Raw genomic sequence first — 276896 nt, 5'->3', positions numbered from 1 at the left:
CAATGTATCAACATTGAGCACACTTTTGGTTTGTCAAACTCTCAGGCATTGTGTATCTGTAGATTGGACTATTGTGAAGGAGTCAAGAGAGCGCTTCCTTGACAACCACTTTTATTCCCAAGCTGGCCAGATCACCATGATGATACAGGGCTGAGCAAGAGGTGGGTGGGTGGAGCAAGAAAATGGAATTAAAGAGAGGACAAAAGGAGAGACAGTAGTGTGAGAGAGGTAGACTGAAAGGTACTGATACTGGTGAGAGAGAGGTCTGCTGATGACTTGAGTCAGAGAACAATACTCTGACGCAACCTCTTCAACACCCCCCCTAGCTAGTAGTACAGTACAGTTCCAAATATTGTCCAAAAAAAAATGTATGCAGTGTTGATGTGTGTGGGTACAATTATTCATGATCAAATGTTATGTTATCAGCTGCTAATAAAAGTAAAATAAATAAAGAATACTTTAAGAAGATTTTGGTCACATCAAGCACTTTAGATCTAGAATAGACCAATTGCATGTTACTCTGGGTCAAATATTACCATATAGCTGTGGGATTTCTGTCACGTTTACACAATGCTAGTGCTGTACAGTTGAAGTTGGCCCAGTGTAGACTAGGGAGAGCTGCAGTGTGGCCTTGTTTAGAGGACATCCTTTAAATGGAATGTCACATGCTCAGTCAGTTCCTCATATAGCTTTTAAACACTCTCCAAACATTATGTGAGACTTCTGATGAATAGATTATTGTTTTTTGAGCTGCATTAGACCATGCAGTGGTCTTGACCATCTTGATACTAATTAATTAGTAGCTTAAATGTTGTATGAAAGCTAGTAGACCTGGCCTCACATACAGTGTTGGTTAACGAGACCATGCATCTAAAAAGTGACAGGTGCCATGCTACAGTACAGTAGGTGTTCTTGAATAATGACTAAAATGTCATGTAAATAAAATAGCATTACTTTTGCCCTGAGGTATGAGCATTATCAACTGGAAGGTCTATTAAAAGGTTTAAATGGGTTTTTTTTAAAGTTATTATTATTTTAATATTAAGTAACAGCAATTCATATACATTCATTAGGCTATATCTCTGCCTCTTAACTTGTCACTGGCGAAAATGGAGATAACCAGTCCAGAGCCATAGAGTAAGTTAGTAAGAGATAACATAGTCAAAAAACACACGCGCTGACGCAGAAATCAAATGCTCTTTTTGAGAGTTAAATAGCGCGGACCCCACCCCTTCCAGGAAAACAAACCATTATTCATCGGCCCCATTATGGTGCGAGTGAGGGGGAAACAAAACTGTTCTGAGATCAGTGACTCGTCTGCTGACTGCTGCCTCCCCACCCCTCCCCCGCAAATCCGTGCGTCTTCGTGGTTAGAACGCATGCGCACAGGCTCGCTTTGCTTACACAACTTGGAAAACCAGTGGAGCTCGTCAGCAAATCTCGCCCGAGGGAGACATTCTTTAAACATTTCTTGAAAAGGCAGAGATACTAAACAATTTCAGGGCAGACTGGGGGTCGTGTATGGATGGATTACATGAGATCATAGTCGTAAAATATCCAAATCGGTAAAACTGAATCTAGAGGACAGAGCATCACGTGATCAGGCACGGCCAATCGGAGGGAGTCGTATTAATCCATCAGAAAGTATGGTCTTTGTTGGGAATTGTATCAACTTTATCTCTTAATATCAACACAGTTTCCACTTTATATTATAACTTGCTAGACATTGTGAGGATATCGTGGCGAGCCGTGGATATACGCTGCCTTTTTTGTGGAATTGCCACGTGTGCAACTTTGGACAAATATTGCTTTTTAAAGCCCGGATTGTACTTCGTACTTTGACGGTGCTGCGCGCATTTGGATAGTCGATCTACAAGCTCACAAAGAGTCGCGGATGCTACGCTTTGTGGGCTTGTAGATCAGCTAGCTTCGTGCGCGCAGCACCGCCCGTACGACGGAACATAAGCCAAGGGACTTCTTTTGTCACATGACTCCCCTCCCCCACCCCGGCCATGAATGGGAAAGAAGGCGGACATGTTTGAGAGAAATGTGTTGGTTAAAAAGTATCGAGGTGGAAGACAAGAAGATTATTTGATGAAAACTTTCGCAGCATTTTTGGATTTTTTTTAACAAACCAAGACTTAATTATATGTATTTTATTCCTAATGTTTTTATGTCGTATTTTGATATTTTTCTTTCTTCCAGAAACATTTAACTTATTTTCTTTTTAAGTGTAATCCTCTTGCATGTGTTTTCAATGCTTTACATTATCGAGTACAATCATAGTTGTTTTTTATTTAAGGATTTATTGCTATTATCCATTATTTATTCGAGTGACATTGTAGGAAACCTGTAACCTTGGTGTGGGGGATGGGTGCCTGTGGTTAGGTAACCATTTTGTCCTGTCGTCGAATCTGTTGAGAGCTTAGGACATGCTTTAAGACTGTTTTTTTGTAATTTGCGCGTTTTATTAATTGGGACGAGCATCAGTTCATGGAAATTGGAAAATGTGTTTTACCCCTCTGAATCTTTAGACTTTAGAGGGTGTGGCTTTCTTAATTCATGTGTTATCAAGGCCTCAATTTGGTCGATTTCACATTTATATTTTATAGCTAGATTGGATTTTAACTATAGTTGGGGCAGAAGCCGTTTTAATTCTAAATACAATTATTGTGAGGTCAGTGAAGTCAAATAGGAGAAAACTGCTGTGTCATTCAGTGGAGGGCAAGTTCCTGTAGTAGTTTATTTTAAGTTTGTGAAGCCTCTATACTGTTTAGTTTAGTTTTAGCCAGGTGAATGGATGAGTATCTGTGTCTTGTCTTCACTCTTCACATAGTTGGATTTGTTTTAGTGTAGTATTGGTTGTCTGAAACACTAGCAAGGCCTTGATTGTGTAATCACTCAAAAAGGAGGTTTTATTGTGTTTTGGGCGATTGTTTTACATTTTCGTAGTTTAAAAGTGTTTCGTCTGGAGAATCCTGCATTTAAATTGTCGTTGATCACTATAATCGCTTTTAAAGTATGAAATTTGGTATTCACAAGTAGTCACATTGTGCTTTTAAGATGGCGGCTTTGCACCAATTCTGGCAGAGAGAAATGCAGATCCTCTTGTTGAAAGAAGAGTCTGTGGGGGAGGTTTTGGCTTGGGACGGATACGCGTGACTCGGCGGAAGGGCCAATGGGCTTCGCTGTATTTACACTAGAAGCCCGCGTTTGAGTGTCGCACGCCAATGAGCGTCCTTGCTTTGCCCACGTTGACGTAATGTAAGATGATAAGGAGGAGGGCGGCATCCTCCTTGGCGCATTTAGTAGAGCTTTATGTTCAGCGACCAATCAGAAGCGAGATTTCAGCAACACAGGTCGTTGTGGGCCAATGGCGTTGTGAAATCGCCTTGATGGACAGCGATAATGTGCGAATAGGTTGGCCCGAATGGTTGTCGGCGAGACCTCGTTAGCTAGGGGTGTGGTGACTTTGAGCGACGTCGCAAGCGGCGAATAGAAAACTCGTGGGCGTAGACATTCTCCAGTAGACTATCCAATAGAGTGAATGGCAGCTCTATATAACGACGGGTGTAGTCGCATCTTCGCCATTTCACTGAAGCAGTGTGTAGAATTTCGTGGTGGAGGGGACGGGAGAACACGGACCAACAGAGTCGGATCCCGATATACGGTCAATCTAAAAACAGAATCCGGATCCATCCTGATGGATATGGCTCTAAACCCGCCCCTTGACAGGTACCTACCGGTAAAATTGACTCTCGGCTTTCCATCGGAGCGGATATTATTATGATGTTCCTTGCACTTTGGGCCATAAATTGTTATTTTGTGCAACTTCTTGTCTTTGTGGCAATACTTGGGCTTGGAATACAGAACCGCCAACCGGACATTATTTTTCACCACGGAGAGATCTATATCAAGTCGCCGCTTGGTCCGAAGCGCTCGCGGGCTGTTTGTGTGATGTTTGGATAGCTGCGACTGTTATCGTTGGCTTCATACCGGCGCCATCTTCGCAGCTCCTCTGCGCTTGGCCCCGCTCTGTCTGCCACTGCCTAGTGTGTGTTAGCGCGGCTACGTTAGCTAGCATATTAGCTGCTTGCCTGCTTCCCCACAGTGTCCCAGGGTGTCGCAGAAGCCGTTCGGCTGGTTTCTGGGAGGCCGACAGTGTTTATTTTCTGTCGGTGACTCTTGAGAAAGCTTGCAAGGCAAGTAAAGTACACTTCGTTGCAGTTTTTGTGTTGGAGGTCTATTGGTATGTAGTTGTCAAATTACCACAATACAGCAATGTCTGCTGGGTGGAGAGAGCGCAGCATTTCAAGTATCTGGTTTGAGTTTGCAGACTTGCTTTGCAGACCTGTGTTTCTCCTTTTTTGTTGATCATAATCAGGGTTGTTATTGTAGCCATGCGATGGTCAGTCAGTGGCTGTGATGATCAAACCCGGTGACGGTGTCAGTTGTTACTGTGGTGCACGTGTCTTGACTTTTTGGAATGTTGGCATACTTTGTTTGCGTTCCAAGTCTAATGTGACCATGCGTAAAGAATGGCGCTAAACCCGGATACTAAGAATATTGAACAGTGGGTTACATTTCCAAGTGTACACGCGCGCCTTTAGAGATTACAAGTTAGGCTTAGCATATTGGAGAGTTTCGGCTTTCGGGCTGTTGCTTGGATACTAGAACTACTGCCCCGTGCTTTGAACTATTTCATTTCATGTAGACCCCCCAAACTTGGTAACCAATATTCCTTGGTCATTAATGTTCCATTACCCAATTTTTTTTGTACAGTTTTGTATTTTATTTTTTAAATTCTTATTTGTAGGAATTATCAGTATTATGTTATGTATTTGAATGTTTTTTATAATAATAAAGTATCATACACTTCCAACGTGTTTCCAAAAGTTGTGTCATTTAAAATGTATATACATCTAATGGCAATGAGTAAACAATGAGTTTTGATGTAATTTTTAAACTAATCATATGTACATTTGGTACAATTTTTGTATGCCAACATGGTGTTTAAAATTCAGCAGTTTGAACCACTATGTATATATACATAAACTGTTGGTCCCTAGATCAACTATATAGCACTGATTTTATATTTGGGATACTAGTTTGTGGTAGAGTGACCTGGAGACTGCTTTCAGTAGAAGTTCCTGATACTCCCACAAGGCCCCTTGCCCCCTCTGCACTGTCTGACGCAAGCACTGTAAGATCTGACTCCTACTTGCAGCAACCCGTCCATGATTCCTCGTGGCATTTAAAGGGTTCAGTATAAATAATGCATTTGTTTAAGGACACTGGTTTGCAACTCGCCTGCATAGGAAAATCATTACCTCCAGTGTTTGTTTACATCTACACTACTGGATGACCCTGTGATCTACCAGGTACCCAGGGGCAGGGGACTCTTGTTTTGTTTCCTCATGTCAGTAGGCCAGTGGACCCAGGTTATGGTGAGTTCATAATGTTCTATGGGTTGATGATGGACTGGGCGGTGTGCCCACTCACTTTTTATGACCGTCACCGTACACATTAATTTACCGGATGCAAATGTTTTTTCTTGCATATATTTTTCTTGCATATGACAATGTATTTGTTTACATGATACAAGTGAATAGAAATTAAGTCTGCCACAGTAGCATAGCAGGACGGTTTTATGGTCCGCATTGGGTTGCAGTGGTGGTGTTAAAATGAGTTGGGACAGATGGATCGGATATTATAGAAACGGCTAGTTAGTTTAAAAACCTATAAAAAGAAAGTAATATGTTAAATTGTTCAAACTACCAGTGTTTGTCTATCCTGTTTGAGCTGGACATTGAAACGTTAAAATGGTGTTTGTAAGAGCATTAGATAACACCCCCCCCAATGCTATTTATGAATTTAAATGTTATGTTAGTGTAGTCAACACTAGTGGTCCTCTGTACTGTTAATGATTGGTGGTACATTGAATACAGTTCCTTCCTCCTTGTGTTGGTAGAGGGCAGGGTCCTATCTCCATGGTTACACCAGCCTTCAGGCTTATTAGCTGTTACTAGAGACCGTTAAAAGAGCCAGCAAAGTGGTATTTGTTGCCCCACTGGCACAGGTTTTTTTAGAGGTGGTGTTAAGGGACAGTGTTGCTGTGGTAACAACCGAATGCACAACAAAGTTAACTTACAGTAGGACAACAGTAGTAGTTATCATGTACATTACAAGCTAAGCTACAGAGACAAATGGGGCCATTATTACCACCCGCCTTCAATAGTTGTAGCTATTGCTAAAAGTTACAACCAAAACATTAGATAAGACCGTCAACTGTCAACAGGTGCTTAGCTATTCTGTCTAGTAATATTGACCCCAGAACGTGAGGCTGTAGTTTGTTCTTTCCCCTTGTGTTGTTCAGTCATTGTCAGTATCCACAGTTCCACACACAATCACCCATCAAAAAGGTGGCTGCTTTCAAAAGGGCTTAGTCCCAGCGGGAGTTCAGTGTGTTGGCGTATTAGTACACACGACAAGGCAACCGGAACAACCAGGTCATGATGTTATTATGATGCAACAGGGCAAACTGCTTGTTGCTCCGAGTCGCCGGTGAAGGTTTTCAGGCTGTAATGCTAGTGCCCTATGCAACCTGGTGTTCTAATTTTGCGATTATTTTACCAGTCATTTGGATCTTTAGAATAAAGTAGTTGTACCTACAAATGATCGTTGATTACCTGTTGTAGAGGAAAAGCGATGGTTGAAATTTACCAGCATTTGGATGGTGGCTCATGTTACTCCTGTCTCATTTCAGATGAGTATCATGAATGATGTAGCAGGACCGGGAAACATTAGGCACGTCTTAAGCAGTTGGCTAGTAAAGAAGCTTTGTCAGCAGACATATGGACTTAAGATTGTCGGCCAAACTATGTTACGGACATTTCTTCCTGAATGTTCCATTCATTCATGACAGCCGAAACCACACCCACAATCCTTTGGGAAAGCAGTTTCACTGTCTAGGAAGTGTGGGTGGAGTTTCAGCATTTGCCATAGACATGTGTGTGTGTGTGTGTATGAGTTTGACAGCGTTCATGCTCAATCCATAGTTTCAGAGTGCTGATTTGGCATCTTTCTGCAAGCTCTGAAGCATCATAACTCAGGCTGATGTAGACTATGTTAAGCTATGTGTGCCTTGTTGTATGATAGTATTGGCTTGTGGTGACTTTGGTGAAGTTTTTTTGCTAGTTATCCACTGTATCAGGCAGAAGGCACTAAATTGAGTCAACTAATTTGTACAATGTACATATAGAAGAAGCGTGGGACATCATTAGTTATGTGGGAACGCATACTGAGTGGCAAAACAAATATGGCCTTGAGCCCATACATCCAAACAGAGAAGTCCTATCTGATTGCATTAAATTATGTTAAACTCACTTTGCTGCTCACTTTGCCACTGACTATGCATGCGCAATTGCACATACCCTCTATACAGATCAGAAAATGATGGTTGACCACATCATTTTGTGATCCTTATGTACAAATTAGTTTACTTAACTGGGACGTTAAGTGTTTTCTGTTTTGTGGTTGTTGATCCAGCTAGTGTACAAAATATTTAATGGCTTGATTATGTTGGAGAAAAGACTTCTGTGTGTAAATCTGACGATATTATAACTTGCAGGGTGACATAATGTAGTCACATGACATATTTCCATCATGTTCCGTGGGGTGAAGCATAAAATATTACTGCTGCTAAAAGATATGATGAATCTAAAATAGCCTTTTGTAAATGCATTTTTAGTTGAGCAGATGTTTATATTTATAGCTTGAAGAAGAAGAAAAAGCTGGTGTGCCCTGACGGTCACAAAGCACTATGTTTTTGCACTGCAGCTTGGTGATTTTACAAAAAAGGTTAATGGATAGTCCCAACAAATGATTTTTGTAGCCCTGATATTGCATGACTTTGTCCTCTGCAGTGCAGTACTCAAATATGTATAATAACTATTTTGTTGCTTCATGGTTTCTATGAACAATAATGCATGAATACAATTCAATGAATGCACTTTACATAAATATCACAGCATTTGTATCATGAATATGCCCAGTAGGAAACTGCTAAACTTTTACCTATTTAGCAACCAGGGCCCATAGTGGTATATCTATATTCGGATCATTCTGACACTGAATGGCAACACTCCTCTCTGTCCTCAGGTCCCTAGTCGGGGTGGAGATAACAGGAGTCACCGCCATGGACCAGGGTTCCGGCGCAGCTGGGAAACGCATCCGCAAACCCTCACTGTTGTATGAGGGATTTGAGAGCTCGGGGTTGCCTCCGCTGGGCCACACTGCCCACACAGGACCCCCCCAGCCTCCGGTGAAGGACCCCAACCGCCAGGCCCGCATGACGAACCAACTCCAGTTCCTGCAGAAGGCTCTGCTCAAATCACTATGGAGACACCACTTTGCCTGGCCTTTCCATGAACCTGTAGATGCTACCAAGCTCAGCCTGCCAGTGAGTGTCAATGCTACAAACCCCAAATCAAGGCTATTATATAATAGAATAATTTATTTGTGCGTTCGTCACTTACCTGTACCTGCCCATGGGAGTGGCACAGCTCAAGTGAACGAGAAACATAAATTGAGGCTAACATAATTTTACTGTACCCATCTCTTAGTCTGTCCAAATTATTTAGGAGAGAAATTGGGTGCATGTGTTTGGTCCGAGAAATGTAGTTGCATGAAGTACAACAATTAGTAAGAGTTAACATGCATTGTTCTATCATATGTCATATGAAACTTCAAAAATCATTTAGTTTTTCGTTTTTTTTGACTGGTTGATGAAAAACGCCAGAACCTCTTCTTTACTGTCTCCTCCGTGTTCTCTCCACTTTCTCAATAAAGAGAATTAAAGGAAACACATTTCTGTTCCCTTTAGGACTATCATAAGATCATCAAGCAACCTATGGACATGGGAACCATTAAGAAGAGGCTTGAAAATAACTATTACCGCAGCGCCAGTGAGTGCATGCAGGACTTCAATACAATGTTCACCAATTGCTACATTTACAACAAGGTGAGAATGTGTTCTCTGTGTGTTTCATGGTCAGCGACTAGTAACAGATTGATACTTGATATGCAACAAAAGCGAATTGGCCGTATTGCAAAATTATTAACTACAGGAGATGCAGTTTGTTTGTGTTTTACTTTAACCGTTTAAAATGTACTTGATTTTCAGCATATAAAGCTTTTTGTCCCATCTTTCTCTACTGTGTAGCCTACAGATGACATTGTGCTAATGGCCCAGTCACTGGAGAAAGCCTTCTTGCAGAAGGTTGCACAGATGCCCCAGGAGGAACTGGAACTGCCTCCTCCCCCGCCACGAGGCAAACCGGGCAAGCCTGGCAGAAAGGGCCGGGGAGCTGCAGGTGAGAACTACACACATTCTCTCTTTTTGAGTGGTGCAACAACTCCCTTACGGAGCTATGTGTGTGGGTGCCTGGCTGGGTGCCTGGCCTGTATAAGTGTATATATGATGATTTCGGGTGTGCCCGTACAGTACAGTACAGTACAGTACAGTGACAGTACAGTACAGTAGAGGGACCCCCACACGGTAACTCGGTCATTTCTCAACCGATTCGGACGCGAAGCGGCTCACCGGAATCGGGCCGGCACCCTGGGTGCGTTCATGTGGGTCTGGAACCCCCCCCCCCCACACGGAGTTGCACCACTCACTTCACACGGGTGTGATTTTAAGATATCGCCTGCTGTGTTTTCTGCATGTGCGTTCTCGTCATATTGCCAAATCAATGGGACACGTGCACATGTGGTATGGTCATTGGTCACAGGCATAAATACGCATGCATGGACATGCTTCAAAAGCCTGCACTGTCATTGAATCATGGAACCACTCATGTTGAAATATGACCTGTCCTCCAGTTTCAGGAGGAGTAACGACGGCACACCAGGTTCCAGCTGTCTCCCAGTCGGCCTATTCACCTCCCACCCCAGAGACCCCCGAGTCGCTCCTCTCCACTCCCCCACAGACACTCTTGTCCAAGAGCCTGCTCTCCCTGCCCACAGCACACAGCACGCCCAATGTAATGGGACTACCGCCCACACAGCCTACAGCCAAGGTAAGACCGATAAGATTAACAATGAGCGTTTGCAACATTTGGTGGGGGGGATGCTTGTAAATAATACCAGCATCATACATTTAAGGATGACCTTGGTGTGAGTCAACTAAGCCCAGTAACACTGCCTATATTAGTGCAGGTTTTTTTTACCCACGCAATACTGGAACCACAAACCCCTTTATCTTTGTGTATTTTTCCTCACATGCGAAAGATCAAATGCCATTAGATTTTTGTTCTCGATTTTTGTCCTCGACTCATCTCTGCAATCATAGGGCTTCTGTGGTTTACCTCCCTTAAATAAAATAAAATCAAGCCCAAGTGGTGCTGGTGCTTAGTCAGGTTCTCTAGAGATCAGTTCAGCGTTGAGTATTTTGATGAGTCTTATCGATCATTTCATTCATCCTTATATTCTCTGTCCTCTCTTGACAGAAAAAGGGTGTGAAGCGGAAAGCAGACACCACCACCCCCACCACCATGGCCATGCCCATAATGGGCACCATGGGTGTGGGAGGCATCGGCCTCGGGATGGGCGTTGGTCATGATTCCCCGCTCACCCTCACGTCCCTGGGGGTGGACCACAGCTCCAGCCTGGGTCTGAGTCAGGCCCTGGGGCTCAACCAGGGCATGGCAATGAGCATGGGCCGAGGAGGTGGTGTAGGAGGAATGATTGGAGGCAAAACGGGTGCGGGGGCCCGGAGGGGCGTCAGTGGGCGGCCCATTAAGCCCCCCAAGAAGGACTTGCCAGACTCGATGCTGCCCCAGCCAGTGCGTAAAAGCAAGCTCAGCCCCCAGCTGCGCTATTGTAATGGCGTTCTGAAGGACCTGCTCTCCAAGAAACACGCAGCGTACGCCTGGCCCTTCTACAAGCCTGTCGATGCCTCCACGCTGGGCCTCCATGACTACCACGACATCATCAAACAGCCCATGGATCTCAGCAGCATCAAGGTACGTAGTGTAGCACAAAGTATAAATTAGGCTTGAGGCATTGTTATTCCATTGGACCATTCCAACTGGAGTAGCCATAGCATTTTAAGTGTTGTCAGCCACATTGCAATCGAGCTGAATCGCATTTCTCTCTTCCCATCTACAGAAGAAGATGGACAGTCGGGAGTACCGCGAGGCTCAGCAGTTCTCTGCCGACATCAGACTAATGTTCTCCAACTGCTACAAGTACAACCCCCCGGACCACGATGTGGTCGCCATGGCCAGAAAACTACAGGTGAGCATTCACTGTACTTCTATTACACCTTCTCTTTGCCAACAATCATCCCCGTTTTACCAGGTTCAACTGTGGCGGCTTTAGAGAATTATTGTAAATTGCCATTGCAACTCTGTATATAAATATTAAAAATTTCTTGCGCACAAGATCGGTATTGGCCAATTGTGACGGGGGGGGGGGGGGGCGGGGGGAACGGAACGGTGATCGGGATCGGTCCCAAAAATCCTGCCATTTTTATAGTCTTTTATATGACCAAACCCGACCTCCCACTCTCAGGGCAATCGAGAAATTGGCTTGTGTTCTCCACCTTCCTGAAGTTGCTTGTTTCTACACTGTGTTTTTAAGACGTTAAACCCTCTTCCCTCTCCATATTTCTTTATAGGACGTGTTTGAGTTCTGCTTCGCGAAGATGCCAGATGAGCCTCGGGCACCTCCCAGCTCCTCTTCTTCCTCATCCTCCTCTTCCTCGTCCTCCGAGAGCGACGTCAGCAGTGAGAGCGAGGAGAGCGAGAGCAGCCCGAGCTCCGACAGCGAGGAGGAGAGAGCCAACCGTCTGGCGGAGCTGCAAGAGCAGGTACTGTGCATACGCATAAAAAACGACACAAACACAGAGGAAATGCTTAACCCATTCTGACCTGAGATCAGATTCTAAAAATGTCTTCTATATCCTGACAGTTTTCTGAAAAAGCTATGTTTCTATGTCAGTCGTTCTTCGATTTTTCAAAAATAGCAGACCACTCGATTGTGCGCTATTTTTCAATAGCTAAATTATAACATAATGTTTAAAACACCAAAAGGGGTTCCCGCCCAAAATGGGTTAAAGTTGAGTATCGATAATAATGCAACAACTAAAATGAGCTTGAATTATAAGGTCACTAACGTGAGAAGCAACACAAACTGACACCCGTCAGGTGTGTTTTAGCATATTCAACTGATCTTCTGAGCTGAACATCCCTACTCTTATCAATTTATCTCCAGACCTGGTGTACTAACGTTGTCATCTCTCTCTCTCATTTCTGCTTTTTCTCCTTTGCCCTTCTCAGTTGAAGGCAGTGCACGAGCAGCTGACGGCCCTCTCTCAGGGTCCCATGGTCAAGCCCAAGAAGAAGAAAGAGAAGAAGGAAAAGAAGAAAAAGAAGAAGCCAGATAAAGAGAAGCATCGGAGGATAGAGGAGGAGACACCGCCTCCACCACCACCGCCGCCGCCACCCGTCAGACCACCCAAGGCCCCCAAGATGGCCAAGACCCCCAAATCCAAGAGCAGCCGCAGCACAGGGCGTTCCGGAGTGCCAAGCAAGAAGGGACCCAGCAAGAAGAACAACAAGAAGTGAGTAGTGACCCCATGTGGATGCTGGTGGAATTGCAGGATTATTTGTTTGATTTTGAAGCGTGGCATTTTTCTAATCCATTACTGAAGAAGAAGCTTGTGCTACAAACATCAGTGATCAGTGCTGATCACAGATACTTTTATTGGACTAAAAAGCATCTGTTGCATTGGAGCCCTCAGTGTGGTTACTGTGGTAGTGTGTTTTTTTTGTTCTTCCTTATAGGCTATTGTTCACCACCCAGCACCTGCCCAAACTTGGGTTGGGGATGTGGATGTCGTTGCTCTCTTTTCACGTTTCTAATCCATCTCACAACAAATCTTCCGTCGTTCTTCAGGTCCAAAAAGGGCAGCGCCGGTCTGACCATCAACATGCAGCACCAGCGAGGCATGGAGAACTCGCCCAGCAGCCTCCTGCCGCACTACGACTCTGACGAGGAGGAGGAGACGGTGCCCATGTCGTACGATGAGAAGCGCCAGCTGAGCCTGGACATCAACAAGCTGCCGGGGGAGAAGCTGGGCCGCGTCGTCTACATCATCCAGGCGCGGGAGCCGTCGCTGCGTGACACCAACCCTGAGGAGATCGAGATCGACTTTGAGACGCTGAAACCCTCGACACTGCGTGAGCTGGAGCGCTACGTCATGACCTGCCTGAGGAAGAAGCCCCGCAAGCCTTACGGTGAGCCTTGACGCCGCAGCATTAGCATGTAAACATGTGCATTAGCATGTAAACATGTGCGAGGGGACGTGCAGATATCATTAGCATGTAAACATGTGCGAGGGGACGTGCAGATTCTGTGCCAAGTAATCGAGTATATGATGATGATGAGTTAGGGGTTGGAGCTGATTTTATTTCTCTCTTAACCGCATGAATGAAATCGCTGAAATCTATCTGCTATTTTTGAACATTTTTGAAAAAACTTTTGTGAGAGCTACTGATTTAGAAAATTTGTAGAATCAGCCTCAGGTTTTAAGGGGTTAATCTGGCAGCACTTTTAATACATTTATTTGACATAAACGAAGGGCTACTCAATAAGTTACGTTTGAAATAGCATTGCTGAATTGCACCACTGGGGCATTCTGTGTAGCCAACCATTCTCTTGCTTGATAACCATGTATCCCAGTTCCTCCATAGTGAGTAAGAAGAGCAGAGCTTTAATGTCGTCTATTCTGTGTGTAGCAAGTAAAAAGGGCGGAGCTGGGAAGTCTCGTGAGGAGTTGGCTCTGGAGAAACAACTGGAACTGGAGAAGAGGCTAATTGACGTCAGCGGGCAACTCAACTCTGGCAAGAAGCCTACCAAAACCAAACGTAAGCCCCCCAAAGTCTTCCTTTCAAATACAGTATGGGCTTTAACAATGTCTTAGTTTTAAATGAGGCCTCTGCACTTGACCCATGACCATAGGGTCTCGGGTCTCGACTGTAGGGCTGCATGGATGTAGTCTAGATTATTTAGGGAAGCAATCTCTTTGAATTCTCATTTTGTGTCTGTGTGTAAATGCAGTTAATATAGATGGAGAGGGCCAATAACAATTTAAGCCCTAAACCCTTAGTTGTCTAGAGTCCCCCAGCGGTCTATACTAGGCCCCCTTACCTCATTTTTTCCCCTCTACACCAAAACTCTTCCCTGGAAATATCCCATCTAAAAGTATTTTCGCCAAATGTCAGCCCTTGAATAGGGACATAGCTGGTACTGTACATGTGTTACAGTACATAACTGGTACATGTGTTTTCCCCAGCAGAGAAGCCCCCGACAATAGAGCCCCACACCAAGCCGTCACGCCTCAGTGGCAGCAGCTCCTCGTCAGACTCTTCCTCATCGTCCTCGTCCTCCTCGTCCTCCGACACAAGTGACTCGGACTCCGGCTGAGGGAGACAGACGGAGACAAACGGGAGAGAGACTCCTAGAGAAATGAACAGCTAGTCCTGTCGGAGAAGCATCCCAGAATCACCTTCCTATTAACCCGCTGAGCGGATTGGACTTGTTAACTTAGTAGTACCTCTGAAAAAAAAAAGAAAACAACGACCGCCGGGGCGGGACAGACCCCATCACAACCAGGAAGTACTGCCGCCTCACTGGGGCCCGAACAGGAGCATATGGGAGGGCTTATGGATGAGATGATGGCTGGATGACAGATGAAAGACTGCAGTGTCCTGTTGCTCTCTGGAAAAATGGCTTTTGCAGGCGGAGCAAGGGGGGCGATGCATCTCCTGAGGCAGACAGGAGAACAGTGACGCATGCGGCTAGCGGCATGGAGGGACATGGGTGCTAGAGCCAGAATGATCTTATTTCTGGAGATAACTTCCCTTCTTACCGTGACCCCACCCCACGTCCCACCCCCTTCTCTCTTTTCGCTGTATAGATAATTTGTACAGTTCTATGAATATCTATTTTTCTTTTATAAAGAAGCATTTTAAGAAGATGATTTCTCCCCCGATTCTGGGGAAAGGTGAACAGGTGTGGACGGATTTTTTTGTTTTTTCCTTTAAAAAAAATAAAGTGGGTAGAGGGGAGAAGAGATATGCGTGTGTGTGTGAGCGAAAGAGATTTGGCATCTCCGTCTTTAAAGCGAGTGTGTTTGTTTGTGTGCGTGCGTGCGCGCATGTATGTGTGTATACTATGTGTCCGCATGTACGTGCGTGAGTGAGTGCAAGGTTCCATCGCCACAAACAAAGCGCAGCCTCGTGAAGTTCCTCGCCACGGGCGGCGATGTGCACACTGCGTTCACCGAAGCACCTTGGTTCAGCAGAAATAACGGTATGCATGCAATACAGAGGAACTGACAGACATCCCTATTGTACACCATCATTAGTCAATGTACCTTTACTGAATACCTGTGTACTCGTCCTCTCCTCTCATTGCAAAGGATCGACGCTGTACAGAAACGTGATGTTCTGAACACGTTGGGTTTTTGTTTCTTGGGTGAAATATATTTCTGTTATACATTTCCACCCCCCCCCCCCCATAGTCTCTCTTACCATTTGTCTCTGTAAACGTGTTGCTTTTTCTTGTGACCAATCTGCAAAATAAATTGTGAGAACACGTCTTATCCCCTCACTCGTGCCCAAATAACTTGATTCTTCTGGGGGTTTTTTCTTGACTTTTTTGTACCTTACTTTATGACAAAAGGTTTATATCGGGTCTTAAATTTGGTCATTTAATTCAACCTTCAACAGTTAGGTTTAAGTTTTAAGTGCAGTTTGTTGGGTTGTTTTCCCATTATCCTTCATATATGAATGAACATCATTAGTTTTGCCATTAGTAATGTTTACAATGGCAGATACAACTATTTACAACCTGGCCTTTGATAACTATGGCAGCTTAAAGTTAGTTTTGGAGAATATGAGATGTCTTGTTTAGTAGTACTATGGTATAGTTTTATTTGTGGTGGTGGCAGCCAGAGAACGCCAGAAAGGGTTGGGAAATTAAACATGAGCCGATGGCTGGCAAATATTTTGTGTTTAGCCCGATTTATACTTTAGTGTACGACCAGAAGTCGCATGCTGAAAATGGCCCATGTACAAGCTCACAACACGTGATTATGAGCACATAGATCAGCTATTTCCAACATTGTATGAGGAAATATAAATGCATTGATCTCCTCTGCCAGCCACCCTGGCAGGTGAGGTGACCACCCAATCTCCTTTTGCTTTTACAAAGCAATTTCACTGAAAGACATGAAGTGGCTGAAATGTTTGGAGCCATCAGCCAGTTTGGCCAGTGGATTAAAAAGTAAGGTGTCATGCCCCAAGTAATAACAAATGATGCACTGTTTGTTTTGGAGGTACTACTAAACATTTTTTGTGATTCGTAAGGGTGTGTGTATCTTTATTTTTTATCATTTAACGTTTGAAGTTGAATAATTTGTATTTGTGTGAAATTATATATTATTTATTCAGGAGGAAGTTGTGAGGAGATGAACCTTGTATTTTTTCTTTACTGAAATGATTTGGAACGTTTGTAATGTCAACGAGTCTACTTTCATGAAATATGTACAGCGTAAGGTAATATGGTCAGGATGCAGGTGTACATATTCTACAGTCTTTCAAATTTGAAGCACGTTTTCTTTTCTTACGGTGTCTTTTAGTCAAGATTTGCTTTCTACAGCTATGATTGTTTTCCTCTCTTGTTCTTTCTGAGATGAAAGTACTCCAGATCTGTCAGTCTTTTTTCTCTCAAGTTTGTCAGAATTTTAATGCCTCCGTACTTGACTCCACCATTATCTGAACACATGTACATAATAAACAGAAAAATGTTGATCTTTTTCACTGGCTGTGTGATTGATTCTTTTTTGGTGCAGTTAGTTAGGTGTTCTGATTTTACTTATTACATACAGTACAATAGCTTATTAAAATGTGTAGACTATGCAGGAGATTTTTTTTTTTTTAATTTTGCTTTGCCTTATAAAAGGATGTAAGAAGAACATGCACCCTTTTGACTTGAGAAAATAATGCTAACGTCAAGCCCTTCATTTAAAACTGTCCTGAGGCGCCATCTTGTGGATTATTCGAGAATGCACTTGTGCGCTTCCAGTCACAGATTTAGCCTTTAATCTGGACCATAACATTGGGTATATTATATATATTCTTAATCCAGTAATTGTTTTATGAGATTCCCTTAAAACACCTCCAATTAACAGTGTGACAGAGCAGCCTCTGTCAGAGTAATATATGCTGTTCTACAATTCATGTTCATTGTATTGTATTGTTTCTGTATGGTATGTGTAACAGGTTGATTCTCAGTCCCACAGAAGGTGCACATTCTGCTGTGACATGTGAATTAACATACTTGTGTTTATCTATGCAGATGCTGTAGTTGGGAAGCTGCCTTGATGGCCTGAAGAGAGCTCTGATTGCTTGGGGTGTTAAATACCTTGTGATTCGCTGACTGCTCAGCCAGGGGTGGAGTCTATATAATGGGGAAATGGCTCAGTAGAGTTTGTGCTGCCATGGTGGGAGGTTGACACCAGTATCTCTCTGTTCAAAGTTAAGTTGTTTTGAGTTCTTTCTTTTCTTTATTATTCACTATGTTTTCCAGGCCTGGAACTTATTAAAACTCATCTTCACCTGCAGGTCTGCCTCATGTCCAATGTCATTTAAAAAGGTTTTATTACTGACAAACAGCCGATCTACGATCCCACTTGGTAACAAACAGGTTTTGGAGACAAGCCACGGGATAACAAAATTGAGAATGGCTTCCATAATGTAATACTGCATGACTGCCATCAATATATTTAAATATCAATGTCAAATATCACAAATTACTCTAATATGCATGAAAGTTTAATGGTGAGATGATATCAATAAATTCCATTTTATGTGCATAACTGCATATATAAATCAAACATTGCTGTAATTTTGCCCATTTTATGACTACCGGTATATAGAATCATGGGAAACTCAATAGCTTGTAGGCCCCCATTTATCAACTTTGACCATCTCTTATCGTAATGTAATTAACGTTCCTCTTCCAAATGTTTTAAACTTTGACAACAGGATGTCATTGTTTGTCTCTGTAAATAGTCAAAAGTTGCATTCCTACCAGTGAATGGAAGACACTAGACAGGTTTATTGTAAATCACTACGGTGTCCAAGTGCGTTTCTTCTTTTGCCTTATGTTATCCCAAAGATGACACTTTAACAACGCTACAAATAAAGTGATTGCATATGAAATATGCAAATTCTTTATAAATGACAAATACTTTTTTCATCATATGTTTATAATTTATTGGAACCGGCAATCTTATACAGGGAAAGGACACATCCACAGTGTGGTTTCAAGGTCAACAACTCGGTAAATTCAAGCAAGTCTCGTTATGCATTAATGTCTTACAATAAATCCCTGCAACCTGCACACAGGAACCTTCCCATCAACTACTCCAACAACAAAACTAAAAGCCTTTCAAGATAAGATGGGAAAACAAACTTAGTTTGGCCATGTTGACGTGTAGCAGTGATTGATGACATGTCCTCGCCTCAAGATAGTCGTAATTGAATTGTCGCCATACATACATACATACATTAACGACAAATCAGGGGAGGCGGAAGTGGTTTATGTGGGACGCTCCCTGGCGCGGGTGACATGCTGCCACCACAGAGGAGGGAGGTCGCCGTCCTTGCGGGCTGGTGGGAGAGCCTCGGTCCTGGGACCACCGGTTGGGGTCTCGGCCTCGAGCTGGGCAACCTGGAGGAAAAAAGCAACATAATTTATCATCAATAGATGCCTACATATAATATTGAGCTGCTTTAAAACAGACTAGTATCACTGTGTATTATGGCCCCTACAAACTAACTGCACGATATTTGCTCCGATTATGCTGCTGGGGAGCTTTTTTGGCAATCGCTGACAAAACCCCAAATCTGATGCAAGAGGTTTTACTTGCTGTGTGTGAAAGGCTCTGCGAGAAGATCCAGCAGCGATAAAAGCACTCCCTGATGCCTTCGAGCATTTCTGAATATCTAGCAGGTTTGATATTTGACACTCTCGCCGACTGGACATCATACAGTATGAACAGGGTTGCGATAGCACCCCATGAAGGTCTATATTACAGCCAATGAGACCACAGATAAGACAGAAAGTCAGTCTGTCTGCATCGATAGATAATATAAAACCTTTATTCCTTGGGTAAATTATTTTCTTTTTGTATTTCCATGTATATACAGTAGTATATATCGTTTGTTGGATACTAAAGCCTGTTAAGTATTTTTGGACTTATTGAGAGTTTCCTTGGTTTGCTAAATCCTTTGTCACAGAGTGTCGTGTGACTTTCTTTTCCAAGATGCTGTTTGTATCATCACAATAATGCAGTAATAATGTGGCCCTGCCAGCCCACCTCTCTGTCCCAGCTCTGCTCCCTCAGTTTCTTCCACTGCTCCCTCTTGGCAAAGTAGTCTGGGTACATGGCCTTCTCCGAGGGGTGCCAGTGGTCCAGAGTCCAGTCTGGGACCTAAAAGGTGAAGGCAGGGTGGGGAATGCAGGGACATCAAAAGTCACACCTCAATACAGAGAGACAGCATGGGTCAAATTGTCAAAGAATAATTGTGTAGCCGGTCTACAAGCTTGTTATTTTGAGCTTGTAGATCTGCTATTTATATTTATTTAATATCTGTGGAACAGAGTTAAAACTAAACGTAATGCCTCAACTTGTACAATTCCAAGTGCTTGTCGGGGGTGTGAGGGCGGGGGATCACTGGTCAAAGCAACATTCAGCATAGGAAAGGGCATTTTATGATATCCAACTATGTGACCTTCAAATGTTGAATAATCTCCCTCGACACATGGCTCTGAAGCCGGAAGTATTGCATGATCATACTATTTCAGGGATTTCTGATGCCCCAGCTTTTAAAAATCCCTTTCTAGATGAATATCCAGAAATGTAAGATTATTAAGTCCACAGTTTGTTACCTTGTAGCACTCGTATCTCTCATAGGAGGTCCCTCCAGGAGAATCAGGGAAGATGTAAGGCTGGGGGTGCTGGTTGGTCCACCACTCTTCCTCCCCGGCCTTCAGCATCATGGTAGCTTTCACCATGTCCTTCTCATTCTTGTTCTCATCGAAGCGAGCACGCATTGTGCAGGCATAGAAGCGGTACTTGTCCCTGGAACAGCAATGTGAGGCTGTACTTCATATATTTGAAATAGAAAATCTTTATGTATTTTAAGCTGTGTGTGTAAAACAGAACATCTAAAATGTGCCTTTGCCGTGGACACATTTGTCCGTGTACGGTCTACGGACATGTTGGTGACCCCTGCTGTAGTGTGATGATGTGATCTGCTAAAAGGTGCCAATGTGGTGTTGACTGAGTACTGAGACATAGCCCTGGCCTGGTCTAGTGTTTACAGCAACGGACCAGGGCTATCTGAGACAGTGAAGGTGCCATTAGTCTTGTTTTTTCATATAAAACCATAGTGTAATGTTAGTTAACTTGTGATTCAAGACTAACACACTCGTACCATTTAATTCTACAGGTGTCATTGCTGAAGTGCCCTTGAGCAAGGCATTGAACCCCTACCATGAAATGTTCTATGAGCAGAGCCTGGCTGTAAACAAGTTCTTGAGCTTAGTCCAGTTACCCTGGGTAAACATGGTAACTTTGCTTTGCTTTGCTTTACTCTAAAGTATATGCCTGTCGTTGCTCAAGTCAAGTTCATTATATAATTTAACAACAACAAGTTATTGCTAGTTTTGAAAGATTTTGGAGGAACATGACAAGAAAAAACATGATAATTTAGAAATAATTGTAGAAATTCTGGGACAAATTGTTAAAGTGAGAGATTTACAGTTAATTTAAGAGGAATGAGTGACCTGCTGCCATCAGCTAGCGGTTATAGCTAGAGAGGCTAAAGTTAGCATAGGATCCGCTACAAGAACATGCTCGTGTAACTATTCACAACCAACCACCCGCCAACATAATCCCACCGAAGTGTACTTACCTAAATATGCACCACGATTCGAGGTGTCGCAGTGTTTTCTTGTACAGTCTCAACACTTTCTGTTGGTGGGTAAGATACGCAGAGGCCATTTTTACTGTCCCCTGTCACCTTCCCCGAGCCGAGGTGCAGTCTGGGACTGATGATGGTGAATGTTTGGGAAATTGCCATTTACACCTACAAAACGCGCAAAGATATTACATGCAAATACTTCAACAATGACAAGTATACTTTTAAACACATTACATGAGAAGAACATTATTTTGTATTTTGTGTACGTGACAGTTATTTTCGAATCATGCCAGGTGATTAAACAGAGGAAGACGTTTCTGCAGTGCGCGTATACTACAACACATACGGTGTGCATGTTGAAAGCTGCTGCATCTGTGGTTCTTTTTAGAAGCTTTGCTCAATCAAACATCAGTATCATGGCTCGACACAAGTTCGTTGGTAAGAAACTTAATGATACAATTGCAAGAGTTCTAAATTAAGGTGAGACACCCCAGGTGAAATCATGATTTTCCATTTTTTTTTTTTTTTGCTATTTTGCTTCCTAAACATGTTTTCTTTCAAACTAAAGCAAAATACACATTAAAAATACAGATTTAGATGTTTAGTTGGATAGTTTATTTTAGCCAATGACAGCTCGTTTTTCGGGGTGAAAAGCCACCATCTCTATTTTCATGATTGGTTGTTGGTACAAAGGAAGTGACCATATTTGGATCAGACCACAGTCAGCTTGAGGTCCAGACCTTTCCAATGATATATGCCATTATATGTTGTTGCCAAGGTTTGGATGAGATATTTTGTCTCAAAATAGTGGCTTCAAATAAAACGTTTTGGAATTTTACAATACAAATCTTTAAAGGCCGTTTTCTCAAAATGAGTTTTCCTCATACTTGGGACAAAGAATCTCCACTTCAGTTGAACTCACATACACCAAACTTTCCAGTCTTATTCATAACTATATTCCGCAGACATTTACACATGGATTTGTTGATATATCATTCACAGTCTGATTTACATCACATTTTATACCAAAAAAATGCCGAAAATTGGGTTTTTTATGCCTGTTGACACTATTTTCTGATTTGTGGAGTGATAATTAGAGATATCAAAAATCCCATGTGTAATTTTCTTTGTCTCTAATGTGTCAACAAAATGAAATGATAATTTTGAACCTGGCTTTATCCGATCTTCAGATTTATCGTCCCGAAATGTATGCAAATTAGCGCATATAATGCCTAATTTGCATATTTAAACATATAATTTCAGAAAACTTGTAATACAAAAAATCTTAGTTTTAATATAAGTAATCAACTGGAGAAGTTTCATTGTGATAGCTATTATTTAACTTTTTTTCCCTATTCACCTGGGGTGTCTCGCCTTAAAGCAAACAAGCAAACTTAAAGTGATTGTGGTAGTGATTAGATCGGCTATCCTGCAACATGTACAATGTGCTTAGTGCTTAGTGAGTTAGCTTGCTTGCTAACAGGCTCAATGCACTGAAGTTACAAGTTACAGTACACTACAGTACAGTAGCCGGTTAAGGAGTAATAATTTATCGACATGCCTCTATAATGATGTATCTGCTCACCCCACTGACCCCAGTCTAAAAAAACGAGTCTAAATGTTTGGGCTACAATGGAGGGTATTGCAACTCTAGATTCACCCCATTATTTAAAAAAATTGCGGCTAGATCCCAGTCTACTACTCAAAATACCATTACATTCTCAGCCTCAGTCATTGACTCATTTACACATGAATAACTGTAGGCCTACAACAGTAAAGCTAGTTGGTGGTTAGCAGAGCTATGGACCAGAGCTGGTGGTAATGGTGTTGTACACTAGTACTACTGTACAGATCTACTGTATATTAATGATAATGATGTCTCTCTCCCTCCACAGATATCGGTGTGAATCTAACTGATCCTATGTTCAGGGGGTGTTACAGAGGATCGAAGAAGAGTCACGAGGGTACTTTTATTTCAACTTTATATTGTCATTTTTTGATTGAATATTCTGTTATCAGTTTGAAGAAAAAAGCACAGGGGAGTACAGTTCAATACACGGTCTGCTAAGAGAATGACTTGTTTCCATTGGGGTCCTTCATATTCAATTAATCAGAACATTGCAGCCACGCAACAAGTGGTCTTTGAGAGTAGAGTTGATGCATGATCTACAAACTATTTGCATCCATGATCTACAAACTATTTGCATCCATGTTGTACTTGGTTGTATTTAGGCTGGATAATGCATTTAGTTAACTTTGAACATGTTTAGGCTAATGTTGTTAAATGAATGCCCTACTTCAAGCAGCAAAAATAACACATCTGCAGTCTCACGGTGACAATATGCTGAATAATGTTTTACACCTGTTTTACACATTTTACTTTTATATTACGCAAATCAGATTTTTCATTTCCCATCCTGAATGATTGGCTAAGATTGGAATCTAAAGTTTGCAGGAGTGGTTCGCTTTGAACAAAATGCCTGAAATCATGAACGCAGCGACTCCACTCGCTCCACTCTATAATGACTGAATTCCGTACATTGCTGGCCCACAATAACCTACCTGGCCTGGCGGAGGCCTGTGCTCCGAGCAGAACTATTTTTTTAGTTGCACCTTATGTACAGCACTGCTATATTGGACCTTGTATATTTTATTTGACTGTGGCTTCCTGTTTTTTGTTGTTCTGTTCCTTTTTTATTCTCACTTCCCTTCTCACTTCACTTCTAACACTTCCTGTAACTGTGCACTGCATAGTGTGCCATTTTGTGAGATAGCACAAAAAATATTTCACCCCAGTCTTTTACACCTGTTAATTGTGTGATGTAAAGTTGATTCTAGTCCAAAAACACTGTTTATCTCATAATGTCCACAGACGAGGCTTAATTGAATATGCTAAACTGTGGTCGAGTGTGTTCCCATGGCTTTGAATGAACTAGTATGATGTTGTAACTTGCAACCATCTGGTCCTGAAGCTCAACTGTAAACTACAAATTGAAACAGATGTGTTTTTTTTCTCTAGATGATTTTGATCAAATAATTGAAAGGGCCATCAATGTTGGTGTCCAAAAGGTAAGATGTGCAGTGTGTTCATGTACCATTTAATTCTATAAACATAAAATGAATCACAGGTGCGAAAACTGTGAATGGCTTTCCGGACTTGCATGTACCTTCAAAACTACCAGGGTGGCTCATCCCTGTACATACTGCAATGTCCTCTATACAGTTTATCATCACAGGAGGATGCCTGGAGGACAGCAAGGCGGCCCTGAAGTTGGCAGAGACCAGAGGTAATACCAATGACCTGGTTGGCACGACCATATGCAGTACTTACTACCTACATATACATATTCACATTGTCGAGAAAATAACCTGTGCTCCAATGATCGGTTAATTTGTTCAGTATTTGTAAAGCACAGACACACTTAATCACTTTCACTATCAGCTTTTGGCAGTTTGGCAAACACTGGTCTAGCTACAATGTGAAGGACATCCTCCACGGCAGTGTCAGTCCCTCACAGTCTTACTTGTGTTTTAAATGATAAACTCGTGCTTGTTGTGCTTTTGTCTAACGTTGCTGACAGATGAGTTTTACAGTACAGTGGGTTGCCATCCTACACGCTGCAATGAGATTCTACTCGTACCGGAACAGTACTTGGCCGAACTGACAGAACTGGCAACAGCACACAAAGGAAAGGTGGTGGCCATAGGAGAATGTGGACTGGGTTAGTAGGGTATACTACACACTAGCTAGCACATTTGCCACATGATGTTTTATAAACGAGCTACTTCTGGTACAAAGGGAGCCAGTGTGGCATGAATCTTAAATTATGGATGTTTTGTCCTGTCTTTGATTTATTTTTGTTAGAGCCTTTACTATTATTTCAAATAGTTGCATAACAATTATTTATTGAATTGGGATAGTGCACATGAATGTACATATCAGCATTATACATGAATGTAAATGCTTTCAATGTAAGATTTTGTGTGGACCACTACATTTGGATACTTTTAGTTCCACCACATCAAGGTGTCATTGACCAATACACATGGCTGTTCGCCCTCTGCTGGCTGAAAACATAAAACACACTTTAACTTGCCTGCCTCTCTCTTCTCACTGTTCCAGATTTTGACAGGTTGGAATTCTGTGCAAAAGAAACCCAAGTTACGTGAGTTTATCATCCATTATTTCAGTTTTAGTACACTGGCAGATTAACAAAATATTGAACTATAAAAGGAAGAGCTGAATAAATAAATACATGGATTGAATGGAAGTCATTGCCTTTGGCTCTTTAGGTGCTTTGAGAAGCAGTTTGATCTGGCTGAACAGACCAAATTACCCATGTTCCTTCACTGCAGAAACTCCCACAAGGAGTTCATTGGTATGTGTTGGGCACCACATTAATGTGTGATGGAGAATTGAATTTGAAAGTGTGTGTGTGTTTATAATATAGACTGATGGACTAAGTTATGTCCTTGACCTTAGCTGGTATATCATACTTTATCTGACTTTTTCGATGACATACATTATGTATCAGCAGTTATGCAGCCAATGAGTAATCAAAAAATATGGCAGATCTGCAAGCTCAACTTGTAGATCGGTTATAATTATATTAGTATTAGTGAAACTGTGTTTTGATTGAATTTGAAAGTAATTTATTGTCTCTTTACTTTGGCAGATATCATGAAGAGAAACCGGCACAAATGTGTTGGAGGAGTGGTAAGAAGATTTAGACTGCAGGTCGCAGTTAACTATGGAATCGTGCATTTCCCGTCAGTGTGTTGGTTGGTTGGTCACACCTTAGAGTATATATGAATAGAGACGGTACCGGATTTCTCCTCCCATCCACTTGCATTAAGTTGCTCAAAAGCGCATGAGGCGATTTCACTCCTCCTTCCGGGTAGGAACAGAGTGCATTCTGGGATTCACGTATGAAACAGCTGCGTTCACGTCATCATGACCGTGCGCAATGATAGTCAACGGACCAGCGCGTTCATGAGTTTGACCCAGCGCTGCAATACTATATTTGGCTACTATGTCCATTTCACCTCAGGGTTTCCTCCGGGTGCCGTCTCTATTCATATATACTCTTAAGGGTCACCCCCAGGCACGACCATATATGGTCATGCCTTGTGACATCACATGACATCATCATCCCTGATGTCATCAATGGTAAGCCCATATATGGAGATCCCTGATGTCATCAATATTGGCCAGCAACGATCTACATCTGATCAGTTGTAGATCTGATCTCCGCGACCTCGCCCATGGCCATACGTTCACAAACCCTAGTATGTACTATGTTGACCCGAGTCTTTGAGTTCTTCTTTCTTCTCTACACCAAATCTCTTTGTCGAAAATAGCAGACCAACAAGATCATGACACAAATGTGACACGTGAGCTTGTACATCTGATATGTTTTGCTATTTTCACGAAACGTCTGCCTATTATGACATTTCCCAGAATATCGACACTAGGATTCGTATGGTTAAGTGGCCCAATAGTAGAACCATAAGTATGTTCAATTTACCTTTAGGTTCACTCATTTGATGGGAGTGCAGAGGATGCTGCTGCTCTCATAGACCTGGACCTCTATATTGGCATAAATGGATGGTGAGAAGATATTGAGATGTCATAATACAAATATATATATATACATATACATATACATACAAATACTTAAGACTTACTTTAAAAGCTATTTAACGTGCAGCCAGAATTGAGGTAGCGCTTCTGTAAAAGGGGAACCTACTTTGCTCTAAAGGTAAAACATGATCTAAATGGGAAGGTTCAGCTTGGGGCACTGATGTTAGTACTTAACACTTGACTCAATGTAATACTATTGGCTGTTTCTCAACTGGCATTCAGTATGATCACTTTGTCACACCTAAAACACCCATTAATAATTGTAATAGCTGCTACTGTTTTGCTCACAGTGATCGTCTACAAACGGAATCTACAAACGTTTGCTAGGGTTTAGCTAGTAAGAACACTGCCACTGTTACATGTACCCATGGTAGCTTAGGACCAAATATCCTGTGCCTCCTTAGCTCGCTTTGATAATATCTTGATTGGATATGGAGCAGGCCAGTCTTCAAAATGACATTAAACAAAACGATACCAGTATATTGATGCTACAATAAACGATACTATTGCCAAGAATACTATTTAATGTCCTGTTCTCTCTATTTGTATCAGCTCCTTGAAAACAGAGGCGAACATTGAAGCTATGAAGACCATCCCTACCGAGAGACTAATGATTGAAACGGGTGGGTGTGCCGAACAAACTGTCATGTAGCAGCTGTGAATTGTATGAGACAGGGAGTTCTGTTACTGTACCTTGTCAACACCATTGTTTCAATGAACAGGAGTACCACAATGGAAACAAGCCCCTAGGGCTTTTTGTGTTATCCATTTTGCAATATTTGTAATATCGTGCCACTGCACTATTTGCAAACTGTTAATAAAGTATCAATCAACTTTCCCAGTTCCAGAGAAGGTCCAAAAAATGTTAATTAATTAATTAATATGGAGAACCCATTTACTTTCATTGTAAATATCTTAGTGTTTCATTGTTTTCTAGATGCTCCATGGTGTGGTGTGAAGAATACTCATGCAGGTTCTAAACATGTGAAAACTACATTTTCCACCAAGAAGAGATGGGAGGCAGGGCACTGTATTAAAGACAGGAATGAACCTTGTCATATAATGTAAGTACAAATTATAATGAGTTTTGGTACTCCACATTTATATTTTTTACTATGTTACTGCTCATGTAATGTGTCACGTTAAATTAATTATTAGACTAATAATGTATTTAGTTTAATCTTACTCCTGTACCAAAAAACATACTAAAGTAAAAGTATTGTTAATTTAGGATAATAATAAGTAGTCATCCAAATAATTACTTTAGAAAGAAAGTATCAGGTACTCCAATACTTAATACTTTATTTTATAATGAGGGCTGATGATTTAAATGTCAAATACACAATTATGCTTGTCTTTTCAAATAGTGTTTTGAGATGGGGATATGCCGACAATTACATATTCCGGGTGGCAGTGGCTCAGGGGTAGAGTGACCGGATGGGAACCGCAAGGATACAAATAACAAACGAAATGTAGCCAAATGTAACAGATAAAAGTAGAAGTAACATATTTTCTACTCGAGTAAAAGTTACGTTTGTTGCATTAAAATATCCATACAAGTATAATTTATTAAATGTAACTTGTTGCTACCAACCTCTGCCAGTGAACATTTCAAACATGCAAGTACGTTGGGGAGTCATCAGATCGTTAGGGCGTGCACGACCGCACGTGGTCAGTCTTTTTTAACATATTCAAATGAGATGCGTTGGTTTTATGGACTATATTTAACAAATATTAATTTATTGTACAGATATTCTACTGTTCGGTGGCTGTTAAGTTCTTAGCTTACTTATGATCCTTGATGATATATTTCTATGTATTACCATGTGTTACTTGTTCTTGCTTACTGTAAGTCGCTCTGAATTAACAGCGGCTGTAATATAGCTAATAATATGTATGACATGTGACTTTACCACAGAATAAAGGTCTATCTATACAGCCTATATTGATAGCCATCTATCGATAGACAGACAGACATACTTTCTGTCTGTGAGCACAGCTGTCCTGTGCTCTCATTGACTGTAACTGTAAAGCGCTTTGGATAAAAGCGCTACATAAATGCACCATTTACCTTATAACGCAGGGGTATGGTCGCAACTCGCAACCCTGTTCATACTGTATGATGTCCAGTCAGCGAGAAAATAGTTTAACTAGACAATCTACATCGACACGTTGTGAGCTTGTAGATCATCTATTTTAACTATTTTAAAATGTTTTAAAATATTAAATGGCAAATAAGTTTAGGGATAAGGGTTCAGGGGTGGCGCTAGATATAGCAGATGGTGCCCTATTTTCGCCTGTGCCTTACTCCTTATCCCTAAACTGGTTACTGCTTTTTAACCTTTTTACTATTTTGAAAAACATTTTTGAAATAGTTCAAATAGCCAATCTACAAGCTCACAAAGTGTCGATGTAGATTGGCTATTTGAAGTATTTTAACATGTTTTTCAAAATGCCGTAGTAGAAAAAGGCAAAGAAGTTTAGTATAATGGGTAAGGCACCAGCGAAGATAGGGCCCCTAGCCTCCCATGAGTGAGTTAGTGGATATCTTTGTTACTTTGGTTGTTTCAACATGTGAATTAATCAGGCAGCAGCCATTCAGAGAACCACTTATAATAATGTATTACTTGTATTCCAGACAAGTTCTTGAGGTGATGGCAGCAGCCAGGAATGAGGATCTGACAGAGCTGGCCAGCGCAATCTACAACAACACTATGAAAGTCTTCTTTAGCTCAAACTGAATGAACTGATTGAAAACTCAGCTGCCATGGAGTCTTGTCATACACAGCTTCAGTATACTGTACCACTTGAACTGTTAAACTAAAAGAAGAGACCATTGATTGCTCATAAAAAGGATGGGTAAAGTTCGTGCCATATTAATTATGCCAGCTCTCAAAGTTTAACAATATATGCATTATTGGTTTCTCACTTCCAACCTTGTTTTGAGGTGTAATGCTATTTTTTTTATTTTTCCAACTTGCTTGGTTTTTATTACTAATAAAAATCCAACCTGAGAGGAGACACTTGATTGCGGTGCCTTTTGTCTGAATTAATATTTTGTGCCTTCTAGCCTAGCTTTGAAAGTTGAGTAGGGGCTATAGAAGGTATAGTTATGCAGGTAGGTAGGTTTTCATGTTTAATTCAAGGACATCATATAACTATCCCACTGAAAGACAAAGGAACATAAATAAATGCCTAATAAAATGTTGTACAAACAGGGCAGAGACCTGCTGGACATGTTTTCACTGTTAATCTCTCAGTCAAAGAAAGTGCTGTGGAAAAGAAAATAAACTAGATTGTTTAATCCATTTGCTCATACTTTATGACACTAATAAAGTAAGTAGGCCTAAGACATTGAAATTCAACATTTACAAAGTTAGTCAGGGTTATGATTTCACCCCATTCCATCTGTTTCCAAAACAACTAGAGGGGATGGCTGTCTGGATGATCAGTGGTCTGCTCTGAAGAGATGATTAACTTTTGGGTTGAAAAGGTTGAACTCACATTCGAGGCAATCATTAAAGGTGAACAGCTATAAGTAACTTGGATGGTTGGATTTGGAATCATCAGCCTGCAAAAGATCAAGATTTACTTTCGGGTCAAAGGTCAGAATAGAATGATGGGTGGATTTTCATGAAACATGGGAAAAAGCAGTGGTCTAGCATGAAGAAATTAACTTTTGGGTTGCAACAGTCAAAATGACATTGATGGAGGATACGTGCTCTACTGAATGCAGTGTGCGAGGTCCCCCCCCCCCTATTCTTGATACAGATGCTTGATTTTGCTTGAATATACAGTTAGATTAGATGTCCTTAATATTCCAAAGGGAATATTCATCCTGTCAGTATATGGCCACATAATAAATAAATACAACTCAGTTAAAATGACCAATGTGATTGAATTTTTTTTTTTAATGTGGCATTGTGAAGACAATTCAATGTTTTCAAAAAGCTATAATGGACCTGGTGCATAACAGTGGGATAACAATACAAGTGAATACTTCAGACAATGGTTCACAAACCTTTTACGGTAGTTCACGACCCAAAAGAGACATCCCCAGGACCCAAACTAGTGAAAAAGATCATATGTGAATCTTGTGATGTATTGTAAGCTTGTTAGATCTGCTATTTTCACTACTTAAAAGTATTTTAAGTAGTGAGAGAGATTCGTCAGAATCGAAAAAACCCTCTACGAGAATCTAAAATGTTGGGCTAGTTTGATACCATACCAATACTATTAAGTACATTTTTAATTCCGTACTTTTACTTGTAATGTAAGTACTTTACTAGTACTACTTTTCCCACGACAACATCGACTAAAATATAGGTTGAGAAGTTGAGAACCATGGTTTCTAAAACAACAGGTTTCCACCATGAGCTGCTACGTCACGCGCACCTTTTGACGGCGGCCCACCGCCCACCTTAGAGCCGCCCACACGTCACATCCCAAGAGGCTCACGGCTACTTCCGCGTTCCTCGCATAGCAACAGGAGGTTTAGAAAAGAGTAGTGGACTGACTGGACATACATGATGGCGCTCGGCGGGGCCTCCTCCGTTAAGTAACGACCGGCCCACAGGGGGCCAGGCAGGCGGACAGAAACCGAAACTATTAAGCGGAGAACACTCGGACGTGCGTTCTGTCATTTACATGGGGACGACAACACCGGAGGAGCGTTGAAGCCCCCCGGCATGGCGTCGGCTCAGATCCGGATAGGCCAGCAGGCCTTGGTGGCGCTGGATGTGGCTCTGCGAGTCCCGTGCATCTTTATTATCGACGCCATTTTTAATTCCTACTATGACCCTGGATCGGGAACCTGGGCCGGGACGGCGGGGAACGTGTGTGTCCGTGTCCTGGGTAAGATGACTGGCTTCTTGTCAAGCGTAACGTAGCCTACGCGGCACAAAATGACAGCAACACACACAACTAGCAGCCTGTGTGGCTAAACTCCTACTGCTAATAGGACTTCATCGCGCCGCGGTCACAAACATGACGTCATTTTAAACGGGAGAAAGTGTCGACGCTGCTCGTGGCGTCACTTTCTTCAGGTGTAAATACGAGATTTTTGTCCCCGGCGACGCTTTTAGTTGTCGAACGGACGGGTCTGAAATCTCTGAATGAAGCTACCGGCTTGCGTGGCTCTGCTCTTTCTTGTCAGCTGTCATTGCATCGTCAACTAACTAATGTACACTGACTGACTGACTATACCCCGACCACAGGGTTACCAACCGAAATAGAACGAACAAGAAAACAGCCTGTCTGACGTAGTAATAACATAGATTCCCATTTAACATGTCATATCTTAGCTAGCTGCCTGTGTGTGTGTGTGTGTGTGTGTGTGTGTGTGTGTGTGTGTGTGTGTGTGTCCGTCCAAACAGCTAGCTGGACAGGTGTTGTCAGTGCTAGTTAGTGCTTGTGAAATATAGACCTGCATGTTTACTTTGTAAATATTCTTAAATAATGATTATGTTCATATGCCTTTATGCAATGGCTACCAGGCAGCTTAATGTCCTTTGGTACAGTGACTGTCTGTCACAGTCAGTGTTCTATAAACATGGTCATAAATGGGATTTGGAGCAGTTGATTTCGTTTTGGTCGTTCTGAGTAAACACTGTCAGGCAAATGGGTACAGAGGCTACTGACTGATAGAAGCAAGTGGGTTAGGTTACATAATGTGTGAGTTTCCCGTTTGAACAGTTACTAAACCTTTGGACAGGCCATGATCTATTTAACACACATGCAAGACAGACATGCAGTAAAATTCAGAGCATGTACTGGTCTCAGGTTTGTTCAAAATAACACTGGAAGCTTTCATTAACTGTTGTATGTATAATTTGTAGTGTGGTAATATATAATTATTAAGAATAAGATAGTACTACATGCTATGTCCCACAAACAGATCTTTTATTTTGTTATGAGAGCAGCTCATTTTATTTTTACATGCTTTTCGTTGTTCCAGGTATGCACTTTTTCCTTGATAATAAAACTTTTGACAGCCACATTTCTAGATTTACCAGCATTTGTCTGGTTGCTGTTTTTTTCCCGGTGGCTTGGTCTGGTGCAAGTTAAACATATATGCTGTTATTGCTCATCCTTCCTCATTCAATTAATTCAAACCTTTATTGTCTCCACCAGGCCGAAGGCATGCGGATAGTATGTTTTGCACTCTGTCCGTCTATGGACAGCTAATCTCTGGCACCGCCGGCTTGATTATTTACTCGAGTACACAGTCCAAGTACAATTTCATTTTCTGTGATACAACACAAGTTTAGAAGCAGTTGCAGACGATGGTAATATCCCATCAACTGCCTTAAAAATAAACCAAAAATGTACCAGTGTTTGTTTCGCCTGTCAGTCAAGAAGGCCAAACCACAGGATGCAGTGCTATAATGATAAACTACATTTATTTTGTATCTCCCCAGGCATTCTTGTCTCCAGCGTGGTGCTGGTGCTCTCCCAGAAGGCCTTGTTTAAATTCTACACCCTCTTCTTTGCCGTCATGCTGGGCGCGGCGGCAGTCCTTCTCAACTACTATGCCACCTCCCACATCGACTTCTACAGCGCCTACTACAAAGCCGCACTGGGCTTCAGACTGGTGCCTCGCAACGGGCCGACGCTGTGGCTGGGCATGGCTGCGGTCCAGCTCCTCTTTGGCGTGGGGTACGTCTTCCTACTCAACCTCCATTCGGCATTCGCTGCTCTGGTGGTGCTAGACATCATGATGCCCCTGTGGGGGCTCATTATAGAGCTTCCCGTGGACGTCAGGCAGCTGGTGGCGGTGTTTTCTGGCCTTGCGCTAGCCCTCAATACGTTCATCTGCCTGGCCATGAAGCTGAAGTGGTTCTACTACTCGTGCCGGTACGTTTACCTGCTGGTGCGGCACATGTACCGAATCTACGGGCTACAGCTGCTACTTGAAGACACCTGGAAGAGGATCCGTTTCCCAGACGTGCTGCGGGTGTTCTGGCTGACCCGGGTCACGGCCCAGGCACTGATCCTGGTCTACGTGGTGCAAGCGGTGAGGAGAGAGAGCGGAGATGCTACGGGAGCCACAGCAGACAGTAGTTCTGACCCACAGGTAAAGGCCAGGGAGCTACATGCTGTGGTGTCATTAGACACTGTGCCGGTACCGCTCACCTTTTAAGGACTGGACAGGGTACATGCCTATTAGGGGCATTGGGCACATAGCCTGGTCAAGCAATTTCTTTCTCGTAGATTTCAGAGTGTGATTTTATATATGCATTATTATAAGCTCTTACTCTGGGCAGTGTAAGGAAACGTTATGGACGTTAAGGAAATGGTATGCTCTGTTCAGTCACTAATGTAACCCAGAAATAACAAGCCACAGGCAACAGGCAGGTACATTGCAGAATTGACTAGATACCTTCAGTTTTGTACAAGCCACACAGTGGTTATTGTTTTCTGTTCTTATGGCCACAGACTGTGGAACAGCCTCCAAGACCTGCCATTTGTAACCTTGCCTTTAACTTTGATTTATATTTACCTTAAATAAAAATAACATTTGTGCGTTTACTTTGTTTTACTTTCATTAGAAGTATAATGTTTGAAAGGAAAAGTGCTATATAACTACAGTTTGGTTGATTTTATGGATTTACTTCTATTGTTTTGCTACAGGGCTACTTGCTGAGCTGGGACGTGTTCTGGGACCTTTCCAGTAACCTCATCATCTCAGGATGTGACTCCACCCTCACTGTGCTGGGGATGAGTGCAGTCATCTCCTCAGTAGCACATTACCTTGGTCTCAGCATCCTGGCCTTCATAGGTGTGTGTGTGTATTGTAATATGCCATTACAATACAGTACACTAATCAAAGCATCCAGGCTTTAAAAGTATTGTTTGTTTATTTGTGCTGCATGAGAGCAGAGTGAAAGTGTTATACATCTATATGTTGGGAAGGAGTGGTGGGTGTGCGCAATGAGTGTAGTTCAGTTTCATAGTTAGTAGTAGTAGATTGGCTTATTGTAGGTATCAGCCAGATACCGTTTTTCAATGTGCTAGACCCCTGGGAGATGGCTTGCTGAGGTTGAGCGCAACAATACAGTACCATCAGCTCCCAGTACTTCTTTACTTACTTACTTTCCACACCCAAATGAAACCCATGACATTGTGGTCAAACCCGAAAGCCGAGTGCTCCGACTGCGCTACCCGGACACATGGATTAATCAAATTAACCAGAAATAAATATTCAGCAGATGAATCGATTGTGAAAATAATTTGATGCCCTACTTTGTGCGCCATTGTTAGGTATTTGTGTAGAGGAGGATGACGGAAGTCCTTAAACATAAACCTTGGGATTGGTTGTGGTTATAATGGGGTAAATGTTAAGCTTAGGCACAAGGGGGAATGAATACAGTCAATGGAGGGTCTTCTATGCTATATTGTGGTGACAAATATCTATGATGTCATCTGGTCTCTGGCAGGTTCAACAGAGGAGGAGGACAAGCGCCTGGGATTTGTGGCGCCAGTTCTGTTCTTCATTCTCGCTCTGCAGACAGGCCTCAGCAGCCTGGACCCTGAGGAGCGCCTGGTATGTTGTTGTCACGGTTATCCTTTTGATCAGTATTTTCATGGTAAACATTTATCTGGGATCTTGACAGACTGGTTCATCAGCTGGGATACCCACCACAACAAGCAAGGTGTCAAGTGTATTTCTTTTCTTATGTGGAAACTTGAAAGCCACTGTAACTTAAGTGTGCCTTTTACTGACATTAAACACACAGATTTGTTTAGTATCAAAGTTTTAATTGTATGTAATGTTTACTACCATAGGTCCGTCTGAGTAGGAACATGTGTCTTCTCCTCACGGCCATCTTGCACTTCATCCATGGCATGACGGATCCCGTCCTCATGTCCCTGAGTGCCTCTCATGTGTCCTCGTTCCGCCGACATTTCCCGGTGCTGCTCGTGTCACTGGCGCTGTTCATCCTGCCCGTGGCACTCAGCTACGCCCTCTGGCACCATTACGCCCTCAACACCTGGCTCTTTGCGGTCACCGCCTTCTGTGTGGAGCTCTGCCTGAAGGTAAGCATAGGGGTGTGTCAGCACATTTCAGTTGACTTTTAAGATGGCAGCTTGTACGAATATGTACTCATTTATACCTGTAAACTTGTGATGTGACAAATTAAGTTGAAAGGTAGAATACAGTCCTTCCCTTAACTCACACCTTTGTATTACGTAGTTCTTCCTGATCAAATGAATGATGCACCATTTTGGTTTATTCTTAACATACTGTATACACAACAAGCACTACTGAGTGGATGGCTTCTGCAATGTAGCTAATGTTTACTCTCTCTTGCCATCTCCCTTTTCCACAATGGCTGTAGTGTTCATTATGACCTATTTCTACATTGTACACAAGGCGTACAATCTATAGCAAACTGTCTAGCAGCTGTTTCTCTTGCTCCCTTCAGTTCCTCCCACAGGGAATCGTGTTCATTGTGGTCAGTTTACACATTGTCCTGTGCTATTTGACTTGTGTAAATGTGTAACTGTCTCTTGCTCTGCTGGGATGGTTTCTCCATTATAGCTTTTCTTACTCTTACCCATTCCTGTCATTGCTCTTGGCCATTTGTGTCATTTTTACAGAATGGCTCTGTAGGAGCCTAGGAGGCAAGTAGGGTAAAGAAGTACATCTGCCATATTTGTGGTGTTCACGTTTTAATATCCAACTTTAATTTTACAATGGAAACCAAATGGGTTAGATTAGGCTGAAACTTTGGCCAAATTTTGAGTCATATGTACATTATAGGTGGCTGCCTCACAGACTTCCCGTCCCATGAAGTCTGAGATCCACAGGGAAGCTACAGCTTGTTTCATATTGTCATAGACTTTTGATTCACCCTGATCTTATGTATCCTCACTCCATTCCAGGTGGTGGTATCCCTGACAGTGTATGGTTTGTTCATGGTCGACGGCTTCTACAACGTCCTGTGGGAGAAGCTGGACGACTACGTCTACTATGTGCGCTCCACGGGCAACGTCATCGAGTTCCTGTTCGGTGTCATCATGTTCGGCAACGGTGCCTACACCATGATGTTCGAATCTGGCAGCAAGATCCGCGCCTGCATGATGTGCCTGCATGCCTACTTCAACATCTACCTGCAGGCCAAGAATGGCTGGAAGACCTTCATCAACCGACGCACGGCCGTCAAAAAGATCAACTCGCTGCCCGAGGTGCGCGGCGGGCAGCTGAGGGACATCGAGGACGTGTGCGCCATCTGCTACCAGGAGTTCTCTGCGTCGGCACGGATCACGCCGTGCCACCACTACTTCCATGCGCTGTGCCTCAGAAAGTGGTTGTACATCCAGGACACATGCCCAATGTGCCACCAGAAGGTCTACATCGAGGAGGAGAGCCGGGATCACGGTGCTTTCTCCAACAACAACAGGGGCTACGCCGAGCCGCAGGACCCGGACGCTGAGCCCGACGCCGCTGCGCCTCCCGGAGCGGACGGGGAGGACGAGCGGAGAGGGCAGAGGGCCGCCGAGGCTCTGGACCAGGAGGGAGGGGAAGCGGCCGCGGAGGCCGCCGGCGGGCTGTCGGAGGCAGACAACGAGCTGCTGGAAGACAATGACAGTATAGAGTATGACGAGGACGAGTGGGGGACTCAAAATGGAGGCACGCCCATAGAGGAGGACTATATAAATGATGACACAGACTCTACTGGGGACTGACCGTAAAAAAAGAGCTATAGAGAGAATTATAAATATATCTTTATTATATTTAAGTTTAAAATATGAGAAAAAAACAACTACAGCATCTTCATGTTCTTGAATAATGTCAGGGATATCACTCATGTTCTCTCTTTTTAGAGTTTTTCTTTGATTTTAGGGTTTTGCTCTTTAAGGGCTTGTGGAAGGTGTAACTGCTGCTCTGATTCCGTGCATGCAAGCGTGTGAGTATATTTGTGTGTGAGGTGTGCAAGTACTAGGGCTATTGTATTGAGATCTTTTTTTTTTACAGCATGGCTTTATAGGACAAGCTGTCTATGAGAAGGCTTGACTTGGTCTGTCTGTGTATCTGGAGCTAATCTCACAAACCGCTGACTGGACCGATCAGCACCAAATCTATTGTACACACTGCCAGTAGGCCAATGAAGTACACATTTCTTCACATTCTTTTTTTGAAATGTTAAATTTTAACTGGGCTCGGATCGGGCTTATATGCCCAAATTTGGAGTCATACGTCATCAAAGATACGTAGATGACTGACGTTACAGGCATGCCACATGATACCACGAGATTCACATCATACCACGCCATTGGCCGTTCCCATGTGGATCTCGAGATCCACGTGATTCCATTATTTATTCTGATGGTCAATCTGAGAAAGAACTGGAGCCTTTGTGATTTGGGAAGTGGCATAATCAGTATTGCAATTGTCATATTTTGTTTAATTTAGGCACTAACCCTAGAATCTGCACACTGTGTGTGTGTGTGTGTGTGTGTGTGTGTGTGTGTGTGTGGACCCCTGCTGACTAGATAATGTACGGGATGGTCTTAAAGCGGCAGTTCATGTTATATTGAGAGAGACGGAAGCCTGATTTATACTTCGGCATCACAGACCGAACATAGCTGGTCTATAAGCTCACAATGCGCCTCGATCTGCGACACGTGGTGAGCTAATAGATCTGCTACTTTTAGGCAAAACGAAAGAAAATAAATAGATGGAAAGAATGAAAATGCAAGGAGGTACATGGGGGTGTGGTTTGAGAGCTTGGCATGAGTGAGAGAGTGAGAGGTGTGCGTGATTAAAAGTGAATTGCTACTGTAATCACCAATATACCTCTATCATTACTTAACTACTGGTCCCTTGTGTGACCTGGCTTACACTTGTGTACGTTATTGTACATATAATAATAAAACAAACGCATCAATGCTCTTTCCCTTATGCCTGATTTGTACCTAGTTGTGTGCCACTGTGGTGTACACAAATACCTGCTCTACAAGCTCACAGTGTTTTGCAGTGCGAGGTGTTGTGACCTTGTAGATCTACAGTTTTTGGTAGAGACAACGGTACACAACCAAGTATAACTCAGGCTTTAGACTAAGAAAAGGTTGTATTTAAAGGAGTGTTCTTCAGATACTGATATTGTTCTCATTATCTTCACATCAGTGTTTAAGTGGTCAACTCTTTTTAAGTTATTTTTCAGGATTCAAGATTTGGCAGATGTGAAGACTTGCATAATTTTATTTGAATTTTGTGGAATCTAAAATGGTATATTTCAGTATAACGGTCCTCATTGGAATGTGGCTATTTCAAAAATATAGTCAAGATCACACCATCAGCCAAGGCCTTATATTAGGTTGTCTAATGTCGTTTTTAAACTAAGTATCATCATTTGATTTCATTTTGTGGATCAGTCGGTATGTCTGAGTTGGTGTCCTTGTCTGAGATGGTGTGATCTCATTGGGGAACAAAATCACTGAACTTCTCTGGAAAATCTGCCAATGTCTTTGGTCAGGGTTCCTACACATACAGTATCTGGAACGGCTATAAAAGTATGGAAAGCTAACTTGATAATTTGAGAAATTAAAATTACATATTAAAATTGATTCAGAATTAGATGTAAAGCCATTGTGATATTTTGTGGAAAATTGTCATCAAAGTAGAGACATTTGACATAATCAATAGCCTTGTTGCACCGCAACCAAAACAAGCCACTGTCTTCTAAATCTTTAAAGATAAATTCATATGAAAATGAACAGTAGTACTGTGTAGGAACCTTGACAACACTGTTCTCTGATCATTGCATTTCAGCTGTTATAAAGCAGCTCAGTCGACGTTATCCCCCTTCAGTCTGCAGGGCTTGATTTCACTGACGCATCCATAACTTTTCAAACTCAACCCGTTTGAATGTTTAAAGCTATTTTGTCCATAGCGTTGACTTTAAGCCAAGGCATCTCAAGGGTTTGACCACAATGTTGTGTTCATTTTTGTTGTAGACAGTCACTGATTTGAGGAGTTAAGCTGCAAAGAATCACTCTTGTTCTGAAAGTGAATTGCATCTAATTTGTATTGAAAAGCTGTGCTTTTTTGGGGCGGTTGTTTCAGTGATGAAGGATCTTGATTATTGGGGTTGGGTAGTTCGGAAAGCTTTTTAAAAGGTAAAAGCTGTTTAATTTTGCCTTTTGTTTTAAAAAGAGATTATGTAAATAAAATAATCTTTGATATTGTTTTTGTGTCCCTGTTGCAAACTATATCTCACCTGGATTCAAACTAATGCACACTCTACTTTTTGGCAGTTTATCTGGTTCAAAGACTACTAAACAAATATGCACATAAATGGGCACAAGTACATTTTAATTATAATCATATTTCACGATACAAATCACTATCGCAGTTGCTGAAGTGCTGTTTATTTATTAGTAGTAAGTAGCCTTGCCGAGCCATGAGGTCCATAGGGCAGGAGCCTATCTCCTGTTTCTGTAGCGTGCGTGAGGCAGCTTGATGTACAAGTACACCCCCTGGATATGATGCTAGTATGTCGCAGGGACTTACCCGCAATCCAACTCTTGATGCTGAGTGTCAAGCAGAGAGGCTATGGGTCCCATTTTTAGAGTCTTTGGTATGAACCGGCTGGGTCATCAGGGCGGACACCACAAGGCCACTGAGCTGGTTACACAAATCTCATCTATTGGTTTACACCAATAGATGGTGCCATTTCATCAATATGAGGCTGAGCCATAGCTATTAAAGAGCTTAAAAGGGGGCTTGTTCTCAGTTTGTACATTTTCCACAAATTTACTTAAATACTTGGGAATTTAAAAAAAGTGTATTTTATTTTATACATTTAATAAATGATAATGCAGCTCCACGATGATGCACGTTGGTAGGTACTGTGTAGTGTGTAGTTGCGAATGCAGTGAGCACTTACTATGAGACCTAGTAGTAGTAGTAGTAGACTAGTAGTAGTGGGCACTGTGGGCAGCTGTGGTGGAAAGCCTGGTGGGCGAGGTTAGTGTCCATGCAATCTGAGAATCCCATCGTCAAATATTCGGGAAAACAGCGCCTCCCCTGTTGTTCCTCGAAATTTGACGCGAGGCAACATGAAAGCCTGGGTATCGAGGCTAGTCTTGAGAGTGTCCATGAGGCTCTGGGGGCGGAGCAGCAGCAGTCCTGCAGGAGACATTCAAGTCAACACTAACAGAGTTTACAAGCAGTATGAGCGGTCAACATTGAGGACTGGAGTGAGTGGAGGCGCCGCCGGGTAATACTTTATTATGGCGTTTTAATAGATTTAAAAAGCGGTGCAAAAACACGCGATAGTTTAATAAGGATCTAATGCTTTGGGCATTTGATTCCGATAAAGATAATTTATCTCGGCGTGTCGCATGTGGCTGTCAACATCAAGTGTTGTGGATACTTAGCATGTAGCTAACTGCCCCCCAAAGCCAAAGGCGATAGTTTAAACTCTCTTCTGCTTCTGTCAAACAGTACAGTAGAATAAGCATTCTGTTGGGACTAGCAGTAGGAGACGCTGAGTAGCTGGACCATGGACAACTAGTTAGACGATGTCCATGGAAACGACTGGAAATAGTTTAGGAAATGTCCTGGTACAGTGGTAGGATACCAGACTCAACGAGGCTCAACTGACTTTTAACGGGTGACAGTCACAGTCAGCCGGCGGTGCTGTTCAGTTTGGAGGACGGTCGGCGACTAGCTTTTTGGACTCAAAGCAAAAATAAATAAAACTATTCACATTATTTATTGACTTTAAATATATCGATTTTATTTTTTTGACATTTTGCTAAACCAAAACCCCACTATGATAAAGCTGTGTTTACAAAGAGCCATCCTCCGACCCACCGCTGTCAAACAGCTGTTGTTGGCGGCTCGATCTCCGCCTGTGACACCGGGCGCTGTCGGTGGTGTCACCGGCGTGGTGTCCCATGTCCCGGGCTGTTGGATGGGGACGCTCGGCAGGAAGGAGCCCAAGGAAACGCTCAACAATCCCAAGAGCGCCAAGGAGTTCATCTACCGACTGAAGCCCAACGAGAGGACCTGTCTGCTCAAAGAGCTGCAGACTTTCGAGTCCGTGGCTATTGCACAAGGTGAGAAAACATTAACCACTACCATGCAGGTGAAAGGTGTATTACTGTATAAAATCATGGCATGTCAATGGCATTACGGTTTAATTTAACTACGAATGGAACCAAATGGTCCCAAGGGTTGGTTCCATAGAGTTTCCATTTGTAATAAACTCGGTGGTTACAGATGGTTTCAATTAACAACAGGGTTTTACTGAATTTTAGTCTTCAAAGTTGTGCTTTATTACATCTTGTGTACAGGCAAAACTTATTTGTTTGGCCTTCAGACAAATGCAGCAGCATAGGTAACAATAATAATCCTAAAAAAGAGTGCAAAAAGAGCATATAATCCTGACATATTAACAGCATTTTTTCCAGTTCTGTGGCTGTGCCCTAGTATGTGCAGGGAGGAGCCCACTGTTGTGTGAGTCACCTTCCATAATCCAAGGCATTCTTCTGTCTGTCAGAAAGAACCATCCAAATTTTCCATTCACCATGGGAGGGGAAATATTTCTCAGCCAAAGGATGGTCCTAAATTTAGATTTACATGCAATGCCTAGCCCCGCAAGCAGAACCCAAATAAATATGTAGGGTTCCGAGAGGGGCTAATGCAATGCCCTGAGTTGATGCAACACCTATTCACACAAGTGAAGCTTGTTAAGCTACATACAGTAAATGATTGTTATATTTGTTAACTTTGGCTGACTGTGCCTGGCCAATTACTCTCTTCCAAATCCCATTGTCAACTTTGTCAAGTAATACATAATTAAAAGGATCTCAAAATAATAATTGGCTAATTAATTAGGGATAATTTTAATTCATTATCGAAGTAACTTTCCAGTTGTTCATCTTGTGTGTCTGCTGTCTGCATACTTTGGACATTTTACAGCTGCTGTGGCAGCAGTGGACATTAAAGTTACTTCTTCTTTTCACTGTTAATGACTCACTCAAAGTGCAAGAAACCTTGCTGTCACATGTTGTACTATGGTCAGCATTCTGTCTAGAATGCCACACCCTACTCATGCTATAGGTAGTAGGTACGACACGACACCTATAGCGTACATTTAATTCACATGGGCGTTTTAAAAAGGATTTCTCTAACAGCATTGCAGTATCCCCTCCCTGTATCTCCTCCTCCCCATCTCTCTCAACTGTGTTTGTCTTCTTCTACATGAAACAGAATGTACTGGCTTCCTTTTCTTAATTATTCATCTTCACAGTGGAAATTCTGGCAATAATTCTAATACATATAAAGAAGTGTATACCCAGAAAAGTGTTTTGGATGTCAGAAATGCCATTTATGTAAGAAAGTTAATTTTAGATTTACAAATCAGTTAATTATTTAATGTTTAGCTTGGCTACAGGGAGATGTAGAAAAAGCAATGTACTTTGAACACCAGCAATGTGCTGGATCCCAAAATAATTGCTACGGTATTTGGTAGCATATCAGTGCTGCCCAGTTTATCTGTGAGACTTAATGAGGTGTGTGGTGGTGGTGGTAGGAATTCTCACTAATGAGCTGTACCTCAATTTTGATTTTAAGTTATTAAGACCTGAGGCCATTCTCCAAAGGCCTTCTAAACTTTAAAGATTTTTTGCTTTTTAAAAACGAAAGAATAGCAGAGGTACAAGAGGTACGAGCTTGCAGCGTGGCACGAAGTGACACACCAAATTGTGATTGGCCAGAATGAGATGATGTATGATGATAAGAGCGCCCCTCACTTCACACGAGTGAGAGTTTGTTTTTAATGATATCCAATGAAAAAACCTAAAAGGACACGAATGCATTTGCGGTTTTAATGAGATGATGTCCAAAAGATGCCTGCACACAAACAACTGCTTCAAACAGGACTTGCACAATAATTAACTGCTCCAAACATATATTAATCTGCTTGAGAAATTTGGAAGGTTTCACCCTTTGTCAAGTCCCGCCCGTGGTTGTGCCCCTCTTCGCACCCATTCGTTGCAGTTTCTTGGTTGGACAAAAATACTTTCTCTCCAATCTCCATCCACTACCATTGTAGCTCTGGTCCATAGCCTTACTCATGGACCAGAGCTACATCCCTACCTGCTTTCTCTGCACCATTTAAGGCCGTTTTCAAATGTAAAAGACCAATATTATTATGAAGAAAACAAGACGTTAAGACCGCTAAAACAAATAGAATAAAGTTTACCTTCAGAAAAAGCGTTGTTTATGGCTTCTGAATGTAGGTCTTTTAACATGTAATGTCTATGTATGGAGTGACATCACATCATCACCACTAGGTCTGGAAAGGGGGCATGGAAAGTGGGCGGGGATGGGCTGTGAGATAGGCCTATTTTCTCTCTGGAAATATTTTGTACCTAGCCTCGTTTCCGAAGCTAGGTACCAATCAGAAGGATGACAAATGGTGAAATTGGTTTCAGTTAGTTAGCGTCGATAGATTTATCCTTGAGCAAGACACTGAACCCCTAACTGTCCCGATGAGGTGTGAGATGCACTTTTCACCTATGGTATACGCAAATTAATGGGGTGCCAGGTTGAAAGTGGTTAGAGTCACATGAAAAACAGGGAGGTGGTAGCAATACAAAATTGCCTGCCTGACTGTGGGTCTGTGCATATGTAGGGCTCCATCTTGCGCCACCCTAACTACGGTAATTTGTCATTTTTTACTATTTAAAAAAAAAAGTTAAAAAACCTTTTAAAATAGTTCAACTAGCCGATCTACATAGAGAAATTGTGAGCTTGTAGATCGGCTATTTGAACTATTTTAAAGGGTTTTTTTAAATAGTAAAAAATGGCAAATTAGTTAAGGGATAAGGGGTGGCGCAAGATATAACATATATAATATAAAGACAGATTCAGAGAAGGGGAAGAGGTGTGGCTGTGCAGTCAGTGGCAACCCATGGCAACCCATGGCATTTCCTCTGGGTTCGTTCCTATGTATGTGATGATATGTGTGCTCACTCTTCTCCCATTTCCACTGATCCAGGCAGCATGAGGGAACGTTTCTCTGCTGCTTTCTTTCCGTTCCAAAACATAGCTTCGGAGCTCTGTGGTGGTGGGTGCAGCTGCAGCACGTCTTCCCCAGCTATTTATTTGAGTTGTCATTAGATTCCGCTCACTGAGGGGCAAATGTTTAGCACATTCTGTGATCACACCATGTTGTCCATCAGATGCTTGATGGCTTATCACAGGGAACATTTTTTATTATGGGTTGCCCAATGTGGAGGTTTTTTATTATTATCACTCATCTCATCTGATTCGACCTGCGGTTCAGATTCTCTTCTCCCTTCAATCACTGTAGTGTGCAGGTACCGTCGAGCCAGACACTTGACCTTCAGTCGCGGCAGAGGATTTGTAGAACATTTGAAGAGGCCTCGTTTGTCACTCACATCGTGCTCATACGTCTGCAGTGAAATTGTTTTGTGGCCAGCAGTAGAATCTATGGCTGTACCTCAGTCAGAATATTGTTTTTTTTGTCACTTGATCACTTAAATAGTAATTACAGGTAACGCTGGCAATATTTTTTATCTATTCTATCGATATCATCATGATCGATTATGACAGTAGGTACAGTCTATGATTTAGGATATTGTAATCTTATACCGTGTTATTTTTGGTTTTAATCAGTCACAATCACATTAGCACTATTTATGCTTTTTTCCAAGAAGTAAAACAAATGGTAAAATTCAAAATAATTCCATCTAGATATCGAGGTACTTTGGTCAAAAATGTGATATTGGCCATATTGCCCAGTCCAAACGTGTAAAAGAGTCTATATTTTTTGTGCGTGCTCTCAGCTTAGCAGTTACAGGAACTTACGGGTTAGAATACATGGAAGAGAGAACAGAGGATTTTGGCAGCTTTCTGGTGTAAATGTATGCCAGCACATTAATGGAACCAGGGCATTGATGACATATACTGCATGTCGTACTTTATCAGGCAAAGCTTCCAGTGAAGGCTGCTAAATAATATACATACAGTAGCTACTCTGCTGTGCCTTGTTGTAGTAATGATAGAGTAGCTATTTATAGTTATCTCCTTCCTTTGGTCCTGTATACACACTTTTCCCACTGCGGCCAATTAAAATAATTGTATGAGAATCTGTAATATTGTGTCTCATTGCGACTAGACAGGGTGGTCAACCTAATGTAGTTTAGGCTGTTTTAAGTAACGAACGATATATTGTATATCTTCAAGTCAAAAGTCACACTTGTGTGAAGTGAGGGGCGCTATTATCATCATACATCATCATACATCACATTCCGTGCTTAGCCAATCAAATCATCACATTCCGTGCTCAAACGGACATACACAAAGTTGTGCTCAAAAAGAAGAAAATACTGGAAGAGAAGGGAAATAATAATTATTTGTCTTGAAAATAATTGTTTAAAAAATCGTGCCGTGAACTTGATTAGAATCGAATTGATTAGAATCGAATCTTGAGTTTAAGTCCCCTTTGTATTTCATCATACAATGCTATCATGCAAAAATGGGAAATTGTTGATGTACAAGGTCACACAGTGTCACACCTATAATGATACGACCAAAATAGGGATGGCAGCATTATGGGATGGCATTGCATGTGATTATTCTGATTAATATATATATTTTCCACTCTTCTAGAGTTTGGGTTCAGTAGTGGTATACATGGTTAATCAGAGCTCCTCTCCATTCAAGGTGAGACTAACCCTGTCCCTCAGCTATATAAGTGACTGTGACAGTGACTCTCCTTCTCGAGTCGCTCAATTAACTGAGCTTACTAAAGTAACCCGAAGTTAATCAGAGCTTCTCTCCAAGAAGCGTCACTAATACTATGGGGAACATACGACTCCCGTATGACCACCGCCAGCTGACGATCCAAGGCCCCCCTCCAAAGTAGACGCACGTACATGCACGCACCTGGTACTTACGCAGCACGTGTGCCATCCTGGAAGTGCGACAAGCATAAGAGCTAACGCTTGGTAGCTAAGAAACCTTAACTGAGGAGCTGACAGTCGTGGCTGACTTGTATGCTCCGGGAAGGGCTGATGGCCAAGCCATCTCATGAGTCATCAGTAACAGACACTCAACGTGTAGCAACTCCCAGCACCGCATAGCCTAGGTCTTGACGGGGATGACCAGTTTGCCACCACACACACATCCTGGATTGGGACACACATCGCAAAGGCCCAGGATGCAGACACACCTCTAGTGGGGTGAGCTCGTAACCCCTCAGGGATATGGATGGGCTCTGGAGAAGGCCGCTAAGACAGTGTAGAGGCCAGGGTCTCGCCCAGTCGGAGAAGTAGCGAGCAGGCCAGGCGTCGTTCTAACAAAGGTCTGACAACTCTATGTTGCAAGGCGTGAGGCTCCGGGAGCTGCAGTAGGCCGCGTGGGGAAGAAGTAGCGGCTGGTGGCTGGACCCCATAGTGACCGCCTTCTCAAGGCGCTCAATTCACTGAGGTTACTAAAGTAACCTGAAGTTCCTGAGAGACATGGAAACTTATTGTTGAGAACCTTTAACCCAGGGTACCAGTAATATAGGGTAGCACTAAGCATATAAAAAGAAAATACACCAATGATTTTATAAAATTAAGTAAAGCTGTGGAAGCTCCATGTACCTTTTCTATTCCTCGTTCATTTAAATGTTCTAAGGCCTTCATGCTTTAGGACAGGACACATGTGACACTGGTCACGAGCTGGGGATCAAATTCATGATGCTACTGTTATGCAACTTCCGCATTAGCTGGTTGAGCCACCAGAGTGACACCATTTATCCACCTTTTATATCCGATCCCCACAAGGGGAAAAAATCTAAATGGAGTTTCAAAGTGTGAGAGTTTTGTATTGTCTTATGACAACTCCTTCACCCCGAACCTCACCATAACCACTTATGACCTTATATACTTTGTTGACCAGAGTTCCCCACCCCAGGGCTCAGTCTGGGCGTTGTGAGCTTGTAGATGTAGATCTGCTATTTTCGCTGAATGTTCGTCCCAGAATTTTACTCTAGGGTAATGGTTCATGTGCTTTTAACTTTACCTCTAAGGGGGTTGTCTTGCAGGTAGTTAAAGCAAGCACACATCGGTTTGCGCTTGACATTTTTGAACAGACAGACCGACCATCAGAGTGGCTTTGTTACATTCCCTTAGGTCTACGGGTTATTAAAGGATGCAACAAGGCTGGAAAGTGAACTGTAGTTTATTCACCACACTTTAACAAGGTTATATTTCAAAAGAAGAATACAATAACTTACAAGGGTATAAATATATAAATATAGGAATATATATATAAATATATCTATGTTCTTCTAGACAACCATGACGTGCTACTAGTATGATAGTTTAGTGGGTTTCCAACCAAATTAACAAACAGGGCTGAGCACTCTGCTCGAGCCGAATGTTACAACTTAAAGATGTTATTTCAATTATATAATGACCAAAAATGGCTGTATGGGGCAACCCAGAGAAACAAACAAAAATTGACTATACCTGATCTACGCAAAAGAACCCTCTACCTAAACCTAGCCAACAAAAGGAAAAGAAGGGTGACAAATAATGAGACTATATAAACTACTAGCTGCTTGCAGCTATAAAAAGAAATGCTACTCTGCAGCACTAATGATGTCTCCCACTCATGTTTATCCGGGATGTGTCTACAATCTGACAGAATGCACGGAGAAGGCTGCTGTCTTGGGGGCTATTATTGTAAGTGTGTGTGGGGCATAAAACACAAACTGTAAGTTATCGGTACTAATCACCTTTGGCTTTGGCTTACTGTGAATTAATTTCAGAAGCAAACACCAGTCATAACAGTCTAAACTGTGACAGCCAGGCAAGGAGATATTCCTTGAATAAACAAGGAAACAATTGAGAATGCCTGAAAGTGTATTTTATGCTTACGGCACTGGGGGAATTCCAGGTAGAGGCTGAAAGTCTCACTCAAGGAGGTTCTTTGACAGAACAGATGGCTGTTTTGTGTGCAGGTCCGCCTTTTCATTTTATCCATATTCTTTACACAAAATGTCCCCATTTCAGAGGAAACCGTTGGCTGTCAGCAGCTTCACCACTTATCTCTCGCTCATCATTTCTCTTCTGCTATTTGTCTTTTAACCACCAACTGTCTTTTAAGTCTGATTTTATCTCTTTACTTTTGTCTTGTTCCCACTTCTCTCCATTTCTTACTTGCTCTTCCCTCTCAATCTCTGCCCACCCACCCCCGTCTGTCTGTTTCTCTATCTCTGTCTCTCATCACCCTCTCTCTTGCTTGGAGGAGGGCATCTCCTGCTTAGTGTTTTATTATAGTGCTTGCTTCCCATCTGCAAGCAGGATCTGGTGCCATTTCAGCAGTGCATCATAGTTTGTATTTGCTTCTTAGGGTCAGGTTAGGACACATGATTGAATGAATTCTTTATTGTCTAGTACAGACGACAACGAACGGCACATTTAAAATCTTGTAGGCCAGAAGGTCTGACTGTTCTATATACATGGAGATGTAGTAGTAAGCCTTGCCAAGCCCTGAGGCCCATAGGGCAGAGTCTGTCTCCTGTTTCTATAGCGTGACGTGAGGCAGCTTGATGTACAAGTACACCCATTGGACAAGTGGACATGGTGCAGGGACTTACCCCCAATCAAACCTGTGATGCTGAGTGCCAAGCAGGGAGGCATTTTGTCCCATTTTTATAGTTTTTGTTATGACCTTGCCGCCAGGGATCAAACCGCAATCTCAGTGGTGACACTCTAACCGCAACTTAAGTTCACTGAGCCCGTCGGGAGATGTGTCAGGATACAAATCATACGCACAAGGCGTATGAGACCATTCTTGCTCAGAGTCTATATATATAGCTCATAGAACTGTAGTAATAAAACACCCATACACTTTCACTGACAACGTGAAGAAAGGACTGATTATTGGATTTTTACTTGCAGAAATACAGAGTGCAGTCAAACACTTCATTTCATAATCATGACATGTAATAACAACAAATTTCAAATCATAAAAAAAAATCAAAGTTGGGGAAAAAAGTAAGGGGGTTATAAAGGTAACAAGACAACTCACCCCGTTTCTGTTTTCCTCCCAGAATTTTCCCCAGTGAGGGGTGGGAGAGGCTAACTATAAACTTTCATGACAGCAGACAGCCCAAGTACAAATATAATTTATGAAAAGCTACTACAGTGAAGTCTGTTCACAGAAGTTGTTAATTCTGTGGGGATTATCTGACGAGGTACCATTTGAGTGGGCAAAAACTTACATATACTAAATAATACTAAATTGTTTATAGGGTCAATATAAGTAAAATAATATAGCCTTTCCACAGGAGTATCTTTTTATATTCTTCCAAAAAGAATACAAACAGCCAATAGCATATTCCAAAGTTATCCCCCTCACTGGTGAAAATTCCGGGAGGAAAAACTGGCAAGCACCGGGGTGAGTTGTCCAGTATTCGTTATAAAGAGGTGGGGGGTAGTTACTTGACTAACGGAGGAGCGATCATGTTCCTCTCCCTTTGGCCTGTTTTAAAGGTCATCAGTGATTTGAGTTTTTTTGAGGGAAGGGGTCAGGTCATTCCACACGTGGGTGGCAGTGCTGTAGAAGGAGAATTTACCCATGCTTGTTTTGTAAGTGGGTGGTACCAGATCGTTGTTCTGGCTCCCTCTAGTATTGTGGCTGTTGAGTCATCAGAACCCTGATGATAGATGAATGAAATTGCTAAGAAAGGATACTGGAGTCAAGAACGGAGATAGACCGTTTTTATTTCAAGTAGTGCTTATTGGACGAAAACCGGTGAAAGACATTATGGGGATTAAAGTGGGTGTGCTTAAGGTATTGGGGGACATGCAGTATTTCTTGAAGAGAAGAGTATGATAGTGACTGTGCTAGGGACTGGTGTATTCTAATTATAGTTCCCTCGACTGCATAGATCTGACTCACTGTCTATCTAATTTTAGGGTGTTCTTAAGACCCTAAAACCGGATGATATCGATATTGTGATACAAGTCTTTGTTGTGGGATTTCAGTTGGCTTAAATGAAGTATTTCTTTATCAGAGCATATCACAACCTAGAAAGGTCGCAATTTTTCTTTGCAAAATTGCAAAGTGTGGTTGCCACAGTCGCTTACATAGGCCCCTCCCACTAATATTGCCAGCCAATTACAATGTCACGTCACCCCTGTGATCATGTGTAAGTAATTCGGAGGGTATTTATGCCCCCCCCCCAAAAAAATCTGCAACAAACGGTTATTTCTTTTGAGAACACCATTGGTTCTCAAAGTTGGGGTCTCAGCTGGTCCTTAGAAAGGTAGAAACTAAAATCAGCCAGAGAATGTATCATTCATATACTGTACAGTACTATGCTGCGTGAATAAATATACAATTTGATAGCATACAGTAGATCACCCAGGTTTTATGGTTTTTCACACGTGTGCGTGCGTGCGTAATTGCTGCAACACTTAAAATGTAGAATATGACATTTTAACGGCAATATCGTATCGATATCGCAATATTTGGAATAAATAGAGATATGAAATTGATATGAATACTTGTAATCCAGAGCCCATTGAGTATAGACAGAGTTACGACAACTCCGTTCACTTCATGGGGCCAGTCCTCTTCTTCATAGACTTCTATTGGCAAATAGGGACACCGGAAGTTTACGGAATGTATTGTAGTCGATAGGGCTCGCGCGATTACATAACCACATGACCGGGCTGTTTTCTGCCCCCTCAATGTACATTTACTCAAATACTTATTTGAGGTATTTGTACTTTACTTGACTGTATTCCAATTTCCAATACATTTACATCTACTCCACTACATCTCAGAGCCAACATTTGTACTTTTACTACAATTATTTGAAAACTTAAAGTTACTAGTTACTTTGGAGATTTACATTTTGATTAGAAAAACATACATTACTGTAACCACTTACACCCTATATACATTTCGACCATTTAAAAATAGCTGATCTACAAGCTCCTCCTACTATCTTCGGACGACGATTACGGCCGAATGATACGCACTACATTCTGCATCATGTGTGCCGATTTTTGCAGGATTTTTTTTCCTTACGAAAATGGGCGTGGCCTATATGTGGAAATGCATCATGACCCAAGGAATCCATGGAAAATTTGATTTTACGACTTACGGTTCAAGAGTTATAGGGAAAAACGTAAAGTGGGCTGTTATAGTGCCACCATGACTGAATTAATTTTCATAATTATTATGAACCTCTCCCCCAAGTCTTGTAAATATGGCGCTTACAGTCTCCAAAGGAAAAAAATACTTACATTTAGTCTTCGATTTCCCCATTATAAGTCTATGGAGAACTAATTAATTAATTTCAATTAAACTATACAACGGATCTCTTAGAAAAATACAAGCACACGATTCCCGATGAAGCCGGTCAATGGGAGGAGTAGTGCGGCAAAGTATCCTCATTTACAATAACAATAGTCTGTTAGGGCAACCACACTAATTAGGTCTCTTCTGTATAATCCGTATTTATGGTTCATATGTCCCACAATATCATCAAGGGGGGGGGGGGGGGGGGGGGGGGAGCCTCCTAATTCCCAGAGCCCAGCGGTCACTTCCACGGAAGGGCTAGGTGAGCCTGAGAGGTGAGAGAATCACACAATTAGCATTTTCATCACATCAACTGGAATACTACGAGAGGGAATATGGACTATAGTCTTACCGGGTGCCGCACGCCAGCCTGTCTCTCGGGAGAGTCTCTGAGAGTGTGAACAGGACAGAGCCTTTTAACTTGCCTGGGTGTGGACGCGCAGCAGGTGGCTCATTAAGACAGAGTGACAGACGGGCTGTAGCACTGTGTGTGTACTCACTACTCACCCAGTAATGAATTCCTAAGACTTGGTGTCGGATGTTGTTCTCAGGGGCTGGCGGCCGGAAGTGCAGCGGTGGCCCAAGCTGAATGCGGAAGGGTTGGATGCATGTTGCCCATTCTGGCCCGACCCGACGTTTTAGGGCCGCCGGGCCCAGTTACAGGCGGGCCTTAATTTTCTCTACTTAATAGGGTTCTTACCATTTGGTCTTCATTGTCCACATTACTAAATAATTTCTTAAATTTTGTGTGAAATGTGTGTAAATTGATATCTTGGTATTGGGTCAACTCGTATCATTTAATTTAATTTGATCAACATTTTCCAGACCTAGATGTCCCTTACACCAACTACAATTCAAGTAGTGTTACTTGTATATTTAAGGAGCAGTGAGTGTACCATGATGACAAACTGTCATACACAAATGCAGAATACACAAAGACGTACACTCTTCCTCTGGGGCGATCTGTGTTCTGTCTGGATTCTGGACAGGGCGTCTCCTTCAAAGCCGCTATTCTGTCAGATGTTCTTATTGAAATTTGTCTCGTAGAAAGTTTAGAAACTGCAGCAAACTAGAAAGCCAGCCAATAAGGGGAGAAAAAGGTTTATCTATTGCACTACCTGTGCCATCTCTTTAATGTGCAAACACAGGGCTCATTTGTGTGAGTCGTTGCAAAATGTGCTGTGATTGACAGATTGGCAGACAGTACATTTCTAGCATTTAGAGGCTGTTTCCTACAGGCTGATGTTTTTGTACAGATGAGATGTAAAAATGGGTTACTCCGGTTGTGTGCCCTATTCATTGGGCATCTGAAATGAATGTGCTAAAATAAATACAATGTTATTTTTACTTTGTAAAGGAGGAGTAGCAACCAAGGATGTACTGTGGCATACAAAAACCAATAGAATACTTGGTTGAGGTGCTGAAAATGAATACACCTGCACACTCATCTGCTCCAATGTAATTTAATGATTAAAAAGAAAACCGCTGTCATTATATTACATTGGAGCAGATGAGTTTGTGGGTTTCTTTTTCTTCATGGCGGGCGCGTGGACACACACACACACACACACACACACACACACACACACACACACACACACACACACACACACACACACACACACACACATACATACATACATACATACATACACATACACACAATCATGACCTAGTCCTAGAACGTTACATGTTCAGGTGTCGATTTGTAACTTAAGACCTTTTTGTACAACAATTAGCAAAATTACGAAATTAGCTGATCTACAAGCTTACAATGTGTCATGCAAATCAAATCTTGTTATATCAATTATGACTAGTTGACTGCTACCAACAGTGCCGACTAGTGGTTATAGTAGTTTACTTTGAATTGAATTTGTTGCCTGTTACTTCTTTATTTAGAAACAAGGTACCCTACCCCCTTCAGATGCAGCATCTCGTTTTAGAGGGGGCCATATATAATAAGTAAAACATTACATACAATACAAATACACATAAGTAAAACATTACATACAATACAAATACACAATACACACACAACCGGTACAGTTGGTAGCTTGCAATGCTCACCAATCACCATCTCCTACCCCACACCCCCAGCCTTCGACTCATTTTAAACAAAAAAGAATGGAGAATACAGTACTATGACCTGTATCAAAGTTAGAAATAGACGTAATACAAGCGGTATTAGTAGCATGAACAGGTTGTTTCGAGATGTGAATAAAGGGAAGGCCAGAAGTGGCCAAAGAAGTAATAGATCTGAGTGAAAGAAGAAGATGGATGGAGCTTTGTAGTGGAATGACCTGCGTTCCAACTTCAGAAATATTTTCTGAGGGACAGTAAATTAGGGATGTTATGTTTGTGTATGTCTAAGTGGATATGGTGATGTGTATGGTTCAAGAAACTGTTTCAAATCATCATCATCATCATAACCTTTAGGCCTGACCTCGAACATTTCTAAATCCTCCATAGCAGACCTACAAGCTTGTAGAGTGGCGCGCTATGAGCTTGTAGATCTGCTATTTTTCAATAGCTAAATTATAACAATGTTTAAAACACCAAAAGGGGTTCCCGCCCAAAATGGGTTAAGCTCGGAGTACAATTGAGGGGCATGCCCTCATTTTCAATGTAGCCGAAATACAAAACACAAAATCCACAATCAACATTATACACGTACAGCAATATCAAATATATGAACTATAATAGATAGACGAGAATGAATTAAAACAGTTACAATCAAATGGAGCACTGACAGAGAAAGCTACTTTACCTAGCTCTGAGTTAGCAAATGGAACCTTGAGGGTCAGTCAAGAAGTCACTCGAGCGGGTCTGATAGGGACTTGGATTCTGATCCAACATAGGGATGGGTACCAGTGAGGTTGTCATGGTTACTTTATTTTGTCTCCCAGGGGAGAAATGTATCTTGGACACACATATCTTGCAGATTTTGAAAGCACAATATCTTAAGGGTAAGAGTAGGATTTTCTACAGTGAGATATGGTTTAGAGTGGAATACACTGACCAGAATCACAATGGTCTCTCTTCATGACGAATAAGCCTTTTTTACATTAACTGGTGTGCAGTGAGACAAGTCCTGTTGTGCCTTGGGATTTTGTGACAAAACGATCCAAAAAGTTATGAATGTTTTTTTCTTTTAATTTGCTACTATATGCTAATATACTACTGCGCACAGATGGACCCAATATAAATGCAAATTGTATACCCTAAATTTATATTGTAGCCAAGACATGGATGATGCACACAATCATCCATTAATTAGATTCAGAACACTTTAGTAAGCAAATTTAGCTATAGCCCTGCAGATATGCGCAGTATTTAAAAATTATTGGGCATTTTACGATAATAGCGTGAGATTTCGGCACACTGTTGGCATGCCCTGATGAAGATTCACATACCAACCAGACTAGACTACTATGCAATTTAACGAAATGATGCAAATGTGTCCACTTTTCCCGTCTGGGTGGATTCTAAAACTCCTAGCTGGTATTGTATTTGGTAACACTGTGAAAGCGGCCGTTAGGTTTTGATCTGATCCATGCATGATTGCTTCCCTCCTTCCAGAGTGTGGCAGAGATGAGTTATTATTGGATCGAGTCTTTGATTCTTTGGTTCTAAAATAGAACATCACTGACCTTTTCCAAAATAGCCGTTGAGTCTAGTCTAGTATCTAGTAGATGTGTGAACCCGTTGACGACCTACCACAACACAGTAGGCCTACATGGGCTATTTGCCTGTTGACTTTAAACATGACTCTGCTCAGTCTGACTATGTTCTTTTAGCCATGCACATGCCCTTTCATGCAGACGCTTTTTAAAATTGTATTGCCATTTGTTTTTTATACCGGTATTTGTTGTTCCTGTCCTTTAGCACGTTGCTCCAATGTGGCTGAACACTCAATTCACCATTTATAAAATATTTATCAAAGCACTAAGACTTCAGGCTCCTCCATTTTCCATTCATCACAACATTTAAAGATGTACAAATATACACTATATACTACAATCATCATTAAAAAGTCTCTTCCTGGATTTAATTTAATTTTATACTTTCAGAAATGGACAAAATGGCAACAATAGCAGGTGTACAAGATAACATGTAGCGTCACAAGTTCTCAACACATTGTGATGCTACATTTAAAAAACAATTCATCTTAGTGTCACAATACTAAAAAGTATAGTCAGAATATTGATATTGAAAAAAGAAAAAAAAATACACATACTACTCGCTCAGCACAGATATCCTGTACTAAATGTCCTGTGTTACCCATTTGCACTCTCACCCTGAATGCACTCTGTTCCACTAACCCACATCGTTCATATCCAGTCAGCTCAATTTCCTCAGCAAGGCATTCTTCCCTGCAGTGCTCACTAGACTGCCCAATGTGTGCCGTCTTATATATCGTCACTGTCGGAAGGACACCTTGTACAGTTATGTCCAACACTCTTACTTTACAGAAAATGTCAAAAAGAACCTGTGTTCCAGATGGATTGTGAATGCTTTTCATTCGTTCAATATTTTTTTTTAAACCCATAGAGAGACTTGAAAATCTTCCCTTTCACTTAATTTCTTTCTTTTGCAAAAAATAGCAGATCTACAAGACATTGCATTGCGACACATTGGAATTTTTGACTACTTGTGTGACACTCGAGTAGCATAATTAATTCACGATACAAAAAACTCAAATCATCTTGGGTTCTTCATTGTGACAAAGTGAAATATCATGAGCATGTCGTTGTAGGCTTGCGTCACTTACACATTGGGCCATGTTCATGCAGTGTGGCTGTTAGTGCTGAAAAACAGGTTTAATTTGTTACAGCACAGGGAATCAGTCACCATCTGCTCTGTCTATGTGCAGGCAGTTTTATGAAAATTGCCTAGAGATGTTAGCAGCTCGCTTTGAAGAATTGTCAAACCATGTTCCTCTTTTGACAAGTCGAGGTAAAACATTGCCTGGCATATCGGCAAACTAATGTGATATTGATCCTGTGTCTCTTTTTCTCTTTCTTATAGAAACTGTGGCAGCCTCACCACCCACGTCAGAACAAATCCGATATGGTGAGACATTAAACCTCCCTGTCACTTTTGCGTACATCCACACACGCTCAGCACAGGCTGATACATATTGTGAAAGAATAAGGTTGTTTTTCTGACAGACATAGATAGTTATATGTGCACAGTACCACAGGCGCACAGTGTTACACACACACACACACACACACACACACACACACACACACACACACACACACACACACACACACACACACACACAAATAATATGCATGTAGGCAGATATTTATAGATATAGTGAAAGATGGATGACAGACGTGTACACAAGAATAATTGGCTCTGTCTGTCAAAGATGCCAGAGACTGGCATTCAGATTATTACTAGATTACAACACAACAGGATCGGTGAGGACGGCTTCAGATTGTTTTCTTTGTTGATCTTTTCATCAGAGAATGTTGTTCAAAGAATAAATCTCAACCCTGACTGTAGAAGCAAAATAACCTCTCAGTATGCCATCAATTTAGACAGCTCTATGATCACACATTGCATGTTCTGTCCTGTTAACAGCAGAACAACACACACAGAATTGTTGTATCATTCATGGGTTATGTTTTAATCAATCCACGGTTTAAAGTGTGAAAAATGATGATTAATGGTCAGCATCGTTTATCATAGCTTTCCAACATTGCACTTTGCCAAAGCAATCACTTGCTTGCACCACGCACAAGGACTGTATTTACTCAACCAATTCCAATTTTCAGTTCAAGTTACATGTATGAACAATCTAGCGATGATTCAGACCTACAGGAACACTCCCAGGGTGCCTGCCCGGTTCCGGCGAGCCGCCCCGCGTCCGAAACGGTAGAGAAATGACAGAGTTACCGTGTGGCGGTCCCTCTACTGTACAGTACTGTACTGTCACTGTACTGTACTGGCAAACCCGAAAGCATCATATATACAGTACCTTGAGCCAGTAGTGATTGCAAAGTGACATGAACATCATTCATTTATTGGAAGTTTGTAATGGAACATTATTAACATGTGATGTGATTTGGCACACATTTCATGTGCTCTAATCTCTAACATTTTTTTTTGTTTTAAGCAATATCTTGAACATTTTCAGTATTCAATATCATAGGGAGAAAACAGATAATTGAGTATAAATAAATATAAAACACTAAACAAAAGTTAAACTCTTAAGACAAATCATGCTACAGAGAGATGGGACGAGGGAAGTGTAATCATTTGTGTTGCCACGACAATGGACAGCAGCGTGACGCCACAGTAGTGACGTCATATTGACTACAGGTTGGACTACTGTGAGATCTATAGATACACTACGAAGCGAATACGAAGGAAGTTCTCATATCTCACAGCTCAATGTTGGATAACCTCGTATATTCCTAAGCCTAGATAACTAGCACAGCAAAGTTATTCAGAAGCATATACAGGACATGCCTACAGATATATAGCTATCCTAGTAATCTAGACTCTGTAGAGAGCCCTTGATTACAATTTGACTTTTGTCCAAAGCGCCTCATATACTGTATGTCCCTCTTAAACCGTTTGCACTTGCCCAATGTACATGCCTATAGCTGACGACTGTACATTTTAGAAGAACGTACCTTTTCACATCCTAGCTAGGGGTGTGTGTGTGTGTGTGTGTGTGTGTGTGTGTGTGTGTGTGTGTGTGGAAAATCAAGTTCACAGCGCAGCGTGATTCTGTATAACTCACGGTTTTAGGGTAAAAATAAATAGTAAAATGTATTAAATTCCTCTCCTGTGATATTGATGTCCTCACAAGTACTGTATTACAATACTATTTGTGAGTGCACACATGCATTATGGACAATCTCCACCAACCACATGCTGACTGTGCTGGTGCAGCAAGTTCATCTAAGCTTTCAGCCATGCCAGCAGCACAACACCAACCAACACTGGAGGTTTGCTTGCCAAAAATTGAATGCGATGGATTAATTGCGGAATCTACCACCACCCACTGTTGGAGACACACACACACACACACACACATGCTCGCTCACGAGCGCACACACAATACAGATAATGTAGAACTTCAGATGGCTCGGTTGAGACTGCAATCACTGCATGTTGCACAGAACAAAAGAAAATAAATTGCCATGTGATTTATACATCTTAAAAGTTTCCATGATGTTGATTAATAACTATTTTTTGTTTTTACCCCCCAACCCCCCCCCCCCCCCCCCCTCCAGTGTTCATCCACAATTGCCTGCCGTTCATTGGGTTTGGTTTCCTTGACAACGCCATCATGATAGCAGCAGTAAGTGGTACGCCATTTTGGTTTGATCAGCGATATATACCTGCTGCTGTTTCATGTCTACATACGGCAGCAGATGGTCTTAAACCACACATACCGGCCAGCCATTGATTGGCCGACAGTTTGTTTTTTATTTGTTAGTTCTTAGTTCTGGCAGTGCAAAAAAGTTCTAGCAGGGCCAAAAAAAATATTTTTAGCACTGAGCAAACTTACACTTTCGTTTTACTTTCATATTTGGTTTAGGCAGTTTGTCTTCTTGTTGTTATGGTCCCCCCACTGCTGAATCACAATAGAAGAAAGCCCATTAAAATCCCAGCTTGCAGCCAGGGCCATTACAGCATCTGGCATCTCCTGCTGGTGGCATCCACAACACATTAGGTTTCCTCATCACTATGAGGCTGAAATCAAGGTTTATGCAGGGCTGGACAAATTATTTGACCCCAGTACCTGTCCTTGGAGTCAAAGTATAGATCAGTCCAGGTCAAAAAAGTACTAGATTTGCTGTTTTCACTACAATTGAAATAGGGCTTTGGTTAGTTCATAATGTACTTTTTCCCTTCCTAGAAATGTAGTTGAGTCCAATATTTGTCTTTGAAAGTCTTTGTAGTGGAGTGAAAATCCCAAACTACAAATACTCATCTCAAGTAAAGTACAAATACTCAAAAAGATTACTTAAAGCTGCACTATGTAACTTTCCTCTTCTACCCTGGATTTGAACTCTGTTTCCTGCACAAGTGCTGATTTAGACATTTTAATTGACCGATCCCCTGTCTATACTGTAGACGAGACCTTTGACACCAACTAAATGTCTCAATAGAAGAGCAGGTAGAGAGAAAATACAACCACCTCAATGGTATAAGTTATATTTTATTAACATACTCTGAGTCTACCATACAGATTGGACACAATTACATTTTATTCACAAAATAAGTTGTATATTAGTGCCACTTTAAGTACACTCAAGTGGTGGTACAGTCCATCACTGTGTTATTATGATTTTCACAATGGAACTTATTTGCAGGGTCATCCGTGAGACACTTTCTCATCTTAGAACAGAAGAACAGAATCCTGTTAGGATGATGAAATGGTGAATGCAGCGAGTGCATTTCAGGCTCCACCAGCCCACGTAGCTCTTTATTAATGGAATGTTTCCTGCTGTGTGACGTTTCAGAGGAAACCAAGCTATAAAGTAGGGACTAGGGCTGCACAATTACTACCCTGGATGAATGAAACGTTCAAAAGTATCGGGATCTTATGCATCACAGTTATGTAATCGTGAAGCTTGGCAATCTATTTTGTCTTCAATTTGGTCAGCTGTTGCACCGTGCTCGACCTTATGCAAGGGTTACGCCAGAACATTGTACAACCTCAATCTCACAGAGCAACAAAGTCACCATTGCATATCATTTGATTTGACCACACACACGGCACTAATGAGCACAATTAGCAACAAAGGCAAATGATACAAACAAAATTTTACACCAAAAAGCATCATTATCAATACTTGTGATTAGTACTGATTGTGACTATATTAATTCAAATTCTCAGCATAAGCTGTAGACTAGTACATTTATACCATGTAAATGTATTTATAGTTGCATAACATATTCACACACACAGGCTCATTCATGTTGCTAGATAGATAAAATGTGCAGAGTAAAAATTGCAAAGTTATGTGTGGTGTATTTTATATTGGTAACTTAAAGCAGTGGTTCTCAACCTTTTCAGGCTGTGACCCACCAAACTAATCCTATTTGAACTGGGGATTCCCCACCCTGATAAGAACTTGGAATGTAGGAGTTGAGGCCTTACTTTTAGTTTAGTCTCTCGAGACAGGCTGTTTACTCGGTCAAAATTCAAAGGATTTAGTTTGACACTCTTCCACAGATTCATACCCCCAGTGGTCCCCACCCCCCTCCCTTGGTGTGAAAAAGGTCTTGTCACGTCACTGTCATCTGGGGACGGACCCCCAAAATATCAAGTGGGGCCCGACCCACAGGTTGAGAACCACTGGCTTATAAGGGGCTCTTGTTCTTTATGTGTTATCAGTTAGTTTGGTGCAAGATACTAAATATATTCTTTTAATTTCCTCCTGTCTCCTAGGGAACCCAGATTGAGCTGTCGATAGGAGTCACTCTGGGAATCTCTACCATGGCTGGTAAGACGTTACAGAGAGAGAGACTGATGCGTGTTAAAATAGAACAGACTTCACCACCTATATTATACTTTGCCGTATGATGGTGTTGTGTGATAAACTGATAATAGCTAAAACAGGCAATCCATTCTATTTTCTTTGAGCTATTTCCTCTAAGAAACTGGCTCTGAAAGCCAGACGCCTACAGATGCACATTATCACTGGAGGCATTTCATATCGAATTGTGCACAACTCTGGCACGCACAGGAAGCTCTGCTGGCTAGGACATGAGACGCTTGCACTTTACAACCAATTACAATCTGGCCACCGGCTGGCTGGTGGTCAATGCAAGCAGTAGGACAAGCATCAGGGAGCTTCTGAAACAGTGCAACATGACACCTTCAGACCTGGACAGGATGGCAGCAGAGAGTGTTCGTCCTGCCTCTCACTGTACCTCTCACCTGGAGGAATATATAATATACTGTATAATGTAGCCCCTGAGACCTGTAAGTGTAAGAGAGGCACACGTAATAATGCAACACACCCACAAGTGTGGCTAGAACATCTTAAAAACTAATGGGAAGGCCCGGACGGTAACTCAACCGTCTGGGCACCTAGGCCAGCCGGGCGGTGTGCCACGGGTTCGACTCCAGAGTCCGACAGCCTTTGCCGCGTGTCTTCCTCCCCATCTCTCTCCCCATTTCTTGTCTGACTACTGTTCTCTATCAATAAAGGCATAAAAAGCCCCAAAACTAATCTTAAAAACGAATGGGAAGATTGCCATTGCCATGCAATGTAAAATTATATCAAAATCTAATGGCCAGATTCCGCTGAATGAATTCATGCTCTCTGGAGAAATAAAGCGGCATGGAATCTCGCTTAATTTTCAGGATAAATTAACTGGCATGAGACAGGATATTTTAGGTGTTAGAATATGAGCCGAATACATAATATATTCTCTTCTCTTCTCCCTTGAGTTTCCTCTTCTGACAAGAAAATTCAGTTGTTGATTGCAGCAATCACAACCTACCATCGTCATCATCATCCTCATCATGCCTCAGTGTGGATGTAGTTTGAGTCTATGCTCAGTGGTCTGAGCCTCTCTGTCTCTCCGCATGGTTTGGTTTTATTCTGTTACCATGGATACTTTTCCCCCTTTTTTTTGTTGAAGATTGCATAGAAGATTGCGTAGAATGGCTAAGCACTGGAGCATAGTTTCTTTTTAGAAGATTGCGTAGTTTAAAAGTTGGTCCCATGTCCCATGTTCATAATTTGTTTCCATAAGAGACAATTTGGTTACATGTACTTCAGTTGGCTGGCTGCCTTTTCTCAACCTTCATCTCATGTAGCGCTTCACGTACTGTCATCTGTGTTGGGGTACTGAGAAAATATATACAGTGTATATAATGAGACTCATAACTCATATTTACAATAATGAGACAGACAACAACTCAGATCTTAAAGTATGAGAGATTTAAACGTATTCAAATACTTCTTGGAGCCAAACATACATCACGTCACAATGGGACACTGTCTGACTCAACTAATTTCAGCACTGACACCTCCTTAGATACACTGCAGACATACGAACAGACAAGAATTATCAATGTGAGCCCTTCCCTATGACCTTAGTGTCATTAGGGGGTCTGAGAGAAAACGCAGGACAACAGATGTTTTGGTACTGAAGGTTAACCTTTGCTAGTGTGTGTGGGTGATGTAGAAAGTGAAGTTCTTTCAGCCTTTTAATCTAATATACTACAAGAGACATTCAGAAGCTCCTCATACTGAAACCCAATTCTAATTCCCATTTCAGTCTTCTCTGCCCTGAAATGAAAATGATAACTTTACTTTTATTACCTTGGAAGGCTTATGTGCTTCAAAGTGTCAACAAAAAAGACAGCCACAAGTCAGAATAATTTTCATCATCCAGTACAAGAAAGAATAAGAATCTAGCCCAGGAGTAGAACCACTGCTGCATTCCTCTAGACTGAATGTGAGCTTAATGCCTAAAATATGAATGGGGTAGTCTTATTGTACATCCTGTACCCGCTACGGGCAGCCTGTCGTTTCTCCAACTACAGACATGTACAGAATTCTGGTGAATGGCAATGATCATTCAAATCCTCCTCTGAAAAATCTGACTAGTCTTCTGTGACGATGTGAAGATGTGTCAAGAGTTCTGTGGGTGTCTTCATTCATTGTCATGCAAATCTTTTCGCACACAAAAAGCATTCTCTGTAGGGAGAGCTCTGCTTTGTGGAGTGTCTCTGGTGGGCTGATGTGGAGAGAGGCAGCCATGATGTGATGGCTTGCTGTCTGAGGTATCGATTTACATATGGCATATGGCTCTGGAGCTGGCACCACAATGCATTTCATTCACCTTGTTATCACAGTCATGTCATGCCCATGTCCCCCCCCCCCCCCCCCCCCCCTTTTTCTTTTTGAGTTTTGAATATATGAATGGTTTAATTTACCTTATTCTGCAGACGACGTGTCCAGTATTGATGCTATGCAGTTGTTCTTTTGCATAAAATGTCACATTAGTAGGCCTTTATATAAACTGGCTTGTTTGTGTTCAGATTTATTTAATTTAAAATGTTTAATTCAGTCAGCTTTGACTGACGGATGGACACTAAATAATACTAAAAGTAATAATTAAGTTATTTAATTTGTATTAAATTACTATTTAAATTGTTAAACTGGTAATAATAATACAAACTGAAATGCATTTTAGGTGGTGTTTCCTCCGTGTCGGCACAGTAATGCTAGTGGGTGTTGATAAAGACTAAAGACTTAGATGCCATGGGAATTTGTGACAGATGAGCTTTCATGTGTCAGTGACTTTCATGTCTCCCATTGAAGTACCTGGAGTGCTGAGCAGCACCAGCACCACCTGTTTAGCATCCTCATGACGTTAATGGGCACCCTCGGCTACTGTCATTTTACATTTCAGGTGTGTGTGTGTATATATACCGGTATATTTATATATATATATATAAATATATATTTGGTACTGATTTAGAAGGCATTTGTAGAAAATCTGGTGGTCTAATCTGGTGTTCAGGTGATGATATGCACATTACATGCACAATAGAATTACAAATTCTTTCTTTTATTTATAATGGGCTTCGGTGGCAACGAGGGCCAAAACTGGTATCCACCTGGTGGCACTGGATGAGTTTTAATGAGTAAGGGAAGGAAAAGAAAGAAATGTGTGTATGTGTATCTCTGGATCCACATGGAACGGCTTGAATCTGACTTCATGTGGCCAGACTGATGTCACAGGCTGGCCATTTTCTGACATATCTGACATAATATGACTCCAAATTTGGGGAAAGTTTCAGACTCGAAGCTCCCTTTGACTTCCTTTATCAAATATTTACATTTTAATATTTCAGTATAAATCATGGGATAGTTTTATGGAGGTACTTCTGTGACCTACTGCATGCACAATAAATATGGCACTGATCGATCCAGCTATTTACGAGATTAGCTCCATAAACGCAGGCAGACCCTCTCCTAGACAGCTCGCCCCTACAGAGTCACCCCATAAAACTTCTCCCCACGGAGAATGGGAAACATAAATCTTTTTATGATGTGGACAGTGTAGGACAAGCACAGAAATGAATTAAGGCTTTGGTGGAATAATAATAATAATAACTACACTATTCACAGGCTCAACTTTTTTTGAGAGGCGCTAGCCCCACCTATGCCCAGCTTTGTGTTTGTGTGAATAATAGCAATGATTTGATTGGCTGATCACCCCATAGCGAATATTTGATTGGCTGAGCAAAGTACATATTGAGGATAAAAATCACACCCGTGTGAAGTGGGGGGCACTCTTATCATTATAAATCATCATACATCATCTCATGACTGAATTTATGTGATTGGTTAGCCGATTTGCTCGTCTACATATGACGGACATTTTCCCTTCATTGTCAATGGCATTTAATGTTTGTGTTGCCACAAATTTACATCATATCTGGCAGACATTTGAGCTAATTTCTCTATTCATTGTCAATGGAAAATATTGAGACGTGTGAGGACAAAAGCTGTCAAAAAGTGAGGGCAGATTGCGATGAGCCAGAATCATAGAATGAAATTATGTATGATGAGTTCCCCTCACTTCACACACATCTGAGGAGAAGTGAATTGAGTATGTCCACTTTGTAGCTCAAAGTCTTAAAACACGTCATTGTTCTGCATTGAAATGGCTGTCGAGTCTTTGATTTACTGTCTTTTGATTAAAAAATTAATGTTTTTAAGTTTTGTAGGCAGATACAAATAAGTAAAATGAGACTGCCCTTTTCACTTATTATCTTATTTCTTAAGAAACTAGATTAATTATTAATAGCAATATTGCTAAACTGGTGGTGCAGTCTTGCCATCGACTGTAAAATATAGCATATGGAATAAAAAAGCTTCAGGCTGACGATAGGGCTCCTTTTGTGGAAAGAAATCCAGTTTCACAAGGTGCTCTTTGATCATAATAATATGTTGGGGAAAACGTAATCTCTCTCGCTCCTCCTGTGTTCTCCCTCACAGACTCCTTTCCATGTCAGTTTTTCATCATTTTCTCCTTCCACCTTAAACTCTCCCTCCTCTAGGGCTGTGTGAGCTGTGTAGATGGGCTTCTTTTTTATTAATCAATAATTTTACTAAAACTGTTTTTATTCTATATTAAATCAATGTTTTATTAACTTTGCACCCCTACCCTCTACCTATTCTATCTCTCGTACCCTCACAAATCCTTACCTCTATGCCATCCTCTTGACATCTTTCTCTCTCCATCACTAACACTCTGTCTCTCTACCCTTACAGCTGCGGCTCTAGGGAACCTGGTTTCAGACTTGGCAGGCCTTGGGTAAGCATCGGATTAAAACATTATGTAATATGTAACGGCATGTTATTTCTCATGCTTTATATGAGAGTTGAGCGAGAAAAGGAAAGCAAGGGACAGAAGTGGTGGAAGCTCCTGTCTTGGCCATCTACATGTACAGCACCTTTCCAAAAAATTAGAATATCATGGAAAAGTTGGTTTATTTCCATAATTCCATTCAAAAAGTTTAACTTTCAATAGATTATAGATTCAGTGTCCACAACGCAAATGTACAAATGAAATGAAAAAATTAATACTGTGAATAAATCACCATTTACTCCTCAGTTTTTGCAGAGCATGAATGTTTTAATCTGAATGCCACATTAAGAAATTAGGATCACATCAAGTCAATCAAAATATGGTACTTTCAAAACAGAAATGTCAATCCAATACTTGGTTGGAAATCCCTTTGCCTTCATCACTGCCTCGATACGCCGTGGCATTGAGTAAATGATGATTTCTTCACTGTATTCTAATTAAAAAAAGATAAACAAATAAATACTCATTTACGTTGTGTGCACTGAATGCAGGTCTCGGCCGCTCGACAGTGCGACTAGGTAGTCGCATTTGCTACTAGAAATAGAACAGTGCGAGTTGTAAAATGCAGTTTGTAGCACCTGTGCTCTACAGAATTTGACCGTTCAATAATTTCTTTTCCTATACACAGGTTTAATGTTTGTCTTTAGTTCAATGTTGGTTTTGTAAACGCCATTGACAATGAAGGGAAAATTTACGCCATAATGTGCCTCATTACGTCATATTGTCTCTTTATTGTTAATGGCGTTTAATGTTTGTGTTTGCACTGTTTGTTTTACATCAACGCGAGTTATATATATATATATATAACTATATAACTATATATAACTATATATATATATATATATATATATATAATATATATATTAGCGCCCCTCACTTCACACGGGTGTGATTATTGATGTTGCGCTGCACTTGCAGCAGCACCACTGCACTAACAATGGCATCAGCTTTAATATGTGATAGAAGTTTTTGATAAATCAAAATGCATCGAGCTGCATCGTAGAATAAAACTTTCTTTATAGAAATGTAGTCTAGGTGTAGTAGTTATAAAATGAACTTATTTACACATGATATGGAATAGGCAGATGTTAGTTTTGCTTGTTTCTTTTTGGGTTAAAGTAGGGTTTTTTATTTTACGGAAAGTACCAAATTTTGTTCATTTTCTTTATTATGGCGATCAACACCTGATGAATGTCCTGGGCCAGTGGTTATAATGGTGGGGTCAGTGACTTTGAAATCCCTCCTCATTGACCTCATATCACTCTATTAAAGAAAAACACATTATTTGATAACTTTTCATCGATTCGTGCCCCTAAAATTATTTGTGTGCTACTAGATTTTTCAACTTAGGAGCACACGTGCTGCTAATGCTAAGCGTCAAGCCCTGAATCTATGAAAGTTAAACTTTTTTAATGGAATTATGGGAATAAACCAACTTTTCCATGATATTCCAATTTTTTGGAAAGGTGCTGTACAGTATGTCACTGCACATGGGGAATACTACAGGTTGGTCGGGGTGTTGGCAGGGGATAAGGGGAGCGTTTCCCCCCACAAGCATTATGCCCTCCTGGTGAAAGTCTTCACTTAGCAGGTGAAGAGAAGCAGCTGGGAATGGAGGAGACACATGGTTGTCTTCACAAAACAGTGTAGATTTGCAGGCACAACCAGGACCTGTACAACAGGGGGAGAATTGGCATAACGACTAAGGGAGGTTAAAAAAAATGTTCAACCCATTCTTTTGTGAAAAGATTTAACTTGACAGTTGAATCTTCAAAGTGTTTATCCACTTATGTATTTTATGCTGGATTGAAGTAGTGGTGAATCGTACACTATCTGCCATCTCTAAACTAACTGTGTGTGTGTGTGTGTGTGTGTGTGTGTGTGTGTGTGTGTGTGTGTGTGTGTGTGTGTGTCATAAAATCCACTGTGTGTGTAGTCTTGCAGGTTACGTGGAAGCTCTGGTATCCAGACTAGGAATGACGGGTGCAGAATTATCCCCCAAACAGGCTGACATGTGGCAAACCAGGCTGAGCTCCCACATGGTGAGCATTCATCACCTTTAAAAAATATATCAAATCGATTTATGGGACGAAAAACTACTTTAAAATTGCCACAGGAAGGAGGTACAGGTGGTATTAATTACTAATTAGGCCTGCGTCACTCGCTCTAGTGTTTCTTGCTTCTATGCACTTCTGCTGCATGAATTTACAGGTGCATGAACCACATGAACATTCGTGAGTAGTTGACGAACATTCCACGAAAAAAACACCTGTACATTAGCTATTTCCAGCGAAGTAATTTGGTGTAGAAGGGACCAAGTAGACCCCTGGGGGGCAAAGTGTTTAAATGGTTAATATGATATAATAAAGTGTTGTGTTTGTTCCCTTGCAGGGTAAAGCAATAGGAGTGGCTATTGGCTGTATTCTGGGGATGTTCCCATTGCTGTTCATGGGTGACGACAAAGAAGACAAACCAACCAAGCCCACTGCTGCTACGCCGTCAAACTCCTAACAAGCCATCATACTCAAAACCCCTCTAACACTTAAACAGTCTGACACAACTCTACACTCCTTATCCGCCACTACCATTACAACTGAAAGTCATGCAACATTCATCTCAGTAGTCTTTCTTTTGGCGACACCTACCAGTAGCTCTGTGGCATTACAGCATTTGTCTGTATAGAAAAATGAATGCTGGAGGGTCCTAGCTTTTGACGATATTGAATGCAAAAACACGTCATCAGAAACGGTATTTGCTAATGTTGAATTACTTCAATAAACAGCTCAGTGATCTTGTGGTTAGAAAGTCCGATGGGAGGTCGGGTACCGATCCCAGGCCGATGCCAGGCCTCCCTGCTTGGCACTCGGCATCAAGGTTGTATTGGGGTAAGTCCCTCCATCATACTAGTGTCATGTCCAGGGATGTACTTGTACAAGCTGCCTCAACGCTACAGAAACAATAAATGGGCTCCTGCCCCTATGGGCTTCATGGCTCAGCAAGGCTTACTTAAAATAATTATAATTAAATACGTTTCCGGTACATATCTGGTTGGCCCCGACACTAAAAAATAAAATAATAATAATAATCTTTTAGAGAAGTTGTTAAAAACACATTTCATTTTGAATGGTTATTGTGAAAAAATATACCAGTCAAAGATTCCATCAAAAAATTACTTAACTAAAATAAGTTACATTTTATGATTTTAAAGCTTAAAAGAAACTTAACAATTACCAAACACTCCCAAAAGCCCCTCTCCAATAGACAGTGAGGAAGATTCTGCAGGTATAAAAGACAGAATTTGAGTGTGGTTGTTAATGCTATCGGCTGCTCTGGCAGGTAACATCCATCATTTAAAGGTCAGAATATTCTATTCTATTATGGTCTGCTGGTAGGACGGTGGGGTGCCAGACTAATTTCCTTTTGACTTTGGCTGACTTGTAATGTCACGGCAGCTGCAAGCACTATTTCTCAATTAAACATGGGTTTTACTTATATTTTTCTTTTTTAAATGCTGGTTTTGACTCCCTGAAATCTAAAGCCGTATGTTGAACGTCTGTTGCGTAATTTGGTTCCCCTTTTTAAATGACTCGCAGCAAACTACATGAGAGATTAAAAGCCTTTATAAAGCATGTTAAAGCAGTTTCTGCTGTTTGCCTCATTAGGACAGAATGTGTTCTTCCGGAAAATGGAGCAGTTGAATACTAATGGTTAATTTATGCACAGTCGCACAACGGTTAACACGTTGCATCTGCCACACATTGAAAGCTTGTACTGTAGGTCTGCTATGTTCAGTGCACAACACTGTTCTACGACAGTGCTTAATTAGGCTTAATTCAGTCATATTGGCAAAGAGAATGAGAGAAGTATAAAAAAAAAGCCAAACTAATTTGTTTATGTATGTAGGCCAAATTTCAATTTCTTTCTTCATATTCAATTTATTTGTCTATTTTTGTGCTACAGCCCAACCAAGATGAATTCATCCAGAAAGCACAGATTTTACTGCTAAACCTGCATTTGCATTTCCATCTTAACTGAGGCTCTTATCTCATGTGAATGAGCAGCTACTAGGCTTGATTAATACTTACTGAAGATAGCCAATCTACAAGCAAACTTGTAGATCAGGTATTTTTTTGTGCCCGATGGCATCAAACGCAACTTGGTATAAATCAGGCATTAGGTTGTCGTCGGCTGTCATCTTTACTCAATAACAAGTTGACAGCCCAGAAGCACACACATGGCTTCTGTTTGATCCGTTGTGGAGGTCAAACCGTGGCCCTTTTGGATACAGTACGGCCTCTCAAACTCCTGGTCGAAACCGTCAGCATCATGTAACGAGAAAAGGAACAAAGTGTCCGGCTGCTACCTCGATAGCAATATATTTATATGGTTTTGTGTGCATGAAGAGTTGTGATAGCTATCAGTAGGACTTTAAAATGTAACTCTAAAGCTTTTTATATGTTAAGTGTTTTCTATGTGTTTGGTCTCACTACCCAAGAATGAAACTAATCTTTTGCACACCTTAATTATCTTGGCGACAGGTATGTATGAGAAGAAAACGGGTCGGGTCACACATGTCTGCACTAGTAGAGACGGCATTAATAAAAGTAACATTTGAGTCGCAAGACATCAGGCAAAAAAACCCAATTTCCCATTTTTGGCTACTGTACATACAGTATTCTTGCTTCTCTCACTAGTCTGACTGACGCTTTTATCTGAATTCGGGGCTGAAGCAGTGTCGTCAATCTACAAGCCCACGAGTCACAATGTTGTGAATTTGAAGTATAAATTATGGCTCAAGTGATTAAAGAAATACTGTTTACCGGCACACACACTTTAGAAGCTGGTTTACAGACCTTAAAAGAAAAGCAATACGGTGCCGTGCGTAGACATGATCTTGAAATACAGTACAGGCATTTAGATGATGCTCTCATCCAAAGTTGGTCACACTGGGCAAGCACAGTGTCATTTGTATGCAGTTACTTTGCTCCAAGGCACTTCACAGAACAAACAATAGATTTTGGTTGTGTCTGACGGTATCGAACCAGTGATCTTTCAGTGACCGGGAAAGTCACTAAAAGGTTCACAAGCCACAATTCTACCTTGCCTGACCGCATGTTTAATGATTATGTGATGGTTGTCACCCCAGAATGTCAAGGCTAAGCCAAGGTGGAGCTGGTTGTCTGATTAAACCACCCAAGTGGGAAAGGTGCTTTAAAGTAGTGATGCACCGATGTACTGGATATCGGCTAAATTGTTATTTTAAACATCATCGGTATTGGCCAATAATTTCCATATCGGTCCATGCCTACTTTAAAGCATTCTGATGTCATTGTAGTCACCCTTAGAGGTACGGTGAGAAGTTCAGTCAGAGTAGAGTCGCTACTTCTTTGCCTGGAAAGGAGCCAACTTAGGTGGTTCGGGCATCTGGTTAGGATGCCTCTACCTAGGGAGATCCTCGATGCACGTACCACTGGGAGGAGACCCCGGGGCAGACCAAAGTGCAGTTGGAGGGATTACATCCACTCACTGGCCTTGGAACGCCTCCGGATCCCCCAGGAGGAAGTTACTAATGTTATTCTGGAGAGGGAAGTCTGGAGCTCTCTGGTGGAGCTGTTGTCCCCACGACACGACTACGAATAAGCGGTTGAAGATGGATGGATGGATGGATGGATGATGTAATTTTAGAGGCTAATCTGCAATGCACAGCAGATAAGGCTGCATATAAGTCTCCCTCGATTGAAAGCAATGGGAGAGCATGCCTAAATCTCAGTTTAGACATCAAATTTGTCTTGGAGCATTTCAATTACGACATGAACCAAGTATTGGTGGTTTATGTGATTAAACCAAGTCATACAATTTTCATTTTTTGTGTAAATGTGTTTGAATATTACCAGAGGTAATATAATGGGTCTGTGTCTGTCTGGGGCTAATCTTGCCAACCACTGGACTGATTGGCACCAAATATCTTGTGTACTCTGCCAGTAGGTAAATTAAATAGCTCCTTTTATTCCCCCATACTTGTTTTATATTTTCACATTTTTTGATTAAAATGTTATAATGGAAGTCACTTGGGGGTTGGGTTGGCCTGTCACTTTCGAGTCATGGTATGTCACAAAAGTGGCCACATGACATGAGGAACTAAACACATGGGAGTTAACATTAATAGACCCCATCTTTGTTTTTTTGTTTTCTTTGCTGCTGATATTTTGATTATTTCTCGGTGCTGTCTATGTTGATGTATGAATGAAGTAATATGATTCTACTAGTTTAACCCCACAATGTCCACATTATATTTTTGTGCTGCCATCTGGTGGACCGTACAGAACAAGCTGCAAAGTCAGTCAATGCCTGCAAACATATTTGTCAAATAATTTGTTAATTGTACATGTATTTCATAATGCTCTATATTAAAGAGTATGTTTGAAAAGTGTCTTGTGTTACAATTCTGTTCATTATAAAGCCGTATAGGCATAAAGATCTCATAATGTGGCACAAATGTGCTCAATGATATCAGTTTTTGACTGAGTAGTCCAACGTTGACACAAGGCTTTGGGAGCAGGCGGTGGATTAGAAGATTAATTTAATCTGTCCAAGGAAACCCCACTCACCTGTCTTCTCTTTACATAAACTTTGGTAGTAAAGAAAAGTCATGCTTCTGTGGCATGAGAACTATGTGCTTTGTAAGCACAAGGTTTGATGTTCAAGACCACCATTTAGCCAATATGATGTGATGTGTTTGATACTAAAAAAGGTTTCCTATGACATTTTTTGTTATTGATTTGTATTGATATATTTGTTCTAGAACAATCTGGCTTGGTTGTCCAAAATTGCCATTTAGGCAATGGTCACTGAAAATATTTAATACTATAGCATGTCGTTTTTTGGAGGATTTGGGACAATTATGTCAGAGCCAGGACTTGAACCTGCAAGCCTCCTGATTCCCAGGCAGGCTCTGTACCCAGTGAGCCACTGCATTAGAGAAACGAGGGTAACTTTTTTTTTTTCAAAATTTCAAAAAACATGGGATATAACCCATCGTTTTTTTCATTTATTCCGCAATTTCCGCAAATTGCGGAAATTGCGGAAATGGAAATTGCGGAAATTGCGAAATTGCAGAGATTGCGGAAATTGCGGAATTGCGGAAATGGTAATTGCGGAAATTGCGGAATAAATGAAAAAAAAACGATGGGTTATAGCCCATGTTTTTTGAAATTTTGAAAAAAAAAAATTATCCTCGTTTCTCATCATTTTGGACCGTGGGCACGGTGGGCTATAGCCTATATCGTACGGCATAACCCCCAACCGTTACTTTTCAGGAAACAGGGGGAGAGAGCACCGTCTCCCGATGGTCCTTCCCAGCACCTTGATGTCATGACATGGGACTTGAACCGGCCAACCGTCTGAAGCAGAGGCAACGGGTCAAGCGCTCCACACCATTGAGCCAAGGCACCTTGGGGCATTCAGCAGATGTCTCCTGGTGCTTTTGAGTTTTTATTTTTTTGCATTTGACACTTTGCATTCCGCACTAACATCAGCTAGCACAGAAAAGCTGTGTTGTAGTAACCAGCGCGCTTGGTCGAGTTCCATCTTCGTCCTTTTTTTGTTCCAAGTGTTTCAACAATGTTGCAACTTCCGGGCCACCGATTGGCCGGTGCCCGGATCGTGCAGGCTACCATTGGCAATGGGGGCATGGTCCCGCCCCTACCTCTCAGTAATTCCAAAACAGCACGGCGGCGGCCATCTTGTTACAGTGTGCGGTGGATGGATGGAGGTATTCATAATTTTAATAAATCGTACAAGGCTTTCTCCAGGGGCCAATAAGGGAACGATTTTAATTTGGAACATTTCTGTCCATTTTTGGCTTAGTTATGGACATGTAGTATCTGTTAGCATGTTAGCTAGCTGCTGGATGATGATGATGATGATGATGGGTTCTTAATATTATGTGTGAATATTTCATATTTTTTTATTAAATCGTACAAGGCGTTTGGAAAATATTTAAAGGCGGCAGGGCTTTCTCCAGGGGCCAATAAGGGAACGATTTTAATTTGGAACATTTCTGTCCATTTTTGGCTTAGTTATGGACATGTATAGTATCTGTTAGCATGTTAGCTAGCTGCTGGATGATGATGATGATGATGATGATGGGTTCTTCTTATTATGTGTGAATATTTCATATTTTTTTATTAAATCGTACAAGGCGTTTGGAAATTAGTGAAAGGCACCGTGGCGTCAACCAGGTCTCACCAAGGAATCGACTTTAATTTGGAACATTTTTGGTTCATTTTGGCACAGACATGGACATTGCAGCATATGTTAGCATTAGCTGCAATGGGTTCTTCTCATTATTGCGAACGCAGTGATTGCGAACCCATGTGAGCACTTACTATGAGACCTAGCAGATCATGTCTGTCTGTGTGTGTGTCTGTCCCGCTATCCAAATATGGAGTGTGTTGCATCAGCAATCACTCAGCTCCATATATGGCCACAAAAGGGGCCAGGTCCACTCAGCTCCATATATGGGCACAAAATGTGAAAATTATGTAATATGAGCCAGATTGTAGATTGGCTATTTTAGTATTTTTCTTGTTTTATTTATTTAACTGTCTAGGCCTATTCACATGCAATGAACTCAAGTGTCACAAAGCAAAGCAACACGAAAAGCGATGGTAATAGTACTATTAGCCAGCTTCTGCTGACCTATATGGGGTGCGAGGCCCTGCATTGCTCAATAACCTGCTTTGATGACACTTTTGTCCTTTTGTATGTTTAAATCAAATGTCAAATTATAGTTCAAAGACACCAAGAAGATAGTCTGTGATTACAATATCAATTTAATATGTATTACCCATTTCTTGTTTCCTGTTTTCCACTTCATGATAAATGCTTTTATGTGATGTATTCCCATGCTTTTGTTCTTGCTTAATGTAAGTCGCTCTGGATTAAGAGCGTCTGCTAAATGCCTAAATTGTAAAATTGTAAATTGTCCCCTTGCGCGCAGGGTCCGGCCCATTCCTCTCTGTTATGTCATATGACGAGCAGGCGGTGGCTCAGGGGTAGAGTGCCTGGATGGGAACCGCAAGGTTGCCAGTTCGAACCCGGGCTCCCCCAGAGTTACTGTCGAAGTGTCCTTGAGCAAGACACTGAACCCCTAATTGCTCCCGATGTGCTAGTTGGTGCCTTGCATGGTTTCCGCTGCCATCGGTGTGTGAATGGGTGAATGTAATGCACAATCTATGTAAAGCGCCTTGGATAAAGGCGCTATATAAATGCACCATTTACCATTTAACTGAATCTGGAAGTATTCCTTTATTAAATGATTCTTCATAGTCTGGAATTATAACTGATCAATTTTCTTTTGTGACTTTCGCCTTTATTTTATATGGAGGGACAGTCAGTGGTGTAAACTTTATTTATATAGCACATTTCATACATAAAATGCAACTCTGTCACATTCTGTCTCTCCCTCAGTCTCCACACTGGCCTCCCATATCCCATTCCAGCACACCCAGTTCCATTTACACACCTGTCAACTACCTAATCAGCCCAGCAGTGAACACTTCTCCAATCAACCTGCTCACTATAAAACTGGACTCAGTACAAACACTCATTGTCAGTTCATAACCTGTGTCACAGATGTCCTGCCTGTTCATGTGTTGACTTTGATGTCATTCTGATTCATGCCTGATTCCTACCTGCATTCCCCTGTGTAAGATATCTCGTAATTCTTTATTAAATACTTTATTATTATACTCTAGTTTGTTGTGACTTTGCTCCTGGGTTCAACTCTGTCTGCATCCTTGACAACTAAAGTACTTCACATATTAAACTTTATTTATATAGCAAATGTCATACATAAAATGCAACTCAAAGTACTTCACATGAAAATAAAATAAAAAATAACAAGCAGCGGAATGCCAGAAACAAAAAGTAGGTCAATCTACAATTAGCAAATAAAAATAGCAATACAAAACTAAAACATTAAAAATGGTAAGGAAATTTGTATTGGATAATACATTTTAAATTGATATTATTAGATATTCAACTTTATTGACATTTATAATTAAATTGGTGTCTTTACACTGTATAATCCATTGTTGTTTGTTTCTGTTGCTTAACTCTGTTGCTTTAACTACATATAAGTGTCTATTTGTTTGTCTCTAAATGTTTTGATGAATTGAACAATGCCCTTTGTTCAATTCATGCCATACTATAGCACGCCGTTTTTCATCATTTTTGAGGATTTGAAGAAAATTCAAAATTTCAAAAAACATGGGTTATAGCCCATCGTTTTTTGAATTTTTGAAAAAAATGTTATCCTCATTTTTCATCATTTTTGAACATGGGCTATAGCCCCTACCGTACGGCATACTATAGCACGCCGTTTTTCATCAATTTTGAGGATTTGAAGAAAATTCAAAATTTCAAAAAACATGGGTTATAGCCCATCGTTTTTTGAATTTTTGAAAAAATGTTATCCTCATTTTTCATCATTTTTGAACATGGGCTATAGCCCCTACCGTACGGCATACTATAGCACGCCGTTTTTCATCATTTTTGAGGATTTGAAGAAAATTCAAAATTTCAAAAAACATGGGTTATAGCCCATCGTTTTTTAAATTTTTGAAAATAATGTTATCCTCATTTTTCATCCTTTTTGAACATGGGCTATAGCCCCTACCGTACGGCATACTATAGCACGCCGTTTTTCATCATTTTTGAGGATTTGAAGAAAATTCAAAATTTCAAAAAACATGGGTTATAGCCCATCGTTTTTCGAATTTTTGAAAAAAATGTTATCCTCATTTTTCATCATTTTTGAACATGGGCTATAGCTCCTACCATACGGCATACTATAGCACGCCGTTTTTCATCATTTTTGAGGATTTGAAGAAAATTCAAAATTTCACAAAACATGGGTTATAGCCCATCGTTTTTTGAATTTTTGAAAAAAATGTTATCCTCATTTTTCATCATTTTTGAACATGGGCTATAGCCCCTACCGTACGGCATACTATAGCACGCCGTTTTTCATCATTTTTGAGGATTTGAAGAAAATTCAAAATTTCAAAAAACATGGGTTATAGCCCATCGTTTTTTGAATTTTTGAAAAAAATGTTATCCTCATTTTTCATCATTTTTGAACATGGGCTATAGCCCCTACCGTACGGCATACTATAGCACGCCGTTTTTCATCATTTTTGAGGATTTGAAGAAAATTCAAAATTTCAAAAAACATGGGTTATAGCCCATCGTTTTGTGAATTTTTGAAAAAAATGTTATCCTCATTTTTCATCATTTTTGAACATGGGCTATAGCCCCTACCGTACGGCATACTATAGCACGCCGTTTTTCATCATTTTTGAGGATTTGAAGAAAATTCAAAATTTCAAAAAACATGGGTTATAGCCCATTGTTTTTGAATTTTTGAAAAAAATGTTATCCTCATTTTTCATCATTTTTGAACATGGGCTATAGCCCCTACCGTACGACATACTATAGCACGCCGTTTTTCATCATTTTTGAGGATTTGAAGAAAATTCAAAATTTCAAAAAACATGGGTTATAGCCCATCGTTTTTTGAATTTTTGAAAAAAATGTTATCCTCATTTTTCATCATTTTTGAACATGGGCTATAGCCCCTACCGTACGGCATACTATAGCACGCTGTTTTTCATCATTTTTGAGGATTTGAAGAAAATTCAAAATTTCAAAAAACATGGGTTATAGCCCATCGTTTTTTGAATTTTTGAAAAAAATGTTATCCTCATTTTTCATCATTTTTGAACATGGGCTATAGCCCCTACCGTACGGCATACTATAGCACGCCGTTTTTCATCATTTTTGAACATGGGCTATAGCCCCTACCGTACGGCATACTATAGCACGCCGTTTTTCATCATTTTTGAGGATTTGAAGAAAATTCAAAATTTCAAAAAACATGGGTTATAGCCCATCGTTTTTTGAATTTTTGAAAAAAATGTTATCCTCATTTTTCATCATTTTTGAACATGGGCTATAGCCCCTACCGTACGGCATACTATAGCACGCTGTTTTTCATCATTTTTGAGGATTTGAAGAAAATTCAAAATTTCAAAAAACATGGGTTATAGCCCATCGTTTTTTAAATTTTTGAAAAAAATGTTATCCTCATTTTTCATCATTTTTAAACATGGGCTATAGCCCCTACCGTACGGCATACTATAGCACGCCGTTTTTCATCATTTTTGAGGATTTGAAGAAAATTCAAAATTTCAAAAAACATGGCTTATAGCCCATTGTTTTTGAATTTTTGAAAAAAATGTTATCCTCATTTTTCATCATTTTTGAACATGGGCTATAGCCCCTACCGTACGGCATACTATAGCACGCCGTTTTTCATCATTTTTGAGGATTTGAAGAAAATTCAAAATTTCAAAAAACATGGGTTATAGCCCATCGTTTTTTGAATTTTTGAAAAAAATGTTATCCTCATTTTTCATCATTTTTGAACATGGGCTATAGCCCCTACCGTACGGCATACTATAGCACGCCGTTTTTCATCATTTTTGAGGATTTGAAGAAATTTCAAAATTTCAAAAAACATGGGTTATAGCCCATTGTTTTTGAATTTATGAAAAAAAATTTATCCTCATTTTTCATCATTTTTGAACATGGGCTATAGCCCCTACCGTACGGCATACTATAGCACGCCGTTTTTCATCATTTTTGAGGATTTGAAGAAAATTCAAAATTTCAAAAAACATGGGTTATAGCCCATCGTTTTTTGAATTTTTGAAAAAAATGTTATCCTCATTTTTCATCATTTTTGAACATGGGCTATAGCCCCTACCGTACGGCATACTATAGCACGCCGTTTTTCATCATTTTTGAGGATTTGAAGAAAATTCAAAATTTCAAAAAACATGGGTTATAGCCCATCGTTTTTTGAATTTTTGAAAAAAATGTTATCCTCATTTTTCATCATTTTTGAACATGGGCTATAGCCCCTACCGTACGGCATACTATAGCACGCCGTTTTTCATCATTTTTGAGGATTTGAAGAAAATTCAAAATTTCAAAAAACATGGGTTATAGCCCATTGTTTTTTGAATTTTTGAAAAAAATGTTATCCTCATTTTTCATCATTTTTGAACATGGGCTATAGCCCCTACCGTACGGCATACTATAGCACGCCGTTTTTCATCATTTTTTAGGATTTGAAGAAAATTCAAAATTTCAAAAAACATGGGTTATAGCCCATCGTTTTTTGAATTTTTGAAAAAAATGTTATCCTCATTTTTCATCATTTTTGAACATGGGCAATAGCCCCTACCGTACGGCATACTATAGCACGCCGTTTTTCATCATTTTTGAGGATTTGAAGAAAATTCAAAATTTCAAAAAACATGGGTTATAGCCCATCGTTTTTTGAATTTTTGAAAAAAATGTTATCCTCATTTTTCATCATTTTTGAACATGGGCTATAGCCCCTACCGTACGGCATACTATAGCACGCCGTTTTTCATCATTTTTGAGGATTTGAAGAAAATTCTAAATTTCAAAAAACATGGGTTATAGCCCATAGTTTTTTGAATTTTTGAAAAAAATGTTATCCTCAGTTTTCATCATTTTTGAACATGGGCTATAGCCCCTACCGTACGGCATACTATAGCACGCCGTTTTTCATCATTTTTGAGGATTTGAAGAAAATTCAAAATTTCAAAAAACATGGGTTATAGCCCATTGTTTTTGAATTTTTGAAAAAAATGTTATCCTCATTTTTCATCATTTTTGAACATGGGCTATAGCCCCTACCGTACGGCATACTATAGCACGCCGTTTTTCATCATTTTTGAGGATTTGAAGAAAATTCAAAATTTCAAAAAACATGGGTTATAGCCCATCGTTTTTTGAATTTAAAAAAAAAATGTTATCCTCATTTTTCATCATTTTTGAACATGGGCTATAGCCCCTACCGTACGGCATACTATAGCACGCCGTTTTTCATCATTTTTGAGGATTTGAAGAAAATTCAAAATTTCAAAAAACATGGGTTATAGCCCATCGTTTTTTGAATTTTTGAAAAAAATGTTATCCTCATTTTTCATCATTTTTGAACATGGGCTATAGCCCCTACCGTACGGCATACTATAGCACGCCGTTTTTCATCATTTTTGAGGATTTGAAGAAAATTCAAAATTTCAAAAAACATGGGTTATAGCCCATTGTTTTTTGAATTTTTGAAAAAAATGTTATCCTCATTTTTCATCATTTTTGAACATGGGCTATAGCCCCTACCGTACGGCATACTATAGCACGCCGTTTTTCATCATTTTTTAGGATTTGAAGAAAATTCAAAATTTCAAAAAACATGGGTTATAGCCCATCGTTTTTTGAATTATTGAAAAAAATGTTATCCTCATTTTTCATCATTTTTGAACATGGGCTATAGCCCCTACCGTACGGCATACTATAGCACGCCGTTTTTCATCATTTTTGAGGATTTGAAGAAAATTCAAAATTTCAAAAAACATGGGTTATAGCCCATCGTTTTTTTAATTTTTGAAAAAAATGTTATCCTCATTTTTCATCATTTTTGAACATGGGCTATAGCCCCTACCGTACGGCATACTATAGCACGCCGTTTTTCATCATTTTTGAGGATTTGAAGAAAATTCTAAATTTCAAAAAACATGGGTTATAGCCCATCGTTTTTTGAATTTTTGAAAAAAATGTTATCCTCAGTTTTCATCATTTTTGAACATGGGCTATAGCCCCTACCGTACGGCATACTATAGCACGCCGTTTTTCATCATTTTTGAGGATTTGAAGAAAATTCAAAATTTCAAAAAACATGGGTTATAGCCCATTGTTTTTTGAATTTTTGAAAAAAATGTTATCCTCATTTTTCATCATTTTTTAACATGGGCTATAGCCCCTACCGTACGGCATACTATAGCACGCCGTTTTTCATCATTTTTGAGGATTTGAAGAAAATTCAAAATTTCAAAAAACATGGGTTATAGCCCATTGTTTTTGAATTTTTGAAAAAAATGTTATCCTCATTTTTCATCATTTTTGAACATGGGCTATAGCCCCTACCGTACGGCATACTATAGCACGCCGTTTTTCATCATTTTTGAGGATTTGAAGAAAATTCAAAATTTCAAAAAACATGGGTTATAGCCCATCGTTTTTTTAATTTTTGAAAAAAATGTTATCCTCATTTTTCATCATTTTTGAACATGGGCTATAGCCCCTACCGTACGGCATACTATAGCACGCCGTTTTTCATCATTTTTGAGGATTTGAAGAAAATTCAAAATTTCAAAAAACATGGGTTATAGCCCATCGTTTTTTGAATTTTTTAAAAAAATGTTATCCTCATTTTTCATCATTTTTGAACATGGGCTATAGCCCCTACCGTACGGCATACTATAGCACGCCGTTTTTCATCATTTTTGAGGATTTGAAGAAAATTCAAAATTTCAAAAAACATGGGTTATAGCCCATCGTTTTGTGAATTTTTGAAAAAAATGTTATCCTCATTTTTCATCATTTTTGAACATGGGCTATAGCCCCTACCGTACGGCATACTATAGCACGCCGTTTTTCATCATTTTTGAGGATTTGAAGAAAATTCAAAATTTCAAAAAACATGGGTTATAGCCCATTGTTTTTGAATTTTTGAAAAAAATGTTATCCTCATTTTTCATCATTTTTGAACATGGGCTATAGCCCCTACCGTACGACATACTATAGCACGCCGTTTTTCATCATTTTTGAGGATTTGAAGAAAATTCAAAATTTCAAAAAACATGGGTTATAGCCCATCGTTTTTTGAATTTTTGAAAAAAATGTTATCCTCATTTTTCATCATTTTTGAACATGGGCTATAGCCCCTACCGTACGGCATACTATAGCACGCTGTTTTTCATCATTTTTGAGGATTTGAAGAAAATTCAAAATTTCAAAAAACATGGGTTATAGCCCATCGTTTTTTGAATTTTTGAAAAAAATGTTATCCTCATTTTTCATCATTTTTGAACATGGGCTATAGCCCCTACCGTACGGCATACTATAGCACGCCGTTTTTCATCATTTTTGAACATGGGCTATAGCCCCTACCGTACGGCATACTATAGCACGCCGTTTTTCATCATTTTTGAGGATTTGAAGAAAATTCAAAATTTCAAAAAACATGGGTTATAGCCCATCGTTTTTTGAATTTTTGAAAAAAATGTTATCCTCATTTTTCATCATTTTTGAACATGGGCTATAGCCCCTACCGTACGGCATACTATAGCACGCTGTTTTTCATCATTTTTGAGGATTTGAAGAAAATTCAAAATTTCAAAAAACATGGGTTATAGCCCATCGTTTTTTAAATTTTTGAAAAAAATGTTATCCTCATTTTTCATCATTTTTAAACATGGGCTATAGCCCCTACCGTACGGCATACTATAGCACGCCGTTTTTCATCATTTTTGAGGATTTGAAGAAAATTCAAAATTTCAAAAAACATGGCTTATAGCCCATTGTTTTTGAATTTTTGAAAAAAATGTTATCCTCATTTTTCATCATTTTTGAACATGGGCTATAGCCCCTACCGTACGGCATACTATAGCACGCCGTTTTTCATCATTTTTGAGGATTTGAAGAAAATTCAAAATTTCAAAAAACATGGGTTATAGCCCATCGTTTTTTGAATTTTTGAAAAAAAAGTTATCCTCATTTTTCATCATTTTTGAACATGGGCTATAGCCCCTACCGTACGGCATACTATAGCACGCCGTTTTTCATCATTTTTGAGGATTTGAAGAAATTTCAAAATTTCAAAAAACATGGGTTATAGCCCATTGTTTTTGAATTTTTGAAAAAAATGTTATCCTCATTTTTCATCATTTTTGAACATGGGCTATAGCCCCTACCGTACGGCATACTATAGCACGCCGTTTTTCATCATTTTTGAGGATTTGAAGAAAATTCAAAATTTCAAAAAACATGGGTTATAGCCCATCGTTTTTTGAATTTTTGAAAAAAATGTTATCCTCATTTTTCATCATTTTTGAACATGGGCTATAGCCCCTACCGTACGGCATACTATAGCACGCCGTTTTTCATCATTTTTGAGGATTTGAAGAAAATTCAAAATTTCAAAAAACATGGGTTATAGCCCATCGTTTTTTGAATTTTTGAAAAAAATGTTATCCTCATTTTTCATCATTTTTGAACATGGGCTATAGCCCCTACCGTACGGCATACTATAGCACGCCGTTTTTCATCATTTTTGAGGATTTGAAGAAAATTCAAAATTTCAAAAAACATGGGTTATAGCCCATTGTTTTTTGAATTTTTGAAAAAAATGTTATCCTCATTTTTCATCATTTTTGAACATGGGCTATAGCCCCTACCGTACGGCATACTATAGCACGCCGTTTTTCATCATTTTTTAGGATTTGAAGAAAATTCAAAATTTCAAAAAACATGGGTTATAGCCCATCGTTTTTTGAATTTTTGAAAAAAATGTTATCCTCATTTTTCATCATTTTTGAACATGGGCAATAGCCCCTACCGTACGGCATACTATAGCACGCCGTTTTTCATCATTTTTGAGGATTTGAAGAAAATTCAAAATTTCAAAAAACATGGGTTATAGCCCATCGTTTTTTGAATTTTTGAAAAAAATGTTATCCTCATTTTTCATCATTTTTGAACATGGGCTATAGCCCCTACCGTACGGCATACTATAGCACGCCGTTTTTCATCATTTTTGAGGATTTGAAGAAAATTCTAAATTTCAAAAAACATGGGTTATAGCCCATAGTTTTTTGAATTTTTGAAAAAAATGTTATCCTCAGTTTTCATCATTTTTGAACATGGGCTATAGCCCCTACCGTACGGCATACTATAGCACGCCGTTTTTCATCATTTTTGAGGATTTGAAGAAAATTCAAAATTTCAAAAAACATGGGTTATAGCCCATTGTTTTTGAATTTTTGAAAAAAATGTTATCCTCATTTTTCATCATTTTTGAACATGGGCTATAGCCCCTACCGTACGGCATACTATAGCACGCCGTTTTTCATCATTTTTGAGGATTTGAAGAAAATTCAAAATTTCAAAAAACATGGGTTATAGCCCATCGTTTTTTGAATTTAAAAAAAAAATGTTATCCTCATTTTTCATCATTTTTGAACATGGGCTATAGCCCCTACCGTACGGCATACTATAGCACGCCGTTTTTCATCATTTTTGAGGATTTGAAGAAAATTCAAAATTTCAAAAAACATGGGTTATAGCCCATCGTTTTTTGAATTTTTGAAAAAAATGTTATCCTCATTTTTCATCATTTTTGAACATGGGCTATAGCCCCTACCGTACGGCATACTATAGCACGCCGTTTTTCATCATTTTTGAGGATTTGAAGAAAATTCAAAATTTCAAAAAACATGGGTTATAGCCCATTGTTTTTTGAATTTTTGAAAAAAATGTTATCCTCATTTTTCATCATTTTTGAACATGGGCTATAGCCCCTACCGTACGGCATACTATAGCACGCCGTTTTTCATCATTTTTTAGGATTTGAAGAAAATTCAAAATTTCAAAAAACATGGGTTATAGCCCATCGTTTTTTGAATTATTGAAAAAAATGTTATCCTCATTTTTCATCATTTTTGAACATGGGCTATAGCCCCTACCGTACGGCATACTATAGCACGCCGTTTTTCATCATTTTTGAGGATTTGAAGAAAATTCAAAATTTCAAAAAACATGGGTTATAGCCCATCGTTTTTTTAATTTTTGAAAAAAATGTTATCCTCATTTTTCATCATTTTTGAACATGGGCTATAGCCCCTACCGTACGGCATACTATAGCACGCCGTTTTTCATCATTTTTGAGGATTTGAAGAAAATTCTAAATTTCAAAAAACATGGGTTATAGCCCATCGTTTTTTGAATTTTTGAAAAAAATGTTATCCTCAGTTTTCATCATTTTTGAACATGGGCTATAGCCCCTACCGTACGGCATACTATAGCACGCCGTTTTTCATCATTTTTGAGGATTTGAAGAAAATTCAAAATTTCAAAAAACATGGGTTATAGCCCATTGTTTTTTGAATTTTTGAAAAAAATGTTATCCTCATTTTTCATCATTTTTTAACATGGGCTATAGCCCCTACCGTACGGCATACTATAGCACGCCGTTTTTCATCATTTTTGAGGATTTGAAGAAAATTCAAAATTTCAAAAAACATGGGTTATAGCCCATTGTTTTTGAATTTTTGAAAAAAATGTTATCCTCATTTTTCATCATTTTTGAACATGGGCTATAGCCCCTACCGTACGGCATACTATAGCACGCCGTTTTTCATCATTTTTGAGGATTTGAAGAAAATTCAAAATTTCAAAAAACATGGGTTATAGCCCATCGTTTTTTTAATTTTTGAAAAAAATGTTATCCTCATTTTTCATCATTTTTGAACATGGGCTATAGCCCCTACCGTACGGCATACTATAGCACGCCGTTTTTCATCATTTTTGAGGATTTGAAGAAAATTCAAAATTTCAAAAAACATGGGTTATAGCCCATCGTTTTTTGAATTTTTTAAAAAAATGTTATCCTCATTTTTCATCATTTTTGAACATGGGCTATAGCCCCTATCGTACGGCATACTATAGCACGCCGTTTTTCATCATTTTTGAGGATTTGAAGAAAATTCAAAATTTCAAAAAACATGGGTTATAGCCCATCGTTTTTTGAATTTTTGAAAAAAATGTTATCCTCATTTTTCATCATTTTTGAACATGGGCTATAGCCCCTACCGTACGGCATACTATAGCACGCCGTTTTTCATCATTTTTGAGGATTTGAAGAAAATTCAAAATTTCAAAAAACATGGGTTATAGCCCATCGTTTTTTGAATTTTTGAAAAAAATGTTATCCTCATTTTTCATCATTTTTGAACATGGGCTATAGCCCCTACCGTACGGCATACTATAGCACGCCGTTTTTCATCATTTTTGAGGATTTGAAGAAAATTCAAAATTTCAAAAAACATGGGTTATAGCCCATCGTTTTTTGAATTTTTGAAAAAAATGTTATCCTCATTTTTCATCATTTTTGAACATGGGCTATAGCCCCTACCGTACGGCATACTATAGCACGCCGTTTTTCATCATTTTTGAGGATTTGAAGAAATTTCAAAATTTCAAAAAACATGGGTTATAGCCCATCGTTTTTTGAATTTTTGAAAAAAATGTTATCCTCATTTTTCATCATTTTTGAACATGGGCTATAGCCCCTACCGTACGGCATACTATAGCACGCCGTTTTTCATCATTTTTGAGGATTTGAAGAAAATTCAAAATTTCAAAAAACATGGGTTATAGCCCATCGTTTTTTGAATTTTTGAAAAAAATGTTATCCTCATTTTTCATCATTTTTGAACATGGGCTATAGCTCCTACCGTACGGCATACTATAGCACGCCGTTTTTCATCATTTTTGAGGATTTGAAGAAAATTCAAAATTTCAAAAAACATGGGTTATAGCCCATCGTTTTTTGAATTTTTGAAAAAAATGTTATCCTCATTTTTCATCATTTTTGAACATGGGCTATAGCTCCTACCGTACGGCATACTATAGCACGCCGTTTTTCATCATTTTTGAGGATTTGAAGAAAATTCAAAATTTCAAAAAACATGGGTTATAGCCCATCGTTTTTTGAATTTTTGAAAAAAATGTTATCCTCATTTTTCATCATTTTTGAACATGGGCTATAGCCCCTACCGTACGGCATACTATAGCACGCCGTTTTTCATCATTTTTGAGGATTTGAAGAAAATTCAAAATTTCAAAAAACATGGGTTATAGCCCATCGTTTTTTGAAATTTTGAAAAAAATGTTATCCTCATTTTTCATCATTTTTGAACATGGGCTATAGCCCCTATCGTACGGCATACTATAGCACGCCGTTTTTCATCATTTTTGAGGATTTGAAGAAAATTCAAAATTTCAAAAAACATGGGTTATAGCCCATCGTTTTTTGAATTTTTGAAAAAAATGTTATCCTCATTTTTCATCATTTTTGAACATGGGCTATAGCCCCTACCGTACGGCATACTATAGCACGCCGTTTTTCATCATTTTTGAGGATTTGAAGAAATTTCAAAATTTCAAAAAACATGGGTTATAGCCCATCGTTTTTTGAATTTTTGAAAAAAATGTTATCCTCATTTTTCATCATTTTTGAACATGGGCTATAGCCCCTACCGTACGGCATACTATAGCACGCCGTTTTTCATAATTTTTGAGGATTTGAAGAAAATTCAAAATTTCAAAAAACATGGGTTATAGCCCATCGTTTTTTGAATTTTTGAAAAAAATGTTATCCTCATTTTTCATCATTTTTGAACATGGGCTATAGCCCCTACCGTACGGCATACTATAGCACGCCGTTTTTCATCATTTTTGAGGATTTGAAGAAAATTCAAAATTTCAAAAAACATGGGTTATAGCCCATCGCTTTTTGAATTTTTGAAAAAAATGTTATCCTCATTTTTCATCATTTTTGAACATGGGCTATAGCCCCTACCGTACGGCATACTATAGCACGCCGTTTTTCATCATTTTTGAGGATTTGAAGAAAATTCAAAATTTCAAAAAACATGGGTTATAGCCCATCGTTTTTTGAATTTTTGAAAAAAATGTTATCCTCATTTTTCATCATTTTTGAACATGGGCTATAGCCCCTACCGTACGGCATACTATAGCACGCCGTTTTTCATCATTTTTGAGGATTTGAAGAAAATTCAAAATTTCAAAAAACATGGGTTATAGCCCATCGTTTTTTGAATTTTTGAAAAAAATGTTATCCTCATTTTTCATCATTTTTGAACATGGGCTATAGCTCCTACCGTACGGCATACTATAGCACGCCGTTTTTCATCATTTTTGAGGATTTGAAGAAAATTCAAAATTTCAAAAACATGGGTTATAGCCCATCGTTTTTTGAATTTTTGAAAAAAATGTTATCCTCATTTTTCATCATTTTTGAACATGGGCTATAGCCCCTACCGTACGGCATACTATAGCACGCCGTTTTTCATCATTTTTGAGGATTTGAAGAAAATTCAAAATTTCAAAAAACATGGGTTATAGCCCATCGTTTTTTGAATTTTTGAAAAAAATGTTATCCTCATTTTTCATCATTTTTGAACATGGGCTATAGCTCCTACCGTACGGCATACTATAGCACGCCGTTTTTCATCATTTTTGAGGATTTGAAGAAAATTCAAAATTTCAAAAAACATGGGTTATAGCCCATCGTTTTTTGAATTTTTGAAAAAAATGTTATCCTCATTTTTCATCATTTTTGAACATGGGCTATAGCCCCTACCGTACGGCATACTATAGCACGCCGTTTTTCATCATTTTTGAGGATTTGAAGAAAATTCAAAATTTCAAAAAACATGGGTTATAGCCCATCGTTTTTTGAATTTTTGAAAAAAATGTTATCCTCATTTTTCATCATTTTTGAACATGGGCTATAGCCCCTATCGTACGGCATACTATAGCACGCCGTTTTTCATCATTTTTGAGGATTTGAAGAAAATTCAAAATTTCAAAAAACATGGGTTATAGCCCATCGTTTTTTGAATTTTTGAAAAAAATGTTATCCTCATTTTTCATCATTTTTGAACATGGGCTATAGCCCCTACCGTACGGCATACTATAGCACGCCGTTTTTCATCATTTTTGAGGATTTGAAGAAATTTCAAAATTTCAAAAAACATGGGTTATAGCCCATCGTTTTTTGAATTTTTGAAAAAAATGTTATCCTCATTTTTCATCATTTTTGAACATGGGCTATAGCCCCTACCGTACGGCATACTATAGCACGCCGTTTTTCATCATTTTTGAGGATTTGAAGAAAATTCAAAATTTCAAAAAACATGGGTTATAGCCCATCGTTTTTTGAATTTTTGAAAAAAATGTTATCCTCATTTTTCATCATTTTTGAACATGGGCTATAGCCCCTACCGTACGGCATACTATAGCACGCCGTTTTTCATCATTTTTGAGGATTTGAAGAAAATTCAAAATTTCAAAAAACATGGGTTATAGCCCATCGTTTTTTGAATTTTTGAAAAAAATGTTATCCTCATTTTTCATCATTTTTGAACATGGGCTATAGCCCCTACCGTACGGCATACTATAGCACGCCGTTTTTCATCATTTTTGAGGATTTGAAGAAAATTCAAAATTTCAAAAAACATGGGTTATAGCCCATCGTTTTTTGAATTTTTGAAAAAAATGTTATCCTCATTTTTCATCATTTTTGAACATGGGCTATAGCCCCTACCGTACGGCATACTATAGCACGCCGTTTTTCATCATTTTTGAGGATTTGAAGAAAATTCAAAATTTCAAAAAACATGGGTTATAGCCCATCGTTTTTTGAATTTTTGAAAAAAATGTTATCCTCATTTTTCATCATTTTTGAACATGGGCTATAGCCCCTACCGTACGGCATACTATAGCACGCCGTTTTTCATCATTTTTGAGGATTTGAAGAAATTTCAAAATTTCAAAAAACATGGGTTATAGCCCATCGTTTTTTGAATTTTTGAAAAAAATGTTATCCTCATTTTTCATCATTTTTGAACATGGGCTATAGCCCCTACCGTACGGCATACTATAGCACGCCGTTTTTCATCATTTTTGAGGATTTGAAGAAAATTCAAAATTTCAAAAAACATGGGTTATAGCCCATCGTTTTTTGAATTTTTGAAAAAAATGTTATCCTCATTTTTCATCATTTTTGAACATGGGCTATAGCTCCTACCGTACGGCATACTATAGCACGCCGTTTTTCATCATTTTTGAGGATTTGAAGAAAATTCAAAATTTCAAAAAACATGGGTTATAGCCCATCGTTTTTTGAATTTTTGAAAAAAATGTTATCCTCATTTTTCATCATTTTTGAACATGGGCTATAGCTCCTACCGTACGGCATACTATAGCACGCCGTTTTTCATCATTTTTGAGGATTTGAAGAAAATTCAAAATTTCAAAAAACATGGGTTATAGCCCATCGTTTTTTGAATTTTTGAAAAAAATGTTATCCTCATTTTTCATCATTTTTGAACATGGGCTATAGCCCCTACCGTACGGCATACTATAGCACGCCGTTTTTCATCATTTTTGAGGATTTGAAGAAAATTCAAAATTTCAAAAAACATGGGTTATAGCCCATCGTTTTTTGAATTTTTGAAAAAAATGTTATCCTCATTTTTCATCATTTTTGAACATGGGCTATAGCCCCTACCGTACGGCATACTATAGCACGCCGTTTTTCATCATTTTTGAGGATTTGAAGAAAATTCAAAATTTCAAAAAACATGGGTTATAGCCCATCGTTTTTTGAATTTTTGAAAAAAATGTTATCCTCATTTTTCATCATTTTTGAACATGGGCTATAGCCCCTACCGTACGGCATACTATAGCACGCCGTTTTTCATCATTTTTGAGGATTTGAAGAAATTTCAAAATTTCAAAAAACATGGGTTATAGCCCATCGTTTTTTGAATTTTTGAAAAAAATGTTATCCTCATTTTTCATCATTTTTGAACATGGGCTATAGCCCCTACCGTACGGCATACTATAGCACGCCGTTTTTCATCATTTTTGAGGATTTGAAGAAATTTCAAAATTTCAAAAAACATGGGTTATAGCCCATCGTTTTTTGAATTTTTGAAAAAAATGTTATCCTCATTTTTCATCATTTTTGAACATGGGCTATAACCCCTACCGTACGGCATACTATAGCACGCCGTTTTTCATCATTTTTGAGAATTTGAAGAAAATTCAAAATTTCAAAAAACATGGGTTATAGCCCATCGTTTTTTGAATTTTTGAAAAAAATGTTATCCTCATTTTTCATCATTTTTGAACATGGGCTATAGCTCCTACCGTACGGCATACTATAGCACGCCGTTTTTCATCATTTTTGAGGATTTGAAGAAAATTCAAAATTTCAAAAAACATGGGTTATAGCCCATCGTTTTTTGAAATTTTGAAAAAAATGTTATCCTCATTTTTCATCATTTTTGAACATGGGCTATAGCTCCTACCGTACGGCATACTATAGCACGCCGTTTTTCATCATTTTTGAGGATTTGAAGAAAATTCAAAATTTCAAAAAACATGGGTTATAGCCCATCGTTTTTTGAATTTTTGAAAAAAATGTTATCCTCATTTTTCATCATTTTTGAACATGGGCTATAGCCCCTACCGTACGGCATACTATAGCACGCCGTTTTTCATCATTTTTGAGGATTTGAAGAAAATTCAAAATTTCAAAAAACATGGGTTATAGCCCATCGTTTTTTTAATTTTTGAAAAAAATGTTATCCTCATTTTTCATCATTTTTGAACATGGGCTATAGCCCCTATCGTACGGCATACTATAGCACGCCGTTTTTCATCATTTTTGAGGATTTGAAGAAAATTCAAAATTTCAAAAAACATGGGTTATAGCCCATCGTTTTTTGAATTTTTGAAAAAAATGTTATCCTCATTTTTCATCATTTTTGAACATGGGCTATAGCCCCTACCGTACGGCATACTATAGCACGCCGTTTTTCATCATTTTTGAGGATTTGAAGAAAATTCAAAATTTCAAAAAACATGGGTTATAGCCCATCGTTTTTTGAATTTTTGAAAAAAATGTTATCCTCATTTTTCATCATTTTTGAACATGGGCTATAGCCCCTACCGTACGGCATACTATAGCACGCCGTTTCTCATCATTTTTGAGGATTTGAAGAAAATTCAAAATTTCAAAAAACATGGGTTATAGCCCATCGTTTTTTGAATTTTTGAAAAAAATGTTATCCTCATTTTTCATCATTTTTGAACATGGGCTATAGCCCCTACCGTACGGCATACTATAGCACGCCGTTTTTCATCATTTTTGAGGATTTGAAGAAAATTCAAAATTTCAAAAAACATGGGTTATAGCCCATCGTTTTTTGAATTTTTGAAAAAAATGTTATCCTCATTTTTCATCATTTTTGAACATAGGCTATAGCCCCTACCGTACGGCATACTATAGCACGCCGTTTTTCATCATTTTTGAGGATTTGAAGAAATTTCAAAATTTCAAAAAACATGGGTTATAGCCCATCGTTTTTTGAATTTTTGAAAAAAATGTTATCCTCATTTTTCATCATTTTTGAACATGGGCTATAGCCCCTACCGTACGGCATACTATAGCACGCCGTTTTTCATCATTTTTGAGGATTTGAAGAAAATTCAAAATTTCAAAAAACATGGGTTATAGCCCATCGTTTTTTGAATTTTTGAAAAAAATGTTATCCTCATTTTTCATCATTTTTGAACATGGGCTATAGCCCCTACCGTACGGCATACTATAGCACGCCGTTTTTCATCATTTTTGAGGATTTGAAGAAAATTCAAAATTTCAAAAAACATGGGTTATAGCCCATCGTTTTTTGAAATTTTGAAAAAAATGTTATCCTCATTTTTCATCATTTTTTAACATGGGCTATAGCTCCTACCGTACGGCATACTATAGCACGCCGTTTTTCATCATTTTTGAGGATTTGAAGAAAATTCAAAATTTCAAAAAACATGGGTTATAGCCCATCGTTTTTTGAATTTTTGAAAAAAATGTTATCCTCATTTTTCATCATTTTTGAACATGGGCTATAGCTCCTACCGTACGGCATACTATAGCACGCCGTTTTTCATCATTTTTGAGGATTTGAAGAAAATTCAAAATTTCAAAAAACATGGGTTATAGCCCATCGTTTTTTTAATTTTTGAAAAAAATGTTATCCTCATTTTTCATCATTTTTGAACATGGGCTATAGCCCCTACCGTACGGCATTTGTAAGTGTAAGGCTTAATTGGGTCGTCCACTCACAGTTAACAGTCTTTGTATTGAGTTTGTGCTTGAAATGTAGGCCTACTGTAATTCTGCAAACTGTTAATAAATATTTCAATCAATCAATCAATCAAAATTGACATTTCAACTATTGATCAGACGCTGTGCATTGACGACACCTAGTGGTCATTCATTTTAATTGCATGCATGCAGAGAAATCACAACATTGTGAGACGCACTGGGTCGTTGCCATGTTTTGCCACGGAAACCAGCGACCTGCCTTGTGTAAGTAAGTAAGTACATTTTATTTATAAAGCACCTTTCTTAACAATGTTACAAAGTGCTGTACAGTGACACAATAAAATCAATCATAATTAAAACAGGACAGTACAACAAGCAAATAAGAACAACATAATCAAGTCAAATAAAATCAGAAATATGTTCCCGAAATAAAAACGTTTTCAGTGGACGAAGCCAGGCTTGATACGAGCAGACGTGGCAACGCGATCGAAACACAGGGGCAATCTCCCGTTGGCCGAGAGGTTGGAACTCACGGGCCAATGGGAGCCTGTGTCGTGTAATTTCTCCCTTTACACTGACTATAATTCTATCTATTTGAGACAGAAACGGCTAAGCAATACGGCAGGCTGTAGGCTGTAGTCAAAAGCACCGGACGAATGAAGGCAGGCAGAGAGTTTTCTGAAGTGTAGTGTAGAGTCGATCATTTTATTGCAACCGAGACCAAGACAGAGAGCTTCGCCATTGTCCCTGAGCCTGGAGCTCAGGGACTCCCTCGTACTGAACCGCTGCCGCGGCCAGTTTAAGACTCCCTAAACCTTGCATTTTACAGGACATATATACAGTGTTTTTGCATAGACACAGATATACGGAGGTGGAGACTGAAACTTTACATACCGGTATTCATCAACATATTGCCACATGGTAAGCAAAGGTCTCTCCTGGATACAATAGAATGCTAAGTTCCCTATCACACCTGGCCAGGCCAAGCTACTTGACTAAGGCCCACGACACCTTGACTTTGCACACTGACTTTCAGAAGGACAACTTTAAAGCAGCACAGAAATTCCCAATGATTGTGTGCCTCAGTGGACCAACGGATAAGTCAAATGATATCCGTAGTATACCTTGTAGAAGTGTGCCGGTTCGAACCCCGACATACTCAAATCTTTACTGACACTTTGCATTCCACACTAACATCAACTAGCACAGAAAAGCTGTGTTGTAGTAACCAGCAGTTTAGCTCAGTGTGATGAGTGGCTGTACTTAGTTGTGATCCACAGGTCCACGGTTCAAATCCCACATTATTCATGTGTCTCTGTGATGCTTTGCTTTGCACACTGACTTTCTTGAATAAAAACTCAAAAGCACCAGGAGACATCTGCTGAATGCCCCAAGGTGCCTTGGCTCAATGGTGTGGAGCGCTTGACCCAGTTGCCAGCTTCAGACAGTTGGCCGGTTCAAGTCCCATGTCATGACATCAAGGTGCTGGGAAGGACCATCGGGAGACGGTGCTCTCTCCCCCTGTTTCCTGAAAAGTAACGGTTGGGGGTTATGCCGTACGATATAGGCCCACCGTCCAAAATGATGAGAAACGAGGATAACTTTTTTTTTCAAAATTTCCAAAAACATGGGCTATAACCCATCGTTTTTTTTTTTTTCATTTATTCCGCAATTTCCGCAATTTCCATTTCCACAATTTCCATTTCCGCAATTTCCATTTCCACAATTTCCATTTCCGCAATTTCCACAATTTCCATTTCCGCAATTTCCGCAATTTCCATTTCCGCAATTTCCGCAATTTCCATTTCCACAATTTCGCAATTTCGCAATTTCCGCAATTTCCGCAATTTCGCAATTTCCGCAATTACCATTTCCGCAATTTCCGCAATTACAATTTCCGCAATTTTGCAATTTCCGCAATTTCCATTGCATTGAATAAATGGGGAAAAAAACGATGGGTTATAGCCCATGTTTTTTTTTAATTTGAAAAAAAAAATTATCCTCGTTTCTCATCATTTTGGACGGTGGGCTATAGCCTATATCGTACGGCATAACCCCCAACCGTTACTTTTCAGGAAACAGGGGGAGAGAGCACCGTCTCCCGATGGTCCTTCCCAGCACCTTGATGTCATGACATGGGACTTGAACCGGCCAACTGTCTGAAGCTGGCAACTGGGTCAAGCGCTCCACACCATTGAGCCAAGGCACCTTGGGGCATTCAGCAGATGTCTCCTGGTGCTTTTGAGTTTTTATTCAAGAAAGTCAGTGTGCAAAGCAAAGCATCACAGAGACACATGAATAATGTGGGATTTGAACCGTGGACCTGTGGATCACAACTAAGTACAGCCACTCATCACACTGAGCTAAACTGCTGGTTACTACAACACAGCTTTTCTGTGCTAGTTGATGTTAGTGTGGAATGCAAAGTGTCAGTAAAGATTTGAGTATGTCGGGGTTCGAACCGGCACACTTCTACAAGGTATACTACGGATATCATTTGACTTATCCGTTGGTCCACTGAGGCACACAATCATTGGGAATTTCTGTGCTGCTTTAAAGTTGTCCTTCTGAAAGTCAGTGTGCAAAGTCAAGGTGTCGTGGGCCTTAGTCAAGTAGCTTGGCCTGGCCAGGTGTGATAGGGAACTTAGCATTATATTGTATCCAGGAGAGACCTTTGCTTACCAAGTGGCAATATGTTGATGAATACCAGTATGTAAAGTTTCAGTCTCCACCTCCGTATATCTGTGTCTATGCAAAAACACTGTATATATTATCCTGTAAAATGCAAGGTTTAGGGAGTCTTAAACTGGCCGCGGCAGCTGTTCAGTACGAGGGAGTCCCTGAGCTCCAGGCTCAGGGACAATGGCGAAGCTCTCTGTCTTGGTCTCGGTTGCAATAAAATGATCGACTCTACACTACACTTCAGAACACTCTCTGCCTGCCTTCATTCGTCCGGTGCTTTTGACTACAGCCTACAGCCTGCCGTATTGCTTAGCCGTTTCTGTCTCAAATAGATAGAATTATAGTCAGTGTAAAGGGAGAAATTACACGACACAGGCTCCCATTGGCCCGTGAGTTCCAACCTCTCGGCCAACGGGAGATTGCCCCTGTGTTTCGATCGCGTTGCCACGTCTGCTCGTATCAAGCCTGGCTTCGTCCACTGAAAACGTTTTTATTTCGGGAACATTTTTCTGATTTTATTTGACTTGATTATGTTGTTCTTATTTGCTTGTTGTACTGTCCTGTTTTAATTATGATTGATTTTATTGTGTCACTGTACAGCACTTTGTAACATTGTTAAGAAAGGTGCTTTATAAATAAAATTTACTTACTTACTTACACAAGGCAGGTCGCTGGTTTCCGTGGCAAAACATGGCAACGACCCAGTGCGTCTCACAATGTTGTGATTTCTCTGCATGCATGCAATTAAAATGAATGACCACTAGGTGTCGTCAATGCACAGCGTCTGATCAATAGTTGAAATGTCAATTTTGATTGATTGATTGATTGAAATATTTATTAACAGTTTGCAGAATTACAGTAGGCCTACATTTCAAGCACAAACTCAATACAAAGACTGTTAACTGTGAGTGGACGACCCAATTAAGCCTTACACTTACAAATGCCGTACGGTAGGGGCTATAGCCCATGTTCAAAAATGATGAAAAATGAGGATAACATTTTTTTCAAAAATTAAAAAAACGATGGGCTATAACCCATGTTTTTTGAAATTTTGAATTTTCTTCAAATCCTCAAAAATGATGAAAAACGGCGTGCTATAGTATGCCGTACGGTAGGGGGTATAGCCCATGTTCAAAAATGATGAAAAATGAGGATAACATTTTTTTCAAAAATTCAAAAAACAATGGGCTATAACCCATGTTTTTTGAAATTTTGAATTTTCTTCAAATCCTCAAAAATGATGAAAAACGGCGTGCTATAGTATGCCGTACGGTAGGGGCTATAGCCCATGTTCAAAAATGATGAAAAATGAGGATAACATTTTTTTCAAAAATTCAAAAAACGATGGGCTATAACCCATGTTTTTTGAAATTTTGAATTTTCTTCAAATCCTCAAAAATGATGAAAAACGGCGTGCTATAGTATGCCGTACGGTAGGGGCTATAGCCCATGTTCAAAAATGATGAAAAATGAGGATAACATTTTTTTCAAAAATTCAAAAAACGATGGGCTATAACCCATGTTTTTTGAAATTTTGAATTTTCTTCAAATCCTCAAAAATGATGAAAAACGGCGTGCTATAGTATGCCGTACGGTAGGGGCTATAGCCCATGTTCAAAAATGATGAAAAATGAGGATAACATTTTTTTCAAAAATTCAAAAAACAATGGGCTATAACCCATGTTTTTTTAAATTTAGAATTTTCTTCAAATCCTCAAAAATGATGAAAAACGGCGTGCTATAGTATGCCGTACGGTAGGGGCTATAGCCCATGTTCAAAAATGATGAAAAATGAGGATAACATTTTTTTCAAAAATTCAAAAAACGATGGGCTATAACCCATGTTTTTTGAAATTTTGAATTTTCTTCAAATCCTCAAAAATGATGAAAAACGGCGTGCTATAGTATGCCGTACGGTAGGGGCTATAGCCCATGTTCAAAAATGATGAAAAATGAGGATAACATTTTTTTCAAAAATTGAAAAAACAATGGGCTATAACCCATGTTTTTTGAAATTTTGAATTTTCTTCAAATCCTCAAAAATGATGAAAAACGGCATGCTATAGTATGCCGTACGGTAGGGGCTATAGCCCATGTTCAAAAATGATGAAAAATGAGGATAACATTTTTTTCAAAAATTCAAAAAACGATGGGCTATAACCCATGTTTTTTGAAATTTTGAATTTTCTTCAAATCCTCAAAATTGATGAAAAACTGCGTGCTATAGTATGCCGTACGGTAGGGGCTATAGCCCATGTTCAAAAATGATGAAAAATGAGGATAACATTTTTTTCAAAAATTCAAAAAACGATGGGCTATAACCCATGTTTTTTGAAATTTTGAATTTTCTTCAAATCCTCAAAAATGATGAAAAACGGCGTGCTATAGTATGCCGTACGGTAGGGGCTATAGCCCATGTTCAAAAATGATGAAAAATGAGGATAACATTTTTTTCAAAAATTCAAAAAACGATGGGCTATAACCCATGTTTTTTGAAATTTTGAATTTTCTTCAAATCCTCAAAAATGAGGAAAAATGGCGTGCTATAGTAAGCCGTACGGTAGGGGCTATAGCCCATGTTCAAAAATGATGAAAAATGAGGATAACATTTTTTTCAAAAATTGAAAAAACGATGGGCTATAACCCATGTTTTTTGAAATTTTGAATTTTCTTCAAATCCTCAAAAATGATGAAAAACGGCGTGCTATAGTATGCCGTACGGTAGGGGCTATAGCCCATGTTCAAAAATGATGAAAAATGAGGATAACATTTTTTTCAAAAATTCAAAAAACAATGGGCTATAACCCATGTTTTTTGAAATTTTGAATTTTCTTCAAATCCTCAAAAATGATGAAAAACGGCGTGCTATAGTATGCCGTACGGTAGGGGCTATAGCCCATGTTCAAAAATGATGAAAAATGAGGATAACATTTTTTTCAAAAATTAAAAAAACGATGGGCTATAACCCATGTTTTTTGAAATTTTGAATTTTCTTCAAATCCTCAAAAATGATGAAAAACGGCGTGCTATAGTATGCCGTACGGTAGGGGCTATAGCCCATGTTCAAAAATGATGAAAAATGAGGATAACATTTTTTTCAAAAATTCAAAAAACGATGGGCTATAACCCATGTTTTTTGAAATTTTGAATTTTCTTCAAATCCTCAAAAATGATGAAAAACGGCGTGCTATAGTATGCCGTACGGTAGGGGCTATAGCCCATGTTCAAAAATGATGAAAAATGAGGATAACATTTTTTTCAAAAATTCAAAAAACAATGGGCTATAACCCATGTTTTTTGAAATTTTGAATTTTCTTCAAATCCTCAAAAATGATGAAAAACGGCGTGCTATAGTATGCCGTACGGTAGGGGCTATAGCCCATGTTCAAAAATGATGAAAAATGAGGATAACATTTTTTTCAAAAATTCAAAAAACGATGGGCTATAACCCATGTTTTTTGAAATTTTGAATTTTCTTCAAATCCTCAAAAATGATGAAAAACGGCGTGCTATAGTATGCCGTACGGTAGGGGCTATAGCCCATGTTCAAAAATGATGAAAAATGAGGATAACATTTTTTTCAAAAATTCAAAAAACGATGGGCTATAACCCATGTTTTTTGAAATTTTGAATTTTCTTCAAATCCTCAAAAACGATGAAAAACGGCGTGCTATAGTATGCCGTACGGTAGGGGCTATAGCCCATGTTCAAAAATGATGAAAAATGAGGATAACATTTTTTTCAAAAATTCAAAAACAATGGGCTATAACCCATGTTTTTTGAAATTTTGAATTTTCTTCAAATCCTCAAAAATGATGAAAAACGGCGTGCTATAGTATGCCGTACGGTAGGGGCTATAGCCCATGTTCAAAAATGATGAAAAATGAGGATAACATTTTTTTCAAAAATTCAAAAACAATGGGCTATAACCCATGTTTTTTGAAATTTTGAATTTTCTTCAAATCCTCAAAAATGATGAAAAACGGCGTGCTATAGTATGCCGTACGGTAGGGGCTATAGCCCATGTTCAAAAATGATGAAAAATGAGGATAACATTTTTTTCAAAAATTCAAAAAACAATGGGCTATAACCCATGTTTTTTGAAATTTTGAATTTTCTTCAAATCCTCAAAAATGATGAAAAACGGCGTGCTATAGTATGCCGTACGGTAGGGGCTATAGCCCATGTTCAAAAATGATGAAAACTGAGGATAACATTTTTTTCAAAAATTCAAAAAACGATGGGCTATAACCCATGTTTTTTGAAATTTAGAATTTTCTTCAAATCCTCAAAAATGATGAAAAACGGCGTGCTATAGTATGCCGTACGGTAGGGGCTATAGCCCATGTTCAAAAATGATGAAAAATGAGGATAACATTTTTTTCAAAAATTAAAAAAACGATGGGCTATAACCCATGTTTTTTGAAATTTTGAATTTTCTTCAAATCCTCAAAAATGATGAAAAACGGCGTGCTATAGTATGCCGTACGGTAGGGGCTATAGCCCATGTTCAAAAATGATGAAAAATGAGGATAACATTTTTTTCAAAAATTCAAAAAACGATGGGCTATAACCCATGTTTTTTGAAATTTTGAATTTTCTTCAAATCCTCAAAAATGATGAAAAACGGCGTGCTATAGTATGCCGTACGGTAGGGGCTATAGCCCATGTTCAAAAATGATGAAAAATGAGGATAACATTTTTTTCAAAAATTCAAAAAACAATGGGCTATAACCCATGTTTTTTGAAATTTTGAATTTTCTTCAAATCCTCAAAAATGATGAAAAACGGCGTGCTATAGTATGCCGTACGGTAGGGGCTATAGCCCATGTTCAAAAATGATGAAAAATGAGGATAACATTTTTTTCAAAAATTCAAAAAACGATGGGCTATAACCCATGTTTTTTGAAATTTTGAATTTTCTTCAAATCCTCAAAAATGATGAAAAACGGCGTGCTATAGTATGCCGTACGGTAGGGGCTATAGCCCATGTTCAAAAATGATGAAAAATGAGGATAACATTTTTTTCAAAAATTCAAAAAACGATGGGCTATAACCCATGTTTTTTGAAATTTTGAATTTTCTTCAAATCCTCAAAAACGATGAAAAACGGCGTGCTATAGTATGCCGTACGGTAGGGGCTATAGCCCATGTTCAAAAATGATGAAAAATGAGGATAACATTTTTTTCAAAAATTCAAAAACAATGGGCTATAACCCATGTTTTTTGAAATTTTGAAATTTCTTCAAATCCTCAAAAATGATGAAAAACGGCGTGCTATAGTATGCCGTACGGTAGGGGCTATAGCCCATGTTCAAAAATGATGAAAAATGAGGATAACATTTTTTTCAAAAATTCAAAAACAATGGGCTATAACCCATGTTTTTTGAAATTTTGAATTTTCTTCAAATCCTCAAAAATGATGAAAAACGGCGTGCTATAGTATGCCGTACGGTAGGGGCTATAGCCCATGTTCAAAAATGATGAAAAATGAGGATAACATTTTTTTCAAAAATTCAAAAAACAATGGGCTATAACCCATGTTTTTTGAAATTTTGAATTTTCTTCAAATCCTCAAAAATGATGAAAAACGGCGTGCTATAGTATGCCGTACGGTAGGGGCTATAGCCCATGTTCAAAAATGATGAAAACTGAGGATAACATTTTTTTCAAAAATTCAAAAAACGATGGGCTATAACCCATGTTTTTTTAAATTTAGAATTTTCTTCAAATCCTCAAAAATGATGAAAAACGGCGTGCTATAGTATGCCGTACGGTAGGGGCTATAGCCCATGTTCAAAAATGATGAAAAATGAGGATAACATTTTTTTCAAAAATTAAAAAAACGATGGGCTATAACCCATGTTTTTTGAAATTTTGAATTTTCTTCAAATCCTCAAAAATGATGAAAAACGGCGTGCTATAGTATGCCGTACGGTAGGGGCTATAGCCCATGTTCAAAAATGATGAAAAATGAGGATAACATTTTTTTCAAAAATTCAAAAAACGATGGGCTATAACCCATGTTTTTTGAAATTTTGAATTTTCTTCAAATCCTAAAAAATGATGAAAAACGGCGTGCTATAGTATGCCGTACGGTAGGGGCTATAGCCCATGTTCAAAAATGATGAAAAATGAGGATAACATTTTTTTCAAAAATTCAAAAAACAATGGGCTATAACCCATGTTTTTTGAAATTTTGAATTTTCTTCAAATCCTCAAAAATGATGAAAAACGGCGTGCTATAGTATGCCGTACGGTAGGGGCTATATCCCATGTTCAAAAATGATGAAAAATGAGGATAACATTTTTTTCAAAAATTAAAAAAACGATGGGCTATAACCCATGTTTTTTGAAATTTTGAATTTTCTTCAAATCCTCAAAAATGATGAAAAACGGCGTGCTATAGTATGCCGTACGGTAGGGGCTATAGCCCATGTTCAAAAATGATGAAAAATGAGGATAACATTTTTTTCAAAAATTCAAAAAACGATGGGCTATAACCCATGTTTTTTGAAATTTTGAATTTTCTTCAAATCCTCAAAAATGATGAAAAACGGCGTGCTATAGTATGCCGTACGGTAGGGGCTATAGCCCATGTTCAAAAATGATGAAAAATGAGGATAACATTTTTTTCAAAAATTCAAAAACAATGGGCTATAACCCATGTTTTTTGAAATTTTGAAATTTCTTCAAATCCTCAAAAATGATGAAAAACGGCGTGCTATAGTATGCCGTACGGTAGGGGCTATAGCCCATGTTCAAAAATGATGAAAAATGAGGATAACATTTTTTTCAAAAATTCAAAAAACGATGGGCTATAACCCATGTTTTTTGAAATTTTGAATTTTCTTCAAATCCTCAAAAATGATGAAAAACGGCGTGCTATAGTATGCCGTACGGTAGGGGCTATAGCCCATGTTCAAAAATGATGAAAAATGAGGATAACATTTTTTTCAAAAATTCAAAAAACGATGGGCTATAACCCATGTTTTTTGAAATTTTGAATTTTCTTCAAATCCTCAAAAATGATGAAAAACGGCGTGCTATAGTATGCCGTACGGTAGGGGCTATAGCCCATGTTCAAAAATGATGAAAAATGAGGATAACATTTTTTTCAAAAATTCAAAAAACGATGGGCTATAACCCATGTTTTTTGAAATTTTGAATTTTCTTCAAATCCTCAAAAATGATGAAAAACGGCGTGCTATAGTATGCCGTACGGTAGGGGCTATAGCCCATGTTCAAAAATGATGAAAAATGAGGATAACATTTTTTTCAAAAATTCAAAAAACGATGGGCTATAACCCATGTTTTTTGAAATTTTGAATTTTCTTCAAATCCTCAAAAATGATGAAAAACGGCGTGCTATAGTATGCCGTACGGTAGGGGCTATAGCCCATGTTCAAAAATGATGAAAAATGAGGATAACATTTTTTTCAAAAATTAAAAAAACGATGGGCTATAACCCATGTTTTTTGAAATTTTGAATTTTCTTCAAATCCTCAAAAATGATGAAAAACGGCGTGCTATAGTATGCCGTACGGTAGGGGCTATAGCCCATGTTCAAAAATGATGAAAAATGAGGATAACATTTTTTTAAAAAATTCAAAAAACGATGGGCTATAACCCATGTTTTTTGAAATTTTGAATTTTCTTCAAATCCTCAAAAATGATGAAAAACGGCGTGCTATAGTATGCCGTACGGTAGGGGCTATAGCCCATGTTCAAAAATGATGAAAAATGAGGATAACATTTTTTTGAAATTTTGAATTTTCTTCAAATCCTCAAAAATGATGAAAAACGGCGTGCTATAGTATGCCGTACGGTAGGGGCTATAGCCCATGTTCAAAAATGATGAAAAATGAGGATAACATTTTTTTCAAAAATTCAAAAAACGATGGGCTATAACCCATGTTTTTTGAAATTTTGAATTTTCTTCAAATCCTCAAAAATGATGAAAAACGGCGTGCTATAGTATGCCGTACGGTAGGGGCTATAGCCCATGTTCAAAAATGATGAAAAATGAGGATAACATTTTTTTCAAAAATTCAAAAAACGATGGGCTATAACCCATGTTTTTTGAAATTTTGAATTTTCTTCAAATCCTCAAAAATGATGAAAAACGGCGTGCTATAGTATGCCGTACGGTAGGGGCTATAGCCCATGTTCAAAAATGATGAAAAATGAGGATAACATTTTTTTCAAAAATTAAAAAAACGATGGGCTATAACCCATGTTTTTTGAAATTTTGAATTTTCTTCAAATCCTCAAAAATGATGAAAAACGGCGTGCTATAGTATGCCGTACGGTAGGGGCTATAGCCCATGTTCAAAAATGATGAAAAATGAGGATAACATTTTTTTCAAAAATTCAAAAAACGATGGGCTATAACCCATGTTTTTTGAAATTTTGAATTTTCTTCAAATCCTCAAAAATGATGAAAAACGGCGTGCTATAGTATGCCGTACGGTAGGGGCTATAGCCCATGTTCAAAAATGATGAAAAATGAGGATAACATTTTTTTCAAAAATTCAAAAAACGATGGGCTATAACCCATGTTTTTTGAAATTTTGAATTTTCTTCAAATCCTCAAAAATGATGAAAAACGGCGTGCTATAGTATGCCGTACGGTAGGGGCTATAGCCCATGTTCAAAAATGATGAAAAATGAGGATAACATTTTTTTCAAAAATTAAAAAAACGATGGGCTATAACCCATGTTTTTTGAAATTTTGAATTTTCTTCAAATCCTCAAAAATGATGAAAAACGGCGTGCTATAGTATGCCGTACGGTAGGGGCTATAGCCCATGTTCAAAAATGATGAAAAATGAGGATAACATTTTTTTAAAAAATTCAAAAAACGATGGGCTATAACCCATGTTTTTTGAAATTTTGAATTTTCTTCAAATCCTCAAAAATGATGAAAAACGGCGTGCTATAGTATGCCGTACGGTAGGGGCTATAGCCCATGTTCAAAAATGATGAAAAATGAGGATAACATTTTTTTGAAATTTTGAATTTTCTTCAAATCCTCAAAAATGATGAAAAACGGCGTGCTATAGTATGCCGTACGGTAGGGGCTATAGCCCATGTTCAAAAATGATGAAAAATGAGGATAACATTTTTTTCAAAAATTCAAAAAACGATGGGCTATAACCCATGTTTTTTGAAATTTTGAATTTTCTTCAAATCCTCAAAAATGATGAAAAACGGCGTGCTATAGTATGCCGTACGGTAGGGGCTATAGCCCATGTTCAAAAATGATGAAAAATGAGGATAACATTTTTTTCAAAAATTCAAAAAACGATGGGCTATAACCCATGTTTTTTGAAATTTTGAATTTTCTTCAAATCCTCAAAAATGATGAAAAACGGCGTGCTATAGTATGCCGTACGGTAGGGGCTATAGCCCATGTTCAAAAATGATGAAAAATGAGGATAACATTTTTTTCAAAAATTAAAAAAACGATGGGCTATAACCCATGTTTTTTGAAATTTTGAATTTTCTTCAAATCCTCAAAAATGATGAAAAACGGCGTGCTATAGTATGCCGTACGGTAGGGGCTATAGCCCATGTTCAAAAATGATGAAAAATGAGGATAACATTTTTTTAAAAAATTCAAAAAACGATGGGCTATAACCCATGTTTTTTGAAATTTTGAATTTTCTTCAAATCCTCAAAAATGATGAAAAACGGCGTGCTATAGTATGCCGTACGGTAGGGGCTATAGCCCATGTTCAAAAATGATGAAAAATGAGGATAACATTTTTTTGAAATTTTGAATTTTCTTCAAATCCTCAAAAATGATGAAAAACGGCGTGCTATAGTATGCCGTACGGTAGGGGCTATAGCCCATGTTCAAAAATGATGAAAAATGAGGATAACATTTTTTTCAAAAATTCAAAAAACGATGGGCTATAACCCATGTTTTTTGAAATTTTGAATTTTCTTCAAATCCTCAAAAATGATGAAAAACGGCGTGCTATAGTATGCCGTACGGTAGGGGCTATAGCCCATGTTCAAAAATGATGAAAAATGAGGATAACATTTTTTTCAAAAATTCAAAAAACGATGGGCTATAACCCATGTTTTTTGAAATTTTGAATTTTCTTCAAATCCTCAAAAATGATGAAAAACGGCGTGCTATAGTATGCCGTACGGTAGGGGCTATAGCCCATGTTCAAAAATGATGAAAAATGAGGATAACATTTTTTTCAAAAATTCAAAAACAATGGGCTATAACCCATGTTTTTTGAAATTTTGAAATTTCTTCAAATCCTCAAAAATGATGAAAAACGGCGTGCTATAGTATGCCGTACGGTAGGGGCTATAGCCCATGTTCAAAAATGATGAAAAATGAGGATAACATTTTTTTCAAAAATTAAAAAAACGATGGGCTATAACCCATGTTTTTTGAAATTTTGAATTTTCTTCAAATCCTCAAAAATGATGAAAAACGGCGTGCTATAGTATGCCGTACGGTAGGGGCTATAGCCCATGTTCAAAAATGATGAAAAATGAGGATAACATTTTTTTCAAAAATTCAAAAACAATGGGCTATAAGCCATGTTTTTTGAAATTTTGAATTTTCTTCAAATCCTCAAAAATGATGAAAAACGGCGTGCTATAGTATGCCGTACGGTAGGGGCTATAGCCCATGTTCAAAAATGAAAAATGAGGATAACATTTTTTTCAAAAATTCAAAAAACGATGGGCTATAACCCATGTTTTTTGAAATTTTGAATTTTCTTCAAATCCTCAAAAATGATGAAAAACGGCGTGCTATAGTATGCCGTACGGTAGGGGCTATAGCCCATGTTCAAAAATGATGAAAAATGAGGATAACATTTTTTTCAAAAATTCACAAAACGATGGGCTATAACCCATGTTTTTTGAAATTTTGAATTTTCTTCAAATCCTCAAAAATGATGAAAAACGGCGTGCTATAGTATGCCGTACGGTAGGGGCTATAGCCCATGTTCAAAAATGATGAAAAATGAGGATAACTTTTTTTTCAAAAATTCAAAAAACAATGGGCTATAACCCATGTTTTTTGAAATTTTGAATTTTCTTCAAATCCTCAAAAATGATGAAAAACGGCGTGCTATAGTATGGCATGAATTGAACAAAGGGCATTGTTCAATTCATCAAAACATTTAGAGACAAACAAATAGACACTTATATGTAGTTAAAGCAACAGAGTTAAGCAACAGAAACAAACAACAATGGATTATACAGTGTAAAGACACCAATTTAATTATAAATGTCAATAAAGTTGAATATCTAATAATATCAATTTAAAATGTATTATCCAATACAAATTTCCTTACCATTTTTAATGTTTTAGTTTTGTATTGCTATTTTTATTTGCTAATTGTAGATTGACCTACTTTTTGTTTCTGGCATTCCGCTGCTTGTTATTTTTTATTTTATTTTCATGTGAAGTACTTTGAGTTGCATTTTATGTATGACATGTGCTATATAAATAAAGTTTAATATGTGAAGTACTTTAGTTGTCAAGGATGCAGACAGAGTTGAACCCAGGAGCAAAGTCACAACAAACTAGAGTATAATAATAAAGTATTTAATAAAGAATTACGAGATATCTTACACAGGGGAATGCAGGTAGGAATCAGGCATGAATCAGAATGACATCAAAGTCAACACATGAACAGGCAGGACATCTGTGACACAGGTTATGAACTGACAATGAGTGTTTGTACTGAGTCCAGTTTTATAGTGAGCAGGTTGATTGGAGAAGTGTTCACTGCTGGGCTGATTAGGTAGTTTACAGGTGTGTAAATGGAACTGGGTGTGCTGGAATGGGATATGGGAGGCCAGTGTGGAGACTGAGGGAGAGACAGAATGTGACAGAGTTGCATTTTATGTATGAAATGTGCTATATAAATAAAGTTTACACCACTGACTGTCCCTCCATATAAAATAAAGGCGAAAGTCACAAAAAAAAGTTGATCAGTTATAATTCCAGACTATGAAGAATCATTTAATAAAGGAATACTTCCAGATTCAGTTAAATGGTAAATGGTGCATTTATATAGCGCCTTTATCCAAGGCGCTTTACATAGATTGTGCATTACATTCACCCATTCACACACTGATGGCAGCGGAAACCATGCAAGGCACCAACTAGCACATCGGGAGCAATTAGGGGTTCAGTGTCTTGCTCAAGGACACTTCGACAGTAACTCTGGGGGAGCCCGGGTTCGAACTGGCAACCTTGCGGTTCCCATCCAGGCACTCTACCCCTGAGCCACCGCCTGCTCGTCATATGACATAACAGAGAGGAATGGGCCTGACCCTAGCAGTTAGCTCAGTGTGATGAGTGGCTGTGTTTGTGATCCACAGGTCCAGGGTTCAAATCCCACATTTCCCACACTTTGCTTTGCACACTGACTTTCTTGAATAAAAACTCAAAAGCACCAGGAGACATCTGCTGAATGCCCCAAGGTGCCTTGGCTCAATGGTGTGGAGCGCTTCACCCGTTGCCTCTGCTTCAGACGGTTGGCCGGTTCAAGTCCCATGTCATGACATCAAGGTGCTGGGAAGGACCATCGGGAGACGGTGCTCTCTCCCCCTGTTTCCTGAAAAGTAACGGTTGGGGGTTATGCCGTACGATATAGGCTATAGCCCACGGTCCAAAATGATGAGAAACGAGGATAACTTTTTTTTTCAAAATTTCAAAAAACATGCGGATTATTATTGTCAATTGTTTTTCCTCAAATGCAATTTATATAACATTAACCACTTGAACCCTAGCATACAATTGGGAAAACATTTGCCAAAAATAGTTTATCAACAAGCTCACAATGCGTTGCGTTGTGAGCTTGTAGATCGGCAAATCTCTGAGATTTGGAGTAGAGGGAAATACTGAGCAAAGCTAGACCTTGGCCTGGGGGACTCACTCAGTGTAATATCTTGGGTTTAAGTGGTTCATTTAACACACATTGATACATTCAGGCAGGGATGCCTTTTAGTGGTCATGATCTTGTATTGTAAATCCTTGCCTGGCTATACACAAGTCCCTTCATTGCCCTGTAGTGCAACTATAACCAATATCAGACTGGGACAACTTTAGAGGAAGTCAATATAAATGAGCAGTAGGCTACCGGTTGTTCACCCTTTCATCAATTACACACACCATTAAGCCTTGAATTCATGGAGATTCTTTTAGTTTTGACTCATTTCTAAGTCAATAATTTGATGACCGGGTCATCGGTCAGTAAATTATTGGCTCAGGAATGCAACAAAAACAAAATAAATATCGATGAAATCAAGGCTTCATGTGTCATTGATAGAAAATAAGTCATTTTTTGGGTTTGCAGGGTTGAGTTTCATTTTAAAATGTGATATCCACCATTTGTGAAAAAGATTATTAAAATAATTGCTGGGTAAAATGAACTACTTAATAAAATGTATTACACACATTAACAACGTGCTTATAGAATAATATTGGGAAATGTAAACATAGACATTTTCTTTTTTTTTAAATGTTTACAATGAACATACAGTTGGTATTTTCTTAGCTTTCGTTGCCTAAATGGATACATGGTGATTTGGAATGAAACCCTGATATAGAGAACAGGAAAGGGGTCAAATCAAGTGTCTGAGGAGAACAGCACCGGGCGAGTCTTTTTCTTATTCTTTTCATCAAACCAAGATTTAAAACATCAAACCTGGATAACCTTCATAACCATTTAATAGCATACAGAAAATTTGGCAACTCATCTCAACATCAAAAGCTTTATTAAAAAAAAAAAAAACCCAAATCAAAACACACCAACAGCAGCCACTACTTACAGCTCCGGGACAAAATGGCCTTCCTACACACACACTGGGGTTGGACGAGTGATTTTGGGTTGAGCTCCAATCTGGATCACCTGCTAATTGGGAGAATCAGTCAAATTGACATTTCTAGGCATTTAGCTCATCTTCTCATGCAGAGAGACCTGCAATGAAGGTTAAATGCCTCACTCAAGGGCACTGCAACAGGACAAATGCCTGTTAGGCCCGAGTTATTTTTGGTGTGACACTGAAGTATAAATCACCCGTAATCCCTATAAATGGGGCGTTACGGGTGTTATAGCTGTAACCAGACTAGGGCACATTGTCAAAGTCGTTACATACAGTATTATACCCGTGTATACTGCTGTAAATCACTATAACAACTCCAGTGATTGGATTGGGACCACCCAGACTATTGATAGTAGACATAAACAGTCATATCTCCTCGCAGATCTTTTGAACATTCAGCGTCATATGCATGTCATCGCATCAGCTACACGCGTGTTCCGAAAACCTATGTGGAATATTAAGGGAAGGGGGCGGTATAAAAACCAGACAGGCTTCAGTCGTCATATATAGGTGTCAAACTGCCGGACACTGAAGTAGAAATGTATGACCCTACTGTAGAATTAACATCATCCCAGGGATCTATGGGAACCGATTCCTGTGTAGAATTAACACATCATCCCAGGGATCTATGGAGACAGATTCCTGTGTAGAATTAACACATCATCCCAGGGATCTATGGAGACCGATTCCTGTGTAGAATTAACACATTATCCCAGGGATCTATGGGAACCGATTCCTGTGTAGAATTAACACATCATCCCAGGGATCTATGGAGACAGATTCCTGTGTAGAATTAACACATCATCCCAGGGATCTATGGAGACCGATTCCTGTGTAGAATTAACACATTATCCCAGGGATCTATGGAGACGGATTCCTGTGTAGAATTAACACATCATCCCAGGGATCTATGGAGACCGAAGTTCCATTCGGGGTACGTAAATAACTTCAGTACAGTAAACAGTTAATACTAAACCCTTTTAACAGAGTGAGGGGCGGGGGAAGAAATAAAACAACATGCATTTATATCAGAGATGCTTAAGGATCTGTGAATTGAAATGTTGAACGCCCGGCAGCACAGATGGGGGAAAAGTTGAAACATTTCTCCTACTCAATAATACCACAAAGAAATGCATAAAAACCTTTAAGAAAATAGAGGAGAAATGAACCGGATGAAAATAAATACATTAAGGACTATAATATTATAGTATAAAATGGGAGTTAACTGTATTCCAGCTCAGCAACCAGGCAACTAGTCTTGCTATCCCACACCAACATTACAAGCCAGTATCAGTTTGCAAATGTGCTCGTTACACATTAACCGTTTATAATTTCATACACATCCGGTCGTACAAGCATTTAAATGACATTTTAAATGCTTATAACGACACACTGGATCCTGTGTATTTTAGAGCTGCCTAACCCAGTGATGTACAGTGATGGGAAATAGAGCTCTTCCCTTGACACATACAGTACAGTACTTATTACAGTATGTGTGCAAGCCTCTGTAACTTACACTTTTATTTGTCATACGTAATGTACATTTTGGCAGTCCTGCATCTGCTCGGTCGGTGTTGTTGCATGCAGAAAATAGCAGATCTGCAAGCTCACAAAGCATTGCGGATGTGACGCGCTGTGAGCTTGTAGACCTGCCATCTTCGGTGTGCGACACTGTTGCACGACAGAGCATAAATTAAGCACAAGCTAGAACATCATGTGACTAGAAATCATTCCAAATAAATATCATGAAGATGCTGTATATACTGTATACCTGCTAGATTCTCCAGTTATTTAGGTGTATATTTCAATAGAGATATACAATTTTTTATTCTCCATTTAATCTAGTTATTGGGACAGTGCACTAGACTTTATAATTTATTAAAATGTGTACAAATTGTCTTCTGCCTACGTACCAAACCATGTGGAAACAATATCAAAGACATTTGGACTCTTGAATGACACACAAAACAATTTAGTGTCAACAAAAAAACAAACAGATATAGGCTATATGCTTTTGGAAATCAAGCATTTATCCAAGTTACTGTCCCAACACTTTAGCTTTTGAACTAACATTAGATCTTAAAAGGTCCACAGGAACCTACTATCACTACCATCACTGGACATGCATCACTATGATAGTTCAATACACTAATCCACATTACTCCAATTACTACAGCCAAGTAGTAACAAGTAATCTGTAGCAGCAACCAGTGAACCACTACCATGGACTAGATGCATATTTGAAGAGTTTTAGTTGATCATTTTTGGGTGATGTTTGAGCAATATGTCACTGATGGTACGGTATGAGGAGATGGGAGGGAACACGTCATTAGGGAACCAGGAAGACTACAAGTTTGAAGTGGAAAGGAAATATGAAGAATCACCATGTGATATTAACTGATATTAAAACGGATAAGTATGTTAATTACTTTCCCAAGCACAAAGAGAATCGTAAGTGCTTTGGTGCTTTCCAAATACGAGGTGATTTCTCACTTTTAGGTTGCTTGTTAATGATGTTGAAGCCTACAGTTATATTGTACAGCTAATAGCAAAGATAATAGTGCCAACAGTCAGTGCTTGATAACGAATAGTTAACAGCTATAAGTACGATTGCTAAAAACCAATGGTTTATAATAAGCTGTAGGCAACACCTGATGTGGGTCGATCTATTTCACTCTTAACGTGTAGCCAATGAACCACATGTACCACGGTACTCACACCGACAGGCAAGTTGATCTCCCAGGTTGAAGGCTTCCTGGTTCCTCAAAAGAATCCCTGTTCCTCCTTCATTTACCGTTCGTATTGGTACTGTAGGTTATTAGTAGATTAAGGTATGTGTATTCTCTTATTATGCTAATCCAGGAGGCACAAGGATTATTATTGTACTGGGGTAAACTCCTTTAGAGCATGCAGGCTTAATTATGTGGTTTTAAATGCTGTAGAAAAGTCTTTGCTGCTATAGAAAGGGTCACAGGACTCTCCAAAACGGTACACAACATAGTAATTAGATACTTCCTTAATTAATTCTTTCCCCAATCTCCATTTTCCTTCTGTCTCATCTCATCTTTTCCATTCTTTCATTGTCCTTGTAATATCCTCTCCTTGAAATACCTTATATATGTTTTCACAGAAAAAAACAGCAAGAAAAAGATTCAGCCTAAACTGAACGAAAATAAAAAGTTATTTAAGTAACATTCAGCGCTAAGGCTTTTGGCACCTTTCCTGAAAACGAGAGAATGGGGGGGTAGGCAGGGGGAATAAGAGGAGAGCTGTGACAACAAAACATACAAACGCATCAAGATATAAATATGTACATACAAATAAAGATCTTTTGAAAATACTCATTCCTTCTCCTCTGTCCAGCCCCCTCTCATATCATTTTCCCTCTTATCTTCCCCGCTTTCCTAAACGACACTGAAACATGTAGTCATATTTTTGATCTAAACATATCGGCTACAACAATATCCTTCTTATGCAGGTGTCCATCCGTTGGCAACATCATTTACACTTCACTCTTGTTCCGTTTGCTCGTTTGCTCGGCTGAAGTTGCTTCGAAGAACGGAGCAGGGGTCTCTCAAGTTTAACCGTAAAGAGGTATTTCACGTTGGAGCAGAATTTTCATTAATAGTCAACCTCAACCAAGAAAATGCTTCGGCGCTAAGGCTTCTGGCACCTTTCCTGATGACGAGAAAATGGCTGGCGGGGTAAAAGAGGAGAGCTGTGACAACAGCAAACCATCAACCATTTCAAATAAGTCAAATAATGTTTGATAGGATTATTTCTTGGTCCCCATAGACTAGAAGCCAAAAGCAGAAATAAATCAGCATGGGCAGCCACCAGGACAAACAATATCCTTATCTATAGCATTTATTCCTAAAACTACACTGGCATGTTGTGTGCAATACAGTTTAGTTGTTGTCTTTTTACCCCAAAATGAAATACCACTTTAACCATCAATGACAACATATCCAATTTGACCCCTGATCAGCATCTTGAGTCAACTCCTCCATTTGACCATTTGCATCTATTTTGTAGTGGCCATTTTGTGTCTGTACTCATTCACTTCAATCCAATTGGCAAATCCGTGGCTGATGGACGCGGGCGACCCAACGGCACGCGTCCCTCATCTCAGTGGATCCTGGGCGCCGACCGGTCATTGCTTGTCGTTTTCTTGAGCCTAACGCCTCGCCGGATGGACACCAGAACATCCTCCACCTCGCCTCCGCTGCACTCCATCTCCTCCAGCACCTCTGGCAGAGGCTGACGCTCCCACTCTGTCACCCGAGCGCCGGGCTGCGGAGGCGGGGTCGGAGGGTCAGAGCTCCCCCCACTGTGGAGGGCCTGGAGAAGGCCGCCGTTTTCCCAGGTCGGCGTGGTCGTCTTGGACGAGAATGGCCCCTGCGGCGAAAGCGGGGTCTGGGGGCTGAACGGACTCCGCGCGCTGGGACCCCCGCCGTCGTTTCCCTCGCTCAGGCCCCAGCCCCCGGGGTGCTCGGGCACCGTGGGCGTCTTGACGGGGATCATCGGGGGCTTGATGGGGATGGGGCCCAGGCCCAGGCTCCCCGGGGGCCGGCGGAGGTTGGGCTTGGACGAGGGCGTGCGTCGGATGGTGGCCGTGCCCGGAGTCACCACGGCGGACGGGTTGGAGGGAATGCCCGCGGTGGAGGCAGGCCTCTTGGACTGGAACATGCGTCGGTAGGACTGGCCGATGTCGCTGCCCCGGGGGATGGTGCACGACTTGTCCAGGTCCTGCTCCGGTTCCTGGTCCACTCCCACCGAGAAGTAGTCACAGTCTGACACTGACAGGGATTAGAAAAACAGGTCATTTTTCATTTAAGTGGGAATTACGTTCAGAACGGATCAAATTTGAGGTTTATTCACATACTGGCAAGTGGCCAAACAGAACAGTGGTTCACAGTGTACTGTACTCACACATTATGAACATTTTAAAGTAAAATGAACTGACATGACTGATATCTGTTTAGTATCTTGTATGAGGAAGTCTGTGTATGAGGCTATGAGCATCCAGCTGAGTTCTGAGAATAACAGCCACACATAGTGGCTGTTTGTGTCATCTTGTCCTCAGAACGACAGTGTGTTTTATGTCTGGTTGTGTGTGTGCGTGCGTGCGCATGCATTTGTGTGTGTATTACTTTGTGTGTGTCTTTGTGTATAGTAAATACAAAGAAGCATGCTGTGGTGTTCTCTGTGTCCTATGTTGTGAGGGTATGGTGTCTTCAAATATTTGTCTGTTGACAATAACGATTTGAGATTTAGGTTTGATTTATACACTAGTTGTGTGTTTCTCTTGAAAGTGTGAGAACTACTGAATTAGAAGACATTTGTTGAATCGGCCTCAGGTCTTACATTTTTCAATTTAATAAATAATTCAGCCCCTTCTAGTGATTTTTTCCTTACCTTTCAAATAGTCACAGAATATTTGGCTCCAGTACAATCTATCCCTGATCATTGATAAACACACTAAAAACACACGCGTCAAAACACGCACGTCCCTGGCGGTGTGGGCTTTGGATTGACACACGTCAAAACACGTTGTTGGCAGTCAATATTAATGGATAAAAAAATAAAATGTATAGTAGCACAAACGCGCACGTGTGTGCGTGAGATACCTTGTGAGGGTATGGTGTTGAGGGTATGGGTGCCTTTATGTCAGTCTGGCTGTGTGTGTGTGTGTGTGTGTGTGTTACCTTGTGAGGGTATGGTGTTGAGGGTATGGGTGCCTTTATGTCAGTCTGGCTGTGTGTGTCAGTCAGAACTGCAGCATCACTCCCAATCTTCCGCCGTAGTCTGAAAACCCACCTTTTCAGACTCCATCATGGCCCGTAGCACTTACCCCACCCCCTTAGATAGCAATTCTGTAGACTTAGATAGCATTTGATACAGACTTATAGCTGTTATGTAGACAGCATAAGTGCATTGTATGTAGTCATAGCACGTCATAGTACATATGTATATCATAGTAGTATAGATGTATAGCTTATATGTATAGTTTCATTATAGATATTCCACTGTTACTTTCTTAGCTTACGCATGTTTCATGATACATGTTTTTATGTGATGTATTCCCATGCTTTTTTGTTCTTGCTTAATGTAAGTCGCTCTGGATTAAGAGCGTCTGCTAAATGCCTAAATTGTAAATTGTGTGCTTGTGTGTGTTACCTTGTGAGGGTATGGTGTCTTCAGAGCAGCATGGTGTGGTGCTCTGGGTGCCTTTATGTCAGTCTGTCTGTGTGTGTGTTACCTTGTGAGGGTATGGTGTCTTCAGAGCAGCATGGTGTGGTGCTCTGGGTGCCTTTATGTCAGTCTGTCTGTGTGTGTGTGTGTTACCTTGTGAGGGTATGGTGTCTTCAGAGCAGCATGGTGTGGTGCTCTGGGTGCCTTTATGTCAGTCTGTCTGTGTGTGTGTTACCTTGTGAGGGTATGGTGTCTTCAGAGCAGCATGGTGTGGTGCTCTGGGTGCCTTTATGTCAGTCTGTCTGTGTGTGTGTTACCTTGTGAGGGTATGGTGTCTTCAGAGCAGCATGGTGTGGTGCTCTGGGTGCCTTTATGTCAGTCTGGCTGTGTGTGTGTTACCTTGTGAGGGTATGGTGTCTTCAGAGCAGCATGGTGTGGTGCTCTGGGTGCCTTTATGTCAGTCTGGCTGTGTGTGTGTTACCTTGTGAGGGTATGGTGTCTTCAGAGCAGCATGGTGTGGTGCTCTGGGTGCCTTTATGTCAGTCTGTCTGTGTGTGTGTGTGTGTGTTACCTTGTGAGGGTATGGTGTCTTCAGAGCAGCATGGTGTGGTGCTCTGGGTGCTGTAGCCACTGGAACCTTGCAGAGAGTCTCTGCTGCAGCGGTGCATGTCCAGCTGGAGGCCTCTGGCCAACGCCCTCGCCAGCTCCTCATGGGCCTCACAGTCATCCTGCACACGCACGCACACACACACACACACACACACACACACACACACACACACACACACACACACACACACACACACACACACACACACACACACACACACACACACACACACACGTGTAAAATAATGCCACATGAATCCTAGCTAACTTCCCTGTTCTGGGGGGTAAATTCACCAAAAGCACAACGTTATGAGGTTGTTGTGAGCTTGTAGTTTGGCTATTTTGGCGTAGACATTAAGGTTAAATGATGTGATGATTCTGAGGTTTAAAGGCTCATTCGTAGTCTGGATTTCCGGTGGTGAGGTGACCACCACTCCGGTGGTGAGGTGACCACCGGAGCTGAAATAACGTTGAGCGGTGGTGAGTAAAAACAGAGAGAAGGGCTGGGGCGGTGGCGGTGGTGGTTTGCTCTTCAGCGCGGCTCGTGACGTCATGTTGTAGTTCGGTGGTCAGCTCACCACCGAAAATCCAGACTATGAATAACGCTTAAAGGCCTATCCATACTCCAGTTTTAGGTGATAAGGTGACCACCGTTTGGTTAGTAAAAACAGAGAGATGTGTTTGAGTGAGCGGTGAGTCGCTTATCACCGCGGCGTGACATCATGTTGTAGTTTATTATGAATAGGCCTTTATGCTCCAACTCATGGTCAAACTAATGTTCCATCTTGTCATATATGTGTCAAAGTCCACTTATTGTTTTTTTATATTGTCAGTAGTCTATTATAGTTGCAGCTGAACAAGTCACATGATCTCACCTTGGGTGTTGTGGCAGAGCAGGAAGCTCTCACTCTCTGTGGCTCCTCTCCTAGTGTTGTGACATCACTGCCCTGGTGGCTGCTGGGATCTGTAGTCTCCTTCCTGTCTTTGCTCCTCCTCAGTGTGTTGACCATTGGCTGGTCATAGGGGCCAGGCTTAGCCCAGTCCTACATTAATCATAAAAAAAATCATGTAAAGCATTTAATCAAGTCTTACCCCAAGTTTTTGACAAACGGAAAAGGGTTTCAGAAATCACAGACAGTATTCAGCCAACGTTTCTGTGAAGCTAGTCTCGCGTAGCCAACTCTCCGCCGACCGATACATCTGGCAATATCTAAATTCAATTTAGTGGCTAAAACTGGGTGGAAACAATTTGGAGATAAAGAGAAAGAAAAGAAAATAACTGCATTGCAAAGACTTGAGGATATCTTGAGGATATCTTACAGTATTTCTCCTGCTCTGTAACTGTATCTTAACTGACGCAGCCTCTGGTGACTGAATTCCCCCCGCGGAACCAATAAAGGTCTATCTATCCATCTCTCTGTGTGGCTGATGGACATCAAAGAAAATGAGAGGAGAAACTTTTCAAATGAAATAAGACATTAGCAGTCCTCAAAGCCTTTCTGAGCATGATGTAAAGTATAGTAACGTGGCTGAGTTGGAGGTCCGGAGAAGACCGGGGAGACGAAGGGAAAGTGATAAGGAAGCAAGGAAAGATGGAAAAGGGAATGAAAGACAAAAGATCAAACAAGAAGAGAATGGAGAGGGGAGTGAGAGTTATGGCGAGGAACAAACCTTCCAGGTGGGCACTTTGGAAGATGGGACCATTCCAGCCCCCAGAGGGCAGAAGGGCGGGAACTCCCCTAATAGGCTGCAGGAGCCCTGACGAGACCACGCCCACATGGGAGAGGTGGGCGAATAGGAGGGCGAGGAGAGGGGGGAGGAGGAGGAGGAAGTGAGGGATGGATGGAGGAGGTGGCCGTCTGGCGACTGTAGTACCGCTCCATGCAGATAGGGGGCAACGTGGTGGTCGAAACCATTTGACAACTGAATGGTGAGTGAGGGAGGAAGGAAGGAGAAATCATATTCAAAATCAATGACTATGGTTTTGACTCAGTGCATCCCAAACCTTTTTCTGGATCAGGGCCCACTTGATCATCTGGATAAAGTGTTTGTGGCCCACCCATCTGACCACCAAATACTCCAGCCATCCGCCTGCTGTGTTAATAACACCCTTAGCGCCAGCCAGCACCATAACCCGCGGCACCGCGGGTTATAATAATTACCTTTTGATAGCCAAACCCGCGGCGGGTTTGGCTATAAGCTTTATATCAAAATCGACCGGCAGAAGCCAAACACATACCTCTACTACTTGAACTAAGGCTTGGACCAATGGAACTAAGGCTTGGACCAATTGAACTAAGGCTTGGACCAATGGAACTAAGGCTTGGACCAATGGAACTAAGGCTTGGACCAATTGAACTAAGGCTTGGACCAATGGAACTAAGGCTTGGACCAATGGAACTAAGGCTTGGACCAATGGAACTAAGGCTTGGACCAATGGAACTAAGGCTTGGACCAATGGAACTAAGGCTTGGACCAATGGAACTAATAGGCTTGGACCAATGGAACTAACGTAGTTAAAGTTCCTGTTCATCGGTATAACAACAGAATTATTTTAAAGGTTGGGAATCACTGATGACAGACAATGACAAGGGCATGAAAACATGGATAATACATGAGTTAATGGAAGGCAGGGTGTGTTAAGATCAATCAACCAACAGATAGTAAGAGTGTGTGTGTGTGTGTGTGTGTGTGTGTGTGTGTGTGTGTGTGTGTGTGTGTGTGTGTGTGTGTGTGTGTGTGTTGTGTGTGTGTGTGTGTGTATGGATGTGTGTTCACCTGTTCTACACCAGTGGTGGAGTCGGGCTCAGTGTGTGTGGGTGAGGAGGAGCAGTCCTCATTGACAGTCTGAGTGTTGTTAGTGACAGTTGGCGAAGAAGGAGAGACGGCGGGCTGTACAGCAGAGCAGAGCCATGCCGCAGCAGAGCACACACACACACACACACACACAAAAACACAGGATTTGTACAAGCCCAGACACGTGTACGCAAAGTCAAACATGGAAGCGCACACGCACACCCGCGCACACGCACACGCGCACACACACACACACACACACACACACACACACACACACACACACACACACACACACACACACACACACACACACACACACACACAGGGCGTCAGCAGTTTGAATAACGCACAGGGGGCAAGCAAAGAAAATGTCACATTAGTGGAAGTAGATGCACCACATGCAGAGACAGAGAGACAGACAGACAGAGAAAGAAGCAGAAAGAACACATTATGGCTGATAACACACAATTTATAACATTAGCACAGCGGAAGCAACAGTGCAAAGCGCAAGAGTTAGCCAGTAAGCATGATTTGCAAATAATAGGCTAAGCAGCAGCCCCTACCACACTGTAAAGCCTAATTTACACTCCGTAGGCTTGCTGAAAATAACTGAAAAAGCACTTCTTGTCACAGCAAGCACCACCATTCTGCGATGTATGTAATTAAGTATAAATTAAGCTTAAGCCTAGAATGGAGACAGCTTGTTCTATTAAATGAGGCAGAACCACTATCAACAAATTGAAAGGTACGCAAAGAGCTGCGACTGCAACATTCAAAGGCAAACATTTATGGGCAGTTTTGCAGAATTATGACCAGTAAAAAAAAAAGAATCTATCAAAACCATGGCAGTGCTCCAAAAGATATAAAACTGAAAAAAGAAACCACAGCAAGACTATTTTTATATGAATGGCCGTATTGTGATTTTCATTGATTTCTTTTTGCAAGTCAGCTTTTAGCTATTGGCAGATTGTAATAACATAATTTAATATGATAGGACCAATTTTTATGATTGACCACTTAATACTTTGTTGTACGACAAATAGCACCCACAGAGCTTATATATCTGCTATTATATATTGTTATTTTCAACATGCAAATAAAAAGGATTTAATCCAAATTACTGATGACACTGAAATGTTTGCCTATCTTTCCCTTTAAAGTCTTGTTAAAAGGCTTTATTAGAAGACAGAAAAACATGTGTCAGGGTGTCAAAAATCTTTTAATATAAAAATGATCGAAGCAGTCATGATTTACGATAAAAGAAATGATCTAGTCTAGTTATTGCTACGATCCTAATCTAGCAGGCTTAATTAGCAGGACCCGGTTTCTGTGCGCATGCGACCCTGATCCTCAGTGGAGGAACACAGCTGTCTGTTTCTCTGCCACTAATGACTGGTGACTCAGCACACACACACACACACACACACACACACACACACACACACACACACACACACACACACACACACACACACACACACACACACACACACACACACACACACACACACACACACACACACACACACACACACACACACACACACAACTCCTTGCTAATGAGCACACTGTAACCTAGCAACCAGGGAAGGTTCTCTGACCACATAGGTGGAATTGGAAAGCAGAGTAGAATGCAATGGCTAGGATGGTCTGCATGTGTGTGTGTGTGTGTGTGTGTGTGTGTGTGTGTTTACTTTTCACTTGTGTAGTCCTGTGCACCTGTATCTGCAAATTCTCCATACGTTTCTGCACATTCAATGTGCAATTGTGCATGTGTGTGTGGGTGGCACTTATGTGCATGACTAGTGTTCATAGACACATTGTGCTCTTGCATTTAAGAGCATGTTGTGCAACAATGTCTGTGGATGAAATGAAAACAGACCACTATGGATGCCGCTCTATATACTGTATGCAATGTGTACTCTACTGGTGTTGACCTGGGAGTATTGTGGAGGCACATTGTACTCTACTGGTGTTGACCTGGGAGTATTGTGGAGGCACATTGTACTCTACTGGTGTTGACCTGGGAGTATTGTGGAGGCACATTGTACTCTACTGGTGTTGACCTGGGAGTATTGTGGAGGCACATTGCAGGTCACTACAGTCTATATAATATACCAGTAAGACGCCTTAATATAGGCGACACGCGACCGAAGGGCTGAGACACTCTACCGGAATAATGTCACTTCATTATGTCAGCACTGTCATAGAAGTTTCATTGGAAATTGTCACATATGAGCAGGGGTGCACATTAATATTTTGGGCTAGTTCTCAAAGGAGCACCTGGACATGTAAGTTGGTGCGGAGCAGCTCAACCACTGAAACCAAAACAAACGTCCAACACAGATAAAATGAATTATGTGTGCACGCGAGTACTAAATAGTCCACCAGATGAAGCCCCCATGGAGTGTGTGTGTGTGTGTGTGTGTGTGTGTGTGTGTGTGTGTGTGTGTGTGTGTGATGTGACAGGAGTTGAGTTAGCTTACAGCATCACTGCACGTTTGCATAGTAAGTGGGTCAGCTCAACCACTGAAACCAAAACAAACGTCCAACACAGATAAAATTAATTATGTGTGTGCGTGGGTGTGTGTCACTGGTAGTGTAGTACTCAATAGTCCACCAGATGGAGTCCTCTACCTGTGTGTGTGTGTGTGTGTGTGTGTGTGTGTGTGTGTGTGTGTGTGTGTGTGTGTGATGGGAGCCTGTGACAGGCTTGAGTTAGCGTCAGCGTCACTGCATGTTTGCATAGTAAGTGTGCGACCTTCGGTCGCAAAAATAAATATTGTAACGTATAAGCAGGACTAGTAACTAGTATGTCTCTACACATCTGGACTGGTATGTCTACACAGGGCTGTACGAAAGAAAATCAAATATCACCTAATTAAAAAGAGCTATTCTACCAGCGGTACCACCTGCGTCCTTTTCTACATCAGACGCTGTAGAAAAGCACCTCGTTTCTTTCCCAGGGCCTGCTCGGCATGGTGGAACTGCCTCAGCTGATTTTTACGATATTGAAAAATTGGTACATTTTGTACGCCATCATTGTACAACAAAATATAACACTGTTTTTTTGTTGATTATAAAACAATAGATTTGACTTATTTCTCATCAATTTGTTGATATAGTGAAATGAAAGAAATATCAATTAAATTATATATATTTCCGGTTAATTGCCCAGCCCTCATGTGGTGAACAAGTGCTGAAAACAAAAACACACCGGCGTCATTCGGCCGCACATGCACGCACACACGCACGCACGCACGCACGCACGCACGCACGCACGCACGCACGCACGCACGCACGCACAGGGGTTCAGAGGGCGGAGTGGTCGCGGTGCCGTACCTGCAGGGTTTCGGGGGGCATGGGCGACGGGGACTTGGACTGGTAGGCGTCCTGCGAGATGAAGCCAGAGTCGTGGGAGGAGACAGACGAGAGGCGGGCGGGGGTCTGCTGGGGGAGGGCCGAGGAGGACGAGGACGAGGTGCGGTAGCGGAAGTGGGACGTCGGGGAGTGGCAGTGGGAGCCGCTGGAGCGAGAGTCGCTGCTGTTGACGCTGTTCAGACTACTGCAGGGGAGAGAGAGAGAGAGAGAGAGAGAGAGAGTCACCCACTGCTGCTGGGAAATGTCATCATCAATTGCAATCGATTAAAGCAAAATACCGTAAAATCTCATGACTGACCTTTTTTGTAAGTTAATGTGATCTGTGAAACAGTGAAAGGAGCCACACACTAAACTATTATCACAATATGTACAGTTATGATGTTTTGGTAATATTGATCTAAACCTTCTGTTCTTGCTGTTCATACAATTTACCAGTTGAAGAAATCTTGAGGCTTTAGCCTTTGCTTTTTGGAAATAATATATCCCAGAGGGTTTTATGGAAGATGCTTCTGAACATGAATTCTATCGCTAGTTTGACCATTTCAAATACTCGTACTAAACATGAAATAACTGAAAATAGCCAATCTACAAGCTCACACCGCGTTGCTTTAGAATGTGTTCTGAGCTTGTACATTGCCTCTTTTCAGTGCATGTAATGCTTCCATATAAGACATGCTGACTTCTAAATGATTGAAATCAGTCGTGGCGACATATTAATCGATGAATATGTTGAAAGGCATTAACCACTTAAGCCCTAAATATATATACTTAGATACTAGATAGACCTTTAGGCGCGATTCAGACGCAGCAAAGAAGTACTGTAGGATACAGCTAGGAATAGCAAAACAATAGCGAGGAGTCAAACAAACAACGCACATTTGTAAACACTCTCAGTGTCATATTATCTCAGTGCCATTGTATTATGATATCTTATATCTTATTATGTTGCATTTACTAGATAGAACAGTGCAGAGTCAGAGTCAGAGACAGGAAAGTGACACCAGAGAGGTAGTGTATGCATGCATGCAATCCAGGCCAGGTCCAGGGTTGGAAATAAGTGTTTTATTACACTTTTGTGTGTACATCATCCTGGATTGAAGTTATATTTTGTTGAAATTTCTATTTCTTTAACCAAAATCAAATCAAATCTAAAATCAAAAAGGTCATGAGGAATTGGTAACATCAGCTTTGGCAGATTAAGGCTGCAGTACCCTCTCTAGTGCACAGGGAGGCAGCAGAGGGACGTTTGTTAAACTTTGGTGTTTATGTGCAGTAGGCCTGCTGTGGTCACCAACCTGCATGCAGTGTTTATGTGCAGCAGGATGTGGTCACCAACCTGCATGCAGTGTTTATGTGCAGCAGGATGTGGTCACCAACCTGCATGCAGTGTTTATGTGCAGCAGGATGTGGTCACCAACCTGCATGCAGTGTTTATGTGCAGCAGGATGTGGTCACCAACCTGCACATGCTGGACTTCCTGGATACGGTGGTGCTCGGTGACGAGGGCGGAGTCTGGTAGGACCAGGTGCACTCTGACCCCTTGAGGTCAACGATGACCTGGAGAGAGAGAGAGACCTTTGACCTTTAAAAGCATCTTTATTAAATCACTGCAATACAAAATGTCAAAAGACATCACTTACTGTATGTTGAAAACACACAGAGGAAGTGAGACAAAGGAGTTTGAAGGGAAAGGCCGAACAGAGCTAGGCAGAGAGAGGAAGGATTGCAGAAAGAAGAGAGTGAGTGAGACGGGAGAGGGAGTGAGAAAGAGGAAGAGAGGGAGTTGATAGGAGAGAAAGAGACAGTGTGATGTGTACCTGTTCACTGGAGGCAGGCAGTTTGTGGGGGTCCATGGTGAGAGCTTTGAGATCATCTGTCAGGGTCTGGAGGTGGGTGATCTCCCCCAACATGGTCATCTCCTCTTCCTAACACACACACACACACAGCATCATGACATATTACATAAGTACATACCGTATTGTGCTGAATATAAGACGACTCTGATTATAAGACGACCCCCATATTTTTCAAGACTCGTTTGTGGAAAAAGGATATTCAATGTCAAATAGTCTAGTCCCTTTTTTTGGATATTTCCTTTGGAAAAAAACGTAGTCTTATATTCATAGTAGACCAATAGGGTACTGTAAAAAGAAAAAAAGAAAAACAAAAGTGCCACAATTTCCACATTTCTGTTCAACAGCTGGTCTGCACAAGTAAAATTGTTTATTTATCCATTTGTAACTCAGAGTGTGACATTTGATTGGTACAGTCACTGAGTGACTGAAAGCTTGCAATATATATAAATATATCACATTCCATGCTCAGCCAAACAGCTGAGCACATTCCGTGCTTATACAGACACACAAAGCTGTGCATAGGAGCGGCCAGCGCCGCTCAAAAATAGTGTGCGGAGGGCTGCCTTTAATTGTTAATTTGGTTTCCTTTTGGCTCCAACACCTCAACCAAGTCTACTGGCAGATGAGCAATGTTTATTTTTTGTTTTTCACGATACAGTATCTGAGTTAAATGAACACTTAGGATGTACGTTACTGTGCGGGTTCCCTTGTGTGTACCACAATATAAAAATAAAATAAATCACTTAAACCCCATCCATATTCTTTCTGGGGAAAACTTTTGCAGAAAATAACAGATCGACAAGCTCGTCGATCTGCTCTTTTCAGATATTTAACATAGAGCGAAAACAGAAAGACAAGACAGTATAAAAAGCCCTCAGGGACTCAACCATATAGGGTTTTAAGTCTGTGGTGAAAGTGGGGTCCAGGGACCCCCAGGGGCCCTTGAGAGAGTTCCAGAGGGTCACCACTCACCGGTAATGTGTTAATACAACGTCACAATAATTTTAACAACTTCGTGTCATTTTCGATTTTAGCATTGGCTAGAATAATTATGTACAAGCTCACAGCAGCCGCACTGCGAACTTGTACTGTACGGGGAAAAAAGGAAATTACAAAAAATGTGAGAACTACTGATTTAGAAGGCATTATGTAGAATCCGCATCAGGTCTCAATGGGTTAAGGGTCGTTGACCTGAAAAGGTGCGAGAAGAACCACTGATTTAGAGACGCATTTCATGTCACATGAACTCCATCACTGACCACGACAGGCCGCAGCATGGTGGTGAAGGTGCAGAAGCGAGCCCTCTCCTCCACCAGGGCCTTCCTCACAGCCTGCTTCTCCGTCTCCTCCAGCAGCAGGTACTTATCGCTCACATCCTGCATGGCACTGTCCAGCTGCGGCTGCAGGTCTCCACGGCCTGCGCAGACAGACAGAGAGAGAGAGAGAGAGAGAGAGAGAGAGAGAGAGAGAGAGAGAGAGAAATACTGCTGTTAACTTTCAGAAGTTTATAACAAGCACACTTTTCTAAGGATGTATAACTGTTTCTGGCATAAGATGCTACATTTTCATAGTTTCGTAAGATAGTCTTCCCTATTGCAATGTAACAGCTCTGTTTACACTTTTATTAATTTCCATTTATATTTCAATGTACATTGTACTTTGTTTGTCATCATTTTGTTCCACTTTTGCTTTGGCAATATGAAGGTATGTTTCCTCAAAGCTCCTTTGAATTGAATGGGAGGGAGAGAGACAAACAGACAGACAAATATATACATCATGTCCACATACATGTGTACTGTACATGGGAGACAGTGAAATAGGCCTACAGGGGGCAAGCGTGTTAATGCATGTACACGCACGCGCAAAGCAGAAAAACCCAAATACCATCACACAAACAGAATGGGGAGACACGTGGCAGGTTAAGAAGACAGGAGAGAGAGAGAGAGAGAGAGAGAGAAACACAACGCTTCCAAGCTTAAAAAACGTCACTCAGTGTCTTCCCCCCCCCACCTCTGGGAAATCCTCACTAAGCATCTCGCCACATTAAAGAAAACATTCTGAAAATAACAGCTTCACCCCCTTATTTTGATCTCAGAACAACACAATCAAGAAGGATTAAAGAATATTATATTTCCTGATGTTGTTGTTTCGTCGATGAAAGGGAAAAGAAACAAGACCATTCACACATATTCTTTCTTTTCTTCACGACAGGTTCCAATCTGTCCTCATGTTACGAGGCAATGAAAAGAGGTATTTTGTTATCGGGGACATTGTGTGCTGTGCAGAATAAAAGAAAAAACTAAACAGACCCTGATTCCTCGCACCAGGGCCGAGCGTTTAACAAAATTGTTCAGTAATCTCGTTTGTCTGTGCGTGTGCGTTCCAGAGAGGACATAAACATGCAATTAAGAGTTTTTATTTCTCTGGTGAGAGTTACAGGCTAGTTATGTGGTTGGGTCCAATGGATCCGTCTCTCACTGTCACATTTCCAGGGAAAATGTTAAGAGATTGAGAGAGGGAGAGAGATAATTCCTTCAAAGGACTATTCTGCTTTTCCACAATATGAATACATTCTCAACACTACGTTTCGTAACTTCGGTTTTCTCTTAATCTCTTTCCGATTCCTTCTTCCCTCCCTCGTTGCTCTCATAGCAACACGTTAGGATTTCCCTCGGCTGCCTTTATTATTTAGCCATCCAGCTCTTTCCGTCTGTTATTATCTCTGTTTATTCTTCCCTCCATCATTCACTTTCATAGCAACGCAATGAGGGTTCCCTCTTTTCTTGTTTCCGTCTACGTGACACTTAGTGAATTGGTGTAGATCGCAGAAATGGAGCAGACCAAGTATACTGTAGATCCCATGGGGACCCAGTCAACTAATACATAGGGTTCAAGTGGTTCATTTCACTTAATTAAATTTCGTAGTAATGAAATGGGACTTCCTGCTTTTCTCTTTCCCATCCCCGACTCGCACCCCTTCCCTCCGTCCATCTCTCATTGCATTCATAGTTCATACCAGTACAGTGAGTTTCCTCTTTGTGGTGTAAATGACAGGGCCGTCGCACTGAAGTGGTTCACCCACATCTGAGGCTGCTCAGGGGTCAATGCTGGGTCTTGTTTATTTTGTCTTAAATGCTGGAAGCCATCAAGTCCTTTTGTTTTGTCGGCAGGGATAACACGCTCTTGTTTCCAATGATATGAAGTCTCTTTTAATGATTCCAACCAGAACTACTTGTTCTAAAGGCAAAGGATTTGTTTTTAGTTTGTTTTTATTGTTTACTTGTGGTCCCTGTGTAATTCAATGGGTAACACACAGCATTAACATTGCCTGGCGAAGAGGATCAGTTCCCCCTATAGTTCAATGTGTAGGTTGTTCTATGACCATGTTGAACCAGAACGTTATACCAGGCCCGCTAGACTTGCCAGAGTGACTTCCTCAGACAGAGATAGGCAAGGCAGCATTCTCTGTTGGAATGAGCTCCAGAAGTCCTTCAAAATCAGTTCACTTCCTTCTTTGGGTTAATTCAGGTCAATGGTTTCCAATGTTTCATGTATTTCAATCATTGCTGTATAGAGTTACCTGTTGAGAATTGCATTCTGAATCTCGGCTACATTGAAAATGAGGGCCTGCCCCTCAACTGTACTGTGAATAAATGTTATGATGATGATGGTGTTGCATTAATACCGCCACTCTTCAATTTGTGTAACCCCATGCTAAAATGTACTATATCTTTCCTGTATGGAAGAAACCACCTAACTCCAAAATGTTCATTTTTCAAACATACTGTATATACTGTACTGTATACATTCGATTATTTTATTTTCTTCTTTTTTTCTTCTTGTTATTATTAAATATTGAAATATTACCTCTGACAAATAAAAATGTAAAAGCAAGCCCACATTAAAAATGAATTAACACTGTTGTCTAAAGCTCATAGACCTCAAAATGTGATTCACACAAATGAATGAAACTATGAGTCACACGACCAGTGAAATATCTGAGAAAATATTTCAGCCAAACAGAGTGGTGTGGAGATGGTTTCAACAGCAGAGTGGTGTGGAGATGGTTTCAACAGCAGAGTGGTCTGGAGATGGTTTCAACAGCAGAGTGGTGTGGAGATGGTTTCAACAGCAGAGTGGTCTGGAGATGGTTTCAACAGCAGAGTGGTGTGGATATGGTTTCAACAGCAGAGTGGTCTGGAGATGGTTTCAACAGCAGTTATCTTAAGTACCTCTCGGAGAGAGTCATACGGGGTCCAAGCCACTAGATGGCGCAGGCACACAGCCTAACATACACTCACGGAACAATTCCATTGGATCGTGAACTGTCGCTCATGGCGTGGTTATGTCCCCACCCACTGGGTATATAACCTAAGGTCCGCCCTGAGCAACGTCATTCCTCGCTTTCTGTGCTACGCATACACGTCTTAAACAAAGAGAATCACCTTTTCGACTGTTGAAAATTGTTTTCCATAAAGGACGGGTTTCAAACTTGTGCCGCGGAAATTCGCAGTCCTACGTTGGTGTCCTTCTCTCACTCACGGACGTTCCAGCTTTAAAAGCCAGTAAGTTATTTTAAGGACATTAAAACTCAAGTGGGCCGTACGGCGGCTTGTGGTTTGTCCTCTTGCTAGCTATCCCCGAAACTTTGTTTCCCCCTTGCTAGCCACGTTGCGTCCCTTTGTTCTGCTAGCTTAGCCTTAGTCTACTGTTGCACAACGTAGCACTACTATAAGCTGATAAGCATTAGAACGAGGCCCGAAGTGTTTTTCTCTAGCTCACCTGCCCAGCTACAAGCTAACCAGCGCTGCTCTATCTAGCCTCCGCAGTTTCGCTAGCCCCTTGGGTTAGCTAGCTCCCGCGAACGCAGCCGCTAGCCTCTTAGCTCCGCGAGACGTTAGCTAAGTTTCCAGCCGTCAGGCACTAACTTAGCCCTCTCTAGCGTCCCTCGCACGTGCGGGTTAGAGATCCACGGCCCTACTCTACGTGACGCAATCCACGCTGCCGACGGAAGCCCTGCGGTACGTCGGACCTGATACAACAACAGCGTGACGGCCTCGCTACGCGAGTCCCAGGCTTTGCGGCCTTCCCTTCTAGAAACAGCAGCCACAGTTGAAAAACGTGGTTTTCTCTCTGTAATTGGACTCCTGTTTCTTCAACACTGTTTTGTGAGTGCCAGATCCTTCTCCTCACACTACGTTGCTGTTGCAAATATATATATTATTAGTTGTAAAACAATAATATATATACTGTGACTTTATCCTCTTATTGTTGTAATATATATATATATTATTAGTTGTCAAACAATAATATTATATATATTATAGCTTTATCCTCACCGTCTTCTACAAACTTGTGAGTACCAGATTTTCTCCTCACTCTTTTTTTTTTTTACTGTTGTATTATATATTATTAGTTTTTAAAACAATAATATTATAATATAACTATAAAAGAAAAAGAAGTTTCCTCTTGGGCTACCGTTTCTTCTCAGACTACAACCAATACCCAAGATGGCCTGCGGGGGTGGCGACAGCCCTCCCCAGTTCCCAGTGGAGCACCACGAGTCCTACTCTTCTACTCCACCGCCACTTTTCTCCTTTATCCGGTTGTGAGTTACAGACAGTTTTCCTCACAACATTTTGGTTATATTATATATTATTATTTTATAATGATATTATATTATAACTTAAAAGTGAAGTGTTTCTACAATGTCCTGGACTGCTGGTTCCTTCTTCAAGCTACACCAGCACCCAAGATGGCCTGCGGGGGTGATAAGGGCCGCCAACAACAAGCTCCACACGCTCTTCACCACACTGGTAAACAGACCTGTGGAGCCAGACCCAAGACATCAGCCAGGCCTTGCCGGCTTGCTCTGGGTGCTGCTCTCCCTCCAGCGGGATCTCGTCAGCCCACCACCTCGTCCTCTCTCTTCAGACCCCTCAACCTTGACGCGTCTCAGAGACACAGTGACGAGTCCTTCCTGGGCTCCTCCCCTGCCGGGAAGGCGGCTCGGACCGCCAACAACAAGCTCCACATGCTCTTCACCTCACTGGTAAACAGACCTGTGGAGCCAGACCCAAGATATCAGCCAGGCCTCGCCGGCTTGCTCTGGGTACTGCTCTCCCTCCAGCGGGATCTCGTCAGCCCACCAACGAGGCTCCCCTGAGCCGGTGGTTGCGACAACGGGGTGTCGGATGCAGTCCTAGGCCTCCACCGACACTACTACTACTTCACGCAGCGGCCGAAGGCACGAGTCTCAATCGACGTGGCTCCCCAACGACCCTCGACAACCGACTGCTTCCCTCAACATTACAGGTATGTACATTGTGAAGCTAGGTTTGTTTAGCTGTTTAGCTAACCTTTTCGAGGTCGGGAGTAGCAACCTCGTTGGATGGCCGACGCCACCCTAGCATGTTTAGCATTCCAGATAGGCTGTTTTCAAGGTGCCACACCAACTCGTCTATGACATAGCCATAGCATCGGAGCTACTTCGGCTATTGTTTCACGCTGCTCTCTTACGGTCACTGAATGCCTCACGTTGCTGTCCAACAGCCAACATGACGGCTGCCAGGATTACGACCGGCACAGCGTCTCTGGAGGGGCCAATCGGACCCTGCAACTCCGTCTCCAGGAGGAGCGTGCTCAGACGCTCTCCCATGCCTTGGGCCCCGTCCAGGGTGTAGCAGCCCCAGACTGCACACCGGGACCGCTCCCCAAAGAAAGGCAAAAGCTCTTGACACAGACCCCCACCATGGGTGGGTCTGTGGCCAAGCTGCACAGTATGTACACGACAAAAATCACTGTCGGGGGACCACTGCTTCCCCTGTCCCAGGTTTTTCAGAGCACATTACACGGCTAGCTGGAAGGAGCCCATGACTCTCCCGGCTACTCCGCACTGCTCTCGTGTCCCTCCCCCCGTAGTAGCGTCTGGGAGGCATCTCAATGCTTCAACGTTACTCCAGGGCTCCCAGAGCTCCCTTCTTCAGGAGATGGGCCACGCCCCTACTCCTGAACAGTTGGCTAGAGTTCGTCGCCTACATGAGAAAATTGTGACCTTCACGTACTGACTCACCGACCTGACCGGCCTTATGGCCACGGCTTCCATCACCTCTAGGTGGCTGGAAGCCTCACCTGGTCTGGATCCCGTTGCCCAGAGAGAGTTCTCCAAGGGTGCTATCATCCCCGGAGACCTCTTCAGAGGCGCACTCGAGAGGATGACCCTCAACGTGGAGGTGCAGCGTCCAGGCTGCGAGGCCCTGACCAGCAGCCGAAGTGACACACACCCTACCCTCCCCCCATGCGCCGGGCCCAGCACCGGACGTAGCAGTCTCGGACTGCACGTCCAGTCCGCCCGCAATGCGCTTCTGGACCATGGCACAGGTGGGCGTCCTGGACGTCCCTGTAGCCAGGTCCCTCGATATTGTTTGCACAAGTACAGCACTTTTTTCTGTAGTACAGTACACAATACAAAAAGACAACAAAACAATATCCACGGAGGGGGGTGGACATGAACCCACTGCCACGGGGGCCCCATGGGCCCCCCCGATGCAGTGGGGCAGGGCATATTGGCATAAGGTCAGTGGCGTACCAAAACGCCACTGGGGAGACGGGTCATGCCCAATTTTTCTCCGACATGCCAGGGAACACTACCTCCAGGCGGGGCGTGCCTCCCATAGCCGGAGAGAACCCACTAGCCAAGCACCTGGCACTGTGGGAGTGGTGCGGAGCATCCCCGTGGATCCTCAACACCATAGTGAAGGGCTACAGACCCCAGTTCGCCAGAACACCCCCGGCGTTTTCAGAGGTCATCTTCACCAACGCCAGGGGTCCGGAGGGTCTGATTCTCCAACAGGAGATAGCTTCCTTGCTGGAGAAGGATGCCGTCAGAGAGGTACCCTTGGCCCAGCGTCGCAGCGGGTTCTACTCCCGCTACTTTCTGGTCAAGAAAAAGGGGGGGGGGTCTACGTCCCATCCTGGACCTGCGGATACTCAACAGGCACCTCAAGTCTTTTCAGTTCAAGATGCTGACGGCCGAGTCTCTGGTGCGCTCCATACGCCCAGGCGACTGGTTCACATCCATAGATCTAAAAGACGCCTATTTCCACGTCCCTATTTACCCACCTCACAGGAAGTTCCTGCGGTTTGGGTTCCAGGAAAAGGCTTACGAGTACACGGTCCTTCCATTCGGGGTGTCCCTCAGTCCCAGAGTGTTCGTCCACTGTACGGAGGCCGCTCTGGCACCCCTGAGACTTCTGGGTCTATGGGTGTCCAGTTACATAGACGACTGTCTCCTGTGTTCGGATTCAGCGGAGGAGGCCGCGAGGAACACGACTCGGGTCGTGTCCCATGCGACCTCACTGGGTTTTCAGGATAAACCTAGCCAAGAGCATGATGACGCCTACCCAATCCACAGATTTCATGGGCATCACTCTGGACTCTGTCTCCTACAGGGCTCCGCTGAGTCGGGACAGAGTCAACAACCTGAAGTGCATGACCATGTTCAAGTCAGGCCGCACACTTCCACTGGGTACGTGTCTACGGATGGCCTCTGATAGGTCTGGACAGACTCCATATGAGGCCTTTTTCAGCGTTGGCTGAAATCCCTCTTCCACCCTTGCCCCAAGGACCTACACCTATGGGTCTGGCCCGTGAGAGGCTAATGCTGACTGAGGCCGGTCTCCCTCCGAATGTTGTCTCAACGATTCAGGAGGCCAGAGCCCAGTCGACAATGACCCGCTACGAAACAGCCTGGGGCGTGTTCGAGCAGTGGTGCTCAGAACGACCTAACCAGGTTATCCCATTCCAAGCTTCAGTAGTTTACGCCCTGACATTCCTGCAGGAGTTCCTAGACAGAGGTCTAGGCCTCTCCTCAGTGAAAACCCACTTAGCAGCCATCTCGGCCTGCCAAATGGGCGTTAACGACCAGACAGTATGGAGACATCCGCTGGCGAAACAGTTTGTGAAGGGCGCAGGGTACACAGGATCAACAGACCACTGGTCCCCTCTTGGGATCTGTCTCTAGTCCTCAGGGCTCTAACAATGAGCCCTTCGAACCACTGCAGACGGCTGACCTAAAATGTCTTACACTAAAGCCAGCCCTCCTAGTCGCCCTGACGTCCGCTATGAGGGTCAGCGATCTACACGCACTTTCGGCCAGGGTGACAGTGTCCTCGAACTGCACTCTAGCTCTGAAATGGTGGTCGAACTGAGGTGTTCTGACGGAGGGGATCCCGATGGGTCTCCCCACAGTCAGGAGGTTGGTCACCACCAACGCCAGCCTCTCCGGTTGGGACGCCACCCACGACGGGAGGATGCCGTGTGGGATGCCGCATTACGCTCCTCCCACATCGACTACTTGGAACTACTGGCAGTGTTCCTGGCACTCCGAGAATTCGAACAATTCCTCAGAGGTCACCACGTCCTGGTTCGTTTCCGAAAACACCACGACGGTTTGTTACATCAACAGGCAGGGGGGACTCCGGTCCTCTCGCCTGTGTTCTCTGTTATACGTGTTCCCCCCGTTGGAACTGATTCCGCATGTCCTAGCCAGGGTGCGGGATCAGGGATCAGAGCTGCTACTAGTAGCTCCAGCCTGGGGATCTTGGAGACAGGACATAGTCCCTCTCCTGTTCAAAGAACCAGGGCAGCTCCCTCTGTGGAGGGACCTGCTGACCCAGGCCGGAGGAGAGATCTTTCACCCACGTCCTCAGGACCTAGATCTCTGGGTTTGGCCCGTGAAGGGGCGTTCGCTAGAAGCGACTGGCCTGCCTCCGAATGTCGTAGAAACGACCCTTGGTGCCAGGGCTGCCTCCACCAGACGACGCTATAACACTGCCTGGCATGTGTTTGAGCGTTGGTGCTCGGACAGACAGGAAGAGGTCTTCCCTTTTCAGGCGTCTGTGAGACACATTCTGATTTTCCTACAGGAGTTCCTAGACAGGGGTCTTGGCCTCTCCTCAGTCAAGATCAACCTGGCGGCCATAGCGGCCTATCAGGTTGGTATGAACAACAGACCAATCAGTGAACACCTGCTGATCCGTCAATTCATGAAAGGAGTTACACGCCTCAGGCCGGTCGCCAGGTCTCTGGTCCCCTCGTGGGACCTGACAATAGTCCTGGACTCCTTAATGAGAGACCCCTTCGAGCCACTGGAAATGGTGGACCTGAAGTTCCTCTCTCTGAAGACCGCTCTGCTCGTTGCCCTGACAACGGCGAAGCGGGCTGGTGACATGCACACGCTCTCAGTAAGCAGCAGCTGCTTGAGATTCAGTGGTAATGACACCAGGGTCACGCTCAGGCCGAACCTTTCGTTTCTACCTAAGACTTTTCCCGCGGGCTGCTCGCCCGTGGATCTCGCGGCCTTCCATCCTCCTCCCTTCTCTTCAGTGGAGGATAGGAGACTACATTGTCTCTGTCCGGTGAGAGCCTTGAAAGTTTACAGGTCAAGAACTGCCCCCTTCAGGCTGGGTGAGCAGCTCATTGTGGCCTGGGGTTCCCAATGGAAGGGTAAACCCATTTCGAAAGTAAGACTCTCGCAGTGGATTGTGGAGGCTATACGTTTAGCCTATACCTCGTGTGGTACTGAGCCCCCAGAGGGCCTACGTGCACACTCTACAAGAGGTTTGTCTGCATCCTGGGCCCTGGCCAGGGGTGTCCCTATTCAGGATGTCTGCGCTGCGGCGGGTTGTCTTCTGACCGGCGGGGCTGGAACAGCAGAGCTGTCGGCCCTTGGTCAGGGACATTTTCACGAGGTCAAGTGGTCCCTTCTGGCCCCTGACCGTTAGGGATGGATGACCATCGTGTTTCTTGACCAGCGGGGCTGGAACAGCAGAGCTGTCGGCCCTGGGTCAAGGGCATCCTCATAAGGTCAAGAGGTCCCTTTCTGGCCCCTGACCGTTATGGGTGGATGACTATCGTGTTTTTTGACCGGCAGGGCTGGAACAGCAGAGCTGTCGGCCCTGGGTCAAGGACATCTTTTATAAAGGATGTCTCTTTTGGGTGAACGCGCAGGGTTGGCTTCTTGGGCCTCCTTTGCGTTTGGTCTCTCTCCAATGGAGATGATCCTAGGGTCGAATATTTTTCTATCAGCCGAAGGCGATCATACGGGAGCGTTATGTTCCCCATATGACTCTCTCCGAGAGGTACTTAAGATAACTTCGGGTTACTTTAGTAACCTCAGTTATATAAGTGACTCGAGAGAGAGAGTCATTAAGTCGCCCTTCTGTCTTCTTTAAGACGTCAGAAAGCAGGTTGATAGGAATGACGTTGCTCAGGGCGGACCTTAGGTTATATACCCAGTGGGTGGGGACATAACCACGCCATGAGCGACAGTTCACGATCCAATGGAATTGTTCCGTGAGTGTATGTTAGGCTGTGTGCCTGCGCCATCTAGTGGCTTGGACCCCGTATGACTCTCTCTCTCGAGTCACTTATATAACTGAGGTTACTAAAGTAACCCGAAGATGTGTGTGCTTGTGCATGTGTGTGTTTGTGTTTATTGTTTATTACGGAACCCTATTAGTCCTCACTACAGTGAAGACTACTCTTCCTGGGGTCCAAACACTCATACAATCAAATTAAAACATAATACAATGTAATTCTGTCAACGCAACACGTCAGATTGTAGATTGGCTATTTTCAGTGAAGAGAGTTGGCATAGAGGGAAAAACGAGAGGAACCATGTATATATACCCCTGTTGGACCATCAGACCTCCAGTTGTTTGAATGTTTTCTCAACCATAATGAAGAACTGTAAGAGAAACGATGCCTGAACAACAGACAGCAACTAGGCATATGCGAGAATCCCCATGGATAAAGTAAAACACCTGCAAGAAAATAATCTTAAGTGTTTTCTACTTTAATCACCGTAATATGAGCTCAATTAGGTACTTATTTGTGAAGCAGTTAGGTGGGACTCGTGGGAGATAGATCAAACGTGTGTGCGTGTGAGTGCAGCAGCTTACCAAACACATCGGCTGGATGGAGCGGTGCATGGTGGGATGCCACATGAAGGTAGGTAGAGAGTTGAATGGCCCGAGTGTCAAGACAGAAAAGGAAAGGGAAATGATTCCCAATTGTCAAAGTATTCAATCAATTACAATTTAGGCATTTAGCAGACGCTCTCAATCCAGAGCGATGTAGTAACCAATAAAAACATGAGGTAATAAATCAAATGCATAGAGATAGTAATCTAAGATCATAGATAAACCAAGAATCTATGATCAATCAAAACAGAATAATATCAAAAAATAAATATGTATACTGAAACTATACAACACACTATATGATGCCAGGGCAACAAATTAACCTGGCATTTATCGACATAACATGCTATCTAAATTACATTTGAACCTTTAGGCTAGGCCAAGTGCTACCTACGGCAAGTGCTACGGGATAAGGTGTGGATAAGACGCGAGTCTTCAGACTATGGTGGAAGATTGGGAGTGAGTCTGCAGTTCTAACTGCAATGGGGAGTTCGTTCCACAGTTTGGGAGCTAGAAGGGAGAAGAGTCTTAGACGTGTGACTGTCCCGGATGTTTTCGGACAGCTTCCCTGTGATAGCTGATCTGAGTGAGCAGGACAGGTTGCAGGGTTGGAGATATGGGGGTGCCATACCTTTGGTTGCTTTGAAGGCAAACATCAGTGTTTTGTACTCTGTGCGGGCAGTAAGTGGGAGCCAATGGATGGAGCGGAGAAGGGGGGAGACATGTGAACATTTTGTCTGGTTGAAGACCAAGCGTAATGCAGCATTCTGGATCATGTGGAGGGGCTTAAGTGCATAATGCTCATGAGTCCAGCAAAGAGCAAGATTTGCAGTTCAAGAAGTAAATTAGTTTAGAAAAGAATGGAAAATAAAATGCACAGAAAGATTGAAAATACTGTGCATAATGCATATACTGTACAGTTAAATCAGTCACCTTTCTTGGCTTTCTTCTGAAGCTTCAGAGTATCAGCGGATTTCTTTTTGATCTCCTGACGTGCCTTCTTGTACTCTGCCGGGGGAAACACACACATGCACACACAGCACGCACACACGAACACGCGCGCACACACACATACACACACACAACATGCTAAATCCACGCGAAAAGGAAACACCTCAAAGGGAATCTACACAATAAAATCCTCAGTCTCAGTTTTAACGTGTAAGGGTCCGTTCTTACACTCTTATGTGCTAACTGACACTCAAGGTTTTATTGCGGAAACCGACTAACCAGCAACTGAAGATCTACTCTCTTCTTCATCCTCCTCCTCCTCCTCCTCCTCTTCCTCCATTGCTTTTATGATGACAAGCATTGGAGGGAGACGACGTTGGCAGGGAATTGGAGTTGAAACACGTTGGAAGACAGAGACGGACGGGAGAACAACAGAGGAGGACGAAGACACGAGAACACAAAATAAACCGTTAACCACTTAGACCCTATAATTATGCTTCAGTTGCCGAAAATAGCCGTAGATCTGGTATTATCCCTGAATGTCCACAATAAGGTCGTTAGGGATAATCAATGGGGGGAGACCCGATGGCTGACACGATAGCGCCCCATTGATTATCCTGCTTATTACACGGCTACTTAATAAAGACATCAAATTGAGCCAAAAGTAAGAAACAAAGGATCCCATTGCGTACGCTAACAACGGGAAGTGTTGATAAAAAAGAATCAATATTCGCTTACCACATTTACTATTTCTCACTTCAAATGTTTTCAAAAAGATTCTTCAGGGCAATGTTTAGCTGTAAATTACATCATGTGCTTGTTTACATGGATGCCATGCTGGATACAACACAAAATAAAGCAACAATTCACTTCGCCAAAGATTGACAAAGTGGCAAAGTGAGTTTTAACGTTGCTTAATGCTATCAGATAGGACTTTTCTGTTTGGATATACTGTATCGGCTGTCATGGCCAGAAAGTAGTAGTAGTAGTAGTAGTTTCCACCCAGTAGGCATGCGCATACCATGGATGCTCGGGTTGAAGTGGTTAACACCCTGAAATACCCGGGGGTTTTAGGACCATTGAATCAGAGCGCCCAGCCATTTGCAGCAACGGAGCACATTTAGCGACGCACCAGGCGCTATCCAGGATGTAGCTGAAGTAGCTAGATGTAGCCAAAACACCCCAGAGGCGATAGACAACAACGGGAGGTATGATTAATTATAACGCAACTAGCGACGGGACCGTCTAAAACGTAATCTTTGATTAGAATTGGACGGAATGATTTACCGGTATTCACGTTTTAAGATTTTCGATCTGATCCGCTAAAATTTTGAATGACGTCCCAACCCGGAAATGACATAGAATGTTGCCCAACAGACGCTCCCAGTCTGTGGAGCAATGCGATCGGAGTGTTTAGCATGGACAACCTCCTGTGGAGAGCCATTAAAGAGAAAATGGTGTCTCATTTCCTACAAGGAGCTACAGTATATACAGTATATGTGGATGGACTGCATGTAAGTAAGAACAGAAGGAAGAGCACATATACACACTGTATAGAACTGTGTATGTATGAAGCGCCCAGGAGTACATTAGACAATTGACATTGGGTGGAGAAAATGGGTTACAGAAATTGTGGAATAAAAAAAAACATCCATATTTGTGTGTAGTAAATACTGTATATCTGTGTGTCCGCATTACGACCTTGTGTGTATAATTCTAAACACCTGTGTGTGTGTGTGTGTGTGTGCCTGTGTGTGTGTGTGTGTGTGTGTGTGTGTGTGTGTGTGTGTGTGTGTGTGTGTGTGTGTGTGTGTGTGTGTGTGTGTGTGTGTGTGTACCTTTGGCGTGGTCCTTGTCCAGAGTATTGGATACTCTCTTCCACTCTTCCATCTGCTCCTGGAGAGGGTTGATCAGACAGTCCAGAAACACCCTGCACTCCCACACACACACACACACACACACACACACACACACACACACACACACACACACACACACACGCACAAAACAGAGATTAATGCATGCATGCATGTTTTTGTGTGTGTATATACTGTATATATATCCGTGTATGTGTATGTGTGTGTGTGTGTGTGTGTGTGTGTGTGTGTGTGTGTGTGTGTGTGTGTGTGTGCATGTGTGTGTGTTTCTGTACACATGCATTTCACGATGATGTTATTAATATGTGTGTATAGTAGTGTATGCACATGCATTAAGCCCTGTGTTCTTCAACTCAGCAGGTTGTCTCGTTTCACAATCTGCTCTCATACAGGGACAGGTAATGGACTCCTGCGTGCGCACACACGCACACACTCACACACACACACATGGAAAATGGGAGAGGAAAGGACATTAAGGAGGACACAGAGCTAATGGAGGAGGAGGAGAGAAGAGCTACAGAGGCTCTCACAGCAGGAGGAGCCGAGAAAGGAGGAGGAGGTGGTGAACAAGAGGTAACAGAGAGGACACCACTCATACAGAGAAGAGAACCAAGAAGATGAGCCACACACACAAACACACACACACACACACACACTCACATGGAGAACTGCCGTAGCTTGGTCTCGATGCTGCGGTGTCTCATGCACATCCTGGTGAGGGCTGAGCCGATGTCCCTGGTACCTCCTGTCAACACAATACAACACCTCCTGTCAATTCCAATGTGTAATTTTAATTCCATACACTTTTGGTCATGTCAGCAAAAATAGCAGATTCATATGCTCGATGCGGCACAGGTCGGCACATAGTGAGCTTGTGCAATGGCTGTTTTAGCTAGTTTTAGTTTAAAAACTACGAGGGGAGGGGGAGAGGGTTTCATGTCTTGATTATGGATTGGATAACATAGGACCACACAATGGAAACAAGCCATCAAGGCTTTTTGTTATGTTATCGCATTGTTTGCGTAATTGTACTTGCTGAACTGTTTGCAAACCATTAATAAAGTATTCAATCAATCAATCAAAAGTATTAGGACTTGTGGAGGTCTGGAGGACAGTCCTTCAGACCTCCACAAGTCGTAAGACAGACCACAAAACCCTGGTCCTTCAAGGCCCAAGATTTTGTAGTTGGAGGGTCTCCTAGTGCTGGTGGAGGCCCAGAGGACCAGGGTTATGTGGTTGGAGGGTATCCTAGTGCTGGTGGAGGCCCAGAGGACCAGGGTTATGTGGTTGGAGGGTCTCCTAGTGCTGGTGGAGGCCCAGAGGACCAGGGTTATGTGGTTGGAGGGTCTCCTAGTGCTGACATCATCTATTTGACCTGCTGCTTTCTCAACACGCCAACACTTTTAGCACTTAGCCTGACCTCCAGTTGAGACACTGACTGCATGTGCGCACACACACACACACACACACACACACACACACACACACACACACACAGTGTACTACTGAAGTCTTTCACACACACACGTTACACATAAGTGTGACTATGAGAGTTAAGAGAGAGAAGCAAACAGTGTCCATGACCTCACCTCTTTACACAGCGAGAGAGAGGGAGAGAAGGAGAGAGTAACTGAGCGATGAAGAGAGAGGGAGAAAAGCTGAGGAAAGGAGTGAAGGAGCTTGGCAGAGGACAGAGGGAGGGTGAGGTGCCAGAACAGATTTGACAAATTTTCATGTCCTTTGCTCACAGAGAGACTCCTACTGGGTTCTGCTGAGATTGCAGAACCATACTACAGCCCCTTTCTCACCCTACACTCGCATTTAGATTATTATATCATGACATAGACCATAATGTATTAAGCGTTGGAGCTATAGTTTAGGAAAAGGTGTTTCAACTCAAGCTAAAACAATGACACTCCCATCCTACCTTCCAGAAAACCCAAGTCAGTCTTACTTTCAGATCGGCAACCATTATCAAAATTACATTTGACCAGTTGGGAAACATGAAACTCAGAAGTTCTAGGTCTTTTGTGACATCAGATTTAAGGGTAAAAGTTATGTTTTCATTGTTACAGCTCACAGCAAAGAGTTGCACTAGCAAGGGAAATGAAGTGAGTGTCATGATTTGCGATGCAAATCGAAAATACATGAGCTCCCTTTCTCCTATACTCCTGATAACAGCAGATCATACTGACAGGTTAGCAAGCTGTTTGTCAGTCTAGCGGGAGCTCCACAGGCACCAGAAGGGGCCAGATGGCTCTCCTCTCTCTCCCCTAGACAGCAGACTCCCTCCTGGGGCATTGTTCACAGGACCTCAGCCTGTCTGCCAAAAGATCCAGGGAGACAACAAGGTACCTCTTGAATAACACAAAGAGGCAATGTGCATACTATTACAGACACACAAGCACACGCACAGACAGTTTAGAAATCTGATTAAGTTACGGAGATAATTGGATAACTTAACCACATGAAGCCTAACGCCTCTATTCCGGGCATCTCATACTAGGCGAATATGTGTCGAAAATAGGTCAACATAAAGTAAAAATAGGTGAACATTCAGCATTAACAGCAGATCCTACAAGCTCGTTGCGACACATTGTGAGCTTGTAGATTATATATATATTTATATATATAAATATTTTTGGCAAAGATCTTTGGTGTGGAGGGAAAAAGGAGAGTACCAAGTACGGACCACAGTCAACTTTAATATACAGTACATGCAGGGTTTAAATTGTTTATTCAGTAGCTAACCTGTTGCGAAAATTTATAGGAATGGAAGTGGGCCGAATTCAGAACAACAGCAGATTGTGAATCAGGAGTTTATGTACTTTGCTTACTACACTCACAGTACTCTTATCGTGTCATACATATTTTATATTTAGACAAACACTGAGCTTTTTTCTCCCAAACTAAAGGAGATTGGGCAGTCGATGTACTTTACAATCAATCTGTATTGATTCACATGGTAGGAGAGCTGAGAAGGCAACAGCACAGGGAATGAGGCGAGTGGGATTCAACTATCAGCTAAAGAGTGTGTGTGGGTCCAGAGAAAGAGACTTACAAATTAATTGAATGTAGCTTAATCCCTACGGAAAAACACATGGTCCTCAGACAAACAACTCTGGACAATATGAATTAAATAAAAGCTGAAAATATATAGTTTTTTTAAATAAATAACCTGAAATAAGGACACCAAGGTTGACCCATTAAGGCAGGGTAAGCAACTGTCATGTGCACGGTGTCGCGACTGTGTCATTTTAGATTTTAGCAATATAACATCATACGGTTTTCAGAAAACTCTTTCTTAGAACATTTATTTAGAACAATGTTCCCAAAGATAGCAGATGTACAAGCTCACAGTGAATCACGTTGTGCTTCTCTTCTGGGGGTCCCTGGCACAACACATTTTCAGATGGGGGGGTTCACAGTTACAGTCACACACACACACACACACACACACACACACACACACACACACACACACACACACACACACACACACACACACACACACACACACACACACACATCAATTATATCTCCTTGACAGGAGAAGGTTTGAGAACAACTGATTCAGAAGGCACTTGTGGAATCAGCCTCAGGTCTTAAAGGGTTAATGTGGTTAATCTGCTGTAAGCTCCATTAGTTCAGCGGGCAACAAACACAGTCAGATAGTAGTTTAGCCCTGGCTGGCCGGGGTTTCCATTGCAGCAGGTTGAATTCATATTTGCCATGTTATTTCCACTTGGCTGAGCCAATATAAAGTACCCTGGTGGATTTCAGCACCCATGGGTCTGGGAGAGATGGGGGTTTAGTCCAATTAATTATTAATACCACTATTCATGTCTGCTCAGTCAACTGTGAACCAGGCAGCCGAAATAAGTGACCGCTGTTTATACACACAGATGTTTGTGCGGTGTGCGCGTGCGCGCGCAGCCGCGCACACACACACACACACACACACACACACACACACACACACACACACACACCAAACAGCGTTGCTGCAAAAGCCTTGGTAGAATTCACGGATAAAGGAGACGTCGAGACGATGGAGTCGATCTGGGCTCAACGGAAAAATAACAGCAGCAGCAAACAAGGACCTCCGATGGTTCACAATAAGAGCACGTCCAGCAAAGCTGAGGCACGCCAGCCAGGAACACACTGTCCATATTCTGACTCCCTGACTACGGTCAGGGAATCTCCAGCTTATCTAGAGACCATGCCACTTTGCATCATGGGGTAATAAGCTTTAAACAGTAGAAAGCTACAAATGTTGTGAGCTTGTAGATTGGTTATTTGAGCTATTTCCGGGTATGGAGAATATGGCCCATTTTGTCCATAATAGTCCCGATGATAATACATGACTTATTTTGATTATTGTTGGTCATTTCCTTATGCATATTTCAGTAATAGGCTTTGTGAAGTTATTTGACATATACCGTATCTGCCCTGTGCAGTTTTTGTTTACAAAGCAACAGAAAGGTAATTTGCGTTCATTTGTTCTATTGTTCAACGCCAAAAGCACAATTAAGTCATTAATCCCAATTATTTGTGTGAGACAATTTATCATCAACTAAAATGCCACGATTGTGACAGCCCTAATCTTAGATCAACAACCTCAAAGCACTACAGTGAGTGGACAGTGAATGATGTGGGGCCGTGTGACACCACTTCAATGGGGTTGAGGGTGACAGAATGGGAGGTATTGTGTTGCAGTAGCATGTTTGGTCAAGTGGTGCTATTGTTAACTGGGATAATAGAGACAGCTCATATTTTATCTGTCTGGAACTATTGTTGAGATGCGCGCGCACATGCACGTGAGTGCGTGCGTGCATGTGTGTGTATGCATGTTGTCTGGGTCACACACTAGGTGGTGTAACCTATGCCAACTACAAAGATGAAGGGGCCAGGAGGCATGCATGTAGGGCCACAAATGTCAAACTTAGCACATGAAGAGAGATGAGAGAGAGAAAGAGAGAGAGAATGGACGGTCTAAACGGAGGGAGATGCAGACATGCGGGGCCAGAGAGGAGAGAAATTCAAACCTAACATGATGCAAGGTTACCATGGAGACAGCTGCCGTCAAAATGTCTTTCTCTGTTCCCTCGCTTTATCTCTCCCTCTCTATTTCCCCTGTCTTCATTCCTTCGTTTCCTCTTTAATCTCTCTATATTTCCATCCCTTGCTTCCGCTCCCTACGCATTTGACTCCCTTACTTTCTTTTTCTTTCTCTTTCGTCATTACCTCGCTTCCGCTCTCTCTCCCCATTTCGCCTCTCTCCTTATGAATCCTTCCTGCTCGCCCTCTCATCCTCCTTCCTCCACCCAGCCCCACCTGTCTTGATGCCCCTCATCCTCCTTCCTCCACTCAGCCCCACCTGTCTTGATGCCCCTCATCCTCCTTCCTCCACTCAGCCCCACCTGTCTTGTTGCCCCTCATCCTCCTTCCTCCACCCAGCCCCACCTGTCTTGATGCCCCTCATCCTCCTTCCTCCACTCAGCCCCACCTGTCTTGTTGCCCCTCATCCTCCTTCCTCCACCCAGCCCCACCTGTCTTGTTGCCCCTCATCCTCCTTCCTCCACCCAGCCCCACCTGTCTTGTTGCCCCTCATCCTCCTTCCTCCACTCAGCCCCACCTGTCTTGTTGCCCCTCATCCTCCTTCCTCCAGGCCTCCCTTCATAGCCTCCTTCTCTCCATCTCTATCCAGCCTGCAGACCCCCCCCCCCCCCCAAAAAAAAACCCCCATCAATAAATAAGACATAGCAGCTGGACAGAATATCTGGTCTCCCCTGGAAGCCATACATCTATGTACTGTACATACATAGACATGCGTATATATACTAGTCGAGTATGTACTGTGTGTGTGAGGTTGCATTTTGTTTATGGATTGATAGTTGATACTACTGTATGTGGGACAGGGTGGGGGACATGGATGTTTTGTGTGTGTGTGTGTGCACTCTGTGTGTACTGTACATACAGTATGAGTGTGTACTGTGCGAATGTGTACTATGTGTGTGTGTGTGTGTGTGTGTGTGTGTGTGTGTGTGTGTGTGTGTGTGTGTCTGTGTGTACTGTGAGTGTGCACGTGTGTGTGTGTGTGTGTGTGTGTGTGTGTGTGTGTGTGTGTGTGTGTGTGTGTGTCTGTGTGTCTGTGTGTACTGTGAGTGTGCATGTGTGTGTGTGTGTGTGTGTGTGCGTGCGAGGCGCACGCCTCGGGTGGGGTAGAGAGCACTGCATTGCACCATTAGCACCTCCCTCTCTCCTCTCTTTCTCACCCTTCCTCTCACGTACTTACTTCTCTCCCCTCTTCCCTTCCGCTCATAGTCTTCCTCCTCTCTGGTCTTTTCACTTTTCCACCACACGTCACGTTCCGTCGTCTACGTAGCCCTGCACTCCATTACGTACAAGTAACGACAACCACCACAACCTTTAACTAATAATGTGTTACATCATGTCATGTGTCACTAACGAGCCAGCAACCTTTTAGCAACAGAGTGACATACAGTAAACTCTGAATAACGTACCACATACTACCCACATCTCAAAATATTTTGTTCCGGGGACCCCCAGAAGCAAAGATTTCAGTTAAAAATGTATTATGGTATTCAACAAATATAAAATGTAATCTAAAATCACACAGATGCTTTGCCAGCTTCAATGAGTTAAGTGCACCGACGGCCGTACGTCCTTCAGGAAGACACTGTACCTCTGGTGGCTTACGCACAGAAGTCCATCTACAACATGGTCAGCTAAAGGCCCATTCATACATACGGTAGTAGTAGTAGTTGCGAGTCGGTGTCGTGCGCAAAAATAGCCGATCTTCGAGCTGTGGATTGGCAATTTTTGGCATGATGCAAACTATGCCATGCAAACTATACAGAGCTCAAACGTAAAGGATGTGCAGCACGTGCTTCGCCTTTTCTTTTTCCCCACGACATCTCCCGTTTTCCCCTTTCATCCCGAGCAATCTTTTCTTTTCTCTCGTTCCCTTTCCATTTGTGCTCATTCACTCTATACCGCACCTCGTATCTTCACAGATCGTCCCGTTCTACCACTTTTCTCATCACAAATTCTCCTCACTCATCCTCTCTCTCTCTCTCTCCCTCTGCTCACAGCACGTCTGCTCTCTTCTCACGCTCTCTTCCAGGTGTCATCTCTTCTTTTCTCACCTCCCCTCTTCTCATCCCTTGCCTTCTCTCTCACTCAAGGTTCTTTTTTTAGCTTTGTCCCCTGTTCTCCTCCTCATCTCTCTCCTCTTCTCCTCTGTTCTCCTCGGGGAACAAAAAGGGATTACAACCGCATGTCGATCAAGGCCAAATCACCGCTGGTCAGAGGGCCCTGCCGAGGGCTCTACACCCGTGATTATATCAAGCTCCTGGTTACACCTCACAGACACACATGCAAAGTGTGAAAGCTGTCTGTTTCACAAGGCTGCCGTTTGTGTTAGCGCCTTACCTGTGCCAAGAGACGGCTTTCCATAATTGAAATCCAGCCTAACATAGAGTATAATCTCTGTAGGGCGATACATTTCATATTTCTTTATGTTAAAAAGTTAAAAGTAGCAAATGTAGTATCACATGTTGTGAGCTTGTAGATCTGCTAATTTTGAAATTGTCTAAAGATGCACAAAATGGGGGATAACCAGGTTGAAAAAGTGGTCAAACTGTGTTTGTTTGTTTCTTCTACCAATGAAAATGATTAACAAGAGCTTGTGACTAATTAAGAACTACAATGGAACACAGGCTCCCTTTTCCATTTCCTGAAGAGTAACTGTTCTGCACATACTGCACGTAGAAGGACAAGCTACGTACAAGGTTTCCATCTGACAGCAACATTATGTATCGCAGGTAAATATAAGTAAGTAGATTGGAGAGGAGAGGCTTATTGTCGGTATGAGCCAGAGTGCAGGAGTCTATCCCCATTTCACAGTGCGCTAGACCCCTGGGAGATAGATTGCTGAGGTGGAGCGCAACACCTACACTACCATCAGCTCCCAGTACTTACCACACGACCTACCCAAGCCGTGCTACTCCTAGGCTGAGTTGGTGGTGCCCGGGATGGAACCCATAATGATGACCTTGTGGTCGAAGGTGAGCTATATTCTGGACCAAAGTGACAGTGGAAGAAAGGAGTCAAGCAGGAGGTTCTTAGTCGACAGAATCCTGCCAGTTTTATTGAACAGAGTTCTCTCAGTACAAGGCGCCACGGGCAGAAAGCCCCGTGGTATTATGGAGTCACATCGCAGCAGACCTCAATGTGAACACAACATGGTGAACACAACATTACAGTTTATACTAAATTCTGAGTCTTGAGGCCTCCCCAAATGGGCCGGTCTAGTAAACTTTATAGCCAATCAGATTGCTTCTACTCACAGGATGTTCCGGTGAGCGGAGGAGGGACTCATGACAAATGGCTCATGTAACTATATGTTTTACCAATAGGACAAACAAAATACCTGTACTATATGAAGTATGCAGAACATTGTTTAACACATGTGATGAAAAAGGTAGAATGTATTCTTAACTCTAAATGAGTTAAGAAGATACACAAGATACATTTTAGACGCATGTCGATTCTGAAAGAGAGCAGAGAGCCCTGCAGTTGAGATAAATGACCGAGACAAGGAGCTGCACCCGAACCCCTAGGTGCTCGACAGTTTTTACATCCTAATGGTAAATAAAATAACTCTTACTGTTCTAAGTACGTTACTACAGCCAAACAGTATTGCACTTCATACAGCTGTCTCAACTTACACCTCCTTTGTGTCAGTCGATATACCATAACTGAGAATAGGCTGACTGATATGTACATGTGTCCATATCAGATCCATCAAACGCAAAACTGCTCTACCGACTAAGCTATCCGGACACTACAGTATATACAGTACACTGCAAAAACCAGACTGCCAACTCTGAAAGTGTACAACCCCGATTATATTTTCATACTGTAGCCTACCACTGATGCTGACTGCAACGGTTTCCATCTAATTATGATCTCTTACTTACTTGCTCAAATAATCGCGATTAATGATTTGATTGTTTCTGTAGTAGTAAACTAAAGGTGCACTGCAGGGCAGATACGACAAATAATTTACATATTCAATAACTTAATCTGCTATTTCCACGATTTTTTTAAATGTTTGAAAATATCAGAACATTTTTCAACATGGAAACGATCATGACGATTATGCAAAGAATTATTGCGATTATCTAAAAAAAAAGAATGTAATTAGTACATTATGTAATTGTCTAATAGATCCATGTATAGTACTATATGCATCTATCTAATCTGTCTACCAGTTATGTCGCCCCTCCCCCACCCACTGTCCACACCACACTGTCCAGTAAATGTCAATGGCGCTTTAATGACCATCAGGATAATTGCTTAGTTTAATGATCTTGCAGTAAAAACACCCAGGGCTGATCTCTCTCATGATCTCTGCAGTCAAATAGATGATAGTTATAAAACTGTCTTTTCTTTAACTTGAACCCTAGCGTCCATATTTTGGGAAAGTAGTTAGGTAAACATTCTGTGAAAATAGCCAATCTACAAGCTTTAGATCAGCTATTTATTTTTGGCAATGTGATTTGGTGTAGAGGAGGGCAAGTATACAGTATGTTTGTTACATTTTACAGTTATTTGTGTAAATGATTATTATTTACTTTACTGTAGTAATGTTTTAAATGTGAATTCTTGGACTGGCTATATTATAATGTTGTTGTATGATGCTGCATTGTACCAGAGTTACATTTTGTATCACTTTGAAAAATAAATAAACATTTGAATTACCAAAAAAGTGAACAACTGTCTTACACTGCACTCGTGAGTGCAGTCAGCCATAACTGTCCCCGAGTCATTTTGGGTTGACAGTCAGCCATAACTGTCCCCGAGTCATTGTGGGTTGACAGTCAGCCATAACTGTCCCCGAGTCATTTTGGGTTGACAGTCAGCCATAACTGTCCCCGAGTCATTGTGGGTTGACAGTCAGCCATAACTGTCCCCGAGTCATTGTGGGTTGACAGTCAGCCATAACTGTCCCCGAGTCATTGTGGGTTGACAGTCAGCCATAACTGTCCCCGAGTCATTGTGGGTTGACAGTCAGCCATAACTGTCCCCGAGTCATTGTGGGTTGACAGTCAGCCATAACTGTCCCCGAGTCATTGTGGGTTGACAGTCAGCCATAACTGTCCCCGAGTCATTGTGGGTTGACAGTCAGCCATAACTGTCCCCGAGTCATTGTGGGTTGACAGTCAGCCATAACTGTCCCCGAGTCATTGTGGGTTGACAGTCAGCCATAACTGTCCCCGAGTCATTGTGGGTTGACAGTCAGCCATAACTGTCCCCGAGTCATTGTGGGTTGACAGTCAGCCATAACTGTCCCCGAGTCATTGTGGGTTGACAGTCAGCCATAACTGTCCCCGAGTCATTGTGGGTTGACAGTCAGCCATAACTGTCCCCGAGTCATTGTGGGTTGACAGTCAGCCATAACTGTCCCCGAGTCATTGTGGGTTGACAGTCAGCCATAACTGTCCCCGAGTCATTTTGGGTTGACAGTCAGCCAACACACAGACATGTCGATGCTTGGAGACCAGAGGAGAATGAAGATGACGAGGAAATGGTATAGCAGCAGCAGATCCGCGAGCAGATTTGGGATATATGCAGTGTGATTCACAACTTCATATTTATTCACACAAGTATAAGATTGTCAGTTTTTACATTCCTATCTACTGTATGTCATTTACTGGGTTGGCGTTACTGGAGCGACCAAACCACTCCAGTGTTCACCAGATGAACCCTGTGTTTGTGTGTGCGTGTGCGCGTGCGTGTGCGTGTGTGTGTGTGTGTGTGTGTGTGTGTGGATTCAAGTTCTCAGTCAGCATGACTGATCTCAGTCATTTGGAGTCTACAGAAGCCAGCATGTCTTCTATGGAAGCGTGTCAAAAATAGCCGGCTGCGACACATTGAGCGATAGGTGTGTAGATAAGCTATTTTCACATATTATTTTAAGATTAAAGGATTTGAAGTGGTCAAACTAGCAATATGTTCAGAAACATTTTCCATAAAATGCCAATTGTCTATATTTCATATAAAATAAAAGGTTAAAGCCTCAATCTGTGAGGTCTACAAACTCACAAGGCATTCTTTAATCCATGAGGTCTACAAGCTCACAAGGCATTCTTGTAGATCAGCCATTTTCTGTCAGGATATTTGGTGTAGAGGGAAAATGGGAGGGAAATGTGGTGGGTTAAGAATTCAGAATCTCAACAAAAGTCACCGTCCATCGTCCAGTACACAGAACAGTTTAGATAGGTCAACTACTAATTAATTGATAGATGGAGTAAAACTAGGTTGAGTTTAAACAGTGACCAGAGTCATGGCCAATCAATTTGATGCTGGCCTATTCAGCTGATTGACCCACCAATGTGCCTGTTATTTGAACTACAGATCATGTGATCACGTGATGGGCTGCTGCATGCGTGTGTGTGTGTGTGTGTGTGTGTGTGTGTGTGTGTGTGTGTGTGTGTGTGTGTGTGTGTGTGTGCGGGTGCGTGTGCAGCAGATACACACAGGTGTGTATCTGCTGTTCTGGTGTATGCGTGTCTGTGTGTACAGTATGTTGAGACCCATTTGAGTCAATCCACTGGGACACACCAGTTCTACTGTATGTGTCCCTAACCCAGTTAGCTACACTGTCCTGAACACATCTCCACCACTGCCTGTGGTTGAGACAGTGAACTAGAATGTGGCCTTTGAGTTCATCTACAGCAGCACGCGCACACACACACACACACACACACACACACACACACACACGGTCAGCTTGCAGTTTCAAAGTGGTCAAATTATGGGACTCATCCTTCATCCTATTCTTTCAAAAATTCATACATTTTTGTTTTTAATTAGATCAATGTTAAATCTTTTAATGAAACTTAAACTTAAATTAAAAAAAATGTCTTGCTTTGTGGGACGTCAGATCATGAATGTCCATGAACCAAAATAAAAGAATGAACAAGATTGGAGCTAGACGTTTCCCTCCTCTCTTTCTGGGTGTGGGGTGTTAACGCTGAATGATGAATCCCACAGCCATCTCGTGCCTGGCTAGTGGCTACTAGCGGCTAGAATGTAGGTGACCTGGAATACGTTCACAGTGCAGACAGATATAGTCCAGAGACTCCAGACAAAGACCCCGCTTGCGAGACGCACCAGTAGCAACGCTAGGTTAAACCATAACCCTAATTCAACCCTGCATGTCCTCTCCCTGCATTGGCAGCCTACAATAACTACACAATATCCCAGTCACAACGCCGCGGGCGAGCGACTGCAGACGACCATGGGATGAGTAAGTGGAGCACATCAAGACGGAGACGGAGAGAGACGCACACAGACAATCACTAATAGGACAGATTATGGGACAGCCAGGAAGTCATTGTCCTTTAGTATTAGCCTGCACTGGTATTACAGTTATTGCAAGGCTTGAGTGCATAGCTGCAGGGAGTGGAGTATTGGGTCTTCTGAGAATTAGAGCGGAATAGTTCAAGCCTGATTTATATACCGTCCAGAAATAACAGATCTACAAGCATAGCTTTGTTGATCCGCTATTTTTGGTGCTCGACGCTGGTGTGGAACTAAGTATAAATCTAGAGAGAAATATGACATACAGGTCATGAGCTGAATTTGAGCTCGTGCCGAGTATGTGGTATGTACCGTGGTTTAAGCTGTGAGTACATGCTACGTTCCAAATAGAACATAAGCATGTTCTGTTTCATAACGACAGTGTTTGGAATGTTCTGTTGTGATGTATTTTTTGCCAGATTCACACATTTCATTGTGATGTGACACACATGGCTGTTATGAGGTTATGAGATCTACACATGGCTGTTATGAGGTTATGAGATCTCCACATGGCTGTTATGAGGTTATGAGATCTACACATGGCTGTTATGAGGTTATGAGATCTACACATGGCTGTTATGAGGTTATGAGATCTCCACATGGCTGTTATGAGGTTATGAGATCTCCAGGAAAAGTCAAACTTTTGTTGAACAAAGTTCTCGCACGAGGTCGCCGTGGCGTCGTATGTAAGGAAAACTCCTGCACCATCTGATTGGCTGAGAAGGAGGTGGCCTCATCCAATTAGGTGATCGACAGTGTAAAGGAAGGGCTGCATAGTGTTGCCTGGCGGTTGCATCAGTCTTGCCTCTCGCTCGCCACTTATAGCCAAGGTCACTACCACCTCCATACATCTCACATGTCAACATACAGGCAGAAGAGACACTAAGATGAGACACCGAGGTACAAGCAAATTATCAGAAATGTCACAAAGGCTGGAGTGACAAGAGTTGCTGGAGACAAAACTAGTTCCATTTCAAATGGCGGGACAGATAGATGGGGCATGACGTGATGTAACCATTTTTAACATTTAGTTTGACCCTCTTATCCACATTGACTGCATTACCAGTGACTATTCAGTTCAGGGTCTTGCTCAAGGCCATTTTTGCACACTTCGCTGTGGAAGGACACGTTGGCTCATGGCTGTTGCTATAGGACTGCACCTGTGACCTTTGCCTTATGGGAAGGTGTCGAGCCACTGAGCCGTTGTCCCAATTTATAATGACATCAAGGCGTTTTAGCTGACAGTCCCATCAAGAGCAACCGACAAAGATTGAAGAGTAGATGTACATTTATTTTTACTAGCATTGTGGTCGACATTCTTTAGAAGTGAGCAAGCATGAAGCATGGACTCCATAATTCACCCCATGGTTCACTCCATATAGTTCAATCCATGGTTCATGTGATACTGTCCAAGTGACCACTCACACAGTACTGTCCAAGTGACCACACACACAGTACTGTCCAAGTGACCACACACACAGTACTGTCCAAGTGACCACACACACATTACTGTCCAAGTGACCACTCACACAGTACTGTCCAAGTGACCACACACACAGTACTGTCCAAGTGACCACACACACAGTACTGTCCAAGTGACCACACACACAGTACTGTCCAAGTGACCACACACACACAGTACTGTCCAAGTGACCACGCATACACAGTACTGTCCAAGTGACCACACACACAGTACTGTCCAAGTGACCACACACACACAGTACTGTCCAAGTGACCACACACACAGTACTGTCCAAGTGACCACACACACAGTACTGTCCAAGTGACCACACACACACAGTACTGTCCAAGTGACCACGCATACACAGTACTGTCCAAGTGACCACACACACAGTACTGTCCAAGTGACCACTCACACAGTACTGTCCAAGTGACCACACACACAGTACTGTCCAAGTGACCACACACACAGTACTGTCCAAGTGACCACACACACATTACTGTCCAAGTGACCACACACACAGTACTGTCCAAGTGACCACACACACAGTACTGTCCAAGTGACCACTCACACAGTACTGTCCAAGTGACCACACACACAGTACTGTCCAAGTGACCACACACACAGTACTGTCCAAGTGACCACACACACAGTACTGTCCAAGTGACCACACACACACAGTACTGTCCAAGTGACCACGCATACATTACTGTCCAAGTGACCACACACACAGTACTGTCCAAGTGACCACACACACAGTACTGTCCAAGTGACCACGCATACATTACTGTCCAAGTGACCACACACACAGTACTGTCCAAGTGACCACACACACAGTACTGTCCAAGTGACCACACACACAGTACTGTCCAAGTGACCACACACACACAGTACTGTCCAAGTGACCACGCATACACAGTACTGTCCAAGTGACCACACACACAGTACTGTCCAAGTGACCACTGACACAGTACTGTCCAAGTGACCACTGACACAGTACTAAGCCATGAAAGTCACCAGTTGAAAAGACCATTAAGCCTGGCCACGACATATTTCAAAGAGTGAAGGGGGGGCATCAAAAGTAGCGGAGCCAGCATTCCATGCAGAGTCTTCAGAGATGAAGTTGGGGGTTGTGGGGGAGGGCAGTCTTAGAATGCCACGAGCAGGACGTGGGTTCAGTTTTAGGATTCCACATGTGGGGCAGAGTCTTAGGATAGTCTCTGTAGGGGTGAGGTGAGGGGGGTGGGGGTGGGGCACGTTCTTGGGATGACTTCTGTCGGGGTTAATGTGTGGGTGGTTGGGAGCACACAGGCCTGGGATAGTCCCTTTAGGGATTGGGGGGGGGGGACACTCCTAAGATGCCTCTGGGATTCTTTAAATAGGGGCGCCAGGAATGTCTCCACTCCCTTCATACTTAACCCAGTTTATACACACACACACACACACACACACACACACACACGTATGTTCACATGCACACATCAACCTAAACATAAGCACGCAAGACACACATAGGCACAGTGATACAGGACCCCCCCCCCCGGACCACCCCCACCCAAACACACACCATCAAATGCTATCCTATTAGCGACTGTACCCATTAGCCTGGTAGGCACTAGGCAGGCTAGGCAGGGCTGAAACCTGTCCATCATCCTAACAGAGCAGACAGCTGCTCTGCTGTCAGATGCTTGCCGTTTCTGACCTCAGCTCTCTTTCTACACTGGGCTCTGCCGATGGAATGCAGCGGGGGTTATGGGATTGTGAACATTTTGAATTATTTAAACACATGCACACTCACACACTGAGCTATCCCGTCTGCTTTTTGGTCCCAGAATGAAAACATGAAAGCGTATTACATTCAACTGTGTGGAATCATCGTACGTTGAGCTGTGACAGCTGTCCAAACATAACGTGGCACCATAGACAGACGAACAGGGCTAGCATGCCATAGAGCCATAGAGAGACACCGAGAGAGAGAGAGAGAGAACGACAGAACAGAGTCAGAGAGACAGACAGAGACGAGCGAGAGAAAATGAAAGAGAGATTGACAGAGATAGTCAGAGAGCGAGAGAGAAGGCCTAACCTCTCAGACCTACAGTATTGGTATAACAGACAGCTCAATTACTTGCAGAGACACAACTGGACTAAGGCCGCACACGCACACACACACACACACACACACACACACACACACACACACACACAGCCTGGCTAGGGGAGGCTGACGAAAGGCGATGGGACTACATCCACTGCAGTAAACACTTGTATCACCCTTCAGGAATGAACATTGCAGGAGTGAGGATCCAGTGGTTCATTCTGATGGTGACATGCTACACCAGTACTATAAAACAGACCATGTCATCATCATGGCTACCGTCTAGGAGTGCTACTGTACACTACAGTAAGCAGCATTGAAAGCGTTGTCTCTTCTCTACGGCACTATAGAAGAGAGCAGAGGGTTCTGTGGCTCCCGTTTCAAACTAAGTGAGGTGAACTCTTGGTTGCTTTACGTGCTGCGCTAGCCAATAGAAGGACACATCGTCGGTGTCTGAGGTTAGGTATGGGGGTTGGGCAGTATGGGGGTTGAAGGAGTATGTGAGTGGGGGGTATGGAGTCGACGGCTACTTGGCTAGACTTTAGCCCTCAACTGTATGGGTAAGTAATGTGACCGGTTCTGATTTCTGTCAGGTTGCATTTCCCACATTATTGTTGACCGATTTGATCCCTCAAATTAATTGAATGACTTGACAACAGGAAGGGATGCCCATAATGCACACACCTCCCTCCCTATAGGAAACTTGTGGATAGTGGAGAGTGACAGGAATCGGGAGGAGAGACAGGGAGTGACACACTTCAAAGGCCGGCAGGCTCGGGAACCGAACCTGTGACTTGCTGTCAGGCTGCTTTAGAGCCTATATGTGGCATGCGCCTGGACCACTAGGCCATCGGCACCCAGGAGACAACATTCCTTAAACCGCAAGATAGGTTATCAGACAATTGTGTAATTAGAACTTTTTACCCGACCTCCAACTGCGGATTCATTAAAATTATATCTTATCTTGTTGTATATCTTATCTTCATTTATCTTATCTAAATAACGTCCAGTTAGACCAAAAGCCCTTCATCGAATGTCAGCCAGTGGAGCCTCCTTGCCAAAAGCGCTTCGGCAGCGCTTCTTATGAACTCAATGACTCAGTGGGACAAAGTAAGAGGTCCCTTTCTTTTATATGACCTATTTGAGTTGTTGCTGCTGGCCTTGTGAGTGAAACCAATGCTCTTATTTCACCACTAATCTGCACACTGAAACTGTTGGCAAGCTGTCTACGTACACTCACTGCCCTCCCTATGCTCTGCGATGGTCTCTGTCCTGTGTGTGTGTGTGTGTGTGTGTGTGTGTGTGTGTGTGTGTGTGTGTGTGTGTGTGTGTGTGTGTGTGTGTGTGTGTGTGTGTGTGTGTGTGTGTGTGTGTGTGTGTGTGTGTGTGCGTGTGTGTGTCTGAGTGAGTGCGTCTGCGTGCTTGCGCGCACGGCTCCAAGCACTAGTATTGCTATACTTGCAAGGGCCAAATGTCCCGACAAGTATAGCACAACTTGAGAAGCAGACACCATAAGGGCAATTTTCCTGGCGGTTTTATGGTGAAATAAGATATATAGAGCTAGGCTTATAATTAGGAAAAGATTCAGGTTGCGGTTATAGTGTCAGGATTAAGCATTTAGAAGTTTGGTTTAGGAGCTGGGGTTATAGTTATGAGAAATAGCAAATCTAGCAGATGTACAAACGCACAATGCATCACAATTTACAACTCGATGCGTTGTGAGATTATATCCTTTATATGTAATATGCTGTACACATGTCCATTTTTATCCTTATAAAGGGTTTTCTTTGCCAAGAAAAACTGGAAAACGTATTGAATAAAATAATTAATAAAAGAAAAACGTTATGGCTTTTTTGACAGCCCACCGGCCCACCAAAGCAGCAGCCAGGAATGCATAATTTTTCAAAATGAAGATGGCCAGGACACACACCACTGGCGCCTGGTTTACAACATTGGCCCTGATGAAACTCTGTCTGCAGGCACCCATTTTCACATCCAATCCCACCAGGAATACACCCAATTAAGACCACCTGGCAAGTGTCATAAAGGGACATCGTTGTCACTTCCTGGCAAGTTTCAGAAAGAGAGATCGTACGACAGGAAATAGTAAAAGAACACAACAGCAATCCGCTGGTTGGAAGAGGAGTGGCTGCACGGTTGGTGCAGAGACTGCAGACATGGTTACACTGGTTGACAAGTGATACAGTCGGAAGGTCAAAATTACATTTCTCCCCTGAGCAAGGAGGCATGCAAGTTCAAATAGCTCAGTGGTAAAAAACAAAAAGCACTTTCTGGGAAACCTACATTATTTTTTAATCTCAAATAGGACAGGAGAGTTGCAGTGTGCAGCTAAGTGAATAATTGTAGCTGTAATTGTGGCCAGGAGATAGCAAGAGGAGGACATAAACAGCACAACCAGAAAGTACAGTAGGCTAACCAAAAACAAAGCTGCGCTGCAGTGGTGGTCTTCAATGTTTTTCAGGCCAAGGGCCCCCTAGCTGGGAGAGGTGAAGCAGGGACCCCAACAAGGGCCCCCTAGCTGGGAGAGGTGAAGCAGGGACCCCAACAAGGGCCCCCTAGCTGGGAGAGGTGAAGCAGGGACCCCAACAAGGGCCCCCTAGCTGGGAGAGGTGAAGCAGGGACCCCAACTACATATTGCATTAAATGATGCAAGTAAACTTTTTCCTATATAATTTCATAGATTGTCTTAGAGCACTATGATCATCGGTGCACGTTGGATTCATCTTAAAGGGGAATTTCTTTGTAAAAGATGTGGCGGCTCCCCAAGGGGGCACGGACCCCCTGTTGAAGACCCCTGCTATACATTATATAGAGGCATAGTATAGACGGACCCCCTGTTGAAGACCCCTGCTATACATTATATAGAGGCATAGTATAGACGGACCCCCTGTTGAAGACCCCTGCTATACATTATATAGAGGCATAGTATAGACGGACCCCCTGTTGAAGACCCCTGCTATACATTATATAGAGGCATAGTATAGACGGACCCCCTGTTGAAGACCCCTGCTATACATTATATAGAGGCATAGTATAGACGGACCCCCTGTTGAAGACCCCTGCTATACATTATATAGAGGCATAGTATAGACGGACCCCCTGTTGAAGACCCCTGCTATACATTATATAGAGGCATAGTATAGGCAGCCTACTTCCAATGAAGGGATTGTGACACCGTGGTGAGTGACAGGAAAGACGAGATGCAACCACAGTCAAAGTCAAGAAAGTCAACGTGGTACAGTACAGCAGGAGGGAGGGAGTGCCCCCATGAACAGCAACGTCCTGAGTGTTCATATAACCGGCCCGGTTCCATCTTGAAACCCTTTTCCGGACGGTGTGATTACAGCTGAGGTCATCACACAGTACAGTGTATTGGTTGACAAACATTCTGAATTGTCCTGTACTGTACTGTACTGTACTGTACTGTACTGTACTGTACTGTACTGTACTGTACTGTACTGTACTGTACTGTACTACTCCACCAGTACACTATGGTGTTAACAGTCAATAATTAGTGAGCAGAGGGTTCAAATTAGAGACCGTACATTCAGGGAGGAGGAGGGGGGCATGTTTCTCATGAAAAGACAGCCTACAGATCATGTACTGTACTAGTGGTTCACTGTGGCTGGCAGAAGAATCAGCCTTGTATATATTTATCAACTCTGTAATGTGTTACTATTCTACAGCGCGTGTGTGTGTGTGTGTGTGTGTGTGTGTGTGTGTGTGTGTGTGTGTGTGTGTGTGTGTGTGTGTGTGTGCATCAACATAGCCATGATGAGATGACCCACATAGTATTTGTAATGTCTCACAAAAACAAGTCAAAGAAGAGAGAGAAAGAAACATAGAAATAGAGAGGGTTGGATATAAAGAGAGAGAGAGAGAGCGAGAGAGAGGGAGGAGAGAAGAGAAATAAGCAATAAAAGTAGAATACAGCTCGTTGCTGTCAGACATGAACCTCGTATCTCCATAATGTAAAGTTTTTTTTTTTTTATGTCAATTCTACTTGATCATACGAGATAGTCACACAAAATAATCGATATACAACCTCCCAACAGATCAGCTTTTTTCACAATCACAAATAAAATAAAAATTGAATGGTTTTGGACATACAGGTTTCCATCCAACAGTGACGACCTGTTTGTTTTTTGTGTTTTGGTTGGGATACAGCTAGAGCATCAACACAGTGAACACACCTGGGTGGCACATAGGGAAAGACACACTGTGTGTGTGTGTGTGTGTGTGTGTGTGTGTGTGTGTGTGTGTGTGTGTAACACACACACAGACACACACGTGCTTTCCTCAAACCCTATTTGGGCAGCTCACGGCGTCTCTTTGCCAAGTCAAATACTTTGATCCTCCCATAGCCAGATATCCACAGATGCAGTTGCTAGCCAGCGCGCGCGCGCACGCATGCACGCACACGATGCTCACGGAGGCAAATACTCTAGATGTTTCTTGCTGGTCTAAAGTTTATAACACTGTTGTGTTAGTAGTAGTAGTAGTCCATCAACATACTGTACTGCACACCAGAACAACATCTAGAGTGTTGGTTTAACTATAAGTGGACCCATGAGGAGGATTTCACTGTTCAGCAGCACATTACAATGGTACCCCATAGAGGCTGTAAACCCTCTCTGAACCGCCTGTTATGGTCATTCCATAGAACTACAGACAGCCAAGTCTATCTGTTTGGATTAGATAGAACACGCACACGCGCACGCACACACGCACACGCACACACACAAAATAAGTGTTTAAAATGTCCTGGCCCAGTATTAGTATTCCTATGAACTCACATTATACCATAAATGGTGATAGACAATATAAAAAATATGTGCACTAATCCCTGACTTTCTAAAGCCAGAAATAGACTTTGAAGACATTTTTTCTCAATGTTAATCACTGTGCCCTGCCTGCTGTTGCTCTAACTGCATTCCCCCAGCCTGGCAGTGTGTTGAGAGAGTGCACTCACCTTTGAATCACAAGGTTCTGGCTTAGATCCCGAACAGCGCCAGAGTAGCACTATACCAGGGGAACCAAGTTGTGGTAGTAAGTACAGTACTAGGAGGAGCTGATGGTAGGTGTTGAACACCCCAGCAATCCATCTCCAAGGGGTCTACTCTACTGTACCCTCATTGACACCCTCTTTCTTGGCCAATAGCGACAACAAGCCACCATTTACTTGTAGTGTGGTGAGGTAGTGTATGGACGTATGGTTAGCATTATACAGTTCTTCAACTGGCATGCTGAGCTGGTGTTTTGGTATAACCAGTCGCTCAGGGCTTTTAAGGAAATGTTAAGTCCCCGTATCTAATATCAACACTGAATGTCATTTACTGTAAATTCAGATATGTGGGAGAAAGAACGGTGCATGAAAAAGCAACACACACACACACACACACACACACACACAGCTGTAAAGGTAGATAGCATAATAAGCATCTTTCCCATGTACCACCCAAGTTGGCTGCTGTGTTTTGTTTCAACCTGCATCAGGTGAATATCCAAGCAGTTATCTCCTAGCACCGCACGCACACAGCTGGCAATCTGGGAAATTAAGCTTGTTCTATAGCTGTATTACGTACTTTACTGCAGCATCACTACATTTGAAGCTAGTTATTCCATAGACTCAGAGAACCAGGTTCTATTCCGTTTTGAACCATTTACTTCAATAAAAAGGGTTCTTTATTTAAAAAAAAAATCCATGACAGATGTGCAGTGGCCAATTGGAAAAACATATATTAGTTAATTAAAATAAAAACGAAACTGATATGATATGATACTGTAGTTGTGCAGCAATGGGCATTTAAGAGAACAAAGTCAAATATCTAAAAGAAGTAAGACAAATTACAACTATAGTAGAGTAGATCATCAGAATTGTCTGCAACACAATTATGATCATTAAACCTTGAAGCCATGTGTCTCTGATTTTAGTCACACTGTCGTACTCATACACCGAGTTGGCAGAAAACCAAAGGTGAACCCTCTACTGACCATCGAGATCCCCGGGTGCACAATTATAGTTACTGTTACATCTACTGTATATATATATATATATATATATATATATATATATATATACAGTAGATTTTGTGAAAAGACAAAATATAACCAAGCAAAGGAAAGTGTATCATTTAAGCCTTAAACCAGAGGTTGTACCGCCCGTGGTAGAACCACTTCAATTCCGTTTTCACTTAAGCCTCTTGCATTAGTCAAGACAGTATATACAAACACCCTCAGTTGAGATCATCAGTTGAGATGATAATTGATAATGCTGTATGAAGTATCTATAGTCAATTTGATCAGTTGAAATGTTGCTTCCGTTTTTGTGATCAACAAGATTTTTGTTTAAACTTGCAGCCTGTGCCTTTGGTAAGTGCATGTGCGTATTAAGGGTTACAGCACATTCATCAGTTCATGTGTGTGTGTGTGTGTGTGTGTGTCAGTGTGTGTGCGTGCATGCGTGTGCGTGCGTGTGAGCGAGCGAGCGTGCATGCATGCATTTTCACGGTTTCAGTGATAGCTTAGCGCAGTTAGCCGTGAATTATTAAAGACATTCAACCTTATAAAGGGCTCTGCACTCCCTGCTGATGTCCTACACTATGGTAACACCACTCTCTTGCCTTGTAACTTTCTCTCCCTCTCTGTCTTTTTAAGTGGTGCAACCACTTCCTTAAGTGACTACTGTATGTGTGTCTCTGGGTGGGTGGCTGGGTGGGTGCGTCTGAGCACGAAAACAGCATGGTTGTTTTTCACCACCTGTGCGCAACCTAACACACACACAAACACATATTAACCGTTTATATTATGGTGATTTCGGGTGTGCCAGTACAGTACAGTAGAGGGTACAGTAGAGGAACGCACATGGTAACTGTCATTTTTCAACCGATTTGGACGTGGGGCGGCTCGCCGGAATCGGACTGGCACCCTGGGTGCGTTCCGGTGGGTCTGGAACTCCCCCCGCCCCGGGGACCCCCACATGGAGTTGCACCACCTACTTCACACGGGTGTGATTTTTCAGAATTCAAGGAAACAAGGACAATGTTTACTCCCATCATTCCTCAACTATATTTGTGCAGCGGTGGAGAATTGACTGCTGCATTCTGTTCTGTCCTTTTCTCCTCCATCATCTCCTTTGCTCCCCAACCAGCTCCTCTCATCCTCACACTTCCCCGCACACTATCCTACCATCCTGATATGCAGCAAACCTTCACTCCATTTATCATCATTTCTTATTTGTGATGTTAGATTCTTCAATAGGCGGGATATCGTTCATCATTCTGGCCCGGCTACAGTATATGGTTTTCTCTTGTTGCAGTAGGCTAAAGCGGGTACATGAATTCAGAAATCTGGGAAAGGGGGTAATTACTGAAGACTGAATGCAGTGTAGTCACATTAGCCAGGCAAAAATGTATTGCAGCATAAAATAAAGAAAATACAAATCCAAATATTACAAACTAATAATGTATAATACAATAATACAGCAGCAATACATCATCACCCCCTACTTCTCTGTCCATTACAGAGACCAACAGTATAAAATGTCAGACTTTCAGGTCCAGGCAGGTTATGGGCGCTTCATTATACGGTCTGATGCTCCCTGATGACCTGAGGCGGGTGGGGTTTCATAACTAATTAAGAGCAGGTTCCCCAGCAGATGAAAGATCACACACAGCCTAACCTGAAGGGCGTTCCCCATTAATAATTCAAATGCACACGGTGCGCGCGCGCACGCACACACACACACACACACACACACACACACATACACACACGCTGCCGAGAGCCCACAGACAAAAGACCTAAACAGAGTGATCATATAATAATGTATTATATTATACATCAATTATTATTAAACAAATGTTGAAGACCCCTGCTCTAGTCTACAGGATGTACTGTATGTAAAATCATGTTAATTTAAGAGTTAAAAGAGCAGCAAGTGCAGAGTAAGTGGGATTTCGACAACGACAACTGTATAAAGCAGCATTTTGTTCATTGTTCATGATGTAATTACAATATCTTGACCAAAAAAACACCCTTAACTGTTTTTTAACAACATCGCCATCTGATACATGGTCGTTAGTGCTAAAACTGTTAAATGTGTCCACATCACACAGAGTGTGATCAGTGATTATGGGGTGTACTATACACCATGCTAATCCCATTCCATCCAGTCCAAACATTCCCACTGTGCATGTGTCGATGTGCGTGCGTGTGTGTGTGTGTGTGTGTGTGTGTGTGTGTGTGTGTGTGTGTGTGTGTGTGTGTGTGTGTGTGTGTGTACAATTCAAATGGAGGATCATATTCTGTCTGACGTCAAAGCAGACAGCTGCTGTGGCTACCGTGGCGATGCCATCCCATAATGAGGGCCCTGTAGACCTCAGAGCCTCGGGGTGGTATAGTCGAGGGCCTCTGCACTCCCAGCAAACGGAGACAAGTGGAGAGACCGCATGCCGTACCACGTCCAACATGCTATATGTGCATTATCCATTTCTGTGACCTCTAACGTCTTGTTATCGATGTTTAACAAAAACAAGTCAGTGTCTAATTGAATGGACATTTACTACAGAATTAGCTACTTCTACTAGTGCCAGTGTGTACTTCTACTAGTGCCAGTGTGTACTTCTACTAGTGCCAGTGTGTACTTCTACTGGTGCCAGTGTGTACTTCTACTAGTGCCAGTGTGTACTTCTACAGAGTGAGCTGCTAGTTAGTGCTAGTGTCTTCTACAGATATATAAATTAGGCTTTAATGTCTGGGCTGGTGTCTGACATCTATATGCATAGAGACAGGTGGGAGCTGTGACCTATACACTATGGAAGACCACACACACACAGCTTAACTTTGTATAGCACCACACAAAACAGGCACATGTGCTCTCTGTGCCACACACACACACACACACACACACACACAATTGGCCTCCCATTACGTGCGCTTTCACTCCCTATCTCCAGTGATATGTGAACAGATAACGTAGGTTTTCACCACAGTGCTTTCACGAGCCAGCTCGTATCTGATCTCGTGTCAGGAGCTACAGGAATTCAAGGCCTGGGCCTTGCCATTTGTATTCTCAGGGAGACACCTAGACTAGAGTATAGCTGGCCTATTCTGAACCGTAGAGTGGAGACCACTACGGAATAGTTGCACACACCAGGGACCTCAATTTTTATCCGGTCACAAAGTCGGGACCTATATATATTAAATGAGTGTTCTTCAAAAGTGTTCTTCTATTAAAGTGGTTCTTTGTCCCTGGTGCACTCCTGGGTCATGACCTTCCAGTCGGGAAACAACAGTGTTATAGTAAAGGCGACCCAAATTCAGCAACGTGGCAATCTGAGATTCAGATTATATTTCTTTTGCCCGACTAAAAATGAGACATGATCGCGCAGCTTGATGTTTCATTTTGGAGTTTGTTTATCTAAAAAAAGATTTAGGCCATCATAAAAGCTGCACCATGCGACATCTTTAACCACGAACCCTAGCATCTCTATTCTGGGGGCAAACATTCAGCCAAAAAACAGATGTACACACGTCGAAACACAACACATGGTGAGCTTGTAGGCTGGTCCTGCTATTTGTGGCAAATATATTAGTGTAGAGGGGAAAAGGAGGGGGCCTAGTATAGACCCCTGGGGGATTCGGCATATAATATATATACAGTATATATTAAAAAAAATCACATAAGGCATCATTTAATATTTATTATAAAATCGGCCCATCATCCCAGATTAAGATTATTTTAATTTACTGTGTGGTGGAACAGTTATATCTCTCACTACCACTTGGTGCTGCCGACGTACATGAAGAGTGAAGACTTTGCAGTGCAGTACTTTGGTTCACTAAGATTGGTACTTTAGATGTCATTTGACAATATATTCACTATGGACTGTGCAATCCACCTAATTAAACAAAGGTCAACTAAACAACTTTTGTTTACGTCTTCAGTAGAAATTGTTGTATTTCATTCTGGCAATGAGGACTTAGCTGAGCTGTGCTTACAGTGACTGGTGCCCCTGCGGCGAGAATGACCCCACCCACCCATGGTTCTAATCCAAGACGGATGTAATGGAGAGGGGGAAAATAATGGTTCCACTTCCCCCAAATTCTGGTGAAATCTATATAAAAGGTTGCTGGTCGTGGTACATTGCCCGAGTCACTGTAGTTTAAATAAGAGAGTACTGTATGAACCAAACCTTTCAAGCAAAATGTGGCTATTACCCACCATCTCTAAGACATCGTGAAGTGGTAATAACTGATGGCTGTATTTTGAACTGAAAACCAAAACTAAAAGTCACTGTAAATAGCAACATGGGCCACCTGAATAGTGGTGAAAGTAGTCGTAGTGTAGGTCAGTAGTTATACAAAAATAGATACTACCAATGTGTCATGACACAATTTCTTCTGTTTCTAGCTATTCACAGAGAATAATCGAAGCAGCCCTATTTGACACAACTTTACAAAATACTGCGTGATGAGTGATATTGTTCTTAATTCTATTTTCTTGATTTGGTCTGGAATTTGGTTAATCAAACTCTTCTTTACGAAGTTTAAATTGAAATATATGTCCAGCATTCAGCTTAAACTGACTCAGCCTGGACCAGAATCTGGGTCTGAGACCAAAATGAGGAATTTGCTCCCCACACGGGACCATAAAATAAGTCATACAGTGCTGAATAATATTTTATTGCTGGAATGGGCTATCCTCTGTAGCAGAAGTTGGCTCACAGCTCATTTAGCATCTTAACAAGTTGTTAAGAGAATATACAGTATATAAATCCTGGTTTGCTTAGACTGCAAATTGTTGCTGTGAAGTCCTTGGTTAAGGCTATATTTGATAGCAAGTTAGCCAGCTACTGGGCAGACAGACAGTAGAGCTCAGGTTACCCACTGGAGCCTATGGTATGGTAGTCTCTCAAGACAAACTGTTGACTTCAAAGGAAAAGAGGCTGCTGTTTTTTGCCGATGGGTTCTCGGATTGATGGTATGGTAACACATAGCTAAGGACATAGGGGGAGGAGGGAGAGTGTGTGTGGTATCCAATTAAGAAAGAAAGAAAGAAAGAAAGAAGCTTTTTCATTGCATAGAACTGGCTCAACCTAATAAACAACTCTACTTGCCTTTTTTGGTATCCCCATCTTTGAGGCCAACCGAGTTGATACCAAAAGGTATTATTTATATATGGCACTCTACACAGAGAGATCTCACAGAGTGCTTTACATACAGTGAGATTAAAAACAAAACAAGGTATTAAAGCGGTTAGAACAGAAAATGCCTGTACAATTAATCTCAAGCAGGACCGTAGATAACAACACAGGCATGGAAATAACATCATGTAAGATCCGCAGATGCTTGTTCAGGTGACATGAAAACACAGCAGAGTAAACTCATCAGAGAGAACCATTACTGGCGTGGTAGCACACTACATTATGACGGACTTCCCTACACTGCTGTGGTGGAATTCACGGTCAGTCAGTAATTGTAAATGAAACAGGGTCAGAGGCACTACTACGAAGGCGGTGGGGTTGGTGCTTTAATACATGGGTGGACAGGGGAGATGTACACATAGGCCTGTGGTACAGTCGTTCAACCACGAGCACAAGGAATCAGGCCATTGTTGCAAGAGCAAGCTGTACCATAAACAATAGATATCAGGCCTCAGAGAGACATCTTGGCTCTTTGTGTATCATAGGGCACAAAGATGAACAACATAAGATGAACAACATAACATACTGTAATGTACTGGAATAAAGGTTACATATAAACAACCAGCATAACATCATTTCTTCCACACTGTATACAAGCTCCCCTTTACTGGTAAACTTTTAACCTAAATGTGAAATGAATCAATATTGATATTGAGCCAATATGGCCCATTTGTCACGTAAAATGTTATCAGAAACTGTTGCTGAACTGTACCTGTAGGTTAAATAGAGATAATTTCCAAACAGTTTCAGCATTAGCTTTTTTATGGGTTTTTTATGGTTTTTTTTTGTGGCTTTCACCTTTATTTTATATTTTTTATAGAGGGACAGACAGTAGGCTGACAGGAAATGAGAGAGATGGGGGGATGACATGCAGTAAAGGCCGTCGGGATCGGAGTGGAGCCCACGGCACACTGCCAGGCTCGGGCTCCCGGCCAAGGTGCCTGGACCGCTGAACCACGGCCCAGGCCTTCAGCATTAGCTTAAACTTTAGCATTGTGTAGCACTCTTCCATGCAATGGGTTGGATGTCGCTGCCTCTGACGACCAGCTAGACCAGGGGTTCTCAACCCGTGGGTCGACAAATTATTTTGGCGAGATTTAATTATATAAAATCTGGCTGGAAAATGGAAATTAAGAGTTTACATAGTACGTGTAGCATGCATAAACTTTCCTGAATGATTAAATCTGGTTTCAGTATTCATTTATGATGTATTTTCTCTATTACTAGGTTATTTTTGCAGTCAGTGTGTATTGGTGGTGGGGGTCGCGAGACATGGCCAAAGCATTTCCGGGGGTCCCCAACCAAAAACGTTGAGAACCCCTCAGCTAGACTACGGGGGTCCTACTGTATGTGAAATGGAAAACCAAGCTTGTCGAGTGAAGTTGTTCAATGCAATGGAAAAGCACCAAATGACACCAGAGGGGGGAAAACATACAGTAACAGCCTGAGATAGAGTGAAGGAAAAGAAGAGAGTGAGACCGAAAGAAAGACAGAGAGAGAGAGAGAGAGAGAGAGAGAGAGAGTCATTCCAGAGAGACACCTAGGCTTTACTCCTCAGCCATGACTTAATTAGCCAATAGACGGCCACTCAGCAGGCTCTAATGGAATAATTGATGACCTTGTGGTAAACAACTTGAACCAGAGATACTCCAGAAGAGAAATATTTCTCTCTGACAAGCAGACGTTCCCTTAGGACCAGCAGGCATGGATGGATGTACAGTAACGGTGTCAGCAGTACGACAATCTTGTTTTTTAGGTGTTTGCCACATTTTCAAAGGTGTATTTGAAGCTACATACTAATTCCTACACGGGTTGTGCTTATAACCACGCCCCCGGGCAAGTTAAGTTTACTGAGGTTAGGGTTAGGTTTAGGTATAGTTTTACTGAGGTTAAGGTTAGGTCTAGGTATAGTTTTACTGAGGTTAAGGTTAGGTTTAGGCTGTCAATCACAGCGCGTCAACTGCACAACCCGTGTAGGCTTTTGTATATCGCGTATTTGACTAGTTTCTACATTCTAAGGCAGTGGTGACGCGTCCATAGGGGGCACTGGTGCGCCGCACCACCACCCACTGACCTGAATCAAATTGAGAAATGAAGTCTGCAGCCTCACCAGACTAATCTATTTAAAATGAGCAAGCCACCAACGTAAATATTATATAATAGTACCACTAATAGTGAGTAACAATTATAATAGGCTAATATAAGCCATGAAATGTCAAATGTTGATAAAAAATGTTCTACGTGTAATGTTCCTGATTGGTTACTGCATGTCACATGTTCGTGCGCAAGCATCTGTAGCCCGTCTAATTTTACGTTGGATATATATGTCTATGACGCGCCGGGCTGTCCTCTCAATACACACGCTTTAGACGAGAGGTGGTCGCATTTAGACTGCGCCTGCAGCTGCTGTTAATACAAAACACCATTTGGGGGCAGCGCAATGCATGCGTACACCTCAAAACACAGACGGGACAGACAGCCTGTCACAGCGTGACTGCATCACAAATTAATGATTAGAACAAATTAACAAAATGACGAGCGTCGGGTAAACACAGCAATAGTGAATTGATGATGGAAAAAGACAACTCGGTTTATTATTTTTCAAACTCAGTATTTAAATAATGCTTCTGTGAAAAAAACCAATAAACAAAGACAACTCGGTCAAATCACTGCGGAAAGCTGCATATGAGAGAAGAACAGTGCAGATTCAGAGGACCTGAAGAGGACCTGGTCAGTGAGTCAGGGCTGCCAACACTCCTGAATCCGGAAGGAGTCTCCTGCTGTGCTCCTGATCCTCTTGACCACCGACAGTGGTCAAGATGATCACATTACACAGAAATATAAGGAAGGGAATATGTGGTAATATAGAGCTGTTATGACACTGACGGTCAAGAAGACTTTTAGGCTTGGCTAACAGCATAGTCACTAGTAGTAGTCATTCAATGCTAATGCTAACTTATAAAACCAACTTTCTGTTTCTGAGTAGAAAAAGGTGTGGTAGTTGAACTGGTCCACTCTTCCGAAGTTCCGATTTAACTTAATTACTTTGTGAAAAGAAAACAAAAAACGACATTTACATTGTTTCCTCAAAGTCCCATGCAGGAACTATTGAAAACTAATGTCGGTGCCAAGATTCCCAAGTATTGTGAGCCAAGTGTCACTGTGGATCTGGTGCTCTTTATGTGGCAGCAATACTCTGCTGAATATGTGCATGTTTGACTAATGCATTAGCACCATTGACAGGCATATCTAACTGACAAACAACTATTACATCATCTTATTTGGAAAACCACATAGAACTGGATAGAACACAGAACCAGTAGGTGAAATAATGCACTAAAAGCCAGTGTTGCTTGCGGTGGACTGTCCCTTTTTCATTCGCTTTTTTAATACTTGGGCGCCAGTCGTACCGATTCCACTGTCTCAAACTTGTGAACTCATCAGTTTCACAGACGATAAACATCAGACATTCACCTCTCTCAAGCTAGAGGCCACTGAGTTTTACCTTCTAATGGCATCATTGTTTCTCCTGAAGAAGCCAAACTAGCAAGTCACTTTCATGTTTCTAAGTGTGGATGTATTGAAAGATAATATTTCCTGCTGGTGTTGATACGGTAGATATGTGCTCACTCATATCTGTGGTTAAGATTAGCTCATCCAATAAGGAGATGCCAAAAGATGCTATCTGTGCGGCGCCTTCTCTCTCTGCTAATGGGGAAGAGTGCTTCATGCAAGTATAAACATGGTGTTCTGATGCTTCGTAGAGAACTTGAACTGTGGAGAGCCTCGTTAAATTCCAACTAGGGATGTGACGAGTCACTCAATCGACGATTCGATACGATTCACAATACCGAGTTCACGCTCTGGTTGTGTTTAATGTACTGTATACTCTGTCGTTTGATGGTGTCGCGCATCGAACATTGCAGATTGACAAGAAATCTACGAGATTGTAAATGTGCTATTTTTCAGGCTTGGCCAGTTCAAGCAAACAGAGTGTTTTATTCTGCATGGCCCCGTCTGCAGGCATACCACACCACCAGATCAGAAATAATGACATTTATTCACTGTCAAATTGTGCACAGTGCATACATGCGTGCGCGCATGCATGTGTGCCTGTGTGTGTGTGTGGTGAACAAACATTTTTAACTCACATATTTGAATCGTCACATTTTCTATCGATTAACTGTGTCACAATGCGTCGTTACATCCCAATAAAAGCAGCCCATTAAAGGGACACTATTAAAATTTCTCTACATCTCTCATGGTTGTTGAAGGGCTAATGTTGCATTCGCAGCCACAAAGCTGACCAGACTTCATAAAATATGTATGTGTTTGTGAAGACCACAACCATTACTTTCTGTTGTTTTGCCACAAATATCCTTGACAGGGACATTGTCCTTGTTCACTGTGTTTATGGCAGAATACTGATCTTAGTAATGTAATGTAAACCAGCATGATGTGAAGACCGAAGCTTGCCCTGTGAAAACGGCGAAAGGCCGAAACAAGACAAAAAGGAAACTTTTCTTAATATGGGTTGTATCGTTAATATTGTTGGTTATACCACGATAACAATAACAGTAACAGTTAAGTCTAATGCTCAATGCATTTACTGCCAGTGAGTAAATAAATAATTCAGCCCCTGCCAGCAATTCTTTGTTTTTCTTTCAGTAGTCACCGAATATTTATCTCGATTGATCCGTCGATCGTTGAAATGTACACAGAGGTTTTCTCTCTCTGTGCTTCCGCAACTTTTTATTCGATTTTTTTTTTTCATTTCGACCCTCGGTTCTCTAGTTATTGTCCACTGAAAATGGCCAAAAATGGAGAACCAAAGAAGCGTGATCTCCTGTTTCCCTGTATCTAATGTAAAAACTAAAGAAAACACAGCAGACGTCCAAAGACGGCGGTGTGGGCTTTGGATCGACAGATGTCCAAAGATGTCTTTGGACCCGTGTCTACATGTATGACTTTGTGCACTACAAGCAGTATTCAGCACAAATAATCGCAGCGCCCTCACACCGTCTCCACATGCTGCAACACGGATGTGAAATGTCCAACTGTCCTTTCCTGAGATGCTGTGTCCTTCAGACTGTCTCATGGTAGCCAGTAGTCATTGGAAACTACACCAAATCAGGGACTGTAACCTAAGAAGGGGGTCTAAACTGTGCTACACTCATACCATTTCCATATGCCATAACCCCCCCACCCCCTGACACACACACACACACACACACACACGACCGCAACTATAACCACCACATATTGGGAATATTTCAGCCTCCATGCAACATCTGGCCAATAAAGCATTTTGAGTTCTACTTGGCCGCGCGTGGGTGTCGCGCAGCTCGTGCAGTCACTGACAATAGCAGATCTACATCACTCACACAGCGTCACGCTGCGACCCGTTGTGAGCGTGTAGATGTAGCAGATCTACATCACTCACACAGCGTCACGCTGCGACCCGTTGTGAGCGTGTACAGTCACTGACAATAGCAGATCTACATCACTCACACAGCGTCACGCTGCGACCCGTTGTGAGCGTGTAGATCTAGTATAAATCAGGCTCAAGTCTTTTTTTATGGCCACTGCAGGCTACCCCTGGGATTTTACAACCAACAATTAGCCTGGCGATTTGATGTGCATGTTCCAATAGCACGTATGCAAACCCACCGGGGGGATGTTATACTGTTGAATACTGTTAAACTGAAGGTTTCTGAGTACATCACGTTCAGATAAGACTTGAAGACATGTATACCGGTATCTACGCAATACATACTGTATACACTTCAAAGAGAGTAACATAACAGGCAGGAGGATTTGGGCGAGAACCCCTTTTGGTGTTAGCATTACGTTATGCTTTAGCTATTGAAAAATAGCAGATCTACAAGCTCATAGCGTGCTACGAGCTTGTAGGTCTGCTATTTTTGAAAAATCAAAGAACGACTGACATAGAAACATAGCTTTTTCAGAAAACTGTCAGGATGTAGAAGACATGTTTAGAATCTGATCTCAGGTCAAAATGGGTTAAATCCACTTTCTACTCTTTCTTCCCTTCTGCTCATCTTTCTTCTCTACGATCTCAACCTTCCATTCTGCGGTGCTCGGCAGGTGTGCAACAGTTAATCAAACGAATTTGATCCATAATCTAATACTTATTAAAATAAAAGATTGATAATCAATCCCTATTTTGGCCATGTCATATAGGTGAAAATAAATGTAAAAATGAGTGAATATAGGCAAGCTCACAATGCGTCACAGTATGATGCCATGGACAGATACATAGTACACAGATGGAGAGAGAGAGAGAGAGAGAGAGAGAGCAAGAGGGTCGGTTAAAAGGGATGGAGCCATTGGAAGTGACAGGCGTGAATTTGGGGAGTACGACAGACGCATCTGAACGTGCACAGTGGCAATCTTCTCTATATCTGCATGACAACATCGCAGTACAAGTACAAAATAATGCCCCTCCTCCTGTTCTACATCTCCTCTATATCTACTTCCACTCATTTCTTTTTTTTGGCTTGTCTTTTCCCCTCTTCTGTTCTCTTCTCTCTATACCTCTAGTGTTACCCCTCTCCTGTTCTTCTTTCATTCTTTTCTTTCCATCCCCATTTCCTTTTCTCCTCCGTTCTCTCATCCGTTTGCACACTATGCTCCTCTCTCTCCTCTCCTCCTCTCTCCAACCCTCCACTCTACTCTACCCTCCAGCCAGGTTATACTAGGACATACTGACAGCCTTCGCCGGCCCTTTAAGGACGGTATCCTCCCAGGTTGCTATGGCAACCGCAGGCTGGCACAATAACAGCGCCAGGCCCACTGTAGCCTTCTGTCTACAGTGGCTCTGTCTATGGGATACTGAGTGCAGGTGCCGCGGTGTGTGTGTGTGTGTGTGTGTGTGTGTGTGTGTGTGTGTGTGTGTGTGTGTGTGTGGCATGCATGTGGAGGAACGATTACTTAACGGGCCGAACATCCGTTTGATTAATGTATTATGCAAACCACCTGGAAACCATAGGTGGGTAGTATAAAATATGTTATGAGCACTGCAATAGGCATAGAAATAAAGCAGAAACAACAGGCAGACACAAATAGACACATACAGTAGATAGACTAATGCAGACAGAGCGAATAGATGGATACTGTAATAAGGGACAGAGTGATTTCCATCCTTGTTGCCATGAGGACCAGGCAGCAGGCTGCTGGGTGGCCTGGACATGGCAGACACAGCAAATGGCCTCCGTCCATTCGTCCGTTCCTCTCTTCCTCCAGCCCTCTTTTTTTCACTCGCAGCCTCCATCCCTCTTCACCTCTATTCCTCCACTCTCTCCATCCATCTACCCTCCTATAGCATCCTCTTTATTCCCTTCTCTCCATGTTTCCATTAATCCCAGCCCCACTCTCTGTCTATTCCCCTCATTCACCATCCCTTCCTCCAAAATGCACGCCCCGGCCGTCACTTCCAATCGCTCCATACCTTTTAACCTGCCCCTTGCTCTCTCTCTCACTCTCTTCATCCATGTAAATGGATTCCTAGAGAGGCTGATATCTATGGAAATGAGGCAGCTGGTGGAGTCGGTCAATGTGATACAGTAAAGCGGGTGGTGATATGGACTCACAAGTTGAATTCTAATTCTATATTCTATGAATTTTATCTCGCCGTACAGGTACACAGATAAGGAGACAGAGGCTACTGATATAGCCTAGCCACCTCGCTGTAGGTGTGCATGTGTGCGTGTTTGGGTTGTCGTTTAAAAGCCTTGCCTCAACACATACACATTTATATTTGGGTTTGTTTTCTTGTGCGTAGACTTCTCCCCACTTGCACTCGTTAGTTCCCAGTCATTTACACGTGAAAATACTATAGCATACCCGAAGGCGGGGTTGGCGAAAGGGCCTTTCTGTGTGGAGTTTGCATGTTCTCCCCGTGTCCCCTAGGGTAGGTACCCTCACAAAAACATGCAGTAATCCTGGTCTCTAAACTGCCTCCCCCTGGCCAGCCGGGGCGCCTGATGGAGGGGAAAGGAACTGGTTGGAATAACGTGTTCCTTTCACGTGCTACGTCCAACCAGGGAAACTCCCCCCTGTCAGGTGTAAAGGAGCAACTTGGACACTCAAGCATGAAGGAAGCATGAGTTAAGTCTGTTGCTCTCCCCAGGTTGGCGGAGGGTGTGTAGAGCCCAGGATCACAGTAGATGATTGACACAGGGGTAAAAAATGGGTTACAAAATCGTGGGATAAAAAATATATAAAAAATAATAAAAAAATACTATAGCATATTGTTGTCGACTTGTCGGGCAGAATCACCAAATTATTTTTCTTTCTTTGTGTTTCTTTTTTTCCCCTCGTAAATGAATGCCATACTTGATCATACTACGCAAAAGCATCAAAAGTAGCAGTTCCCGGGGTGGGCTGGCGTAGCGGTCCAGGCACCTAGCAGCCTGACAGCGTGTGGCGGGTTTGAATCCCGATGACCGTTACTGCGTGTCACTCCCCCATCTCTCTCTCCCCATTTCAGTACTGTCCTATAAATAAAAGCATAAAAGCCCAAATCCTTTTTTTTTTTTTAAGGTAGCATGATTCACAAGCTCGAAACGCGGAGCAAAGAGATGCATTTCAAACTTATAGATCTGCTACTTTTGCTAGTATTGCATTTGAATTCTGAACATTAACAGTTGTGGACCATTTTAACACTATGAATCTGGCTTGAAGTTAAGTATAATATACTTAACTTATACTTAGATATTATCTAAGTATAAGTTAAGTATATCTATACTATCTTCTGATAGAGAAACACCAAGACCTTTCTAATTCACGGTCTTGTTGAGGTACCCGTCCCGCCTACAGATACTTTATACTTCTCCATACAACAGGTTAGGTTAGCGTACGCTACCATTAGATGCATGACAACTGTCAACTGTGAGTGGACGACACCATAAAGTATTACACTTGTTTACAAGAGAGGGTCCACCATTTTCAATTCAGTAATCAATCGTAATTAATACAAAGTACATAGTCAAATCAAGGATCTGTTTCACTTTTTAAGGCATTCGTTTCTAGGGTGAAAACAGTCAACCTGCCTTTCAACCACAGTATTAGTTACGGTATTTAAAAAAAAAGGGGGAAAAAAGCTTGGTGACTGCAGGAACCAGAAGAATGTATTGCTTCTGACAGGCCTTCATCTCCTTGATCATCCTCATTCACCACCCACCTATCATCTAGCCCTATTACTGATGAGGACATCTCAAAGGGCGCACACACACACACACACACACACACACACACACACACACACACACACACACAGTCTCTCGTTCCCCATCGTACCTCTGCTGTTATTCGCCAGGTCAGCCACCTTCTGAAAGGCATCCAGGAAGGCTGCTACCGCGACAACCGTCGTCCTGGAGAGACAGAAATAGAACAAGATCTTCTAAACGACAGTTTGGCATCAGAACATACGACAGCTTAATAACACAGCTCACCATTACTTAGCCGTTACTTAAAATATTCACTGCGTGTGAAGATCTGTATTTCCTGGTGTGACTCAAATCCTGGCTCCATCAAATGTATAGGGATTATTCCCTCAAAGTTTATCGAGGGGTTGACAACCAAATGTGTATGTTCAATTTACAGTAAATAAACATACGCATGACAATGCGGATATTTCTATATTATTATCATGTCACTGCATGGTTTACAGGTGTTAAGAAGTAGGTGAAACTATTATTTCACCAGGCATTTGTAGAATGGGCCTCAGGTCTTAAAGGACCACTTCACCACTTTTCAATTTATCTTCATATATAATTAGTCCTCACTAATGTTCATGATAAAATAGCACAATTGTTTTCTATCTGTGTCTCATAGAAGGGCAGTTCAGAAACCCTTCCACCAGTGACATCATCGTTAGGTAGTTTTATTTTAAAACAACATTTAAAAAATATATATATTTAGATTTGTATTATCGTGAGAAGAATGGCTTCCATTTTCGCATTGCATATTTTCAGGAATAGAAAGCCTGCAGTTGGATTCCCCATGGATAATGTCACTGTTGTACAGGTTTCTGAACTGCCCACAGCCCTCCTACGAGACACAGATAAGAGTAGAGGTCCTCACAGATAGTGAGGACCAATTATATGAAGATACTGTATACGGTAGGTTGAAAAGTGGTCATTTAATGGGTTAAAGAAAGCAGCAGTACAGTAAGTAGCAGAAGGTAGCAGCAATGCCATGCATGCATTTCACACAGTTTGACGTGATGAAATAAACCAAGGTCACACCCCTCATGCCGTTGTAATCCGGATTTCAATGACCAATCTGGTCTTTTAATCTGGAATTATCGTTATTCACACTCAACTAACCCCCCCGAAAAACCTACTTCCAGTGATTAACACCCAGGCACAGGTCCATTAGTAAATTGTCATCCAAGGTTTTTGTCAAACTGTGCTTGCAACGTGCACCTGCACTGTGAAATCCTTAACCCATAAAACTCACTCAGAGCCACAGGACGCCTCCTCCCATTTTTTTTATTCCATATTTTGAAAATTCCTCTAATCTGGTATGCAGATGATGACATGCACACGACATGCACATTGCACAATAGAATTTCATTTTGTTTCTTTTATTTATAATGGGCTTCAGTGGCAACGAGGGCCAAAAGAGCCGAGACCAGATTCTACAAAATGTCTAAATCCTGACAGTTTTCTGAAAAACCTGTCAGTGGTTCTTAAACCTTTTCATGTCAAGGACCCCCAGAATTCTATTTCAAAAGGTTTGCTGTCAAAGGATATAGATAGATTCAAAGATTTTTCTAAAATAGCAGATCTACAAGCTCATATCGCGGCACTATGAGCTTGCATATCTGCTATTTTTCAACAGCTAAAGTATAAAATAATGGTTAATGTGGTTAAACTCAGATGCGTTCCAGGGCCGTTTCAAACGGGCGCATGAGAGCGCATGCATGAAACGAGCATGCATGCTTCAATTTCACGGGACCAACCACGCCCGTTTGCGTCTCCGTCCCTCAACTTCTCCGCACGTCCAAAATAATCGCCAGCCTCTCGCTGAAAATGAATTACCAAGGCACTTGCTCCCCGTCTGAAAAGGCCTTTAGTTTCATTTAACTCTGTACGCATGGAACCAAATGGACCTCTATAAGTCCCCCTTTGGTTCCATTATTGTTATAAATGGTTAAATTAACACTGAGGATTTTACTGTGCAGGATCAATAGAAGTGGAAATCAAACTGAATTGAATGTCACTACAGTATCTATTTCTCAAGTCGTTTTTTGACAGATTTGTCTTTAATCGTGAAACACGGGTCAGCCATAGTGTGACATGAGACATTATGAACAATCAAACATGATGAGCCCAGAGGGAGGTTGCTTCAAGTGAAATAATAACTGGGACAGATGCACAGGGAAAAGAGATTACTTTTTAATAATTCATGTATTCCTATTGTAAGAAACTCAAAGTAGAGGTCAGTGGAGCAACAGACACGACCAGAGTGCGCAAAAAATAAAGTGTGTCACTTTAACTCGGGTCAATTTGTACACTGTCTGGTTTAAATTAACACTCTGGAATGTTACAGTGCAGAAGAGAATAGCTCAAAAGGGACAGGGGCATATATGGTGAGACATGTGAATGAATACAATTATGGTGGGGACATGAACCTTAGCCCACCCTGAAGGATCCGACACTGGAAGACTGACGCTCCATCGTACGATGGTGTCTCGAACCAAAAACAGACAATCCATGACATCAGAAAGTGTAGATTATATAAATTAGGATAGTAATATGTAATATGTATGTAACACGGACAAACACGGGCAACCTGCCCCGTGTTTCTTCACTAGTCCAATCCAGAAGAACACAGTTTTCCGGCCACTGCTACAGAGCTGACAATGAGGTTATATCTTCCCTTCTTCTCTGAGTCCTGCCTCAAAGCAGACCAGAGGTAGAAAACTGTCGTTCCCTGATCATCAGTAAGCGGGAACTGGGGATGGCAATGAAGGACCGGGAAGTCTGTGTTAGTGTTAAGTGGTTAAACCTGAATTAAGTGGCCACACTGAGTAAGTTAATAAATAAATACATTGTAAATAAATAAATGTATTTACAAAGTCGCATGCAACAATCAGAATGGAACTATTATTTTCTCCTTAAAACGGAGGAGGAAGAAGAGATGTGTTTATAATCAGCTTTGACCCTGTGTGACCTGCGTCCCTGCGTCAGAGCCTCATGGGACTCCATGTTGATCCAACGCTCTGATAACGACTTTATGGACCAATCATTAATCTCACACAGTCTGGCAAGGTTAATGGAGTAGTGCCCATCGTGTGTGTGTGTGTGTGTGTGTGTGTGTGTGTGTGTGTGTGTGTGTGTGTGTGTGTGTGTGTGTGTGTGTGTGTGTGTGTGTGTGGGGGGGGGGGGGGGGGGGGCTGGGTGGTGAGCTGCATACTTGCGCGTGCGACGCGTGCGTGTGCTTGACTGGGTGCATGCGTGTGAGGCTGTGAGCAGGTGCCCAACCTGCTCACACGCACCGGTCTGAGTGCAAGCATGCGTGTGTACTGTACATGCATGCCTGCGTGTGTACATGCACGCCTGCGTGTGCGCATGCAGTTGGCGCTGGGTGTCTGACTGAATACAAGGGGGGTGTCTGCATAGGTGGTCAGTTGACAGAGCGAGTGAGTGCAAGCGCATATTCATTCATCATAGATGTGTATAAATGTACACATCTATGTGCATGTGTGTATATACTGAATATGCGAGCTTGTGTGTGACCTTCAGCATGTGTGTCACTAAGGCATGCAAGTGTGAACGTGTGTGTGTGTGTGTGTGTGTGTGTGTGTGTGTGTGTGTGTGTGTGTGTGTGTGTGTCACTGTAAACCTCTCACTACAAACTGTGTGACAGCAGAGCAGTGGAGCAGAGAGCTGGTGACAGGACCAGAGGAGCGTCTGACATTTATACACTTAATGAGGCAGACTGATTGGATTTTCACCAGCCTGGGTTATGAATGATACAGCGTGCGTGTGCATGCGTGAGCACGTGCGTGCACTTCTACCGTTTCAAGGCATGGATCACCTCATGAAGGATGGAAAAAGATGAACCAACGCCTATAGGTGAGGACCATGACCCATTGACCTTAACCTTTAAGCTATAAGGTTTAGGGTTAAGGTTAGGGTAAACAGGTTACCGTTAGCGTTATGGGGTCATGCATGTGCATGCACGTGACGAGCACATGAACACACAGGCAGGTGCGCATTTCCTGAGCCATGTGGCCCATAGAACCAGAGCTTCCTTTCTGTAGCGTGAGGCAGCTTGATGTGCATCGCATCATGGACATCATGTCACAAGAACCTACAGTACCCCCCAGTCCAACCCTTGATGCTGAGTGACATGAAGAGATGCATTGGGTCACTTTTTATTTTTGGTTGAACCTTGACCTCCCAGACAGTCTCAGAGCGGGCACTAACTAACCACAAGGCCACTGAGCTGGTTCAGTATAGTAGGTTAGTACTTCAAAGGAAACTTAGCTATACGCACTTTGACTAACGAGGCTTCAGTTCAAAAAGGCTCTAGGCTCTAGCCTGCACCCCAAAGCAGGAAAAAGGTACAGTACTTCTTCATTATTTGGAGTAAGTTAGTTAGTACACATGTAACTAAAACAGCAGTGTGTTAGTAATCCACCAATTTTGACAATTCTTTGGACATTCCTGAACCAAGAAGAGAGAAATGTGTCAACGTGTGTTACCTGAGCTGTGACTGCAACTTGCCAGCCTTGCTGATGAAATCATCCCACACTGGGTAACTGCCCTGAAGAGGAAAAAAAAGGAGACAAAATGTCAAGACATATCCAGATATCAAACGTATTGTCATCCAAATCTTAACTCAACCAGTAGTCCAATCAAACAGTAGACTAATCAAGCAGGCGGGCTCTTTCTTTTTTATATTATTCACAATTTGGCCAATGTTCGACTATCTTTTACAGTATAGTTTGTCGATTACAAGGGCACACAAACTAATTGACATGATATCATGGGGAGAAGTAGACTACGTTAGGCACAGTCTGACACAGGTCGGTTCAAGGTCAAGGTTAAGGTCAAGGTAAACTTTATTGTCCACAAGGGAAATTTGTCTTGGGCTTGGGTTGTATGGTGGTTCTGCCACCGAGCACAGGGATCGGATCATAGTTAGTATAGCCTACTAGCTGCTATACAGGACAAGCTGAACCGTGATAGACAGGTTGTAACAAAACAATAGCTACTGTTGGCCCCTACTAAATATCGTGTCATATCATAATGTATTATATGAGTACAATACTATATAAGTACTATGGTAAAATATATACAATATAGTGAAATGTATAATTCTTCCTCAGAACCCTGGTCCCCCATGCGAGCACCGGCATTTCTGTTGAGCTATAATGAAGAGATCCTAAAGGTTTTTTTACCTCCCCCCACTAAAAGAAGTTGTATTGTATTGCAGCTTCACGGACACTTCAACAGGACATAACAGTATGCAGTAGAGACTGAAACTGGGCTTTTCTGTCATGAAGCGGTCACTCTGACCACCAAGGCCAGAGCCAATCATGTTGGCTAAACTCACACAGCTATTAAGGATAATGGCTGGTTTGCATGTTCACCTTGCAACAAAACTATTGCCCAATTAAAGAGCGCTGAAATACTGGCGAGGTCGTTGTGGAAAAGTGGGCCAGGTTGCCGGGACAATGGGAGACTGAATGGAGGGCTAACTCTTCTTTGGAATAGGCTAATAGTGCAAAGTAGGCTAAAGGCTGCTGATGTCATTGGTGAATATGGACCAGCTGCGCTGTTGTCTTTTGAGCCATTTGTGAAGCAGAGAGTTTGAAGGTATCATAATAAAGGCTGTCTATGTCTATGTGTCTCTCGATCTGTATGTCACTGTGCATTTCTCCACCAGAGAGAGGATAGGTTTCCTTTTTCCTTCATTATATATATTATATATAGTGTTAGGGAACTCGGTAGCAGGAGGAAGATCCATACGCAGCCACAACAGTTTGGCATGATATGGGGCAGAATCTCTCTCACAGGCAAGACAGAACTTGAAGTTGTCATCACTGAAGGCAATATCAATGCAATGAGATATCGGGATGAGATTCTGGAGCCAGCGGAGATCCCATATGTTCAGAATCTGGGACCCCATCCTCCAGGATGACAACGCTCGCCCCCACAGAGCCAGGATCATCACAGAGTAGCCTACCTCCAGCATTTTGGAGTGGAGAGGATGGAATGGCCTGCCGTACCATCCATACCAAGCACTTGCCATTTTGGCAATTAATTTGGAGGCGCTACCCACACGTTTAGCTGTGTTGCTCATTCCACTAATGCCCAATCTTTACAATCTATACCTCGTTGTAAAGGTGACTAATCAACGATTAAAATGATAAAAAATACAATACCAATTGGTATTATAAAAGTGGAGAAATAATGGGAGTTTCCAAACTTTTGATGCAAAGTATGACTGTAGGTTAAAAAAAGGAGAGGCGGCCAAATGTAACTCTGGGGAAAATGCTGAGCCAAGAACATAAAATGCTATCATCACAAACAACCTGAGATAAAGACGACCGACAGCCACATCTGTGATGAAAAATGCACAGATATTATTCATTCAGTGATGCAGACATTGGATCGTAAAGGACCAGTGGGCTGAATGGTACTGCTGCTGCTGCCTCTGGTTGCCTTGGTTACAATTTATGTCCTGCGTGATTGATAGATGCAATAGCCCTGCCCTCAAGCCTGTGTGTGCGTGAGAGAGAGAGTGTGTGTGTGTGTGTGTGTGTGTGTGTGTGTGTGTGTGTGTGTGTGTGTGTGTGTGGGGGGAGAAAGGCAGAATGATGATTGCAGGTATGTGTGTGCATGTGTGTTTTCATGCATGCACCTGTGACGTCTGTCCTCTCAACACCCTACCCCTCCCTTTCGTGTCCCTCCACTTCAGCGTTACCATAGTGACGGTAACCAAGCAGTGACGCTGGCCATCACTCTCTCAGCTCGGAACTGAACTGAACAGAATGGAATACCAGAGGGGAAAGTGCATTAACCCGGCACAGACGCAACCAACCAGTCTAAAAACACTGCTTCTATTGGCAACAACAACACGTTTCACAATTATGATGCATAACTTTAGTCTGGCAAAAGTGACAAAACTATAGCAAAGATGGATTTAATTTTTAATTATCACCCATTTTGTCCAATTAGTCCACCCATTAAGACCTGAGGTTGATTCTACGAATGCCTTCTAAATCAATAGTTCTCACTTTCAAGATTTTTCAAAAATGTTCAAAAATAGCAGATGTACAAGATGGCAGCATGGCACAAAGTGACGTGCGGTGAGCTTGTATATCTGCGATAGTTTTTAATATCCGACATAAAAACAAAACAAATAGTTTTTAAAGGGCTAAAAGGGATCCATAGTGAAACAGTACAGTATGTTCTGCATAAATACCTGTAATGAACAAAATTAAGATTGTTCCTTGTCATCCCTACAGTCCTAAACCATCGTTTACCATGTTTACTGTGTACCAACACGCCTTAATGTCACACTGACCCATTTGGCCACAGCACTAAAGCTACATTACCGTGGCCCTACGTTGTGCACATGCTCCATCTGATGCATCCATGTAATCTCCCCACTCACTGCTGCACACAGGCACAACAAGCACAGACCAGACTAGGGGGATTATTTTGGCTCCGATATGATTACGGCAATGGCATGATCGGTGTTAGGCTAAACGTTAATTAGTGTTCAGTCCATACTGCAGTCGGTGGCATACCCTTAGATATCTAAGGCATTCCCTTAGATACACCATTGCCTTTCAGTAAGATCACTCTTAACCGGCGGGCATGGAATTGATACTGAATCGGAAAATGTCAGTCGTTGAAAAATACTAGCACTGTACTGTGTTACTAGCACTTGTGTTACTGAACCACACTCAGGCCTAATACAGGACAGTACAGATACTGTAGTGTACAGAAACCACACAGTGATGAAACGGCAAGTACAGTAGTGCTGGTATGTAGAGCAGGGGGTCTCAACTCGTGGGTCGTGACCCCTCGGGGGGGTCGCCAAGTTATTTTGGGGGGGTCCCAAATTATTTTAAAAAAAACTGAATAGCTGGGGAAATGGAAATGAAGAGTTTACATTGTACACATATTACATGCTTAAACATTCCTTAATGATTATATCTGGTATTCATTTATGATATATTTTCTCTATTATTACGGTAATTTTGTCAGTTTGTATTGGGGGTTGGAGGCGGGACGGAACGGGGGTCGCGAGACATGGCCAAAGCATTTCCGGGGGGGGCCCAGCCAAAACCGTTGAGAACCCTTATATACTTTTTATATTACCCCTGTACTAGAGAGGGCCATACTTGGTTGCATTTGTGAACAAGGTCTACATCTCTCCACTTTACTTAGCATAACAGTTTCACAGCATGGCTACAGCATGGTAGCCTATACTGAATTGTATTAGATACAGCCTGGAACTGTAGACCCAGTATGGGTACAACTAGTGATGTTTACGGTACCATACTCATAATAGAACTACAGCTGATAACCGATATAACTCCAGAAGGCCCAGTTCAGCACTGAGATAGATTTTATATATATATATATATATATATATATATATACATACATACACACACACACACACACACGACACAGTGGAACAACTATAAAGTGTTTTTCAAAGACAGATGTGAATGTCTGATTTCACACCAGCATAAAGTACGTCATGTTGTTTGCATAGTTCTCTTCCATGGATACAGCATGCTGATCAGTTCCACTTAAATGGATAAACAGTAATAACGTCTGCAGCAAGAATAAACGCACGCATACCGTTCATACTGTATTTACACACACAAATGCATGGAGACCAACACACACACATACAGTAGGTCTACTGTACAAAGCTTGTTAACTTCAAACACAAATACTGGCTGTAGTGAATAGGCACACATGTACAGTAGACGCACACACGCAACCCTCACATCAACTTCCCACACATACAGACAGACAACCCCCACCTACACATGGACAATGTTGACATGAAGTACCAGCCAAGAGTCTGTCTCATACACAGAGTTACAGCTCTCCACCTTCACACACCAACTCATTATGCTAAGCAGGGAAAACTGTCTGCGAGTCACTTCTATGAATAAAACATTACACTATGATTAGCTGTAAACCACAGCATTCATATTAAGGAACTTTAAGCCACTTTCACCCTCCTGTAATTTAGTAATAGCATACCGGTATGTCTGGACTGTCTGCTATCCAGGTTTTTGAATTAAACATTTGGCTTGGATTAAACTGCAGTACCGGTATTCATATTCACATGCGTATACCATTAGCCTCAGTGTTTTGGTAGCCAAGTCACCTGTCACCTGTATGTCTATAATTCCTGTTAAACAAGAAGATACTTTAAGTTAAATGCATCAAAACTGTAGAGCAAAAGGCAATTATGCAAAAGTTAATGTTTCTACGTTGTTACTAGTACTACCAAGTTGTTACTACTGGTGTGTGTAGAGTTTCCTCAACATACAGTAATAGCACTTAAGACTACCAAGAAAAGTCAAATTGTTTTACTGTAGTTTTCTATTCATTTTTCTGGTGACTTTGAGATACTTTGATTACAGTGACAAGCTGTCACACTTGAAAAAGACCACAAGGGAGGGTCGAAACGTCGTATCTGCTGCCGTTTGTTTTAAATTCTGGAACATTCAAGAGCGTCTTGTTTTTCAGCATCAGCATCAAGAAACAGGGGATGTACGTGACTTCTAAACACTTATCCTGAGGTTTGCGAGTTGCCCGAGTAATGTTTTCATTGTTTAATCCACGTTTTTAATACGGGCAATCCACCAGATAGAATGGGATATGAGACACGTTTTGATGACGTCATCACAAAAAGGTCCTTCGCTCCGGCATGCAAAGGCCCGGTTTATGGGAAATTGAGTCCCAATTGTTTACAATGGAGAAGTTGCCGGAGGACGAAGCTGTGCGCTGCCTGGTCTGGTGTTGTTGTGATTTTCTACACTACAACAAGCGATTACACTGTTTTAAAGTGGATTTTCATGACAAGCAACTCAGTGGTCGGTGCAGTGGCTGTGCACCGACCTGTTTTAAACATAGGCAGTCTAGCCTGAAAAAGGCTGTAAATGGTCCGTAGTCAACTTAATACTTACAAGCTGTTGACGGTTTTACATTTTATTCAATAATTTACATTTGATTCAATAGCTCTACCCACTGTTAGTAGAGATGCTCCGATCAGGTTTTTTGGGAGCGATCCCGATCACTGATTGTTTTTCTCACGATCAGCCGTTACCGAAACCGATCTTGTGCATATTTTTATTTGTCAAAACCCACATCTAAACTGTTCCTGTGTGCAACTGCATGGGAAGGAAGGGGAGAATGTTTAGGCCTGTCAAAAAGATGCAAAACAATATTATACTATATTTGATTTATACCTCCAAAATGGCATAAAAGACTCCAAAGTCATTTGGAGTGAAAATCGGCCAATCACCGATCGGTGGCCGATCGATGTGAGCACCTCTATAACCATTAGATTGGAGAGGAAATGTTAAGAGCTTCAGCTCTCTTAAATCTATTGTTTCTCTATTTGGAGTTAAGGCAAAAAATAAACCTAAAAGAAAAGAAACCCCCAGAAATTATATCCCATATAAATATTGATTTAAAGATAAATAAATATCCCAGATAAATATTGATTTAAAGATAAATAAAACAATGAAAGTAGCTATAAAAGTACAACATAAAAGGGTGTGTGAAAGTACTTGTTGAATGACTATGCTATTCTTAGTGATTCATGTTGTATGTAAACCATATTGGTTATCAGTTAAATTCAGTCATTTTCAGAATAAAACAGGTGTATAGAAGGCTAATAGATTTAAACCCATAAGCATTCAACCCATTCAAATTAAGAGATTAACATTTAAGATTGGGCAATTTCCTTGAGGGCTGAAGTGCCTCTCACCAATCTGTATGAATCAAACATCACTATAGGAATTCATAATCATCTTTCCTCAGGCTATATTGATAATGTAAATGTACTCATTAAATCTAGAGATGCACCGAATACCGATTTGTTTTCCTTCCCGATACAGAATGGATTCCGATAACCATAACTTGCGTATTGGTTGATACACTTACAGAGTACCGATCCGATACCAATGTGTAATTTAAAAAAGATCTAGGACAGTTGTACTCAAAGTTGGGTTAGACTCTCAGGGTTCCTTGAGGGGGTTCCTGGACCCTTACAGGTCTGTAACTCTGAGAGTGTACAAATGGAACCAAATGGACCCTTACAGATCTGTAACTCAGTGTCCAAATGGACTATTACAGGTCTGTAACTTGATAGTGTACCAATTATGGAACCAAATGGACCCTTACAGATCTGCAACTCTGCACAAATGGAACCAAATGGACCCTTACAGATCTGTAACTCAGAGTGTCCAAATGGAACCAAATGGACCCTTACAGGTCTGTAACTCTGATAGTATACCAATGGAACCAAATGGACCCTTACAGCCAGGTCTGCAACTCTGAAAGTGTATACCAATGGAACCAAATACCCTTACAGGTCTGTAACTCTGAAAATAAAAGGTTTGAGAACTACTGTTCTACTGTAGGCATAAATACAAAATGACAAAAATACTATATAAAACAGTAGTGCAACATCATCTGAAACATTCAAAATAATTGATTACTCATGTGATAAATTATGTGGCATCGGATTGGCATACTAGACTGGCATACTCGCCGACATTGATAGCATTTTAGGCAGCATCAGCTTTTCCAATATGGGGACAACTCTGATTAAATGACCATGCACACTTAGTCACAGGTTGGACATCATCGACGAAAATGAAAAAATAAATAAACCTTAATATGCTCTGATGGCTACAGATTGAGAAGGGGAGCCCACTCCAAAGCACACCTGTCAGAAAACCACCTGTTATGACGTCACATAGCTCTTTCAGAAGTGCGTGCGTGTACTGGTCTGGTCTATCTATTATGGTGTCAAAGTGCGACGTGCGCACTCACGCACGCGCACCCATACTAGGTCAGTAGGTTTGGATTAGCGCGCGCGCGCACACACACACACACACACACACACACACACACACACTAAAATAGCACGTTTGTTATCCACACATTGGTTTGGGGGGGACATTCCTTAACAAAGGAAATCGAGAAAAAACAATTAAATACCAGATCACACAACCCAACCAGAAAAATCATATATCCTATAGATTATTTATTATTAATCTTATGGTTAAATCAATGAAAATCATTGACAGAAGCCTGTTATGTGATAATCACGATGGAGCACTCAGCTCCAGGCGTTCTGGTACAGCCAGGAGACATAATAAAGCCGTCTGAAGACTAGACTGCGTTAGTTGTCAATGGAACAGAACACACCCACCGCACCTCTCTGCAGTATACGCACAATTAGGCCCACGAAACAACCTAGAGAGAGACACGGCCACGGCCCCGGAGCCTCTCTCTCTCTCTCATTATGAAATTAATTGGGCATATAGACATCTACATTAAGTAGTATCTATGAAGGATAATGACTAGCCTCTGCTATTGTGCGCCTATAACCGCAGGATGATATTGTAACGCATGTCGCCCCGGGTAGCCCCAATGGCAGGAACAGCCTATTATTATTACATGACACATGCAGCATGGCTTTATCATTTGCGCACACGTAATAAGAGCTTAATTTCAGTTCATGATATAGGCTAATTAAGACGGTGGCAGATTAAAATTAATATTTACCTTCATATCCCCTATTACTGTCTGGAAAAGTCCTCCCAGCGCGCTGCATTCTCTTTCCATCACAGTCTCCATTGTCACTGGCTGTTTCTCTTTGATTACGAATAGATTTCAGAGGGTATTTAGTAGTCCATGAATGAATAGAGGTATAAAGCAACTTGTTTCCCCCGGCGGGTCCACAGGGCACCTTTCCCCGGGTCACACAGCCCTACACGGCGGATCACTGCTGCTCCTCCGGCCGGCGACGGAAAGCAAAACACCGATTGAATTACAAAGAGACAACGTTAGTTTCCACCCGCCGGTGAATCCCATTTTTCCAAACTGTAAAACATCCTGAAGAGAAGAACGTATAATGTGTGTGAAGAACACCGGTATATATATATCCTTGTTGAAAGCTTGAAGCTTTAGGAAGAAAGGCAAACTGGATTTTGTGCACGCTATCCCGACATAGTGGTCGCCTGGTCGGTGCTTGTGTGTGTGAAGTTTAGGAGCTACAGAGACAGCTGACGTGATTCTGCTGCCCAGTGTCAATGTTGCCAGGTTTTGTGAAAACAAGCCACAAGTAAGCGACTAATACCGACTAGGGCTAGTACGGATTTTGGAATTCCAAACAGAACTATTCTAGTTCTGAAAATCTAGTAATTTAAATTGGAATATATTTTTTAAAACATAATATGACAAATCTTGGCACAGAATATTTTTTGGGGGCCTGCTGACTCTGTTCCTGTGGTCAAATGGGGAAGGGGAAAGGGTCATTGCCATGAAAATGTTTAAGGACCACTGGTTTAAAGTTTAAACAACATCAGAAAACAAGCCCAAATAAACAACTACACAACACATTAAAGAAACAAGGCACCAAGTTTAAACAGAAAAAACAAGCCCATGCAAAATCGCTTTAATATAAGCAGACATGGCAACGCTAGCCACTGTGCGTGTGTAAAAACGAACGCGACCGCCAGCAGCTCATCGCGCGTTCCCGTGGCCCCGCCTTGAGCTACTGTGTCTTTTATTATGGCAATAAAGCACCTTAATGAAATGGAACATGATCGGTGTTGGTGAATTAGAGCCACCCCCACCGTATGAAAATATATTCATTATAAATCCCCTTTCACTTAGGGGATAGCCTACTGTACAACAACCAAATACGTGTTTCTATTTAAACGCCAACGTCGATGGCTCCACTAATTATGGTGATTTTTAAGAGCTATATAGGTAGGTACAGGTATAAGATATTGACAGACAGTATAGGCATAGAGACGTTACATCACCTCGCCTCACCTCACCTCGAGTCTTTTGATTGAGAGCTTTTTGAAACAATTCATTCAAATGTGTTTTTATTATAATGTAGCCTATTATAGCCTAGTATAACCTATATATTATTATACATTTATTATTATAAATAAGCCAGCCTACATATTGTGTAATACATTCATATTTATTTAATATATTATATTAAACATATTATTATTGTCTCCATTCAAAACAAAGAAATGCACTTGACTTGAACACAATTAAGTGACAAGAGAGAGGACATATAGGTAGCCAACCTACCCTATCTAATCTATGTTCAGTGTGCGGTAAGGTTAGGTACAGGCCTATTCATCCATTTGCTTGAATCAGATTGATTAGACCTAACACTAAAGATGTCTATATACTTTGACAGTATCCATAAGTACCCCATACAGGGGGTGCTTACAGCCGCTGTAAGCAACTGGACCAGTAAATTATATGTATTATTTAAGTCGACCTCTGAAATAAAAATCACACCCGTGTGAACTGAGTGGTGCAACTCCCTCTCCCCCTGCCTATCTCTCTCTCTCTCTCTCTCTCTCTCTCTCTCTCTCTCTCTCTCTCTCTCTCTCTCTCTCTCTCTTTCTCTCTCTCTCTCTCTCTCTCTCTCTCTCTCTCTCTCTCTCTCTCTCTCTCTAATTAGCAGGCAACAGTGCAACACTATCTCTCTCTCTCTGTTTCTGGCAAAACAGCGCCACTTTTGCCCCTACTGGTACTCTAAACAACTACAGTCACATAGTCATTGTCACATAGGTTAGGACGGACATTGCTGTTCCTTGGAGTGGTTCCACCACTCAAAAACGTCTGGGTTTCCGAGACCAACCTCTGATCATCTGGCAACGCAAGACAGCTTTCCAACCAGTCCTTCAGTTAATAACTAAAGCTAATGCGACACCTACTGCCCATTTCTATGTACTTCAACTTCAACAGCCTGAGAACCACAGTTTTACTGTTTACAACCAAAACTGCATCATGCATGTGCCTGAAAACTAAAGGATGGCACATAAAATGTAATATATTTGCACGTTTATTTGAGAACCTGGATTAAGTAACCTACTAGTTTTATTCTGTTTGATAAAGATCTGTTTGATAAGATCATGGCCAAGATTAGTTATCATGGTGAGCATCTTGTCCAGTGCTATTAATCCTATTATCAGATGTTAGATTCTAATAAATTGTATTACAAACAAATGCATTTAAACATAAACCAAACTAGCTTTGTGCCCATGCAGGTCTACTTTGATGTTCAAGTTGTGTCTGGGTGACATCTAGTGGCAAAACATGTATAAAACATTAAGCATGTGAAAACGCAATGTTACATTCATGTTTACCTGAAGGGCCAAATCCATAGATCTCCAATCTGAGAATCCCATCGGCAAATAACAGAAAAACAGCGACACAATCTTGAGAGACTAATAGATCTCTGAAACCTCTTAGACATGGCCGTTTATGAGCAATGATTCTTCTTCAGGACCCTGGGCATAAAGTCCTATGGTGTCCTTTTGACTGACTTGATCAAGCTCCCTGTTGCTTTTGGCCCCAGATACATGCTTACTCATATATTATGTACCTCTAATGTGGGCATTTTTGGCTCCGCTCCATGAAATTAAGGGTTGAGCTCAGTAAATGGAGTTGGGACAACAGATATTCAGGGTGAAAACTACACCTTTACCCCATCCTACACCCAAATCATGGGCACTACTTAAATCCTGCCCAAACCATCCAGAAGCCGAGCTATGGTTTTTGCATTATTCACTTGTCTTGCCTGTGTTGCATACACAAGCCGCTTTACAACAGGCTTTTCACATCCCTCCTCCACCCCATTCACATCCATAGTTGCTCTTTCCCTGCTCCTCCATTTTCAGTTTCTATTCAAATTAGCTTTCTCTCTCCCTCTCCTCTCCCATTTCTCAGATTCCTGCATGGGGGGGTCACCGTCCAATGCACAAAGCCGTGATGATGCAAATGACCTCTTTGCCAAACTCCTGGGTCAGCAACCCTCCCAGAACCTACGCCCCTTCCCCTTGTCCATTCTTTTTCATTCAATAAACAATCTTAAGCTTTCTCAAAGGTGTGGTTCTTGCGTCGTGAACAGTGGGTCTCAGTCAGGTGCTATGACTCTGTGAAGGTTCAGTCAGAAATCACAGGGTCAACTTTGAACTACATGCAGTGTTTTAACATGGGATGTTTGATGGCCTTAGAAGCCTGTTTACATTACATTAACATTTAGCCTACCTATACCTCTGATGTACAGAAGACACAACCACACCACAGAATTGGCCTTCAAGTCTTAACATGGTGGCTCGTCCCTTGTGGCTCTTGATGACCGTATTTATGCCTATGTGACAGGTTAAGCACACACACACTCTTCGCCGGTAGGCGGAGACACGTGCAGTTAATAACAGCTATCAGAGACAGAACATTGAGACCAAACCAGGAGAATGGAGGAGAACAAACAGGGAGGAGAGGTGATAGGGGGAAAGATGGAGAGAAAGACGCTGGGCTGAGGTTAGGACAGAGGGAGAATGATAGAGGGGGAGACATAAAGGAGGTGAAAAATGGAAAGAGATATTGAGAGGGAGAGAGAGAGGGTGTGTGTCGGTGACTCGGTGGGGTAGCCTAAACGTAATTCTGTATCAACTATCAATTATCATATTTGTAAGGCTGCTGCCTGTAACCACTTACATTTCCTAATTACGTATATCAACAAATGTGTAACCAGGTAACTGGCAGGCTGCCTCTAACCACTTAAGTTTCCTTCGGGTACAGAATGTTCGAGTCATAGTAACTCATTCATTATGCATTATTCCCTATGCTTAATTGTTGTGGTTGTGTGTCTGCTTCTCGCTTCTCAGTTTGGGCATCTGTTGTCTGCCTGTAATTCATCCAGAGAGCCCGTTGTTAACTTGTTATACTTCCCACCAATGCACATGTGCACTAAGTAGGACACACCCTGATCGGTGGCCATGACGAGCATCTGTGTGCAGAATCATGAGCTCCGTTATGAAACATAAAAAGGCCAGGCAATGACTGTGAGCACAAGTCTCTCTCAGATTACAGAGACTTGGGGTGTGTTGACTCTTGTTAGCTGTCCTCTGTAATTTCCTCGAGTGCCACCGGCTGTTTGGCAAATGGGCTCTTGGTATTTGGTTTGGCATCTGGTTGGCCTTTGGCCAGGCCAGGCTCAGCTGTCGTGGAAAAATGTGCATGTTTGGATGTTTTTCATTTCTTACTTGAACTTGAGGCTGCTGTGATTTAGTTTTGTTTGATGCACTGTGTTAAATATATTTTTTATAACACTTGTATCTGTTAGTGATGATGGTGCATAGAAACATGGATGAAAGGGTGGAATAGCTGAAGGAATGAATACTACAAAGTAAAAATGTAGAAATGGGATTAATGGGTTTAAAAGTGTTTCAACTGGTCAGCCAAATGAGATATTGGCATATAAGTGATATGTATATATGTTCTTAAGGTTATTGTTTATCCCCCAAAATCCTGAAGGGTAATTTGACCTTTGGAATATAAATACCGGTAAATAATTTGGTGTGTCCAAAAATGTAGTTACTGCACTTTGGCTTTGTAGGGCAGAATATAACACAAGAGTAGGCTACAAGGGAGAGGATTAAATGACAGAAGGAGGGAAACAAAGGAGGCATTAAGTCAGGGTAGGAATGGGGAAAGGAGTACCAGAGAGTGAAGTAGGACAGAAGGAAGCAAGGAAGAGATGGAGGAAAGAGTTCAAGGAAAGGAGATAGGGAAAGTAGTGAAGGTTGCACACACAAGGCAACAAGAACACAACGATGCAAGGTCTTTACAAACACAATCTCTTTCTTCAATCTATCTACATCTACTGGGCTTTAAGCCACTAAAGCTGTGCGGCTTTGCTTTAATAAACCTGCAATAACAATGCATCCAGAACACAACAAGGCTCAACAAAAGCACAGCCACACACAATGAACCCTCATACACAGAAGCTTTCAGCACCACCCTGCACTTATGCCAGGTTGTTTGCTCTAGTCTGCACTGTATGTCCGTGGCGATTGGTGAGTGCTTTGACATGGTGCACCACTCCCTTCCAGTAAGTCAATTTAGCTTTTTGGTGCCATTTGAATACTGTGGTTGCCATGTGCAGTGAACATGAAACTGTAAGGTTGAGAAGGAGATCCATTATGGTCCTATATGCTTGAGAGAGAGGGAAGGGTAGATCTTTTCACAACCTCTGCGGACTGTGTTCCCAATGTGTAGCCATACTGTACACACACTGTCACTCCTACCACGTGCAATGTACAAAAGGCACAAAACAAACCAGATCTATCCTCAAAAGCCCTTAAATAAAACGTTTTAAAGCATGTTTGTTGATCAATTATGATACCTGAAACTCCAGACCGCAGACCCCAACTGCTCCAGTGTAGGTGCTTTCTGACTGTTGAAACCAACAACACTGATAACAGTATGTCCATCTCTAGGGAGAGTTCATAAAGTCTCCACTCTGGATAAAAGAAACAGCGAAAGACCCCAAGAGTAAAAGTACACATGTGCTGCGTTAACAACAAAAACAAATCTACATCAAATTGACTATTTCTTTTCATTATTTTAATTTTTTACTATGAACTATAGTGTAGTTCCAGGACAATATGAACATCTGTTTTAAAACTACCATAGCAAAGCGTTATTCTAGTAATCTACCTATTACACTCTTTACATTAGTGCATCCATATTGTACTGATATACTACCGCTCATAATACAAACACAGCAATGACTTCCTAATACAATAATTCGTTTTTTTGTATTAAATTATATGTATTATTTAAATTGTTCTGATCTGTGGATACTTGGCATGGAACGTAGGTTTACAAGTTTTATATCATTATTATACCCACAAAAGCACAAACATAATCACATAAATAGATTGAGTGTGCACAAATAATTGGACCACTTCTTCACACGCTCATAAGGTGTAAACAAGAAGTGAGTGAACAACAAGGAAAGGAAAAGGAAGAAGATAGGCAGTTTTAATTGTAATTATTAATAGTGTGCTGTGCATCACTCTTCATTAGCTGAGTTTCAGACCCAGGCAGAGGGCCAGCTCGTTCCTCTGGATCTTTCCGTCGCCATTGATGTCACAGTGTCCCATCAGAGCCTTCCGGAACTTATCCAGGTCGGTTCCACTGATGTTGGGCTGTTGGGGCAGGGGGAGGGATGTTATCACAGAGACCAATAAAACATGCTATCACAAGCTGACTATGGTGCCTATGTTGCATCGACTTGTATTTTTCAAGATGAATGAAGTTAAAGCAGCACTATGATTTGTTTTTGAATGAATAAAAGCTATTCGCCAGCTCCTGAGACTACACCCCCCAGTGAATTCTGTACTGGCCATAGTGTACTGTCTGTACTGTCTTGAGTGTACACTGTATAGGGTTTGATGAGGTCGGATCAACATATGGAATGTCAGAACAGGTCAGCTCCATATGGAGATCTAAGGGTGGCAGCAGGGGCAGTGTCTTGAGTGTACAGGGTTTGATGAGGTCAGATCAACATATGGAATGTCAGAACAGGTCAGCTCCATATGGAGATCTAAGGGTGGCAGCAGGGGCAGTGTCTTGAGTGTACAGGGTTTGATGAGGGCCCAGGTAGGGCCAGGCCTTAATTTTCTGGCCTGTTGAGAACTTTATAGTTTTCGCCGGCTTCTGGGTGCGGCTGCACTAATAACTTTGGGACGTCTAGAGTTTGAATGGACAGGTGCAGTATAAGTCAAAAGGGGAAGGTCAACTTATGGAATGTCAGAACAGGTCAGCACCATTTATGGAGATCTAAGGGTTTGATGTTTGAGGTCAGAAGTAGAGTTGCTGGCCCGGCTCCATTTATGCAGATCTAGGTGATGATCCAGTCTTCTCCATGTATGGTATCCAGGGCTTGATGAGGTCAGTGTCGTGATCTTCATATATGGAGACGGCCATATGTGGAATGTGACGTGTCACGAGGCGTGAGGGACTGACGGCCATATATGGGGGTGTGTCTGCCGGACTGAATGACGGCAGGTTTTCATAGTAAACTGTGACCTACAGTAGCAACAGTTACAATTTAGGAATTTAAGAGGTGCTCTTGCCCAGAGCGATCGACTTAAAAAGTGCAAGACTTAATGGGATGTCGGACTCATGCCCACACCCGTCTGAGGGACACATTTTGTGCTCAGGAGGGGATTGAATTCAGCCCCCAAATATAATTGCCCCCACTTCCCCACCCCCACAGAAAAACAAAAGACACTAAAAGCAGAAATGTAACATTAAAATAATGGGTCAAAATAAGAACGATTGGAAGAAAACCTTTTATCTCACCTTGACCAGCTCCATCATGTCCTTGACAAATCCATCTACCTCAGGGCCCTCCAGTTCCCCTGTTTTACTCTGAGACACGCACGCACAGTCGCACACGCACACACACACGCACAGTCGCGCGCACACACACACACACACACACACACACACACACACACACGATGGGTAAAATGTTTTATTTTAACATATAGGCCGATGCAAATATACAGTGACAAAGGAATGCTCACACACACTCAATCCAGCCTTCCCTAGAAAGGTTTGCCCTGCTACTAAAAAAGATTAGGACTACTAAAAGATTAGGACTTTTGTGATTTGATTGGTACTTTGAGGTGTATTATGGATGTTTTATTTGCTGTTCAGAAATGTGGCATTTATGATGTAGTATTGAAGTGTAATTTCTGCCTCTTGGCCAGTTCCCACTTGTAAAAGAGACACAGGGCTGGATTTTGAAGGTGCGTTTTACCATGTGGTAATACATAAATTGGCCTCGCTCTGCGCACAATCGTATTATGAAAGCCTTATCGTCCCGTGTTGAACGCACACACATATGGAATACGACGTTGCTGAATATTTTAGCATTGTGGGAGTGTCCATATGTTAATTATTTTCGCTTTGCGCAATTTGCTATTAAGCCCCTTGACCTGCGCATAACGATTAGACGTGGGTCTAGGCACCTCATAAACGCAAAAAGAATTTAAAGCACTGTTTGATTTTACACTTGAGCGGCTCTGGGACGCTGCTGGAGTGTTGCCAAGTCTGTTTATTATAAGCGGCTTCTTTTTCTGTAAAGTTGCTTGTAAATATTGGTAGTTGTGGTTGCTTTTCTTGTTTCTAAAGGTTTCTCCTAATGTTGTTTAAACCAGTGATCCTCACACAGCACATTCCCATGTCAAGGATCCCCAGATTAATGCATTTGCCCAATTTAAGGACGGCTAATACAAAAATGTAATTAAAATGTTACTTTTGAAAATAGCAGATCTACCAGCTCACAATGAATCACATTCATTCATTAAAACTATGAACTCTGACTGCAGGCGGATATATAATGATCATTATAACAATGTGCAAGAAAATATTTAAAAAGATGGAAGGACTTTATATTTGTGGACAATCAAAATATGTTTTATATTTTAATGTGGTGTCATTAAAATTAATCTGGATATAGCAGACTCACTATCTAGAAAATAAAAACATGGCACTTCATTTAAAATAGGTTACAGACCCCTGTTATATGCGCTTATTTTGGGATTATTTTTATAGACCTATTTACTTGTTTCTATGAGACATGGCAACAGCCAGCAAAAGACGCATCCATTCTTTTTGAAAGGTTGAGATTAGAAACGACCATAATTATTTCATTTCTCAACCTTAAAAATAAATAAAAACATCTCCATAATCCTTGAGAGGTTTGCTTTCATACGCTGTATCACACTCGATCCAAGTCTTCTTCAATAAAATGCTACGAGCGAAGACCATACCATCACGGGCATACGCACCACGCATTCAACTCATTACTCATTTCAAATATAATATAATTATAATTTAAATTAAAATATAATTTTACTGGTGTTTCTCAATAGAAACAACTTATTTTGAGGCATAAAGGTGACAGCATGCAGTGCAATAGGAATAATTAACCCAAATGTGACAAAGTCATATGTCATGTCTTCTATGGTGCCAGCCTGAAGAAATGTAATAATAACGATCCCCAAAGTGCGCATTCCGTATGTGACATCAGCTGACTGGTAAAGAAAATAGTACGGACATGTTGATTGGGTAACTCTCAAACACGCCTTAAACACTCCCATGACTAATTCAAGGCCGTTTTGCGCACTCCACGGGGTGTCGAAAGCGCTTCTTAACATGCTTAAAATTGCAATATGACATACCTCACGCCCCCAGCTCATATTACTGTAATAGGTAAAACGCACCTTCAAAATCTAGCCCACAGTCTCAATGGGTATTTATTTACTGGTTAAATAAAGGTTAAATAAGTAGCTGCCTTAAACCAGTCGTTCTCAAAGTGAGGTCCAGGGATTCTCACGTTTTCTTGAGGGGGTCCTAACTGGTCTCCAACTCTGAGAGAAATAGAATGGTTCATTTGTACACTCTCAAGAGTTATGGAGGTCTGTGAAATTAAAATGTTTGAGTTTCACTGCCTTAAACAATAGGCACAGGCACACACAATAGTTGAGATCCAGTCAGGCACATACGATATAGTAAGGAAGGAGTGGGCCACACTTAAAAAGTTGCTAAATGTACTAGCTTACAGTTAATAGATTCATTATTGAGGCCTCCTATAAACAGCTATAGTGTTTAATGTTTGTGTTGTCTGAACAAACATTAAAAATGCCATTGACAATGAATGGAGAATTTACGTCATATGTGTCTGAACAAATCGGCTGGGTATGTCAGTGGGAACCCTTTGCCAATAAGGGACCACCATTCTTGATGATGATGTATGATGATTAGAGCGCCCCTCACTTCAAACAGGTGTGAATTTTACATACAGCAGATTCACTGTGTGTCAAGAGGTTAAAATAACAGCAGTAAAGCAGTGCACTACCTAGATAATACCTAGATAATGAGAAGTGGAACTCACAACATCATAATGAGCAAATATCTTCTCAAAGTCCCTCTTTCTGTCCTCTTGACTGCACGCCTGGAAGAACAATCACATGCAAGAGAAGCATTGTGCACATCCCATTGATTGGTATTTTTATACATAAACTGACAAAGTCCATAACAAAAATGTAAAAACACCTCAAAATGACTTACGTCCATCTTAAACTTAAGCAAGAAGTTCTCCTCCAGGGCTAAGATTCTGAAATGAGCGAATATGAAAGAGTAGAATAACAATAAATGTATCGATCAGCAATATACAAGCTGTCAATAAATGTATGTTTATTGACTAGGATGAAGGAATCTTATCTATCTAGCATCTTTTGGTTTTCCATTGGGCAAAAGTAGTACCTGGTACTGTTTTTTACTAGCCTCTCGTAGCCAGCCTTCATCTGCCTTTGCAATGCATATTGCCCCATACCAGGCAGATTAAAAGTCTGGCCCCTCTCATCACGGACATCACAGCCGAAATGGTGACGGCCAACCAGATTAATCTGGAACCACTGCCAGGCTATAACCAAACCAGGGCCCAGTATTCAAATTGGGAGCGGGACATTGTGAAAACAAATCTAACACTGAGAGGGACGAGACTAATATCCACACAGTAGTATCGCTATACGTGAGACTAGGTTTAATATTTGTTTTTAGTTCACTGTTTGTTTTAAAAACGCCATTGACAATGAATGGAAAATTTACGTCATATTATGTCCCTCATTAAGTCATATTGTCTCTTAATTGTTAATGGCATTTAATATTTGTGTTGGCACCGTTTGTTTTACATCTCCTAATTAACATGAGTTAGATTTTAATATATTAGCGTCCCTCACTTCACACTGGTGTGATTTTTTACTATGACATGCATCAAGGTTTCAAGTGAGCTGACGCAATCACATCATTTTGCGCCACATCGGCCTGCATAGAAACGGCCTCTGCATAGAAACTCCCAAATATTTTTAAGAAACTTTTAAACTTGCAATATAGACAAAATAAAAGATATAATCACATTTTTGACCAAATACCCTGATATAGATCGGCTGTTTTCGTTATCTTAGGAAAAATGTACTATATTATGTTGAAGTATAAATAAAAGGCTTGATTCAAATAAGGAATTATCGATAATATAGCCGGTAGCATGCAGTAGAAAAGTTCAATTTATAAACAAAGCTTTTAAAATATTTCTTAAGGAGGATGAGAAGTGATGAGTCACCAGCACCTGGCCAGGTCATTTAGGTCCAATCTGCCATCTCTGTTTTTGTCAAACATCTTCATCTACAAAGAAAAGGGTAGTATTAAAGGAGCACATGTGTCTATCGTCTGATTATTGACATTTAAAAAGGCAATAAAGCAGTTAATGAGGTAAATGTAAAAAAAGTCACTGTAATGATGTCAATTAATGGACATCACTGACTACAGAGTGTGCTAGACTGCTGTGTAGACTAAATTCTTTTCGCTCCTATGCGACCAAAATGTGGAACGCCCTACCAACAGTCATTAAGACATGTGAATCCCTTGGCTCCTTCAAAACTGCTCTCAAAGGGCACCTACGGATGGCTGCAATTCGAAACTGGCCTCTGTAAAAGCTGAATTTGTATCTGGATTGTACTATGTGTTTGTATGGACGTGGTGTTGGGTGCCTGCACATATGCACACATGGCATCAACGCATGGTGTTGTGTGCAGGCGCCCTACACTCTGTCTTTGTACTATGGATTGTACTATGTTTTTGTATGGACGTGGTGTTGGGTGCCTGCACATATGCACACATGGCATCAACGCATGGTGTTGTGTGCAGGCGCCCTACACTCTGTCTTTCGTTTTCTTTTCTTTTATCCCCCTGTTCCCCTCACTGTATATATACTTTTTTTCCCTTTTCGCTTCCTATATGATGAATTCCTGTTCTGTTCTTTAACTACATAGAAGTGTCTATTTGTTTGTCTCTAAATGTTTTGATGAATTGAACAATGTGGACCCTGTTGTAAACAAGTGTAAGGCTTAATTGGGTCGTCCACTCACAGTTAAGAGTCTTTGTATTGAGTTTGTGCTTGAAATGTACTGTAATTCTGCAAACTGTTAATAAAGATTTCAATCAATCAATCAATACTTCTAAATAATAGTGCCATAATTTTCTAGTTATGGCGCTTTTCTAGATAGTTTTCTCTTTACATAAAGAAAAAGTAAGGAACCAGGCTTTAGGGGAAAAAAATAAGTAAGAGATCAGCGCTAGAGCTAGTGCTAGATTAAAAATAATAGATAAAAGGTTAAGCATGGATTCGGGGAACATCTTAACCAGACCTCAGCTGCGAAAGCAATCTTGAAGAGGTGGCTTTTGAGTATGTTGAGTGAGGAACGGGAGGGGACATAGGGTTCAGAGCCAGGTTGTTTAGTGCTGTGTAGGTGGTGAGCAGGATTTTGTAATGAATACTTTGTTTGGCGGCCCGTGGAGCCAGTGTAGGTTGTGGAGGACAGGTTTAATATGGTCTCTGGATAAGTTAGGACTTAATTAATCTTAATCTTAATGTCTATATGCATAGAGACAGGTGGGAGCTGTGACCTATACACTATGGATGACCGCGCGCACACACACACACACACACACACACACACACACACACACACACACACACACACACACACACACACACACACACACACACACACACACACACACACACACACACACACACACACACACACACACACACACACACACACACACACACGATGGGAGTGGCTTATTGTCAGAATCAACCCAGCAGGACTCTATGTTAACTTGGGCTCATCATAAGCCCACCTTTTTAACCTCTATACTTTGTAAAAACTGACCTGACCTGCAACTGCACTTTTCTTTTCCCACTATACACCAGATATCTTACCCGGAAATATACTTTTTTTTTGGTGAATGTTCATCCCCAGAATAGGGATGCTGGGGTTCAAGTAGTTAACTTAATTGTTATGCTGCGAGGGTAAATGGGCTCCCCACACCTAACCACAAACATCAACCCATTGCATCTAAATAGCACTTACAGGTCTATAACTCTGAGTGTGTACAAATGGAACCAAATGGTTCTTTTGTACACTAAACAGATTTATAGGGGGGTCCTTGAAATGAAAAGAGATCCACTGCCCTAGGCTGTACGCTGAAGTTATCCCTGTGTAACGCTTGTCTTTCTTTTTCTGTGATGATTGCTGTTGTATTGCTATTGTGTGCTCATGTGTAGGCCTACTGGTATATGTTTTGTTGTTGAACAATTACAGTGCTGTGGGAAATCATTTCCCAGTGGAACAATAAGGTCTATTGTCAGCTGCTGTACACATTAGTTACAGTAACCACGCCATACAACTCGGTGATTCTTGAAAGGTAATTATGATTGACAGCCGTGAGGAAGAGCTGAGTGTAGAATGCTGCTGTTAAGTTGCTTCAGTATTTAGATATCTGATATTCAGACACACCCCTTTACAATACAAATCCATTGTAACTCCAAACTTGTAACTTCTTTCATTAATTTAATTTAATAATCATTTTCGAACCCCCCAATTGAGTTTGAAGTTACAATGGGTTTGTATAGGAAAGAGGCGTGTCTGATCCATTGATTGACACTTAAAATATTCGTGCTCTAAAAAGGCCAATAAGATTTTCAAATGTGCCCTCGTCCAGAAAAGGACATGACATGACATTTTGGTATCAAAGTAAAGGTGAGGAAAGCATTGTGCCAAATACCCAACCCGATCAGAAGCATTCACCGTCTATTCACTCTTCACTCTTCCACAACAACAACACAGTCCAGCTTGTCACCATGGTGACAGTGTACTCATCCACACACAGACCAAGCTCGTTACCATGGTGTCAGTGTAGTCCTCTAGTTTTTCAGCCGAGATGGACTTCCTGTGCTGAAGGAAGAGGTCGTGAAGGAAACCCTGTATACAGGACACATACAGTATAAGGCATTATACATTGCAGGCAAACATTGCTGTTGGGCAGAAACTCTTATCTCTCCATATTTGAACATTTTGTGTTTTTGGGGGGAAATTAACACACTATAGGCCTACTTGCCACAGATTCACACGAAAGAATCAAAAGTAGCAGATCTACAAGTTCGAAACGCAGTGCGAAGCGCTGTGGTTTGAGCTTGTAGATCTGCTACTTTTGAATTGGAATCCTGAAAAGTAATTAGTTTTGGACATATGAGGTTCCCACCCGACGGAGACGATATACATTGCATTTATATTCAAAGAATATTATTGTAATACCAGTTTATTTTCCTTGATTTCCAGGTTTATTACCTGTGGTCTGCTTTGGCCTATACTGTGGTCAGAATAAATAAGACAAACACTGAGTAATGACACTTGTGTGCTGCCTGTCACTAGCCCCTTCGGATGGCTTCAACCAGAAAACTCAGAACTAATATCGTATTCCTCATTGTCGGGTGGAAAGCTTGTACAGTATGTTCAAGACTGCACATTTTCAGGATATGAATAGAAGGATAAAAATGAATCCAATCGGTAGTTATCTTCGTAAAAAGCTCCCTTTAATACTTTTCTCTGGTTACATATTTATAAAACCCACTTTCAATTATTTATACAAATATTTCACATAAGTTTGTAGATTGGCTATTTTCGTTACTTTTGTGTGATAGTTTTTAGACAGCAACACACTCGGATACCTTGAGCTCTATGGCTGAGATGTAACCACTGCTGTCTGTGTCATAGGTTCTCCAGATCTGAATACAAGGAGGAAAGGAGGAGTAAACATTCACCTCATTGTCTGGGCAACATAATGCAGTAGGATACAAGATATAACCCATGATGGATAACCACTTCAACACGAAACCCACAGTGCACAAGGTTTAATGGAAGGAACATGGGCTGGAGAGAGGAATACATTATGTCAATCTTTATACTTTGAAAAGGAGTGTCAATAAGAGTGTCCTTGAGCAACATGTAAAGCTCCCATACAGCTCCTATAGTGAAGCTATAGTATTTATCTTATTATCTCGTATGGACCCTCACCCTCATGAACTCCACACTGTTGTCCAACGGTGTCTCTCGACGGAAGAGAAGCAAGAAATTCTCATCTTCAGGCAGCATCATGGTGGCCAACTGCAGCAGAAACAAATAGCACATATACTGCATAGAGTGTCTGTCTACATTTTAGCATGTAGTATGATCATGTAGCCTACTATAGGCTACATGATAATTGCCCACCCCTGGGCTATACTGTATACCAGGGGTCTGCAACCTTTTTAAAACAAAGTGCCATGTTTTTAGTTTCTGGATAGTCAGTGTGTCACTTTAATGACACCACACCACAATTCCAACATGTTTTGATTGTCCACGAATATAACCTTTTCCCTTGTTAAATATTCTTTCACATTGTTATGATCATTAGACTCAGAGCATAGGCCTCCTATCTTCCTCCCCCAGTCAGAGTTCAGAGTTTTAATGAATGTAGAATGATGTGCAGGATGTAATTTACATACAAATATGAGTGAATTAATTTATTTGACTACATTTCTTTTATTGTTTATTTACCGGTAATTGTTATTTTTCATTTATTCCAGTGTGCCAGTGATCACCTTCCTTTGTGCCAAGGTTGGCACCAGTGCCTACCCCTGCTGTATACAGGGCAATATTAAATATTAAATATTAATATTATATATTAAAAATGAGTAAAAGCAAAAGGGTCTAAAGATTGGGCTATTATAATTGTAATAGTAGTCAAATGTTTAACCATGTTATGGTAAGGCATATTTTCAAAGATTTAAAATGTTCGACGTTTTTCTTTGTTGAAGAATTGTGGAAAGATTATGAAAAGATTTGAAAACATCCCTTTTGCAACCAGATCATATTTTAATGTGTGGGAGACAAGAAACACCCTGGGATTTTTACTCACTTTAATACTTCCTGAAGTGCACCAAAGCATTAAGGGAATTGTAGTCCAGTGATTAAATGATATATCTTTTGGTTAAAACTTTTTTTATTTTTTTGTTAAGGCACTCTATTCTGATAGTAGCCTAATTGATAATTGCTGTAGTGTTTGTTCAGTAACTTCAGGGACTAGGAGTCTCTCTAGCTCTTTTAATAAAATAAATAAATAAAATCGGGTAAATCAATAAATCAGCCAATCAGGAGAGAGTATACAGATGTATGAGTTCTCTATCCTGATTGGATAAAATGTGTGTCCCAACATGAAAGTTTGTTCCGTTTAAAGACAACAAACACTTTAGCCAAGAGCTGTTTAACACCGACTTATTTATTTTTAACCAAAGAAAATCACTTACCCTACCTTTAAATCCGACTCGATTCAAACGTATTGAACTTCAATCATTCTCACCTCTTGGATCTGCAGGCGGCCATCAGCAGTGGTGTCATAAGCAGACATGAATCTGTCTCTCAGTCTGCTCACTTCATCATCGGAGATCTCACCCTTCTAGAAGAAACGCGTGGAACACAGACTGTTTTTTTTCTGTCAACTTTTTAATTAATGTAGTTTACTTGAATTAATGTTTTTGTTCAGAGTGGATCCCCCCCCCTTACCTTCATTCCCAGTTTCGTAAACATGTATCGAAAAAAGTCATCCAATTCCTTTCCTTCAATGTATCCATTATCTAAAAAGCAAAAACATTCACTCACTGTTAATAAAGTAGCCAGCTATTCCATCCATCATGAATACTTGCAGTTTGCAAAACAGCACAGATTTATAATTTATACAATAATGCAAAAAGGATAACGCTAAAAAAGTGCAACTCGTTGGCTACATAAATCATCGACGTAAATCTGTAATTCCATAAAACACTATAAAATAGCATATAAACATAATTACCGTCAACATCGAAGTGATGCCAGATTTGTAAAAATCCTGCCGCGTCCAAATTATCAAAGGAGCTGTCCATGGTAGGCTATATAAACGAAGCAAAGTAACACTCACTCGCTGGTGTTTTAATTTTAAAATGCCGTAATAATTATCCAGCAGGAATTAAAAAGTAGGTCAAGTTCGCAACACTCAGCATATGCATGCGTGCATGGATTGCTCATACTGAGGCCATAAGGTATAGTCACTGACTACTATTCAGTTATCGAGAGAGAGAGAGAGAGAGAGAGAGAGAGAGAGTGTGTGTGTGTGTGTGTGTGTGTGTGTGTGTGTGTGTGTGGGAGGGGAGACCTCAAATCAATATCATTCCACCATTAAAATATTTTTATTGATACAAACCAGCAAATAAAAGGAATATTTGACAACTTTTACGTTACATTTACAGGCCATGGCACTTTCCAATACTTTGTGTTTTGTAAACAAAACACTGCATAGTATTTGATTGAAGAGGAATCAAAAGACAATGAAAAATATTTTCCCAGTAAAATGAAAACCATCACCATATTAATGAAATGCATTATGATATTAAGCTCAACAGTATATAGACAAATCACAATGTACTCTTCCTTGATAATAAATCTATTAGTGCCCCCCCCCCCCCAGTTATTACAGTTTGGTCAGATACAACTCATTTATCTTATAAACAAACTAAAAGCAATATAAATGTTAATACATATTTACATAGGTACATAATACATTGATAAGTGCAGCAGCAGCAGCACATGAGAAATTGAAGGCGCTGGAACACAAGAAGCAACCAAATGGGAATACTCATAAGGCACTTTGCTTGATAATTATTAATCTGAGGCAATTATCAACATTAGATTTTAGGCATATATATGCAATATATACTTGGTGTTTGTTGTTATCGAGACTATAGTCAGTGCCTTCGCTGAAAATCTCTGGTAGGCTACTCGGCAAAGTGGCAAACAAGGAATGCGAACACACTGGACCCAAGATATCCAACATGAGAGATACAAGAAATCACCAATTCATATAGATGTGCAGACTCTTAAACGATAGTGGATTTTAGATTGGTTTTAGGTAATTAGATTTTTAGATTTGAAGTCGTGATGTCAGCAAAATAATTCAGTGTTTTGTAATGGCATTGCCTCCTGTCTTTTTGAGTGGTCCAACCACTCCCTCATGGAGCTATGTGTGTGGCTGGGTGGCTGGCTGGGTGGGTGGGTATGAGCACGAAAATAGCATGGTTGTTTTTCACCACCTGTGCGCAACCTAACACACACAAACACAGACGCAAATATTAACTGTATATATGATGATTTCGAGTGTCTCAATACAGTAGTGCACAGTACAGTAGCCTACAGTAGAGGGACCCCCACACAGCAACTCTGTCATTTCTAAACCATTACGGACGTGGGGCGGCTCGCCGGAATCGGCCAGGGCCCCTGGGCACGTTTTTGGATGTTCCGGGGAACCCCCCAGGGACTCCCCGGGGACCCCCCAGAGACCCCCACATTGTAACTCTCTGATTTCTCTACCATTTCGGACGTGGGGCGGCTCGCACCTGCATGCGGCACCCATTTGATGCAACAGGACTCCACATGGGACCTGTCCTGTCGCATGTTGGATGGATGATTTACGATTCTCTGCCTATTGCTATTGAACTTGAACAGTGCAGAGTCGGCAGAAGCAGACTTCGCACGGCTTGGCACAGTCACTTCCTCGCCGAGAGCGCTTCCACATTTGATGTGCTTGGTTATTTAAATGCTTTTAGTGGACGCAATTACGAGTTGGGAGTGAGAACGCCAACACCGCATTCCAGTGTGGGTGCCTGGACGGGACAAAAAAATACCAGTGACATCATTGGCAGATTTTCTTTAAACAAGATTAAAATATATATTTTATTATTTATATATATATTTAGATTTGTATTATCGTGAGAACGATGGCTTTCATTATCGCATTGCAACTTTTCAGGAATAGAACACCTACACTACAGTTTCTATTAGCTTGGATTCCTCCTACGAGACACAGATAGAATAGGAAAAATATAGCTGCAAGCAGCGATAAGGCGGGACCAAGAAAGAAGACAATACGCAATAAGAACAATATGCACAAATAAGACTCACGGGTACCCGGATTTGAACACACAACCTTGTGGTCTGAAGGTGAGAGCTCAACCAACTGAGCTATCTGGACAGTCAGTTATTTCATTGTAAACAGTAACATCATTCAGTGTTTTGGTAACAAGTATGTGTGTCCTCGTTTTGGGCACGTCATTATCCATTTCTACAGTGTTCGATGTTCATGTTTTCACGTACAAACTTCTCTTCAACCGGGATTTCAGTTAATGGTCCATAGATTGTGTGTAGGCCCCCCCCCCTTTGGCCAAATGGAGTAAGAATGCTTTGGCATGACCCTCTACTATACTGTAAAGTGACATAAGCATTATGACACTGCATGTATGTATTATAGGCAGAAGAAGAACTTTCACAATAAAATTTCATAAAAAAAATTCACTTAAAAAAAACGTACGATCTTTTGTCTGTATAGGTCCAAAGTTCACGTGTAGACGTTTTTGTGCATTTTGATCAAAGATCCTGGGAGGAGATACATTCAAATGACAGGTGATCTAAAGGTCAGAGGTCAAAAGTCAGAACACGAAAGTTGTTCGGTATGAGGAAACACATATGTGTATCAAAGTGTCATGAGCTATGCCGGTTCAAAGTTTGCATTTTCAATTGAGTGCTAGGTCATGGGCTTCACATAGTCACCGTTTGGCATGGCCCTCTACCAGATTCCTGCGTTCCGTGAAAACCGACTGCACGGTTTAGTCAGAACTGCTATTCTTTTAATTACTTTTTGGCATTACTACATTAGTGAGGACCGATTACAGTATATGAAGGTAGGTTGAAAAGTGGTGAAGTGGTCCTTTAACTTTGGTTTTATAATGGAAGTCAATGAGGCCGTGATTGTGGCTGGAATGTGGCAGGTACATTTAAAAAAGTAACTCATATTATGTTCTTTTTCAGGGCCCCTCAAATTATGTTAACAACCAAAGCAGTTGGTTAAGTAAGCAATGCTACCAGACAGAGCTGAAAGTTGACAGCAGTTGGTTTATGGCTAGTATCATTTCCCCCACCGAAAGTCATGTCCTTCATTTGCACTTTTTCTTAACACATAAACATCTACTCTAAAACTCACAGCCTCCACGGTATTCTTTTGACTCGATTAACGTTTTATAACTTGATATGGAGATGTAGTATAACAAATCAAAGACCATTCTCTAGTAGGAAACCCCATCTGCTCTGTCCTGTTATGATACTATTACAGTTGTTGACACAGACCATAATGGGTTTAATGTGGCGTCAGTTTGGCCAAACCTGCAGCCAGGGGATCAATTGAGGTAAAAGACACAAGATAACAGATAGCAGACCGGCACATCTGTTTCTATCCAAGATACTTTGTATGCCACATGGTGCTTCACAGCATCAAGAGAGTAGGGATGGAACCCGTAACCTGGCAGTTAAGCCTAATTTATACTTTGTCATACAACCGCTCACCAAAAATCTGTTATTTCCTGTGAGCGACACAAATATTTACAACAAAGTGTACATTGGACTTTCAGAGCCACTACCATCCCAATTAACTAAACTAATACATGGTCAATTGATGCCCGGTCATCTAGTGCAGTGGTTCTCAACCTTTTTAGGCCGCGACCCCCCAAAATAATCATATTTGAACTGGGGAACCACCACCCTGATAAGCACTTGGAATTGTAGAAGTTGAGGCATTACATTTAGGTTGACTCAGTTATAGATAAATGTGGTGAAACTAGACGATCTAGAAGCTCACAATGCCTCACGTTGCAAGGTGCTGTGAGCTTGTAGATAGTCTATTTTCCAAATGTCTGAGACTTATATTATTTGACAATTTGGCCAATGTTTGACCAGTTTTTATTGCGACAGAAGGTCGCATTTACTATGAAAACCGGCATCTCCCATGTTTGATCAGATATACTGTGTACAGTAGCTCATTTTGTTCTCCTCAGCCACAATGCATTAACCTAAATGCAAACACAGAGCGATACACTTCACACTGATATGTGGTTGTCAAACTTGAATAAGTCACAATGTTATCTTTTAGTGGATTGTAAGACTAAAGGCATTATTTATTAAAGAAGGTGGAGCCATGTTGACCTTTGGACACCATGTTGACCGGTGCTTATACAGTAGGAACAAAAAAAGATTTATTTTGTATTATTGGCTTCTATTTATTATATTATTATATTGTGTAAAGAGTTAAAGGGTATTAAATAACTTGCAAAATAAATAATTACAAGCTATTGTACTTGCACCCTTTCAGGCTGTGGCCCCCAAAAGAATCCTCTTTGAACAGGGGACGCCCCCCCCCACCCTGACAAGCACTTGTAGGAGGCGTTACAGTTTGACTCAGTTCCCACAGATGAATATTGTAAAAATAGCAGATCTACAAGCTCACGTTGCGAGGCATATTTATTATTATTATTATTATTATTATTATAATAAAAAGGTCTTACAAGTCCTTAATTGTCACTTTACTGTCCCCTAGGGACCGCCCCAAAATCATGTGGGGAACCCACAGGTTGAGAATCACTGGACTATAAGATTGCAGGGATTTGGATTGCATTGAAAACAGCCCCAAGTCTTCTATGGCCCCCAGTTCACCAGATAATGCAACAATGTGGGGCTTATTATGACTCCCAGTGAAGCTACCGATGTGCCAGCCAGGTGTTGTCACACTGAAGGGACATCGTCACTGGAGTCATCCTCAGATTTATCCACTGGCCTGAGATCAGCAGCGGGGTCACCCTCCTCTCCTAGAGGGCTTTCTGGGTCTGCCAAAGATGGAGGCCTCACTGTGTGCGAGAGAGAGGGGGAGGGGGGGGCCAGAGTATCAGGAAAATAATTCAAAACCATGTGTAACTTAGCTTACTGTACATGTATACTATATGGTATATGGGCAGTTTTTCATACCATAAATTATATTCAAACTTTTCATACAATTTGGGTTAAAGCTGCATGTAACTTTTTTAATTAATACAATGTAATTTTGTCCAATGGTGGGGGGGATAAGCGTGGGGAGGTGATTCACGTGCATTCGTGTGCATGTGCGAGCAAATCTTTTTTTTGTTTGTTTTTACTATCTTTTTGACCTAAATTGATCACAATCAACGGCCAATAGACTTCCATATAGGCCGGGGAAACCGAGTTGGCCAATCACAGCGAGGCTTTTCTAACTGCGGTGGGATCATAATAACGCAGCGTGGACATCCAAGCGGAAAAAAAACAACAAAAACAGCAACTCAAAGTGGGGGGGGGGGGGGCTGACATCACAGATCTGTGAGAGTGGGGGTGTCGCGTCGTACTCACCATATATGGGTGTGACGCCCATGGGTCAATGGTAAAAATGTCAGCACTTGGCAGGAAATTTGGTAAAAATCTCAGCTCTATTAGCTCAATGGTATCGGGGTAGAAGAGGAAAGTTACTTAGTGCAGCTTGAATGAATACCCTCAGTTTAATTAATGACCTGTAAATGATTCTCTGTGTACTTGTCAGACCTGTGTTAGTGCCATGTAAAAAGGTAACATGAGATTCTCTAACCGTAGGCAGGCAGAGACTTGGTGCGTTCACGGTCGTCGTCGCCAGTAGGAGGGTTGGGTGATCTGTTCAGAGAAGACCACTGTCTCCCAGCAACAGCCTGATTGTCTGTCTCACAGGGCGGGTCGAATGGGCTGCCATCTCCTGTCAACTCGACTGCATGAAGAAAAGAAAAACAGATCACAGAGAGAACAAAGCATATTGTGTAACACTGAGTATACCGGTATATATAAAAGAATTATAATTAAATGGCACTTCTAGATCATTTGATTCGATCATAAAAGTAATCGTTACTATAGTCGCTAAGAAAATAATCGACAGTTGCAGCACTAGAGTTAAAAGGGTTGTCCATTACACTTGACTGTATCGTCATGTGTCCTGACACTACGACTCTTGTTTACTATAATTAACTTTAGTTTGTTCCCATCTCCAGTCAGATGCCCAGTGGCGAGCGGGGTGGGCATCAATCACACTCTCGCAGACGTCGATTCAAGAGAGAAGTCGGCCCCTGTTAAATTGAGCGTTGTCTATTTGACTATACTTAAATGTAGTGGTGGTATTGTGCTTGCCTGGTAGCAGTGGAGCACATTATATATATCACTATCACATTCATGAACTCACATTTTTTTAGCGTTGTTATAACAGATCATATATCACTGGTATGATTAACCACTTATAATCCATTAAAACCAGGAAAGCATCTGTGTCATTTTAGATTTTTAGCTAAAAATAAATATTGTATACGTGTAATGTATCCCCAGTTCACTGCTTTAGTTGAAATATTACCCCAGTCTGCCGTTTTGTATATGTACCCCAACTTTGTCAGGTGGGGTACTGGCTCAGCTCTCATAACCACATGCTGGTGCTGTGTGGTGAGCAGAGGCTCTGTGATTTGAGCTGTTTCAAACCAAGGTGAAATCTGTGCACCTCATCGAGAGCAAACAGTACCACCGGCGATTGGGCTTGAGTCTGTCCTCCAACTGGCCGGGTGTGCCGGGAGGCTGCCTGGAAGGCCACCATCTAGCGTTCGAATGTTATTCCATTTACTTGCATAATGAGATGACAACACTTTAGTGTTGTCATTTACATTTACCTGGCAGGCGTCACCTCTGTAATTTAATTAATTAATCCATTATCCAACGTGGTCTCTTTGGACCGCTTCAGAACATCTGACAGTAGCCTGTGCATACACCTACTGTACAGTACTTGAACGGGTGAGTGTGTGTGAGAGAGAGCGAGCGAGGGTCACACGTGTGGGAGGGTATGCCCAATGAATGTGTGTAAATAATATTAATTTTGAAGTGCGTTGTAATCACTGTCATTTTATTGTAGTTATTTCTAAATATTCTTTGCAAAGATTTGCCAGGGGTAGGGCTCAATAAGCACTGTTTCTCCCTGTCCCTTTTTCCAGCATCTTCGACTCTTTATTATGTTAAAAATGGCACTATGCACAATGTATGCACTCTTTTTGTTGTCCAAAAGAGCTGGAAATAAATTAACTGAACTGAACGGGTCACACAATGGACCACTGATTTGATATGCATCCAGCCAGGGTCATTAATTATCATTCCTATGTTAATTCACGCTGTTGACACTTGGCAGCTTTTGAAAGCATTGGTAAGAGGTGAACCTGGTTGTTTTTGGTCGATACACGAAGAGGATGCACTCTCATGGGCGCGCATGCAGCTGCACCCAACTAGTCAAAGGCTCTGAGCTATTGTGGTGTGGTGCTCAACCACGCCCAACCACCGGTATACCCCTGGTTGACCGTGCACCTGAGAAAGAATAGAACTGGCACATCCACTGGACGGCAGGTGCAGGACCAACAGTGGATATGGCAAAATAAGAAATAGAAGTTTAGTCTGCACACTGTAACTTTGTAAAGCTCCCAGTCAAGGCTTTATTATAGATTAACCTTTTCAACAGATTCTGATTAAGACTCTGTGTCTCCCTCTACCTGTACATTTACTGAAAGTGCCTGTCTGTGTAGCTGGCCAGTGACCATCAGAAACACTGGGAAAAGAGACTGAAACCAACCATCCAGTGGTGAGGTGGTTCCCCCGCTGTTGCTACTGGTGCTCTCTCTCTCCTGGTCCGATGGTGCCCTCTTCAGGCGGGGAGCAGGAAGTGGTCCTTTGGCTGACGGGCTACCAGTTGGACTCTCTGAAGAGTCGTCTTTGAGAAACAGACGCGCGCGCGCGCGCACACACACACACACACACACACACACACACACACACACACACACACACACACACACACACACACACACACACACACACAAGCGCAAAGCAGTTATCTCACCATGGCTAATCAACAGCATACAGAGTATTTATTAAATGATGTACTGTATAATGTACACAAGACGTCCACAACGTAAAGTAGCTTAATACATTTTGCAAACCAACTGCCTACTGTGTGTAAATGGAGCCAACATTCTGAACGTCAGTTTTTGAAAATGTTTCGGGAAACAATAGTGAAAATAAATAATAAATAAATAAATTACTTTTTTTTTAAAGAAAAGGTGAAAAAACACGGGATCTTTACTTTACAATAACAGGTCTGGTTATTGCAGAAACACTGCAACAGACCAATAGAACACATAACAGATATGTGTATACAGTATATCTATGTGTAACCCTACCCAGGCTGTAGGTGCTGGTGGGTCTGGGGCTCAGGGGCCCGGCGGGGCTCAGGGGTCCAGAGGTGCGGGGCCCCAGTGGGAGCTTGGCCTGAGGAGGAGGAGGGGGTCTGGGGCTGACGCTGGGGGGCTTGGCCCTGGGGACCGGCTCTGGTCTGGAGTCATCACTGTCTGTCGGTTGGTTGACACAACCAAGTAGGACGAGTTGAGGAGACGAGAGGACGAAGGAAGAGGGGGGAAAGGTCACATATAGATGTATCAAAGCAGTGGGTTCCAAACATTTTCATGTCAAATAAGCCCAAATTGATATTTATTTGGCTGCGGACCACCAAAGCTTTGTGTCAGGGACCCCCCATTAGGAAAAGTATTCAAAATGTTTCATAAACCATGAATTCATAACGCACGCATGCCACGACATGTTGTGAGCTTGAGACCTGCACTTATCCAAATAAGCTAAAGTGGTTAAAATACTTTTATGCTATGTTAGATCATGTGGCTGGGGAGCCCCTAGAACTACCTCAAAGACATTGAGGTAGTTGCATCATTGTGCAAATAAATAAACTACAATCTGGAGTTTTTAAAGTAACTCACCTGCATCACCATCCGTCTTATCCAGAGAGGAGTTGGATTCAGACTGGAAAATAGATACAGTACAAAGCTTATGAAATTTAAGTGTATGATTAATAGTTCATGTCAGTATTCATTTGCAATAATTCTGCAAACCTCTTTGCATTTGCTGTCCCTATTCAGGATATAATATTTCCTTTTTTTAAATTATTATCAACCGCATATTAAGTGATTGTTCAGATGAATCAATTTAGTCGATTATAAAAAAATCAATTAGATTTGTTGATCAAACTTCACTTCTCGATCATTTGATTAATAGTATTAATAAAGTAATCGACAGAATAATCACTAAGACAATAATCGATAGTTACAGGGCGATGTCTTTACTTTCTCCACACCACCTGACCTTGTGTGCAGCCATTTTCTCCTGCTTAGCCCTCATCTCCGCCAGCAGGTCCATGCCCATGATAGGCACCCCGAAATGGTGTGGCACATGGGGGCCTGCTTTCTCCTCCTCCTCCTCCTCCTCCTCCGTAGGCTCAGCAGAAGTCACTGCAACCTCCGGTGGCTCGGGGTGATCCTCGGACGGCGCCCTGGGGAACTCCTGGAGGGGGGGTTCCACGGCTGTAGGCCCGGGACTTTTCACCGCCGCCTTGGGGGACGTGGGCATCGACTCCTCCGTCACCTCGGCTACTGGAGGCGGAGGAGGATATGTGATGGAGGCTGCTCCGTGGCTCTTCTCTGAGCGGGAGGTGCGCGACTTGATGAGGTTGAGGAAGCCCGACTTGCGCGACTCACGTTTCTTCTCCGTGGTGTCCTGGCTGCCAGAGGAACAGCCTTTCAGGGTGGGCCGTCTAGAAAAGAGGATAGCACAAATTATATCAGGAGGTAAAAAAATAAACATTCTTGATTTAGCATTAGCATTCTTTTTAAATCAAATTGTAATCATAGTGATGTCATGTTAGAATGTGAGAACAACTCATAATGTAATAACTGCTCATAATGTAATAATGTGTTACATTATGAATGAACACATAGTGATGTAATAACTAATGTAATACATTTTCATAATGTAATAATGGCCCATATTCATTACCTCTGTTGACAAATGTACAGTATCATGTCAGTAACATGGCCAGTATCTGGACTCTGGAGGTTACTTCAGTAACCATGGTTCTTTAAGAAAATTTGCATAATGGTTCGCCTATGGCAGCTGTGTCCAAAGCGCGGCCCGCAGGCCAAATGTGGCCCTGGGGCGACTTTTATACGGCCCACAGCTTCATACCTGAATTGTATTATGAACAGTATGGGACATTTTTACATTAAGGTTTTTAAACCCTGGACATTTCTCGTGTATAATTTGTCAGTGTTCCTTGCATTTTTTTATTTTTTATTTTTTTACCTTGCTTGCTTCATTACATTTGGCAATGAAAAAAGGCAGAGATACACTTTTTGATCACAGCACACACCTGACAAAAGACCATCGATATTAAATATTGATGATGATAGTTAAATAGAATCATTTAAATCCGAAGCTAAATTATGTAGTTGGCCCTTGGGTGTTTTAATATTTTCTAATATGGCCCATTTGAAAAAGAGTTTGGATACCCCCGAGCGCCTGATCCTTGGTGGGATCGCAGATAAACTCTTAATAGTATCAGTATCATAACAGTATAAAGTCAGTGTCATGTCCGTATCATGGCCAGTATCATGATCAGAGGATATATTTTCGATCTGGTCCGTTTGTTTGTTTTAAGTCAGCAAGATTTGTTTGTTTTATTTCAAGAGAAACAGTGTTCCAAGCAACATAAATCCTTTATATGGTTCCAGTGTAGAGCCATTTATTGGAAAAAGTAATGTTTCTTTAAAATAAAATAAAGATATCATAAGATATCATGTGGTTCAAATTGAACAGTGGCACACTGATTTTAGTCTTGTCTGGTTTGTGACAAGTTATACAATACATGTAAAACTGAATTGGACGAATATGATGCATACATCATTCTGAACTCTATAAGGAGTAGGATAATAATGTTTAAAAGTCTTTAGTAAATTAGCATTAAAGACAGACAATAAAAATAGCAACATTTTGAAAATAAAGTCTACATCTGTCAACAGAGGTAATACATATGACAGTGTAAGACTTTTCTCAACTATATGGGCCATAATAAAGTCTACATTTGTCAACAGAGGTAATAAATATGCAGTGTAAAACCTTTCAGTGTAAGATTGCCTTCCAAAGTTTGCAGGATTGGACCGTTTAGAACAAAATGCCTCAAATCATGAACACAGCGTGACATTTCCGGGAAATTATGCACACACATTCCCACTAGGCTGAGGAAGTAATGCCATTTAGATTTTTTCGAATCAGCCTCATGGTGGTGCTATAACAAGCTAATTCATGTTTTCACCTATAACTGCACCGATATGTGTACAACTTTACAACCACCACACGACAGATTATCGCAATATATATATATATATACATATATATATATACACACACTCCTATACTACTTATATTTCTATTTATTTTATTACATTATGAGCTGATTATTATATTATACGTTTTTATTGCATATCAATTATTACATTATGAGCCGTTATTACATTGTGAGTTGCTACAATGTGTAAAGAGGAGACCAGTCTCACTTGAAGCTCAGTTTGTTGTTGACTTTCTTAGTGTAGAATTCATCCAGGCCTTCGTCCACTCTTCCCACGACACCGTTATGCTGGGGTTCCTGTGACACCAGGCTGCGGTCTGCTGCCCTCTGCAATGGCAAAACACAAGGCAAAAGGAATGACAGCAGGAACCTGACATGAAATAGTTTGAGAACCACTTGATATAGAAACATAGGTTTTTCAGAAATCTGTCATGATAGAAACTGGTCTAAGGTCTCAGTGGGGTTAACCCATTTAGGCCTGTCTTCTAAATCCTCCAGTTTTCTGAAATAAATATTTTCACGATTTTTCAAAAATAGCAGACCTACAAGCTCATAGCGCGCCACCGAGTGGCGCGCTACGAGCTTGTAGATCTGCTATTTTTCAATAGCTAAATTATAACATAATGTTTAAACCACCACAAGGGGTTCCCGCCCAAAATGGGTTAAGTATCTTGTTTGTACCTTGTATCTCAAAGCTGTTAGTGATGGCGTGGACTTACGGGGGGGCGGCTGGGCTTGGTCCTCTTCTTAGGTTTAGGGCGGAGCTTGGTGTGATGCTCCAGCTTCCTCACCTCCACGGTCGGCAGCTCTCCGAAACTGACAGGTTTCATGTCCGCCGGGGGCGGAGGAGGGGGCAGGTCTCCAAAGTAGGACGACATCCTGGCCAATGGCTGTGCAGCGGGAGGGGGAGGAGGCGGGAGCGGGTCCTCCACGTGGATTGGCACCTCCTCCAAGGCCTTGTCCAAGTCAAACTCCATCTCTGTTTGATGGGTGGAACGCGCCGATCACAAGGAAACGTTCAATTATTGTCAACATACAGTATATACGTTCATCGTGAGTTTTATAACCAGTACAACAGTACATTGGGCGGGAATGGCTAGTACAAGTAAAAGTATTAATCCTGCAATGTACATATACTCTATTACAAGTAAAAGTCCAGAATCCAAAATGTACTTGAGTAAAAGTGCAAATGTATTGGCATCAAAATGTACCAAAAGTAGAAAGTTTTCATGTTCACAATGCTCACAATGTGTCGCATCACGTAGTACATCGGCTATTTGCAAACAGCGGAAATGTATATAGGGATGAAGTGGTTAATGCATATTTTGTAAGTAACTAGTAACTAAAGTTTAAAGAGTAAAAGTAAAATAGCCTATTTGCCTTTGAGATGTAGTAGTGGAGTAGAAGAAAAAAACTCCAGTAAAGTAAAAATACCTCAACATTTTACTAAAGTACAGTACTTGAGTAAATGTACTTGTGTTACTTATGTTACTTTACAGTTTACACCACTGCACCCAAGGAAAGTATGCTGTGCAGATATCCAGGGCTGATAACACCACTCCACAAAAGTGGAGACAAATATGGAGCGACAGCGACCCAAATAATGACTGTGGGATCTGTGTAAACCTCAGAAGAATCCTCTGCATGATCATCAATCACAGAATTCAAAATGTTCTCACAGAAAGCGATGTCCTGAGCAAATCACAAATTGGTTTTCTACCAAACTATCTCACAACAGACCACATTTACACCCTCAACACCCTAATCGACAACCAAATAAACAAAAACTAAAGCTAATTATTCTCCTGCTTTGTAAACTTAAAATTGGGCATTGGGGGAAATACCTACATACATCATCATGAAATCAATGTACACTAACAACAGGAAATGCGTAGTTAAAATATAGTTGAAAAACAGATGTTTTTCCCCTTAAAGCCGAGAAGTAAGAGTCCAACACTCTTCAAGAGTCTACAGCTCCAGGCATCACCCTAGCTTAGTCAATCTGGGTATTGGCAATACAAAGAAAAACAGTTGTCACAAGAAACTACACCCTATAGCAAACACAGAAATCAAATGCTTACTATTTGCAGATGATCTGCTGGCGATGTCTCCAACCAAGGAAACTTGGTCTCCTGCACAAATTCTCCCAGACATGGGCAAAATAATATAATATTTCAATTCTTCCTAAGTACAATCCCATTAGAACAAAGCACAGTCAATTTCAACCAAGCTGTAAAGGACCTGAGAGACGAGGCAAGAAGGGCCTTCTATGCCATCAAAAGAAACATCAAAATAGACATTCCAATTAAAACCTGGCTTAAAATACTGGACTCAGTGATAGAACCAATTTCCCTCTATGGCTGTGAGATCTGGGGACAAGTAATTAGCAAACCAAGATCTTGAAAAATGAGATAAACACCAAACTGAGACCCTGCACACAGAATTCTGCAAATCTGGATCCCGCAGAAATAATCAAATAATGCATGCAGGGGCAGAATTATTAATTAATTATTAATAAAATGTGTGCATTGAGTGAGCATTTAAATTTAACAACCACCAAAAAGAAAGTGACAAGCTGGTCCTGGAACTCTGCGGCACAGACCCCAGATCTCTAAACCAAATATAAAACAGCAAAAGGAAAACTATCTAACACATTGGAAAGCAACCCGAAAGCAGAGAAAACTAGAATGCTGTTTGGCCCTAAGAAGAGAATACACCGTGCAGAATACAGTACCTGAGGATTTTGACTGACCCATAACCGTAAAGTACAGACTAAAGTACAGACTCAATGAGAAGTATTGTGATCGACAAAGGCAGTCAGAGGCAGACTTGGTTCCCTAGAGAAGACAGACCTTTCCGAACTGACTTGGCTTTTAATCACAGACTAGCTTAAATTTAAACCTTTGATTTGATCACCTCCTATCTTATTGTCTGACTGTATTTGATTGTACTGATTGTAGTGATTATATTTTATTTTATTGTTGTTTGATTTTTTTGTCGAAATGACTAAACAATTAGGAATGACAATGCTTTTAGGAAAATCTTTGAATTCAGATTGTGGCCCCTAGATGTGTCACAGAAACTATTGTTTTGGGAGCGTTTTACTCATTGCTGGCTGTCTGAATATAAATAAATATATAAATAAAAATGTGGACATATTAATGTCATATAGCAGCTTTAAAGACTATTACAGAGCAATTACCATTAAACACATTTTATCTTTTTTAGAAACACTGTATATTATATACAAACTACCTTTGAAAAACAACTTCTATTTGTGCACAAACTTGCAAAAGCTTACCCCAAGCAAACCTTTCCTATGTGGATATACAGTATAATAGTAATACAGTATAATACAGTAATGTAATGCTCTGTGTACACATCATTTCTATTCCCTTTCAAATGTACATACATTATTTTGTGCTGAGTGTTTGTTTTGCTTTGGCAATGTTAACGTATTTTCATTTCTCATGACAATATCCTCCATACAAAACCATAATTGTAGTTACTAAAAAGCCAGACAACTATTCAACAATCTCTGAATGATATATAGAGTCTGGAACTACCCGAAATCCGAGTAAAGGAAGCTGTCATTTCCATTCATGAACATATATTTTTAAATGTCTTTACACTTTATTTTTTAACTTCTGCTAAGCAGCAATCTATACAAGCTTCAATGATTTTAATTGATATTAGGATCAATTTGTGTGGCTGTAAAGATTAAACGTTAGTGGGGAGGAGGCTTCACATCCGTTCGTGATGAGAGCTTCTGTGCTCCAGACTGTACTATGACCGGAAGCATTTGAAATGTGTGGGAGGCAACAATCTGGCCATGCGAGACTAGCAGAACAGTAAAGAACAGAGTTGTGTCACTGTGTGAAGTTCAGTTCTGTCAGCGACTCACCAAACGCCACAGAGACCGGTCGCAGCATCCGGACAAGAATACTCTTCCTCTTAGACTTAGGAGTCATCTGGAGAGGAGAAAAAGTCAATTTGATTAAAACAGTGATTCTCAAATGGTGTGCCGAGGCACACTGGTGTTCCGTGAGACAAGTCGAGGTGTGTTTTGGGATTTTGAAGAAGAAACACACATTTTTATGTGTAATATGCAAATATAAGAAATGTTATGTTATATTTATATATATTTCAATTTACTAATTATATCTGTACTTTGGGCGCACTCAATTCCCAACAGATTCTATACCCTAACAAAAATATTTAACCCACTTTCAATCTGGCATTCATATTTTGTGAAGGTAATTTATTTTTAATTAAATTATTATTTATTTAATTAATTATTCATATTAATTCTTTCTCACAATAAAATAATCAAAAAAAATAGTCGATAAGCTCAACACAATGGGACACGTTGATTAGAATTAGGGTTGATTAGGGTTTCAAGCTTGTAGATCGAAAACAACTGGACTACACTATTAGATTGGCTTTTAATCACAGCCTAGCTTAAGTTTTGATTTAATTTGATTAATAAAATTTGCTTTGGAGATATCTATACTAAATAAAAATAACGAAAGAAAACTGAAAAAACCTACCATGCAAGTGTCCATTTCCTCCAGCCTGTGGGCGTGGTCTACTACCCTGGTGTTCTGCTCTTGGTTCTCAGGCTGGAGAATTGTCTCATCCAGAACCTCGGCCTCCATCTGGGGAACATGGCGGACCAGCGGCTGGCCCTTCCCTGTCAGATGGTCTGACTGCAGGCGAGAAGAGGAGGACAGCATGGACGGATGTGTGAATGATCGGATGGATGAATGGGTGGATAGAGGAATTAGGGTGGGTGTAGATGAAAGGCTGGATGGGTGAGTGGAAGAATGGATGGGTAAATGGGAGGATAGATAGGTAAGTGAGTGAAGAGGGAGATGGATAGATGGATGTAAAAGTGACAGATCATTAGACATTCAGTAGGGTAAATGATCATAAGTCACTAACTAGAGTGTGCTGGGATCGGGACAAAGACTCCAGGATATCATCTACGATGCGGTCTGACAGAAACGACGCCAGGCTCAGCTTCACCTCACTAGAAAGAAAACAAAAAAACACACGCAGCACACATCAGGATAAACATAACAGTGTCTCATTGCACAGCAGGTCACAAGACACATTCAAACCCATGACGTTGGGAGTAGGCATGTGATCATATGAAGTGCATCAGACTGCCCTGGTTATCTGTGTTATCTAGAGTCTAGAGTCTAGAGACGAGTCAGACGACTGTGGTTGTCCATTTGTGGACAACCACATTATAATTGCCATAGACGTTTCAAAAAGTATTTATTTAAAGACAGGGCAGGGTACAACCCTTATTTTTGTTTTTCTTCTTTCTAATTATTTGATCGGTCCAAAACATTGTGTTTATTGTCATGATTTATCACAACAAGATTTGGCTTTGTCCAAAGCAAAAAATATCTTTAAATGAATACTTTTTGAAACGTCTATGTGAAAAACGAATGGTGAATTCTCTTCCGGGCCGCTCATCATTCTGAGAGGGGGCGGGACTCCGACCCACATCCACCCACCTGATCTTGTTGATAATGTCCACCCCTGACTGTTCCAGCAACGTTGTGGTGATGAAGCTCCGTGGAACAGTCATCCTCCCTGTGCTGTTCTTGACCAGGTCCTGACGAAGGCTGCTCCTCTTCATCGCGTGAGGACAGAGGCTCTCCGCCGTGTCCACCATTGACTGGAGCAATGCCTGAGGGGGAGGGGGGGGGGAGGGGAGAGAGAGACAGAGAGAGACAGAAATTAATGTGTGTATTATTATATAAATATATATATATATACTGTATACACACACACAGGTTTTGGGTCCCGGGCAAACGTCTAATTTCTCTCAAGAACAGATTTCAGAGCTGCAAATTCAAAGGAAAGAAACAGCAGAGGGCAGTGTTTTTCTCTTTTCCACCCTCCACTGATCTATAGCAGTGGTTTTCAACCAGTGGTCTGGGGACCACCATTGGTCCTTGAGGGGGTTCCAGGTGGTCCCCAGCTAAATGATGGAGAGTAGGTAACCAAATGGACCCTTATAGATCTTTAACTCTTGAGGGTTAAAGATCCATTTGTTTTATGCTCTCAAGAAGGGAACAAATTATTTCACTCCTTCATACTGTTTTGAATTGAGAAAGCACAAAGCAGCATCAGTAACAACCCTACCTGTAGTTGTTCATCCAGGACCGCCGAGACCTCTCCCGCCATGGACTCCAGTTTGTCCTGGATGGCCCCCACACACGGCTCCCTGACCCCCCCACTCTTCAGGTGGTACAGGTTACGAAGGAGCTGGAGGGAGTGGGAGAAAGAGAAAGAGAGAGAGAGAGAGAGAGAGAGAGAGAGAGGGGAATATTCAGATTCAGCACGCACGCACACACACAGCTCGGCAGCTGAATGGCAATTCCCGTTACGTGTACGAAGGAGCACCACCGGAAGAGGAGGGCTGAAAGAGCGTAAACAAGCCGAAATACGGTCTTCACTATTTTGGGTTCCCAGATTGTCTACTGGGTTACACATGGCAACGGTTTGTGTTGTGCTTGACATCAAACCTGACCCCTGGGAAGCATATAAAATGTTGCAGACATCGGGAGAGATGGAAGAGAGATAACTAAGGATATTTACAGAGTGGAGCAGAGAGTCGGAGACAGGAGATCAACGTCAGATGTTGTGCTGGACGGATCCCCTGAAAAGAGGGCCGGTGTTCCTGAACGATGATCCAAAGCCACACTTGCTAACTTGTCCCGCCGTGGCCGTGGGGGACAATGTGTACTTTTTCGGAGGGCTCTATAAGACCAACGGCCAGGATCCAATTGACGTGCACGTCTTCAATACGCTGTCTTTGTGCTGGATGGATCTGACACCTGTGACGAGCGGACGAGGGGAATGTCCCAGCGAGGTTCCCTCCATCCGTCACGGCCACACCGCGGTGCTCATAGAAGATGCCATCTACATCCAGGGGGGTTTAGTGAACTTTAAGCTAATAAAGGAGGACAACCGCATCTGGATTCAGGGCGGAGAATACTGGGACGTAACGTATGCATTTGATGTGGACACCCAACGATGGTTCAAGCCCCAGGTTTCCGGGGACGTTCCGGAGGGGAGGTGGGCCCACTCCGCCTGCGTTTTGAGGAAGGCCATGTATATCTATGGAGGACACCGGCTGACTGGACTCACCAATGACATCTACAAGTTGGACACTAGCACAATGTTCTGGACTTTAATTAACACAAGAGACACTCCAGTGCGAGTTTCAGGATGTCACTCTACCACCATCATCGGGACAAAGATGTTTGTATTCGGGGGCCAAGGGGACCTTCAGGACAAGGACAAGTACAACCTCATCAGAGTGTTTGACACAGAGAGCAACATCTGGCTGAGCACACCGTCTGTACCGCCTCTTCCAGAACAATGTGAGGGTCATGCGGCCTTTGCCTACAATAGAGAGCTGTACATATTTGGCGGCTACAACTTTGATCAAGGGCAGTACTTGAATGATCTGTGGAAATTAAATACAGAGACCTTCTCCTGGAAGAAGGTTCACCCCAAGGGGAAAGGCCTGATTTGGAGGTCTTCTGTGTGCAGTTGCATGGTGGGAGATCGTGTCATCCTCTTAGGAGGACACAGAGACGCAACCCAGACACAACTCATCTTACAGATCTTACACTTAAGTCCTAGACTCAAGATGTTATGCAAACTGGCAGTTGTTCAATACGGTCTAGAGCAGTCTGATCTCCCACACGACATCAAGTGGGAACTAGCAGCAATGACAACAGAAACGGCAAACCTGAGTTTGCTCGCTGCCATCGAGAAAACAAAAAATAGGATTTAGTGGGTGTTGACTTTCATATTCCATTACGATGGGTTGTCTTGGGAGTGTCTTCCAAAGTTCGCGTGAGGGGACCCTTTAGCAAAAATGCAACAAAATTCAACAAATCAAGCATCCCATTTTCCACCTCAAATACTAACAGTTCTCTGTGGTACAATTATTTCCCGTGCAACTTCCTCGAGTCCTGATACAGTGGCTGCACCTCACGACTGACACTGCGCAATGAGGAGCGCACTTTTTCTAGATATATTATTTTTTTTGCGAGTGAAATATACAAGAGTATCAATGGCGTGTGATATGAAATGTAAAATTACTATTAAACAGCAATCATCGTTTTTTGTATGTATTATGTATTATCATTGACTGGCTTCCATACAGGAAGCCAGTCCCCAATCCCAATAATTATCGTGTTGCCTGTATCTATAGTGTGTAGAGTTGTTATATTTAGACTATATTGTCAAATTATGACAGAAATCAACTAACTAACCCCCCCCCCCCCGCCCCCTTCTGTACCTACACCTCTTACCCGATCTACTAGCTCACATATAGATGTGCTAGTAGATGAACTGCTATTTTAGCCCAAGATGTTCACCCCAGAGCAGAGAGTCTATAGGGCTTGTGTGGTTCCGTCTCATTTTGTGTGATTCTCAGTACCGTCTTGGAGTTCCTGGCATCCTGCATGAGGTTCTCTGCCACCTTCATGTCCTCCTGGACGGAGTCGGTCTCTGTGAACCTCAGAGAGTTCAGGTGGTCCTGCACCTTCACACACATCGTGTCCATGAGCTGAAACAGAAGCAGGCGCTGCATGGGTCACACCTCATAACCAGGGTCACACGCACCAACCGTACAGGAGACACAGGGATTACATCCTTTTTTTGTTCCCAATTCCCAATCAACAATTTGTGAAAGCCTACACTAGTGCTCGGTTTCATAAACAATTAGCATGATATGTATATTTTAAAATCAGTTATCGTTCTAAAAATGTAGGTTCCTACTTCCTGCTGCTTACATACAGCCAACCAATCAGCTGAAGACATTTTCTTTAACCCATTTTGACCTGAGATCAGATTCTAAAAATGTTTTCTAAATCCTGACAGTTTTCTGAAAAAGCTATGTTCCTATGTCAGTCGTATATCAGTCAGTATATAAATAGCTAAAGCATTACATAATGCTAACACCAAAAGGGGTTCCCGCCCAAAATGGGTTAATGGAAGATGCTTCATCTGAACATGTATTCTACTGTTGGTTTCAATCTTAACATGAAATATCACATTGTATTGTAGTACTCACTTTGTTCATGAGTGCATCATGTGTGTGTAGATGTTTTACCTGTTGCGTGGTGGTGGTGACAATGCCCTGCTGCAGCCTGTAGGCTTGCTCCTGGAAGTATTTACGAGTCTCGTGGTTCCTCAACAGGTACTGCTCCATCTACACACAAACACATACGTTTTATCTGTGTATGTAAAGCCTGATTTAAACATCATAGTACAACGTGGTCGTACAACAAATTGTAAATTGGCCATGAGTGTGTGTTTGCACAACATAATGTACAAACACAACAGTGAAGTTCTTCACCCACACCTTTTTGGTGTTACTTTTGTTTTGTACAGCACTATGGACTATCATAGGCATTCAGCTTACGAACCTGATCACAAGACATACCTGTAGATGTTTGGGCTGTTTGACAAGATCGCATATTTTCACTACTTTTAATATGAAGACATACAAGTATCTTGTGTTTTGAAGGCATAGCTCAACAAATACCCTGAATTCACATTTTCATGTGCACATCCTAGAGTTAACCTTCACAATGAGGTGATAAAAGACAGGACGGTGACCTTCAACAGGGCATCCTCAGTCTTCTCTGGGCTGGCCTTCAGAGCCTGGGCAGCGTCCATGATGGGCATAGGCATGAAACGAATGGTGTAGTTTCTGGTGAAGGAATAAGAAACTGGTTGGTGGCGGAAATTAAAAACTGTATCAATTATGGGCAAGTGTGAGGCAGAGAAGAGATTCCAAATATATGTTTCACAAGACCTTGACCATAACCAGCTGATTAGAGACTGCCTACAAATAACTTTTTATTTTCTTTAGAACTCGTTAAAAGTGTACTTCATTTCAGTGGAAGTTGCTCAGTGGCGTTTTGAAGCACCCGGAAGACTTCCGGAAGTATAATTACAAGACAATGGCTCGAGCGAGCGGAAGTTTAGCCTAGCCTAGCCCCGGTCGGGCATACGCACGTGACGTCATGAACGTCCGTCCACCTCCATTAAAGTGCTGCAATTCCCCATTTCGCAAGTAGGTAGTGGCATTTTCAACGTTGGATAGCCTTACTGGGGGCTTGGGTATACACTATACAGTGTACATACTTTTCCAGGGCGGCAGCCACGTCCTGTAGGCCCTGAGGGGTGATGTTGTTCCTATCCCATACCACCGTCCTGGAAACACACACACACACACACACACACACACACACACACACACACACACACACACACAAGCTGGGTTTCAGAATATCTCTCCAGAGAGCCACAATTTAAACAAAACTTTTCTCAGGACCTCAATATTGACTTTTTGGAGTTGTTGACCAGACTCTTCTTGTAACAACGATTTTTGAGGGGGCGCTAGCCCCTCCAATGCATGGCTTTTGAAGATGACATCATGTGGCATTACCCCATAGGGATGATTTGATTGGCTGAGCATATTGAAGATAAAAGTGAGATCAGAAAAGTGAAGACGGAAAAGTCAGGACGCAAATTGTGATTGGCCAGAATGAGATGATGTAAGATGATGTATTATGATAAGAGTGACCTTCACTTCACATGGGTGTGATTTTTAAATACTATTAAGTTGTTATAATATACTATTTAACAGTATTTTATCCAGCAAGACCTTGAGAAAGTATCTCAAAGGGGCTTTACTTTCCACTGAGTATAGCGGAGTCAAGAATGCTATATTCTTTTGTCTTGATGCTCTTAATGTATGCTGTGTAAGGCACTTTTTATTGCCTTGTTGAAATGTGCTGTTATACAAATAAACTTGCCGTGCCAAGTTTTCTTATCTTGCCACTCAAGCCCTCTGTGCCCTAGTCCTCTGTGCCCTAGTCCCTTGTGCCCTAGTCCTCAACTTAAAATGTCATCTCTGAAGTGTTTCCACTGGTGTAAAGTATGTGTACTCAAGTACTGTACTGTATCATTCTGAGGTATTTTTTACTTTACTGGAGTACTTCCAATTTTCAATACTTTTTACTTGTACATCTCATTCTCAAATAAAATATTGTACTTTTACTCCACTACAATTATTTTAAAACTTTAGTTATTAGTTACTTTATGTCATACATTTTGCAAACTTGTGAAATTGCACATTCTGCACAATTTATATTTATATATTATATTATATACAATTTGTACTTTAAGGATATTTTGATCATGCCAACACATACTTTTACTCAAGTACAGTTTGAATACCGGACTTTTACTTGTAACAGAGCATTTCTAATTTGTGGCATAATACTTTTACTTAAGTAAATACTACTAACAGCGAGAGTTTCCCTGCTGACCTGAGTTTGGTGTTGATCTGCAGAGCTTTAGCCAGCATCTTTGCTCCCATGTCTCCCATGTTGTTGCCACTGATGTCCAGTTTGATCAGAGAGGTGTTGCTGCCCAGAGCACTCAGAACAATGGACAGGTCCGCCTTCAGTCTGGAGTCGGCCAGGGACAGCGAGGTCAGAGGCTGGTGGAGAGATTTCAAATATACTGTGTATTGTTGGGTAGAAATATATTTTCTATATATATATATATTATATATATATAACATATTTTTGTGTTTTCTTCGCAAATTTAAATGGTTGAAACGTTGTGTCTTCTCTCTTCAATAAAGTAACCTGCGGTAAGCCTTCCTTCTTCGTAAATTAACACCAAATTGTATCACACTACAGCAGGGGTGGGCAACTTTGACGGTGGAGAGGGCCACTACATTTCCACACTCACTCCAGAGGGCCACATTGCATATAGCAAAAATAGCCGATCTACAAGATCAAAACACGTTGCATTGCAACATGTTTTGAGCTTGTAGATCAGCTATTTTTGCTATTATTTGAATTTAAATCCTGAATAATTTTTTGCTATTTTTAAATTGGAATCTTGAAAATGTATTTAATTTCAAATGCATTTCTAATGCCTTTAATTAGCAACACAACTAAACGTGTGGGTAGCGCCTCCACAAATTGTGCCAAAATGGCAAATGGTTGGTATTCACCATTGCTTTGAGTTGCTTAACCAGCAGATTGGATGATTGTACTCTCCCAGCAAACACTCCCACCCCCCATTAAGCTCATTATAGAGAGCTTAAAAAGATGAGTGTCAAGTAGGGATGTCCCGATCACGTTTTTTTCTCTAGATCCAGATTCCGATCATTTGATTTTGAGTATCTGTACGTCGATACCGACCCTCTCTGATATTTATATTTTTATAGAACACTTTTGCCATATCACAATAGTACAATATCCAAAATCACAGACAATATCCAGTCTAATATCATGATATGGATATAATATTGATACTAGTGATGTCCCGATCGAGTTTCTTTTACTCATTTAAAATGATCATGTGATCGGATCGGGACAACCCTGGTTCCAAGGTTTCTTAGCATAGATTCACTGACCGATTCTTCTTCCTGAATCATGTGTACCAGGTTGTCCAGGACCTGAGACATGTTCCTGGAGGAAGGAAACAGAAGGTGACACTGAGCACAATGATCATGATCCAATGACAGAACAGAGTTGTCTTGATTTATCTCTTAATGCTTGTCAGAGTTTGTCACCCACTTGGACTTGATGTTATTGAAGTTCTTGCCCAGTGAAAGGTGTCTGATGGAGCGATTCTTAGCAAGCCACACCAACAGAGTGGTCAGATCCATGTCCAAACCTTATTAAAACAGTTTTGAGGATTATTTTAAATATTATACAGAGGAGACTGCTGTTTGCAAGATCTTCACAAAATGGATATACAGTACAGTATGCACCTCAGATATACTGACCGTTATCAGAGATGTCCAGACTGGAGATGTTGGGTATCTCAGCAATACAACCTTCTAAGATCTGAGATCCTCCAGAACGCAGCTGAGCAGAGAGTAAAACAAAGACTGTTCATTATTTTTGTTAATAAAACATCATGTCAGAAATGAATTATGAGCTGAATTACCCCCAGGGTGTCCCCCAGGGTCGGATTGGTCCCCTCCTTTTTCCCCTCGACACCAAATATATATATTTATTTTTTGCCACAGTCGATCTACAAGCATTGTGACACACTGTGAATGTGGATTGTTCACATTTATTATGACATGCTCAGAATAGGGACACTTAATATTGTGCTTATTGAACGGTGCTATGCTAAAGGCCCTTTGGCAGAGAGTGAGCGTTTACCTCACAGCAGCTGAGATCCAGGGACACCTCACTGAGGTTGGGGTTACAGCCCAGACCCAATAACAATGACCTGAGGACACAGAACAGAGTAAGAACAATGACCTGTGGGCACAGAACAGAACAGAACATGCCTGCAGAAACTCAACAGACTGGTTCTCAAAAAAAACAAAGCCTTCTGCAATATAGAGTAGTAGAGACAAAAGCCTGTTCTATTTCGTCCCTGCTGACCGCCAGAGGCGGTGCTTTAAGCATGAATATGTCCTTCGCGCATGCGTCGTCGAGTGTTGTATACAAACAAAGTCAATTTTGACCCCGTGATGACCCGAAGTAGTCTATATCTTCCGGCAGTCTGCAGGGGATCAGTCTCTAATTTTTCTCGCGCGTCGTGGTGAGAAATTTGCACTGGGCTGCGAGGTATTGCTATGCAATACAATATGCAGCTACGGTGCCTGTACCTGGTCGCCGGTAGTTCTGTGACGGCGTGACTGCCTGTCGGAGTAGCGTTTGTTCGCCCTCCAGGAACTGCGACTATGGTTTTCTATCTCCTCGATGAATGGAGTTTATTTCGCGGATTCACGTGGACGCAGGAGCGTCCAATCTCTCTCGCCGGTAAGGAAGGCTAACCCCCCTCGGACAAAAGGTACGTTATCGTTTAAAGTGGTGCTATCCCCGCTAAACAGACGTCCAAATGATATGATATATTTTATCATGGCATAACCTCTTGGGAGTATAGGCTGCGTTTGCGCCGCCTCCCTGCTCTGCAGACGAGGCTTGTTCGACTGCGAACGCTAACAGACGTTCAAATCATATGATATATTTTATCATGGCATAACCTCTTGGGAGTATAGGCTGCGTTTGCGCCGCCTCCCTGCTCTGCATACAAGTTTTGTTCGACTGTGAACGCTAGCGCTTATTATTATAATAATAATAATAATTAATTGCATTATTATAGCGTTTTTCCCAAGTGCTCAAAGCGCTTTACAATGATTCATTCATTCATACATTGGGAGGTATAAGTGACTATAAGACTTGCCGAAGGATAAGAACACTGTCATCTTACCTTCGTTTGATAAACACGCTACTTTAAAGCTTTGTTTAGCCCCTGCTGATGGCAAGCACTGTTGCTACATAGTATACTCTCAGCAGTCGACATATAACTTATGACTTAAGTTAGTTAAGGCTAACCGGCATTTTCTGTTGACAAGCCCCGCTGGCCAAAGCCATACAGGGGCCTATATATATATATTGGTATATATATATACCAATATTGGCAGCATTCAAGCTTAACTGCTTTTGCGAATAGCTTGTATTCTTGTTGTTATTATTAGCCCGGTACAGGAGCAGCTACCTGCGTCCTCCCAGGGTATTGATGTTGCTACCAGTATAGTCTGTAGCTAAATAGCTATTGGTGTACATAGCCTGTCTGGTTGTTAACCCAGCTGGCCCCCAGCAGTGGGCCTAGCTGAAGCTGCTACCGTATGTATTATTATACAGTATTATCTTATATTATTTATTTTAATGTGAAGCACTTTGAGTTACATTTTATGTATGAAAATGTGCTATATAAATAAAGTTTATTGTTATTATTATGTCTGGAGCTCAAAGCTCCATTGACAGTTTTTTGCATATACAGTGGGTGCAACTTGGTTTGTCCACCTGTAGGTCCCATTAACCCAGCTGGTCCCCAGCACAGGGTATCTGGCGCTGCTGCCAGCGTAGCTCACAGCAGCTACCAGTAGTTTAAAGCTAAAGCTGTTTATGAACAGGCTATAGCTTGTCTTGTTTTTGGTAGCCCAGCTGGTCTCCAGCATAGATCTCTAACTGGCGCTGCTACCTGTAGTTGTAGCCCAAGCGCTTATTATACTATCTAAGATAAAAAAAGCTATCTGTGTATACGTGTAGCTTGCTTTACTGTCTGTTGGCCCAGCTGGTACAGGGCAGGCAGCGTATGCGCTCCGCTCCTCCAGCATACGGCCAGCTTGATGTTACTTAGTTACTACTAATGTTTGTTAGCTCAAGCATTTATTAACAGCTATCAGGGCATAGCTTGTTCTGTTCATTAGCTGCAGCTGATACAGGCAGCGTACACGCTCCCTTCCTTCGGCAGGTGCAGGCCCCTATTGGTGGAGCTATCGGTTGTAGCCTTTTCTCCAAAACTAGCTTGTGTCGGTTTATTTAACCAAACCTCTGGCTGGGGTAGGCAGCGTTAGTGCTCCCTCCTCCCAGCATGAATGCGTAGTAGTGCACACTTGACTAGTGTATTGGAAGGGTCTTTTGTTTCGCTCTGGACTAGCAAACATAAATTACAATAGTCTGGTTGCCCTTTTAGGGCAACCACACTAATAATAATGCACTTGGAGTTTGGATAAACGTCATAGTGCTGGGATAAGCGTTCGCATAGGAACACTACAGCTGCTACATAGCAGCGTCTAAACCTTGACTGGAGGCTACTTTATTATCATAATTTATAAGTAAGCCTCTGCCGGGGGTACAGGTAGCGTACGAGCTCCCCTCCCCCACCGCGACCATGCAGGTCGCACAGTATCTAACAGCAACGTCTGTGTGCTGTTTCTATGATGCACTTTACATCTGGTTGAATCAAAGTGCTACAATGAGCATTTGCATAAAACGTAAATGCATGCTGCGGCAGGTATAGCAGCATTCAGTTTTTTGATTAAGTCATTAGATGCCGATCTAAGTTAAAGCCTCTGCTGGTACAGGCAGCGTCCGCGCTCCCTTCCTACAGCATACGGCTCCACCCCTAGCAACCAGTAGCGTCCGCGCCCTGGGCTAGTTGGGACTGGTGTGCACCAGCCGGTCCAAAGGAACCAGTGCCACCACAACTGAAAGCTCCCGCTTTTTGTACCTCGAAAGCCTCTGCTGGTACAGGCAGCGTACGCGCCTCCTCCCCCCAGCATACGGCCAACACCTAGCAACCAGCAGCGTCCGCGCCCTGGGCTAGTTGGGACTTGTGCGCACCGGCCGGTCCAGAGTAACCGGTGCCACCACAATGGAGAGCTCCCACTTTTGTACCTCTTTTGAAGCTCTCCTTCAGCCGTGAGCCGACCTTGGTCCTGCCCCGTGTGCCAGGAGGAAAAGGTCTGACCGCTGGCTACAGCAGATCCGAGAGGGCTCAGCTATCTGCGGAGTTGGCCCACATGAGGTCCATGCTCACTTCGGATGACACCTAGGCACCTCGGAGGGTGCCGAAGCGCCTCCCTCTCTAATGCCACAGCTGACTCGAGGTTGATGTGCTCTCCCCGACAGCTTACGCTATGCACTTCCATGACTATGAGGAAGATGCAGAAGGCAGTGCCTCCCAGGCATCAGAGCCAGCCTCCCACTTCTCAGCTCATGCGCATAGCCGTGGAACGCATAGTAAAGCAGGCAGTCGGCTCCTCCAAGCGCCTTCTTCAGACGCGGCCTTGCTGTCTTCGCCGTCCCACACGCCTGTACCTGAGTCAGCTACAGGCCTGCCGGGCGGACGATCAGGGCCTTCTCCCATCTCTATACCGATGGTGAAATCCTGGCAGCCCTGCCCTGATTGGAAAAAGTGTCCTGAGACAACCCGTTGCGACTTGACACTTTAATAGATTAGAACGCACAAGGCGATAAGGGCTGGCCTGGGTTACATGCCAGCCACCAAGCCTGTCACTGCATCCCTCATTGTGTTCTCCAACGAGGCCCGGCGGCAGAACGCTAGGTGACCTCGACCCCAGTACAGGAGCACAGGCAACCTGCTCACTGGGGCCTCCTTTTCACACCTAATAGTGGCAACGTTAATACTGGCTCAGCCACCTTTGGTGTATCACTGGAGGCATTGGCGTCATGTCCTCAGAGCACGGACGGCTGATGTCCATCGTATCTCTAGCCCGTCGCCAAGCCGGGTTTCCACAGTCAAGCTTGACTGATGAGACTAGGCCAACTCTCCGTAGTCTCCCTGAGGAGCCAGGAGCACTAGGTGGTTCAGCCGGGGCGAGAAGCACCGGAGCGAACCATCCAGGTGGGGAAGACCAGGCTGCAGCTTGTAGGCCTACAACACTCACGCCAAAGGGCCGAGCTCCAACATTGATGAAATCATCTTGACTGCCCTCGGAGCTCACGTATCACCGCCGGCCCACACTAGAGGCCAGCGTGTTCCCTGGCGTCCCACGCAGGGACCTGACTGTGACTCTCCGGGCTGTGCAGCGCCTTCTGACGCCAGCCCCCCATATCCGGCGGGTCAAAATGGCCATTATCAGCAACATGACGAGAGCCCTACTATCAGACCAGGAGTGATGTGTCCTCCTGCCCAAGGGCGCAACAGAGGCTGTATATCCTCAGTCACACTAAGGGAAGTCCGATCTACATACTTCCTTGTGACGCAAGACAGACGGGTGTCGACATGTCTTGAATCTGATGGGACCCAACAGGTTTATGAAGTTCGTGCCAGTCTACTGGGCCGAACACGGCAATGTGCTGGAGCGGCAAGTGGTGTGCTCCGCTCTACAGCACTTCCTGCCGTACAGGAGAGGCGAGCACATTCTCATACGCTCGGGCAACACCTCGATCGTGTATCACTTAAGTCATCGGGCAGGGCCACGTTTGCTTGGCTGCTGTAGGTGTCTATGGACCCCCCCCTGACTTGGGCAGCCTCCCCGCCCGATCAGCCTATAGGCAAGTTGTCTGAGTGGAGAGCGGGACTACATGGTAGGCTCTCCCTCCCATCGAAAGCTTCCATGAGGGGAGCGGTACCCCATCCAGTGGTGGTGAACACTAATCAGAGGCTACCTCGGCAGAGCGGAGGTGGACCTCCTCACCCTGGACCTCACTAACCTCCCTGGTTCTCCCTAACGGAGACACCCAGCCCACCGGGCCAGGACGCAAGGGTCCGACGGTTTCATAGAACCTGAACGCCACAAATGGCTGTCAGCCTGCTGGACTTCTTAGGCGTCCTGCCACATAGCCAGTATGAACAGAACGACCTACATCGTTCCTGACACACATGGCCCTAAGCAGACCACCGCCCACAGGGCACTATCCTTTTAAATGCGCACTGCCAGAGGCACTGCATATGCCTTGCCACTGCCTCTCTGATACGACCAGCGCCTCAGAGTTATTTAGGAGGGTCACACCATACTGCTGGTTGCCCCCCCCCCCCCCCCCCCCCCAGCCAAGAAGTACTTGGTCTCCTCTACTGAACAGACTCAGTCGGAGGACGCCATGGCGTCTCCCCGACAGAGGTCTCCCCAACTGGGAGGCGGTCGGATACGACATTCAAATGCTCAACGCCCCCAACTGTGCGTTTGGCCACTGGCGGCCCTGAACCGCTGTGTAGAACCAGCCAGGCATGCCACCCTGAATTCAAGGGTGACATCCATGACATCCATCAGGCTACTGTACGATAACCGATGGAACCTATTTCCAACTGAGGCCAGAGCAAAGACCTAGTGCGCTGCTCTGCCTACCTGTCTGGAGTTCCGCAGTCCCTCCTAGACAAGGGCTGATCTCCTACTCTAAAAGCATAAGTAGGGGCAATATCATGTTGATATGCTAGAATCAATATTGCTGTAACGAAGCGTGTCCGTGAGCGGCACGTCCTGTCTGTTAGTGACTTGCGTCCGAAGCAAAGCTCAGACGGCCTGAGTGTCTCTGTGGCCGAACAGTGTTCCTCCTGAGGGTGCTGTCACATACACACCTCAACCAGCCTATACGGCTAGCATAGTTTTACCCTCCACCAGGAGAGTGGATGGACGAGCGGGACCTATTGCGCCCAGTGTGGGCCCTGAGAGCCGCTTGTTAGACCTGCCGAATGCTTTCGGCGGTCAGAATGGCTGTTCCGTTGTGACGATGGCCCTTTCAAAGGTAGCGCTCTCTCCAGACAGCGCCCGCCCCACACTATTGTGGATGCCATCAACCACGTTTATGGGGCGAGTGATCGTACCTTACCATTTGGCGTGAGGTGCCACTCTTAACGGGAGCGTCCCCAAATCATGGGCTCCCCCGAGGGAAGTACCCCTGGAATATATCTGTGCCGCTGCCTCATGGGCATCACAGCGAGTTGTCTGTTCCTCTGGGTGAGTGTTGCCACTCCCCACCCGCTGGACGTGGTCCTCTTACGAGACTCCTCCAAGCCTACTCCTTATGGTTTGTGATCAGGATCCCTCGTGACTTGGCTGGCATAAGTCATTCATGCTTAAAGCACCGCCTCTGGCGGTCAGCAGGGACGAAATAGAACGATAGTTACGTATGTAACTACGGTTCTATGAGTCCCGAATGACCGCCAGAGGCACTCTGTCACTCAGAATCCTCGTGTTCGCGCGAGAAAATTCTGTAGAGACTGATCCCCTGCAGACTGCCGGAAGATATAGACTACTTCGGGTCATCACGGGGTCAAAATTGACTTTGTTTGTATACAACACTCGACGACGCATGCGCGAAGGACATATTCATGCTTAAAGCACCGCCTCTGGCGGTCATTCGGGACTCATAGAACCGTAGTTACATACGTAACTATCGATTTATAACTGATTTTATACTACCCAATGAATGAGGCTGCATTCAAACTGTTTTACACGTCGTCTTCATGGGAGGGGTTTTGGGGATTAAGATTTTAGACACTATCAGGCATCTTATGCAACCACTGACTGGCAAATGGTTTGTTTATTCATATTACAATAAAACTGATCATTTGGATAAGTGTGTTCTCGGGCCAGGTTTCAGCCTGATCACAACCTCATGATGTGACTTATTAAAGTTAAATATGTAAATAATAATATTAGTTGAATAAATACAAATACATAGTGGAGGTACTACTGTGGCCTACTAGTATAATAATCATAATCACATAGTTTGGTGCAGAGTTCACAAGATTAGCTCTGGACACACAGACACACACATAGACCCTCTTGTAGATGGCTTGCCTCTTGCAGAGCAATGCCGTAAAAATAGCAGTAAAGCAGTGGTTGAGCAGAAACCACTATACTGCCTTAAATCACAAAACAACTGCTGCCTTTTTAATATCATGCAACACATTACAGTACAGTAAAGTGGTGGTGGGCTTACTTGAGAGCCTCCAGAGGCAGTCTGGTTCCTGACACACTGACAGAGGTAAGGGACTGAGCTTGGCTGAAAAACTGCTTAAAGGACGGCGCCACTTCTTTACTCTTCCTGTGGGACGGGACAGAATAGACAACACTACTTACATCCCAGCAATTGTTATGCTTAATTTATGATAGTAATATTTAGGTATGATATGTACCAATGTTTATATTATACAGTGTAATGAACAAAATGTACAGTATAGATTGTTTTGCATGGTTATACTTTATAGCTAAAGTGGTAAACTTCTCAAGTGAGCTTTTATTGACGAGTTAGATGAGAAAACATGCGTTCAAAATGAAGAGGTTGGGTTGTAAAAAAGGAGATCAGTGACTTTTCCATCATATAGCCCTTTGAAAATTTAAATACGTTCCCACCAAATATATCTAAAACACACCATTAGTTTCCACAGACGGGTTCTGGGCTAGCCTAGACCACATGCTCTGACCACACTAACTCTGGGCATGTCTAGAGTGTCGCAGTCCCACCCACGACGTGCAGCCCGGAAGATAATTTCACATTCATTTTTCGTTTCAGAAAGTATTTATTTAAAGACCTGTAAGCCTCGGACAAAGCCAACTCAGATGGTGACAACTCATGACAATAAACACAATCTTTTGGGCCGAACAAATAATTAGAAAGAACAAAAAAAGGGCAGGGAACAACAATTTTTTTGTTGTTTTTCTTACAGGTCTTTAAATAAATACATTCTGAAACGTCTATGGGGAAAATGTATTGGAAATTCTCTTTCGGGCCACTCGTTGTCATGAAAGGAGGCGGGACTGCGACGTTCTATAGGAAAACATTCGACAAAAATAGACAAATATTTGGTGAAAATAGCAGATCTACAAGCTCACAACGTTAACTGCTATGTGTAACATGACTTGTACGTAGATTGGGGTCCATTTGGTTCCATTTGTACACTCTCAGAGTTACAGACCCTTAAGGATCCATTTGGTTTCAAAACTATCATTTAGCTGGGGACCCCCTGGAACTCCCTCAAGGACCGCTGGGGGTCCCCGGACCTCACTTTGGGAACCACAGCACTAAGAATATATACAGAAGAGTTTATTTCCATGGTTGAAAGGTTAGAGGTCTGACCTGCTGTGTGAGAACACCGTTCTGGACATGTTAAGGACAGACAGGTGCTTCAGAGATCCTCTCAGCAGCGACGCACACACCTGGAAGCAGCACAGAGTTCAGCAGGGTGTTGTCGGACCTTATGTTTTCATTAAAGAACGATCAGCGTGTGTTGTTCCCTGGCCTTACCGGCTCTAAAGAACAGTCTGTGTTGGACAGGTCCACGCTCTCCAGAACGTTGGGTTGACCCAGGAAACTCTGCAGGTTCTACAGCCAGGGATTGAATAATAATTAAAGATTGCATTGCACATACTGTATATAGTATATACAGTATGTGCAATGCAATCTTCAAGAGTGTAATGTGAATATACTAGGTACAGTATATACTATATACTGTACCTAGTATATTCACATTACACTCTTGAAGAGAATGATTTGCACCTGTTGCTATATGGAACGTTCTCATCATCATTGTCAATTACCTGCATGAGACATACAACGTACTGTTAGCTGCTTTAGCAGACAGTTTGACGGTCCAATGATCAGCGCTTTTGAATCAATATTTTAAAAAAACTAAACAATGTTTACAAAGATTCTTAACCACAATAAACATATCGTGGCCCCAGAACACAGCAAATATAGTATCAATACAGTGGATAATGTTGCCATTGCCTCTAGTGATAGTTCTATCAAGAGATGAGTCAACCAACATAGACAATATAAACATGTCAGTCCATTGCTAATTGGTTTCTTTTGTGGTACGGCTGTCTATTTCTTTACTTGTGTATCACTGATTGGGCCTTTACCAATCAATAACAAACATAAATAGGCAAATGCATATTCTTTCCATATGTGGTTCTGTGGTTACACTAGCGAGGCAGGAGATGAAATGGTGACATACGGGTAGGTCGTCTCCCCTCATAGAGTTGCCAGACAGGTCCAGATGGGTTAGGGTGGTGGAGACCGCAGGGTTGGCACACAGGGCTTGGCATAGACTGTTCACGCCTAGTTCAAAGACAGGGAAATGGACATGGTAGGAAAGATGGGCCTTTTGTTTCCACACCACACAGTGTGTTGTCATGCAGTTTAGCAGTTTGTTTCGTTTCCATTACATGTCCGTGTGTATGTCAATTTAGAGTGTAAAACGAGTATATTTTGACACCGTCAGCCCTTTTGGACAGGTGTCGGAGTAATGAACTTGAACAGCAAACGGAAGGGAGTCCGGCACACAGTCTTCACTTACAAAAAAATATTAATAGGGATACAACGTTTCGGTCACTCTGACCATTTCAAATGTCAGAGTGACGGAAATATTAATACATTACATACATTTATTTTTCTTTACACTGCAGTGTTAAATTGATGTTCAAAAATGTGCAGTGCAGCAGAGGTATAACCACTATGTTTGGTTTTCTGCTTGTTTGCATGCTGTTACCTTTGGGCGACATAGAGGTCCTGGAGAGGTTCAGGTGTTTCAGACCCATTGGTAGTTTGGCTAACTGGGAGCTCAGTGCAGACACGCCTGCAGTGCACAAAGAGAAACACATAATCAAACACTCCCCTCGCCACCCTTTGTGGAGGGGAACCTGATCCACTCTCTACACAGGTGTTAGTTTCAGGCTAAGTACAGGCTAAATAAAAGAGATTTAAGATCCTATTTATCAGATAAGATTCTCCACCGCATTCACTACAAGTGGTTGGTTTCCCGGCATTTTACATTGTTCGTTTACTTTATGTGGTCTGTGTCTATGTATTTTGTGAGTACATTTAAAATCGCACCCAGTCTTTAAGGACCTTTAACGTTTTGTTTTAGTTAAATAGTCACTTTTGGTCAAAGCTTTAGTGAGAATATAGTGTTAACTAATATTATAATCAAAAGGTGGAGAAAACATGTTTGAGAAAGAGAGAGACACACACATGCATGCACACACACGCAGACAGACAGACAGACAGACAGACAGACAGACAGACAGACAGACAGACAGACAGACAGACAGACGGAGAGATTGATAGAGAGACCTTTGTCCTCCAGGGAGTTGTTGGCCAGGTCGAGTGTGTGTAGAGTGGAGGCAGGGTTGTGGGACAGAGCAGTAGCCAACTTTTGGGCAAAATCACTGGAAGGGAAAGAGGCAAAAAAACAAATAATAAAGTTAATTCATGTAACAGCTGTAATATAATTAAGCTCATCACATGTAGACAGTTTAAGTTAAAGCTCCACTATGTAACTTTTCTGAACGAATACGATTTAATTTGGTCCAATCTGGTAGTGTATAGGCCTACAATATCTCTGCTGTCGGAAAGAAACCACCTAACTCGGAAATGTTCATTTTTCTGGAAATTAAGAAAACCATTTGAAAACATAGCAATACTGCCTCATCAAGGTTGTGGTTGTGAATATACAGTATATATATTGTCATTGTCAATTACTTGCATGAGAGGGGGAGAGGTGGTGGAGTTAGCTGTTTAGACTGTTGCGTTAGGTGTCATTTAAGGGTCCAATGGAGTTAAGAGGTTTGTCCGAAGCGCTTTTTAATACTTTCCATTGGTTCAATATTTGTTTTTGTTCCAGTGTTCCATAGCACTGATTTATGAAGAAACAGCTGACAGCATGACTTATAGAATTGGGGTGGTTGTATTTTGTATTGGGGTGGTTGTATTTAGACATCTAGATCGTGTCAAAGGTCATGTCTCTCCTAGACAAAGGATCTGACACAGACTTTTACCTAATGGTCAAGTTTCTATTTCCTGTGCAAACAGGTATAACCACCGTGTCTCTACTCTCCGGAATAATCCTAAATGCTTTCTTGCTATGCTGTCAAGGAAAAGGAGTCTCTGTTGCAGAACTGGTGATTTAATAAACAAAATAATAATTCAAAAAGGACAAACGTGATCAGCCAGGGTTCTATTCTGTATCAAACCTCTGTAGTGAACAACAAAGTAATATCTCTCTTCCTCTTAATAATGCGACCGCTTCCCTGCACACCAGAACACAAAAGTAAACACAAGATATCCCATAATACTCCTCGTCCCAGACTCAGTCGCCAACACAGTTAAAGGAACAATTCCCCTGTATATACCTTAGGGTTACACAGGGAAGCTCTATTGTAATGATAGCAAATGTCAGCACTTGGCAGGAAACTGGGTTCAAATCCGTGCTAGAAGAGGAAGGTTAGATACAGTAGTGCAGCTTTAATCATTTTAGTGTGATATTATAGTAGTACAATGTCTAGAAAACAGTAACTACAGTACACTACAGCTCGATACTTGTAACATGATGTCATAATGTACATTATAGGCCAAAATATAATGTAATTGGCACACACACAGGAAGTGCAACGTGATGCCACAAAGCCTAGAAAGATCTTTTTCATAATTGCCATAATTGTACAATAACAATCCCTTTTACATTTTTCATGCTTGTGTCATAAGTAACATTTGTAATTGGACTGGCCAAATGGTTAGAGGGACGCTCTCATAACTGAAGCATCATCTCTGTCGGGTGGAAACCTCATTATGTCCAAAACTATTTCTTTTTCAGGATTGAAATGCAAAAACAGCAAAAGTAGCAGATCGACGAGCTCAAAACGAGTCGTCTCGCGCCACGTTTCGAATTTGTGGATGAAAACAAAATAGCCTAAAAATGCTGATTTACAAGATCATAATGCATCACACTGCCAGATGTTGTGAGTTTTTAGATCAGCTATTTATTGTCATACGAGGGAAGGATATAGGATTTTAATGGACTCTAGGTTAACAGTGTCAATATACTCAGTATATCTCTGCTGTCTAGAACAGAGGTTCTCAACGTTTTTTGGCCGGGGACCCCCGAAAATGCTTTGGCAACATCTCGGGACCCCCGCCCCGCCCCCTCCCGACCCCCAATATAAATGGACTGCTACAATAACCTTAACAATAGAGACAATACACCATAAAAAAATACTGAAACCAGATATAATCATTAGGGAAGGTGTATGCATGTACTATGTGTACTATATGTAAACTATATTGTGTACTGTATTTGGGAACCCCCCCCCCCCCAAATAATTTGGCGACCCCCCGAGGGCTCGCGACCCACGGGTTGAGAACCCCTGGTCTAGAAGAAACCACTTAAATCCAAAATGTTCATTTTTCAGCAAATGAAAAAGCATCCAGCTCAAGTGGAGTTAGGAGGTTTTTGTTTTTTTTTGCTTTATATTGGTTCAATATTCTTTTGAGTGGTGCAACCACTCCAAGGAACAGCAATGTCCCCATGTCCATCCCTATGTTTAGAGTACCAACAGGGGGCGCTGTTGCACCACTCACTTCAGACTGGTCTGATTTTTTAACCATCACACACAAAATATAATAATCAGCAACGACTATGTGTTAGTAGTGCATCAAAACAAGTCATATTTGTCATCTCTGGATGTGGCATGGTGACCATGACCTTTGACCCCTGACCTTTTGAGCCCTGCATTCTCCAGCACCAGCTCCTCCAGCCGTCCGGAGCGAGCCACCACCCTCAGTACATGATCACACACATCTGTTGGCTAGGAGAGAGAGGGAGAGAGAGAGCCACCCTCAGTACATGATCGCACACATCTGTTGGCTGAAGGAAAGAGATACCAGGATGACTACATTCCCCAGGGCCCACTTTGAGAACCAATGTGCGATATATATAATATATAGTATTTTACTAAACAAGTGGTGAATGTGATTACAATATTATAAATATAACATCTCTATATGTTTTCATATAGATTCCATATAATCTTTTACATAAAATGTTATCCTATTTTGACCAAGACCATTAGTGAAACTAAGAACAAGAAACGTTCTAATCTACAGAAGGGACACAAAACAAAATGTATTCCCTCTCTATCCCACACACGCACACGCACACACACACACACACACACACACACACACACACACACACACACACACACACACACACACACACACACACACACACACACACACACACACACACACACACACACACACACACACACACACACACAGTGTGTATCTGGTGCCGACAGCTCACTCAAATAATGACCTTTCCACTTATTGACACACCATGCATGCACTCAGCTGTCTGTTTATATCCTGCAAATACAGTGAAACCACTTTTTCCATAACAAAGCCAAGAGGACCACACCAACGATAAGGCTGACTACGTGCCAACAAAAATATTTATGTCTATTATGCTACATTAGGGCCTCGGGACTAAGTATTTGAGCAGAGCACTACTGTATGACTCTGATCGTTTCTGCACACTTGATAATATACTGAAATATAACGTATGTTATGTCAGATAAAACTTAAGAGTTGTTAATACTGTATATCACTTTATTGTACCAATTTGTAGTCTTTGATGGAGAGCTTGGTAAACCACTGGTTGTACTCTAGTACTGCTATGATGGCCACAAGATCCCTGGAGAAAAACAAAAAAAAATAGACATAGCAATTTCATTTATATATATAAGAATCACATACTGTATTCTTTAAGGTTTAAGGTTGTAAAGTAAAGTTGACAAACAAAAAATTACTTATTTTCTTTCAATTACACACCCGTTGAATGTGAGCTTCAGCTGTTTAAAACATAATTTTGTTTGTGTGTGAATAACTGTCCAGTTGAATAGATAGCTATGCTAGTGGTTCATTAATCTAACAGCTGCGGTGTTCACTGTTCACATATTTGACCTTTGCGCCTTCCCGCACGCACACACACTGTGCATAAAAGTAGATAAGCTAAATAATTGTTACATCTATTAAGTAGATTATTGGAATTCTTCTCAGTCTATGACCACAACACAAATTATAACATGTTTTCAATTGCTTCATAAGGTAATGACTAAATGACAGAAAATTACAGAAGATGATGGACCTGTGGGCCTGTGAGAAACTAGAAATTGTGCCCCTCAGGGCACAGGTCTCCACCAGGATAATAGCGTTTGTGATGTTTGGACAAAATGTGTAGGAGTAATGTTTGTTTGTTTTTGCAATAATCTGTCTGGTTGTATGTACAGTATGGGCGGTGGTGGCTCAGGGGTAGAGTGGTTGGATGGTAACCGCAAGGTTGCCTGTTCGAACCGGGGCTCCTCCAGAGTTAGTGTCGAAGTGTCCTTGAACTGAACCCCAAATTGCTCCTGATGTGTTGGTTGGTGCCTTGCATGGTTTCCGCCACCATCGGTGTATGAATGTGTGTGTGAATGGGTGAATTGATGCACAATCTATGTAAAGCACCTTGGATAAAGGCGCTATATAAATGGAGTCTTCTTGATGTCTCTCTCTGTTGACGTCTGTCTGTCTTACTGGAAATGCTTGTAGTTTTATGTCTGCTCCACAGAGGGTGTGTGCTCAGCTGGCTTACAGTCATTGGTCCCAATTCATTATCTACCAGCTGTGTGTTCACACGTTTGGCTGACCTGTTCCTGACATGGTGAAGTAGCATGTTGTTGCTGTCCGGTGGAAACCTTGTACCGTCTGCATGTCTAAAACGTACCTCATTTTCAGGAAATGGAACCGACGTAGTTATTATTAGTTACAAGCGCTTGTTAATATTTTTCATTGGTTCATTGGGGTGGGTCAAATTAATATGTGAACATCACAGCTGTGACCCTCTAGCAAACTACTGTAGCTATCCAACACGATTAGATGTGTATCTATTCAACGGGACAGTTATTCACACAGACCACATAATGTATCCAATATCCGTATATTAAAACACTGACAGCTGAACCCCACAATTAAGAAATTTAATGAGAAATTATGTCAAACAATGAATATTAGTGTAAGGTTCTGTGTTTTGTATTTGTATTGATTTATTCTTATCAAGACACAACTCAGAAAATGTACTGTAACTTGGCATTAGGAACGTGTGATCAGTCTGGCTAATGCCAGGCTACAGAAAACCTGATAGACAGACAATATAGGCACAACATTCATTGGCTACATTTTTTTTGTTTGGGGAATTCATCAGAATCACATTCATACATGATTCATTGTGCAGTTTATAATGTACACTACGTACTTGTGCTCCAGATGTATGAAGTCCTGCAGGTTGAGCTCTCTGGTGTCCTGCGTTAGATAGATGGTGTCCACGTCCTGATGGGAGCACACAGAGGTCCACAGACATCAGAGAGAGAGAGAGAGAGAGAGAGAGAGAGAGAGAGAGAGAGAGAGAGAGAGAGAGAGAGAGAGAGGCATAAGAGCAAGCACACATTAGGAGGAAGAAGACAGAGGAAAAGCAATAGAAGGACTAAGAGAAGAAAGAGAAAAGAGAAGAAGGAGAAACAACAAGAAGAAGCAGTAGAAGAGAGCTGGTGTACTGACCCACTGGACCTCCTCTTTGTAGGGCAGACCCAGCTGGTCACACACACACCAGTACTGATGGGAGAAACCACCTAAAAACAATAAGCAGCACGTCATCACACCATTAGGGGACTGCTTTCATACGTTGTGATAGTTTAGCTTGAAAAATCTCAAACTACTGATATAGAAGCCATTTGTAGAACTAGAATCTGCTTCCTCCTCATGTCTTAATGGTTTTAGTGGTTAATTGAATAGATGATGTTAGTCAGTTACCACATGGTCCGAGGTCTAAGGATCCCTGCTCCTCCCACTGGGACTGCAGGGTTGCCGTTCTCTCTGCAGGCTTTAGACTCAACTTCCTCATCACCTTCCTTACAGAGAGAGAGAGAGAGAGAGAGAGAGAGAGAGAGAGAGAGAGAGAGAGAGACAGACAGACAGACAGACGATGGAGGGGGAAGAGAGACAGAGTGAGACAGACAATGAGATGGAAGGAGGAAAACAGATAGAGAGAGGGAGGGGATAGAAAGGTATGGGAAGTAGACATTATTATAGGACAGAGAAAAAAGGCAAGGGAGCAAGGAAAAGGGGTTTTTGTGTGTAAAAGATAAGGAAGAGGTGTGTGTGTGTGTGTGTGTGTGTGTGTGTGTGTGTGTGTGTGTGTGTGTGTGTGTGTCAAAAAGTGTTTCCGTTACACCATTACATGAGACTGTCTGAAAGAAAACTGTTGCAAATAGATACCCCTGAATGCTACAGGAGATGATTATAGTACATTGTTCTCTGGTGCGTGACGCGTGTGCGAGCGAGCGTGCACGCGTGCGTGTGTGTGTGTGGTACCTACACCGGTGAGCCAGTGGGGCAGATACGGTGCACGCAGCTCCCTATGTGAGCCACCACCTCGTCCACCTCCTCCGTCGACGCCAGCTTCAGGCACCACTGGCCGCGGTCGTGCTCCAGAACCAACTGCAGGGGGCGCCACACACAGCGGCAACCAGGTTGGGAAGGACAGAGCACACATGCAGGGATGAATAGCAGAATGTGAAATGTAACATTCCATTCCAGACCTGTATTATCTGTTCTTCTTATCCAGCCTGTGTTGGGGTGAGCAGAGGTGGAGGAGAGAGTGGCTGAAATCTGCCTCTTGCTCAAGGCCACTTGAACCCATTATAAAACCCTAACAGTTTTCTATATCAGTGGTTCACAATGTTTTCATGTCAAGGACCCCCAAAATTATATGTATTTGGCCCCAGACCTCCATCTCAAAATATTTAGTTCCAGGGAACCCTAGAAGCAAAGATTTGAGTTAAAAAATGTTTGCTTTAAAAAATATACATTTTTCAAAGATTTGCAATAAGAATACAAATAAAATAGGAGATCATATCGTTTCATGAATTGACCTGCTATGAGCTTGTATATCTGCTATTTTTAAATTAAAAGTATACAATTTCATGCTTTCCCTTAATCAATTAAAGGGTCCTTTTCCCGCTGGAAGAAACTCCAGTCACTCAATGTTAATAGTATTTGTAGTAGATAACAGTAGCACAATGTGAAATTCTGTCTGTTAGACTAGGGTTTGACTACTACAATGACCATAATGCTTTAGTGCACTCACCCCAACTTGTGGAGAGGGGGAGGGATGTCTTACTGAGACAACATGTAGTGCATGAAGGAAGTGAGGCCAGTGTCTGTGACATCACAGACACTTTTGAAATACAAAAAATGTCTAAAAACACATACCGGTATTACCCACATAAACACCCTAGGTGTTTCTCGTTTCTGGTTTACAAAAACACTCAAAGCTGGGCATAGGAGCGCCCCTCAAAAACATTGGGTTTAAACCCTGTATATTTTTCTGCCGTTATTCAGAATAATAGAGTGTGACATGAAACAGGGAGAGAGACACAAAGAGTGACACTCAGCAAAGGCCGGGAATCGAACCCGCAACAACTCGCAACTCGCTGCCAGGCTGCATTTGTGGTACGTTCCTTAACCATAGGCACACCAACCCTATTCTTTAAGTCCGACGTCATTTTGTAGTCCTACGTTACATCCGGGTCCAAGTGGCACCATGCTTCCAACTCGAGGAGAATTATTAATGTTCTGTACAAGTGTCCATGACAAAGAAAATATATGATGTGAGGCAATAAAGACTATTATTATTATCACTATTATTGAAGGTGGTAACAGTCCATTGGCTCAGTACAGTAATTCGGGGGAATATTTAGAATGTGTGCAGTGTTGAGTACGTTGAATCTAGTTTGTATTTAATGAGGATTTAGTTAGTTGACACAATGAAATTAAATGGCAATACTATTCAGTGTGGGGCAGACGGCCTGTGACAGCCAGATTTGGGAGACCCTAGCTTTGTTGTTGCAAGGAAAGCTGTAAAATTTGACTTTCGTGGTTGTTTTCGTCTCAGATTTAGTCCGACGGAGCGACACAGTATAACTCTATGGGGACACAAAAGCGACACAAAAATAGGACCCGGAAGTATCTCTGTATAGGGGGCGCTTACGTCATGGCTAAGAAACTGAATAGACTGAAGTGCCCCAATGGATCTACTTGGTCAATAAAATAGCCGATCTACAAGCTTATAGATATGTGATTTTTTAACGACGTTCGCCAATAGGTTGAACGCTAGGGTTCATGTGGTTAAAAGCTTTTATGCGAGCAATATTAATTATTATAAAGTACGGTACATAAAGAGTACTAGTTCATTCCATGAATTCTCTCTCTGACAGAGCGAGTGAATCCAGGTGAAAGCTGTTGATCATTATTGTTATTTATTTTCAACTGTCCATGTCAGGGTGGCTGAAACGGGTTTCCAGACAGCCGACACATGTACTGCGGAAAAACAACGCAGAGCATTTTCAAGTCTTTTTTTACTCGCCATGTGTCAGTGTGTGTGTGTGTGTGTGTGTGCGTGCGTGGCGGAGTAAAACAGGGGCACTGGAGGGCCCCGTTTGCCCTGAAGGACATGATGGAGCTGGTCAAGGTGAGATAAGCTTATCTTCCTATGTTCTTCATTGTTAAATAGGTCTATATTCTCATTGAGTGAGATCAAATCAGAGTGTCTGTTCTGACTGTTCAGTATAGGAGTCTCCATGTCTCAGAACAGAACAGAACATCAACATGCATTTTCAGGTTGGGGTTCCAATTTTATCCAATCCGGATAGAGAACAGATAAATAAATGAAATTGGAAGTGATGACACAAGGAAATGAGCATTTTATTTCCCCTCATGATCATATATATGTATATATATAGTGAGCCTATATTTAATGTGAGCTTATCCTTCATTATAGTAGGGACACAATAGTAAACAAACATTCTCCTTTGAAGAATGATCAAAAGGACTCCATTAGGGACTGGGGACTATTATTGAGAGTTGAGACTTGGTCAGAGGAAATACCAGCACTCACGGAAACGTCCTGCAGGCACTTTTATTTAGTTGGCACAGGCAGCATGTAGAGAAACGCTCACGCTTTGGCACAGAGCCTTCCTCAGCTTTGTGCCCAAAACGTGTGCATTGCTCTGTTCGCTGCCAATGCCAGCTAAATAAAAGTGCCTGGCGGACATTCCTCTGATTATAAGGTTTCTAAACCGTGGTTTATTATGTTGGGAGTTGTGTTTTGCATCCACTTGCAATACTATTATTGCCCCATGTGTGGACAAGTGTGTTTGCAATGTCATGGATGTCGTGTAATAATATGCTGAGGTTTCTCAACCACTGCCTGTGTGTGTGTGTGTGTGTGTGTGTGTGTGTGTGTGTGTGTGTGTGTGTGTGTGTGTGTGTGTGTGTGTGTGTGTGTGTGTGTGTGTGTACCTGAGTGGACTTGTTGCTGCTGATCCCCTGAAGATCCAGGTAACTGAAGGAATGCTCCACCTAAAACCACAGGTAAATCCCATATAAACACAGAGATTTGAAGTAAGCAGTGGAGACATGGTGCAATTCACCACCACACAGGGTTTAAGTGACAACCAGCTGGAAAACAATGGATCATGTTTTGAACCCCATTAAGACCTGAAGTCGATTCTACAGATGCCTTTTAAATCTGCTGTTCTCAGACCTTTTCGTAATTCAAAGTTATTCAACATTCTTTTCAAACACTTTCATGTACAAACTAAGCAGGAAGTGAAACGCGGTCGAGTCTGTTCATTTTAAATAGCCAACGTCTAAAATCAAAAATTACACAAATGATGCTTTCCCGGTTTTACACTGTACACTATATTACACTGTCGCTAATATGTACGACTAGATGCAAATCAAGTGATACTGACTTTATGCATGGGTTTTTTGTTTCATGCATCAAGACAGACATAGTACAGCACTGTACTGTCTCCCTAAAGCAAGGTGCATAGATGAATTATAGGAAAAGTGAAAGAGTAGACGTTTGAGATGATACACAATAATAAAGGGTACAACTACAATCATAAAAGGAAAGAAGAGGGTAAACTCATTTGTATGTGAAGGATTATAAGGAAGACATATTATAGTTGTTTTGCAGGAGAGCAAGATACAGTGCAAACTACAAAGTAAAACCCGGAGTGTATCAATGTACCCGACCACAAACTTTGTAGACATTTAATTAATGTTATGTGGTGTAACTGATTGCCGGAAACATCACTTGCCAGGAACAGAGAAGAACAATTAGATTCATCCGTTTGAGCATCGTGAAGAAGATCTTCCAATTATTTGTCAGGATGGATTGGATTCAATGTTAATTTTAGATGTCTCTGGACTTGATTTCAGAGAAAATGTCTCATGCTTTTAGGCCAGATTGTAGATTAGGAGCTATTTGCAGGATGCAGCTTCTAGAAGCACAGGCCACAAATAGCCAGGAGCACAACTGTTTGGAACAGTGCGACTCCTCTCTCTGCAAAAACACGCACGCACGCACGCACGCACAGCTTCTTACTAGGCACAGCTGGATGGGTGACAGAGAGATGTTGGGTGGGTGGGAGTAGACAAACAGAGTGGGTGAGGTAAAGAAAACTAGTGTGGGAGGATAAGAGGGTGAGGAGGTCAGAACAAGAGAGGCAGAATAAAATGAAGAATGAGACAGAGAGAGAGAGAGAGAGAGAGAGAGAGAAAAAGAGAGAGAGAGAGAGAGAGAGAAAAAGAGAGAGTAAGTAACCCCTCCTCTCCAGCTGTTCAATTCCTGTATTGTCTCTCTCTCTCTTCTCCACTGGGACCGTACACACAGTGGAACAAACGGCCCTCTGTGTGTCTCTCTCCCTCTCTCACATACACAGTCACACACACACAGACACACAGACACACACACACACACACACACACACACACACACACACACACACACACACACACACACACACACACACACACACACACACACACACACACACACACACACACACACACACACACACACACACACACACACACACACACACACACACGTTACAGCTACATACACAGTGAAGGTCAACCAGTTGGGGACTCTGTGCTGACTGAGAGAACTTCCTGTTGTACCGTATTTGTTTGTTTTATTCAGCTGTAGCCCTGGCTGCTACCCCTGTTGGGCTTCAGTTGCTGTTGTTTGTTTGTTTGTCCGAAAGGCAATGCTGTACCATTGCATTATTCTTGTTGTTTTAGGAAAGCAATGCAAATAAAAGCTGTTCGTATTACGCTGAGAACGTCTTTCAAGGGTTACGTTTATAATGTCTTTCCAATGGATTTTGTATTGAATGTACAAAATGTACATTTCTATTAAGAGTTTTTGGCATTTGTTTGTATACTTTATTTCAGACAGGAGAGAGTGGAGACTGGAGAGACAGGAAATCAAGGGCAGATAGTGGAGACAGAGACATGCAAGGATATACCGGGTCCCGGGTTCTCGCACTCTACTCTGTTGCTGTCGGGCAGAAACCTCTAATGAACCTCTTAAAATGTTTCACTTTTTGTATTTTTCGTAAATGAACGCCCTACGGCCTACGACCCTACGTGATCATACACAAGCTCCACAAGCTCGAAACGCGGTGAGAATCGACGCGTTTTGAGCTTGTGGATCTGCTTTGAATCCTGAAAAGTAACAGTTTTGAACATCCCACCCGACAGAGACGATATGGTCTGTGCACTAACTAACTGCTAAGCCACCAGGCAGGAAAAAGAAAAAATATCACACTCGTGTGAAGTGAGGGGCGCTCTTATCATAATACATCATCACATTCCGGCCAATCACTTTTGGCGTCCTCACTTTTCTGTCCTCAATTTTTAAGCCCTCAGCCAATCTAATCGTCACTACAGTATGGGGCACACACAGACACACAAAGCTGGGCATAGGATGGGCTAGTGCCCCTCAGATTTGGTCTGGCACTGTTCAGTTGTGATTGCATTTCACTCCCTCCGAAGTAGTACTATTGAGGAACCAATGAGGAACCAGTATGCAAATTTGAGGCATTTTTTTAAACCACCCCTTGCAGGTTCCACACAGATATCTATGCACCGAGTGATTAGTCTGGCCGTGGCAGGCTAAGGCAGGCCCACCAATAAACATTACATGTACACTCACACTATAAACGCCTGTATGTGAATCACGTAGTGCAGCTTTCATTTTAACCACGTAAACCCTATACACACACACACCTCGCTGATAGGGGTCCCGCAGGGGTCTATAATATTTAGTCCCTTCCTTCCCTCTCCAAATCTCTGTGAAAAGAATATATCCTATCTAAAAGCTCACAACTCATCACTCTGTGGCACGTTGTGAGGTTGTAGATCTGTTATTGCAGATGGAAGTTTGCCAATTTTCGCCTCTTTACGACATGCCCAGAATAGGGATTCTAGGGTTTAAGTGGTTAAATCCATCTTTGCCTCTTAGGCCCTAATGCATTGCATTGCCATTTATACTCTTTCTGGCATGATTCACACGATTAGCCGAAGGCCACCAGAGAGTCTGAAAGAGGAAGTAGCCCAAATGTTTTTAGATTGGAAATTAAAGAACACAGTTCAGTTCTCTTTGCATCTGTGAACGGCTCTGTAATCGAATAATAATTTGGGAATAATTAAAAGGAGAGGTTACAAAGAGGCCTATTCTAAAACACTTGTTATCCAACATATTCACAGTCATTTTGCTTTTATATTGTGCTCAATTATCCGAGTTTTTCCTTTTTTCCAATGGTAGATCATCTGAAAGAGTGTTTCATTTCTCCTTTAGATTTGTTAATTTTGCAGGTTTTGCACTCAAAATCACTTCTGTCTCGCTCAACCCTCCCCCTCACTTATGAGAGAGAGCAGCTAGTCCCACCACCATATGGAGAGACATCTGATAGCACTACCCATAATGCAGCTGTGTGAACACAGCCTGTGGGAAAGAACAACAGCAAGTAGCAAAACGTTCAACCTGGAGGTGAAGAGAGGAGAGAGAGAGAGAGAGAGACACTAACTTTTGATGTCTTATGTTCGCTCTATAAACCCAGGGAAAGAAACAGGAATCACAATTATTTTGCATAATCGTTCATGTATTTTTCACAAACATTGTGGAAGTGGACAATCTACAAGCGTACTAATAATATAATAAGTAAGCCCATCTCCTCTTTCTGTAGCCTGAGGTAGCTTGATTTACAAGTTCACTTCACCCCCTGGACATGACTCTAGTATGTCACAGGCCAGCTGGGACTTATGATGCTGAGCCCCAAGCAGGGAGATCGAACCCAAGAAGACTTCCAAATCTCAGGACAGACACTCGTCACATCTGCCCTGTGAAATTTGAATGAAGCCTTAAAGCCAAACAGACACGTTCCAATGTTCAAAGCCACAAACACAATTAAAACGTTAATCACAACTATTTCATCGTCAAGTATAATGTCATGATGGTGACATCCCTGTCTATAGCCACAGAGAGGCTGAATGACAATCAGAGGAGAGCACATTCATGAGGAGAGACTGGATGAGGGATAGCAGGAGAGACAGACCAGACCAGATCTTTGGGTAGCAGCAGGTACAATGCTTCTTAAAGGTGTCGTTTCAAAGTTTCAAAGACTGCAGCAAGGTCATTTTTTTTAATAAAAATTCACAATCACATGGTCAAAAATGCAAGCTCACAACGTTGCTCATTGTGAGCTTGTAAACCTGCTATTGACATGCCCAGAATAGGGCTGTGTAGTTAATTGAGACCTTGACCTTTGACCTATTAAAACCAACTAGCTCTTCTCCATGACAGACACACAGGACTGACAATCTATAACGTGGTTCTCAACCTTTTCAGGCCGCGACCCCACAAAATAATCATATTTGAACTGGCCATAGGACTTATAATTGTAGGAGTTGAGGCATTACATTTAGTTTGACTCATGGTTCCACAGATAAATATTGTGAGAATAGCTGATCTACAAGCTCACAAGCTTCACAATGTTTGTCTCTGTTTTATATTTTTTGACCATTTGGCCATTGTTTGACCAGATTTTATACTTTTGATGCAGTAATGGACTTTTTTAATTTCATTTATTTTTTAAGTCACTTTACTGTCACCGCGCCAAAAATGTCCCCCCCCATGTGGGGAGGGTCCCGACCCCCAGGTTGAGAACCACTGCTCTACATTATGTGTTCGGGGTGAAGAGAGGAGAGGAACGTAGCTGAAGGAATGACAAAAAGGAGAAATACCACGATGTATATAAATAATTCCTATAATGTAGCCTACAGGTCATGCCTCAAAAAGAAGAAAATAAAGTTAGAACGTCGAAGTCATAAGACGTCCCTCCGTGGGGAGCGTGTAGGGACAGGCTCTGCTGACCCACTGTGAACCATGGGAAGAGAATTCCACGAGATAGACAGAGAGAGAGAGAGAGAGAGACTCCAGAAGAACAAGCTGGGGCACGACTGAGCAAACATTCCCATGGAAGAAGAGGCTGGGGAAAAGGAGGAAGAAGGAAGGGGGGGAGAGAGAGAGAGAGAGAGAGAGAGAGAGAGAGAGAGAGAGAGGGGCAAGGAGGGATACGAAAAAGAAGGAAGAGGAAGAAGTTGGGAGAGGCGGAAGAGAGGAGTACACACCCCCCCCACACCCACACACACACACACACACACACACACACACACACACACACACACACAGCTTGTTCCAGTTGTTTGTAACAAATAAATTACCATGGATGTTTGGCAACCTGAGGAGACACAGAAAAGCTAAATATGAATATACTATGTGTAGATTATACAGTATATCTGCTTTCACAGCATACACTGTCTGGATATCATCTCTGTTGGGTGGAAACCAACCATGTCCAACTGTTACTGTTACCAACCTACGCTCATAATTGGTCCTCACTAAAGATAAAAAAATACCACTGGGCGGGCGCCCCTCGCCCCGTTTTTCCTCGCTTTAGCTGGTTTCTCGCTTTTACTGTAACTGTAACATACTGCATATATCTTTATTTGTTATCTCTTTCCCTTTGCTCTCAGTCTGCCTCTGTCTTCTCACTGAATGCTACACAACGATGGAGTGCTGCATGGGAAAAAGAAGGAAAATAAATGCACCCACTGCTTTACACGACAAACATGGGAACATTCTCATTCTAAATGCACCCACTGCTTTACACGACAAACATGGGAACATTCTCATTCTACTAAATGTGGAATGCCCAGACACCATCCATTAAGATATGTAAATCACATGGTTTCTTTCAAAACAGGCTTACCACAAGGGGAGATAAATGTAAATTCCCATAGAAAGGAGGTGTCATTCACTGCCGCCCACTTTTGCTTTTTTCTCGTTGATGACGAGATGTTGTATGTTATTTTTTCATGCCACCGTATGTTGATGAATTGAACACATAATGACCACAATGGAAACGAGTCCCCAGGACTTTTTTGTGTTATCCTTTTAGCCTTAATGTCTTACTGTACCGTGTGATGTTCACATTTCTGTTCCAAGCATTCAATCAATTAGTCAATACACCTGCAAACTGATGTGACAAATAAAACCGATTCTGATGAAAACTGAAATGTCTTCCTGCATCCAAGTAGATACAGAGGATAAACCTGGCAAACTGAACATGACCGACAAAGATCCAACGTAAAATAACATTTCTGTTGGGAAGAAACCTCAATATTCCAACATTTTGTGTTTTTAGTAAATGAATGCCCTATACTACTTGATCATTCATACTACAGCGTCACACCAAAGCATCAAAAGTAGCAGATCCACAAGCTTGAAACGCGGCACATGCACACATGCCCAGCACATGTATGCTGTGTACAGAATCCGAGGAAACGCAGGCATGTTGGGGCTGAAACTAACTTGGCTGTCATATTTTGGACCCAGATCAAAGTGGACTGGGCTGGGCTGAACCGGACTGACCCAAGTTGGGCTGTGTTAATGGGCAGGGCCAAACATGCAGTGTTTAATTACCTCCAGGCAGACATGATGAACATGCATAACATTACATGCATGCGGTGCACACCAACCAACAAAATGTGTATGGACAAAAACAGACACGGCAGACAGACAGGTACACACACACACACACACACACACACACACACACACACGGTAGATGGGTGGACAGGAAGGGTAGACTGATGAGCAGACAAACAGACAGACATAATGTCATCTGATTTATGCTCAGGGCTGCACTCAAAGTATTTCAGAGAAATCCCTTCGCAGCCTGTTATTACGACATTAGATCACTGGTTACTACATCACTGGGAGAGGCTGCAGAGCAGGGCCATCCCACGGCATCAAGTATATCAAAACACATTCTAACTTACGCACAGCACGCCATTGCGCACACATTCACTCTCACTCACTCACACTAACTCACACTCTCTCTCTTACCTTTGAGGGAACCCGTGCAGTCAGTAGAAAGGCTCTATGTGCTGCCAAGGCCTGAAGAGAGAACAGAAAGAGATCAGTATCGATAGATACAAAAAACGGTATAGGATCGACATTAAAAGGTGCTCAACAAAAAGCTAGTTTTCATGAAATAGAAATACATAGTTATACATGTTTGGAAAAAAATAAACAAAAACACAACAACAACAGCTGTGTATAACTGACTAATCCCCCACTGGACATGAACATCTTCACCTCTATGCTGTACTCAGAGTCAGTACAGTACAGTGTACTGTATATCTGAAGACACACTGATTCAGGCAGTAGCCTAAAAGGTTGATTCAAGACAAAAAGTTGCTGGTTCAAATTCCCCAAGAGCAGCCGGCAAATACGGGACGGGAATTGAGGAAATATCAATAATAATGCATTTTATTTATAAAGCGCTTTCCATTCTCACGAATCTCAAAGTGCTACAAAGATTAAAAGCATGGCAAAAAATAAATACAATAAAAGAAGCGTAAGCAACATCATAAGCATAACGAAGCGTGATCAATAACATCATGGTACCCAACATGGCTAAAAAACTAGGTAAAACATGTTTAAGGAAATGCTTTCTTAAAAAGGTGGGTCTTTCCACAGACATGGGGCTGTGTGGCAGAAGGCCCGGTCGCCCATGGTGCGGAGGTTGGTGTGGGGGACAGGGAGAAGATGGGTGTTGGAGGAGCGGAGGCTTCCAGTTCTTTGAGGTAGATGCACTGGTGTGGAAAGTGAACGAGTGATCTTTCGTCTTTGGCCCAAATGCCTCAGATGTTACTGTTTAGTGGTCAGTCCAGAGGCAGAAGCACACTGAGCTGGCGCTACTTGACAAGTTGACAGGAGTCAGGTGTGAAAGCGTCTCTTAACATATAAACGTTGACGCAGGGCAGTGCTGAAAAACATCAGGTTTAACTCAGTCAACTCTTCCTGGACAAAGAAAGGGTTGAGGATCAAATAGCAATCTCAGCAAGGCAGATGGCTTCTTGGTTATAGTGGGTGACAATATTATCACACGAAAAGATGAAAGGTTCCATCCTGGAGGCAAATCTTTCCGGTGATAAAATGGCTACCAACGTAATCAAAAAAGTTAACTAAAGAACAAGATTCCTATACAGGATCTCCTCACTGGTCAACAAAAACACCTGAAGACCCTGTTGGACAAAACAAATTTCCTTCAGGCTCAATAAAGTATCTATCTATCTATCGTACAAAGGTTTCTTCGACTATGCATGCACCTCCTGGTACCACAGCACCTGTAAGGCCCTTAAAACAAGGCTCCAGACTTCCCAAAACAAACTGGTCAGACGACTACTTGGCCTCACTTCCCGAACCCACCTCACGCCTGCCCACTTTGACAGGCTGGAATGGCTTAGGGTTGATGACAGAGTATAGCATCTTGCAATGGGTCTGGTCCACAAGATTCGCTACAACACCAAGATACCCATGTACGTGTCAAAATACTTCCTTAATGTCAATGAAGTCCACACCCACAACACCAGAGGGAGCTCAACAAACCATGTGCAACCCAGATTCGGCACAAACAAGGGACTAAATTAATTTCGCTCCTATGCCATCAAAATGTGGAACGCCCTACCAACAGGCATTAAGACATGCGAAATTGCAAATCCCTTGACTCCTTCAAAACCTCTCTATGCTTACAGACGGCTGCAATTCAAAACTGGCCCCCGTACCCCCGCACCCACCCCTTTTCCCCCTCACTGTATACGTTTCTTTTCCCTTTTTACCTCCTCTATGATGATTTCCTGTTTTTACTACTGTATATGCTGTAGTTGTGTATATTCGTACGTCTCTAAATGTTTTGATGAATTGAAAATGGTAAACAAGTGTAATGCTTTATGGTGTCGTCCACTCACAGTTAACAGTCTTTTTGTATTGGGTTGTACTTGAAATGTACTGTAATTCTGCAAACTGTTAGTAAATCAATCAATCAATCAGAGAGAGGAGAGAAGGAGAGAAGGAAGCATGCAGGGGCAGAGGAAGTGGAACGATGTGTGGAGGAAAGGAGGAGAAGCAGGACGAGAGAGGGCAGATTGCCCCGCCCCCAGCTACAGTAGTCCGTCTGCCGGAGTACCCAAAATAAGGGATCAGTCTCAATATTGAGGCCAATTATTGAATAGATAGCTAATAGCTAGCCTGGTCAAATGACCAGGTGACGGCCTATGGATCTGGGGGTTCTGGAAGTGAGGGGAGGAGAGGAGGAGGAAGAGGAGAAGGGACATCCAAGAGGACGGCGGAGAGGAAGAGGAGGTGAAGACGGAGAGGAAGCCAGGGGGAATTCTGTGTGGCCCGAGGCATATCACCTTGAGTTCACCCAGGAATGTAATACGAAACTGGACTCAAAGTGAATAGTCAAACTGAAAGTGAGGAACAGAGCAAGACAACCCCAGACGTGACAGAGAGACCGACAGACTGAGACAACCATGTAGGGAGAGACAATTGGGCTCATTCACAAAGCTCGGGTTTCCACGTTAAGAGTCTGATTCATCAATCTTTGTTGTCTGTGATTTTGGGCAGACATACTGTACTCAGGTCTGCTCGGGAGCAGACTTCTATGCCTCAAACCTTTCGAATATGTTATTAGAATGCCTTATTATTCATACAAAAACAATTACAATGGTAATAACTTTAATAGAAAGGTTTCAATAATATTCAATCCACGCTTTATTAGCCTATTATTTGGTGGTGGGGTTCTTATTCTCATTAGATATGAGAACATTACTATATTAATGTTCAGGAGATCCATCGTGCGATCGAGGGACTTGCTTCCCAACAGAACAGATGCACAAGCTTTCAATGCGGTGTGACTCACTTGCAGATCTGTTATTCTTTTCTTAATTTTTTCCCCTCTTTTCTTTTTGTTGCCATTTATGGTGTTAAATGGGCCATGGAACAATGCAAATTATCTATACGGGAGCGCACTCATGACTTTCAGACAAAATTAGATACACCTGTGAATCACGTCTGAGAAACGTCAGAATTGCTTATCCCAATGCACAGTTTTACAACCTAAATTTACGAGCAGGATTATAGACGTTGTTTACTGCCAGGTTAGTGAATGAGGCCCAGTGATGCAGACACATGAGAGAGAGAGGCCGACAGAGAGAGCAGCAGCAGGAGACGGGAGGCTGTGCCAGCTGTGGTATGTAACCTTCTACAGGGGAGAGAGAGAGAGGTCATTCCAGGCCACATGCAATCACAACTGCCAGTGTGTGTGTGTGTGTGTGTGTGTGTGTGTGTGTGTGTGTGTGTGTGTGTGTGTGTGTGTGTGTGTGTGTGTGTGTGTGTGTGTGTGTGTGTGTGTGTGTGTGTGTGTGCGTGCGTGCGTGCGTCAGTTGCTCCTGATGGATGGGACTCTAAACCAATGAGATACTGGATCTCCTGCAGGATGGGGCCAGTGAGGCTAGACACATAGCTGAGAGCAGAACAATCTGGGCAATGTGTTTTCAGTTTAGAATGTTCGGCTCACAGGTGTTTGGGGCTGCAGCTGGGGGGTGAGTTCATTTAGGGAGTTTTTACTTGAGTAAAAGTATCTACTCTGTTACAAGTAAAAGTCTGGTTTCAGAATTTACTTCAGGTAAAGTACAAAAGCATTGGCATCACAATGTACTTAAAGCACCAAACGTAAAAGCACTCATTATGCAGAATGTCACATTTCAAGTTTTCAAAATGTAAATCCAGTTTTCACAACGCGTCGCATCGGAAGTTTTCGCAACCCGTTGTGAGCTTGTAGATCAGCTATTTCAATTTAAAATAGCCAAAAGATATATAGAGCTTAAGTGGTTAAGGTATGTTTAGTAATACAACTGTAAATCTAAAAAGTAACTAGTAACTAAAATCTTCAAATGATTGTAGTGGAGTAAAAGTAAAAAGTGTTGAAAATTGGAAATACCAAAAAAATATACCTTTGTTAAGAATTTCAGTCGACCCTGTAGTGATGTGCCGGATGGGCGGGTTCGGGTAAGTGTTAGCCTACTAGAACATATCACGGGTTTGGATGGTGTGTTCAGTGAATGGTTTACACATGTGGCACAGCATATGGGCTAATACTGTACATCGATGCAGTGGACTCCATGCACACGTGACACTTTGGGTTAGCCTGACACTCAGTCTGAACTTTCATTTCGTTTCACTTCATTATTCAGACTTCAAAGCCTTCCCCACGGCAGCAGTTTATGGGATGGGCGTTGTCAAAGCGGCAGTCTTCGGTGATTGGTTCATACCAACCAATCAGAATAGTAGGAAAGCAGATGACGTTGTTGTCAATCATGAGGCTATGGCTAACCCGTTTGCTAACCAAACAAACCACAGCCAACGAGCGCTACTAGCATGTGAACAAAAGCGGTCAAATATGTCGAATGATGATGTTTATAAAAGCTGTCGTTTCTGTAAATAAACTATTTATCATACGCCGATTTAATAGCCTGTCGAGTGACAGGGCTGATGGCCAATCAGCTGCTGTGATCAGATTTCCGAACGACACGAACGCCGCCGTAGGCAGAGACTCCAGACCTGAATCGCCAGAACATATTTTCTTAATGGGCGTGGCTAGCGATTCAGGGCTGGAGCCAGGCTAACTTTGAGTGGCTTTGGCTAAGCTTTACTAGAAAATATCACTAGTTCAGACAAGCAGGTCAACACATACAGTATAAGCATGAGTGTGCGTGCGTGTGTTGAGGTTTCACCTACAAGTTCCTTTCAGTGGTAAGTGGGTACATTTTCTGTAACCATTTTAACCCTGGCCTGGCATCACAATTTCCATATAAGCTGTGATCAGCTATTTTCTAAATAACACAAAAAGTATGGCTTAGCACCCAAACCTTTTTGTTTTATAGGTCAGAAAGAAGACGCTTGGCTATAGTGTACTTACTACTATGTGTAAATACCTGTGTGTGTGTGTGTGTGTGTGTGTGTGTGTGTGTGTGTGTGTGTGTGTGTGTGTGTGTGTGTGTGTGTGTGTGTGTGTGTGTGTGTGTGTGTGTGTCACAGAGCTACAGTGGGCTGTTTAGTCAAGTCCTGACAGGCAAAGTCACCTTCCACAGCACAGTGGTATGCTTGCAGCGATTCTACTTTCACATCTGGAATAAAACAGACTGGTGGTTACAGAGAGTATCTGCAACCAGGAAGTACAGGGCTCCATAGCCTATTACCAAAATGGGGTATGTGGAGGTTTTGCGCGCACACGCACACGCACACACGCACACACGCACACACACACAAACACACACACACACACACACACACACACACACACACGGCAGGTTGACAGACAAGCAGTTACTTGAAACCAGATACGCTCTCACCACCACTGCACAGCACACCCCTCCAAATCTCTTTCTCTCTCCGTTCTGTCATTGTACTCTTCTCCTTAACCACTTGAGCACCAGCATCCCTACTCTGGCCGGAGGAACATTCGCCCCAACTAGCAGATATGTGAGCTTGTAGATTGGGTGCAGAGCAACTCGGGTCCATTCGACAGTATAGAGGCTTCATTAACAGTTATACTGCATTCAGAACACTGTGCTGAAAATAATGTCTACAGTTAAGTGTTGATTACAGGTATGTATTCTTTAGTACTCTGTACTGTACCAATAATATCCCACATAATGATGGGAGACAACATTCCAAAGATCAAGAAATTGATCGCAGCAAGTAGCCTGGTGAACCATCCCGGGCGGGTTCAATCACATTATCATGTGTCTTCTGCAAGACCAAACGCTGGGAGGGCGTTTTGCACAAACCGAAAAGTGGAAGAGCCAATCAGCATCTGTCAATCACAGGGCCCTGGTGCGCAGACACTGATTGGCATGTGAATTCATGCGACCGGGATGGTTTGCCAGGCTAGGAAGTAGAACCTTTCTTGTGCCTTCCAACACTATTATTCTGGTGTTAAACATAAGTCTTAAATACTGTACTGTTTGTACATGGTAAAAATAAGAAGGAAAAAAGAGGAAGGTGTCTAGAGAAGCTTCTTTAGGAGAGCTGCAGTCAGAAACAGGGAAGCTGAATGATATTTACGGTCTGTAGTTATCAGTTATCACACTATGACTCACTGGGTGCTCTGAGAATATAGGCTACTGTATCCAGTAATAAATGAATGACAAGCAGGCTTTCCGACATGGAGAATATATGAGTTAATATATAACACCAATGAGTGCAACAGGAAGTAATGGGAGGGAACGGAACAGAATAGAAATTAATGAATTAAGAAGGTTGCTCAACCTGATCGGTATACTGTATAGTACTGTAGTGTAGAATCAGGGGTGCACATAACCTTTTGGGGGCTAGTTTTCAGGGGAGCACAGGTCTGGAAATGTCGTAAAAACGATGCAGTAGGTTTACAGTACAACGCTACTGTATCAAATACTAACCACACAACGGACTGTTAGAAATTGATACATTAGCACTGAGGAGTCCATTGTCTCATAAAGCAGAACGTACATTGCTATAAAACAGCAGTGACCACATCTGACCTCCCCACTCCCTCCACTCCACCGTACATGCACACACGCACGGATGCACGCGCACACACACACACACACACACACACGAGCGTGCGCCGTGCAGTCAACCACAACCAATGGTCTTGTGAGTGAGCCATTACTCAGCAATGTGGAGGAGATATGTTGAGTTGACACAGCTGAAACCTCTCTGAAGGAGAAAAATAAGGAAAGGAAACCAGCAACCTTTCAGAAAAGCATAATAATACCAATACTAATACTAATCTTTATTTATAGAGCCCCTTTCATGACAAAAACGCAGCGCAAAGTGCTTTGCAGAACAAATAAAGAAAAGCTAAAACATTAAAAACAACATTAAAATCATGTGATCATTGATTGAATTGAATCTTGATCTTGGTAAAACACCATATTGTCATCATTAGTTCATATGGACAGTGCAGATGCACTCCACTGTTCCTTATTATTATGCATGACCCGTCACCTCAAAATGCCATTCAGTTTCTGTTCAGTTCTGCCATGTTGAAGCTACGTACAATATACTATGTACAATATACTGCATGTTTGAAATCCTGGTAATGCTACTGCAGTACATCTGTGTTGCTACTGTACCAGCGTCGGATATTAGCAGGGGCAAAGGCTGTCATCACACTACACTACCTTGTCACACAAAAGTAGCAAAAACAGCAAAAACGACATACAAAGCTCACAGCACAGTTGTGAGCTTGAAGATGTGCAATTTTTTAAAGTTAAAGTGGTCCAAGTGTGTCCAATGTGTGGTTTTATACACATGCATAAAGTGAGTGGGAAAGTGAGTGGCAAACATCGTTTAACATCGTTTAATGCAATCAGAAATGACTTTTCTGCTTGGTTGTATGGGCTGTCAAGGCCAGAAAGTAGTTTTTTGCCACTTTTTTTGCCACTCAGTACAGTAGGCATTCCCGCATAGCTTCCGGGTATGATGATGATGTCATGCGCATACCCTTTATTGGAACACAGGTTCAGCATAGCCTATTTCAACCAGAACTACCTGTAGTAATATAAATATTTCATTCCACTTTTTGTTGAGTGGTGCAACCACTATAGACAGCTATGTGGGTCCCTGGGTCTGTCCCTGTGTCTGTCTGTCCGAGCACGAAAATAGCGTTAAAGAGTTTGTTCACCACCAAGTGTCACTGTTGCACAGCCTAACACATAGACACACACAGGCCAGGGAGGAGGGCTTGTACAGCAGTACAGTACAGTACAGTACAGTACAACTCACTTCAGACTGGTCTGTCTTTTTTGGGCGACTCCTCTGTCTACCACGAGAGGGGGGCTCAAGTACCACCAGTGGTACTAGTACCAGTGGTGGTACTAGTACCACCAGTGGTACTAGTACTAGTGGTTGGGAACCTCTGCTGTAGTGTAGGCCAATATGTCTGACACCAGGGTGATGTGTGATCTTACCAGGACTCGGTTCTCCACCCTGTCTCCTTTGGTCTCCAGCTGCACCTTCCTCCTCAAGGTCAGCTTCACCCTTCGTCCCACCGCCTCCCGTACACTCTCTGCGGGCAGAAAGGTCAAAGGTCACAGGGTCTTTACGGGTCAGAGGGGAGGTTACGGATAAGCAGCAGTGGACAAAGGTATTCACATTTTATACTTAATATCACTTGTGATGATTGGTGTTTTGCAGTGGTGGAAACTTTGTAAAGTAACTAAGTAAATTTGCTCAAGTGCTGTACTGTAAAACTTTGACTGAGGTATTGTATTTTACTTTACTGGAGTATTCATGACACGTAGCTTGTGGAGTTAGTTCAGTCAGATATACTCGAGGGGCTCATTCAATGTTATGCAAGACCCACTTGTCATTTGCTGATGTAGCAATCAGCTGACCAATTGGTCCTAAGAGTGGATTCTTCCTGTGTTCCTTCCTCAGCATGCGTTCCTGATGTTGTTATGCACTGTTTGCAATTTATTTTTATTTTATGCTTTTTAATACATTTGAAAAGGGACATTCTGCATAATGGGTACTTTCTACTTTTGGTACTTGGAGTAAATTTTTATACCAATACTTTTGTACAAGTACATTTTTAACTCCAGACTTTTACGTACCAGAGTATTTCTACATTCCAGACAGTAGTGATACTTTTACAGAATTACTCGTTTACAATGCAGGGTTCCCACCCAGACATCTGATTCTTGTCACATTTCCTAACTTTTCCAATTAAGCCACTGACTATGTGGAGGCAAGGCCAGGTTTGGGTGATTGGATGATGAGAGAGATGTTGGATGTTAGATAATGGGAATTTCACTGGGGTTAAGAAAACAAACACAAATGAGGCATGTTTTGTTGACTAACCAACGACACACAGTACCGAACACTGTTTAAAGGTAGTAGCACGTCTACATTCGACATATTTAAAGAAATAAAAACTAATTTAAAAGAATTATAAATGTTTACTGTGCCTGATATACAGTATACGTATATTTGATCCCCAATCAAAGTTTTCCATACCTGCAGAAAGCCATTTGAAAATGTATAGCAAATAGCATGTATTCACTTCCTAATATCCTTCTTTCAAATCCCTAATATTCCTATGTACACGTAGCAACACACTGCTAGCGCAAAATGACAAAGTCCAGTTCCCCGGCTACAAGAATCATCAACTCAGCAACTAAATGAAAACCCACTATTAAAGGACAAATCAGGGCAGGTGCAGCTGTGTCTTGCTCTTCCTGACTGACTCATCATGGGATCATATTTCGGGATCATATTCCAGTAGACAGTGAGCCACGGTGAACCAACCGATTGCATGTAGACATGAAATTCCACAAATTCTTCACATCATACTGAACTCCTGCAGTCCAGAATTACGAGCAGCAGCTAGCTAATTCTCCAGTCTCCACATGATGTGCATGTGCGTGCGTGCGTGTGTATGTGTGTCTGTGTGTGTGTGTGTGTGTGTGTGTGTGTGTGTGTGTGTGTGTGTGTGTGTCAGTGTGTGTGTGTGTGTGTGTGTGTGTGTGTGTGTGTCAGTGTGTGTGTGTGTGTGTGTGTGTGTGTGCCCGCCCGCCTGCCGCTGCAGGCATAGTACTTCTGGTCTCCATGCATGTAAACGGGTTGTCTACTTTATTTTTTATTTTGAAGCATTCTAAAGGTTGGGGGTTGGAGTTATGTATTCAGGGATTGTTAAGGTAAATGTGAGGGAAGTAGTTCAGGTTAGGGATAGGTATTGTGAGGTTAGAACAAGCCGGCAGGTTAACTAAAAATGTGTTTTGAAACGTCTGTGGCCAACTGTGTTCTATCCCTGGGAGACAGTGAGAGGGGCAGAGAGGAGGAGGAGCAGGAGGAGATGAAGGGTGATGAAGGGTGCACTGTAGGCATGACCCTGGGATTAGTTCAGCGAGGCAGACGTAAGGGTTTTTTAAACCTTTGGCAGGCAGTTACAGTGGGGAAAAACAAGACTTACAGAGCGCATGAGAGAGAGAGAGAGAGAGAGAGAGAGAGAGAGAGAAATAGAAACAGAAAGAGAGAGAACAAGAGATTGCGAATAGAAAGAAAGAACAACAAATAGATAGGACACTTTGATAAACAAAACACAGAAGAAGAAAAACAGAGACAGAGAAAGAGTGAGTGGGAGGATCCACCACAAAAAAGTCCGAAATGGTGAGGGCTGCAAGAACAGTAGTAGAAGAACATCAGAGACACACACACACGCACACTGAGGCGGGAGGTTCAATGACATCATAGTGGAATACTCCTCCTTGTCTCCGTGAGCCTGGACCGACATGAGCTCATGAGGCAGGATCAAAACATTACAACATACTGTGTATAGGATAACACACTCACACTCACACACACACACACACACACACACACACACACACACACACACACACACACACACACACACACACACACACACACACACACACACACACACACACACACACACACACACACACACACACACACACACACACACACACACACACAGCGTAGTGCAGTGCAGCCTGATCACAAACACATGGCTCTTTTAATGGGAGGGGGGCCGGGGGGCTTCCTACTATCCAGTTGTCAATCCAGCTCACTTGTCTTTTTTGTGTGCTTCCTCTGTTTTTTGGTCCCGCCTTCAAGTTAACGACATTTAACCATTCCGTTCCTATTCTGGGGTATGGATTTCACCCACTGTTTTACACCTGTAAACCTGCGATGTGTCAATATAGATAAATGTGGGCCCGGAGTCGGACGGTTAGCTCAACCGTCTGGGCACGGCGTGCCGCGGGTTCGACTCCCGAGCCCGACGGCCTTTGCCGCGTGTCACTCCCCATCTCTCGACACACTCGCACTTGCATCACATTTGCAAGCTTGTAGATCAGCTATTTTCAGCGAAGCAAGACATTTATATTAACCTTTAAGGCTCATTCATAATCTGGATTTTCTGTGGTGAGGTGACCACTGGAACTGAAATAACGTTGGTGGTGGTGAGTAAAAACAGAGAGAAGGGCTGGGGAGAGCGGTGGTTTTCTCTTCACCGCGGCTCAGTGACGTCATGTTGTAGTTCGGTGGTCACCTCACCACCGAAAATCCAGACTATAAACGCTTTAGTTTGCGTTTTATTTATTTCATTTTTTAGTTTTGGGATTATCACTACATATATAATCTACAGTAGTAGTATAATCTACATTTTGTAGGTCATGTCAGCACACTGGCTGATGATCAAAGACATTTGAATGTATTGAAATTCAAATGGACTGTCCTTTCTTGCCCAAGGCATTAATCAAAGCCAAAACAGGTTTTGTATTTGTAAGCATATTAAACTGGCAATTTCAAGTTCTCTTTTCTGCACAGGCTGAACAAGACCGACATAACTAAAGTAGCATATGGGACACTCGAAACTCGTGGATAACAATGACTAGAGCAGAATATAAACTTGAACATTTTAACTAAAACCTCAAAAATACCACCTTGATTGGGTTAAATGTAAAATAAGTCACCCACCATACAACCAAGCGGTATATTCACTAATCAATTCCACACGGCATGTGCCATTTCAATTTGAGAACTTCACATTCAGTACATTGTCAGAAACAGAATGTCGTCAGTGAGAAAGGGAGGCATTTTCCAAGGTGTTATATATGTTCATTCTATTCCGATTCCCTGAAAGTATATGAGTTCCTCTGCTGGACACTTCTTTTCAGTAGCCAAGCAGTAGAATTAGCCAGGCTAATCAGTGAATAAAATCAGCAGGGAAATTTTTCAGAAAACCTTTCAGAAAACCTTCAGGAAAAGATCAGGAAAGCGTGTAGAGTTGGAATGGCACATCTGTATGTATACATACGTACACTATAAGATACTGGTGACCACCAGAGCACACCAGCATTGTAGAGAAAGCACAAGGTCCATGAGTCAACCTCACCAGCCAGGGCATATGACTGGTGATTGTGTTGTCTGTGTGTCTACTCAGCCTGGCGATGATGAACAATGCTTACATAAAGACTAGACTACACTTATTGGTGCTCATGGGGGAAAAGGGGATCTTTTAAAGGAAATGCTAAATAAAAACCACATCCATTGTGCTCTCTTTCTCCTAAAAATAATAAACAGAGATGCATTTATAACACGGATGATGGGGTGAATACATGTTTAGCAGACAGTCAAAAATCCTCACTGTTTGGGCTAATATACATTTGTATCTCAAATGGACCCACAGCGGTCCATTTGGTCCCATTTTGTACTCAGAGTGTAATTGTTTGTTAAAAGGTTAAGGCTTTATATTCCGATAGTAAATCATTGCTATAGTGTTTGTTAAGTAACGGGGGTCTATCTGTCAAAGACAATTGTGGTCCAGTTCCAATTTTGTCTGCTCATTTATTTGTTTTTCCATCGCTTTCAATTTAACTTGTTTATAACTTGTATCCTGCATTAGTCCTCTCTCCTAATTGGATAAAATTGCATCCGGACCTGAAAATGTATTTTCTGTTTACTAAAGAGCTGGAGAGACAGGAAGACCCATGTTATTGAACAAACACTATTGTAATATCTAGTATTAAAGGTGCATTAAGTGACATACGCAGACCATGAGATAATGGGCCCCTGGGCCACTGACATGCAAAAAGCCTCCACATGACCACGATGCGGTCGCGATGACACAGAGAAGCTTGAGCAGACAAATTGAACTGGTCTGGAAGTTTGGAACACTATAAAATTGAACCTGACACATGTTCTCTCCCCTGATTGGGTGACATTTGTAACCCGCCTGAAAATGACATTTCTGTTTAACAAAGAGCTGGAGATGGGCCGTGGCTCAGCGGTCCAGGCACCTTGGGTGGTAATCCAGTCTGGCAGTGTGCCGCGGGTTCGACTCCTGATCCCGACGGCCTTTACTGCATGTCATCCCCCCCATCTATCTCCCCATTTCCTGTCAGCCTACTGTCTGTCCCTCCATAAAAAATATAAAAAATAATATAAAGGCGAAAGCCGCAAAAAAATTACATTTAAGAATAAAGAGCTGGAGAGATGGGGAGACACACTTGGTTACCAGTAAGATGGGTGGGGCGGGCCCCCGTGACAATTATAAGAACTCTTCGTCTCTGCGCCTGGGTGACGGCAGACTGCTGGGTGAGCGCTGGCGCTTTGGCATGGGTGGTCAGATCAACATCAACATAATGGAATGAATTCTGTACTGGCCATATGGAGCGTGTCTTGAGTGTACAGGGTTTGATGAGGTCAGATCAACATATGGAATGTCAGAACAGGACGGGTGGGGAGGGACCTGTTCTGACATGTCAGAACAGGTCAGCTCCTATATGGAGATCTAAGGGTTTGAGGTCAGATGTAGAGTAAGAGTTGCAGGCAGACTAAATTATATGCAGATCTAGGTGATGATCCAGTCTTCTCCATGTATGGTTATCCAGGGATAGATGAGGTCGGTGTCGTGATCTTCATATATGCAGATGGCCGTATATGTGTCATGAGGCGTGATGTCATGGAGATCTAAGGGTCTCCATGATGTCACGTGATGTCACAAGATGTCACGAGGCGTGACTATATATGGAGGTGTGGCCGTGGGTGACTGACAGACGGGAGATGCAGGTTTTCATAGGAAATTCAACCTATGGTTGCAACCATCACCAGTGGGACGCCCTAATTAAAGAGCGAGGCCGGGTGCACGCTGGCTGGGCGAACGCTGGCCATTTGGCATGGGGGGGTCAGATGTAGAGTTGCTGGCCGGCTCCATATATGCAGATCTAGGTGGCAATCCAGGGTTTGATGAGGTCAGTGTCGTGATCTTCATATATGGAGCCGGCCATATATGTTGGCGTGACGTGTCATGAGGCGTGACCATTATATGGAGGCGTGATATCACAAGGTGTGACCATATATGGAGGTGTGACCGACCGAACAACAATAGTGCTGTAACTATTTTTATAAAATGTTAATAAAATAATATCAGACACACGCACACAATAATATCAGACATACGCACGCGCAGCACACACACACACACACACACACACACACACACCTTAAAAAATGGTTCCAGTGGGATTGTGACATCAAACATGTTGTAAACTTGTCAGTGACATGCTCTACCCATCATCAATCAACTAGATCAAAACGATCTCCATTAGCACTGCCAGTCTGCCATGATCAAGTCAGACTAATATGAAAGCTCCTCAACATTAAGGACGGTATGTGTTGATATTATCACACAATTCCAAGGAATGTCACAACAAGGCACAGGCTGTAGCCCTGCCCAAAGCCTTCTCTATCCCCCACATCAGATAAGGAAGTGACTGAAAGAACTCTCAGGTAGCCGACCTACGCCCCAGGGCATGGAAATACCAATATGCTCTACTAAACCACTTACAACTCTAGGCATATTATTGATAGTGAAAATATTACGTAAATATACACGTTAGGTCTATACATTCTCCTTTCTCAGGGAGACAAGTATTAAAGAGTAATTAAGTTTCACTCTCACTGCAGGCTGCACTGCATGGATTCTTATGGTAAACAAAAGTTACAAAACACATAGTGTACTTGTACTATGAATAAAACAAACGCAAACAAAACATAACATGACTGACACACGCACACACACACACGCGCGCGCACACACACACACACACACACTGGAGAAGTTATATTATCTTACCAAGCAATTCCTTGGGAATATCGGTTTTATCCTCAGCCATATTTGCACAGTGAGTGTGGACGTCAGAATAAATAAATAAACCCAGCAGCAGCTCTCCTTTCCGCTGACCACAAGAAGGTGTAATCCAGTTTTCTCACTACCTGGCTACTTCTCGTCTACACTGTGCATCCATTCTCTCTTCTTCTGCCCGCCGCCGGCGCATGTTTACGCATGTTTACGCAAACAAACATTTCCCGACTGCCGACTGGCAACTAGAACGGGGGGGAAAAAACGAGAAATAAAGTCAAAACTCCTCATAAGTCTCTGCTTCGGTGTGACTTTGGTTTTCATTCGCTGCTGCTGAGTGCCAGGGCAAGAATTAAGCCACACTTCGGGCTCAACCCGAGCGACGATCCTTCCTTTCTCAGGGACACAAGGAAGAAAGTTGGTCTGGTGTTAGTATGGAAAGGGTGACACCTGGTGGTAGAAGTTTTTACACACTCAAGAGTTACATTATGTTAAACATAGGCATATCTATGCATTACTTAATTTAATGTAGAAGAATTGTTATCGCGTTTGCCTGTTATCTCTCCTGAGTCCTACTGGTACCAACATCAATACAGCATGGAATTGTGGAAAACATCAATATCCAACAAAATATTCTTTAGTTTTAGGTCTGAGAGGCTAAATGGTGGTACGTGGCTCAGAATAAATAATGGTCCTTGATATGAAAATGGTTGAAATCCACTGGGGTAATCAAACAAACAATGTTACGAATTACGAGAAGCGACCTCGTCTTAAAGGGGCGAGGCCGCGTGCACGCATCCGCCAGGGTGATGGCAGACTGCTAGGCGAGCAGCGAGTGCTGGCACTTTGGCATGGACATGATGGGGGCCGGGGGTCAGATCAACATAATCGAATGAATTCTGTACTGGCCATATATGGAGCGTGTCTTGAGTGTACAGGGTTTGATGAACATATGGAATGTCAGAACAAGTCAGCTCCATATATGGAGATCTAAGGGTGGCAGCAAGGGCAGTGTTTTGAGTCTACAGGGTTTGATGAGGGCCCAGGTAGGGCCGGGCCTTAATTTTCGGGCCTGTTGAGAACTCTACTTTTCGCCGGCTGCACTAATAACTTTGGGGCAGGCCCCTCTAGAGTTTAAATGGACAGGTATCAAAAGGGAGACATTGAAGAGGAAGGATGGATGAGGAAGGATCAACATACTGCTGCTGCCGTACAGGAACTGACGTAGGCATAGAGGAAGTGACGTCAAAGTCACTACGTTCCGGCCGAAACTGCTAAACGTTTCACCATGGTTCCGTTTCATATGGTATAATAATGCAGTGGTTCCCCCAGGGGTCCTTGAGGGAGTTCCAGGGGGTCCCCAGCTAAATGGGCTATATGCAGCCAACATTTCCGCATTCAGTTTGGGCCACCGGAAGCGTTTCGGTGGTAGCCTGGCTCCAGCCCTGAACCGCTAGCCACGCCCATTAAGAAAATATTTTCTGGCGATATAATGAAGTGAAACAAAATGAAAATTCAGAGGGTGTCAGGCTACAGCGTACAAATGGTCTGGAACCAACCATTTGTACACTCTCATGAGTTAAATTAACATTGGTTTTACAATATAAATTGGGGGTCCCAGAGATAGAAATGCCATTAAATGGGGGTCCGTAGACTAATACATGTCAAACTGGGGGTCCTTGAAATTAAACGGAACCAAATAAATTAAACCATTTGGTTCCATTTGTACACTATCAGTTACATTATCATTGATGGATTGATTACATTATAAACGGGGGTCCCCAGAGGGCCGGCCGCGGATAGTTGGCACAGACGGACAGCCAATATGAAACAAAGCCTTGTCTTTGTTGCCAGGCAGTTATGCCATCCTTTTCACCCAATCTGAATTTTTCACTTTTCTTGTTCATGTAAGCTGTAAGGGGTCAGAAGAGATACTCTTCGCAAGTCTAAGCATGCTCTTGGTCTGGGCCTCTTTAAAGGAACGTAACACGACCTCAACTGGCCTACCACATTTTTTAGCGCAGATCTTAATTTGGCTATACAGTTTGTTCTTATATACCATTGATATGCCGTTAAACCAGGCTGTGCTACAGTACAACATCACTATTTGAACAACAAACGTATAGAAAAGAGACAAGATCTGACTGCTAGCACCAAACGATCTAAGTCGGCGTAGGCCAGGGAGTACATACGCTGCTGTATCCTCTTACAAATATAGTCAATATGAGATGAGATGACCATGATAAGGTGGCGTCTATCATCACCCCCAGATATTTGTAAGATGGAACTTGTTCAATAGCTGAACCATGGATTTCCACCGGTGGTGTTTTCCCACCGGGAGCAGGACCAAATATAATTTCCTCAGTTTTCTAACTGATTTGACTCGCAGGTCAGTGAGGTGCCACTCTATCCATCACATTTATTCCACAATCTTGGTGACCTAAGTTTTGTGTAATAATGGCACGTACAGCTTTGAAAGTCTCTAGTTCAGTGGTTTTCAACCAGTGGTCCGGGGACCACCAGTGGTCCTTGAGGGGGTTCCAGGTGGTCCCCAGCTAAATGATGGAAAGCTGGTAGCCTAATAGACCCTTATAGTTATAGATCTTTAACTCTTGAGAGTGTAAAATGAAACCAAATGGACCCTTCCGGGTCGTTTCAAAGGTAAGCCAATTAAGAACAATTTTCTTTAGCTAGAATATCCAGCCTTTTAGATACAAACACCCTAAATATCCTGGCTGGGGCTCTTGTACAATATCACTTTGACTATGCCTGTACATCTTGGTATACTGGCATTTCTATGACCCTCAAGAAGAAACTCCAGACCTCTCAAAATAAATTGGTTAGAGTGATCCTGAAGTTGCATCCTAGAACTCACCTTCTCCCTGCCCACTTCACCAGTCTGGGATGGCTTAAAGTGGAGGAGAGAGTATCCCAATTTAAAATGTGTCTAGTTCACAGGATTAGAAATAATGTAGCACCCAAATATTTCAGTGACTACTTTTCAAGGGTTAGTGATACTCACAGGCACTACACCAGAGGGAGCCCTACTGATTTCAAACCCTGCCCTTTTCACAACAATATGGGAAAAACATCATTCTCGGCAACAGTTCAGTGGAATGGCTTGCCTTCCAACGTCAAGGTGATCAGTTCGCTTGAAAACTTTAAATCCACATTAAAAAGATGGTTGGCCGATAACATGTCCTAATTTTTATTTTAGTATACTGACTTTTATAGTGTAGAATAGATAAATAGCACAAATGGGAAAGAAAATAAATCCAGTTTTATTGGTCAGTTTTTGCGAATTTGTCCTGTTTTTGTGTTTTTGTTTTATGTTTGTTTTTTTCCTCCTGGCAAAATACAAAAGGTATTTTTGTTTTTGTCTGTATTGTACTGTTATTGTCTGTTGCTCCCCTTCCACTTTCCCCAAGAGGACCACAGCAGAAACAAGCCTAACGGCTTTCTTGTGACTCTATCCTTTTGAAAATATTTTTTTCAATAAAGTATTCATCAATCAATCAATCCATGACTAAAATGTGACTAAAACTAAATGAAACTGGTATAGGCTACTAACAGTGGAAGGTGAAGAACTTAAAAGAAACCCTGGCTAATAAGACAAATGTGCCTTAAAACATTATACTTGCTCTCTATAACAAAAATAAATAAATAAAAACACCTTACATTTTTTAATTTCTTTCATAAATAGAGAATCTTTCACTCAATAGGAAGTGCTTATGTCGCAAGTTGATGATGTCATATGCCCATAATAAAGTTTGGAGTTGTCCTCTTGGAGTCGTATAGGCTTTGGAAAAGTCTATAAAGGCAACATATAGTTTCACTTTCTTTCTGACACAATGTCCAATTAAGCCACAATGCCACAATGTGTTCCAAGTACAAAGTCAATAAAATAAAATAAAACTACATTTCCACCACTTCAAATATAAGATGCTTTAGTCTTAGAAAACAAGAGAGACAAACCTGGCTGTTGAGTGTGTGTATATACAATTATACAATACAGTATATATGGTCTAGCCCTGAATGTATGGAATGCATGGAATGCACATACCATATACACAATATGGTCTAGCCCTTTGGAATGTATGGAATGCATGCTAATAAAACACAACTTAATACTTCCTAAGATAAATATGAGCATCAAAGCAATATTTTAAATACTTTTTATTAGCACATGCATTCCAGAGCCATATAAGGCTCTGATGCATTCCATAGGGCTGGACCACACATGGACATCAACTGAAAGAAATACAATAGGCTATTTAAAGGACAACTTTAGTTTTTTTCATGTTTTAGGTTATTATTAGAGAAAGTAAAAGATGAATGTAAAAAAAAAAAAAATTTGATGCTTTCTTTCGTTTTAGGGATTTTTGCTGTTTTTGACAGGGGGCGGGGGCACTCGAGCATGGGGCCAAATATGTATATTTTTTTACCAAATATATTTATATATTCTTTTGTTATTATTTACTATAGTCCTCCTAGACCCCAATATATTACATCTGGCCACAAAAGATCACAGGATCTACTGAATGTGAAGGACGCCTACTGGGGGGAAGCCACACTGTCTGTCATAGGCTCAATATGTCAGTTTGACACATTCAGTAGATCCCGTGATCTTTTGTGGCCAGATGTAATTTCTTGGGGTCTAGGCTATAGTAAATATAGCCCCTCTCTCTCTCTCTCTCTCTCATTAGCAGGCAACAGTGCAGGCTGTGCAGCACTATCCCTCTCTCTGTTTCTGGCAAACAGCGCCCCTACTGGTACTCATTATGGTGCTCCTTAATGAACACATAGGTGAACACGGGAACACGGACATTGCTGTTCCTTGGAGTGGTTGCACCACTCAAAAATGAACACTCATCTTTTACTTTCTCTAATAACAACCTCATGTGTCTATCCATGGCCCCTTCATCTTCATTTTCACTATGAGCCAGAGTGTAGTGTGGAGTGAAGACCTTTTCACCCTACTATGAGCCAGAGTGTAGTGTGGAGTGAAGACCTTTTCACCCTACTATGAGCCAGAGTGTAGTGTGGAGTGAAGACCTTTTCACCCTACTATGAGCCAGAGTGTAGTGTGGAGTGAAGACCTTTTCACCCTACTATGAGCCAGAGTGTAGTGTGGAGTGAAGACCTTTTCACCCCACTATGAGCCAGAGTGTAGTGTGGAGTGAAGACCTTTTCACCCTACTATGAGCCAGAGTGTAGTGTGGAGTGAAGACCTTTTCACCCTACTATGAGCCAGAGTGTAGTGTGGAGTGAAGACCTTTTCACCCTACTATGAGCCAGAGTGTAGTGTGGAGTGAAGACCTTTTCACCCCACTATGAGCCAGAGTGTAGTGTGGAGTGAAGACAAAATGTGATGGGGCTGTTAACACCCACAGGCATAAAACTGATCTTTACGACCTTTTACGGTCAAAAGAGCCATTTTGGCCACAAAATAAAAATGTAATCTGTCAAGCCTTATTTTGAATTCAATTCAATCTTTATTAGCAGACACTCAGGTCCATAGAAATACATAAAAGAATACAAGATAGGATCATATCATAAAAAGGTAAGACTTAATTCACAGGCAGAAGCCAGGATGTGTAGTGTGAACAGAGCACCATAATGATGCTGTTTTCACATACATCCAGGCAATAGGCATGCATGAACTTGAACATAACATGTCTTAGAAGTGCTTTAAAAGTCCTCATTCCTGCAGTGACAAACATCTGACTAGCACTTCCCCCTCTTTTTTAAGGAGTATTCTCATATCCTGCAACCTTTGCATATATAATTAA

The 276896-nt window shown here is 41.8% G+C and overlaps 8 protein-coding genes across 10 annotated transcripts; 4 read left to right on the top strand and 4 right to left on the bottom strand.

The window, feature by feature from the left end:
* Positions 1-1399: 1399 nt before the first annotated feature.
* Positions 1400-16888, top strand: brd2a (bromodomain containing 2a). Its single transcript, XM_080788272.1, has 12 exons — positions 1400-3735; positions 8161-8461; positions 8885-9022; positions 9224-9374; positions 9886-10082; positions 10512-11027; positions 11173-11301; positions 11684-11875; positions 12345-12628; positions 12964-13304; positions 13806-13934; positions 14366-16888. The coding sequence occupies exons 1-12, from the start codon at positions 3548-3550 to the stop codon at positions 14491-14493; spliced, it is 2694 nt and encodes an 897-aa protein (XP_080644398.1). The 5' UTR covers positions 1400-3547; the 3' UTR covers positions 14494-16888.
* Positions 16889-18325: 1437 nt separating this feature from the next.
* LOC308332078 (NADH dehydrogenase [ubiquinone] 1 beta subcomplex subunit 9-like) lies at positions 18326-21215 on the bottom strand. Its single transcript, XM_080787708.1, has 4 exons — positions 21057-21215; positions 20029-20221; positions 19457-19570; positions 18326-18807 (listed from the first exon to the last, which is right to left on the bottom strand). Exons 1-4 carry the CDS (start codon positions 21143-21145, stop codon positions 18676-18678), a joined length of 528 nt encoding a protein of 175 aa, XP_080643834.1. The 5' UTR covers positions 21146-21215; the 3' UTR covers positions 18326-18675.
* A 188-nt stretch (positions 21216-21403) lies between these two features.
* Positions 21404-30455, top strand: tatdn1 (TatD DNase domain containing 1). Its single transcript, XM_080786858.1, has 13 exons — positions 21404-21503; positions 22961-23029; positions 24085-24134; positions 24289-24352; positions 24647-24787; positions 25189-25231; positions 25359-25444; positions 25742-25782; positions 26600-26676; positions 27262-27332; positions 27647-27773; positions 29348-29914; positions 30005-30455. The coding sequence occupies exons 1-12, from the start codon at positions 21419-21421 to the stop codon at positions 29448-29450; spliced, it is 957 nt and encodes a 318-aa protein (XP_080642984.1). The 5' UTR covers positions 21404-21418; the 3' UTR covers positions 29451-29914; positions 30005-30455.
* Positions 30456-31205: 750 nt separating this feature from the next.
* rnf139 (ring finger protein 139) lies at positions 31206-39903 on the top strand. The gene is made up of 6 exons (XM_080786965.1): positions 31206-31563; positions 33129-33784; positions 34342-34489; positions 35148-35254; positions 35497-35748; positions 36598-39903. Exons 1-6 carry the CDS (start codon positions 31398-31400, stop codon positions 37399-37401), a joined length of 2133 nt encoding a protein of 710 aa, XP_080643091.1. The 5' UTR covers positions 31206-31397; the 3' UTR covers positions 37402-39903.
* Positions 39904-40861: 958 nt separating this feature from the next.
* On the top strand, positions 40862-72872 carry tmem65 (transmembrane protein 65). The gene is made up of 7 exons (XM_080787835.1): positions 40862-41781; positions 57092-57136; positions 59323-59390; positions 61491-61545; positions 66346-66388; positions 68379-68484; positions 68834-72872. The coding sequence occupies exons 1-7, from the start codon at positions 41496-41498 to the stop codon at positions 68951-68953; spliced, it is 723 nt and encodes a 240-aa protein (XP_080643961.1). The 5' UTR covers positions 40862-41495; the 3' UTR covers positions 68954-72872.
* A 35917-nt stretch (positions 72873-108789) lies between these two features.
* Positions 108790-189035, bottom strand: LOC308332388 (protein MTSS 1-like). 2 transcript variants are annotated; one of them, XM_080788274.1, is made up of 15 exons: positions 188580-189035; positions 180494-180555; positions 176074-176147; positions 140232-140316; positions 139533-139624; positions 137677-137751; positions 136723-136734; positions 126019-126176; positions 124721-124828; positions 124363-124460; positions 122865-123087; positions 118395-118646; positions 117599-117766; positions 116686-116842; positions 108790-114718 (listed from the first exon to the last, which is right to left on the bottom strand). In XM_080788274.1, exons 1-15 carry the CDS (start codon positions 188649-188651, stop codon positions 114048-114050), a joined length of 2307 nt encoding a protein of 768 aa, XP_080644400.1. In that variant the 5' UTR covers positions 188652-189035; the 3' UTR covers positions 108790-114047. The 2 variants fall into 2 exon arrangements, with proteins under 2 accessions (XP_080644400.1, XP_080644401.1); XM_080788275.1 differs by lacking the exons at positions 140232-140316; positions 188580-189035 and having other exon boundaries at positions 180494-180542.
* Positions 189036-194550: 5515 nt separating this feature from the next.
* On the bottom strand, positions 194551-205757 carry LOC308332390 (secretagogin). The gene is made up of 11 exons (XM_080788277.1): positions 205650-205757; positions 205364-205434; positions 205161-205256; positions 203837-203926; positions 203491-203547; positions 202667-202744; positions 200044-200099; positions 198987-199032; positions 198811-198870; positions 196209-196277; positions 194551-195049 (listed from the first exon to the last, which is right to left on the bottom strand). The coding sequence occupies exons 1-11, from the start codon at positions 205717-205719 to the stop codon at positions 194924-194926; spliced, it is 819 nt and encodes a 272-aa protein (XP_080644403.1). The 5' UTR covers positions 205720-205757; the 3' UTR covers positions 194551-194923.
* A 255-nt stretch (positions 205758-206012) lies between these two features.
* On the bottom strand, positions 206013-271479 carry carmil1 (capping protein regulator and myosin 1 linker 1). Of its 2 annotated transcripts, XM_080788271.1 has the most exons (39): positions 271099-271479; positions 264404-264501; positions 256446-256496; positions 249479-249538; positions 246495-246616; positions 245930-246027; positions 245678-245748; positions 245376-245449; positions 243701-243776; positions 242798-242886; positions 240377-240471; positions 239793-239879; positions 239259-239362; positions 238547-238624; positions 238379-238458; positions 237242-237346; positions 230198-230267; positions 229813-229894; positions 229601-229700; positions 229438-229492; positions 228335-228507; positions 227145-227213; positions 226614-226707; positions 226105-226203; positions 225430-225558; positions 223116-223238; positions 222482-222657; positions 221898-221985; positions 221504-221662; positions 220858-220924; positions 217673-217932; positions 217162-217280; positions 214916-215363; positions 214534-214576; positions 213946-214113; positions 213339-213476; positions 211305-211457; positions 210416-210558; positions 206013-207492 (listed from the first exon to the last, which is right to left on the bottom strand). In XM_080788271.1, exons 1-38 carry the CDS (start codon positions 271136-271138, stop codon positions 210437-210439), a joined length of 4263 nt encoding a protein of 1420 aa, XP_080644397.1. In that variant the 5' UTR covers positions 271139-271479; the 3' UTR covers positions 206013-207492; positions 210416-210436. The 2 variants fall into 2 exon arrangements, with proteins under 2 accessions (XP_080644397.1, XP_080644396.1); XM_080788270.1 differs by lacking the exon at positions 206013-207492 and having other exon boundaries at positions 210095-210558.
* Between the last annotated feature and the right edge of the window lie 5417 nt (positions 271480-276896).

Source organism: Protomyctophum bolini, assembly GCF_963924005.1.
Source record: "Protomyctophum bolini genome assembly, chromosome: 17".
In the NCBI taxonomy this organism is placed as follows: domain Eukaryota; kingdom Metazoa; phylum Chordata; class Actinopteri; order Myctophiformes; family Myctophidae; genus Protomyctophum; species Protomyctophum bolini.
Note: the sequence above shows the minus strand (reverse complement) of the source record. Positions and strands in the feature narration are given on the sequence as shown.

Excerpts from the sequence above, each read along its gene's own strand:
- brd2a (XM_080788272.1), top strand. The coding sequence starts at position 3,548 with ATGGCAGCTCTATATAACGACGGGTGTAGTCGCATCTTCGCCATTTCA. Across the intron at positions 8,462-8,884 it reads CTACCAAGCTCAGCCTGCCA|GACTATCATAAGATCATCAA; the intron begins GTGAGTGTCAAT and ends TGTTCCCTTTAG. Across the intron at positions 10,083-10,511 it reads CCACACAGCCTACAGCCAAG|AAAAAGGGTGTGAAGCGGAA; the intron begins GTAAGACCGATA and ends CTCTCTTGACAG.
- LOC308332078 (XM_080787708.1), bottom strand. The coding sequence starts at position 21,145 with ATGGCCTCTGCGTATCTTACCCACCAACAGAAAGTGTTGAGACTGTAC. Across the intron at positions 20,222-21,056 it reads GAATCGTGGTGCATATTTAG|GGACAAGTACCGCTTCTATG; the intron begins GTAAGTACACTT and ends TTGCTGTTCCAG. Across the intron at positions 19,571-20,028 it reads AGAGATACGAGTGCTACAAG|GTCCCAGACTGGACTCTGGA; the intron begins GTAACAAACTGT and ends TTCACCTTTTAG.
- tatdn1 (XM_080786858.1), top strand. The coding sequence starts at position 21,419 with ATGTTGAAAGCTGCTGCATCTGTGGTTCTTTTTAGAAGCTTTGCTCAA. Across the intron at positions 24,353-24,646 it reads GAAGTTGGCAGAGACCAGAG|ATGAGTTTTACAGTACAGTG; the intron begins GTAATACCAATG and ends CGTTGCTGACAG. Across the intron at positions 25,232-25,358 it reads GCAAAAGAAACCCAAGTTAC|GTGCTTTGAGAAGCAGTTTG; the intron begins GTGAGTTTATCA and ends TTGGCTCTTTAG.
- rnf139 (XM_080786965.1), top strand. The coding sequence starts at position 31,398 with ATGGCGTCGGCTCAGATCCGGATAGGCCAGCAGGCCTTGGTGGCGCTG. Across the intron at positions 31,564-33,128 it reads CGTGTGTGTCCGTGTCCTGG|GCATTCTTGTCTCCAGCGTG; the intron begins GTAAGATGACTG and ends GTATCTCCCCAG. Across the intron at positions 35,749-36,597 it reads GTGTGGAGCTCTGCCTGAAG|GTGGTGGTATCCCTGACAGT; the intron begins GTAAGCATAGGG and ends ACTCCATTCCAG.
- tmem65 (XM_080787835.1), top strand. The coding sequence starts at position 41,496 with ATGATAAAGCTGTGTTTACAAAGAGCCATCCTCCGACCCACCGCTGTC. Across the intron at positions 41,782-57,091 it reads GTCCGTGGCTATTGCACAAG|AAACTGTGGCAGCCTCACCA; the intron begins GTGAGAAAACAT and ends TCTTTCTTATAG. Across the intron at positions 61,546-66,345 it reads GGGAATCTCTACCATGGCTG|CTGCGGCTCTAGGGAACCTG; the intron begins GTAAGACGTTAC and ends CTACCCTTACAG.
- LOC308332388 (XM_080788274.1), bottom strand. The coding sequence starts at position 188,651 with ATGGAGACTGTGATGGAAAGAGAATGCAGCGCGCTGGGAGGACTTTTC. Across the intron at positions 137,752-139,532 it reads GGACAAGGACCACGCCAAAG|AGTACAAGAAGGCACGTCAG; the intron begins GTACACACACAC and ends TTCCCCCGGCAG. Across the intron at positions 123,088-124,362 it reads AGGAAGTCCAGCATGTGCAG|TAGTCTGAACAGCGTCAACA; the intron begins GTTGGTGACCAC and ends TCTCCCCTGCAG.
- LOC308332390 (XM_080788277.1), bottom strand. The coding sequence starts at position 205,719 with ATGGACAGCTCCTTTGATAATTTGGACGCGGCAGGATTTTTACAAATC. Across the intron at positions 205,435-205,649 it reads GCATCACTTCGATGTTGACG|ATAATGGATACATTGAAGGA; the intron begins GTAATTATGTTT and ends TTTGCTTTTTAG. Across the intron at positions 203,548-203,836 it reads ACAGTGTGGAGTTCATGAGG|ATCTGGAGAACCTATGACAC; the intron begins GTGAGGGTCCAT and ends CCTTGTATTCAG.
- carmil1 (XM_080788271.1), bottom strand. The coding sequence starts at position 271,138 with ATGGCTGAGGATAAAACCGATATTCCCAAGGAATTGCTTG. Across the intron at positions 245,749-245,929 it reads CTTAGACCTCGGACCATGTG|GTGGTTTCTCCCATCAGTAC; the intron begins GTAACTGACTAA and ends TATTGTTTTTAG. Across the intron at positions 238,459-238,546 it reads CAGACTGTTCTTTAGAGCCG|GTGTGTGCGTCGCTGCTGAG; the intron begins GTAAGGCCAGGG and ends TGCTGCTTCCAG.